The sequence below is a fragment of the Heterodontus francisci genome, chromosome 13, assembly GCF_036365525.1.
Source record: "Heterodontus francisci isolate sHetFra1 chromosome 13, sHetFra1.hap1, whole genome shotgun sequence".
Taxonomy (NCBI): Eukaryota; Metazoa; Chordata; class Chondrichthyes; order Heterodontiformes; family Heterodontidae; genus Heterodontus; species Heterodontus francisci.
In genome coordinates, this window is record NC_090383.1 from 83,598,632 (window position 1) to 83,886,989 (window position 288,358).

At 42.0% G+C, this 288,358-nt stretch overlaps 3 protein-coding genes across 5 annotated transcripts in view; 1 reads left to right on the plus strand and 2 right to left on the minus strand.

The window, feature by feature from the left end:
* Positions 1-13,999, minus strand: part of bpnt1 (bisphosphate nucleotidase 1) — a 23,667-nt gene extending 9,668 nt beyond the window's left edge. Inside the window, exons 1-5 of one of the 2 annotated variants that reach the window (XM_068045069.1) lie at positions 13,781-13,999; positions 3,716-3,820; positions 2,615-2,722; positions 1,048-1,096; positions 181-272 (exon numbers count right to left, since the gene is read on the minus strand). In XM_068045069.1, the coding sequence (XP_067901170.1) occupies positions 181-272; positions 1,048-1,096; positions 2,615-2,722; positions 3,716-3,820; positions 13,781-13,900 (474 nt within the window). In that variant the 5' untranslated portion in view covers positions 13,901-13,999. The remainder of the gene's footprint in view (positions 1-180; positions 273-1,047; positions 1,097-2,614; positions 2,723-3,715; positions 3,821-13,780) is intronic. The other variant, XM_068045070.1, reaches the window with a different exon arrangement.
* Positions 14,000-19,944: 5,945 nt separating this feature from the next.
* iars2 (isoleucyl-tRNA synthetase 2, mitochondrial) lies at positions 19,945-123,099 on the plus strand. The gene is made up of 23 exons (XM_068045073.1): positions 19,945-20,186; positions 21,964-22,083; positions 22,294-22,453; positions 23,762-23,910; positions 23,987-24,036; positions 24,125-24,234; positions 25,279-25,369; positions 30,540-30,655; positions 31,167-31,336; positions 32,936-33,026; positions 37,271-37,422; positions 43,499-43,659; positions 56,501-56,603; positions 68,699-68,792; positions 94,562-94,664; positions 99,432-99,534; positions 109,187-109,312; positions 111,389-111,520; positions 116,939-117,045; positions 118,147-118,292; positions 118,415-118,605; positions 119,973-120,117; positions 122,286-123,099. Exons 1-23 carry the CDS (start codon positions 19,989-19,991, stop codon positions 122,435-122,437), a joined length of 2,970 nt encoding a protein of 989 aa, XP_067901174.1. The 5' UTR covers positions 19,945-19,988; the 3' UTR covers positions 122,438-123,099.
* Positions 123,100-124,492: 1,393 nt separating this feature from the next.
* On the minus strand, positions 124,493-241,982 carry rab3gap2 (RAB3 GTPase activating protein subunit 2 (non-catalytic)). Of its 2 annotated transcripts, none has more exons than XM_068045072.1 (35): positions 241,795-241,982; positions 231,829-231,893; positions 226,129-226,252; positions 225,078-225,159; positions 213,454-213,501; positions 210,503-210,578; positions 203,787-203,888; positions 201,756-201,855; positions 198,808-198,906; positions 196,553-196,701; positions 196,222-196,301; positions 195,095-195,184; positions 185,635-185,774; positions 184,072-184,288; positions 181,101-181,244; positions 177,447-177,529; positions 176,558-176,622; positions 176,386-176,476; positions 172,561-172,688; positions 172,053-172,266; positions 162,580-162,677; positions 161,167-161,272; positions 155,386-155,546; positions 154,575-154,776; positions 146,419-146,592; positions 141,779-141,885; positions 139,921-139,987; positions 136,586-136,656; positions 134,875-134,910; positions 133,298-133,372; positions 131,612-131,830; positions 131,129-131,218; positions 129,857-130,072; positions 127,335-127,493; positions 124,493-125,365 (listed from the first exon to the last, which is right to left on the minus strand). In XM_068045072.1, exons 1-35 carry the CDS (start codon positions 241,889-241,891, stop codon positions 125,216-125,218), a joined length of 4,125 nt encoding a protein of 1,374 aa, XP_067901173.1. In that variant the 5' UTR covers positions 241,892-241,982; the 3' UTR covers positions 124,493-125,215. The 2 variants fall into 2 exon arrangements, with proteins under 2 accessions (XP_067901173.1, XP_067901172.1); XM_068045071.1 differs by having other exon boundaries at positions 154,575-154,779.
* Between the last annotated feature and the right edge of the window lie 46,376 nt (positions 241,983-288,358).

Below are 288,358 nucleotides of genomic sequence, written 5' to 3' on the forward strand. Positions count from 1 at the left end.
GTGGACATATTAATGGATGTTGGTGCCAAAAAGTCACTAGTTGTAGTAGGGAAGGAAAGAGTACTAATTGCATTCGATAGAATACAATCACATTACTCAATTATTGAGATTAGCAGTTTACCAGACAAGAGCTTGAATGGTTGGATTTAAAAAGTTGGTTAACTTTTTTAAAAATCATACCTGATAGTTGTAATATGGCTGATTGATTACACCAGCTATTGCTTTGCCTTCATAAGCAATTCCAATCAGCACAGTCACATGATCCAAGAGACCTGTAGATCAAAATATCAGAATTAACCTAAGCATAAAAATCACAGCCTAACCCAGCTACCTGATAGAAGGTAGAAAAACCTGGTCATGTTAGCCAAGAGGTCAAAGTCACCTTCATCATGACATAAAATATCATTGGGTTGTTTCTTTTAAAATATAAAAAGTCTTCACTTCAGTAATACCTAGAAAAAAAATTAAATCCCCAAAAGTAGTTTAGCAAATCTTAATTCCAATGAAAAACATAAAAGAACTATTTTGTTAGATGCAAAGAAGTGAAATGTCCTGGTGGAGAACATTTCCAACCTCTTCCACCCTCCCTAACACACAACATTTAGTATTTGTATTCAACACTATACGAGAGGTACAAGCAACATTATGGCCTTTTATAGCATCCAATGTCAAGTTTCCTTCAGGTAAACTGCAGCTTGGACAAAACACCCAAGCATTAATTAACTTAGTTCCATCCACTTCTACAGTAGATTAAAGACTGAACTTCCGCAAGTGCTACATTTCTCTATTCGGTAATGTCTTCATGCAAAAAATAAAAAAAATGAATCCTGCCGCCTGAGAGTATAATGGAGGCAGGTTCAATTGAGGCTTTCAAAAGGGAAGTAGACTGTTATCCTAAAAGGAAGAATATTTAGGGTTATGGGGAGAAGGCGGCGGAATGGCATTAAGTGAACTACTCATACGGTGAGCTGGTGCAGACACGATGAGCCAAATGGCCTCCTTCTGCACTGGAACGATTCAGTGACACTCAAATAAAAACAAGCTTACCTTCTGTGTATTCCTTCGTCCCATCAAGAGGATCAACCCAAACGACTATCTGAGAAAATGTATTAGATTATATAATGATTCTTCTGGATACAACATAATACAACCTAAAAACTTTCGCTACCATTTCCAGTTTTTCCCCCCCCAGTACCTTATACATAAATAAACCCAATTTTTACTCCGAGGTAGGACTGAAGCATGCTCAATTCGTAAGGTCACCATTTACTGCCAACGCATGACATCCCACCTCCCATCACATCTGCCTTTCACCTTATGCACAACATGCAGAAGAAGCACATATCCTCACTAGCCACTCACAACACTATCTCAATCCTTTTGCAGTAGGGAGCGTAGAATTCTAGGAAGGTGCCCAGGACTGGTGGATGACCCCCAGACTTTGTGGGTGTGACCCTGGCAGAGGACACAGCCCTTGAAATTATCGGGATCAGAAACACGGTCAGTGATGGCGAGGTTGGTGAATCAGCAGAGCAGGGTGACTGATGTCAACTTATACCCACTTATCTCCCACAACCAACTGTGACTTCAGCCTACTTCAACATATCAACCAGTACGGTTAAGTGTTTCATATGCACATTTACATGTTCGAACCAACATTAGTAAACGTGCATATTTCTTCCTCCGTGCAATTCACATGGAGAACACAAGCCCTGCCCACAGAGGAAGACAACTCCTTGGGAGAAACTTATACACCAAGGTTAGACCATCACACGATACATGCATTGCAGGCACATCGAATACGCATGTTAGTAAACTAGGTGGACTGGCAGTGGGTGGGTATCACAGCAAAAGTGAGCAGAGTAGCATGGTAGGAACAGAAAAGGAGAATAAGTCCTGGCGGGCACCATCCTCTTGAAGCTCTGCTCAGTGGGACAGAGATGTACAAATTCAGGGTCCATCCACAAAAAGTGGGATACTTGAGCACAGGAACAAATGTGTGAGGAAGTTCTGCCACATATTCTGTCCACAATGGCAGGGAGGATAGAGGAATCCATTTCCACTGTCTGTGGGGTTCTCAACTCTGAAATCTACCCTGAAGCATGTGGCTACCTCCAGGGACATTGCATCAGGGCCCTCACAGCAACAGCAACTGAAACTAGATCACATCATTGGTCCATGCAGATTAAACAAGTGAAAGAATCAGAGCTACTTCTTCCAAAGCCAAGTATTAAACGAATGTCATATTTAAGACATGCAAGTTCACACTTTTCCCTTCCTTTGAAGTTACTTGCCTTGGATCTTCAATTAGAATGCCATATAGATCTGAGGCGAAGTGCCAATATTACTCCTCGGTCACCTGACACACCAACATTTCAAGCTGGACAGAAGAATGCCAGTTTCTGCAAATCCTTAACCCCTCTATCTCTTTTTTAAAAGAAGGTCTGCCTATCATAACCGGGAATTAAAACAAAACTTTAAACCGAGGCAAGAAACTAAGCAGCAATGAGCTGAAGTAAAACTCAACCTACCGACCTGCCGCCAGACCCTCTCATTAAAAAGTATTTTTCTGCATATGTAGCATTCAAGCATTCTTAAACTAGTCACATTTCACCTCATCTTCCTTGATGTGGCTGTACTGAGTTGGACAGGTGTACTTCAATACTTCATCAGATTGACCACTTTCAATTAAATCTTCATCTACTTCTTGGGATGGCAAATCCTAAAAATAAAATGCTAGAATTATGCAAAAACACTTCTACAAAGACCTTGCATCATCATATACTTGCTGGGGCATGATAGTGCAGTTGTTATCTTACTTGACCAGGTATCCCACGGCCTGAGATGTTGGTGAAACCACACGTAGAGTACTGCTTACAGTTTTAGTCTCCTTATTTACAGAGGGATATACTTGCATTGGAGGCAGTTCAGAGAAGGTTCACTAGGTTGATTCTTGCGATCAAGGGGATGTCTTGAGGAGGAAAGCTTGAGCAGGGTGGGCTTATATTCATTGGAGTTTAGAAGAATGAGAGGTGATCTTATTGAAACATAAAAGATTCTGAGGGAGCTTGGCAGGAGAGATGCCGAAAGAATGCTTCCTCTCGTGGAGGAATCCAGAACTAGGAAGCACAGTTTCAGAATAAGGGGTGGCCCATTTAAGATGGAAATGAAGAGGAATTTCTCCACTCAGAGGGTAGTGAATCTTTGGAATTCTCTACCTCGGAGAGGTGTGGAGGCTGAGTCATTGAATATATTCAAGGCTGAGATAGACCGACTTTTGAACCATAGGGGAGTCGAGGGTTGTGGGCAACAGGCAGGAAAGTAGAGTTGAGGCCAAGATTATTGACTGGTGAGAAGGCTCGAGGTGCCAAATGGCCTACTCTTGCTCCTATTTCTTATGTCCTTATGACTAGTAATTGGAACATGCTACTACTACTTACAATAATTACATATGTTTTTCCCATTGGTCTTGTATGAATATAGCTTTCACGCAAAAGATGTGCAAGAGTATTGTAATGAATTAGACATGTTTGCAAAAATTAACAGATTAAGGGTATTAACATAAGCTCTCCGTTAGGAAATGTTATTCAATTGAACGACAATTAATATGCCAGCAGCTCTCTGGAAAACTAAAAGGGACAAGAAGCTGTACATTAAAAATATCTATGGAACAGATAAATTGAATCAAACATTTAACAATGTGGTAATGCCCTACCTCCTCCCCAATTATCGTTAGTTTGGGGAATTTACATGTCAGTGATGAACAGATGCTTAGCTGCACTAATCGATCTGCTTTTGTTTGTAGATCATTGGCTCCGGTCTATGTTGGAAATATGAAAAAGGTAAAACAGACAAATGTCTGCCTTATGTTCAGCATAAAAGGTCATATAATATACAGAATACTATAAACAATTTATAGTATATATAATAATCTGCACGGACAGAGTTAAATGACCCAATTCTAGGGGCTCTCTGTACTAGGTTATTTTAATAATTAGTATGGCAAGAACACTGACGGAATTGCTGTAGGTATCCAACAGATTCAACAATTTTAAATTGTACATAGCCACATAAATGAAACAGCAATCATATTTGTGGTACACATTTCACAAACAATCTTGGATTAGGTGGTCATCTACTGTAGTGTTTAACCACCCATCCAAAATTTAAAAAGTATACTTACTTGCAATATGCTCCATGACAGAGCAGAAAGCTTTTTTTTAAAAATTCATTCATGGGGATGTGGGCGTCGCTGGCCAGGCAGCATTTATTGCCCATCCCTAATTGCCCTGGAGAAGGTAGTGGTGAGCTGCCTTCTTGAACCGCTGCAGTCCATGTGGGGTAGGTACACCCACAGTGCTGTTAGGAAGGGAGTTCCAGGATTTTGATCCAGCGACAGTGAAGGAATGGTGATATAGTTCCAAGTCAGGATGGTGTGTGACTTGGAGGGGAACTTGCAGGTGGTGGTGTTCCCATGCATTTGCTGCCCTTGTCCTTCTAGTTGGTAGAGGTCGCGGGTTTGGAAGGTGCTGTCTAAGCAGCCTTAGTGCGTTGCTGCAGTGCATCTTGTAGATGGTACACACTGCTGCCAATGTGCGTTGGTGGTGGAGGGAGTGAATGTTTGTAGACGGGGTGGCAATCAAGCAAGCTGCTTTGTCCTGGATGGTGCCGAGCTTCTTGAGTGTTGTTGGAGCTGCACCCATCCAGGCAAGTGCAGAGTATTCCATCACACTCCTGACTTGTGCCTTGTAGATGGTGGACAGTCTTTGGGGAGTCAGGAGGGGAGTTACTCGCTGCAGGATTCCTAGCCTCTGACCTGCTGTTGTAGCCACAGTATTTATATGGCTACTCCAGTTCAGTTTCTGGTCAATGGTAGCCCCTAGGATGTTGACAGTGGGGGATTCAGTGATGGTAATGCCATTGAATGTCAAGGGGAGATGGTTAGATACTCTCTTGTTGGAGATGGTCATTGCCTGGCACTTGTGTGGCGTGAATGTTATTTGCCACTTATCAGCCCAAGCCTGGATATTGTCCAGGTCTTGCTGCAGTTCTCTACACAAGTCCATAATTTAAGCAATGTTACTGGGAAGGTGTAGTGCGTGTTAATAAGGATAATTAATTTGGATGAGGAAACTAAATTGAACGGGTCATGTTCACATACATGCCAGTAAGCAGATATAGAGCAGCAAAGAAGCACGAAAGCAAAGGAGGTTGGCTGGGCAAGATGTATTTCACCATCCAAGATAATCTGATATTCCAGAAAATTCTACGTTATGCAGCATGAACCTATCCAATAATAAGCTGTCAGGTGCAATGATTATTATTTTTCTAAGTCCAGTATAATTGGTATTAAGAATTGTCAAATGACCACAGGGTTCAAATAACAAATGAAAAATTCAACATCGCCTGAGCCCCTTTATTGTTTTATGATCCACTGTCAGTTACCCATTGCATCATACAGCACAGTAGGCTGTTCAGCCCATTATGCCTGTGCCAGCATTTTGAAAGAGCTATCCAATTAGTCCTGCTCCTGTGTTCTTTCCCTGCATTTGTTTTGTTTTTCAAGCAAAAATCCAATTCTGCTTTGAAAGAAACTATTGGATCTGCTTCCACCACCATTTCAGGTCGTGCATTCCAGATCACAACAACTCATTCTGTAAAAAAAAATTCCCTTCATTTCCCTTCTGGTTCTTTTGCCAATTATCTTAGATCTGTGATCTGGTTACCTGCCAGTGGACATAGTTTCTCCTTATTTACTCTATCAAAAGCTTTATATATCAGTGGTGAGTGAGGCCTCAGCTGGAGCAGTGTGTCCACTGCTAGGCAACACACTTAAGGAAAGATGTCAAGACCTTGGAGAGGGTGCAAAGGAGATTTACCAGAATTCTCCCAGAGCTGAGGAGCTTTAATATGTGGAGACAATAGAGATGTTTGGAGCAGAAAAGGTTAAGGGAAGATTTTATAATAAAGCAGTTCAAAACTACAATGGGCTTTGATAGTGGGTGTATACTTTCTGTGCAACCAGAGGAAATCAACTAATATATTAAAATATCTGGGACCTACTTTGATATGTTTTTTCTCCTGTCTGTATTTACTGATTTAAATTGCTGTCAACATTTCCTGTTCAGTTTTATTCGGTGAACTATTATGATGTAGTTGCAACCTCTGGCCACTATGTGGCTTTGTAAGCAAGTATTTGAAGAGTGTCTCCATCTGGTGAACCAACGTAACATTCATTAAATGACTGCTGGCAATCTTCTCGTGTGCATATTGTTACAGCCACGTAGTGAGGGGGTTTGGCTGGTTTCCACTGTTCAACTCCCACTTGACTTTAGCATTTGCTTTGTTATTAGGGTTTAACCCTTTTGGACTTTATTTGAGAAATAGACAGTGACAGCTTTTCTTATAGGTTTAAAACTGGAAATCAATTATTTATTGATGAATATGCCGTAATCTGAAATTGTCGCAACTGCATCCACTCACACATTCGCGCATTCACAAAAACACACACAAAAAGAAACAGATAGAGAGAAAAAGGGGTAAGCGGTTCTAAGTGTGGATAAGTTTCAGGGGTCAACAGTAAACCTGCAGAATTCTCTCGGAAGTCAAATTCTTGATTGTTGCAAGCCTGAGGTGTTTGTAGGTTTCTCTCTTGGTTGAAAGTTCAGTTGACGACAGTGGATCATTTCTAATTCGCTACTGTATAAGTATAAATGTAGAATTTACAGCAAGGCTTGCTGGCTTGCCAGATTCTTCCCAGCCCCCTTAACTGGAAAAGCTGTTTGGTGATGCTTCTTTCTGGTGGCGGTCTCTCTCTCGTGCTGCCTTTAAGGTAAAAGTTTGTTGCCTCTCGTCTCTGCTGGGAGAGATGAATTTTCTTCCCTATGGTGACCGACAATGGCTCAGGATGTGGCTACTTCACACATCCCTTGTTTCAGAAGAACACATTCAATTCAGGAATGTTTCAGGATGGGTTTAGGAAGGGTGCAATTGACACCTCTTAGATTTGAAGGTATTCTTTTGTCCCTGTCAGTCAATTTGAATAAACAAAGACCAGGTCTTGTACTTTCAGCAGCAATTTTTAACAGCATTGTTTACTTTTTAAAAGAAAGGTCCATTTTTGAAAAAAGACAAGTCGGTGGCATACCCACTTCTGCCTGGCCTGGGGATCCAACCCATATTTTGCGGTTTCCTGGTCTTTAACTGTTTGGAGGCAGGAATTGCATCCGCTTGAGGTATGAAGTCTTGTCTAATGGAGCTGCCGGCCAATCAGTGGACCGGCAGCGGAACTGGGAGCGGTGGTCACTGCTGGGACTGCAGCCCAGCTTGAAGATGGGAGCCCTGGAACCAAGGTAAGGTTCTGGGGCCTCGCCGGGGGTGATTGATCAGGCCCAGGCGAAGCAAGGGTGGTCGACTGGGGGGGGGGGGGGGGAAACGGGGTGGGAGGGGGGGGTAGTGTTGGGGGTAGCTGGGGCAGTGGGGATGGCCCTCTGTTGGGCACAGGGTGCCCAATCATGAGGGCACCCCCCCCCCCACCCCACCAGGCCATCAAGAGAGCCACCTGCTCGTCAGACAGCTTTTCTCGGGCCTGGGCTGGCTGCCCGCTTCCCAAGGGTAAAATCCCCATGGCGGACGGAGGCCCTTAAGTGGCCGCTTAAGGGCTTTGATTGGCCTGGGATGGGCAGGCTGTTTTTTACTACCACCGCCCTGCATAAAGTGGAGGAGGAGGCGAGAACAGGTGTGGAAAGGACCCCCCCCCCCCCTCCTCTGAGCCTCACACTCCATTTTACGCACCTCCCCGCACCACCTCTCCCCCCCCCCCCCCCCCCCCACCCCTGCAAATGTCCTGCTCTTCGGGGAGGCATAAAAGTCCAGCCAGTCAATTTTTACAGTAGTTTTCCATCATTGCACTTCTTGTACATATGACAGCTTTCCCAAAAGGGAAAAGACTGAAATGCCTCTTTTTTAAATATAGTTTAGTTTTGAAGGAAGAACGGACGGAAGGACGAGGGATAGAAAGAAAGAAAGGAAGGAAGGGAAGAGAAAAAGTAATAAGGTTTAGGGGTAGCACCATTGCACACATGGCATCCAAACTGCTACAGCTGGCATTGTCTAACAGCCATTTCTGTTCAAGTTTAAGTTTTTTCATCATCCTTCATCTAAATGAGGTACCATTAAAATTGCATTTCATTTGGTTACATGTTGTCAAATGTAATTTTTCTCACATCAGTTTCTATGCAGTACTTTGGGAAAGTTAATCTCAATAAGCATGTAGTTGCTGGTGAAGCTTGTAGAATGTAAATTTCCATTACACATTGTTCTGGGGTGTTTGCAACTTTCCCTGTCTGTAAAAGCTTCAACCCCTTAACTGTTGTTTCCACAATACATGGCTTTAACAATTCAAGTTCTGGCGCATTGATAATTCTTATCTCGAGGGTGATAGTGGGTGATAAATTGTTTTTAAGCCCATGAGGTGTCTGCAATTTCCTCCTGCCCCTTGTTGTTGATTAGCTCTGAATCTAAATTGTTGGGTTTGATTAGCTTTGGATTTGGAAAATGATCGTTTGATTCTTCAGTGAGTAGATCCACAATGATCTCACTTTTAGTTTTCTTGTGATTTGCACAAGTGTTGTTTACTTTTGGGTATTTTACCTTCCCTTTTCTGTTTGGTTCCAGGATAAGTTTTTCCTAATCTGTCCCATGTCCTATGGGACACTACTGCTCACAGGTGGTTGTCCAGCTTCCACTGTGGCACTTCAACTAGGTGAGGCATCTCCCTCACTCTCAGCTTGCTCGTTTGGGAACTTTCCTTACCTTTTTAAAAAAGATTTAAATAGAATTTCAGTTAACCATATCTCTGATGCTTTTGCTGCTTTTATCATAGCTCCTTTAAAATGTTCCTGCCTCCATCTTGGCCTTTTTAAATTCTTCGGGCTGTGTCTTGGCCTTTTTAAAGTCCACTGGCTCTATCGCCCCCTGTGGGACTCTTGGGATTTTCTCAGCCCTCTGCAGCTGCACAGAGTTTTTGTTCTTCTCAGTTTCTCCAGTCTCCGCGGACTGTCCTGGACCCTCTGGGTACAATACTGTGCTTCCTGCCAAACCATTGCCCAACAATAGGTCCACCCTCTAAATGGGTAAGCTTGGAATGATCCCAACTGTCACTACTCCCATGACCAACTTACTCTGTAGGTAAACATAAATTAAGGGAACCTTCAAGCATTTGCCAGTAAGCCCTTTTATCAATACTGTGGTTTTTGTTCTGCTTTTGGGTGGTAGGGTTTGAAAACAAGCAGTAACCAAGGATGATTATCTCCTTGCCTGGTGCCTGGGATACAAAAGGAATCATTTTTTCCATTTTGTAAAATGTTCTGATATGTGTTCTGCTCTTCAGTGATGCTAGAACACATCCCACTTTCAAAGCTATGGACACGGGCTTGACTGCAGCGCCTCCTATTGGTTTTTTGGAATACCAACAGTTTGCTTGGACGTGACCAGATTTGCCACACTGGAAACACATCGGGAGGACCCCTACTCATTTATCTCCTGGGATCCTTTAAAAGTTAGAGGCTGATCTCGTTTTCCTTCCCTGCTCTCCTTTTCTCTTGAGCCCATTTCTGCTTCCTCTGTATCCCTGCTATTTCTCCCTGGCTTGTAAGAGTTACTGGACCCAAATTTATTGAGTCAGGGATTTGTGAATTAACTCAATCATCAGCCATTTTTGCTGCTTCTCTTACTCTTGTAACTCTTACTTGGTCCTTATACTAATTGGGATGCTATTTTTAAATTCTTCCAGCAACATCACTTCTCTCAAATTTTCATGAGCGTTCTAGCTTGAGAGATCGCATCTCAAAAGTCTGTGTGGGCCTTTTCCGGGTTTGTCTGAATTTCTGTCTATATGCTTCAGGTACTAGCTCACATGCATTTGCAAATTTAATTTGGTCATAGTCAGAGGAACTTTCTTCTGATAACAGGGAAAAAGCTTCACGAGCCCTAACCACAAACTCACCTTGTAAGAGCAGAGTCCAAAATCCTTTCAGCCATTTTAGCCTGGTAGCTATTTTCTCAAAATGAGAAAAAATATGTCTTCACCTCCTCCTCATTAAATTTTGGCACTAGTCTTGAGTGTCTCAGTACATCAAAGTTTTGCTCTGAATTGGGGATAAGCTTTGAGTGGCCGATAGCAGCATGCTCATCTTGTGTGTGTAGCCTTTCAAGCTCAAATTTTCTGGCTGCTTCATCTCTTTCCTTCTGCAATTGAATCTCCTCTCTTCTCAACTGCAACTCCTACCTTTCCTTCTGAATTCTAGCTAGAGCTATCCTTTCAGTTTCAGATTCCATGCTTTCTTCTTCTGGTTCAGGGGTAAGTTTAAAATGGTTAACTAGACTTTCACCAGTTCAGGTTTCTTTCTTTTTGCTTGAAAGTGATTCCCAACACTGTAGCTAAGCTTTTTAAATCTTCAATACTTAATTTGTTTAACTTACCATGGGATATCTCTCCCTGCTCTACAAACTCCTTAGCATTAGATGTGGCCATCTCTCCTGTTTCTAGCGCTGTAAAGAAAAAACACAGGAAAACCTGTGTTTGTTTTTCCACAATTTTAGATGTTGATTTTTCTCCGGTTTTCCAAATCTCTCGGTCAGGTGGTTCATATCCTGGCTTCGAGCCCCAAATGTGTTATGGCCACATGGTGAGGGGTTTGGGTGGTTACCACTGTTCAACTCCCACCTGACCGCTACAAGTGCGTTTTGTTTTTACAGTTTAACCCCTCTGTGTTTTATTTGTCAAACAGACAGTAACAGGTTTTCTTATAGTTTAAAAGAGGAAATGAATTAATTATTGATCAATATGCCTCATTCTGAAATTGTCACACTTCCCTTTCTCGACTTCTCTATCTCCATCTCTGGGGATAGGCTGTCCACTATTATTCATTATAAGCCCACTGACTCCCACAGCGACTTCAACTACACTGTCCCACACCCTGCTTCCTGTAAAGGCTCCATTCTCCCAGTTTCTCCGTCTCCGATGCATCTCTTCTAATGACGCGACCTTTCACAACAGCGCTTCCGATATGTCTTTTTTCCTCAACCGAGGATTCCCCCCCCACTGCGGTTGACAGGGCCCTGTATGACCCATTTCCCGCACTTCTGCCTGACCCCTTCCGCTCCCTTCAGAGGAACGACAGGGTTCCCCTTGTTCTCACTTTCCACACCACCAGCCTCCACCAGTTCTGCCCCAGCAAACACATCTTCCCCTCCCTTCAGCATTCCGAAGGGATCATTCCCTCCACAACACTCTGGTCCACTCCATCAGCCCAACACCTTGTCCTCTTCCCATGGCACCTTTCCATACAATTGCAGGAGGTGTAACACCTGCCCATTTGCCTCCTCTTTCCTCACCATCCAAGGCCCCAAGACTCCTTCCAGGTGAAGCAGCGCTTTACTTATGCTTCTTTCAATTTAGTATACTGTATTCACTGCTCACAATGGGGTCACCTCTACACTGGCAAGGCCAAATGCAGATTGAGTGACCGCTTTGCAGAACACCTCTGCTCAGTTTTCAAGCATGACCCCAAGCTTCCACTTGTTTGCCATTTTAATTCACTACCCTGCTCTCACGCCCACATTTCTGTCCTTGGCCTACTAGTGTTCCAGTGAAGCTCAACGTAAGCTTGAGGAACAGAACCTCATCTTCCAATTCAACATTCTATAGCCTTCTAGACTCCACATTGAGTTCAACAATTACAGAGCATGATTACCATTTTTTATTTTTATTTTTAATATATTTTATAACTAGGTGCTTCTCAAACTTGTTTTTCATGTTTTTTCTTTCAGGCAGAGCTGTTCATTATTCTGCCACTAACACTCACTCTCTGGACTAATGCTTTGTCTTTTACTACAACTATTGACACTCCCTTTGCCTTTTATTCCGTGACATCTTTGTCATTTAATCTCTGCTGTCATCCGCTGTATCACTGACCTTCCCTTTTGCCCTTCTCCCCGCCCCCCGCCCCCCACCCCATCCTCCCTTTCACTTGCTCAAAGCCCATTACATTTTAACCTTTTCCAGTTGTGATGAAATGTCACAGAACTGAAATGTTTCTCTCTCCACAGATGCTGCCAGACCTGCTGAGTATTGATAGCACTTTGTGATTACAGTTGTATACACTTACAGTATTGCTCTCCAGAAGGCATGCAACCCTTGCCACTTAATAAAGTTACTACTGCAATCCACCAGGAATTGCAAAAGATGTAGAATAAAACACACCAGATGTCAGTATAATATTCAATTTGATAAAAAGGACACGTGACTTTTAGATCATATAAATTTACTTTTTATAAACAAGATGCATCAAATCAAGATGAATCAGTAAATTAGCCAATAATTAGTCATAGCTGCTTCAATTATTGTTTTGCCATTCACCGATCAAGAGATTGAATGTTTATACAAATAACAGTCAGGGGGAAAGCCTTAGATTATAGGACGATATAGATGGGCTGGTAAGATGGGCGGAGCAGTGGCAAATGGAATTTAATCCTGAGAAGTATAAGGTGATGCATTTTGGGAGGACTAACAAAGCAAGGGAATACACAATGGATGGTAGGACCCTAGGAAGTACAGAAGGTCAGATGGGCCTTGACATACTTGTCCATAGATCACTGAAGGCAGCAGCACAGGTAGATAAGGTGGTTAGGAAGGCATATGGGATACTTGCCTTTATTAGCCGAGGCATAGAAAATAAGAGCAGGGAAGTGATGATGGAGCTGCATAAAATGCTAGTTTGGCCACAGCTGGAATACTGTGTACAGTTCTGGGCTTCACACTATAGGAAGGATGTGACTGCACTGGAGAGGGTGCAGAGGAGATTCACCAGGATGTTGCCTGGGCTGGAGCATTTCAGCTATGAAGAGAGACTGAAAAGGCTAGGGTTGTTTTCCTTAGAACAGAGAGAGAGAGAGAGAAAGGGAGGGGGGGGGGGGGGGGACATATTGAGGTATACAAAATTAGGAGGGGCATTGATACGTTAGATAGGAAGAGACTTTTTCCCTTAGCAGAGTGGTCAATAACCAGGGGACATAGATTTAAGGTAAGGGGCAGGAAGTTTAGAGGGGATTTGAAGAAAAAAAATTTCACCCAGAGGGTGGTTGGAATCTGGAACACACTGCCTGAAGTGTTGGTAGAGGCAGGAACCCTCACCACATTTAAGAAGGATTTAGATGAGCACTTGAAACACCATAGCATACAAGGCTACGGGCCAAGTACTGGAAAATGGGACTAGAATAGTTAGGTGCTTGATGAACGGCACAGACACGATGGGCCGAAGGGCCTGTTTCTGTGCTGTATAACTCTATGACTCTTAACAGTGAAAAATACGCACCTGAAAGGCTGCACATTGAATACTTTTACCCTATTTAAATGAATAAATAAATGTGTGGAGTGAAAATCAGGCATCAAGAACTTAACGACACTTCGGATTTCAGCTGCAGACACACTTTTAACAGCAGTTCGAATCAACAATAAGCTAGTGTGAATACAACACAGAACTTAAGGAACTGAATATACAGAATACTACATAAAAAATGAAAACGCAACAGATCCATTACTGATAGCTCGTGATATAAAAATACAACTCAAATTCTGACAATGTTAAATGAAAGTTGCTACTGAAATCGGTATTGCATCAAACAACAGCTGCTGATAATCTTCTCCCTCCACAGCAGCTTTAAGCAAAGATATTGCTGGTTTGCTCCACCCACAGCTCAGGCCTATCCGGGATCTCACCTTCTCCACGACGCCCAGGTCCCCTCCACTCATCACCTGGTGGATTATAGTTTGCGCCTTCTCGGCAATGGAGAAGGTCGAGGCCATAAGCCGCATCAGAAAATTCGGGCTCCCAGACATGAGCAAAAACGAGGAGAAACACCAACCAACAGAGCTGCCGTCAAGTCACCTCTCACCCGCACCAAGGCCGATAGAAGGTGCACGCATGCGTACACCTGAAGAAGCATTTTGACTGACAGCTCAACTACTGCACGCGACGGACTCACTGCAAAGCTGTTCGACAAGCGGCCAATGCAGCAACTTCCTGGCTTCATCCAGCTCGGCTATTCACAATTTGAAAAATGCAGCCGAGGTGATCCAAACACGAGAATTTGTTTTGTCTGAGGACCGGCCCCACCACAACTACGTGATGCTCTTGTCGATAATAAGACGCAGGATATTCGTGCATACCTGCATTATCCTGAGACAACATTCTACATTCACAAATTACATGGTGATTTGTTGCAATACGAAACCTTTCTTCAGAAATAGCCCCAGAGGTAATGACAAAACCGAAAACGTGTAGCTGTGTACCATTAAAAAAAATTAACATATGCCTTGCCCTGTCAATAATCAGTAACTTGATTTTGATATTTTGGCACAATAAGTCAAGGCTGAAATTGTTCCTTTTGTCAGTTGTGATTGAGTTGGTCTAAAACAGTGGATGTAGAAAAAAAATCACATGGCATCATTTCAAAGAAGAGCAGGGGAGTTATCCCTGATTTAAAAACAAGAAATGCTGGAATCACTCAGCAGGTCTGGCAGCATCTGTGGAAAGAGAAGCAGAGTTAACGTTTCGGGTCAGTGACCCTTCTTCGGAACTGACAAATATTAGAAAAGTCACAGATTATAAGCAAGTGAGGTGGGGGTGGGGCAAGAGATAACAAAGGAGGTGTAGATTGGACCAGGCCACATAGCTGACCAAAAGGTCACGGAGCAAAGGCAAACAATATGTTAATGGTGTGTTGAAAGACAAAGCATTAGTACAGATTAGGTGTAAATACACTGAATATTGAACAGCAGCAAGTGTTATCCCTGGACTGCTGGCCAATATTCATCCCTTAATCAAATCATAAAAACAGATAATCTGGTCATTATCCCAGTGCTGACTCTTCAAAACTACTTTATTGACTGTAAAGCACTTTGGGATATCATGAAGGGTGCTATATAAATGCAAGTATTTTGTTTTCATATAATTATAGAATATTACAGCACAGGAGGAAGCCATTCTGCCTATCATGTCCACACAGGCTCCTGAAAAATCTGTTTTACTTAGTCCAGTAATGCCAATCCCATTGGCTCATAAATCAAGAAACAAACTCTTAAAAATTAAGAGATTTGATATAAAAATCATGAGTTGCTGTTTTTTCCAAACATAAACCAATATAGATTGACAGTTGGTTTATAAAATGAATTAGTGGCTTTTCTCTCAAACGGATCAGAGCTCTTTCCAAAAACTATGGGCTGAATTTTATTTGGCCCTTGGAGATGGTAATGGAGTCAGGGTGGAGGTTGGGGGGCATTTAATCAGGACTGGAGATGTCATACAGGAAGTCAGAAGTTGATAGTCCCATCCCGATTTTGTCGGTGGTGGCAAAAAGTGAACTGGCAAATCAAGTTAAGGGATAGGTCAATAGAGATGCAGTGGCAGACATTTAAGGAGATATTTCAGAATACACAGAATAGATACATTTCAACAAGAAAGAAAAATTCCAAGGGTGGGACCCGCCATCTGTGATTAACTAAACCAGTTAAAGATAGTATCAAACTTAAAGAAAAAGCATATAATTGCACAAAGATGGGAGACAGGTCAGAAGATTGGACAGAATATTAAAAAAAACAAAGAATGACTAACAGATTGATAAGGAAGGTAAAGTTAGAGTGCGAGGGAAAGCTAGCTAGAAATATAAAGACGGATAGTAAGAGTTTCTATAGATATTTAAAAAAGAAAAGAGTTAACAAAGTGAGCGTTGGTCCTATAAAAAATGAGTCTGGGGAATTAATAATGGATAATAAGGAGATGGCAGATGAATTGAACAGATATCTTGCATCGATCTTCACTATTGAGGATACAAGTAATATCCCAATATTAGCTGTAAGTCAGAAAATGGAAGGGAGGGAGGAACTCAAGAAAATTACAATCACCAGGTAAGTGGTGCTGAGCAAATTGTTGGAACTGTGTGCTGACAAGTCCCCGGGTCCTGATGGACTTCATCCTAGGGTGTTGAAAGAAGTGGCGAGTGAGATAGTTGATGCGTTAGTTTTAATTTTCCAAAATTCCCTAGATTCGGGGAACGTTCCGTTAGATTGGAAAATAGTGAATGTAACTCCTTTATTCAAAAAGGGAGGGAGACAGAAAGCAGGAAACTACATGCCAGTTAGCTTAACATCTGTCTTAGGGAAAATGTTAGAAGCTATTATCGAAGAATGTTATAGCAGGGCATTTAGAAAAATTCAAGGTAATCAGGCAGAATCAGCACAGTTTTGTGAAAGGGAAATCATGCTTAACCAATTTATTGGAGTTCTTTGAGGGAGTTACATGCGCTGTGGATAAAGGGGAACTGGTGGATGTATTGTAGTTAGATTTCCAAAAGGCATTTCATAAGGTGCCACATCAAAGGTTATTGAAGAAAATAAAAGTTCATGGTGTAGGGGGTAACATATTGGCATGGATAGAAGATTGGTCAGCTAACAGGAAACAGAGAGTAGGCATAAATGGGTCCCTTTCTGGTTGGCAAGATGTAACGAGTGGTGTGCCACAGGGATCTGTGCTGGGGCCTCAACTTTTTACAATTGATATAAATGACTTAGATGAAGAGACGAAGGTATGGTTGCTAAATTTGCTGATGACACAAAGACAGGTAGGGAAGTAAGTTGTGAAGAGGACATAAGGAGGCTACAAAGGGATATAGATAGGTTAAGTGAGTGGGCAAAGACCTGGCAAATGAAGTATAGTGTGGGAAAGTGGGAAATTGTTCACTTTGGCAGGAAGAATAAAAAAGAAGCATATTATCTAAACGGTGAGAGATTGCAGAGCTCTGAGATGCAGAAGGATCTGGGTGTCCTAGTGCATGAATCGCAAAAGGTTAGTGTGCAGGTACAGCATATAATTAGGAAAGCTAATAGAATGTTACTGTTTATCACGAGGGGAATTGATTACAAAAGTAGGGACGTTATGCTTCAGGTATACAGGGCATTGGTGAGACCACACCTGGAGTACTGTGCATAGTACTGGTCACCTTCTTTAAGGAAGGATGTAAATGCGTTGGAAGCAGTACAGAGAAGGTTTACCAGACTAATACCTGAAATGGATAGGCTGTCCTATGAGGAAAAATTGGACAGGCTAGGCTTGTATCCACTGGAATTTAGAAGAGTAAGAGGTGACTTGGTTGAAACATGTAAGATTCTGAGGGGTCTTCACAGGGTGGATGTGGAAAGGATGTTTCCCCTTGTGGGAGAATCTCGAACCAGGGGTCACTGTTTAAAAATAAGGGGTCACCCATATAAGACAGAGATGAGGAGAAATTTTTTCTCTCAGAGGATTGTGAGTCTTTGGAATTCTGTTCCTCAAAAGACGGTGGAAGCAGAGCCTTTGAATATTTTTAAGGCAGAGGTAGATAGATTCTTCATAAGCAAGGGTGTGTAAGGTTATCGGGGGTAGATGGAAATATGGAGTAATCAGTTCAGCCATAAACTTATTGAATGGCAGAGCAGGCTCGAAAGGCCAAGTGGCCTACTCCTGCTCCTAATTCGTATGTTCGTATGAAGGGTGAAAATCTGACATCGACATGGCAGGCAGGCAATTAAGGTAGTTAAGAGGCCTATTGACAGCGACTCTATTCACAGTTCTCGGCGCTCAGGAATCACGAGGCTTCAGAGCCTCGACTGGTAGAGGGAGGCAACATGGAGGTGGGAATGCATTGCTAGCTGCAAAGGGAGGCCATCAAGAGAGACAGCATCAATTGCAAGGCAGCGTGGAAAATGGAGGTAATCCGGAATAGTCTGAGGGGGTGGTAGCAAAGATCCCAGATATGCACGAATATCCTGCAGACACTGAGTGCTCTACTAGATATGGATCTCCAGGACAGCCGCCAATCTCTCAATAGAGGATGCCACCTCGTGCACCAGTCAGAGACAGTGCAGCACTCAAGACCTGGACAGACTCCTCCATTGTCAGATTTTGGGAACGTATAGCCTCGAGCATTTCTGTCAGATGTTGCCTGACCTCTCGCTGCAGCTGCAGCATTTCCCATGATGTTGATGACAACAGAGGCAAGTTATGAGTCTGGGCTCAGCATGAGCCTGGCCTTCCACAGCACTCCGACTGACAGAGACCTAGGCTGCCACATCCTCCGTCACCTGCTCAGTTGTATCGTACTGTGCCCACTAGGTTGTGTGCCCGAATCTAACCATGAACACATACCCACCGATGTAAGAATATCTGTGCTGGTGGAGGGTACGGGTCTCTGAGGTGATGGTGGACCCTCTGAGACTCAGTCCTCTCCCTCAAAGGCAGCAGGGTCTCCCACAGTCCCTGCAGCCCTTTGTTGATGTTATACATGACCTGCATGAGAGAACAGAGACACTGAAGAGTCTAGAGCCTCCCCTCCCACCATAGCAAACACACCAATGGTGGAGATCCCTGTAAACACCAGATGTCTCATGAGCAGCATCATTCCAAATGCATCCTAGTGCCTCATGGCAACCTTACTTATTGTCTTGGGAAGGTACCCTTGTCTCTCCATCGCAACGTACCGTCCATTCTGCAGCCATGCTAGCTCCATGGTCTCCTGCTCTATTGAGCTCAGTAGATGGAGATATGGCAGTCCATTGTCAGTCTTGGCCCGCTCTCTGCAATTGTGTGCTATCTTCTCCCAGAGACTCAAAGGTGAGTGTTGTTGGCCTTCCAGTGGGGACAAGCCCAAGACATGTGATGGTGGTAGTCCAGCGGTTACTGATGGGAGCACACAGATGCCTCCTGCCTGCAGCCCCTTGCCAAGGGCTTTGTGGGAGTTTTCAGTAAGAAATGATATCCTTTTACTCCATTTAGCCATGCCTCAGGCAGCCTGTCTTCACTCTTTGACCTTTTGCTCACAACTGGGTGGGCACTTCCTCTCCACCCAACACACCCACCTAATCTTGTAGTATAAGGATCTGATAGAGTTAATGTTTGGGACAGTGTAAGGAATACCTCCCACCATAATGATGTAAGCGATCACATGTGAAAGAGACTGGAGGGAGATGCAGTGTGGCTTCAGAGGAGACACAAAGACTGTGCAAAGCTTGACATAGTTAGAATTGTCATGAAAATGTGCTATGCCAAATGATGATTTTTAATTCATTGGTTGGAAATCTAAATTAAACTCTTAAAAAGGAAAGCTGGAATCTGAAATTCAACTTTTAAAAAGACAGCAGCCAAGATGGCCACTGCTATTTGCATTGAACCACCTCACATTCCGAAGTGTCAAGGTGGAGTTGCATATCTGACTAGCCCTATCCAGAACAATGGCTTGAGTGGTTTGAATTGCTTTCATTAGAAAGGTTCGAACCCTGTCTGCGGGCTGCAAAACATCCAAGTCTATCATTGATGCAAACAGAAACTCCAGGGGGAAAACCATCGACATCACTGTCTCCAAGAAAGCACTGAATCACATGGCCACCTCAACCAACAAGGAACTTCAGGACCACAAATTCAGCTGGAAGATAATTGAATTACCAGACTCCACAGACTGTATATTATTTTATTTGTTCTGGACTGTAATCCAACCAATCTATTCTTCATCATGCTGAAACCTAGTTGTGTGTGTGTGCCTTTAATGAACCTGAAAGGTATAATAAAGCTGATTTTTAAAATCGCTGCACAAATTGATATAATGTAGAAAGTTTATGACCGTCTGACTCTTTGTGCGACATTTTTGATTAAAACGTCATCTGTTTAGAGACATAGTCAAAAATAAACACAGTTCCAGCTGTTTCCATTGGTTTGCAAGTCAAGTTTTTTATGTGAACGGAATTGACCCTCTTGACATGAGTAGAGTGGCGGTAAGGAGAGGAGCGGCCGCTGGCCACAGGGACTAACAGCAGCTGTGATTTTGAAACGCGAGCTTTGAGCCTAGGCGGCCGCTGCCGTTACCCAGGTTTCCTGGCGTTCAGGCAGTCCCGGGCAACCATGATGTTGGCGCTGAGAGGCCGCTCGCTGGTTGGAAAGCTGCGTGCAGCTGGCGGGCGGCACCGGTTATCGGTTGCCAGCGGCAGCTCCAGCCACGGGAAGAACAAGTTTCGGGAGACAGTGTTGTTACCCCGCACTGACTTCCCCATGAGACCGAGCGGCAAGGAGCTGCTGGAGAAGGAGCTGCAGATCCAGAGGGTATGGCCACACGGGCGGAGGGGGACAGCAAACCGGCTGATCCTGCGAGTTAGAAAGGGATTCATGGTGCAAACCAGTGATAGCCCCACTCTTCCTGGCCGAACTCACCGCCGCTCCTCCCCGAGGCCATATTCACTGGCCTTCCCCCTCCCCTCCCCTCCCCTCCCCCAGGCCATATTCACTGACCTCTCCCCTCCCCCCCCCCCTCCCCCAGGCCATATTCACTGACCTCCCCCTCCCCTCCCCCCTCCCCCCACCCCTTCCCCTCCCCGAGGCCATACTCTGACCCCCTCCTCCCTCCCAACCTGAGGCCATACTCACTGACCCTCCTCCGGGCCATACTCACTGACCCCCCCCCCCCCTTTCCAGGCAATTCTCACTGATCCAACCCCTCCCCCAGGCCATACTCACTGACCCCCCCCCCCCCCCCCCCAGGCCATACTCATACCCTTTCTCCTCCCCCCCCCTGCCCCCCATTCTAGGCCATACTCACTGAACCTGCTCCCCGCAGTCATACTCACTTAAACCCCACTCGCACTCCCCTCCTCCAGGCCATACTCAGAACCCCCCCCACCACGTTCCAGGCTATTATCACTGACCCAACCCCCCCCCCCCCCCCCCCCCCAGGCCATTGTCGCTGACCCGACCCCCCCCCCCTTCCTCCAGGCCATACTCAGACCCTTTCTCCACCCCCTTCCAGGCCATACTCACTGACCACCCCCCCCCACCCACCCAATCCTGCATCCACACCTTCACACCAACAGGTATGGCAGGTTGTCATCAGGTATGCACTGTGTAAGCTGATTCCATGCTTGTGGGTGGTGTTGCCAAGGGGATGGGATCTCAATAATGATCAAAGGAGGACAAGAATGGATGTGTATCACTTGATGTGACTAAACTCGAGGAGATACTGAGAAAATGTTGGAGACCTTATTGCTGGAGGCAGGTTTGAAACCTGATTGGAGGGAATTTAAAGTGAATGGTGAATAAGGTTTGTGTGTTGGACTTGGCATTGATGCGTTTAATTTGAGAGGAAAGGCATTTTGAGAGCTTTGCAGTTTGAAAAGCACGGCTTTTCAAGAATGCATCTGAACAGCATTTTTGAAGGTGGTGGAGATGATACCAGAGGATAGAGAGGTGCTAAAAAGGGAATTTAAATTTCCTTTGAATGCTATCAGTTATTGTATTATTAAATAATGAAAATGCTCTGATTATGCTTCCAGACATACAAGAACATTTGTGGGAGCAAAAAGCTAAACTTTTTCAAAATATTTATTATATATAACTATGTCTGAGCATATATTGCCTTTCAGGGTTTACTGTTATATTCCTGTGTTTACATTTATAAGAAACTGCCTCTGTTAATATATGCTGTATTTATCAATGGAGATACTGCAATGCCACTGCTGTCAGAAGGGTGTAATAACAAGTTTGCATATTAAATTTTTAAGTATTTATAAGGATCTAGGAGTTGTAATGGAAATATAAAAAAAGACTGAATGATGTCTCTGTCATAAGTCAATCAGCCCATGCCCTCTAACCTACTTCACGTGAAGAAAACATTTGATCTTTACTTCTGTGTGCCATACCATAAAGAATTGACTACTGGTGCGGTAACTAAGCGGAATGATGAACCAGTGCAGAATTCCTTTTCTCATGTTTAGCCACTCTGTTGAAAAATTTCTCAGTGGTCTCCTTTATTTTGAGTTTAAATGTATCGTAAATTGACAAGATATTGTAAGCTGTTAACACCTTGATGTATTCCTTGTTTTTGAAGGAATGTGGTTTTTCAGAGCTATATTCCTGGCAAAGAAATAGGAAAGGAAAGGAATTTTGTGTTCATGATGGTCCTCCTTATGCTAATGGTGACCCTCATGTTGGCCATGCCTTAAATAAAGTAAGTTCATATTTTCTTAAGTGCTTTCTAAATGCATACATCTATTTTGATGATTTCCCTACTGCGGTCAGTTTTACAGATTATGATTTGATAATATATTGTGCCTGATAGTGTAATTTAAAAAAAGTAATATGTATGCATGTAAATGAAATAAACTTGACTTGTTATATTCTATGGATTTTCATTACGTTCTGATTTCCCTAACTGCAGATACTAAAGGATATCACAAATAGGTTTCAGATGATGAGAGGTTCCAGAGTCCACTTTGTACCAGGCTGGGATTGTCATGGGTTGCCTATTGAACTAAGAGCATTAGCAGAATGTGGTGAAGAAGCCAAAACACTTTCTCCTGTGGAGATCAGACAAAAAGGTAATTTTCTCGATGGCATCAATTAATTCTATTACCTGAATGCTGTATTGCCTTAGAGTCATAGGTCTCGTTATTTACCAGTGTTGTAAGCCATTCGAACTGCAACTTCTTGAAACAAATTCAAGACACTAACCTTTAAAAATAACTTAATTGTGATCAGCTTGAGCAATAGTATGTGTGAATTTTGTCTTCATCACACATACTGTGTTTGGAGGGTTTTTTGAGTTTTACTTTTATAAATTTCTAATGCGTTGACTTTCACTCTTTTGACTCAGATTTGGTAAATGGAAAAACCATTGCTCTTTCTTACTTACTCACTCACTAGTAGGGGAGTGAAAGAACTGATGTGAAGAAGTGCAAAAATTCCAATTCACCCATAGATTATTTTTAATTTTCTAATCAGTTTTCTTCCTTCTCAAGGCATTGACTCCTTCCGTGATATAGTTCAACAGGTATGACAGGTATTTTGTCCATGTGTGAAACTTGACTGTTGGTGTTGGCTGGCTGTTCCATTTGTGGCATCAGAGCCAAACCTAAAGTTTTCCTCGTGATGTGCACACGTGTTTCCAGCAGGATTCTTTGGATGATGATGAGAAGCATGAACTCAGCTTTTCATCAGCCCTGAATCCAATTGTGACCTCAACTCTCCATCTGAGATTAGAGAATAACCAAGATCAGTGATGATCCTTTTTTGGCAATCTGTGGTTTAACTCTTTTTATTCTGACCCATTAGGGAAGTCCCAATGCAGAAATGTTTGATCGATGATATGTGTACATTGTCAGTTGAGTGTGAAGCCTGTAATTTAATTGAGAAGTTTCTTTGTCAGTTCCGAAAACCTAAATTATACCGTTCTTGAGAAGGTTGGTTTCTATTCTGACAATTTGAATATGACATCAGTTATTGTGATGATGCAAATAAGAAAATTGAGAGGGGGATGCATAGAATTGGCCCTGTGGCAAAGTGAAAGCTAGACTGAATGAAGGCAGTAACACTGACTATTGCATCCTTCCATTTTTATCCTTAAGCAACAAAAATTCTGACTTAACTTAATATGAATACAAGTGTTTGGAGGGATCTTGGTTAGAACAATAGCATATGGAAACCTCATGGCAGCTGAAAAGCTTTTGCAGCAATGGTAAAGTTAGAGTTTGAATGCATCCTTACTTTCAGTTTTTCTTCGAGAGGGATCCAGCTCCCTGCCCTACCATGTGACGTTTGAAATTAGCCCTGAGGAGAATTGCCGGAGGGTTAAGTTACACACAAATATACATTGTTCAAAAATATTTCATACTGTTTTTGTCTTCTAGCCAGAGAATTTGCAGAAAGAACAATTGAACGCCAACGAGCAGCATTCATTCGATGGGGTGTGATGGCAGATTGGAATAACTGTTATTACACTATTGACAAACAATATGAAGCCAAACAATTACAAGTTTTCCACAAAATGTTTGACAAGGTATCTTACTGTTCTTGATTGTTAAATATTGCCAAATGCTTGATAAGATTCTAATTTTCCTTCTCTTTGCCTTAAGGGTTATATTTATCAAGATTACAAACCTGTATTTTGGTCTCCTTCCACAAGGTTTGTAATTTATTTCATTGCAAGTCCCTTTGAACTTTAAGTTATTTTTCATTTGATGAAATGACAAAGTTGTCATTTATCTATGCAGGACAGCCCTGGCTGAAGCTGAACTTGAGTACAATGAACAGCATATTAGTCGATCAGTATATGTCAAGTTTCCTCTGATAAAGACCCCCTCTGGATTGACTTCAGCATCAGGTAGACTGCTGGTTACAAATTTATAATTGTTGAGTTTAAAGTTTTGATTCAGGTGCAGCTTATTGACGTATCAGTGTATTAACTCTGAATGGAAAAAATGTAGGTAGAAGGGAGAATTGTTTTTGGGTAACTGCTTTTGTGGCCTTCTGTATAAAGGAGTATTTATAGATAGACTAAATGTTTATCAATACTAAGTCACAGATGAATGGCCTGACAACACTCCAGTTGTCTAAACTCTCACTTGAACATCAATTTGATAAAAGTATTGGAGGGCTGAAAGTACCTGTCAAATATTTCCTTAAAAACTGCACCTCGCACTTGTTATTTTAAGATCAATCTTAATGGAACTAAACAGCTAGTTTTTCGTGGTTTGGTAGCTGGAGGGGTGCTGAAATTGTGCTTTGTGTCCCTTGGCTTGGAGGGAAATAGTAGCCAGGATCCCCTCTTGATCATTATCTGTTGAGCCCTGCTGAAAAGTGTAGATGTTATGGATATTGGATGTGGTCAAAATCTGACTTGGCTGCTATGGACTTTCACAGCTGAACAGAATACTGATCTTCTCCCTTTGGACTCATACTTGATGAATGACCAGTTGAATGGGGTGCATAATGACTGTCAGCACTTAAGATACACTTTCCTCTTTTCCCTAACCACACTGCTGAATTTGAGTCACTACGTTTGAGGAGAGGAAAAATTGGGAGGGGATAGGTATCTTGTGATACTGTGTTTACAAAATGTGTTATTTAATTAATGTGATTTTAAAGTTATATTCTGAACAGAGCATGAAAGGTATGGAGTCATCTGTTAATGTCTCGAGTTGTCGTCAATTTTCTCAAGACAAGATGGTTAGCAAAATACATTATTTTTGTCCATAGCTTTGAAGAATAATGCAAAGCATTTGATAAGTTAACAGTTATCAGAAAATACTTCTCAGTGGGAAAAGTAAAATTTAACTTGCCTATATGAGAGATCTGTTCTAATATCAGGTGAGGATAAATGTTTGCCTTTTTTATTTTGTCATAAAAGAATTATTTTATCTTGCAGACAATGTATCCTCTGTTCATGCATTGATCTGGACAACCCAGCCTTGGACGATTCCAGCAAACCAGGCAGTTTGTTACATGCCAAATACCCAGTAAGTTCTTATATTTAAAAATTGCCATATTAAAACAGTGCTGTATCTCCTTGAATAGACACAGCTGTATCTTGTGACAAAAGTAAATAATCAAGGTGTCACAGAATCACAATCATTATAGTGCAGAAGGAGGCTATTCAGCCCATCGTGTCTGCACTGGCTCTCCGAAAGAGCAATTCCCTCACTTCCATTCCTTAGCCTTCTTCCCAAAACCCCGCACACTCTTCCTTTTCATATAAATGTCGAAGTTCCTTTTGAATGCTTCAATTGGACCTGCCTCCACCATGTTCTCAGGCAGTGCATTCCAGATTTTAACCACTCGCTGCGTGAAAAAGTTTTTCCTTATGTCACTTTTGCTTCGCTTATCAAATAATTAAATCTGTGCTCTCGTTCTCTATCCTTTCACGGGTGGGAACAGTTTCTCTCTATCTACTCTGTTCAGACCCTTCATGATTTTGAATACCTCTATCAAATCACCTCTCAGCCTTTTCTTCTCCAAGGACAAGGAAAACAGTCCTAACTTCTCCAATCTATCTTCATAACTGAAACTCCTTATCCCTGGAACCATTCTCTGGAATCTCTCCTGTACTCTTTCCAATGTCGTCACATCTTGCCTAAAGTGCAGCGTCCAGAACTAGACGTAGTACTGCAGCTGAGGCCGAACTAGTGTCTTATACAAGTTCAACATAACTTATTTTTTAAAATTTATTTAGAGATACAGCACTGAAACAGGCCCTTCGGCCCACCAAGTCTGTGCCGACCAACAACCACCCATTTATACTAATCCTACATTAATCCCATATTCCCTACCAGGATCCCCATCATTCTCCAACACCTACCTGTACTAGGGGCAATTTACAATGGCCAATTTACCTATCAACCTGCAAGTCTTTGGCTGTGGGAGGAAACCGGAGCACCTGGCGGAAACCCACTCGGTCACAGGGAGAACTTGCAAACTCCACACAGGCAGTACCCAGAACTGAACCCGGGTCGCTGGAGCTGTGAGGCTGCAGTGCTAACCACTGCACCGCAACTTCATTGCTCTTGTACTCTATGCCTCTATTAATAAAGCCCAGGACACTATATGCTTTATTAGCCCTCTCTCAACCTGTCTTGCCACCTTCAATGACTTATGCACATATACACCTAGGTCCCTCTGCTCCTGCACCCCTTTAGAATTGTACCCTTTATTCTATATTGTCTGTCCATGTTCTTCCTACCAAAATGAATCACTTCATATTTCTCTGCATTGGACTTCATCTGCCACCTGTTTGCCCATTCCACCAACTTGTTTATGTCCTTTTGAAGTTCTACACTATCCTCCTCACAGTTTGCAATGTTTCCAAGTTTTGTATCATCTGCAAACTTTGAAATTGTGCCATGTACACCAAGGTCTAGGTCATTAATATATATCCGGAAAAGCAAGGGTCTCAACACTGATCCCTGGGGAACTCCACTACAGACCTTCCTCCAGCCCGAAAAACATCCATTAACCACTACTCTTTGTTTCCTGTCACTCAGCCAATTTTGTATCCATGTTGCTCCTGTCCCTTTTATTCCATGAGCTGCAACGTTGCTCACATGTCTGTTGTGTGGCACTGTATCAAACGCCTTTTGAAAGTCCATGTCCACCACATCAACAGCATTGTCCTCATCAACCCTCTTTGTTACTGCCTCAAAAACTCCAAGTTATTTAAACATGATTTTCCCTTAAGAAATCCATGCTAGCTTTCCTTAATTAACTCGCATTTGTCCATGTGACTATTGATTTTGTCCGGAATTATTTTTCCGACAAGTTTTCCCACCACCAAAGTTAAACTGACTGGCCTGTGGTTGCTGGGCTTATCCTAACACCCTTTTTTGAACAAGGGTATAACGTTTGCAATTCTCCTGTCCTCTGGCACCACCCTTGAGTCTAAGGAAGACTGAAAAACTATGGCCAGTGCCTCTGTGATTTCCACCCTCACTTCCCTCAGTATCGTTTGATGCATCTCATCTGGTCCTGGTGTTTTATCCACTTTAAGTGCGGACAGCCTATCTAGTACTTCCTCTTTATCAATTTTAAACCGCTCTAGTGTCTGACGTACCTCCTCTTTCAACATTACCTGGGTTGCTGCATCTTTCTTGGTAAAGATAGATGCAAAGTATTCATTTAGTACCTCAGCTATGCCCTCTGCCTCCATGTGTAAATCTCCCTTCTGGTCCATAATTAGCCCCACTCCTCCTATTACCACCATTTTATTATTTGTATGCCTGTAGAAAACTTTGGGATTTCCTTTTAATGCTAGCTGCCAGTCTCTTTTCATGCTCTCTCTTTGCTTCTCTTATTTGCTTTTTCACTTCCCCTCTGGACCTTCTATATTCAGCCTGGTTCTCAATAGTATTTTCTATCTGGCATCTATCATATGCACACTTTTTCTTCTTTATCTTAATCTCTACCTCTTTTGTCATCCAGGGAGCTCTGGATTTGCTTGTACTACTTTTTCCCCCTTGAGGGAACTTACTTTGACTGTGCTCAAAGTATCTCTTCTTTGAAGGTAGCCAGGTTTTCCTGCCAACATTTGACTCCAATTTATTTGCCCTAGCTCCATTCTTACCCCATTGAAGTTGGCCTTCCCCCAGTTCATTATTCATACCCTGGATTGCTCTTTGTCCTTTTCCATAGTCAGCCGAAACCTTATGATACAATGATCACTATTCCCTAAATGCTCTCCGACTGATATTTGATCCACTTGGTCCACCTCATTCCCAAGAACCAGTTCTAGCCTGCTTTCTTGTTGGACTAGCAATATGCTGTCGTAGAAGGTTTTCCTGAACAGACTCTCGGAACTCTTGCCCCTCATGGCCCTTTACACTATTATCCCAGTCTATGCTTTGATAATTAAAGTCCCCCATTATAACTACCCTATAATTTTTGCACCTCTCTGTTATTTCCTTGCAAATTTGTTCCTCCACGTCCTTTCCACTAGCTGGTGGCCTATAAACAACATCGAGCAATCTAACAGCACCTTTTTTGTTCCTTAGCTCTAGCCAAATCGATTCTGTTCTCGACTCTTCTGGGACATCCTTTTTCTCCAGCACTGCAATACTGTCCTTAATATGGCTACCCATCCCCCTTTTTTCCCTTTCCTATCTTTCCTGAACACCATGTATCCAGGAATATTTAACATCCAGTCTTGTCCTTCTTTGAGCCAGGTCTCTGTTACTGCCGCAACATCACATTTCCACATGGCAATCTGCACCTGTACCTCACCAGTCTTATTAACCACACTCCGTGCATTCACATACATGCACATTAACCCTGATTCAGACTTTATTACTTTCTCCCTTACTCTGAACCTACCTAATAACTTACTATTCTCTACTCTCATGCTGTCTTTCTCCCCCAGTATTCTGTGCTCCTTGGTATTCCTCTCTGATACTTGCTCCTGGTTCCCACACCACTGACAAGTTACCAGATTTGCTTCCTTCCAATCTGAGCTCCCTCTCAGGTTCCCATCCCCCTGATGGGAAAGGTGTTGTTTACTTCTAGCTTGGAACTATCCACAATCTAATCCAAGTTCCCTGATCTAACAACATTTAAATTCTGAACGACCTGAGCCTCTGATACAGAGCAACACTTTGACTTTTGTCATGCAGGCCCCCACCTGCCAACAATGAGGCACATTAATTTCGCCACATGAACATTTATTTTTAAACTGTTAATGGAGTAAAGGAAGAATTTCCTTTACAAAAAAACAGATGCTTGACTGGAAAGACATTTGCATATTTACAGACAATGCTTAAAAGGGACATAAGACCATGCCCTGACGCATTCAATCCACAATGGACTTTTGATCACCAGACATTGAGGGTGGAGGAGCTCGCATTCCAGTTTGACTGCTAAGATGGCTGAATACTCAAACAGATGTGGTCAGACCAGTTTAGTGATATGACTAACTGGCTGTTAGAGGTTTTTTTTGAACTTACTACAGAGAATTTGAACTCAGAAAGCTGTTTCCTCCTGGACTGAAAAGACCTCTTGTGGCTGGCTCACCACTGCCTCTCCTGTCTGCTTCCATCTCTTTCTCACGGAACTCCAAGACCCATTGAAGACACATGAACTCTGAGAGAGAAAAGTCTCCTACAGTGAACAAGGTTCAAGAATAATATTGGGCCCTGAGAAGCAAGATCCATCTACAAACAAGGACTCGACAGTGAGTTCAAAGCACAATAAAAAAACTCCCTTCAGAGGTTTCCTCAAACTACTCCACTTTATTTTTTTCTTCTCTTTTCTGTCTCTATTTGCACATGTGTATTGCATATGCATGGTAGCGTGGAGCGCGGCGTGTATCCGTAGGTGTCAACCAAATTAGAGTTTAAGTTTTAATAAATTGTGCTTTTCTTTAAACCTAAGAAAGCATGTTTGTGCTCATTTCTTTCCCTTATAATTGGAAAGTGGTGAACAAGAATTCACCAAGGGGGAGTTCAAAACATGGTGTGTTTAAAATTAAACCCTGTTCCAGTAAGACCAGGTGAAGGCTGAAAGGGACCTGCAGACACCTCACCTGGTCGTAACACTTTTATGCCCTTTGTGGACACAGCTCCTCTTCAGCCAAAAAAGTGTGTTCTATGGTGTAACACTAATTTAAATCAGAAACTTGTTAGAAAGTTCAACCAAGGTGCTACTATGTGCCACGACAAATTGAACATTTGAATAAGGTGCAATTACAAACCCAGAAATGATTGCCACCGAGTAATTAATTTTGCAGGGGAAAATTTAACGTCCTAAAATCTTCGTGAAGTACGTGAAATGAACCAGTTGCTTCAGGTATATTGAAATTAGACTGTATGAACATCCAATACTGTCATTAGTTCTGATGATGTTTGATTGCTGTGTTGAAAGAATAGCTTTTCCTGCAACTTGAACATACAAATTTTCACTATTTTGCTGTTTTCTTCTATAAACCTGAAAAGCATTTAACTGATTTTTAGTTCACCACAGTTAAATGTAGTGCAAATGTGAGGTTTTATTATAATCACACAGTGCAGGTTATATTGCTAGTTACCAAGTTATTTTAAGAGAAATTCAAGAATGCTCAAATTATTTTATCTTAGTGAGATTTGCTAAAATTGGTCTTCTAAAGTTGAGTAAATTCCTAATACATTGCTGTGTTGTATCTGAGTGCAGATATTCTGTAGTGAAGTGCTTAAACACAGAGGAGCTCTACCTTCTAGGTACAGAATGTGTAGATTCTACAGCAGCAATTCTGGGCAAGCAATTTGAAATTCTTCAGACAGTCACAGGTAAAAGGATTTAAGGTACATTTATTCTGAGTTTCTTTTTTCTTCATTTAAAGATTATTGCCCTTTTATAATGCACTGTTGTAAATATTATTCCACCTCCCAGTTTTTTTCTCTTGTATCTCTGTCCTGGAAGTTGGAATTTTTATAGGGCCATACTTCTAAATGCAGGAACATTCCTCGAGGACTTTGCCCAAATGATAATTTTACAGTGAGCCTTGGCAGTGAGTGTGTTGGTAGACTGTTTGTTTGAGAAGTGTTCTAGTCAAACTCTGAATTCTGCACAAGGCTACTTTGAGCAGAGCTTGTTGCATAATCATAAGAATAGAGAATGTGGCTGGATTTTTTTCCCTTCCTCCTTATTCTTGGGATGCTGAAGCTAATTGTGCCTATATTGTAACACTAGCTGTTACTCAGTAACTTAGAATGGCTTTTGTTTTAGGGATTTTTGGTACAAAATTTTTCGTATCTTCATAACCCTTGGTGCATTTACACTATACTTCTTCTAATGTAGGTTCAGATTTAGAAGGTGGAGTCTGTAGTCATCCCACAATTCCTGGAAGAGAATCCCAGCTTTTGCCTGCTAACCATGTGACAATGGTTAAAGGGACAGGATTGGTCCATACAGCCCCAGCTCATGGAATGGAAGATTATGGTGTTGCTTCACACCATAAACTCTCTGTTGTAAGTTACCAATCTAATATGTACACACACAATTCAAATATCTAATAATGCCATCACAGATACGATGGGCCAAATGACCTTTTTTAATTTGTTCTTGGGATGTGAGCATCGCTGGCAAGGTCAGCATTTATTGCCCATCCCTATTTGGGGTAGGTGTGCCCACTGTGCTGTTAGGGAGGCATTTCCAGGATTTTGACACATCAACGGCGAAGGATTATACTTCCAAGTCAAGACAGTGCATGTCTTGGAGGGGAACTTGCAGGTGGTGGTGTTCCCATGTGTCTGCTGCCTCTGTCCTTTGTGTGGCACAAATGTTGTTTGCCACTTATTAGCCCAAGCCTGAATGTTGTCCAGGTCTTCCTGCATGCCTTTTTCTGTGCTCTGATTTTTTTTTTCTTTTTAGAGATACAGCACTGAAACAGGCCCTTCGGCCCACCAAGTCTGTGCCGACCATCAACTACCCATTTATATTAATCCCATATTCCCTACCATATCCCTACCATTCTCCTACCACCTACCTACACTAGGGGCAATTTACAATGGCCAATTTACCTATCAACCTGCAAGTATTTGGCTATGGGAGGAAACTGGAGTACCCGGCGGAAACCCATTCGGTCACAGGGAGAACTTGAAAACTCCACACAGGCAGTACCCAGAATTGAACCCGGGTCGCTGGAGCTGTGAGGCTGCGGTGCTAGTCACTGTGCCGCCCTGATCCTAAGAAAAGACAAGTTGGGAGAAATGTATATACTACAACAACTCGTATTTATGTAGAATCAGTGTAGGTCAGCGAGTGCAGTGGTCAATGGTGAATGGGTCTTGACGTGAATTAGAATACAGGCATAGGAACAGGAGTAGGCCGTTTAGTCCCTTGAGTCTGTTCTGCAATTCAATGAGATCTTCGTTGATCTGCAACCTAACTTTTATATCCCCGCCTTTGTCCATATCCCTTGATAGCTTTGGTTAATAATCTATCAATCTCTGCTTTATAATTTACAATTGATCTTGCATCAGTTGCCATTTGTGGAAAAGTGTTCCAAACTTCTGCCACCCTTTGTGTGTATTAGTGTTTTCTAATTTCACTTGTGAAAGGTCTGGCTCCAATTTTTAGACTATGCCCCCTAGTCCTAGACGCCCTAATCAGCAGAAATAGTTTCTCAGCAATGTTTTGGATAAGCTTAAGTTCACGAAGAGTGGAAGATGGGAGGCTGGCCAGGAGAGCATTGGAGTAGTCAGGTCTGGAGGTAACACAAGCACAAATGAGGATTTCAGCAACAGATGAGCTGATGCAGGGGTGTAGACTGACGATACAATGAATGTGGAATTAGGCAATCTTTGTGATTGGAAAAAAAATGGTCTAAGCAGCTCAGTTCATGTTCAAAGAGGACGCTGCAATAGTGAAGAATCTGGATCCGCCTCACACAGTGACCAGGGAGGAGCTTGGAGCTGGTGGCTAGGGAACAGAGTTTGTGACAGGTACCAAAGATAATGGCTTCAGTCCTCCAAGAATTTAATTGGAGGAAATTTTGGTTCATCTAGTACTGGTTGATATGCTATATTTGCAACTAGTTTTAACTATTTTGATCTTGACTGTTTTAGGACTGTTTAGTGGATGAAGATGGCCTTTTCACTGAATCAGCTGGATTTGAGCTACAAAATAAGTATGTTCTTAATGAGGGCAATGAAACAGGTTGGTATTACTTCTGTGTTGCAGAATGTTTGGGAAATGTTTTGTCTATTCTATCGTTGGCTTACTAGGTTTGGGGATGAGAAACTGAGCTATAGACACAAGGAAGGTTGTAAGTTTGATCCTTGCTTTGTGCTGGTCTAACTGAACTCACCTAGAGTGGTGGAGAGCTGATAATGTGGCTTTAGTATCTTTCGTTTAGGGAAAAATCAGCTAGGGTTCTTGCTTCTGATAGCTATGCAGGGACTTCTGTTAAAGAAAGAACGTTCGTTTATACAGTGCCTTTCACAACCTCAGGATGTCCAAAATGTGCATTATAGTCAATGATGTACTTTTGAAGTGTAGTCAGGTGGATATTAGGTGAGGAAAATGTAGTATAATGCCTCCAACCTCTCCCCACCCCTTTCCCACCCCCTCAAAATGAAATAGCCTGCTGGAGCTTGTTATCAAGGCTTGCCACATGAATAAAAGCCATGTGGGTGAGGTGCTGGAGAATACCTAGCAAGAAAAACCTGCAAGAATAGAAAGGGGAAAATTAGTGAAGAAAACAAAAAAACCTCAAAATTCTGTTGGTTATATTGTTCTGTCAAACATCTTTCTCTTAACATTTTCTTTTAGTTTTATTTTCTCACATCGCTTTGCCTTCTTCAACAATCCACTGTTTCTAGATTGAGCAAGCAAATCGCCCACAGGCCTCTACCAGTGATATATAGCTGATAGGTGTGCAAGTTTTATCCAGAATGATTGGTATCTAAGTTTTCTTCTCCCTGTAAAGAGATCCCCAGCTTCTGCTTAGATCCCTTTGTAAGGAGGTACCCAGCCTATACTTGGCTTCCCCTGTAAAGAGGTACCCAGCCTGTGCTTCGTTCTCCCTGTAAAGAGATCCCTAGGCTGTACCTTGCTCCTTCTTTGGCATGACTGAGCTTGTAAATTACTATGTAAGGAATTGTACATGTGTAAGCTAGTGCTGTAAAGCACATTGGAACATAAACTAGCATATATTATGTACTTCAGGTATTGATAATTTGTGAAATCCTGTTTGTTATAATTTTAGGAGCCAGCTGAGTGTTACTGACTCTCCACTTGATGCAATAGCAAAAACAGCAGACAAATGTTGTAAACAGTTCAATTCTTGATAACAATTGAAGGCCTTCAATCAAAAGAATGTGCTTAGTTTCAAACAACTGATTGTATACTGTGTTCTGAGCTTGATTCTAGCAACTGAGCTGAAATGTACAATGCAGTTAAGAGGTTGAATTAGTCCGTGGTTGCTTCTTAGCTGCTATATAATTGCAGATACTGGTTTTCAGTGAGATGTACTCCTGTCTTTTATGATTGAAATTGCAGTTAAAGCGTGCTCTCTGTGTTGCTTTGAATTGGTAATAATTTCACGTCAGGAAGAGTATCATTGCAGCCATTATTATTAACAGGAGTTCCTAAATTTAAACTTGCACAGAATCATAGAAGGTTTACGGCACCGAAAGAGGCCACTTGGCCCATCGTGTCTGCATCGGCCGGAAAATGAGCCACCCAGCCAAATCCCAACTTCCAGCATTTGATCTGTAGCCCTGCAAGTTACGGCACTTGAGGTGCATATCCAGACACTTTTTAAATGAGTTGAGGGTCTCTGCCTCTGCTTCTTTCAGGCAGTGAGTTTCAGACCCCCATCAACCTCTGGGTGAAAAAACTTTTCCTCATCTTCCTTCTAATCTTTCTACCAATTGCTTTAAATCTATGCTCCCTAGTTGCTGACCTCTCTGTTAAGGTAAATAGACACTTCACATTCACTCTATCCAGGCCCCTCACAATTTTGTACATTTCCAAGAACAACCCCAGCCTATCCAATTTTTCCTCATAGCTGCATTTTGCCAGTCCTGGCAACGTTCTCGTAAATGTCCTCGACCTTCTCTAATGCAATTACATCTTTTCTGTAATGAGGTGACCAGAAATGCACACAGTACTCAAGTTGTGGCCCAACTAATGATTTATACAGTTCCAGCATAACCTCCCTGCTCTTGTATTCTATACCTCAGCTAATAAAGGAAAGCATTCCACATGCCTTCTTAACCATCTTATCGACCTGTCCTACTACCTTCAGGGATCTGTGGGCATTCACTCCAAGGTCCCTCACTTCCTCTACACCTCTCTGTATTCTCCCACTGTGTATTCCTTTGCATTGTCTGACCTCCCCAAATACATCACCTCACACTTCTCTGGGTTGAATTCCATTTGCCACTTTTCTGCCCATCTGACCAGATCATCAATATCTTCCTGCAGCCCACAGCTGTCCTCCTCGCGATCAACCATGCGGTCAATTTTTGTGTCATCTGCAAACTTCTTGATCATGCCCCCTACAATTACGTCTGAATCGTTTATATATACCACAAAAAGCAGGGGACCTAGTACTGAGGCCTGCGGGAACGCCACTGGAAACAACCTTCCAGCCGCTCAATCACCCGTCAAGAATCTTTGTTTCCTGCCACTGAGCCAATTTTGTATCCAACTTGCTACATTTCCCTGGATCCCATGGGCTTTTTTTTAACCATTCTGCCATGTGGGACCTTGTCAAAAACCTTGCTAAAATCCATGTTGACCACATCAACTTCACTACCCTCATTAATCCTCCTTGTTACTTATTCAAAAAATTCAATCATGTTAGACAGACAAGATCTTCCCTTAACAAATCGATACTGACTATCCTTGATTAATCTGTGCCCTTCTAAGTGACAGTTTAACGTGTCTCTCAGAATAGATTCCAATAATTTGCCTACTACTGAGATTAGACTGACAGGCCTGTAATTATTTGGTCTATCCCTCGCTCTCTTTTTAAACAAAGGTACAAAGTTAGCAGTCCTCCAATCCTCCAGCACTACACCTGTATCCAGTGAGGCCTGGAAAACGATGGACAGATCCTCTGCTATTTTCTTCTTGGCTTCTTTTAACAGCCTTGGGTACATTTCATCCAGCTCTATTGATTTGTCCACTTGTTCAAGGATGCTAATTCCACTAATACTTCCTCTCTCCCTATGTTTATCACATCCAATACTTCACACCTCTCTTCCTTAAATACAATATCTGCATCATCCCCCTATTTTGTGAAGACAGACGCAAAGTATTCATTAAGAACCATACCAACATCTTCCGCCCCTACACATAGGTTACTTTTTTGGTCTTTTATGGGCCCTGCTCTTTCCTTAGTTATCCTCTTACTCGTAATGTATTGATGAACCATCTTTGGGTTCACCTTGATTTTGCTTGCCAATATTCTTTCATACCCACTCTTTGCTTTCCTAATTTCCTTTTTGATTTCACCCATCCACTTTCTATACTCCTCATGGCTTTCTGTAGTATTGAGTTCTCAATGTCGGACATAAGCTTTCCTTTTCTGCCTTAACTTGATATCTGTGGGCTCTAGATTTGGCTGTCCCACCGTTTTTCTTTGTGGGAACATGGTTATTCTGGACCCTTTGAATCTACACTTCGAAAGCCTCCCAATGCTCTGACACTGATTTACCTTCAAGTAGCTGTTTTTAGTCCACTTTTGCTAAATCACTGCTCAGTTTAGTAAAATTGGCCTTGCCCCAATTGTGAACTCTAACTCCTGTTCTATTGTCCTTTTCCATCATTATGTTAAAACTGACTGAATTATGATCGCTACCACCAAAATACTCTCCCACTGCCACTCCTTTCAGCTGCTCAGCTTCAAACTGCGCCCTCTCTTGTTGAACTTGCTGCATACTGGCCAAAAAAGTTCACCTAAATGCACCTCAAGAATTCTGCTCCCACAATTCCTTTCACACTAAAACTATCCCAGTTAATATTGGGGTAGTTAAAATCCCCTATTATTACTGCCCTATTGTTTTTGCACTTCTCACAGATTTGCCTGTATATCTGCTCTTCTATCTCCCTCTGTTTGGGGGTCTATAGTACACTCCCAGCAGTGTGATTGCCCCTTTTTTGTTCCTTAGCTCAATCCGTATGGCCTCATTTGATGAACCTTCTAACACTTCATCCCTCCTCACAGCTGTAATTGTTTCTTCGACCAAAGTTGCCAACTCCCTCCCCCTTTTTTTTAAATCTCCCTCTCTATCACATAGCCAGGAGCTGCCCTTATTGTCCCTCCTTAAGCCATGTTTCTGTAATAGCTATGATGAAACAATACCACTTTTGATTAATGGGTTAAAACGTGTATACATTGTTTTATTATCGATTATGTTATTGATTATAATAACTTCTGAATTTTTTAGTCATCCAAATGTTGCATGCGGCAAACATGTTATTGAAAGAGGTGGAAGTAAGTCACCGTTATCCATATGACTGGAGGACAAAGAAACCAGTAATTATACGATCTAGCAAACAGTGGTTCATAGATACTGCAAGTATCAAGGACAGAGCCCAGGTATATTCCTTATTTTATGAGTAAGTTACTGAAATAGAAACGTTAAATTACCAGTATTTGTAATGTTGCTTGGCATATTGTTGATATGTAAAGTAGTGTCCCATTTATCCTCCCCAAGCATTCTCTGCATCTTACTAGATGTGTTTTTTTTTACACAATAACAGCAATTATCACTTTTTCTGTTGTAAGTTTGCACAATCTTCCTTTCAGCATGGTTCAGAAATTACTGAGACTGCAATTGGACTTTTTTCCTTACAAATTCTCCCCCCTCCCTTCTTGAAGATAAAGTAAAACAAAGACCAGAATAGTACATTGAAAAAAAAGGGCTTGATTTTAAGGGGATGAAAATGGAACAAGGGGGAAAATAAACTGGAAATACTTAATGGCAATAAAATAGAACGACAGTGGGAAACATTTAAAACTGTGATCAATAGAGTCCAGCAGACACACATTCCACTACAGTGCAAGAACAAACTAGCCAGTAACGACACACTGTGGATGAATAAGGAAATAAGGGTTAAAATTGAAACTAAAGAAAAAGGCATACACTAAGTACAAAGAGGATGGTGGCTAAAGGGAATCTGAAAAGGTTAGGAAAGAAACTCAAAGAAAAACTTCAAAATTATCAAGCAATACAAAAAGAAATTTTGTGTTCTCCAATGGCATTCCACAGGGCTCAGTGTTGGGTCCCTTGCTGTTTGTGGTATATATTAATGATTTGGACTTAAATGTGGGAGGCATGATTGGGAAATTTGCAGATGACACAAAAATTGGCTGTGTAGTTGATAGTGAAAAGGATAGCTGTAGACTCCAGAAGTATATCAATGGTTTGGTTGAGTGGGTGGCAAATGGAATTCAATCCGAGAAGTGTGAGGTAATGCATTTGTGGAGGGAAAACAAAGCAAGGGAATACACAATCAACTGAGGATATTGAGAGGGGTAGAAGAAGTGAGAGACCTTGGAGTGCAAGTCCACAGGTCCCTGAAGGTGGCAGGACAGGTAGATAAAGTGGTGAAGAAGGCATATGGAATGCTTTCCTGTATTGGCCGAGGTATAAAGTATTGTGTGCATTTCTGGTCACCACATTACGGGAAGGACATAATTGCTCTGAAGAGAGTATAGAGGAGATTTACAAGAATGTTGCCAGTGCTTGAAAGTTGCAACTATGAGGAAAGATTGGATATGCTAGGATTGTTTTCCTTAGAACAGAGGAGGCTGAGGGGTGACTTAATTGAAGTGTACAAAATTCTGAGAATCCTAGATAGAGTAGACAGGAAGGACCTGTTTCCTCTACCAAGGGTCACAGATTTAAGGTGATAAGTAGAAGGATTAGAGGTGACATGAGGAAAAACCTTTTCACCCAGAGGGTGGTGGGTGTCTGGAATTCACTCCCCGGATCGGTGGTGGAGGCAGAAACCCTCAACTCATTTAAAAGGTACCTGGACATGCACCTGAAGTGCTGTAACCTGCAAGGCTACAGACCAGGTGCTGGAAATTGGGACTAGATTAGGCAGCTAGTTTTTTCAGCCAGCGCAGACATGATGGGCTGAATCCTTCTGTGCCGTAACTTTTTTATGGTTCTAACACAAGAAAAATAGGGGCCACGAAGAGATACACAGGATAAACTCTCAGTACTTAGTGAAGTGACAGACGTACTAAATACTCTAGATCACGGTGTATAAGTTGACCTTTGTAGCCTTTAAATATAGTTCCAAAAACAAAGGTCGATTTAATTTATGAAATGTGATCCACCGGTGTGGGTGATTGCCATTTTGAAATGGGGGCAAAAGAAGTAAAATCGGTAAATCATATTAAATCAATGTGGCACTGTGTATTGAATAAACTAATTCTACAAAGAATACCTTTAACCACAAAATGTTTTAAAAGCTGTCAAATTCATTGTCTTCGGCATCCGCGCAAAAGAGTTCATCGAATTCTTTGAGTCACTTTGGCTATGACATCATCGTAAAGATCTCATTCTGGATCAGATGTGGCGCTTTCAGTTTCACAATTATCCCTCCACAACAAATCATCTTCCCTTCCATCCATTGAATTGGATATTCCACATTTTTTGTATCATCTGATAACAGTTTGTGCACTAATAGCATCTCACGATTTAACAATGAAACCGCACAAAATATCAAGTGCAGCAGCGTGCATATTTCCATGCTTTGTGAAGGTTTTTCCCCATCAACCATCCACCTATACCATTCAGTGCGAACATAATCCTTGAATGGTTTGTCGAGGCACCCGTCCAAAGGTTGAACAACGGACATTAGATCCCCGGTATTACTGCAATATGAGTGTTAGTTCTTAGCAGGCACCTTTTGATCTCATCGGTTAAACGGGAGCTGAACATGTCCCATACTAATGAGCTGCATTCTTTATGTAGGCCTCCGGGATGCCTATCCAACACATCGATCCATAACTTCACTCCATCCTCATCCATCCAACTCTCGGCATGGTTTTACTCTTGAAAATTGCCAAAGGCTTTAATTTCATTCCGTCAGCCATGCAGACTAGTACCACTGTGAGTCTTGTCTTCTCATGTCCTATGTAACTGTTTTTGAACCTTTCCACTCTATAGTTCGGTTACTGGGCATACTGAAATTCATGAGCGTTTCATCCATGTTGCCAGTGTGGCATAATGGGTACTCATATTTTTGTCGCTGTCTGATGAATCGCTGGAAGCTGGTAATTTTGGCATTGAGGTCTTTTGGTCGTCTTTGAGCAGTCTTGGTCTTCTGCCGCAATACTAGCCATTTTCGTTCCATAAAGCAGTTACATCAACTCGCTGTTGCTTTGAAATCTTTGCTGAAGTCGGTTTGATTTGGCCCTCTTAAGTGCGTTGCATTTCTGGTGACGATGTAACAATTCTGACGATTTTTTGAGGACCCATTCTGATACATGCTCCTCAAGATCAGGCCAGTGACTGGTCCCTATTCTCATGGCGCATTTGGTCTTGGGCATCTTCAGAGCGGAGTATTCCTTCCATTCTCGCACCAGTCTTTCACTAACACCGAATTCTCTTGCTGCAGCACAGTTATTTGACGAGTTAGCTAATGCTACAACTTTTAGCTTGAAACCGGCTTCATAGTTAATTCGTTTTGCTGGAGGACCCATTTCCCTTCATCCACTATGCAGGGTCTGCTCTGTGTGAGCATGTCTTAAACTCCCATGCATCTTTGCAACACAGCCTGTATCACCTGCTTGATCCCTTGTGCCCAGTTATAAGGTAAGTAAAAAATGCATTTGTGAGGCGAAAAATTGAGGCTGACTACTAGTGCAAGTATAGCGTGTTGTGGCTGGAAAGTGGGAGGGATGTTGACATATGCCGAATATATGCAAAAACATAATTTTTGGGGCTGGAAAAATGGTGTCGTATTATACACCGGGTCAACTTATAAGCTACGATCTACGGTAATTTCACTTCTGTATTTACAGGGAGACTCATGGTGAATATGACATTAGGAGAAGAAATCAAAAAAGATATAAAGACATTTAAGATTGAAAAGAGTGAGATAAATGATGAACTCCTCAAACTTAGAGACAATAGTTCCTGGTCTAGATGGGTTGCATCTGCGCATATTAAAATAAGTTAGGGAAGAACTAACAAGGGCACCACTACATATGTATATTAAATCAGTAGAAAAGGGAATAGTGCCAGAGGACCGGTGGATAGTGAACAGCATAGATGCATTCAAGGGGAAACTAGATAAACAGAGGAGGGAGAAAGAAATATAAGGATATGTTGATAGGTTTAGATGAAAGAGGGTGGGAGAAGGCTTGTGTGCAGCATGTACATCATTGTGGACCTGTTGGGCCATATGGCCTGTTTCTCTGCTGTAAATACTTTTAACACTTTGTAATATTTTGAAGATGGTGACATGTGTTGGTGAATTATTGGACAGGCATCAGCTGCTTATCTGACTGCCTGTCCTCCAGCTAAGACTAAGTAGTGAGATGGGCTGAATGATCTCCTGTGTTGTATGATTCTATGATCTACAAGGGAGCCTTTAAACGTAGATCCTATGGAGGTCTAAACTTGTTAGGCATTTGCATTTTGAGATTTGTGATAGCTCTATTATTATATTAGAATTAACTCAAGGTATTTTTGTTGATATTGTGAGAATCTACTGTAACACAGCACATAATTGTTTAGCTCAGGCTTTGACTTATCCTGATGTGTGCAATGTTTCCACAATTATAAATTTTTATCAAATTTGAAATATGCATATTTAGTTGATGGAAGCAACTAAGTGGGGAAACAAGTACCAGGCTCAAACGTTCGATCACTGCAGTAGCCGCATTGTGCCACAGAAGTGTGCTGTTGTCTACTTTAAATATATTCTATTAAAACCTTATTTTTAAAGTCTAATGTTGTATGGTGTACCAAATGTGTCAAGCCTGTTTATGTGCACACACATCTTCTGTTAAAGATTTTTTTTACACGGAACAATAGAAAATGCCAATAATAACAAAAAATGCTGGAAGTACTCAGCAGGTCAGCCAGCATCTGTGGAGGGAGAAACAGTTAATGTTTCAAGTCAATGACCTTTCATCAGAATATAGAAAATACAATATTAATGCAGGAGTCAAAGTTTCTGTATCCTGTGATTGCTTTTAGCAATTGCACTTCAAGACTACAAGTCACTTAGTGCCAAGTACTGCATGCCAGCAAATCTTTCCATTATGTGAAATTCCTTCAGCAAACAACAATCAAACACTACAACTACGAAGCTGGATACACAATTGGGTCAGTCATCATCAATGGAGAGAACACGACAGTTCATAACTTTGAGATGTGTTTCGAAGAAGGGCACAAATCCATTATGTTGATCCCACCACAGAGATTGAATGATGTGATGTATTTTTCCTGCTTTTTATTTTTGTTTCAACAGTCAAATTCTGGTTATCCTGAGGCTGTGTCTACTTAACAATTATACTTTGTACTCTTATAGAGAGAGTGCTGTTTTGGGATTTGGTATAATGCTGCTGTCCTTGGAAAACAGCATATTGCCCTGTTAGCCTTGAGCAACTCTATGGGAGAGTCAATTTTTTTATCCTGTGCAGGCAGAGCATTTAAATGAATCAGGAAAAAAAATGAATGTTGGAAGGCAAATTGGAACAGATAACTGAATTTCTTCTCATTTTTAAAGCGCCTTATCAACATGTGTAGGCAATTAAGGTTAAATCTGCCTCAACAAGTGGGAACAATTTCCTATTTAAGGGGAAAAAGATTGTGCAATGTAGTGATCTGAATTTTGCAGTCAGTGGTGGAGTAAAGGCCCTCACTGTTAACCTTGCTGACAACTGCTTGCAAAGTATTCACTAGCTTTTGAATGGACAGTTGCTCTAATTCAGCGCCTGATCTAGTGTAGCACCTTCTACAGGGCATCTGTGAAAAATCCAAGAAACAGCAAGGCTGTTCAACCAATCAGGTTGAAGAATCCTCACTGAGAAATTTAGAGTCTAAACCAGGATGTATAAATAAATTAGATTTAAATCATGTACAGAAAACAAAATAAAAATTGGGAAAGATTGATTGGATTCAGAAAGATAAGAGATAAAGTAAATAAAAAAAATCCACTTATTGACTTTTGAACAAAGTCAACTCCATATTTGTAAAATTAAATTTTCAGGGCCCGAGAGGTTGTTGGCATTAATTATCACTCACCATGCCATTAAAAATTCACTTAGTCCTGAATGCACCAACCCTGACTTTTTCTGCAATCTTTGGTGGGGAGCTAGTGAACAGGTCCCCCAAATTCATGCCATTGCATTGATTTCAGTGCCAAGACCATCAGCGAGGATGCAACAGTGTCCCTGTGAAGGAGCGCTGTTTGTTTCACCTTTTATTCCTATCGCAAAATCCGCACCAATATCTTTCTAGAGTTAAAGGGAATGGAGAGTACTTGACAGCTGGAATGTGTAAAAATAAAAATGTATTGTTTGAATTGAAGACAGTGCTCGACTTTTCCTTGGCTTTATTTGCATTCTTCAGTTATTTGAGCCATTAGCAGTTTTATCAATTGTGCTTGGCCCTAAAATAAAACATTTTGCTCTTTTGCCTTAGGAGTTGCTGCAGAAGGTACAAACGATTCCACAGTCAGCAATGAACAGTATGCTTGCCATGCTGGACAGACGGACATACTGGTGCATTTCAAGGCAGAGGTGTTGGGGGGTACCCATTCCAGTTTTCTACCACAAAGAAACTGCAGAACCACTCATTAACAAGTAAGATGCCTCTGTTTCCTTTTTCTTCAAAGCGCCAACATTTTTAGATATTAAAACTAGTTAGGAAATGGTAGCTGAAGTTATATTAGTTCATGGCTCCCCTTTTTGAGGTTGTGTAAAGTTGCACCTTGCCAAAGGCATAATGAATTTAACAATAAGCCTGTTGCTGAATCTGTGAGGTTCATATCTGGTTTGTGATATTGACTGTACTTCTAAAGTATTTCTTTGGCTGCGAAATGCTTTGGGATGTCCTGAGATTGTGAAAGGTGCTATATAAATGCAAGTTCTTCTGTATATGGTTAATCATGATTATTCCAAGCTCATGACAATTTAAATACTATTTTCAGCTCCCAATCAATGTTGTGCTTCTTTGGAATCTGTTGAACTATACCAGTTCATCTCCATCATTTCTTACTCTTTCTCCTCACTCTTCACTGTTTCTCTCTGTCCCTCATGTGGTATCTACTACATTTTTCTCTCTTTCCCATGCCCTTGGTGCTCTATTTCTGTTGCTTACTCTCAAACTCAATTCCCTAGCCACTGACTCCATCCCTCTCCCTGGCAACTGTCTGAGGCAACAAGACTGTTTATGATCTTGGTGTTGTATTTGATACAGAGATCAGCTTCCAGCCACATATCCGTGCCATCCCTAAGATTGCCTACTTCCACCACCTGACTCTGCCCCTGCCTCAGCTCATCTGCTGCTGAAACCTTCATTCATGTCTAGATTTGACTATTTCAACAAAAACCTGGTCGGACTTGGTTCTTCCTCTCTCCATAAACTTAAGCTCATCCAGTTTTCTAACTTGCGAAAATTCCTGTTCACCCATCACCCCTGTGCTTGTTGACCTATATTGGATTCCACTTGAGCAACATCTTGATATTAGAATTCTCCTCTTTGTTTTCAAATCCCTCCATGACCTCTCCCCTTCCTTGCTCTGTAAGCTCCTCCAGCCATACCACTTTCTGAGATAGCTGTGCTGCTTCAATTCTGGTCTCTTTCACATTCCTGATTTTAGTCACTGCCCCATTGGTGGACATGCCTTCATCTGGGGAGGACCTAAGCTCTGGAATTTTCTCCCTAAACTTCTCCCTTTCTCTACACCGCTTTTGTCCTTTAAGACGTTCCTTAAAACATCCCTCTTTGACCAAGCTTTTTGTCATCTGCCCTAATATCTCCTTATGTGGTCAGTGTCAAACTTTGTTTGGTAACACTGTTGTGAAGCACCTTAGGGACATTTTACGATGTTAAAGGTGCTATACAAAGACAAGCTGTTGTATTTCTTTTTTTCACATGCTCACCATAGTGAAGATTAATCACAATTTAAGGTAATCACCAGAAAAAAATTTCTGTTCTTCAGTCAGTGTTCATAAAATCTTTGAAAAGGAAACAAAATACCTGCTTGAACAAAAGGAATGTTAAATACTGTGGAGAATGAGCAGGAGAGTGGGATTTAACTGGAGAGAAACAAAAGCTGTTTCTATGCTTCAGTATTCTATGATTTGAAGATATCCCTATTGAGAAGCGATAAATTATGGGAATAAAAAGTCAAGGCCAAGATTTTATGCAGGATGTGCACTTCAGCTCAACAATTGGATCACTGTAGCTGTCCCTCAAGATGTAATGCAAGGTTGTCCGCTGTTATCATATTCAATGTCATTGAGTGTTAGAATATCTGTTCCAGCCTTCCATTTCACCGACCAATATTGTATTATTGGCAGTCTTACCTGGGGGCCAAGTGCCAACTTCAGTTCAGACTCAATCCTTTGGGATCATGCTGAAGGGTGAAAAACACTGTCAAAAACCATAATGCAAAGTAAGTTTGTGCCATACAAAATGAGTTCAAACTATTCTTCCTTGTAGTTCAGAATGTCTTGGCACGCAATGGAACATCTTCCTCTAGCCCATGATTAGGATCAAGCCATGAAATGATTTGTGATAAAAAGAAACAGAAGCTGAAGGGAAATTATGCGAAAACATACCCAAGGGCTGCACTGCAAATTAAGGCAGAGTATTCAGCTTGATGCATGTCTTTGTAATTCCTGGCAAAGATGAACTTTTTTGGGGAGAGAAAGAAAGGTCAATTGCCAGCCATATACATGCAGGTTTAACAGAATATATTGCAGATCAATTGTTTCTCAGTGTTTTTTTCCCCTGCAGTTGAGCTGTTGAAACCGTGAAATGTATTGTATTGGGAACACTGGGCAGGGATTGGACATCCCTGACCCAGCTATCTTGATGTTCAGATTAAAAATTTCAGTAAACTACTGATTTGAAAATAGTATCAAAATAGAATCCTCTGATTAAAATCAATGTAATCATTCAGTTTTTCAGTGTAAAATACAGCAGAAGCTCCATTAAAAATTATCTTTTTTTAGATACAGTTTAATGAGTGTAGACACCGAACAAATGTGTGTGATGTTCTAACTTTATGTAATTACTTAAAGAACAATACATAGGAGTAAACAAATCTCTACACACCATGGGTAAACCAAAATGATCAGACCCGTAATCTCAAATATTTCACAGGAATGAAATTGTTTTTGATGAGATTTGGTATCCACGAAAGTTTGTATTTGCAACGTGCATTTACATACATCAAAAGCATGTATTAGATTTTATTGGACTTCAACGTTTAACCGGACTGCCAACACATAATGCAAAAGTACACGGCTGCGTTTGCTGACAACCCAACCACTAGCACATGTGCAAATGCAACCTCATGCACTGAAACGCCATTCTCTGCGACGTTTTTGGCAGCTGCCAGTGGCAAAGATGGCGCTGCTCAATTTATCACAAAAACAAATGAAACCCAAATGGCCACAGTGGCTATGATCGCCGCCTGCATCCCTCCTGCCATTGCGCTTGTCTTTGCTGTTGCCTCCCTCTCCCGTCTGCTTGCCGCTTGCTCCTCGCCTCAGCTGCTCGTGCCCCGCGTTATGCCCCATCCCCCCCACCCCAGCATCTGTGGGCCCTCACGCGCGACCTCGCTGCTTCTCCTCTGCTCTGCCTCTCCTCCCCGCTCCCAAAAATGGGCTGTTTAATGAATTTTATTGACTATTATTTCTGGACACAACCTGAATTTTAAACCAGTAAGCATTTTAAAAAGAGCTTTCTAACATTTTGGAAGTTGGAACAGATAAATCCTGGGAGTCTGTGAAACACACTGGGACCTCTCCAATCTCCTGCCAGACCAAGAGAACAGCTCTGGGGTAGCTGCATGTGCAGGATTGTGTGTGCAATTCATCAGAATCCATAACCTTGCCACTTCTTGCCCCTCGGCCGCTTGCTCCCCACTCTCTCCCGCTTGCAGTCACCCTCCCATCCCCTCCCTATCTTGTCAGTCTCTCTCTCCCCCGCTTCCCTGTGTGGGGAAGAAAGGCAGTGATCGCGGGAGGAAGCAGAGGGGAGGAATCGGCGAGTCCGCAAGTGAATGGTCCAAAGGTAGGGTGGGGCGGTGAAGCACAGAGCGAATGGCCGAGGGAGAAGTGGCGAGGCTGAGAGTGAGTGGCCAACAGGTGTTTGGGGGGGTGGGTGCGAGCGGCTGAGTGGGGAGAAGTGACGAGGCAGAGAGCAAGCTGCTAGCAGACTTTGCAGTACACTAATGACATTTTTGCCCGCATGCATGAATTAGTCCTGGCAAGCCGGCTGCTGACGTAGGCTGCGCAGGCGCAGCACCATATTGACGGCAAGAGTCTATTTTGCGCATGTGCAAAGCTGGGAGCGCTCTGATGATGTTGGTGCCGGGCTTTTGTCAGGCACGCTTTGAAAGTATACAGATCTTGCTCTCGATGACTTCCCAAAACTTAACATGTTTTAGACATGGCAAACCTGTCCATTTAATGACAATTTTTTTTATATAGATACTTCATTAGTCCTAATCGGACGCTTCTTGACTTTTTAAATTTTCTCATTCATTCATTCAATTTTCATGTTGAAATTGGAACTTTTTTCCCATCGCAGAAAATAACCTCAGGGTGTTGCCCCTTTAAAATCTTTCTGACTTGAATTGTTCAGATAACATTTTCCACTCTACAGTCTTGTTCTGCTTTTTCTCCTTGTGTATGTATATCTCTTTCACTCGTCCTGCCATTTCTTTCTTTCTCTCCCCCTCCCCCCCCCCCCCTCCCTTCTCTCTCTCTCTCTGCCATTCTGTCAGGCTCTGTCACGTGCATAAATTCACTCTCTGGGGGAAAAGAAATCAATTTGGTTATGTGCTGCAGGTGACTTGTGTGAGATTATTTGTACCTGAGCCAGATCCGAGTACACCCTGATCCATAGTACAATACTGATCTGGCTATAATTTAACGTTGATTCAACAAGGCTATAAGAGCAGATGGTATGAAATATAGAAAAGTATACAATGAAAAAGTAGATGGATGTTCTTTTGAGATTAATGCATTGCTTTCTGGTAGAGTAGAGCCAATTTTACTCTGCATGTGGACTGTGTAATATTTGATCTGCAATTAGTTGCGAGTGGGACAATGTTGCATTCCACGACCAACAGTCTACCAAACCAGTGTTTGTGCCTACATGACACTCATTGCGGTTCAGAAGTAATTCATTATTTGAAGTACCATGGGGCATTCTGGCATGATAAGGCAACTCATAAGTGCCAGTATTATTTCTAGATGATCTATGTTTTAAATTACAAATGGACTAGTAATCTCGCACCCTCCCCTAGATTAATGTGGGGAACTGGTTGGAACTGCAGCTGTGTGTTCTGCCTATGCAGGACTTTGAACGGTGACCCGTGCAATCAGCTCTTTGTCATGATTTAACATTCTGCGTGGCTTTGGGAAAGGGTGGAGACTGATGGGTGTGGCTAATTGAGGAATACATACGCTAATCCTTTAGGAAGCATGAAAAATGCTTTGAAATTTTTAAAAAGAACTTTCTAAATTTATTTACCTCCTTGTATTAAGTTAGCCTTTTTAAAAAATGACCATGTTGTCAGATGATTGTTACATGATTATATGTGCAACTACCATTAATGCTAGTTAGTTTTCAGTGTGGTGGCAGGTTCTAGCTTTGTCACTATGTAGAAATATCTCAAAAGTTACAGCACAGAAACAAGCCATTTGGTGCAATCACTCCATTTTGCCATTTACTTCCTTGGAAGCAAATATTTCGGATCAAATTTATATACCCTTTTATTATTGAACGGGTGAAACCAGAACTGAACCATGTGGAACAGCGTAACCCACTTCCATCCATTGGTCAGGCAGCATCTGTGGATAGGGAAACAATTACATTTTCAGGTCGATGACCTTTCAGCAATCTGACGAAAGATTATCAACCTGAAACATTAACTGTTTTTCTCTCCACAGATGCCTGAACTGTTGAGTATTTCTAATATTTTCTGTTTTTATTTCAGATTTCTAGCATCTGCAGAATTTTGCTTTTGCTTTAACTCCTACTCTCTTTTTCCATCGAACCAATGTTGAACCTAGTTTTCAATCCTCTTAATTTTCTCTAGTAATATCCACGTGATGTCTTGTTGAAGCTTTCCTAAAGTTCCTGCACATTATATCTACTGCAAATCCTCCATCTACTATGTTTGTTACCTTCTCAAAGTATTGAGGTTTTTCTGGTATGACTGTCCCATTTGAAATGTGTGCTAGCTACTTCAAAATATTTTCGCAATCTAGAAAATTGGCAATTTCATCCTTACTTAAAGGCTCTTTAAGTTTTTTTCCCCTCCCACCAATGCTAAGGCAATTGACCTGTAACTACTTGGATTAGCTGTCTTCCTTTTGAAAAATCAGTACTCTATTGGCCACTCTTCAGCTCTCTGACATACATCCACATTTAACAGATCCTTGAAATAGAATAAACTGCGTATTGATTTGGAAATTTTATGAGCAGCACGTTAAAACATTTGCCTTTATAACCATTATGCACACCGTTATTAACTTGAGTTATTCTTTAGTGTTCCCCTTGCTACTGCCCCCACCTGTACCTTCCACAAACTGTAATTAAGCCAAAATATTGTGGCCCAAACTCTGACCCACACTAACCGCCCCACCCCCCCTCCCCAATTTTGGTCCCCTGTCCTCAGCAAGCTCCACGAGTTCCCTGTGTGAAAGAGAACTAACTTTAAAATCCTCAGCCTCACCTTCAGATCTCGCTGTTGCCTTACCCATCCGTCAGAAGTTATTTTTCTTCACCTTTACTGCCGCTGCACGCACCATCCTCTAATCCAACACAGGTCTTCTCTTTTATTTGCTCCACTTTTAGTGGCTGCTTCTCCAACATCTGTGTCCTATGCCCATTGGAACTACTTCTCCCACCTTGTTGCCTCCCTCCATAACTTTCCAAGTCCATGCCTTCACTCACTTTGAGTGTCGTCGTCTTATAAATTACACACTAGCCATCTCTCGGCCTGAGAGAGATTCAGGAATGCATGTTGAGAGGTTACAATAAGGATTTTAATCTTACTACATTGTATTCTACCTTATGCTCTTTCCTGTCCATGCACTTAGTGTATGCTTTTCTTACCCTCCTTTTTTCCTTTGTCTTTATTCATCCATGGTGTCTCATTTGTTTTTCAGCAGAGTGTAGTTTTTTTTTTCTGGACACTGTTTTACTTGTTTCCCGTTGCTGTTCTACATCATTGTTTGCCATTATTGTTATGTTTTTTTTATTTTTCCGAAGTTCTATTTTCAGCCCCTCAAAATTATTTTTTTTTATCTATTCCCCTGGTTTTTGTCATGCTTATATCATAGTCATAATGGCACAGAATGCAGCCATTCGGCCATATATTATGGTCGCTGTTGGCTAGATCCTCATGGATTTGCTGCAGTTTTAAAATGACCCTCCTGTAGCACCATTTGGAATAGAATCTAGATTTGATGTTCATAACATTGAGAGATTCATCAAATTTAACTCTTGTCATACACTACTTATCAAACTGGATGGATTTCTACTGGCCAAAGTTTCCAGTATAAATGTGGCAAGTAAATTTGAGCTAATGTAATTTTTTACACAGTCTTTCTAAATGTTATGTTTGTTTTCCTATCCTACACTGCAGAATTCTTGGCAAGTATCCTCAATAAAGGTGTAAAAATTGAATATTTGTCAATATATTGTAAGGACATCAACAGATGAGATTGGTAGTCATTTGGATTATTTAACCAGTACACTTTGTCTCTTCCAAACGTTCAATTTGGACAGAGTCATACCTTAAAAATCCAGTTTAAAAAAAAAAGGCAGTAATTTTCAATGTACAGTGCTATTATTCCACTCATGTCTGCAACATCCCTTTTTTGTCTTCATTTCATCTTACCGCTAAAGTGCCTCAATTGTTGCTTTAAAGCTACCAGAGCCCAATAACATATATAAGGTGGTGAAGCTTCCTTCAGAGGCATAGAACCACATCTCATTGTAATTTTTGTCTCTTACTTTTGGAAACAAGGTAGCACTCGTGGCAAACTTCAATGTCAGGTCGCATCAGCCGCAGAGGCCATCCTTTGAATGTGGATTATCTCCTCAAATTCATAAACATTTGTGGCCTGATTCATAAATTCTCAAGCGTAATTTTAGAGCTATTGCAGATATGCAGTTGTTCAGAGGCTTCCACAAGACAAACCATCACTTGTATTTGAAAGGAAACAAATATCGAACCTACATAGAAGCAAATCATTTCTGCAAGTGTAACAATGATATATTAGCCTTGTGATGTCAGTAAATTTTGAATTTTGTTATCTATAGTTACTACTTTTAAAAAAAAAACTTTTGGCACATTTTCAAACATTTGTGTCTCAGAGATCGCTATTGCTGGATTAGCGAATAGTAGCCTGTGGAACATGTATTCTGTGTATTCACTGTGTATTCAAACCCTTTTTAAGAAAAATCTTGATTTGCAACTTTGGAAGTTAAGCCCAATGGCAAGTATACTTCTGTCTATTTTGAGAATTAGTCTGAAAGTGAAATTGTGTTTTTTACATTGTTTTATTGCTATCAAGTACATATTTGTAATAACAAGTTGAGGTTACTAAAAGGTTTTATTTTCGAACATGCAAAAGAATATTAGTTCATTTGAATTATTACAGTGGAATAAATTCAGATCTCCATTGTATACTTTTTAGAAAATACAGATATCACAAATGTAGTCTAAAGTGGATTGAACTTTTGCATCATTGTGGTGAACAAAATAGTGGCCTATAGAACTGACAGGCAAATCTGTAATTGCACTGGCTGTCAATTCATAGGTCATAGTCCTGTACACCTTCACCTGATTAAAATAAACATTATTCTGTTGGTTTCTTTTGTAGAATCAATGTTCCTTCAATAGGGAAGGGATCCTTGATATGAAAGTGTCCATCGAAAGTAACAGCAGCTCCACTGGAAGCCAGTGTCATCCAAATGGAGTTGCTGTTACACCTGATGCACACTGTTGTTCTCTTGTCTTTCTAATGGCTTTTTCATGGTGCATTTAATCTTCCGCAATCATGACAATGTAATTGTCCCTTTCATTGTTGAAGTAATCTGCAGTAGAAACATAGTGTTATCAATAGTTTAAAATAGATTAGCAACATTATCATATGTACTTCTTGTAGAGAATGGTGATTTGTAACAAACCAGTGGCGATAATAACAGGAATACTATTTTACGAAAGTTAGCTTTTTCCGTTTGATCACCAAACATGCATCAGATTTTGAAGTGTTTGGAGGACTTCCAGAATGATTCAGATCATTAGGGGAATCACAGTTGAGTAAGGATCTCAATTTGGAGCGGAGAGAAAAGACTGTACAGGCAAGTCGTTGTTAGAGAAGGTAAATCCAATAAATTACTTTAATATAAGGTTGGATAATTAGACTAAAGTTCAAAAGTAGAAACTACTAAGCAAAATGGAACACACGCCAGAAGGAACTTCACATAAAGGGTGATAAATGTTCCCAATAGTCTGGATGCAGTGATAAATACTTAAGGGACATTCAGAACAGAAATGGGTACGAGGCTGAGAAAATTGGAATACTGGAGGAACAAGCCTTGTTGGGCTGATTGCCATTCTTTGGCCTCCTTGTCTTGAGAGACAATGGGGAAGCGCCTGGAGGTGGTCAGTGGTTTGTGAAGCAGCACCGAGAGTGGCTATAAAGGCCAATTCTAGAGTGACAGACTCTTCCACAGGTGCTGCAGATAAAATTGGTTGTCGGGGCTGTTACACAGTTGGCTCTCTCCTTGCGCTTCTGTCTTTTTACCTGCCAACTGCTAAGTCTCTTCGACCCGCTGAGAAAATTGGAATACTGGAGGAACAAGCCTTGTTGGGCTGATTGCCATTGCTGCATCAAATAAATAAAAGGCCAATCTTGAGGCATAATAAGAGTTTTGAAACTTTGTCAAAAGTAAATTGAGATGTGTTTTTCAAATAGTAACTGCAGAGCATCAAATGTAAACTTGAATATACTATTGTAAATTTCCAAAGATGCCTATTTTACTTCTGTAATGGTATTGTTTATCACCCTTACAATTTGTGTTAAGTGCAGGCATTTTGTGTTCTGAGGCAAAAAATATAGATTCTTACATTTACTTAAGCAGACTGAGGACTAATTAATATGTGCTTAGCTAAATATAAATTCTTATTTTAAAAAAACATGAAATTATGCACTTTGATATTTTATGGAAGCTGAACACGTTCTTCTGAAATTATTTTAGGGAAGACATCAACTAGCCTCTTTAGAATAAGGCATTACATGTTCATATGTTACTATCCCTTTCTGGAATTTTGGGCCCTTGGTGATCAAAAGCATAATTTTTCAAGTGAAATGATTCTTTTGCTATATTTTCAGTTTGGTGCTCAGCGGAATGTGTACCATAAAATATATAATCTATTGTTTAGAAAAGTATATAGATGGGACAAGTAAAATACAATAAATCTGACTGGAACAAATCAACACCCCTTTCACTTTTCTTATTGCTGTTCAATGGTTTAAAATGCTAATTTAAATTATGAACTAATAATAGAAGCATTAGTGCACTTTTATAAGTCTTTCTGTATTTCTACAAAGTACCTGCATTAACATAGCTAGTTAAAGAACAGAATCCTTACAATCAAGGAAATCTTGAAAAAATATTTCGTGTTCTGCAGTTAGTAATAGTATACTGAAAGTAACATAGATAATCTTAACACAGATTACACTGCGATCTTCACACATCTCTCATTTAGAATTACACATTTACTATTAAAATCCTTGGTTGTCATTCACATTTAATATATACAAGTAAAATTTCATCTGTCATACGCAATAAGATTTTGTTACCTTTTTTTGGAACTTACTGGTTGTTTCAAAAGAATGGATTTGCTTAGTTACCATGTATACACTCCAACAGGTAAGGAAAGAGCAGAATGTCGTTGTTGAAAGTTATCTTGTCTGTCTGGTTCTACTCTCTGTCTGGTTCTGCTCTCTGTCTTGAAAGACATTCGTGAGGAAGGCCATAAATAGTTCACTTCCATCTGCAAGTAATCAGTCTATTGCTGCTATGTTTCTGATAACCCAAGTAGATAAGCATTCTGCACAATCAATATCAATCTGTAAACCTATTGGCTAGTGTCATGGTCGTTGCATTACCTCATTCCCTTTGCTGTTGAAACCAAGTGAAAGTCACATAATGCCAAAACTACTCCTAGATATGGCCTGTAAGCTCTGGGCAGATTTTTACAATCAGCTAATCACTTACATCAGAAACATTTAATTTGTTGGCGACAGGCTACCTGGACCTGGTATTCGCTGAAATTTGAGCTTTATGATTCCCAAGGCATTGGTATGGTTGACCTCTTTCAATTATGCAGCCCTGGCATTGAATACTTGTTCCAAAAATCAATAACCCAACTCTGCTTTAACTTTGAGTTTTATAGCTCAGTAATATTGTGGTTATAACTGTTTGAGGGGTTGGGGTATAAACTCCTTAACTTTAAAGAGATAGGCTGCATGTGTCCTACAAGCAGATTTTGTCAACATATTAACAATATCTATTGAATTGAACTATCATATATAACAATGCATCTTACATAAAAAGAATATTTATTTATAAATTAGAAATTCAGAGAGCATGAGTTCAATTCTCACCATTGCAATTAGAGAATTTGAACCCAGTTTAAAAATACATCTGGAAATAGAATAAAGTGGTGTCAGTAAAAGTGACCATGAAGCTGTTAGCTGTCATAAAAGCCCAGCTGGTTCTCTAATGTCCTTTAGGAAATGAAACTTGCTGTCCTTACCTGGTCTGGCCTACATTTGATTGCAGTCCCCCACCAGTGTGGTTGACTCATAGCTGCCGTCTGAAGTGTTTTTGCAAATTGCACCAAATCACTCAGCTCTGCTAGGGATGGACGACAAATGCCAGTGACACCCACATCCAGAGAATGAATAAAAGAAAACTCTAAGCTATATTTCTTCTTTAACTGCAGGCATTGTTCAGGGGTTTTTTTTTCATCAAATGGGAAGCAACAAAAAAGAAATTTCCCTTTTAGTTTTTCTGAAAAAAAAATATCACTATGGACCTTTGACTGGTGTGGAAGTTAATAAATGTGGGTTAATGATTATCCATGCTACAAATATTTAATAACTTTACTTTGTGCTACCAGTGTAACTAGCACGAATTGCATGAATACATGTTATGTATTTTCATTTCAGTAATTTAGTTTATTGCTTAGAAAAACTGGGAAAAAAAATGACTTTTACCATGTGAAAGGGGCTGGTCTCTTTTAATTTAGTAAATTTGATAAATGAGGATGCAGAAAAACAAAACAATTTTGGCTAGTTAGACAGTTGTTCAGGGAGGGAAAAGGAGCGAAACCAAATGAGAAATTGAGCAGCCATTAGTGGAGAACCTCTAGAAGAGTCTCATGATGGTTGTCAGTGAGTCAATTAAAGGAAGCTGTTCCAAAAAATATATATAGGGCCATGTCTGAAGTTGTCATTAATGTGTGCTTACAGAGTGATTTATTTTCTCATTGATAAAGTGACTTGCTATATTGACATGGAGGTCCTGATGCTATTAAAAACTATTCATTTGGAATGATTGACTTTTAGTTCTGATGGAAACTATCAATCAAGTTTTGTGTGGGGCTTGAGGTGTGGGAGGTTATGCCACTTTGTGTGCAATTGGATGGCCCTAAAATTGGGCATGGAAAGGAATTTTATGCAAAGGACTACTGAAGGAGAGGGAAAATTCTTTGCAATCAGCTGAGCAATAGTCTTTTCCTTTTGGCTATTGTCTTGTGTTACTACTTTTTAGTGTGTTATTACCTTGAAGTTCATATTAATACTGAATATATCCTATCAATTAAAAGAGACATTAGATTTTCTCTCATTCTATTACTTCTGTTGATGTATTAAAAACTGATGAAATTGAACAATTGATTGCTGAATTGATTGAAATATAGGGCCCAATTTTAACTCTGAATAGTTTTTGTGTGAGTTAAAATCTCGCCCATGGTGTTGATTTAAGGAGTTGCAGCTTGCCTTTTGTAAATACGTTTACTTATTTATCAGGAAATGACTCAGCTCGCTGTTTGTCTTTTTTCATCCTTGTACTGAAAATTAGTGACTTTAATCTCCAGAGTTTAAGCACACATTGATTAATGTACAGAATATGGGAAAATTTATTATATGTGTAGTAGCGTTGTATTGTGGTCATTTGTCGTAATTTGCTTATGTTACATCCTGTTCAGTCACCTCCCCACTCCTCTCTGGTCTGAAAAAAGGGGGGACAGTGGCACTTTGAAAATCGAATAAATACTTCTTTTAAGAATTGAATTTGTGCACCTTCTAATATTAAAGTAAATCTATGGTTGCAGATTGACTAAACAAATCAGATGTAACTCTTCCCACATAGATACACAAGGGCGCACCTTATCAAACTGGTGGAAGAACATGGTAGTGACTGTTGGTGGACTCTACCTTTGGACCAACTCCTGACTAAGGAAGTTTTAAAAAAGGTTAGTACTCTTTGAAGGGGGTCATAGTTTCATAAATATTACAAGAACGGTAAAACTTCAAACTATGATACAGACTATTGAATGGAAACCCCATGCATCTTGCAGACATGAAAATTACTTACCAAGAAACTTGTTTGATTATAAAAGAAAAGAGGATAAGTCATGATACACTTTGTCATCTAAAAATGCACAAATTAAAACTATACTCAGTTTGTCCAATATATTATTAAAATTGCCCAACAGAAAATATTAGGTACAGTTTAAAAACTATCTAAATTCCAGAAAAAGACTTCTGTGACCAAAAAAAAATTGGAAAGTATCACCTTTTTTTGACCCTTTTGCTTTATGTTAAATATAAAAATGATTTCATGTTGTAAGCTGTAGTAAGTATAGTTCATACTAAATATTGAGTTTGACCCAATAGTATTTTTTGGCTGGAGGCAGAGTTGAATTTTTGTCTCTTCTCTCTTCACATTTCCAGCCCCAGTTGTATTTCATAGCTGTACATTTTCTTTACAGCATTACATTTTAAACTGATATGTCTACTAGCTTATTTGAACCCTAAGGCATTGAGCACTTCTAAGCTAAATCATCTGATTTACTGAAGGTATACATTTTTGTTTTTTCCTGTCGCTCTATAAGTGGTACAAATTGACTTAAAGTAGACGTACTGTAATTTGCATGATACAGTATGTAGTTTTAAAAAAAACCACATTTATCCTTTTTGCTTATTTACTCAGCCTTCATTTTCAAATGATTTTCTCTTGTAATCAGTTCATTTCTTTCATTGTCTACTTTGATCAGTGTTGTACCCACTTTTAAGCTGTGTACATTCTGCTTTAGATCCCATCAGGGAATAGGTACTCAAACTCCAAATCATCTAGTAGGGCTCAAAGTAAGTATCTGGTATTCTGGAACATGACCTTGGAAAAGAACAGAGCATGTGTCAGTGTTGTGATGTATTCACATCAGTGTATCTTTGGAGCTTTAACGAGATCTTATGGCTCAGTTAAAGTAGAAATATTAGAATCCAGATTTCAGTTGAGTCAGCATGGAAGAGGAGTCTTGCAGGAGGCTGAGAGGCTGCTCCTTAACTGCTTTTGCTGTCCTACCCAATACTGGTGCCGCTGTTGATCTGTTCGACTGCTCCCTATGTTCTGCCTTTATGTCATCACCAAGTTAATTTTCATTTCCCATCCCCATCAGTATCCTTGATGGTTCCCATCTCTACAACTTAAAATCTGAGAGCTGTGAAATAGAGTATACTACTTATCCTCCACTATAAATTCAGACTTGACCAAGTTGAGCATTATTGCATTTCCCTCTCCAGGGCCAAATCCTTTCCCAGGATAAGAATATTGCAAATTGCAACAAACTGCTCCCTCTTCCTCACCTGTAGCACCAAGTACAAGGAGGTCAGTGACCTTTGTCCAAAGCTTCAGGCCATCTGCACTGCTACCCCTCCTCACGTAAGATCAAATGAAATAGGAGCAAGAGTCGGCCATTTGGCTCCTTGAGCCTGCTCCACCATTCGCTTGGATCATGGTTAAAAAATAATGGTAGGATTAGGCAGACAACATGGATTTATGAAAGGGAAATCATGTTTGACAAACTTGAGTTTTTTAAGGATGTGACAAGCAGAATAGATAAAGGGGAACCAGTGGATGTGATGTATTTGGATTTTCAGAAGGCTTTCAATAAGGAAGTTAGTAAGCAAAATCAGAGCTCATGGTATTGGAGGTGGGGGGGGATAATATACTGGCATGGACTGAGAATTGGTTAACGGGCAGAAAACAGTGAGTACGAATAAACAGGTCATTCTCAGGTTGGCAGGCTGTGACTAGTTGGGTACTGCAAGGATCAGTGCTTGGGCCCCAGTTATTCACAATCTATATCAATGATTTGGATGTGTGGACCAAATGTAATATTTCCAAGTTTGTTGATGACACAAAACTAGGTGGGAATGAAAGTTGTGAGGAGGATGCAAAAAGGCTTCAAGGGAATTTAGACAGGCTAAGTGAAGGGTCAAGAACATTGCAGACGGGATATAATGTGGAAAAATGTGAAGTTATCCACTTTGGTAGGAAAACCAGAAATACCGAGTGTTTCTTAAATGGAGAGAGATTGGGAAGTGTTGGCCAAAGGGTGTCCTTGTTCATAGGTCACTGAAAGCTAACATGCAGGTGCAGCAAGCAATTAGGAGGGCAAATGGTATGTTGGCCTTTATTGCAATGAGGATTTGAGCACAGGAGTAAAGAAGTCTTGCTGCAATTGTATGGAACCTTGGTGAGACTGCACCTGGAGTATTGTGTACAGTTTTGGTCTCCTTACCTAAAGAAGGATATGCTTGTCATAAAGAGAGTGCAACAAAGGTTCAGCAGACTGATTCCTGAGATGGCGGGATTGTCCTATAAGGAGAGATTGAGGAGACTGGGCCTGTACTCTCTAAAGTTCAGAAGAATAAGAGGTGATCTCATTGAAACATAGAAAATTCTTACAGGGCTCGACAGGGTTGATGTAGGAAGGATGTTTCTGCTGGATGGGGTGGGCGGGGTGTCTAGAACCAGAGGATACAGTCTCAGAATAAGAAGTAGGCCATTTAGGACTGAGATGGGGAGGAATTTCTTAACTGAGAGGTTGGTGAATCTTTGGAATTCTCTACCCCAGAGGGCTGTGGAGGCTCATTCATTGAGTATGTTCAAGATAGAGATTAATAGATTTATAAATATTAAAGATGTCAAGGGATATGGGGATTATGCGGGAAAATAGCATTGAGGTAGATCATCAGCCATGATCTGGTTGAATGGTGGAGCAGGCTCAAGGGGAGGGATGGCTTACTGTTGCTCTGATTTCCTATGTTCCTGTGGCTGAGCTGATTGTGACCTTATTTCCATTTTCCTGGCTGCCCCCCATAACCCTTGGCTCCCTTATCGATCAAAAATCTGTCCAACTCAGCCTTGAGTATATTCATTGACCCAGCTTCCACTGCTGTCTGGGGAAGAAAATTCCAAAGAATACTGACTTTCAGAGAAGAAATTCCTCCTCATGTCTGTCTTCAAAGGGAGATCCCTTATTTTGAAACTGCCCCCTAGTTCTAGATTCTCTCATGAGGGGAAACATCCTCTCAGCATCTACCCTATCAAGCCCCCTCAGTATCTTATATGTTTCAATAAGATCACCCCTCATTCTTCTTAACTCCAATGAGTCCAGCCTGCTCAACCTTTCCTCCATAAGACAACTCCTTCATCCCAGGAATCAGCCTAGTGAGCCTTCTTTGAACAGCTTCCAATGCAAGTATATCCCTCCTTAAATAAGGAGACCAAAACTGTGTGCAGTACTCTAAGGGTGGTCTCACCAATGCCCTGTACAGCCACCCCCACCAACCCCTCAGTCGACTGCCTGTCACTCTTCGATTTTTACCATTGTGCCATCTCCAAGTTCATCTTTTCCTTGAGATCTACATGTTGGCCATGCAATTACTTTTTCTAATCTGAACGCCCACTGACATAGTTAATGACTCACTTTGCTTAAGCACTGTGCCTCAACCTACCCCCTCTTCCCTCCCGCACATCCACTGTTGACCTGTCTATACTCTGCAAGTATCATCTGTAACCTCCCTTTCCGCTCAGGTCTTTGAATATATTGTCACCTCCCAACTCTTCCACAACTTCCAGTTCAAATCACTTCATTCCCATTCCCTGCTTAAGACATTGAGATGCCCTGCTTAAGACCACCACTAACATCCTTTGCGATAGTTTTATTCCTCCTTCACCTTTCTGTGATTTCTGATGGGGCTCACTACATGTTCGTCCAGCACCCCTCATTGTAATCCAGCTCATTGGGACTACCCTTGTCTGGTTGAACTCTTAACTATCCCAGTCTAGCTTGTGCATCTTTAGCAATAGCTTCTCCTGTTTTTGCAGGATCACCTTCAGAGGCCCTGAAGAATATAACCTTAACCCATTCCATTTCTTACCTATATGTTCTTCAATTACATCATCTTGGGGTAAGGGGTAAGACTCCTTTATAATCCTGTCGATACTCAGCCTTACCTCTCCGCTACTTCCATTAACCCCACCATTGTCCTGTTGGACTGCCTGTCTGTCATTAAGTTGTGGATGAGCCATTGTTTGCAAACTCCATTAAAACCATTGCAACCTCATCACAGGCTCCATTTCCCCATACTAGCTGCTTATTGGCTTAATGTAATCTCGGCAGTCTATCTGACCCACAGCTGAACTTCATATCCATGAGCCCTCTGTTACCAAGACTGCTTACCATCTTTCCAGCATTGCTTGCTTCCACAGGTATCTTGCCCCTTCATTCCACTGAGATGCTGATACTCTTGTTTATTGCTTTTACCCTGTCCGAGACGTAATTTTGTAAATGCGGTCCTTGCTAGATTTTGGTGCTCTGACTGTGGCCTCGTTTTATATGCCCCTCCCCCATTACTGGTGATGGAGCCTTCGGCCATTTTAGCCTTCCTGTATTGAATTTCGTCCCTAAACCTTTCCACCTCTTACTTGGCTACAAGCATTTTAAAGCTTTCTCAAGCCCATTTTTCCAACTGACTTTTTGCACATCTTTTCTTCTGTAAAGGGTCTTGGGTTGTTTTTTCTATGCTAAAGGAGTAATACATGGTGTACCATGCATACATGATTCCATGCTGAAACTTGTGGCACATCATTAAGGGTAGTTAGGATGTTATTGAGAAGGCCATCTCTGACGACTTCCTTGTATCCCTAATCACCTACATCTGCTTAGACCTGTACACTCCACTTCCTTTTGTATTTACCTCTTTTTTTAAAAAAAAACTCTTCCCTCAACTCAAGTATAGCTGCACTTTCAAAACACCCAACTGCCTAGCCTTCAGACTATCGCGTATTATAAGAAATCTACAGCTGTTGATTTTTTCTCAGTTATTCCTTCAGGTTTATTTTTGATGCTTTTGACCCCATCAAAATCTTTTCTATTTGCTATCTTAGCCATTCCCCTGATACAGTCCCATCTTTACTCCCTGAAGTCCAAGGGGTGCAAACTTGTACATATCTAGCCCTCAACTGGCTTGGCCACCATGCCAGATCTAGCTGGGCCACATGAAGCATGACTGGGCTTCACTTGCCTCTGCCAAAACCACCTATGACACCTGGATTATCTTGGTGAGTAAAGATACCCCCAGCTTATTTTCTCCACTGGCAGCTGTTTCCTTAAGCTTCCCTCCCTGCACCAACTTTCCTCACCTCTAGCAAAAATGCAAGAAGTACATGGATTTATTTGTCACCTAGATAGAGTTGATATATTCTACTCCCTCTGCTGCTTCCCTTTGCCGACCAAGCAAAGCTCTGCTCTGCGCACCCCCACTACACCCTCAGAATCCCAGTTTTCTAGATTTTCACATCTCCCCCATGCTCTGTCCAAATGTATCCATTAGACCCACAGCCTGGTCCTTCAACCTGACTCCGTTGACCCTTTATCCTATCTCAAGTGCCCATCACCACAGTCCTCCTTGGTCTGCATCATCTCCCAGTTCCCTAATATCTCAAATTTGAATTTCTCACCCCGGTGTTTGAAATCTTTAATGGCCTTACTTCTCTCTATCTCTGTAACCCCTCCCACCCTCTTTCCCCCCCCCCCCCCCCCCCCCGCTCCAGTGTTATAGTACACATTCCCTCTAACTGCATGTTCCTCCGACCCTGGCTTCTTGTTCATTATTCTCCAACTGCTCAGGCTCCATGCTTTGGAAGTCCCTCCCTCGGCTCCTCTGCCTCCCTCTCCTCCTTTAAGACCCTGCTCTAAATTCATCTGTTTTGCCAAGTTTTTAGTCCAATCATCTAGTAGCTTTTTTTTGCTTGATATCCATGCATTTACACTTTTGTGAAGTTCCTTGGCACAATTTTTTTTTAACATTAAAAGTGATATATAAATAAAAGTTGTCATTTTTGTTGCAGTTGGGTAGTACTGAGTCATTTTTCTTTTCTGGAAATTTTAACTTTGTTGAAGAGAGGTCTTGGCTTGTGTACTGACCTTGGTTGATGACCGAATGAGTAGTGCATCACCAACAAGGATTCTCCTTTCCAAAGCTGTGGGCCTGTAAAACCTCATGCGTATAATGATGACATGCAACCTTAGAGGCACAGAACACAGATTACCAAGTGATTTCTTGCATTCACCCTATCTATGCCAATTAATTTGTTCACAATGGGAACTCCATTTTAATTTTGAGAAACAAAGAAATCAGCCTTTCCACAGACCCAGAATCATTTGTTGCATCCGCATTGTTGCTTCCTCTAACTTTTGCCCATATTAGATCTTACAGAACTTGTAAAGGTTAATAGAAGATTCAAAATCTTATTCGACGGTTGTATGAAAAGTTGCTGGGATGATGGTGTTTGAAATCAGCTGGTAGGATGGACAGGAATGCAAACTTGGGAAAGGAAATTGACCGATGGGTGTTATGTGACAAGTGAAAAATATGGTAATTGATAAATGCTATTTTGTACAAAATGGAGGTTTTATTTTATTCATATGAAATTCTTATTTTGTCCGAATAACCCTATGATTAAATGTTAGATAAAATCAATATCCAATTGTTGTACAAGTCTACAGATTCTCCTACTTACAAAGTTATAGAAATAAATAATGTTCCTTATGATTTTATCCAACTTTACTGTCCTTTTCTAAAGTGCATATTTTTCTTTCCCTCCTCCTAAACTGATTTCTTACCTCCACCTTTGTTGTACACATAAAGTGGTTTCAGCAAATAGTTTTGTGTCTGTTTTTTGTACAGGTGATCCTGCAGGCTGTTTAAGTCTGAAAATTATCTTGTTTTTGAAACAGTTTTTTATTGGGTTATATTTAAGTGGGAACTGTACTGTTTATCCTACTCCTTAGGGCAGCACTTGCTTGATTTTCAATAGGGCTGTAGATAGGTCTTTAAACTAAATAGTGACAGGGAGGGTTCAGTTGCATGGAAAATTAGGAAGTCAACGCTAAAGGAGAAAGTAGGAGTGCAGATTAGTGATGAGGCTGATTGTTACCAGAATATAAACAGTAGGGACAGAACCTGTGAACGTCATATTGCACCAAGAGTAGGGAAATTTTATAATAGAACAAACTTAAAGGTTTTGTATCTGAATGCACGAAGCATTCGGAATACAATTAATGAGTTAACTGCACAAATAGAGACGAATGGGTATGATTTAGTGGTGATTACTGAGACGTGATTGCAGGGAAACCAGGTTTGGGAATTGAATATCCAAGGGTACTCAGTATTTCGGAAGGATAGGCAGGAAGGAAAAGGAGGTGCTGTAGCTTTGTTAGATCAGTGCTGTAGTGAGAAATGATATAGGCACTGGGGATCAAGATGTAGAATCAGTCTGGGTAGAAATAACAAATAGCAAGGGAAAGAAGACCCTGGTGGGAGTAATCTATAGGTCCCCAAACAGTGGTTCCGCAATGGGGCACAGTATAAACCAGGAAATACTGGGGGCTTGTAAGAAAGGTACGGCAATAATCATGGGTGATTTTAATATGCATATAGATTGGATTAATCATATTGGCAAGGGGAGCCTCGAGGGAGAGTTCATTGAATGTATTAGAGACTGTTTTTTGGAGCAATATGTTGTGGAACCAACCAGGGAGCAGGCTATTCTAGATTAGGTATTGTGTAATGAGGTGGGATTAATTAATCTCATAGTTAAGGATCCTCTAGGAAAGAGTGATCATAGCATGCTGGAATTTCAAATTCAATTTGAGTGTGAGAAACTGGAGTCCCACACTAGTGTTCTGGAGTTAAACAAAGGTCATTACATCAGCATGAGGACCGATTTGGCCCTAATGGACTGGGCAGGAAGACTGAAAGGTAGGACGGTTGATGAGCAGTGGCCGATGTTTAAGAAGATACTCAAATCCTCCCAACTAAAATATATTCGAGGGGAAGAAAGATTGTAAGAGGGGGAGAAAACATCCATGGCTAAGCAAGGAAGTTAAGGGTAATAGAAAGACAAAAACTAAGGCATACCATATGGCAAAGGCCAGTGGCAGGCTGGAAGATTGGGAAACTTTTAAAGATCAACAAAGAGTTACAAAAAAAGTAATAAAAAGAGCAAAGCTAAATTATGAAAGAAAAGTAGCACAAAATATACAGAGGACACCAGTACCATCCCAATAGTAACAAGTAATGCAGAGGTTATAGGAAGGGAGGAACTTAGAACAATCATCATCACTAGGTAAAAAGTACTGAGCAAAGTATTGGGATTGAAGGCAAACAAGTCCCCAGGGCCTGATGGCCTACATCCTAGGGTCATGAAGGAAGTGGCAGTGGAGATAGTGGATCCATTGGCTATAATATTCCAAAATTCCTTGGATGTGGGAAAGGTTCCAGTGGATTGTTAAAAAGCTAATATAACACCCTTATTCAAAAAAGGAGCGAGGCAGAAAGTAGGAAACTCTTGACCAGTTAGTTTAACATCTGTCGTTGGGAAATTGTTAGAATCCATTATTAAGAAAGTAATAACAGGACATTTAGAAAATCAAAACGCAATCCATCAGTCAGCATGGTTTTATGAAGGGTAAATCGTGTTTGACTAATTTGCTAGGGTTCTTCGAAGATGTAACAAGTAAAGTGGATAATGGGGATCCTGTAGATGTAGTATATCTAGACTTCCAGAAGTCATTTGATAAGGTGCCACACAAAAGGTTAATACACAAGGTAAGATCACATGGAGGTCGGGGCAATTTATTAGCTTGCATAGAGGATTGGTTAGCCAACAGAAAACAGAGAGTCGGGATAAATGGGTCTTTTTCTGGTTAGCAAGATGTAACTAGTGTGGTGCCACAGGGTTGGGTCCTCGGGGCCCCAACTATTTACCATCTATATTAATGACTTGGATGCAGGGATAGAGGTACTCTTGCCAAATTTGTAGATGACATTAAAATAGATGGGAAAGTAATTTGCAATAAAGAAATAAGAAATTTACAACTAGATACGGATAGGTTAGGTGAATGGGCCAAAATTTGGCAGATGGAGTTTAATGTGGATAATTGTGAGGTTATCCATTTTGGTTGGAAGAATAGAAAGGCGAATTATTATCTAAATGGAGAAACTTCAGAGTGCTTCAGTGCAGAGGGGTCTGGGTGTCTTCGTGCATGAATCGCAGAAAACTAGTATGCAGGTGCAGCAGGTAATAAGGAAGGCAAATGAAATTTTGACATTTATTGCTAAAGGAATAGAGTATAAAAGTAGGGAAGTGTTGCTGCAACTGTACAAGGCATTAGTGAGACTGCACCTGGAGTATTGTGTACAGTTTTGGTCCCCTTACTTGAGGGATGTAGTTGCATTGGAGGCAGTTCAGAGGAGGTTCACTAGATTGATTCCAGAGATGAGGAGTTTGTCTTATGAAGAGAGATTGAGCAGTTTAGGCCTTTCTTCTCGAGGTCTAATTGAGGTATATAAGATGATTAAGGGGATTGACAAAGTAGACGTAGAGAGGATGCTTCCTCTGGTGGGGTAATCTAGAACAAGTAGTCATAGTTTTGGGATAAGTGGTAGCAGATTTAAATCAGAAATGAGGAGAAATTACTTCTCTCAAAGGGTCGTGCGTCTGTGGAATTCACTACCCCAGAGTGTGGTGGATGCCGGGACATTGAGTAAATTTCAGGAGGAGATAGACAGATTTTTAATTAGTAATGCGTTGAAGGGTTATGGAGAACGGGCAGGAAAGTGGAATTGAGGCAGAGATGAGATCAGCCTGACCGTATTGAATGGCGGAGCAGGCTCGAGGGGCTGAATTGCCTACTCCTGCTCCTAGTTCTTATAGTGGTAGGATTTAATGCAAATATAAGTTATCATTCTCAGATAACCAAGGAAGAATTATTTGATTCCAAAAACAAGTTATGGGTAATGAGAAATAGAAAGTAAAATGCTTTTGAATCAGCGTTCGTGATTACTAAAATGCTTAATTTGCTCTTTGTACTGTACCTTTGTACTGGGAGCGCCACACTGAAGCTGTAAAACAGCCTGGACTAATTTAAACCTGTATGGACTTGAATGACACAGTTGCTCGGGACTATATTTTTCTTTAGGGGTGGGAGCAGTTAAACATAATTTATTATCTTATCAAAATGATGCACATAAATTTTCTATGGTTAATTTTGTGTAATCTGCTTTTGGTTAGGAGGAATGCCAATACTTGGGACTGTATCTATGTTAGTGGAATGCAAGTTGGGCAGTCCATGCATACGAAGTGTCCCCAATTTCCCAGTGTGCATCAGTATTATTCAGTTAGCTGAACTGCTGCAAAATATTTCTTTAGCTTCTCGCAATTTTTGTTGAGTTTTTCAGAATTATTGGAAGAAAAGCTAGAAACTAAATTTCATTTTTTTATACTGTGTTTTAATTTATACTTGGCTATCTCCTGTAGTATTGCACATGGAGATTCAAGATGAAGTGTAATCTTTAGTTGAAGAAGGGACAAAGCAGGGTTTAAGTTGGACTAGGGCACTTGAATGTAATTTGGTCCCCATTTTAAAGTCATATATTCTGAGATTTTTATCTAATTTGATTTGACATTTATAGTTAAATAACATTTGTGACAATTTGAAAGTAGAGAACTGCAGTAGTTTGGAGAATGGAAGTTTCTCTAGAACAGGCCGACGAACTGATGCAGACAAAATTTAAGTGCTACAGTACCACCATTGATGGGAGGGTATCCTTAAAGAGCATGAAGTTTACAGTTTCCATTTTAAGTGTGAACTTCAGAATTTATAATAAAATTTGACACATAACAAATGATAATACAAATGACTCCATTCAGTTCTGGTCACCATATTACCGGAAGGTTGTGATTGCACTTGAGGGAGGGTACTGAGAAAATTCGAGGATGTTGTTAGGAATAAAGAATTTTAGCTATGAGGAAAGATTGGATGGTCGAGGGATGTTTTCTTTGGAACAGAGGAGGTTGAGGGGAGATTTAATTGAGGTTTATAAGCTTAAGAGGGGTCCTACACAGATAGGAAGCACCTATTTCCATTAGCAGAGAGCTAGAAGGATTAGAGGGGAATTGAGTATTTCTTTTCCACTCGGAAGGTGGTGGAGGTCTAGAAATCACTGCCTAAAAGGATGGTGGAGGCAGAAAAACATACAGTTTAAGAAAACTCTTGGATATGCAGTTGGGGTACGGTAACCTACAGGGCACCGACCAAGAACTAGCAGGTGGAAGTCGGCTGCATAGCTTTTTGTTTTCGGCTGGCACGGACGTGATGGGACTGCTGATGCTTAAATCTTGCTATATTTCTAAATATAGTAACAGGAACTAAGGTTTTGCAGGCGGGTAGTGAACAGGTGTGAGATTTTTCAATAGTTTTTTAAAAACATGCCAAATCTTAATATGTGTATGGCTCAATTTTCTTTTGGATCACTCTGTCCTCTGGAACCTCTGCACTAATTCCTAAGGATAGACTTCAGTCCTAAACCAAATTTTTTTTCTACCTCTTGCATTCATCAATGTTATTTTTGCTGGTTTCTGCTGCTCTTGACCCGTTTAGGCAGATCTTTATTTTGTTAAAGTTACCAATAAGGGAAATTTCCCCTCAAATAAGCTAATCAGTTCCATAATTTTTAATCTATTTTCCGGCATGGATTTTTGCAAAACTCTCTGGCTGTTTAAGTATTTTTCATTAAATACAGCTGCAGCATTATAATTAAAGTATGGTACACTATGACTCTCTGCCACTTGTGGTATTCAATGCTTTGTTGTTGTAGTGTAACACTAGATTAAAACTAAAGCTCAGGTAGTTCTTATCTATTATTGGCACCACTGAAATGGTAGGTCCTGGTTGAGGCGAAAGATAATTTTTTTAAATGAGTAAACTATATATAATTTTTTCCACATCAACACTGTGGGACTAATTCAGACAGAAAGTAGCCCCCAAGTTACTTCCCCATTAATACTAAACAAATTCAAAATGGCAGTTGTATTTACAGTTGCGAGACAGATTGGTGAAGTCAGCTGTACTTAAACTGTAGAGTGTGTAAATACTTAACCTCTCTCTTTATAGGAAAAGCGTAATTGCAGCTATGTTTTCTGTTTCTGCAGAGTGGAGCTTCTGATGTGTCTAATTTTGTCAAGGGAGAGGATATCTTGGATATTTGGTTTGACAGTGGCATCTCATGGGCATATGTGTTGGAAGGTGAGAAGTTAAATATTTGTAAGGAATAGTTTATTGCTATGCATAAGATTATTGACCAGCTAACATTGGTTGCACACTAAGCTAAAAATGCAAGAAAGACGTTATAAACTGAACGTTAGTGACCAAGTCAGATGGAGTTTTTTATGCATTCAGTTGTCTTTATTGTCTTCCCCAACAATGAGTGCCCAAGAACTTACAAAAATGTGTTTTGTTATTGTGTAGTTGCCTCAATACTACTTTTATCAAAAAAGCCAGAGGATTAGATGTGCTGATAGTTGAAACAGTTTCATAATTTTTGAACTGAGCCATAAATTAGCTCAAAATGCATAATTAATATTAATGAAAAACTTGCAAAAGTACAAAAACGTGAATTCAAAGCAACCTGTTTTTGTGAGTTTAATCAGAAAATTCTGAGAAAAAGTGCTTTGATCAGAGTCTATTTATGCTTATATATGCATTTAGTTTCTTCATCCTATAAAATGGAGTAGCCTGGGACCATGATCTTGGAACATTCTTCCCTTACACTTAGCTAAACCTAGCTTATCACTGGAATGAATTGTGAAAGTAATTGGAGTCAATGACTTGAAGACCTAAGCCTCAGCTTTGAAACTGATCCTTGCCCAATGTGTGAAAGGTGTGGCTCACCGAGCTGTTAGTTGCTTTTCAGACAAAGTAAAAACACCCAACTGCAACAAAATATCTTGCCTGCTATAAATATGGAGTTTGTAGTCTGCATCATGATCGTTGAACCCCTGGTCCATTTCCTTCTGTGTTGCTTTCTGTTTGTATCCTTTTTTAAATTGGTGATTTTCTGCATGTTATTCACCAATCTTATTCAACAAAACTTTCTGTTTCAGTTTTTGCCAGTCACATTTTACTAAAGATAAATTACACCCAACCATATTCCAACAAAAGATATTCTGAGGAACAGCTGCTAAGTTATTTCCTCACCCACTTCCACCATTTTCGCTCTTAAATAAAGAAAAAGTTGTAATCATATAGCACATTCACGATAACACCTCCTAAATTGAGTTCCAATAACTTGTTCCCTTCCTCACTGCCCCTCTCCTTTTAGCCCCATTCTTCCACAAACAGGCCACTGCAACCTCTGAACCTTATGGACTCTTAAGTACACTCTCCCTCCCGTACTCCATCCAGCCAGCTGATTCCTGATGTTCAGTGGCTCAATGTAAGGGCTATGCTATTAACGGTAGTAATAAGTAGTAGTGTGTCTCTGTAAAGACTACAGTTTTACGAGGCACAAAGTAGCAAACACTCTTGTCCATTGGAAGATTTGTTCAATGGTCGATTCATAGGAATGGGTGCTGGGTGGTGGTGGCAAGGGTTTAAATCCACAGGGCTTCCCTAAACTGATTATTCTTGTTGCCGTTGTGATGCCTTAATTCCTGCCATCTGATAGCTAACCATATGATGAAAATGTTGATCTTCAGAGTATTTTCAGTATTGCCATCAGCCTTATTTTTCTCTGGCTGGGCACTGTCCAGATTTTTGTTGCGTATTGCGAGGTTGCGCATGGATCCTCCCTATTGATCGCTTTTCACAAGTGGAATAATGTGTTGTAATAGAGCAAGAGATTTTCTGACGCATTCTTAAGGACTTGCAAGTTTCTAGTAACATATGGATATAGCTCCACTTCCAATTCTGGTTCATAAATGCAGAGTTATAAGCATTAGTATAATACAGTTTGCATCATTCAGGATGTAAATGCGTTGGGAGCAGTTCGGAGAAGGTTTACTGGACTAATACCTGGAATGGGTGGGTTGTCTTATGAGGAAAGGTGGAACAGGCTAGGCTTGTATCCACTGGAGTTTAGAAGAATAAGAGGTGGCTTGATTGAAACATATAAGATCCTGAGGGGTCTTGGCAGGTTGAATGTGGAAAGGATGTTTCCTCTTGTGGGAGCATCTAGCACTAGTGGTCACTATTTAAAAATACAGGGTGACTCTTGACAACGCAGAGCATGTGCAGAGCGATCGTGGATGTCATCAGTGTGTACGAACATTTGCCAGCTTGCCAGTATGAATATGCGTGCTGACGTCATCACGCAATGACATCCTCACCCCTCAATAGCTGCGATTGCTGGCTCCATACCCCTTAACAGTACCCAACTCCTTCCCGCCTTGCCCGCTTCAAACGGCGCTTTCAATTTGCTGCTCCCGAGTACTCGCGCTCTATCCCACCTTGCTACGCCGCCCCCACCCCCCCCCCCAAACCCGGCTGCTCACACCCCGCCTCGCCACTGCCTTGCCTTGGCCACTTCTTCAGGCCTCGCCGCCCAAAGATGCGGTGGGGGATGGGGCGGAGAATGAACGGCCAAAGCAGCATGGCGGGAAGTGGAGAAGGGGGAAGCGGCAAGGCCTGGAGCGAGGGACTGAGGGAAGGCAGTGGGGAACGAGCAGCAAGCAGACGGACGCGGGAGGGAGCGGCGAAGAGAAGCACTATGGCAAGAGGGAGCGGGGTACTGTTGGGGATGTGATGTAGGTGGCAATCACAGCTATTGAGGCATGTGGGTTTAATTTGTTTTTTCTAACAAATTGAGCAGTGCCATCTTTATTACTAGCAGCAGCCTGAGATGTCTCAGACACTGATATTTCAGTGGATGAGGCTGCATTTGTGCATGTGCCAGTACTGCACCACCTAGTGGTTGTGTTGTCAGTAAACGCAGCCTTAAAAATATGGGGTCGCCCCTTTAAGACCCAAATGAAAGATTTTTTCTTGGAGGGTCATGAGTCTTTGGAACTCTCTTCCTCAAAAGGCAGTGGAAGCAGAGCCTTTGTATATTTTTAAGGCAGAGGTAGATAGATTCTTGATGAGCAAGGAGGTGAAAGGTTATTGGGGCTAGATAGGAATGTGAAGTCGAGGTTACAATCAGATGAGCCATGATCTTGTTGAATGGTAGAGCAGGCTCAAGGGGCTGAGTGGCCTGCTCCTATTTTGTACGTTCGTTTTTCATTTTGGTTGGCTATCACTAGCCCAGTAGTACCAGTGTACTTAACAGAAACTATTGGGCTTTATCTGGCATTGTTTTTTTTTGAATTATTCGTTCATGGGATGTGGGTATCGCTGGCTAGGCCAGCATTTATTGCCCATCCCTAATTTCCCCTGAGAAAGTAGTGTGAGTTGCCTTGTTGAACTATTGCAGTCCTTGTAGAACTATCCTATCTTCACAAAGGAGGAGTATGCATGGTAGGAATATGAACAAGAAGTAAAAACAGTTTCCAAGTGTGACTTCTTTAATGCTGAAATTAGGGACATTTTTTCAAAGCTTTTCGTCTTGCACTCATCAGGGCAATTTGCAAGAATACCAATGTAAGGGAAAGCAACAAATTTATACTGTATGAGAAGAGAGTGCTGAATTGGTTGGCAAGTGGACTCTGGTAGAGGCGTTGCCATGGCGAATGCACCGGTTTATGGTGACTGACAGTTAATTGCCAAGCTTTGTTTGAAATTTAATCCAGGCAGCTTGATTCTGATTGGACAAGGCATTGCCCTGAGTAATGAACCAGCGAACGGCTGTCAGTTATTTTGTTTAGCTGAAGCAGGCGCTATGTGTTTACATGTTCTCTCTGGCTGCAGAGAGCAGAGCCCTGTGTATTAATTTACGTAGCTTCCAGTACACGCAAACGCACCACACTGTGAGCCGGACTGTCTATCTTAAATTGCTTGTCAGCATAATTCTTAGCACGGAGGATTATTTAGCAAATGTTGTCCAGTCGCGGAATCATATCTAATGTTGGACACTGTGTTTTGAGATTTGCAGGTACAACCTGTACCTTGTCCATTGTGAACAGCGGAAGGGGACATGTTCGATATGATCCACCAGTCTTTGGGATGTATGGCCTATATACCTAGCAACACACTGGCCTTGAAATTCATATATTGCATTACTCATTTGTGTGATAGGCAGAATGGCTTTTTGGCTTGACGGCAGAATCCTTTAGTGGCAAACACCACACGTGTTGCTACTGCATGGCAGGAGCGTGAAACAGCTAGCTTCACCTGTTGCTGAATTTTTTGGGGGTACATTACCCTTCCAGGGTAATTTGAGGTAGACTGAGCACTTTTCAGGGCCGAAAATGACAGCCTTTGGCCCGTGCATAAGTATGCGCGATATACAGTGAGAAATGATCTAATCAGGGTCGCCATTGTCACGCAGGATGCCTTTTATCCACCCTATTTCAGCATCTAGCTTGCATGGTGAGCAAATGGCTCGAGCCCTATTTACGAGGTTGCCGATAAGGTCAATCTTCTAGCGCGTGGAACTGTAAGAATCCCAACCCGTGTATTGACTAGTGAAGGTACACTTGTGGTAGGCCGTGGTAGATTTCTCAACTTCTTTGGCCTCCTTGTCTCGGGAGACAATGGGTAAGCGCCTGGAGGTGGTCAGTGGTTTGTGGAGCAGCGCCTGGAGTGGCTATAAAGGACAATTCTAGAGTGACCTCTTCCACAGGTGCTGCAGAAAAATGTGTTTGTCGGGGCTGTTACACAGTTGGCTCTCCCCTTGCGCTTTGGTCTTTTTTCCTGCCAACTGCTAATTCTCTTCGACTCGCCACACTTTAGCACCGCCTTAATGACTGCCCGCCAGCTCTGGCGAACGCTGGCAACTGACTCCCACGACTTGTGATCAATCTCACAGGACTTCATGTCGCGTTTGCAGACGTCTTTGAAGCGGAGACATGGACGGCCGGTGGGTCTGATACCGGTGGCGAGCTCGCTGTACAATGTATCTTTGGGGATCCTGCCATCTTCCATGCGGCTCACATGGCCAAGCCATCTCAAGCGCCGCTGACTCAGTAGTGTGTATAAGCTGGGGATGTTGGCCGCCTCGAGAACTTCTGTGTTGGAGATACGGTCCTGCCACCTGATGCCAAGTATTCACCGGAGGCAGCGAAGATGGAATGAATTGAGACGTCGCTCTTGGCTGACATACGTTGTCCAGGCCTCGCTGCCATAGAGCAAGGTACTGAGGACACAGGCTTGATACACTCGGACCTTTCTGTTCCGTGTCAGTGCGCCATTTTCCCACACACTCTTGGCCAGTCTGGACATAGCAGTGGAAGCCTTTCCCATGCGCTTGTTGATTTCTGTATCTAGAGACAGGTTACTGGTGATAGCTGAGCCTAGGTAGGTGAACTCTTGAACCACTTCCAGAGCGTGGTCTCAACTACTATGCCAAGTAAAGGGAGCTCATTTGACTGCTGCATTTCAAAGGCGAATTTGTAAGAGGTAGGCGGTTAGGTGTCATTCCCTTGAAGACATGTTTTTCATGGAACCCAACAAAGATAATTTGCGAGAGCTGAGCCTAGAGGGGATCCCATGGCAACACCATCTATTTGGGCATATGTGGTAAAAACTGAACTCAGTTGCACGAGGTGTCGAGTTCATAAGTTCAGTGAATACTGATTCACACAATGGCAGTAGGTCTGGATCGCCATGATATAGTGCTGCAGTGCAAATATCTATGGCTTCCTTCAGTGGTACATTGGTGAATAGGCTAGCAATGTCAGATGAGCACATGGACACAGCATTGCTATCAATATGCAAGTCCTTTATGGTCTTTGCAAATGTGAAGGAATCCTTCACTGTGTATGTGGTGAACTTGCTCAAAACTGGTTGTAACAATTTGCCCAACCATTTGGCCAATTCATGTTGTGCAGAACCTGTCATAGATAAGGCGTAGAGGGACGTCACTTCTCTGTGTTCTGGCCAGCCCATACATATGTGGATGCTCCGAGCTGTGAGGACGAACCCGGTCATATATACCACCTGGCAGCTCATTGCTCTTACACAAGTCCAGCAAGCGTTTTATTTTAGCTTACTTTCAAGCAAGGCTGTTCAGTCATGTTGAACGGCAGGTCCAATGGATATGAATTTGGACCCGTCAGTAAGAATGGCGTGCATTTTGTTGATATAGTCATGCTTGTTAAGGATGACTATTCCTGTCCCTTTGTCAGGTTTACTGATGTGTATGTCCAGGTTGGTCATAAGGCCTTGCAACGCTGTCAGATATTCACGTTGCATGTGGAAATCAAACACGTCGTCGGACACCAGTCACCATAAACTGGTGCATTCTCCATGGCAACACCTCTACCAGTCAGAGTCCACTTGTCAACCAATCGGCACTCTCTTCTCATACAGTATAAATTGTTGCTTCCCTTGCATTGGTATTCTGATGAGTGCAAGACGAAAAGCTTCAACAAAATCTCTCTATTTTCAGCAATACTCAAGTTCTATTGTACCAAATGACTATTACTTCATTCTTGATCCATTATGACACCTAACAAACTCCAAAATGTGACACTATATCTTAGAGAAATTCTGAAAGTAGCAGGAATCCTACTTTGAACCTAGTGGAGTGATCAAAAGTGCTGTCTGTCTATGTTGTCTAACCAAGGGGGTGCAGGCGCGTAGGGACCTGGGTGTTTATGTGCATAAATCATTGGTGGCAGATCAGGTTGAGAGTACAGTTAATAAAATGTACAGCATCCTAGGCTTTATTAATAGGGTCATAAGAGTACAAAAACAAGGAAGTTATGTTAAACTTGTATAAAACACTCGTTCGGCCTCAGCTGGAGTATTGCTTCCAGTTCTGGGCGTCACATTTTAGGAAAGATGTGAAGGCATTAGAGAGAGTGCACAAAAGATTCATGAGAATGATTCTATGGATGCGGAACTTCAGTTATGTACATAGATTGGAGAAGTTGGGACTGTTTTCCTTGGAGAAGAGAAGGTTGAGAGGAGATTTGATAGACGTATTCAAAATCATGAGGGGCTTTTTTTTTTATTTGTTCGGGGGATGTGGGCGTTGCTGGCTAGGCCAGCATTTACTGTCCATCCCTAACTGTCCATCCCTAACTGTTCTTGAAAGGTGGTGGTGAGCTGCCTTCTTGAACTGCTGCAGTCCTTGGGGTGTAGGTACACCCACAGTGCTGATAGGAAGGGAGTTTCAGGATTTTGATCCAGTGACAGCGAAGCAACGGCGATATAGTTCTAAGTCAGGATAGTGTGTGGCTTGGAGGGGAACTTGAAGTTGGTGGCGTTCCCATGCATCTGCTGCCCTTGTCCTTCTAGGTGGTAGAGGTTGTGGGTTTGGAAGGAGCCTTGGTGAGTTGCTGCAGTGCATCTTGTAGATGGTACACACTGCTGCCACTGTGCATTGTTGGAGGAGGGAGTGAATGTTGAAGGTGGTGGATGGGGTGCCAGTCAAGCTTTGTCCTGGATGGTATTGAGTGTCTTGAGTGTTGTTGGAGCTGCACCCAGCCAGGCAAGTGGAGAGTATTCCATCACACTCCTGACTTGTGCCTTGTAGATGGTGGACAGGCTTTGGGGAGTCAGGAGGTGAGTTATTCACCACAGAATTTCCAGCCTTTGACCTGCTCTTGTTGCAGGTCAGTGTTTATATGGCTGGTCCAGTTCAGTTTCTGGTCAATGCTGACCCCCCAGGGTGTTGGTAGTGGGGGATTCAGCGATGGAAATGCCATTGAACATCAAAGGGAGATGGTTAGATTCTCTCTTGTTGGAGATGGTCACTGCTTGGCACTTGCCTGGTATGGAGGGCGCTAGCTATGAAGAGAGGTTGAGTAGATTAGGATTATTTTCATTAGAAAGACGGAGGTTGAGGGGGGACCTGATTGAGGTGTACAAAATCATGAGAGGTATAGACAGGGTGGATAGCAAGAGGCCTTTTCCCAGAGTGGGGGTTTCAATTACTAGAGGACACGAGTTAAAAGTGAAAGGGGAAAAGTTTAGGGGGGATATGCGTGGAAAGTTCTTTACGCAGAGGGTGGTGGGCACCTGGAACGCATTGCCAGCGGAGGTGGTAGATGCGGGCACGATGGAGTCTTTTAAGATGTATCTAGACAGATACATGAATGGGCAGGAAGAAAAGAGATACAGAACCTTAGAAAATAGGCGACATGTTTAGAGAGAGGATCTGGATCGGCGCAGGCTTGGAGGGCCGAAGGGCCTGTTCCTGTGCTGTATTTATCTTTGTTCTTTGTTCTTTGTGTGATGTGAATGTTACTTGCCACTTACCAGCCCAAGCCTGGATGTTGTCCAGGTCTTGCTGCATATGGACATGGGCTGCTTCAGTATCTGAGTCGTCATGAATGGTGCTAAACTTTGTTTAATCATCAGCGAACATCCCCACTACTGACCTTATGATGAAGGGAAGGTCATTGATGAGGCAGCTGAAGATAGTTGGGCTAAGGCCATTACCTTGACGATCTCCTGCAGTGATGTCCGAGGACTGAGATGATTCCCCTCCAACAACCACACCCATCTTCCTTTGTGCTGGGTATAAACTACAACCAGCGGAGAGTTTTCCTCCTGATTCTCGTTGACTCTAGTTTTGTAAAGCCTCCTTGATGTCATACTCTGTCAAATGCTGCCTTGATGTCAAGGGCAGTCACTCTCGCCTCACCTCTGGACTTCAGCTCTCTCGTCCATGTATGGACCTGGGCTGTAATGAGATCAGGAGCTGAGTGGCTCTGGCGGAACCAAAACTGAGCGTCAGTGAGCAGGTTATTTCTGAGCAAGTGCCACTTGATCGCACTGTCAACGGTCCCTTTCATCACTTGGCTGATGATTGAGAGTAGACTGATGGGGCGGTAATTGGCCGGGTTGGATTTGTCCTGTTTTTTGTGTACAGGACATGCCTGGACAATTTTCCACATTGCTGGGTAGTTTCCAGTGTTGCAGCTGTACTGGAACAGCTTGGCTAGGGGCGCAGCTAGTTTTGGAGTGTAAGTCTTCAGTATTATAGCCGCTGGAATATGGTCACGGCCCATAGCCTTTGCAGTATATAGTGCCTTCAGCCATTTCTTGATTTCAAATGGTGTGATGAATCGGATTGTCTGAACACTGGCATCTGTGATGCTGGGAACCTCGGGAAGAGGCCGAGATGGATCATCCACTCAACACTTCTGGCCGAAGATGGATGCAAATGCTTCAGCCTTGTTTTTTTCACTGATGTGCTGCGTTCCCCCATGGTTGAGGATGGGGATGTTTGTGGAGCCGCCGCCTCCTGTCAGCTGTATAATTGTCCACCACCATTCACGACTAGATGTGGCAGGACTGCAGAGTTTAGATCTGATCCGTTGGTTGTAGCTTAGCCCTGTCTATTGCATGCTGCTTCTGCTGTTTGGCATGCTAGTAGTCCTTTGTTGTAGCTTCACCAGGCTGACACCTCATTTTTGGGTATGCCTGGTGCTGCGCTTGGCATACCCTGCTGCAGACTTCATTGAGCCAAGGTTGGTTCCTCAGTTTGATGATAATGGTAGAGTGGGGGATATGCCCTGCCATGGGGTTACAGATTGTGGTTGAATACCGTTCTGCTGATGGCCTACAGCCCCTCATGGATGCCCAGTTTTGAGTTGCTAGATCAGCTCGAAATCTATCCCATTTAGCATGGTGGTAGTGCCACACCACTCGGTGGGTATCCTCAGTGTGAAGATGGGACGTCGTCTCCACAAGGACTGTGCGGTGATCACTCCTACCAATACTGTCATGTACAGATGCATCTACAACAGGTATATTGGTGAGGACAAGGTCAAGTAAGTTTTTCCTTCTTGGTTCCATCACCACCTGCCACAGACCCAGTCTAGCAGCTATGTCCTTTAGGGCTTGGTCAGTAATGGTGCAACCGAGCCACTCTTGGTGATGGACATTGAAGTCCCCCACTCAGAGTACATTTTGTGCCCTTGCCATCCTCAGTGCTTCCTCCAAGTGCTGTTCAACATGGAGAGGCACCAGCCAAGGGAGTGAGGGGCGGTCGTGGTGATAGGTGGTAATCAGGAGGTTTCCTTGCCTATTTTTGACCTGATGCCATGAGATTTCATGGGGTCCGGAGTCAACGTTGAGGACTCCCCGGGCCATTTGCTCCTTACTGTATACCACTGTGCCGCCACCGTTTTTTTATTAGTTCAAGGGATGTGGGTGTCACTTGCAGGCCAGCATTTATTGCCCATCCCTTGAGAAACTGACTGGCTTGCTAAAGGGACATGAGTGAAAGAGATGGATTTTTTTTGACAGCAATTGACAATGGTTTCAAGGCCACCATTAGACTAGCTTTTTAATTCAAATTTCACCATCTGCCCTGGTGGGATTTGAAGCCATGGCCCCAAGGCTTTAGCCTCAACCTCTGGATTACTGGTCCAGTGACATTACCACTTAACTGCCTCCCTGTGGTGGGACAGGACATACCTAGGAATGGTGATGGTGCTGACTGGGACATTGTCTGCAAGGTATGATTCCATGAGTTATGTCAGGCTGTTCCTTGACTAGTCTGTGGGACAGCTCTCCCAATTTTGACACAAGCCCCCGAATGTTAGTCAGGAGGACTTTGCAGGGTTGTTTCTGGTGCCTAGGTTGATGCCAGTGGTCCGTCCACTTTCATAGGGAAAAACTGTTTCCGTTGGTGGAAAGATCGAGAGCAAGTCGGCACAGATTTAAGGTAATTGGCAAAAGAAGGGATGGCGACATGAAAAACCTTTTAATGCAGTAAGTGGTTAGGATCGGGAATGCACTGCCTGAGTGTGTGGTGGAGGCAGGTTCAAACGAGGCATTCAAGAGGGGATTGGATTGTGATCTGAAAAGGAAGAATGTGTAGGGCTCTGGGGACAAGGTGGGGGAGTGGCACTAGGTAAATTGCTCCTTCGGAGAGCCAGCGCAGACATGACGGGCCAAATGGTCTCCTCCTTCTGTGTTGTAACAATTCTGAGATTCTGTGATAACCTAAAGTTGAAGGACCAGGGGCAGTTTTCAATTATAATCGATTGGACAGGGTGAATAGTTTCCTTGCTCACTGGGTCTTTATTCACAATGCATATAAAATGCTAATTTTCCACTCAGACTAATTACGTAAAATGAGCAACACAAAGAATTCAGAGAAGGCTAAACAGGTGAGACATCTGGATTGTATTCTCAAATTGCTTTGTAAATTAAAATAGCATCATTCCAAGATTCCGAGACAAGTTTATATGTCAGCAAGCGACCCAGGTTATTAGTGACTACTATACGTAGTTCTATTCCGTCACAGACACCTATTAGCTAGGTAAATAAAGATGAGGGTAGTAGGGAGGATATTACTTAAATAATCTACTTATGTGTCCTCAATGCGAAACCTAAGGCTGTCTTCTCTGTAGACGAGGATGCTGAGGATTTCCTTGATTTGCCATGGTGATCCGAATCACGATGCTTGAATACTGTTTCCCAGCAAGCAGATCTTGGGTGATAAAGTTAATTTTACTTTGAGAGACTTTATAAAGCATCAGCAAGGTCTGAAAGTTGTTCTGGGGATCACATTCTTAGGCAATGGAATGCAGCGCAAAACAATTCCTTTGGAGTCTGGGTAGATTTTATCCTGGACGCAGGAGGAATCAAAGAAAAAGAAATCGCCTGCAGTCTTTGTATTTCCCACACTCCTTGGGCTATTCTCCTCAGGTTTGGTGGATGGATACTCCTCTATGTGACAGCAGCTGAGATACTCCAAGTGAGTGTGGTGCCACCTTATGTGATCTATCTGCCCCTTCCACTTCAAGATCTTCCCCAAAATTCAAAAAAGAAATAATTTTTTTCCACAGGTCTGTTTGAGTGCCTGCAAATCCACAGAATTTGTCCATGTTGTACAGACACTTTCACTGACCATAGAGGGACTATCCGCAGACCAGGATAAGGAGTTTTATTCCTGCTGCTTTGTAGTTCGCCCTCAACTTTTGAGGCTTATTCAAGTGAAGCATCTGATAGGCTGGCTGCACAGTAGAACTCGAACACGTATTTATTGTTTTGGGATTTGGGAGTCTTGCAGAAAATAATCAAGCCTCCATGTGGAAGAAATCCAGTACCAATGCAAAATTGCTCTTGCATCAGCATTCAAAGTGTTCATTCAGGGACTCTAATTGTAGTCTCCTATCCACTGGTATGTTTTAAAGGTAAACCAGCATGCAGTTCTTGAAAATGTGCAAGCCGTATTTCTTGGAAATCTAATCTGACTTGGACAAGTGTCCTTTCTGTTTAAACTGCAGTGAGGCTGTAGTGGTACAAATATCCTGGACTTTCACTTGAGTCTGCAGTGAACTCAATATTGGGAGTACTTTCCCTGCACTTGTAATCAGAGTAACTTTGTGTTCTGTATCTACGAGAAACTTACACCCCTTGCACCAATATCAAAACAAATTAACAGCACATTGCTGCTGCATGGAGGGTATATGGATTAAGATCATTAATGCACTCCTGTATGTCCCAAGCTTTCCAAAATCCCAGGCCACATTCTTTTTCTCAGGTACATAACTATTCTGCCTGTCTCAAAAAAAACACCACCAGGTGCCAAATTCTGTTGTTCATATATACATCCTGACGTAGAGTAACTATAATTAGGGTAGCATTGTAATGGATATAATTACACAGTCTTGTACCACCACAAGAAGACTTTCATTACATTGAGAAAGTCAACACCCATTCCAGAATATATTTGTCACAAAAGCAAAATTCTGCGGAGGCTAGAAATCTGAAATAAAAACAAAATGCTTGAAATACTCAGTTGGTCAGGCAGCATGTGTGGAGAGAGAAAGAGAGTTAATGTTTCAGGTCGATGACCTATCATCAAGACTCAGAACTTCTGATGAAAGGTTGTCCATCTGAAATATTAACTCTGTTTTTCTCTTCACACGTGCTGTCTGACCTGCTGAGTATTTCCAGAATGTGTTTGAACTTGATTCTCTGAAGATGAAGGACGTTTCAACGTCCATATAATAACATAAGTGTGTAAAAATTGTGAACTTTAATCTTATCGTATGATATAAATCTATAAATACTGCATATGTAAATCATTTATTGCTGGACAGATTTTATATTGACAATCACTTAGCAACTAAGTACTGATATGTTAAGTGTTATCTCATCTTTGGTTTATGCATAGTGTCAACATGTTAAAATTTCAAAGGTGAACTTTCTTGCCGTTTGGTGCAGAGTTGATGCCATTTTGCAAGCTTTATTACTGACTTAACCAGATTCTACAGAAAAAAAAATATTGAACATGTTTCACAGTTTGGTTCCTTGGAATTCAGTATTGTAGATTTTAGCTTGCTGTTTGGGAGTACAAGCGGGAGTGTGGTTTAGGAGGGGGAGAACAGACAAATACTTAAATGCAAGTGAAAAATAATAATCTTAAAGCAAATCTAAGGCAATCTTTTATTCTTGGTTGTAAAAATATTTCGACTAGTTCCTTATTCCAGTGGATTATTACATTTTTCACAGTTAATAACCAGCTAGAAAGCAAGACCTTGCATTTATATAACATCTGAAAATGCTTTGTGTACAATTAATTACACACCAACTGTATTTTCAAAGTAACAAACAGCAGCAGTTTTGCATACAGCAAGGTCCTACAAACAGTGTTGATATGATTGACCAGATTATCTGTTTTTGGTGATGGTGGTTGAGGAAGGAATATTTTCCATGATATCAGGAGAACTCCTTGCTCTTTCTCAATAGTGTTATGCGATCATCAATATTCACCTAATCTACCAGAACAGGCAGACACAGCCTCAGTTGAACATCACACCTGAAGGATGGCATCTCATTACTGCATTGAGGTGTCAACTGAGATTATTTGCCCAAGTTTTGAACCCACAACTTTCTCACTGGGAGGCTATAATGGTATCAACTGAACTGCTGTGTTCTCCTGTGATTCCTCATAGTTCATAGCTTTTCTTTGTTGCTACATCTGCTGTTTTATGGCACTTGCTCTATGATTGCAGGTTTCTCCTGTACCTTTTAAGTTAATTCTGCACGTTAAAGGAAAAGCTTTTGGCAAGTGATCTATTTGTTCATTGTATTCAAATATTTTTAAAGAAGGTGGTAACACCTGTTCTTGTAACTATATTTCCTGCAAGCAGTAATTCTTTTTAGAGATGAAATTACTCTGATTCTGGAAGCTTTAATAGAGAATTTTTTCAATGCATTTTTTCTAATTTAGGATCCACAAACTATGATTTCTGCTGGAGAAGAACAGTGTCCATTGACAAAAGTCTTTACTTTCTGTAAATGCTGCTCTGTAACCACGAAATATAAGGCTGTAGTGTGTGACCTGGTCAAATGTTTGCAAATTCCACAACCCCCCAACTCATTTTTGGAATTGGGGGCACTCTGGGGGAGAATTTCTACAGAGTTCTCCCAATCTCCCGCTGTAACTTCGGCAGAACTTCTAGCGAAGCGGCACCAACAGTTGTTTTTTTTTAGCTCTTTACTCTGTTTATCCATGTGTTTTGGCAAAGTTATCCTGAGTAAATTACATACATTTATCTTCATTTGGTGCTATCTCTAACTTGTTGGAGAGCAGACTACCATCTTAGAAAATCCTGGAGGTCAATAGCAGCTGAAGCTACAACAGGAACATGGGTCTCCTAATCCCTGGTGTAAAATGCTAATGCATGGATTTGTATCTTAACCATAAATAGTCATTGTGTGTCAAACTTTATTCACATGAGCTGTTGAAAACTTGGAGCTTATTCCCAGGTTAAGAATCACAGAACAAAGAAAATTACAGCACAGGAACAGGCCCTTCAAGCCTGCGCCGATCCAGATCCTCTATCTAAACCTGTCGCCTATTTTCTAAGGGTCTGTATCTCTTTGCTTCCTGCCCATTTATGTATCTGTCTAGGTACATCTTAAAAGACGCTATCGTGCCCGCGTCTACCACCTCCGCTGGCAACGCATTCCAGGCACCCACCACCCTCTGCGTAAAGAACTTTCCACGCATATCCCCCCTAAACTTTTCCCCTCTCACTTTGAACTCGTGACCCCTATTAATTGAATCCCCCACTCTGGGGGAAAATGCTTCTTGCTATCCACCCTGTCTATACCTCTCATGATTTTGTAAAGCTCAATCAGGTCCCCCCTCAACCTCCGTCTTTCTAATGAAAATAATCCTAATCTACTCAACCTCTCTTCATAGCTAGCGCCCTCCATACCAGGCAACATCCTGGTGAACCTCCTCTGCACCCTCTCCAAAGCATCTACATCCTTTTGGTAATGTGGCGACCAGAACTGCACGCAGTATTCCAAATGTGGCCAAACCAAAGTCTTATACAACTGTAACATGACCTGCCAACTCTTGTACTCAATACCCCGTCCGATGAAGGAAAGCATACCGTATGCCTTTTTGACCACTCTATTGACCTGCGTTGCCACCTTCAGGGAACAATGGACCTGAACACCCAAATCTCTCTGTATATCAATTTTCCCCAGGACTTTTTTAGTTCACTCTTGAATTGGATCTTCCAAAATGCATCACCTCGCATTTGCCCGGATTGAACTCCATCTGCCATTTCTCTGCCCAAATCTCCAATCTATCTATATTCTGCTGTATTCTCTGACAGTCCCCTTCACTATCTGCTACTCCACCAATCTTCGTGTTGTCTGCAAAATAATAATGCTACTCAGTCAAGGTCAAAAGTGTTTTCACAAACCTGTGCAGGCAGTTTAGATTGGGAAAGGTACATGTTGGCTTAAATGTGGCAGTAAATGTCTTAATGCAGTTTTCAGCCTATTACTACCCTATTTATGCTATCCAGAGGCACTTGTAATTAGCCCGTGTTTTAAATGACTCCAAATATATCTGCTGAATAGATACCTTTGAAGAGTTCTACCTAATAATTGAAACTTTCAAGGCAGTCTAACCTAGTAACTGTTAAATGCGTTTAACCATCATTGCTGGAAGGGATACCTGGTCATTTCACAAGATGAAAGAAGCACTCGATAAATGGGGACTTACGCCTGTCCTCCAGATTTTGGACTGTATCACAACTTTCATTCGTCCCTATTCATCTGATGAAATAGGTCAAAAAGTGGATGGATTATTGTGAGTGGCGTAATATAATTGACGACAGCTATTTTGCTGTACAAAATAATTACCTGGATTTTTATAAATTCTCCCTAAATTAGCACATTGTCTTTCTAAACTCCTCTTCCATGCTACATTCCTTCTTCAAAAGTTTTCCTCAAAATCTTCCTGTTCTGGCACCTGGTTGGTGTCCTGTCCCTTTTCTGAAGTACCTTGGGATATTTTGTCATGCAAAGTGCAAGTTTAAAAAAAACTCGACAAAACCAATTTTTGTGCATGCGGTAAACAAACATAGAAATGCAGATGATATGTTTAATATTCCAATAAAATATTTTTAGCAAAATGCTGAATGCTAGGTTAGAAAGTCTTTTAATACAAAAACATTAAATGAATGTGCCTTGTACTTTGTTCTTTCCATTATAGTACTGATGGAGGTATTCTTCTCTGGATGAGATATTAAATCATAGGCCTATCAGCCTGCTAAGGTGGAGGTAGAAAATCCCATGATATTATTTGAAAAGCAGAGATTTCTCCCAGTGTTCTGGTCAAGATTTCTCATCCAACACCACCAAGACCAATTATTCGGTCATTCAGCCAATTGTGGAAACTTGTCTGTGCGGTTTGGCTCCCTTGTTTCCTTAAAAACACCACTGACTGCACTTGAAAAGAAATCCACTGGTTATAAAGTGCTTTGGGAAATTCTGAGAATATAAGATGCTTTGTATTTAACAAAAATCAATCTTCAAACACAACTTGATTTAGCATGTGTCTTTTTACACATGATTTAGAGCAAATAGGCTTTGTAGCTATTTGAGACAGGCCACATTAGACATGGATCCACTGAAGCAAATTATATAAGATTCCTGTTGTTACAAAATATTGGATTATCCAACTTACCAGGGCTGCAAGACATCTGCTTGTATTAGGAAATGTAATTTGAAAGAAAAATGGGACCTGGCTTTTTGGAATTTTTTTTTGATTTTTGATGTGGACTTTAGCATAAGTGGATTAATAACTTGAACATAAATGGATTAATGTATGTTCGTAGAAAATAAGACTTGGTGGTTGAGCATGAAACTACAATAACCTGTTTCAACACCATCATATTTGATAATATTTAACAGATCAGGTCAGCTTATTTTTTATGTGAGCATATCTTTCCGTTTTTATTTGCCAGTCAAAGGGTAAACATAAAGCAAAGGTTGAATTTATTACTCTACATCTTGCAGTAAATTATGTATTGTACAATTCTCAATAGAACAATTTTTTTTAAAATTCACATTAAGGTTTATCTTTTTCAACAGTTTTTGACCCTCACTTAAATAGATTTGTACAATTTTTTGATATCTCTGTTTTGCTGTGGTACAACATATTTTAGGAACTTAGGAATAGGAGTAGGGCAGTTAGCCCCTCGAGCCTGTTCTGCCATTCAATAGCTGATCTGTGACCAAACTCCATTGCCGGATATCCTTTAATACCTTTAGTTAACAAACACCTACCAATCTCCGATGTAAAATTAACAATTGATCTAACAGCAACTGCTGTTTGCAGAAGAGAGTTCTGCAATCCTTTGCTTGAAAGAGTGTTCCCTAACTAACGCCTGAAAGATCTGGACTCCCAAATGGGGGAGTAATTTCTCTCTCTTTAGTCTATCAGTTCCATTTGATATTTTGTAAACTTCAATCTAATCATCACTTTATCATCTGAATTCTAGGGAATTGTTTGTGTAATGTTGTCTGATGATTTAATCTTTGAAGTCCAGGTGTCATTCTGGTAACTCTACACTGTGCTCCCTCCAGGCCAATATCTCGTTCCAAAGGTTTGGTGCCCAGAACTGAACATAGTACTTCAGATGTACTCAACCCAGAGCATTTTGAGAACTATAAGAAAATAATATATGCAACAGAATTGTTCCAGTATTTAGATTTCTTGATTAAACAAATTAAAATTTTGCAGAATTGCTTTCTAAGTCATTTTAGTTTAAAAGCTGACTGACTTTGGGGGGAGCAAACTAATTACTGATATAATTCTAAAGGTTAGAGCTATAATATTTTATTAGTTTTTCTTTTATAGTTTGATTACTCACTAAAGTAAATATATCTTTATCTTTCATATTGCCATTTTCAGGAAGGTGGAATATATCTTGGTTATATGGCCTCCTAAACTTCTGGGACTTTGGGAGAGATTATTGTTATCTCTTGCTGTTTGTAGTGTACATTAATGATTTGGGCGTGAATATAGGAGGTATGATCAGTAAGTTCACAGATGACACGAAAGTGGTGTCGTAAATAGGAGGAAAGCCTTAGAATACAGGACGATATAGATGAGCTGGTAAGGTGGGCAGAGCAGTGGCAAATGGAATTTAATCCTGAGAAGTGTAAAGTGATGCATTTTGGGAGGACTGACCAGGCAAGAGAATATTACAATGGATGGTAGGACCCGAGGAAGTTCAGAGGGGCCTTGGTGTACTTGTCCATAGATCACTAAAGGCAGTAGCACAGGTAGATAAGGTGGTTAGGAAGGCATATGGGACACTTGCTCCCTGTGTGGATGAGGGAAAGGGCTGCGGGGAGGATGAGCCAACTGACCATGGCACCATGGTGCAGAAGGCCATTCAAGAGGGGGGAGCAAAAAGACAAGTGGTAGTTATAGGGGATTCTATAATTAGGGGGATAGATAGTATCCTTTGCAAGCCGGATCGGGAGTCCCGCATGGTGTGTTGCCTGCCCGGTGCCAGGGTGCAGGACATCTCTGACCGGCTTGAAAGGATATTGGAGTGGGAGGGGGAGGATCCAGTTGTTGTGGTGCACGTTGGGACTAACAACATAGGCAAGGCTAGGATGGAGGACCTGTTTGGGGATTATAAAGCACTAGGAACGAAATTAAGGAACAGGTCCTCGAGGGTCATAATCTCCGGATTACTGCCTGAGCCACGTGCAAATTGGCTTAGGGATAAGAATATTAGGGAAGTAAACACGTGGCTAAGGGAGTGGTGTGGGAAAGAGGGGTTCCATTTCATGGGGCATTGGCATCAGTTTTGGAACCGGGGGGATCTGTACCGATGGGATGGTCTCCACCTGAACCGATCTGGAACCAGTGTTCTAGCGAAACAGATAAATAGGGTGGTCTCTAGGACTTTAAACTAGTGACTCGGAGGGAAGGGAAAGGGAAAACGACAGGGAGTATGATGGTAAATAAAAAGGTAAGCAGCAGGTTAACGTGTGCAGGAGGGTTTAAGTTCAAGGCAGACTATGAAAGAAGCAGAAAGGAAGGATAACTCAGGAGTTATTATTAGAGATGTTGGAAATCATGAGAGTAAGAAAGCTAGCATAAAGGCACTTTACCTGAATGCTCGTAGCATTCGTAACAAGGTTGATGAGTTAACGGCACAAATCACCGCGAATAAATATGATTTGGTAGCCATTACGGAGACATGGTTACAGGTTGGTCACGACTGGGAGTTAAATGTACAGGGGTACCAGACTATTCGGAAGGACAGACAGGAAGGTAAGGGAAGTGGTGTAGCTCTGATACTCAAGGACGACATCAGGGCAGTGCTGAGAGATGATACAGGTTCTATGGAGAATGAGGTTGAATCCATTTGGGTGGAAATTAGAAACTCTAAGAAGAAAAAGTCATTGATAGGCATAGTCTATAGGCCACCAAATAATAACATCACATTGGGGCGGGCAATAAACAAAGAAATAACTAATGCCTGTAAAAACGGTACAATAATTATCATGGGGGATTTTAATCTACATGTAGATTGGTCGAACCAGCTCAGTCAGGGTAGCCTTGAGGAGGAGCTCGTTGAGTGTATCCGTGATAGTTTTCTTGAACAGTATGTAATGGAACCGACGAGGGAGCAAGCTATCCTAGACCTAGTCCTGTGTAATGAGACAGGAATAATTAATGACCTCATAGTTAGGAACCCTCTTGGAAGGAGTGATTACAGTATGGTTGAATTTAGAATACAGATGGAGAGTGTGAAGATAAAATCCAATACCAGGGTCCTGCGCTTGAACAAGGGGGACTACAATAGAATGAGGGAGGACTTGGCTAAAGTAGACTGGAAACAAAGATTTTATGGTGGGACAGTTGACGAGCAGTGGAGGACTTTCAAAGCAATTTTTGAAAGTGCTCAGCAAAAGTATATTCCAGTGAGAAGGAAGGACTGGAAGAAAAGGGGTAATCTGCCATGGGTGTCTAAGGAAGTAAGGGAGGCTATCAAATTGAAAGAGAAGGCATACAAAGTGGCCAAAAGCAGCATGGAACTAGAAGATTGGGAAAACTTTAAAGGTCAACAGAAAGCCACAAAAAGAGCTATAAAGAAAAGTAAGATAGAACATGAGAAAAAACTAGCACAGAATATAAAGACAGATAGCAAAAGTTTCTATAAATATATAAAACGAAAAAGAGTGGCTAAAGTAAACGTTGGTCCTTTAGAGGATGAGAAGGGGAATTTAGTTATGGGATATGATGAAATGGCCGAGGCATTGAACAGGTATTTTGTATCGGTCTTCACAGTGGAGGACATTAATAACATGCCAGTAATTGACAAAGCGACGAACGTAGGTGAGGACCTGGAAACAATCATTATTACGGAAGAGGTAGTGTTGGGCAAGCTAAAGGAGCTAAGGATTGATAAGTCTCCTGGCCCTGATGGAATGCATCCTAGGGTACTAAAAGAGATGGCGGGGGAAATAGCAGGTGCACTGGCGGTAATTTTCCAAAATTCGCTGGACTCTGGGGTAGTCCCAGCTGATTGGAAAACAGCAGATGTGACGCCACTGTTTAAAAAGGGAGGTAGACAAAATATGGGGAATTATAGACCGGTTAGCTTAACCTCTGTAGTGGGGAAGATGCTTGAGTCTATTATCAAGGAAGAAATAGCAGGGCATCGCGATAGAAATTGTCCCGTTGGGCAGACGCAGCATGGGTTCATGAAGGGCAGGTCATGCTTGACAAATCTTTTGGAATTCTATGATGACATTACGAGCAAGGTGGACAATGGGGACCCAGTGGATGTGGTGTACCTAGATTTCCAAAAGGCCTTCGACAAGGTGCCGCACAAGAGGCTGCTGCATAAGATAAGGATGCATGGCATTAGGGGTAAAGTATTAGCATGGATAGGGGATTGGTTGACTAACAGGAAGCAGAGAGTGGGGATAAATGAGTGCTATTCTGGTTGGCAATCAGTCACTAGTGGTGTGCCTCAGGGATCGGTGTTGGGACCGCAATTATTTACAATTTATATAGATGATTTGGAATTGGGGACCACGTGTAGGGTGTCAAAGTTTGCAGATGACACTAAGATGAGTGGCAGAGCAAAGTGTGCAGATGACTGTGAAACTTTGCAGAGGAACATAGATACATTGAGTGAGTGGGCAAAGGTCTGGCAGATGGAATACAATGTTAATAAATGTGAAGTCATTCATTTCGGTAGGAGTAACAGTAAAAAGGATTATTTCTTGAATGGTAAAAAGTTGCAGCATGCTGCTATGCAGAGGGACCTGGGTGTCCTTGTGCATGAATCGCAGAAGGTTGGTCTGCAGGTACAGCAAGTAATTAGGAAGGCAAATGGAATTTTGTCCTTCATTGCTAAAGGGATTGAGTTTAAAAGCAGAGAGGTTATGTTGCAGCTGTATAAGGTACTGGTGAGGCTGCACCTGAAGTACTGTGTGCAGTTTTGGTCTCCTTACTTGAGAAAGGATGTACTGGCACTGGAGAGGGTGCAGAGGAGGTTCACTAGGTTGATTCCGGAGTTGAGGGGGTTGGCTTATGAGGAGAGACTGAGTAGTTTGGGATTATATTCATTGGAGTTCAGAAGAATGAGGGGGTTTCTTATAGAAACATATAAAATTATGAAGGGAATAGATAAGATACAAGTAGAGAGGATGTTTCCACTGGCAGGTGAAGCTAGGACAAGAGGGCAGAGCCTCAAGATTAGAGGGAGCAGATTTAGGACTGAATTAAGAAGGAACTTCTTCACCCAGAGGGTTGTTAATCTATGGAATTCCTTTCCCAGTGAAGTAGTTGACGCTTCTTTAGTAAACGTTTTTAACGCTAAGGTAGATATCTTTTTGAACAATAAAGGAATTAAGGGATACGGTGAGAGCGCGGGTAAGTGGATCTGAGTCCACAAAAAGATCAGCCATGATCTTATTGAATGGCGGAGCAGGCTCGAGAGGCCGGACGGCCTACTCCTGCTCCTAGTTCTTATGATTAGCCGAGGCATAGAATATAAGAGCAGGGAGGTTATGATGGAGCTGTATAAAACACTAGTTAGGAACAGCTGGAGTACTGTGTACAGTTCTGGTCGCCACACTGTAGGAAGGATATGATTGCACTGGAGCGGGTGCAGAGGAGATTCACCAGAATGTTGCCTGGGCTGGAGCATTTCAGCTATGAAGAGAGACTGGATAGGCTAGGGTTGTTTTCCTTAGAGTAGAGAAGGCTGAGGGGGACCTGATTGAGGTTTACAAAATTGAGGGGCATAGATAGGATAGATAAGAAAAACTTTTTCCTTTTGCAGAAGTGACATTAACTAGGGGGCATAGATTTAAGGTAAGGGGCAGGAGGTTTAGAGGGGATTTGAGGAAAAGAATTTTCACCCAGAGGGTGGTTGGAATCTGGAACACACTGTCTGAAGGGGTGATAGAGGCAGGAACCCTCACAACATTTAAGTATTTAGATGAGCACTTGAAATGCCAGAGCATACAAGATTATGTATGGAAAATGGGATTAGAATAGATAGGTGCTTGATGGCTGGCACGGACACGATGGGCTGAAGGGCCTGTTTCATTGCTGTATAACTCTAGGACTTTGTGACTATCTCACAGTAGGAAAGCACTGTTTCATCAGATCACTTTTTTTTAATCCCCTTCTCCAACACCCTCTAATCATTGCAGTACCATGCCTAAACAGAAACTTACTCAGAAGTATTTTGTTCGGGGTCAATGTCTATAAACTAAAAAGTGATCGGACATTTTGAGATATCACACAAATACAGCTTAAAATTATTTTTTTCAGATCACTGATCACTGTGTTCAGTTCAGGACATGAAAAGTCTTGTTTGTGAAGAAAACTGCTGGTACAATCTCAAAAAGTATTGATCCAGAATGTAATCACAATCATAAGAACAGCACTGATTTTTGGGATTTACCTTTTACAGGTTTTTATTTCTTCTGTTAAGGTATATTTGTTTAATCTTGACTAGACCACAAATCTTGAACTCAAATGGCAGATCCTCATATCTTGTGGGCATCTTTACTCATGAAATGCTGAAATATCTCTTAACAATATGACCCAGCTTCTTGCCCAAAAATTTATGGAGTTGTGACCTCCAGCCTCCTTATTGATCTTGTATCCTTCTTAAACATCACTATCTCGGCCACATGCATTCTATCCTGATCAAGCCCCATTCCGCAATTCCCCCACTCCTGTCCTTGCTGACCTACACTAGCTCTCTGTCCCCCAGTACATTAAATTAAAAATCCTCATCTGCACGTCATAGCCCCAGGACCCTTTTTCTGCAATTTCCTTCATACTCTATCCCTTCTCGAACACTCCATTTCTTTCTCTCTGATTTACTATGCATCTTTCACTCTCTTTGCCCAAACATTAGCGATGGAGGTTTAAACTGCCTTGATCCTATTCTTTGGAACAACCTTATAAACATGTCTGCCTCTCCATCTCGCTCTTCTTTATAAAACTTGTGAAAGCCCAGCAGTCGACCAAACATTCAATCACCTCTCCATCTCTGGTTTCATTATGTCTTTTTGTGCCATTTCTTGCCATGTTTCTGTGCATTAAAGGTATTTATAAATGCAAGTTGTTGTTGAACTTCAACACTAATTTTGTCTACAGTATTGGTATATTTTTCCTAGTGGTCCCCCTCCACGTACCCTCATTGTGTTAAGACCGTATACAGAGTCCATCACTACTAATTATTCACTAGTGATTTGGCTGATAACTTCTGTTTTAATGTGTGCTTAGAAATACTTTAGTATTCGAAATCCTACAGTAACTGTAATAAATATCAATGCATGTAGTTTATCTGGTATAAAACATCGTCAAAACTCAGTTTAACTGTTTGTGCATTGCTGACTATTTGTGCATTACTGAATGATGTATGTAAAGGAGAGGGTGAAACATTATTTTCATTTGTATTTAATTTTTTGAGCTCTTCACTATCAGTGTCACTGCCATATGTCCTACACTAGTGGCAGTCACTGGCTTCTTGGTGGATCATGACCCATCCCAGTGTTTACCAGTTGAGGTCCAACATGATTGCCTGATGAATCATTGAGAAATTTTCTACTTGCTGTATAATATAGCACCTTTGTCATGTGGAATTAGTGTTTCCTACAAAGACAGATTGGATATTCATTCTGGGGCATGGACTAGTCAAAACAAGATCATGTACTCCCTTAAGCTTATTGAGACATTCTCAGACAGGATCCCCCTTTGTGCAGTCTTGCCAGAAAACCCCTAGAGGTTTTATCTGAACAATGGGAGCACATCACTTCAGGCATTTAAAACAAAAAACATTCATGCCCCTCCGTAACACCATCACCAGTTGATAAATCATCTTCACCAAACCCAGTGATCGACAGCCGGGCCCCCCCCCCCCCACAACCCATCTGTGTACTTTCTGCACGCTCTGATTTTTTAAAAAGCCGCCTTTGTTACTTCATTGTCCAATATGGAATCATGGCAGTATTGTGCCTGTTTAGCAGTGATACTGTGTATACTTTAAATGACAATTCAAAATGTTGGAAATTAAAAATTTTCAGGCACTATTTTACTGGGATGGAATGAATAGTTGGAGAGAGAATCAATGCCAGGCAGCTCTTGCACGCCGCCTAGCAGCCAAATAGAGTGCTGGTGATTGAGGCCTGGGAACAGATGACTTGCCCTTTATCTTGGTCAATATTGTCATAAAGCAAAAGTAGACCTCTGAAGGAAAGGGATAGAATTTACACTTTGAAGACTAAACTCAGTTGGTAGGGGGTAAAACTTTCCCCCCTCAGGTAGTGTTCAGCCTGCTCTGTTTTCTACATATTAACAATCCTGTTCTATTTGCTGAGCTTCAGACCCCCTATCCTTTGCATCAAAAAGACTGAAGACTTTTACCTCCAGTGGCATTATCCACCACCACCCCAAGCTCAACCAATCTAATGAAACCCTTATTTATGCCTTTGTTCTTTGCAGACGTGATTATTGAAATGCTCTCCTGCTCGCCTCCCACCCTCCATCCTCCATAAACTTCAGCTCATCCAAACATTGATGCCTGTATCCTATCCCATGCCATGTTCCAGTCCCCAAATGCTTCAAATTTAAAATTTTCATTCTTGTGTTTAAATTACTTGATGACTTTGCCCCTCACTATCTCTATAACCTTCTCCAACACAGCAATCCTCTAAGAAGTCAGCATTTATCCAACTATGGCATCTTGTGCATCTCCTGCTTCCTTCACTTCATCATTGGCTGCTATGCCTTCAGCCATCTAGGTCCTATATTCTCAAATTCACTCCACCTCTTCATCTCCTTTTCTTTTTATAAAACCCTTCTTAAAACTCACCAAGCACTAGTCACCGCTCGTAATAGCTACTCCTTCAGCTTGGGTTTTTTTTTGTTTGATTACACATCTGTGAAGTGTCTTGGGATGTTTCTGTATGCTATATAAATGCAAGTTCGCATTGGGGGAGGTAGGCAAGAAACTGAGAAATAAATCCTGAAAAAGTAATGATGTGATTACATGTGAGGAAAAAAAAACCTGACCATTTTGAGTTTGTATAATCACACAATAAAATTTCTGAATTAGGTGAATTTTTCAGAAATATAAATAAAAAGGTTTATGTGAATCTTTTGCTTAACTAATTCTCTTTCTTTCTTGATGTAGGTAACGTTGCAGATGTGTACCTGGAGGGAAAGGATCAGTTGGGTGGTTGGTTTCAATCCTCTCTGCTCACCAGTGTAGCAGTTGAGAAACAGATTCCTTATAGGTCAGTATTTATTAACCTATTTATTAAATTAGGTTAATAATTTTAAACATTATTAAATGTACAACTTGAAATGACCTTTCCTTCTCAGAACATTGCATGGTTGACAGAGGACACATTAAATTTTCAAATCCTTTTGGTAAATTTGATTCTGCTATGCCAAACCTATGTAAGTGCTCACCTTGAGTTATAGAAATAAGACACTCTGCTTCCCTTTGTACTGGTCTATATACATCCAAATCATTCAGCTTGGGATATAATAATTGCTGTTCAAGCTGCTGTCTATTGGTCAACTGGAGGCGTTTGAATAGATTAGATATGTGTACTTATTTTGAAAATGGTTTTCCTTAACCCAACTGCAGTGGTGTTTACCACTGCTTAATGCTTCATCTCTGTGCTACTTTCCATGCAGGGAATTATCCCAAAGTGGATAGTTAAGTTTGAGAAGTTGAGGCTGAAATTCAAAATGGCATCACCAGCATTGTTGCCAGAGATAACAAACTGCAATCCCCCCAGTTTTTCTTTCCGTCTCGTGCACCCTCCCCTTCCATTGTCATTTGTCTTTCCTGTTGTCCTCTCCACTTTCAGGCTATCTATCTGCTGCAGTTGCAAAAGCAAGATGGGCAGCCTGCTCGTGACAACTCTTATTATTCCTAGCTGGCTAAATAGAGGTTTATAACAAGTTTAGTGGAGGCTGCCCACCTGTGTGCCCATCTTTTTTGTTTTCGGTCCTCCTGAGTCACATTTATAGCCTCCCTGTGTGTGATTGTTTCATATTTGGCTAAACTCTGGGTACTTTTGTGCAGGGCATGTGTATCCACATGGAGCTAGATTGGGAGCATCCAGATTTGTCTCACATGGGACATTTACAGCTTGACTAGCTTCAAATCCAAGTTCAAGAGATGCTGAAATTCACTGTGGAGCCCAGTGCCCATCCCTTACCTACAGCTTGATTAAATATTGCTCTGTTTTGTATATGCCAAGTGAATTGCAATGGTCTTTCCATACTGTACAGGAAATAGATAAAGGAATAGTTTGAATTATAGAATGGTTACAGCACAGAAGGAGGCCTTTTCGGCCTGTCCTGTCTGTACCGGTTCTTTGCAAGAGCAGTTCAGCTAGTCCCCCTCCCCTAACTTTTCCCTGTAGCCCTGAAAATGTTTCCTCTTCAGGTATTTCTCCAATTTCCTTTTGAAAGCCATGATTGAAACTGCTTCCACCACCCTCTCAGGCAGTGCATTCCAGATCCTAACCACTCGTGTAAAAAAAAAAAAAATTTCCTCAAGTTGCTTCTGGTTCTTTTGCCAACCATCTTAAATCTGTGTCCTCTGGTTATCAACCTTTCCACCAATGAGAAGTTTTTCCCTGTCTACTCTGTCCAGACCCCTCATAATGTTGAACACATCAATCAAATCTGCTCCCAACCTTCTCTTGAAGGAGAACAGCCGCAGCTTCTCCAATCTAACCACGTAACTGAAGTCTTTCATCCCTGGAACCATTCCTGTAAATCGTTTCTGCACCTTCTCTAATGCCTTCACATCCTTCCAAATGTGTGGTGCTCAGAATTGGACACAGTACTCCAGTTGAGGCTGAACCAGTGTTTTATAAAAGTTCACTGTAACCTTGTATTCTATGCCTCCATTTATAAAACTCACGATCCCATATGCCTTATTAACCACTTCCTCAACCTGCCCTGCCACTGTCAGTGTTCTTGTGCGCATATATCCCCAGGTCCCTCTGCTCCCACACCCCTTTTAGAACTGTATTCTTTAGTTTATATTGCCTATCCTCATTCTTCCTCCCACTTCACACTTCTCTGCATTAAATTTCATGTGCCATGTGTCTGCCCGTTCCACCAGCCTGTCTATGTCCTCTTGAAGTCGATTGTTATCCTCTTCACCGGTCACAATACTTCCAATTTTTGTGTCATCTGCAAATTTTGAAATTGCCATGACCAAGTCTAGGTCATTAATATAGATCAAGAAAAGCAGGGGTCCTAATACTGATTCGTGGGGAACCCCACTATATTCCTTCCTCCAATCTGAAAAACAACCATTCACTGCTCTATTTCTTGTCACTTGGCCAATGTTGTATCTATGCAGACACTGTCCCTTTTATTCCATGGGCTTTAACTTTGCTGACAAGACTGTTATGTGGCACTTTATCCAAGTGCCTTTTTGAAGTCTGTGTATACCACATCAACCACATTACCCTCATTAACTCTTGCTGATACCTCATCAAAAAACTCAATCAAGTTAAATGCACTTTGCCCAGAACAATCCATGATGGCTTTCCTTAATTAATCCACATTTATCCAAATGACTGCTAATTTTGTCCCCGATTTATTGTTTCTAAAAGCTTCCCCACAGCTGAGGTTAAATTAACTGGCTGTAGTTGCTGAGCTTATCCTTATGCCCTTTCTTGAGCAAGGGTGTAACATTTGTAAATCTCCAGTCCTCTGGCTTCACTCCTTCCCTCAGTATCCTCAGATACATCTGATCTGGTCCTGGTGACTTAACAACTTTTAAGCACCACCAGCCTTTCTAATACCTCCTCTTGATCAATTTTTAGCCCATCCAGGGTCTCATCTACCTCCACTTTCAGCATGACTTCATCTTTCTTGCTAAAGACAGATGCAAAGTACTTATTGAGTACCTCAGCCATGCTCTCTGCCTCCATGTGTAAATCTCCTTTTTCGTCTCCAATTGGCCCCACTCCTCCTCTTATCACCTGTTTACTACATATATAGAACCATAGAAAGATTACAGCACAGAAGGAGGCCATTCAGCCCGTTGTGTCCATGCCAGCTTATATATGCCTACAGAAAACTTGTGTATTCCCTTTGTTAGCTGCTAGTCTCTTCTCATACTCTCTGTTTGCTTCTCTCATTTCTCTTTTTGCTTCCTTTCTGAACTTTTTATATTCAGCCTGGTTGTCACTTGTATTATTAACTTGACATCTGTCATATACACCCTTTTACTGCTTCATTTTACCTCTTTCTCTTTTGTTATCCAGGGAGCTCTGGCTTTACCTGTCCTACCTTTTCCCCCTCGTGGGAATGCACCTTAGCTGTATCCGAACCATCTCCTCTTTAAAAGCAACCAATTGCTCCATTACAGTTTTGTCTGCCAATCTTTGATTACAGTTCACTTAGGCCAGATCCGTTCTCACCCTATTGAAATTGGCCCTCGTCTAACTAATTATTTTTACTCTGGATTGCTCCTTGTCCTTTTCCATGGCTAGCCTAAACCTTATGGTACTGTGATCGTTGTCTCCTAAATGTTCCCTATTGACACGTCACCACTTGACTCACCTCACTCCCTAGAACCAGATTTAGCAATGCCTCCTTCCTCATTGGATATTGATGGTAAAGGTTGTCTTGCAGACACTTCAGAAACTCTTCTCCCTTTCTGCCCTTCATGCTATTACTATTCTAGTCTAAAGTAGGATAATTAAAGTCCCTAATTATCACTACTGTGTACATATTTTGCATCTCAGTAATTTCCTTGAAAATTTGTTCTTCTATCCCATTCCCCTACCACCGCTGTGCTTGCTGACCTACATTTATCCTGGTCAAGCAACACCTTGATTTTAAAATCCTCACCCTTGTTTTCAGAACCCTCTATGGCCTCACTCCTCCCCATCTCTGTAATCTCCACCAGCCCCACAACCCTGCGAGATATCTGTGCTTCCCTAATTCTGGCCTCTTGTGCATCTCTGATTTTAATTGTTCCACCATTGATGGTCACACCTTCAGTTGCCTGGGCCCCAAGCTCTGGAATACCCTCATATACCTGTTCATCTTGCTTTCCCCTCTTAAGATGCTCCTTAAAAGCTACCTTTATGACTAAGTTTTTGGTCATCTGACCTAATATCTCCTTTTGCGGCTCAGTGTCACACTTTGTTTTATAATGCTCCTGTAAAATGCCTTTGGACGTTTTATTATGTTAAAGGCATTATATAAATACAAGTTTTTGTTTTATCTTCCCCTAGTTGGCAGCCTATAGAATACACCTAGTAGTGTAATGATACCTCGATGGTTTCTTAGCTCTAACCAAATAGATTCAGTCCTTGACCTTGTTAGGACATCCTCTCTCTCCAGCACTATTAAATATTCTCCTTAATCAGTGCCGCCAGTCCTTCTTTCTTTCTTTCCCTATCTTTCCTGAAAAGCTTGTATTCCAGAAATATTTAGTACCCAGTCCTATCCTTTTTTGAGCCAGGCCTGTCTTACCACCACATCATCATATTCCTAATTGGCTATCTGCAGCTGCAGCTCACCAACCTTATTTACCACACTCCGTGCGTTCACATACATAAGCAGTAAACATAATTTAGACCTTATTGCATTCCATCTTACTCTGACCCCATTTAATGCTTTACTATTTCTTACTCTAGTGCTGTCTTTCTCTCCCAATTCTTTGTGCACCTTGTTTTTCCTCTCTAATACCTCCTGGCTCCCAATCCCCTGCCAAGTTAGTTTAAACCCTCCCCAACAGCAGTAGCAAAGCATTGAGAAGTGAAATGAAAATTATTTTGTGATTTAACAAAAAACTGTTTAAATTATTTCTTTTAATGGTATTTCTGAGAGTTTAAATGTCCATGGTTAAGTAGTTTTGAAGATAACAGTTTCATAATGTAAATTTTCAGTTTGGATTATCTGCATAGGAAATACTGTCTTTACACCATATAAGATTATACAGGACTGAAAAACCTACATTGGTGGAAGACATATTTTTGTTTAGTAAATTTGAAATATTTTATTGACAGAAAATTGGTAGTCCATGGATTTACTCTCAATGAAACTGGCGAGAAAATGTCCAAATCTGTGGGAAATGTGGTGGATCCGGATGTTGTTATTAATGGAGGGCTGGTAAGTCATTATTTTGTTTCCCCTCCCATTTCCAAAAAAGTACTATTTTAAGGTCTCTTTCAGAAGATAAATAGCAAGGGAAAGAGGTCACTGGTGGGAGCAGTTTATAGACCCCCTAACAATAGCTACAATGTAGGACAGAGTATAAATCAACAAGAAATGGGGGCTTGCAATAATCGTGGACGATTTTAATCTTCATATAGATTGGACAAATAAAACTGGCAAAGATAGCTTGGAGGATAAGTTCATGGAGTAGTGTATTCAGGACAGTTTCTTAGAACAATACATTTTGGAACCAACCAGGGAGCATGCTATTTTGGACCTGGTAATATGTAATGAGACAGGATTAATTAATGACCTCATCGTAAAGGATCCTCTCGGCAAGAATGATCATAACATGGTAGAATTTCATATTCAGTTTTGAGGGTGAGAAATTTGGACAATTACGAGAGTATGAAGACAGAGTTGGCTAAAGTGGTTTGGGAAAATAAGTTAAAAGGTAAGATGATAGAGAAGTAGTGGCAGACATTTAAGGAGATAGTTCATAATTCTCAACAAAGATATATTCCATTAAGAAAGAAATACTCCATGAGAAGGATCCACCATCTGTGGCTAACTAAGGAAGTTAAGAATGGTATCAAATCGAAAGAAAAGGTGTGCAATGCGGTGCAGATAGTGGAGGCCAGAGGATTGGGAACATTTTGGAAACCAGCAAAGGATGGCTAAGAAAACAATAAAGAGGGATAAATTAGAGTAGGAGTGTAAACTAGCAAGAAATATAAAAACAGTCAAAGTTTCTACAAATATATAAAAGGGAAAAGAGTAGCTAAAGTAAATGTTGGTCCCTTAGACTGGGGAATTAATCATGGGAAACAAGGAAATGGCAGAGACTTTGAACGAGTATTTTGTATGTCTTCACAGTAGGATACACAAAAAGCATCCCAAGAATAGCAAAGTCATGAGGCAAAAGGGATGGAGGAACTTAAAACAATCACTATTAGAGAAAAAGTACTCTGAAAACTAAGGGGACTTAAGGCTGGCAAGTCCCATGGACCTGATGGTCTGCATCCTAAGGTCTTAAAAGAAGAGGCTGCAGAGATAGTGGATGCATTTGTTGTAATCTTCCAAAATTCCCTAGATTCTGGAAAGGTCCCAGCAGATTAGAAAACTACAAATGTAACACCTCTCCAAGAAAGGAGGCGGACAGAAAGTAGGAAACTGTAGGCCAGTTAACATCTGTCATTGGGAAACTGTTAGAATCCATTATGAAGGAAGTAGTGGCAGGACAATTGGAAAATCATAATGCAATAAGATAGTGTCAACATGGTTTTATGAAAGGGAAATCGTGTTTGACACAAATTTATTGAAGTTCTTTTAGGATGTAACATGTAGGGTGGATGTAGGGGAACTGGTAGATGTAGTGTTTTTGGATAAGGTGCCACATAAAAGGTTACTATAGACGGTGAGAATTCATGGTGTTGGTGGTAATATACTTGCATGGAGAGGATTGACTAACAGGAAACGGTGTCGGGATAGATGGGGCATTTTCAGGTTGCAAACTGTAACTAGTGGAATGCCACAGGGATCAGTGCTAGAGCCTCATCTATTCACAATCTATATTATTGACTTGGATGAAGGGACCAAGTGTATTATAGCTAAATTTGCGGACGATACAAAGGTAGAAAAGCAAGTTGTGAGGAGCACACAGTGTCTCCAAAGAGTTATAGATAGGTTAAGTGAATGGACAAAAATTTGGCAGTTGGAGTATAAAGGAGGGAAAATGTGAGGTTGTCCACTTTGGTGGGAAGAATAGAAAAGCAAATTATTCAAATGGAGATTGCAGAATGCTGCGGTACGGAGGGATCTGGGTGACCTTGTAGATGAATCACAAAAGGTTAGCATGCAAGTTACAGCAAGTAATTAGGAAGGCAAGTGGAATGTTGGCGTTTATTGTAAGGTGGGTGGAGTATAAAAGTAGGGGAGTTTTGCTACAGCTGTACAGGGTATTCATGAGACTGTACCTAGGGTACTATGGTCTCCTTACTTAAGGAGCGATATACTTACATTGGAAGCAGTTCAGAGAAGGTTCACCAGGCTGATTCCTGGGATGAAGGGGTTGTCTTATGAGGAAAGGTTGAGCAGGTTGGGCCTATATTCATTGGAGTTTAGAAGAATGAGAGGTGATCGTATTGAAACATCGAAGATTCTGAGGGGGCTTGACAGGGTAGATGCTGACGGGATGTTTCCCCTTGTGGAGAAATCTAGAACTAGGGAGCACAGTTTCAAAAGAAGGGGTCTCCCATTTAAGACAGATGAGAAATTTCTTCTCTGAGGGTTGTTAATCTTTGGAATTCTTTTCCCAGAGGCTGTGTCATTTAATATATTCAAGGCTGAGTTAGACAGATTTTTATCTATATGGGAGTCCAGGGTTATGGGGGGCCGACAGGAAAGTGGAGTTAAGGCCACAATCAGATCAGCCGTAACCTTATTGAATGGGGAGCAGGCTCGAGGGGCTGAATGGCCTACTCCTGCTCCTATTTCATACCAATTGCATATGCTATAAGATTGTTAGTAAAGGTGGATATAGGGTGTCGTCATCTAAATGTATGAAAGTGGGCTCAGTATAACAAGAGCAGGAGTAGGCCTTTGAGCCTGTTCTGCCATTCATTGAGATCATGACTGATCTGCGACGTAACTCCATATATATGCCCTATATCCCTTAATACCTTGGGTTAACACAAATCGATCAATCTCATTTAAAATTAACAATTGATCTAGCACCAATTCCTGTTTGGGGAAGAGAGTTGCAAACTTGTACCACCCTTTGTGTGTAGAGTGTTTCCTCATTTCACTCCTGAAAGGACTGGCTCTAATTTTTAGACTATGCCCCTTAGTCCTAGGCTGCCCAACTAGCAGAAGTGGTTTCCCTATCTACCCTATCTGTTCCCCTTTAATATCTTGAAAACATTGATCAAATCATCCTTCAAACTTCTAAATTTCAGTGAATACAACTCTAGTTTTGTGTAATGTTGTTTGTAATTTAACCCTTCAAGTCCAGTTATCATTCTGGTAAATCTACGCGTAACTCTCTCCAAAGCCCAAAACTGCCCCCATGTGTGGTCTAACCAAGGTTAGTTGTAACATGATTTCTGCCCCCTTGTATTTCAGTCCTCTAAATATAAAAGCCAGTATTCCATTAATCTTTTTGATTATTTTCTGTATCTGTTCATGACATTTTCATGATCTGTGTACATGGGACCCCTAGTCTCTTTGGACCCTCACTGCTTCAAGGTTTATCCAAAGTGCATGGCCTCACATCCTGCCCATTCACTTCATCTGTTAATATTCCTTTGTAATTCTATACTGTTTACAGTGCTGCCTCTCTTTGTGTCATCAGCAAATTTGTTTATGTGGCTTTCTGCCTCATCATTTAAGTCACTAATAAGTAAGATCTTCTTTGGCCTCCTTATCTCGAGAGACAATGGATAAGCGCCTGGAGGTGGTCAGTGGTTTGTGAAGCAGCGCCTGGAGTTGCTATAAAGGCCAATTCTAGAGTGACAGGCTCTTCCACAGGTGCTGCAGAGAAATTTGTTTCTCGGGGCTGTTACACAGTTGGCTCTCCCCTTGCGCCTCTGTCTTTTTTCCTGCCAACTACTAAGTCTCTTCGACTCGCCACACTTTAGCCCCATCTTTATGGCTGCCCGCCAGCTCTGGCGAACGCTGGCAACTGACTCTTTCATGTCGCGTTTGCAGACGTCTTTAAAGCGGAGACATGGACGGCCGGTGGGTCTGATACCAGTGGTGAGCTCGCTGGTAAGGTAAGTCACTAATAAGATGGTAAGATGGCTCCTGGGCTGTAAGCTCCCTAGGAAGCTCCCTTGCTGTTCAACTCTATCCATGGCCATCTGCTCCCATTCTTAGTGTTTTCTCCCCCAATCTACCCTCTTAATCTGTTTAAACTCCCCTGGCTCTTTAATCAGTTCATTTTAGCCCTAACTACAAGCTAACAGCTAGTTTGTGTTACCTGGGCCCACTGCCCTCCCCCAGCCATACCTGCTGTTTGTTTTCTCAATGAAATTGAACGAAATCCAGACGAAATTGCAAAGTACAGCTGGTGATACTTTGATCTCCGATCCTGCTGTCTACACCGTCCAGAGTGTCCGCGGCCACGTCGTGCGGTAAGTCCATTGAAGAGAAGAAGGAGCAGCGGGACCCTAGGGAAATAACTTTACCACAGAGGAGAAGCCTTGCGTAAAGGTGCCCCGAGCACGCAAAAAGCCACGAACGGCTCCTCGGCCGCAACTTCAAAGCGCCTGCGGGAGATGGCTCTGAGAGCATCTGCAGCGCAATGTCGGCAATACTGGTACCAGCGCCCGAGGATGTCGCTCACCTCCCGAAGGACGCGGATGAGCTTTCCAGGCGTCGATGGTGGGAACTGAGGAAATGGCTTATTACCTGCACCCACTTTTCCCCCCCCCCCTTCCCCTTCCCTCCCTCCCCCCCCCCCCCCCTTCCATCCCCCCTTCCCCGCTCCACTCCCTCAGCTCACCGCCCCCCCGCACCCTCCTCCCCCCTCGCAACCCCTTCCCAGCCCCACCCCCTCGCACCATCTTCCCCTGCAACCCCCCCTACCCCCTTACAGCCCCCTTCCCAGCTCCCCCTCGCACCCCCTTCCCTCCACCCCTCTCCCTTGCACCCCCTCCTCCCACCGGCATCCTCCTGCACCTGTGTAGGGGCCCTAACAACCCCACTGCCTTGTGGGCGTCTCGGGAGAGACTAAGGCGAAGGGAGTAAACCCTAACAGAAAATCCGGAGCAGAACCCCGTAGGCGGTCATATGTCACCCTTGGCAAGTTTCCGGCAGTTCCTGCAGCCATACCGGTGCCAAACGTCGTGCTCTGCACTCCTTTGGACCCCACCAGAAAGGCCGAAAGGGATGTTTTGACGCTTGGGCAACTCTCAACCTCCATCCATTCGCCCAGGCATGCGCCATGGAGAGGTCATTCCATAGTCGCCTCACAGCGACTGAACCAGAAGGCAGCAGTTATGGGTTATAAGTCCAGCTCAATTGGCGTAGAGACTGGGTGCCACGGGTTGCCTTTGTCGGTGGGAGAGGTCATCGCACCTCACTGGACAGCTACCGCCCGCCTCAAACCGGGCAGCCCCCGGTCAATAAGGTTCTGTCCCGCCACAGTCCACCTGCTTCAATGGGTGCTTGGAGCTCAGGGTCATTGCCCGAAAAGTGGACTGCAACACCGCACCAAACAACATGAAAAAAGGAAAGAAGGTACCAGCTCTTCGCTTTGCAAGCTGGAACATCAAAACTATGTGTCCCGGCCTGTCGGAAGACCTTACACAAATCAACGATTCTCGGAAGACCGCCATCATTAACAACGAGCTCAGTAGACTCAATGTAGACATTGCAGCACTTCAGGGGACATGCCTCCCCGCGTGTGGATCTCTAGCAGAGCCAGACTACACCACCTTCTGGCAGGGTAGGGATCCTGAAGAACCAAGACAGCATGGAGTGGGCTTCGCCATCAGAAACTCCTTGCTCAGCATGATAGAGCCTCCCTCAAATGGCTCGGAACGCATACTGTCCATCCGACTGCTCACCACCTCTGGTCCAGTACACCTACTCAGCATCTATGCTCCAACATTCTGCTCCCCACCTGAAGCTAAAGACCAGTTCTACGAGGAACTACATAATATCATTAGTAGCATCCCCAACACCGAACACCTGTTCCTGCTGGGGGACTTGAATGCCAGAGTTGGGGCCGACCATGACTCATGGCCCTCCTGCCTTGGGCGCTATGGCGTTGGAAGGATGAATGAGAATGGAGAGAGGCTGCTTGAGTTGTGTACCTATCATAACCTCTGCATCACCAACTCGTTCTTTCACACTAAACCCTGTCACCAGGTTTCATGGAGGCACCCAAGATCGCGTCGTTGGCACCAGCTAGACCTCATCGTCACAAGGCGAGCCGCCTTAAACAGTGTTCAAATCACACGCAGCTTCCACAGTGCGGACTGCGACACCGACCACTCCCTGGTGTGCAGCAAGGTTAGACTCAGACCAAAGAAGTTGCATCATTCCAAGCAGAAGGGCCACCCGCGCATCAACACGAGCAGAATTTCTCGTCCACAGCTGTTACAAAAATTTCTAAATTCACTTGCAACAGCCCTTCAAAACACTCCCACAGGGGATGCTGAGACCAAGTGGGCCCACATCAGAGATGCCATCTATGAGTCAGCTTTGACCACCTACGGCAAACGTGCGAAGAGGAATGCAGACTGGTATCAATGTCATATTGAAGAGCTGGAACCTGTCATAGCCGCTAAGCGCATTGGACTGTTGGAACCACAAGAAAGCCCCCAGCGAGTTAACATCCGTAGCACTTAAAGCAGCCAGAAGCACTGCACAAAGAACAGCCAGGCCCTGCGCAAATGACTACTGGCAACACCTATGCAGTCAAATTCAGCTGGCCTCCGACACCGGAAACATCAGAGGAATGTATGATGGCATTAAGAGAGCTTTTGGGCCATCCATCAAGAAGATCGCCCCCCTCAAATCTAAATTAGGGGACAAAATCACTGACCGACGCAAGCAAATGGACCGCTGGGTTGAGCACTACCTAGAACTGTACTCCAGGGAGAATGTTGTCACTGAGACTGCCCTCAATGCAGCCCAGCCTCTACCAGTCATGGATGAGCTGGACATACAGCCAACAAAATCGAAACTCAGTGATGCCATTGATTCTCTAGTCAGCGGAAAAGCCCCTGGGAAGGACAGCATTACCCCTGAAATAAGAGTGCCAAGCCTGCTATACTCTCAGCACTACAGGAACTGCTTTGCCTGTGCTGGGACGAGGGAGCAGTACTTCAGGACATACGTGATGCCAATATCATCACCCTCTATAAAAACAAAGGTGACCGCGGTGACTGCAACAACTACCGTGGAATCTCCCTGCTCAGCATAGTGGAAAAGTCTTTGCTCGAGTCGCTTTAAACAGGCTCCAGAAGCTGGCCAAGCGCGTCTACCCTGAGGCACAGTGTGACTTTCGTGCAGAGAGATCGACCATTGACATGCTGTTCTCCCTTCGTCAGATACAGGAGAAATGCCACGAACAACAGATGCCCCTCTACATTGCTTTCATTGATCTCACCAAAGCCTTTGACCTCGTCAGCAGATGTCTCTTCAGACTACTAGATAAGATTGGATGCCCACCAAAGCTACTAAGTATCATCACCTCATTCCGTGACAATATGAAAGGCACAATTGAACATAGCGGCACCTCATCAGAGCCCTTTCCTATCCTGAGTGGCGTGAAACAGGGCTGTGTTCTCGCACCCACACTTTTTGGGATTTTCTTCTCTCTGCTGCTCTCACATGCGTTCAAGTCCTCAGAAGAAGGAATTTTCCTCCACACAAGATCAGGGGGCAGGTTGTTCAACCTTGCCCGTCTAAGAGCGAAGTCCAAAGTACGGAAAGTCCTCATCAGAGAACTCCTCTTTGCTGACGATGCTGCTTTAACATCTCACACTGAAGAGTGCCTGCAGAGTCTCATCGACGGTTTGCGGCTGCCTGCAACGAATTTGGCCTAACCATCAGCCTCAAGAAAACGAACATCATGGGACAGGACGTCAGAAATGCTCCATCCATCAATATTGGCGACCACGCTCTGGAAGTGGTTCAAGAGTTCACCTACCTAGGCTCAACTATCACCAGTAACCTGTCTCTAGATGCAGAAATCAACAAGCGCATGGGAAGGGCTTCCACTGCTATGTCCAGACTGGCCAAGAGAGTGTGGGAAAATGGCGCACTGACACCGAACACAAAAGTCCGAGTGTATCAAGCCTGTGTCCTCAGTACCTTGCTCTATGGCAGCGAGGCCTGGACAACGTATGTCAGCCAAGAGCGACATCTCAATTCATTCCATCTTCACTGCCTCCGGAGAATATATGACATCAGGTGGCAGGACCGTATCTCCAACACAGAAGTCCTCGAGGTGGCCAACATCCCCAGCTTATACACACTACTGAATCAGCGGCGCTTGAGATGGCTTGGCCGTGTGAGCCGCATGGAAGATGGCAGGATCCCCAAAGATACATTGTACAGCGAGCTCGCCACTGGTATCAGACCCACCGGTCGTCCATGTCTCCGCTTTAAAGATGTCTGAAAACGCGACATGAAGTCCTGTGACATTGATCACAAGTTGTGGGAGTCAGTTGCCAGCGTTCGCCAGAGCTGGCGGACAGCGATGAAGGCGGGGCTAAAGTGTGGCGAGTCGAAGAGACTTAGCAGTTGGCAGGAAAAAAGACAGAAGCGCAAGGGGAGAGCCAACTGTGTAACAGCCCCGACAAACAAATTTTTATAGCCACTCCAGGCACTGCTCCACACACCACTGACCACCTCCAGGCGCTTACCCATTGTCTCTCGAGATAAGGAGGCCAAAGAAGAAGTAAGGCAAGTAATTAAGGCCCCAACACGGATCCTTGCAGGATACCATTAGTCACATCTCGTCCATTAGAGTACCAGCCCATTATCCTTACTGCCACTCATAGTTTCCTAACCAGGTTAATAATTTGTCTTCAATTCCATGAGCTTCAACTTTAGCTAACACTATCTTATGAGAGACTTTATGAAATGCCTCTCAAAGTCCATGTAAATAATATCCATAGACCATTCTCCTGTACAGTACTATAGTCACTTCAAAAATTCCAATCAGATTCGTCAGGCATGACTTGCCCTTTACCCGTGCCATTTTATTTTTGGGTTTTGCATTATTTCACATCATCTGATGGCTGGTGCTGAGTTCATATTCTGCCAGATCCACTCAGTTCCAGCTGCCTTCACATCCTTGTACAAAAGAGCTGAACGCCGAGGAGAGGTTGAAAGTATCTTTCCTCGACATCAAGGCAGTGACTGAGTATGACACCAAAGGGTTCCAGTGTAATGGAGGTCGGTGAAAGTCACTGGATTAAACCCTCCAGGAATATGGTAAATTGTCAAAGTTCAGTCATGAATGTTATGCTATATTACGTGACTTGACAAATATTAGGATTAATTGTTAAGTGAGGAAGGACAATAACTACTGTATATGTTAAACTTCTTAGGGAAAAGCTGAAATATTGATCAGTCTTTGTATAGACATCTTGAATGCATGCACCACAGAAAATAATAGCAATTTTTTCTCTTGATACAGAGAGGCTGAGATAAAACTGCATTTTCCAAAGTTATTCTGCATATTTTATAGTAATTCTTTAAATATGGATGCTTATTCAAAAGGAATTTGTGTTGCATTGCCCTCTCCCATTTTGGATAATGTTAACAAGTATTCACTCGAATGCTGAAAATGATTTTTCTTGTAGTATTTTGTCTTATAACGTCAAGTAAAGAAGGTTCTTAATCCTTTGACCTCCCTGATAAGTGAATGCAAATTATGAGTTAATGAATGTGCATTTGTCCTCCGTTATATTGTTTGCTTTGTGTGCTACATTACAACAGCCAAAAAATTTATTTTCATGCAACAATAGAATTCATACAAATTGTGTATTGAATATTAGAGATGATCAAATAATTTAAAAATTGCATATATTCTTAATGTTCTAAAATGTCAACTGTATTGAGTGAAATTGCTTATGCTGTATAGGATCCAAACCAAGATCCACCCTATGGAGCAGATGTTCTTCGCTGGTGGGTGGCAGAGTCCAATGTTTTCACAGAGGTGTTAATTGGACAAAATGTACTGCATGCTGCAAGAGATGATGTCTTTAAGGTGAGAACTGAGAAAAATGAACTCAGCTTTATTGTGTTAACACTAAGATTTTTTCCCTGTGAATAGCAAGATGTGCACAACTCCTTGATGACCACAGGTCTGTTCTATTACTAAAAATGTTGTCACTTGAATTTATATAGAAGCCTTTTTATTTAGTTGAAGCACCATGTGGCAGTTTCAACTCGGGCTGAGTGACAGGCCATGTTAACTGGTATTGCACTAGAAGTCTGATGGATTTGCATAGTGGTACTGCATATTGCAGCACTATTGGTAGTGCCATGGAGCATTAGGGTGCAGGTTCAATCTTCATTATGCATAGTTTTCAATCTGGGCTGCATTGTGTGGGTAGACGATGGGCAGGAGGCCAATATACATCCTGCAGGTGGCAGTAAAAATTGGATTAGTGCATTGTCGCCAGGTTGCTGTTGCACATTTCCTAGCAGCCAGAGGTCTGAAAGCTGGCAGCCCATCTATCTTATTGGCCGCAGAGGAACCTGAAAACACCAGAGTGAAACTTGAGGGTGGCATACCTTTCATTAGAGGGTAAATACTAAATATGGTGGCTGGTGGAAGGAGCAAATGTTTAAGGTGGTTGAGGATGGGGTGCCAATCAGTTTGTGAACGCAATATTACTTAACAGACCTCTGCAGGCTAGGAAGAAAGTTGCTTTGTTAAGAAAATGGCATTTATTACATTTTCAAAAGACATGCAAAAACAGGCACATGAAAAGGATTTGGAAAGTAGATTTTCATTTCCACTGGTTAATAAATTAGTAGCAGAAGAGTATAAATGCAGGATTAAAATGATAAGCATCACGTGTTTTTTGAAAAAATTACACAGGATTATTAGATTATGGAATCCTTCACACAAGTGTCTAATAAAGCTGTGTCAATAACAACATTATAGCAAGCAAAAGTGTAGGGTAGTGGGATTAGGTAACTCGGAGAACGATCACCTGTCACAGGCACGGTGGCCCAAAATGGCTTGCTGTCCCTAAATGTCAGTGATTATATAATTTGCTATGAATCAGTAAACCTACCTAATGGTTAAAAGGAGAGAAGAGAGAAAGTAAGTTTCTTGGTGAATTTTAAAAAAACAGATCCATCTTTTTCAAATTGAACTTTATTCCAAACAAGTAGAAATTTACATGTTTCCATCAAATTCATACAAATTATTTCTAAATTTAGATTTGTGGCTGAGGAGGTTAAAAGCGTTATTGCAGAACTTAAAGCAAAAGATTTTTTAAAAACTCTGCATGTTGAAAATTTGAAATAAAAACAGAAAATATTAAGCTGCACCCAAAATGCTAACTTGTCTGTTCTATTAACAGTTCACATACCTACACTGTAGGCTGTATGGGAGTATAGTATTCTCTTGCAGTGCCAAAGAGAGGCACTTCTTGCTATTCCAGTGTAACACAGCGAGATTACTGAACTGCCTCACAATAAAGAGGTATTTGAACAGTGGGACAGTTGTATTATCCATAAGGAACTGGGGTTAACAGTGTGCCAGGGAAGACAGCTCATCTGGATCTGATGTAAAAGTACACTATTCTAACTCACTGTACCAGCTAGTCCCTAGCATTTATATAGCCCCTTTCACATCTTCAGGACATCCCAAAGAACTTCACAGCCATGAATTAGCTTTGAGGTGCAATTACTGTTATGCTTGGCATTGTTTTTGAAAATATAGTTTTGGTTTTAATACAAATGCATTGCAAGTAAAGGCTGATGGAGCATGAAATTGGGTTGATTGAAAAATTTTGAGGAGGAAAATATCTGGCAATTGGATAAATCAGATCTTAGATGTTCCATTTGACCTGTCTTTATAATATTAAAATGGTGCATTAAGCAGAAATTGTTTGAACAGTAAAAAGTTTCATTTATTATGTAAACCAGGAAAATTTTATTATTGCTGGTCATCATTTTAAAGTTTGCAGTGACTTCTTCAGACATACCTTCATTTAGAATAGCCAGAAACCTGCCACTCCTGGATTGCACTGGTGCCCTTAAAGTTTGTTGCCTGGTGACGAGGCCGCTAATTTATATAATTAATTTATCTGTTCTGTTTCTTCAGTTACGGAATACGTTCCGCTTTATGTTGGGGAACCTTTGTAATTTTGACCCTGAAACTGATGCAGTTCCAAGTGAACAAATGCTAATAGTGGATCAGTATATGCTTCATCTCCTTCAAGATTATAGTACCAAGGTAACAACACCAGAAATATCATTCTTACAGCACTAGTTTAAAACGTTGAGTTCCTAAAGCATAACAATATCTACTATGGAATGTTTTAAATAATTTCCCTGTTGCTGTCAGAAAAAAAATGAATATATTAATCTTTTTAAAAGAACAATTATTACACTTAGAATTGTAATTTCATGGTAATGACACCTGAATGAAACCAGTCTGTGGAACATCATGTGTGTGAGAAGAGGTTAAAGCTATTGGTGACATTTTTTTTTATTCATTCATGTGATGTGGGCATCACTGGCAAGGCCAGCATTTATTGCACATTCTTAATTGAGAAGGTGGTGGTGTGCTGCTGCTTTGAACCACTGCAGTCCATGTGGTGAAGAATCTCCTACATTTCTGTTATGGAGGGCGTTTCAGGATTTTGACTCTGCAATGATGAAGAAACTGCAATATGTTTCCAGTCACAGTGGCGAGTGACATGGAGGGGAATTTGAAGGTGGTCATGTTCCCATGTGCCTGCAGCCCTTGTCCTTCTAGGTGGTCAAGATTACGGGTTTGGTAGGTGCTGGCGAAGAATCCAGTCGCAGTGCATCTTGTACATAGTACACAACTGTAGTCACAGTGGCTGGTGGAAGGCGTAAATATTTAAGGTGGTTGAGGATGGGGTGCCGATCAAGGGGATTGCTTTGACCTTGGATGGTATGAGCTTTTTGAATGTTGTTGGAGTTGCACTCACCCAGGTAAGGGAGAGTATTCCATCACACTCCTGACTTGTGCCCTGTTGCAGGTGTAAAGGCTTTGGGGAATCAGGAGGTGAGTCAGTCACCACAGAATACCCAACCTCTGACCTCCTCTTGCAGTCACAGAATTTATGTGGCTGATTCAGCTAAATTTCTGGTCAGTGGTGACCCCCAGGATGTTAATGATGGGGAATTCAACAATAGTAATGCCAGTGAGTGTCAAGCGGAGGTGGTTGGACATAGTCACTGCCCAGCACTTGTGTGGCATTAATGTTACTTGCAGCTTGTCAGCTTCAGCCTGAATGTTGTCAAGGTCTTGCTGTATGTGGCCATGGATTGCTTCGTTATCTGAGAAGTTGCAAATGGAACTGAACATTGTGCAATTATCATTGAATATCGCACTTCTGACCTAATGAAGGGAAGTTCATGGATGAAGCAGCTCAAGTTGGTTGGGCCTGGGGCACTGTCCTGAGGAACTCTTGCAGTGATGTCCTGGGGCTCAGATGATTGGCCTCCAACAATCACAACCATTTCCTTTGTGCTAAGTATGACTCAAGCCAGTAGAGAGTTTTCCCCTGATTCCCATTGACTTCAATTTTACCCGGGGGCTCTTGATGCCACACTCGGTCAAATGTTGTTTTGATGTCCAGGGCAGTCACTCTTACCTCACTTCTGGAATTCAGCTCTTTTGTTAATGTTGGGACCATGGTTGAAATGAGGTTTGGAGCCAAGTAATTCTGGTGGAATCCAAACTAAACATCAATGAGCAGGTTATTGGTGCTTGATAGGACTGTCACTCCATTAATTTTCTGCTGATTGAGAGTAGGCTGATGGAACAGTAATTGGCTGGATTGGATTTATTCTTTTTGTGTACAGGACAATTTTCCACTTTTTTGGGTAGATCCCAGTGTTTTGCTATACTGGAACAGCTTGTTTAGAGGCGTGGCCAGTTGTAGAGCACAACTCCTCAGCACTGCAACTGGGATTTTGTTGGGATTCATAGTCTTTGCTGTATCCGGTGTGTTCAGCTGTTTCTCGATATAGAACATAGAACAGTACAGCACAGTACAGGCCCTTCGGCCCACGATGTTGTGCCGAACCTTTAACCTACTCTAAGATCAAACTAACTACCTACCCTTCATTCTCCTATCATCCATGTACCTATCCAAGAGTCGCTTAAATGCCCCTAATCTATCTGCTTCTACTACCACCGCTGGCAGCGCATTCCACGCACCCACCATTCTCTGTGTAAAGAACCTACCTCTGACATCTCCCCGAAACCTTCCTCCAATCACCTTAAAATTATGCCCCCTGGTGATAGCCCTTTCCACCCTGGGAAAAAGTCTCTGACTATCCACTCGATCTATGCCTCTCATCATCTTGTACCCCTCTATCAAGTCACCTCTCATCCTTCTTTGCTCCAATGAGAAAAGCCCTAGCTCCTTCAATCTTTCTTCGTAGGACATGCCCTCCAGTCCAGGCAGCATCCTGGTAAATCTCCTCTGCACCCTCTCTAAAGCTTCCCCATCCTTCCTATAATGAGGCGACCAGAACTGAACACAATATTCCAAGAGTGGTCTAACCAGGGCTTTATAGAGCTGCAGCATAACCTCGCGGCTCTTAAACTCAATCCCCCTGTTAATGAAAGCCAACACACCATACGCCTTCTTAACAACCTTGTCAACTTGGGTGGCAACTTTGAGCGATCTATGGACATGGACCCCAAGATCCCTCTGTTCCTCCATGCTGCCAAGAATCCTGACTTTAAGCCTGTATTCCGCATTCAAATTTGACCTTCCAAAATGAATCACTTCACACTTTTCCAGGTTGAACTCCATCTGCCACTTCTCAGCCCAGCTCTGCATCCTGTCAATGTCCCGTTGCAACCTACAACAGCCTTCTACACTATCCACAACTCCAGCAACCTTTGTGTCATGTGGAATTAATCTAATTGGCTAAAAACTGGGTTCTATTATGGTGGGGATCTCAGGAAGAGGCTGAGATGGAGCATTCACTCACACTTCTGGCTGAAGATGATTGCAGACACTTCAGCTTTTCTTTTGCACGCATGATGGTAATGGTAGAGCGAGGGATATGCTGGAGCTGGAGGTCAGATTGTGGTGGAATACAGTTCTGCTGCTGCTGCTAATGGCCCACAGAGTTTCATGGATGCCCAGTTTTGAGCTGCTGATCTCTTCTGAATCTATCCTGTATAGCATGGTGGTTGTGCCACACATTATAGAGTGCGTCCTCAGTGTGAAGACAGGTGTTCGCCTCCATGAGGGCTGTGCAATGATCATTCCTCCCAATATTGTTGAAGACCGAAGTATTTGCGACAGGTAGGTTGTTGAATACGAGGTCAAGGTTTTTTCCCTTGTATTGACTTTCTCTCCATCTGCCACAAGCCCAGTCTGGCAGCTGTGTTCTTTAGGAAGGACTTGGCCAGCTCAGTCAGTTGTGGTGCTGCTGAGTCACTTTTGCTGATGTCTGCCACCCAAAGTACATCTGTGCCCAGGCTACCCTCAGTGCTTCTTCTAAGTGATGTTCAACATGGAGGAGTACTGATTCATCAGTTAAGAGAGGTTGGTAGGTTACTAATGTTTTGTGCTGCCAGGTCAGTAGTCCAGGTCTCTGGATTACTAGTCCAGTAACACAGCCACTATACTATTCCTGATTCACTGATAGATGAGAGTTGATGATTTAGTTGTAAATCTCTCTCTACTCAAGGACAGCCCAATGGAGGTGGGGGAATCTGGTAGCAAACGTACCCAGCTTTGATTCTGAAATACATAGCTCCCACAAATATGTGCTTTGAAATATATCAAGATTTGATAGTAGTCGGAGGACAGTGTATTAACTCACTGTCCCCCAACTTATTTCTCATTTTTATTTTGCATGAAAATTGCTGGCATGTGCCACAGAGAGAAAATAATTGGGTCAGATTCTGAATGATCATCATAGAATTGAACCATAGAATGGTTACAGCACTGAAACAGGCCATTCGGTCTATTGTGTCAGTGCCAGCTTTTTGAAAGAGCAACTCACTTACTCACTACTCCCTGGTCCTTTCCCCATAGTCCTGCAAATTTTTTTCTCTTCAGGTAATTATGAAAATCCATTTTGAAAGCCTTGATTGAACCTGCCTTCACCACACTCTCAGGCAGTGCATTCCAGATCCGAACCACTCACTGATTTAAAAGAAAGATTTTCCTTGTGTCATCATTGCTTGTTTTGACAATCACCTTAAATACGTGTCCTGTTTCACCAATGGGAACAGTTTCTCTCTATCTACTCTGTCCAGACCCCTCATGATTTTGAATACCTCGATCAAATCTCCTCTCAACCGTCTCTTCTCCAAGTAGAACAGCCCGAGCTTCTCCAATATATCCATGTAACTGAAGTCCCTCATCGCTGGAACCATTCTTATTAATCTTTTCTGCACTCTCTCTAATGCCTTCTCATCCTTCCTAAAGTGTGGTGCCCAGAACTGGACACAGTACTCCAGTTGAGGCCGAACTAGTGTTTTATACTGGTTTGTTGTAACTTCCTTGTTTTTATACTATGGCCTTATTTATAAAACCCAGGATCCGGTATGCTTTATTAACCACTCTGTTAACCTGCCCTACCACCTTCAATAATTTGTGCACATATACTGCCAGGTCCCTCTCCCTCTGTTCCTGCACCACTTTAGAATTATATCCTTTATAGAATAATTTATGAAACAGACAGTGGCCATTCAATCCATGCCGGCCCTATATGGAAATATGCAGTCAGTCCCACTCCCCCACTTGATCCCCATAAACCTGCAAGTTTATTACCTTCAAGTGGTCATCCAATTTTCTTTTGAAGTCATTGATCATCTCCGCTTCTACCACCCTTGTGGGCACCGAATTCCAGGTCATTACCGCCTGCTGCGTAAAAAAAATTTTTCCCTCGTATTCCCCCTGCATCTCTTGCCCAAAATCTTCAATCTGTGTCCCCTAGCCCTTGTACCATGAGTTAATGGGAACAGCTTTTCCTTGTCTAACCTATTTAAGCCTTCCATAATCTCGTACACTTTCATTAAATCTCCTTTGTTCTGAGGAGAACAAACCCAGCTTTTCCAACCTAACCTTGTAACTGAAATCCCTCATCTCTGAACCATTCTGGTAAATCTCCTCTGTACCTTCTCAAGGTCCCTCACATCTTTCCTGAGTGTGATGACCAGAACTGGACACAATACTCCAGTTGGGGATAACCAGAGCTTTATAAAGGTTCTGCATAACTTCTCTGCTTTTGTACTCAATGCCTCTATTTATGAAGCCCAAGATCCCATATGCTTTACTAACTACTCTCTCAATATGTCCCACCACCTTCAAAGATCTATGCACATGCACCCCCAGGTCCCTCTGTTCCTGCACACTCTTTAGAACTGTACCATTAAGTATATATTATCAAATCATAGTTTAAAATTTAAGGTTTTGAATTAAATGTGAGTACAAGGGATTGTGACTCTGGTCTACAAAGGTAGTTTAGCAAACTTACCCGAACAGAAAGGAACAACACAAACAGGCCAAAAATGTCACATTTGTCAATGACGGAAATTAATTTGTTATACTTTAGCTTTCTGTTTATATTATTTTTAGGTAGCTGAAATGTGTACATTTTGCAACAAACTTTTGTCTACAAGATTTGTTTTAATCCTTTTCAGATTACAGCAGCTTATAAAGAATATGATTTTGGAAAAGTTACTCGCCTTGTGTTGGCATTTATTAACAGAGAACTCTCTAACTTTTACTTCAGCATCGTCAAAGATCGGTTGGTATAATATTCTTAAACTGCAAAGCACTTGATTTGCAAACCAAAAAGCCACTGTTTAGTAAGTATTTTAAATGGTCTTCCAAACCAGGCCAACCAATTAAAAACAAAACACTTGAAGATAATATCAAGACCTGAACTCTGATGTATAATTTACATTTTTTTAAAATCTGTTTTTGGGTATGGGTAACACTACGAAATCTATAGGTACTGTCAATCTTCATTTACTTTGAGAAGGCAGTGGTGGGCCTCTTGGACTGTTACAGTCCTTGTGCAGTGGCACTCCCATAATAGTGTTAAGTAGGAAATTCCAGGACATTAATGCAGTGATGAGTGATGTATGTCCATGTCAGGGTTTGTGACTTGGAGGTGATGGTATTCCCACATTTTCCTTCGTCTTTTTGTGATGATGGAGGTTGGAGGTGAGGGTAGTGCTGTCACATTGCTGCAGTATGTCCTATAGATCACCAGTGGTGGAGCTGGTAGATATTCAGTCCAAGGTCGGGCACCAATCAAGAAAACTGCTCTGACCTGGAAGGTGTTGAGCTTCTTGATGCTGAGTATTCCATCATTCCTGACTTAAGCCTTGTAAATGGTGGAGAGCCAGGAGGTGAACCACTCATTGCAGAGTACCAACCTCTGACGTGCTCTTGAAAGTACTGATATGGCTGGCCTAGTTTAGTCTCTAGTCAGTGCTGATCTTCTCTTTGGCCTCCTTGTCTCGCGAGACAATGGATAAGCGCCTGGAGGTGGTCAGTGGTTTGTGAAGCAGCGCCTGGAGTGACTATAAAGGCCAATTGTAGAGTGACAGACTCTTCCACAGGTGCTGCAGTGCTGATCTTCAAGATGTTGATCATGGGGCAACTCCACGATAGTGGTTCTGTTGAAGGTTGGAAAAGATGGCTAGGCTTTCCCTTGTTCAATACCTGGTGTCTATGTGGCATGATTGTTACCTGTCATTTTTCCGGCCAAACTTGAATAAGGTCCTGCTGTAGGTTGGCATGGGCTGTATTATGAGTAGGTGGAGCTGGTTTGAATTTTTATAGTCTGCTGGAGATATTGGAGTGTGCCTGTTTAAACAATGTTTTATTAAAATTACAGATTGTATTGTGAAGATGAGAAACATCCCAAGCGTCGATCATGTCAGACAGTTTTAGATGAAGCATTAGATGTAATCACACGTTCTATAGCCCCAATCCTGCCTCATCTTGCGGAAGAGGTATTCCAGCATCAATCAAACAAAAAAGGTAGAATGCCTTCAATGCTGTTATTTGCATTTAGTAAGATAAAAGGAATTTTGTGATTCAAAGTATATCGAAATCAATAAATAGACAACAAATCTCTGTCATTAATTGGTTATCTCTTTCAGAGCCTCTGAGTGTGTTTCGCACTGGTTGGATAAAGGCCAGTTCTGTTTGGAAGAAGCCTGGCATAGTGGAGGCTATTGAGGGTGCTTGTGCAATGAGAGATAGCTTCTTGAGTTCTATACCTGGCAAAAACTCAACTGAGTATGATTTAACCATTATCATCGAACCTTGTCTGTTGTTTGAGTTGATGGAGGTAATTCCAGCCAACTTTGGAGGGAATCTTGTTATAATTTACATAAATTTAGTCTTTTCAGCCATTTTATTATTCTAAGAAAGATTGGACATTTAGGCGAAAAATGAGCATTAGCAGAGCTAATTTAGGATCAGGAACCCCACACCTGATTTCCTTTGAAAGTTCAGTTTGGTGATGTTTAGTCCACCTAGGTGGGCGCATGTACGAAATGCGGTCACTTTGGTCCATCCACCTTGTTCCACATAACTGATTCCTTGTGCATCACAATTATTAGACTCCGTACCCCACCCAAAATCCGATGAAGAAATGCCTGTCATGTAAAGTATTTGTATTGGTGTGCTATGCCTGTTTAATTGTGGGGCCGTAAGAGGTAGAGCAGCAGCAAGAAAAACAGTAGAGACATGGAACGAAAGCAAAAGATGGGGTGGCACAGGAGCCTTTAGATCACACAGGTCTTTCACAACAGATTGGTTATGACAGCCTGCAACAGGTGACAGTCAATTTGCAGTCCATAGCTGCACAATCCTCTTTGACAAATGAAACCCTTTTTTTTTAAACCTTTCCTATGGAGGCAGCCTAACAAGAAAAAGCTGTGTGTTGCCTGAATTGCTGGTTTCTGACAGGTCCTGGGAATTATTACCTGCACACAATGCCCTGTGGCAGTGAATCATGCGGGTCTGTGCCTGGTTTCCTGGCAGATTTCCTGATGCCTTTGTCCTACATGAGTCTTTGCTCCCCCCTCCACCCCCTTGCAGCCGTAAAATAAAAGAATTAAATCTTCATTAAAGTTGCCTTATCTCTCAGACAATGAGGCAATGGTTACCAGGCTGCAATTTAAAAGCCCAGAACAATGTCACTGGCGTAGCAGGACCAAATTTCTGTGACAGTCATGGATTTTGTTATGTCCCATCAACTAGCATGCAATGTTTCTAATCTGTTCAGTTCTACAACATATTTTGAGTGATCCACATGGATGTTTTGTTAAATAAAACTAAGATACTGTAGTTTTTTAAGCCAATCACAAGCATGCTGCAACGTGCTTATAGTCACTACCCTCTGACACTGCTGAATTCTAGCACTAGGACTGGAAATAAAAATAGGAGGAATTGCCACTGGACCGCTATTGTGCACCTCCCGGTTAATGGGGCCTATTCTTATTGACTGCAGCAAGTACCATGGGAACAAGGGCTTGTTTTATTTTTTAAATGTCTTCAAAGGTCCACTTTTATAAATATGTTGGTGTATATCCCATTCTTGTACATAAGGTGGACATGGGTTTTGGACCCAATTTAATGTACAAAATACTTCATCTCCTGTTTAAAAGTATGACACTCTGCTTTCTAAGTTTACCTGTTTCTTGTCTTAAGCACCTGCAGGATGAGCAAATATCCAGTTCTTCACAACTGAATGAGCTAATGATGGCATCACACACAACGTTACTTACTCGTGTTCCTCATGACCTGCCTATAGATACCGATTTTATTGAAGGAAAGTTTGTAATCAATTTAGAAGGTAAACTGGCTTTATACAGTCACTTTCCTGTAATGAACTGTCATTTTATAAATTTTAAATTTCCCTTCAAATTTGTATATACTTGAAGAAATTTCTTGTTAGAAGTATAAATTGGATGAAGAACTGAAACTGCTATTCACAGTAGAATAAATGTATTCTTTCAACTGGCAGATTGCTTTAAGGATCAATTTTGAAACCACTTAATCTGGAAATCTCGGCATGGAGTTGGTTCTACACTGAGGTTCATATTTCATCATTTGGTTTCGTTATCCTTCATTAATTACCTTGAGGTTAAGGAAATTGATAGCTGCAACTATAATACCAAGACTTCTATTTAAAGTTACAACACTAACTACAAAATCAAGCTTCAGTATTACGACTTGTCCTAAATACTTAACACCTATAATTTACAATTTTGCCTTATCGGCAACAGGGCCCAAGTCATTTGCTCACCATGCAAGCTTGATGCTGAAATAGGGCGAATCAAAGGCATCCTGTGAGACAACGGCTACCCTGATCAGATATAATTTCTCGCTGTATATTGTGCAAACTAATGAATCGGCTTAAGGCTGTCATTTTTGGCCTTGAAAAGTGCCCAATCTACTTCAAATTACTCTGGAAGGGTATTGTATCCCAAAAATTTGAGCAACTGGTAAAGATTGCTGTTTCACACTGCTGCTGTGCAGTAGCAACATGTGTGGTGTTCGCCACTAACAGGATGCTGCCGTCAAGCCAAAAAGACGTCCTGCCTATCACACAAATGTGATATATGAATTTTAATGCCATTGTGATGCAAGGCATATAGGCTGTACGTTCCAAAGACTGGCAGATAGTATCAAACAACATGCCCCTTCCTCTGTTCGCAATGAGCAAGGTACAGGCTATACCCAACCAGCCCATGCTTGCAAAACTCAAAACAGTGCCCAACATTAGATGTGATTCCGCGATTAGACAACATTTGCCAAATAATCCTCAGTGTGCTAAGAAATCCGCTGACAACCAATTTAAGATTGTCAGTCAGGCTCACAATGTAGTGCATTTTCGCGTACTGGAAGCTACATATTAATACGCAGGGCCCTGTTTTTTGCAGACAGAAAGAACACATTGCGCTTGTTTTAGCTAAACAAAATAAGTGACAGCCATTCGCTGGTTCATTCCTCAGGGCAATGCCTTGACCAGTCAAACTGCCTGGTTTCAATTTCAAATGAAGCTTGGTGGTTAACTGTCATTCACCATGGCAATGCCTCTACCAATCAGCACTCTTAGACAGTATAAAGTTGTTACCTTCCCGCTTGTCCTGATGAGTGTAAGACGAAAAGCTTCAACAAAATGTCTCTATTTTCAGCAATACTCAAGTTCTCTACTACCAAAAGACTAATTATTTTGTTTCGTTATGGCAGAAATTGTGAATTCTTTTAAGAGTATACTACTGATTATAGCACTCAATGAATTATGCAATTAAGCAAATAAAAATGGGAATTTGGTATTAAGAAAATTGTATATCAGCTCATTTGAATTAAAACTAATTTGATTGAGTAGACTGTAGCATCAGTGGAGCCATCAACTTGAAAGGGTTACTCAGCCTGACAAAATCAAGAAGCTGCTGAAAGAATTAAAATTGAAATGATGCTGATTTTGCCAGTAATGCTTTTCTGCTAATTATGGTTAGGATCATAAACTCCTTAAAGTAAATTGCTTTAAAGATATAATGAGCATTCATTCAAAAAAGGCTAAAGGGGAGAAAAAACCTGGACTGAACAAAAGGATGCTAAACTATTTGATTTCAGAACTAATTTCACAACTAAAATACCGGTGTATAATTGTGGTTGTGAATGCTTGCATGTAACTTGCAAATCTCCTATTGGTCTGACTTTTTAGTTAAAAGCTAAAGTTTGTATTAGTTTCAAAACCATATTATACTCCCCCATTGCCTAAAGCAGTAATAGGGAGGACACACAATTGTTATAATAACAAAGAAATAAATGGGAATGGCAGGAAAGCAACTGAAGATAGAGAGCAGGAAGATTATGATGGCTCAGTCTTGGATGATACTAAAGTGATTTTTCCCTATAGGAGGAATGTTCTGCAAGGATTAAAAGATTGAATGTTTCTGTGCAAAAATATTTTATATGTACATAGAAAAATAATTATTCCTAATTTTTTGGCAGGTGGCGATATTATTGAGGAATCATCATATAAAGTAATTGTTCAATCAGCTACCAAAGAAAGATGTCCTCGCTGTAAGAAATACACATCAGAGTCAGCACAAACACCCTGCCCTCGTTGCTTGGAAGCCATTGCTGAAAAGTGGAACACTTAATTTATGTCGATAACAATTCATAAGCACTGAAGGGAACAGGGACACATGGACTAATATGCAATATGAAACTAGCTTTCATCTTCACATCCCCATCTGAGTGGTTTTGGGTCTTGTGTTTTCTTCATTGAATAGTTATGAATGCACAGGGTTTTAATATAGCTGAATATTGAAAATTATGCAGCTGGATCAAAAGTAAGATTTATCAGTGGCTGTAATATGTAGTTCCACCTGAAGCAAACATTTGTTTGGTCAGAAATGCAGTGGGGGATGGAAATAGATCCCGCCTATTTCCCAGTTGAGGGGGGTCTGGATATGATGTGTCTTTTGTTTTTGTAATAGCTGCCTTATAATTTTGAATTAAATTGTGATTGTACCTTTACAGCTGCTAGTTGCTGTTGTACAGGGGGAAGAATATTCCATTAAGTAATTGTTAGACCAACCATTACGTTGATTTCCATTTTTCTCTGACTCTAGTATTAGAGGTGGTGAACATTTCTACATTTTCTTTTTTGAATAGCACATTCCCGACTTGTATATGTTATGATACAATCATGTCAAAAGCCCAAATTAATTAGAAAACAATGTACAAGTTACCATCTGCTGAAACTTAATGGGGTTCAATGAATAGCTGGATTGATGTAATAAAGAAACATTTTGTTTTTCTCACGGAGCTTTACTTTAAGTTAAGGGTTTAATTTAACAGCAATTGCAGACTAGGAAAATGTAACAATCAGTTTCTAGAAAGTTTGTTATTTTGGGTCAGTTATGGATTGGATTGACCCCAGCTATTAGATGTTTGTGGGTTCTGTATGCATGAAATGGTTCTTATACCCATTGTGTGTAGGTGGAAGGGTTGCATTCCAAGAATGCTTTCACAGATGTAGTAAGTCAGACAAAGAAAAATGCTGTGGATGCTGGAAATACTCAACTGGTCTGGCAGCTTCTGAGGTAGTTGCATGATGGAACAATAATGAAATTGTTGACAAATTATCTTTTGGAGTCTAGAACCAGGGGAATTCGGAATCTGTTTGACAAGGTGAAATTGCTGACCATGGCAATATCACTCAACCTACCCAATTTAGGAAATTGCTTGTCATAATGCAATCCCTTCACCCTCTCAATCTTTGCTTTGTGATGAAAGGAAATGTCGTCTATTAGCTCACAACTGCTTAATTTAATGGAAAGCTAAGTGGAATTTCAGATACCAGACCTCAAACAATTCCCCAGTTGTGATTTTCCAGCCATTAAAATGAACTGGCAGAGGGGATTGGGCTGAAGTGGAAAATTCTGGCCTAATCTTCAGAGGAGAATTAAGTTCCCATTAACAATTGCATTTCAAATTGGACTTTCTATTTGCCTGCCAACCCATCAAATAGTTTAGGTAACTTGTCCCCAAATAGCTATGCTTGACAGAGCTTGAGTTTTCATAAAACTTAAACATCTATTTAGTTTCTAATTTGCACTCTTTCTGTATTTTATCAGAGTAGCTTATATCATCTAGACTCTACAGCATCTAGTAAATGGCAATCTGTATTTTCTGTTTTGAAGGTTTGTGAATAAGTTAGCTGTTAAACTATGATCACTTTCAGGAGGTACAACATTTGCAGTTTGAGAGGAATTATTTCTAACTATTGCTAGAAATTAAGAGATCGTTCTCAGCCTCCTGGAAATATCATGAACATGGCTACCACTTCCCGCTACTGTGATAGTGTTGGTTACAGATTAGGCAAGGGCCACAGCTGGACTGTATTTTCCAGTCCTCCACATCCTCGCCTTCGAGTTTAACGAAAAAAAATGCTGGCAAAAGTAGTGTTTTTTACTACTCTCAGCCATTACAAAAATGTTTCTAGTAGATAACCCTAACTTATTTTTTATAGACACTGTTCGTTACATTTCTGTGCTGCAGTTTTTTTGCTCTATTTTATGGACTCTTATATTTCTCTTCAGTTGAACCTCAACCAAAAACAGTTTCACAGCATTGTTTAGTGTTTGTTTTATAAAAACAAGCTCACAGCAAGTATTTCACTTCAATTATTTGTACAAAAAGCAACTCAGCATGGGTTCAAGTGTTTTATTTGGTTAATGAGCAATAATTTACAATCTTACACAGTTGGTTTATGCCCACTGATTAATGTGGAAATTTATCTGATCACTGTTACTTATACAAATGCAAAAAAATTGAGGGAATAAAAACTTTTGTCTTTACATTAACAAAATAAACTCAACTTCCTTTTGTTTTAGTGTGAAGTAAGGCTTCATTTAAATAGTCATCACTGTTCCTGGTAGGTGGTTTCTGCTAGAGAAAAATATATTGCAAAGTTCCTCTATCTTTATCCTTTTTCAGCTCCAACAGTGGGATTAGAAATCATAAGTGTATGGCTCATTATAAATGTCCAGAAAGAAAGCTCCCATACTATGCAACTCATTCACTACATAATACCTTGAGATACAGACTTGCTTCAGCTGACATCTAATCTGCATAGCTACAGCAACACAATATGGTTTCTTCTGCAACTGATGCCATCTTTTAGCAGTAAAATGACATGGCTGAAGCAAAGCTCACATATGTAAACATGCAAACTGTATTTGGGCATTAGAATATCCAACATAATAGAACAGAAATGAAAAGAGTCTGACAGAACTCTGTATCCATCTATAATAATCATTCAAGAACATGATTATTTGCAACAGAAAATGGCTCATTTACATAAATGATCCAAGCTCTTCACAGCTGGTCAAATCTAGAGACCTATTTAAATAAAAATTGGCCAACGCTGGTCACAAAGAGGATATGGCTTCAACTGCTTCTAACAGATGCAGCACCAGACTGTACTGCCCATGGTTTTCAGGTAAGAGTTCTATCAATTTGCTCACCAGTCTAGCTGTTGCTACAATTGGCACATCTGTGTTCTGAAGATCCTGAGGATTCTGGAAATAGTACAAAACATGATTAATAGAAGGCAAGGAGTGTGATGACCAACTTCAAAACTATTACTATTAATCTTCCTGGGCTTCTATGGTCACTTACACCATGGATGGCAGACAGTGGTCCCCTGTACTTTTGGAAATGCAGCAGGGAGGAATGATGCAGAGATAACAGCTGAGAGTACTTTAACCTGGTAACCACTGGTAGTGCCATCTTGGCTACCTGGGTTAGCTTTGCTGTATGCAGTCGTGACTAATGCTTGCTCATCCCTCGTCTAATTTTTTCAAATGAAAACAGAAACATGATACATAAGAGCTGCTTACTTAGAGTTGCTTCATGGACTGAGCTTTTCTTGCTCATATGGGCACACGGAATTGAGGGAAGGATTTTATTTAAATATTTTGGCATTAAGCTTGAGGTCATAATGAGACTGGCCCATTTCTGAGTGTTAAAATGCTGTTGTATATTAAAGGAAGAGTGTACAGGACCTACTCCAATTTTGTAATTCTCCTTTGCTTATGTACTAACTGTAGAACTATCTTAAAATGTTAATATTGCTCTATAATAAGAGTTGTCCCTTTAATATAAAAATGCACTGGACGATTAAGATTGAAAATATTCAGATGTGCTCAAGATGGTTTTAAGAAAAACTTGTATTTTAATATTAAACCTTCAATTATTTTCCTTAAGTATTAAAGTATCTGTTTGCAATAATGGTAGTACAATGAATTAGTAAATTAATTTTAGGAAATAACCACATAGCACTTCAGTTTAATGGACTGCAGCTAACTTTCTGAATTTAAAGGTGGCATCTATTGTTGGGAATTTAAATATTAAACTTGGAAAAATTATACAGTACTTCACCCCCACCCTGCAATTTTCCCTGTCCTCTTAAAGTGAAAATTTACATCTGAATACAGGGTCTGTTGCAGACTTAATCAGATACCTGAGCCAGACAGTTCTGCAGTACATCAGGACACTGTTAATGACTTAACAGACAATCTGAAGAGGTAGTATACCTGTCAATCGTGGCTAAATTCTTTCCAGTCGGCTTTAAATATCCTACCCAATGGATAGATTAGACTTTGTTGATAAGCAGTCGCAAATTTACCAGTATGCTTTGGACTTGTAAGCCACTGTTAGCTGGCTGATTTCTGGTGTACCCATGCACACACTTGGCAGGGGGAGTGGGTCCGTAAATCTTGGCTCTGGTAATCTCCAACTAAGCTGTGTGCATCCCACATTGAGCAAACAAAAATTCTACATGTAAATTGCTTAGGAGCTTAATTCAGAGACTAAAGCATGATGAATTTCCACATATCTGCTGTTGTGCTGACTTTATGAAAGTAGCAAAGAATGTCAATCCTTAAACCTTTCTTTTCATCAACTTCTGCACAGCTCAAATTCTTTAAATTTAATCTGATATGGTTGATTCACACCAGCAATTGCTTATGAGAATTAAGGCAGTGATTCATTTACATGCTTCATTGTTGAAAAGTCCCAAATCCACATTCAATTCTTACAAGTGACCTGCGGATGACAATTAGCATAACTCACTCAACAAACTTTCCTTGATATATTTGAATGAAGTGAAATGCTCAAAGCTCCTAAATTATTGTATTACAGATCAGCCCAATTGTTTTCCATGAGATTTTATTAAAGCACATGTGACACTTTATGCTTGTTACTTTGCCTCAAGTTATCTAATGCTTTAAAATATTACATATAATTGCAAGTGTTTTAAAAACATTCAGGAACTTAGAAAGATATATTGGAGATTGTCCCCTATAATTCCATAGTGAAAGTTATATTTAGTAAACAGTCAATACTTTAAATGTCACCTTGTATAAGGGACAAGAATAGCCTGGTTCTGATGAAAAGTTTATGACTTCGAAGTATTTATTTTTCTTGCACAATTTGTATTCGTTCTTTTAGCAAGGTTTTGTTGATAGAAAATATATTAACACTCACCATGGCCTTAAGCCACGTGCACAACATTGGAGGGAGTCTGGCCAGCAGCTCCATGCCTTCCTTAGTTTGAGTATGAAGTAAAGCAAATGCAAGTCTCTGCCCTGTCAACACAAGCAACTGGGACGCCAGGACCTCTTGATCATGCACCTGGAGAAGGGCCTGAACAGATGACACATGAAAATCAGGTTATTATTATTATTAGAGATACCGCACTGAAACAGGCCCTTCGGTCCACTGAGTCTGTGCTGACCAACAGCCACCCATTTATACTAACCCTACAGTAATCCCATATTCCCTACCTACACTAGGGGCAATTTACAATGGCCAATTTACCTATCTCCTGCAAGTCTTTTGGCGGTGGGAGGAAACCGGAGCACCCGGCGAAAACCCACGCAGACACAGGGAGAACTTGTTATACAGACAGTTACTAAAATCCTGTTACTTTTGTTATGAGAGTGCTTCTATTTTTTGTAAAATTTGTTTTTAAAGGCTTATAGTTGAATTATGGACATTGATTCATCCGGAAGCTTGAAAAGGTGCTGGAACTCTTTTTTAAAAGGTCACCAGAATGTTTGAACTCAGTCCAAAAACCAACAATTACTGGAAGGCACCTGTCTGCAGATAGTTACTTTTTGACTTGGGGAGATGTTTACTAAGAAGTGACAGGCCAAGACTTATAGAGGTCAGGAGGCTTGACTTCTGGAATGTTTTTGGTTTCTCTGAATCGTTACAAAAAACAGTTGGTTTTTGCCTACCAAAGAAACCCAACTCAACTTTTTTTCTCCCTTTGAAAGAAACCCTGCGTATTCAGTGCGCCAGTCTCCTCTTTCCTTGTATTTGAAGAAACCTTGCGTATCGAATGTGTGGGAACTGAAACTCCTTGTTGCTGCATTTCTTGCAACGCCTACCCAAACTGATCTTCAACATTACCTGGAAAGAACTGTTCTAGGAAGATCCCAGTGACAGCCATCTATACGCATTTGGGACGCCAAACCAAAACAAAGGACATCTTTCCATATCTTCGTTCTTCAAGAATGAGTAAGTATTCAGTTTCAGTATTTTTTTGGTAACAGCTCTAAAGCAAAATTCTCCTTCATTTTTCTGGTGAACCAACGTATGTGTGTTTGTGAGGGGCTAAGGTAAAAAAGGAGCTTTTACATTTCAAACTGTGTTTATGCTTTACTTCATTACTGGTTGAGATTTGTTTCATAAAGAAACCTGATTGTTGTGTTTTATTCTGGGTAAAATAAGAGTATATGATTGACCGTATCGGTGAGAAATTGAAATATATGCTGTGACCTGTGGAGAAGTGGGACGAGAATGAACAGTGCACTCCTCCCGCCTCGGTTGTAAAACTTTATTCGTCAAAAATAAGATTTTTTTGTTTGACTCTATTATCTAATTAGAGTTGCCCCAAATTATTCTGGCATAACATGGGCAGCATTTGTTACAAAGGTAACTGATACAACCTGGGATAAAACTCTACACTTCGTTCAAGTTTATATTCTTCACTATACCTGTCTTTATTGAAAGTAACTTTTAAATATTCCAAACTTAATTACATGTTTTCTGTCTTAAAAGAGGCTAATTTATAAAAGTACTGCATATATTCATGTATAAGGCAACAAGCCATCCACTGTCCAGTCCCAAAATAATCTATGAACCATATGATGAACTATTAAGCATGCACTCAACCCACTGCTCAAAGCAAAGGGTGTAGGAGAACCCACACAATGTACTGTCTCCGATATATAAGAATTAGCTTTGCTTATTGGTAGCACTCTTGTCTCCGAGTCAGAAGCCTGCAGGTTCAAGCCCCACTCCAGGACTAGAACAAATAATCTAGGCTGACACTTCAGTGCAAGGGAATTCTGGTGTACATAGTCAACACTTATCCCTCAATCAACACCACTCATCATTTGTTTGTGGAACCTTGCTTATGTATAAATGGTCTGCCACCTTTGCCTACATAATGGTGATACACTTCAAATTAATTCATTGGTCATGAAATGTTTTGTGATGTTTTGAGGAGTTGAAAGGCAATATATAAATACAAGTTCTTTTTCTGGTCTTTGCTGGCTCCCTGTAGGCACCATCAGCAAGTAATTAAGGAGCTGCAACTTAAATTATCTCCATAAATAGTCTGAAAGGATTCCATTCTCAATATCACAGAGACAACTCTAATTTCAGCTATATCGTGACTTGTGTATAAATCTTTACCACAGTATTTACCATTAGTTTGGCTGCTGTATAAAAATTGGCTGCCACATTTGCCTAAGCAACAATAGTGACTACATTTCAAAAATAGTTCACTGCTGCAAAGTGCTTTGGAATGTCCTTAGGATGTGAAAGGCACTATATAAAACAATTTTTCTTAACTATTGGCTGCAGTAAACTATGCAGCCTGATCCATCCCATCTTCTTGGCTATTGAGGAAATACAACCGAGAAAACATCTCGGGTACTCTATTACTTTAATGACACATTTTAAACAAATGACTAAAATATGGATCTATAAGTTACCTCTTCACCAATGTGGTCAATTCCGTGACTGTACAGTTCACATACATAATGTCGCCGGATAACATCCTCATTCACTTGAAGGTTCTGAGACAGCTCCACTGCCACTGATGGCCAGTCTACATTTTGTTCTCGATGAGGCTGCTGTTCAGAAGCACACTCCATCTTTGGAGGTGTTATTAGTTCCTGCACTGCAGCACTGACTAATTTCATTAGGAACTGGAAGAAAATACACATAATTCACTGCACTACAAGGTAATTAATAACATCCGGGAAACACGATAAAGTGATATACAAATGTAGGTCCTTTGTTTTTTCATACATGGTATAAAGAAAATGCTGCATTTTGTGTACTCGCGAGTAAAGGTCTGCTACCCGACCTGAACCCGACAGCTGTCTGGTTTGGGTCGGACACACACAGTACTACCTTTTCATCTGCTGGGAGGAAAAGGGAAGTTGAGTAAGTAAGAGTCAAAATTTGAAAAGCCTACCTGAGCTGGGAGTCCGGGACGTCAAGGAGGGAATCGTGCATCTGGACTCCACAGACTGAGTCTGCGCAGTGAGCATTTCATGTCATGCTGCAGCTTCCTTCCATTCCATCCATCCAAAAGCATTAAGTACAGTGAGTGCACTATGGCCGGGTTGGGCGCGGGAAAAAAATGGAAGGACTTGGGCCATGTCGGGCTCGGGTCGGATGTAGTTCTGTTGGGTTCGGGTCGGGTTTTTTTTCCAGACCCGAGCAGGCCTTTACTCGAGAGAGGCACCTGTTCTGGGAATACCTTACATTTTCACGCACCTGGTGTCAGGATCAGGTACTACTAAATCAGCTGTAGAATGAAACCCTATGTCTTTAAGCACTACTGAGGCCTGTCTGCATAATCCTAACAAATTAGTACCATATAAGTGATAGTTTTGGTGCTGTGGATCAAGGCAGCTCAGACCATCTTCATCTAATATGGGCTGAATTTGAACTCAGATCCCAGAAAGGAATCAGTTCCTAAGCAATTTCAAATTGAAATTTTAACTTAAAAAAACTGATGTAAATTTACCATGACATAAAGCTTAAAAGTGATGATATTGTAATACTTGCTTGAACCTAGCAACTAAAATATCTCAATAGAATTATATACCAATATGATTGAGAATGGGGAAAACTTTCAGTCATTTATAATTTCCAAATACAAAAGGTTTATTTTCTCAACTTCATTGACAGGGCAAATAACAATTCCAAATGATTGTCTTAACGAGCAACAATCCACTCAATGATTTTATTACCTGCTGTCTGAGGGAGACTATATTAAGATCCATATCTCCACTTGGAAGCAACTGAATTGATGTCAGCTCTTTGAAAAATGCGTTTTTGCCCTAAAGATAAAGACGCAACACAATGAGACTGCTTTTTTGTTCTGAACAATAGAATAGAATTTCCAGCTTCCAGTTATGAATAGCACACATTGCACAAGAATTAAATCATAAAATTATCCTTCAAAGCAACGCTACTTTATTCACATATTTCAAAATGGTGCTGAGCATTGCCTGAACATGAAAGACGTATTTAAAGTCTGTGTGCTACATGGATGACTTGTAATATAGGTTTTTAAATTTAACATTTTAAGTAGCAGAGAAGGTACTAAATGATAGTTAAACAAGTTTATAATATCAGACTTAGAATCTTTAATGCTAATAAAGACACTATTGTCTTTCAGCATAGAGCATCTTAGACAATAAATAAGATCATATAAGTTTAAGTAACCATACCTTACTGTCAAATAGACTAAATATTTTGACAGATTTCAACCCAAACAGCATTATTCCATGCATAATGACAGACAGAATATAGTGGTGCTGAACCAATGGGTAATGGACATGTCTTTGTTCTAGAGCCAGATCCACTATTGAAGTCGGACCTTCTACGGATGACCAGGTGTCCTCTATGTCTAGAAATGGTTCCTTCATCTCATCACTGCTAACTTCAGCCTAATATATGTATGATTTTAAAAAGGGCAACATTAGGACATGCTTAATTTTGTAGCAACCATATAAAAAGTTTACGTACATATATAGCACAGAAACCGGCCATTCGGCCCAACAAGTCCATACTGGTGTTTATGCTGTGCATGAGCTTCCTCCCACTCCTCTTCATCAAACTCTGTCAACATAACCTTCTGTTACTTTCTCCCTCAACTATTTACCTTGTTTCCCCTCAAGCCAGCTATGCTTTTGCTTCAACTACTCCGGTTAGTGAACATGCATATAAAAATTGAAACAAAATTCAAAAATCTTTTGATATTTTTCTTATGTTTCCTTCTACTCAGTAAGTTTCATTTATATTAAAGATAGCTCCAATTTTTAAAAAAATTATTCAACACAAAAGTGTATTGGCATGGTGAAAAATATAGTTCCCAAGGCATTACATTTTCTTCTTTCTCGTGAATGCAGTCATTTTATTTTTGTCATTACTTTTATAACAATGATCATAAAACAGGCAGTCTTACTTTCACACATATATTCTTTGTAATTTTGTTACATAAAGCATTATAAATGTTTCAGTAATGTTTAACACAAGATGGTATCAGAACACCAATATAAATTCAAAGCTACACTTTTTTTCAGCCAACCTTGCTCATGAAAATTTCTCTGCAGCACATGGGTAGTTGCTGTATACCCCAAACAAAATACTCTTGCCCCTCTCTCACAACATTAAAAACTGTACACTTTGTGTAAAGAATATAATAGATATTCAGGACTAATTTCAAGGCTATAGTCTATCACAGTTCATTGCTCAGGTTGGCAAAGCGAATCTTCAGTGTGAATATGAACATTCTGACAAAACTTACTGGAATATTTAATATTTCAAATGCTAAAGCCAATATTTATGTTTTTAACATTTGTTGAGGCAACTGGATGTCCGTGCTTGGGAACTTTTCCTTTCCTCTTGCATTCAGTTTTAGCATTAAACACTCCTAAGTGGGGTTTGGCTACAGCTAGCAGTAGGTTTAAACACCCCTCTCTGCACTTCCTTATTTCCAATAGCAGACTATTGAGGTTCAGGATATTCAATGTTGTTCTGATATCTGGGCTCAAACTCATTAATAAATTGGGCAAGTCTGCTCAAGCCCAAATACCAAGAACCCCCAAAGCTGCTAGATTAAAGGAATTTTCATCCCATAGTCTATACTGGACTTAAACACAGGTCCCAAAAGGTGAAAGGAATGTTATATTCTTACATAAAAATTACTATTCCAAACATGATCACTCTGTTTCTCTCCTGACAATGTTAACGTTTCGGGTCACTGACCCAAAACGTTAACTCTGCTTCTCTCTCCACAGATGCTGCCAGACCTGCTGAGTATTTCCAGCATTTCTTGTTTTTATTTCAGATTTCCAGCATCCGCAGTATTGTGCTTTTATGATAACATTGTTTACGTGCAATGTGTTTTTTACCTCCATTAAAGTTTGAAGGAGCAGCGAGCAAGAGCCAAGGAAAGATGTCATAGCAGTGTCACTCATACCTACATCCTGTCCAGGAAAAAAAAAATCCAACTTTATAATGAAATACTTAAAATCATCAGTCAGCACTTCCATTTGTTTTAAGAATGGTTTTGTTCCACATTTTTCTTTTGAAGGTCTCAACGCACCCCCAATAGTCCCTTCATCTGGTAGGTGATCTGCTTCCAAGTTTCTAATAATGGCTTTAGAAAGAATATAAACAGCTACACAAAGCTGTCGCTCAATTTCTCCCTCTCTGGGAGGAAAACACATCCATTCTGTCACCACCTTCCCTACTACACAGTTGAGATTGGTAACTTACCATGTAAAGAATTGAGGAGAAAACTGAAAATCACATTTCACAGGACTAGCACACTAGAGGAGTGATATTCTGCACCACAGGACTGCCTAATGCTACCTCTGTCCTAAGCATAACATACCCATAACATATTTGAGAAACAGAATAGGCAAGTGATGATAGATTTAAATGCATGTCATAGCAGCGCTCCCGAGAAAGATCTCGACTTACAGGATTAGTGGGTTTGATACTCTAAACTGGATGACAGGAATACAGAATTAGAAAATACCAGTCAACACAGAGTTGGGGTGGAACTTCTCCACAAAAAGAATACAACTCAGTGTTCTTTGGTTCATGAAAACTCAAGCTAGATTTAGAAGGAAGCTTGGACATTGTTCAAGATTGACACTGGCCATGGTTTCCTTTCAGAAAGCAGAGGAAGAGGGTTGGGTTTGAGAGATACTGGAAGTGGCACAGCTAGAATATTTCCAAATAGACAAGATGAACCTTGCATGCTGAATGGCTCTTTCTTTACGCACACTGACAGAACAGGGGAAATTCTATCTTCATTATATACAGCATTTTACAGTTAAAAATAAAGCTGTCTTCCCTTACTAAATTTCAAAATGGGAGACCTGGAAATGAATTGTCTACAAGACCAGTCAGGATACAGGGGATTTATTCCAAGTGTTAATTAAGTTGTACACAGCCAAAGCAACTCTGAACTGCCATTGTAGGCAAAAAGTTCATCCTTCACAGGAAACTGGCAGTTTTATTCAACTCCACATCGGAGTTCAATATTAATAATTGCAGAAGTCCACTGGATTAAATTACATAACTACTTATGCAATGTACTGCAACCCATGCATATTTGATACAATGTGGTAGTTTATTTTTTAAGCTAAATCAACGAAAAGCATAAAAATTAAATTGAAGGCATTTACCCATTTTAAAAAATATGCTTACTATATACTAAAGTTGCATTGTGCTGAACAGCAAAATAGATTGAAACAGTACAGGTTCATTTCACTTTGAACCCTTTTCAGGTAAGAGAGAATCATCTCCATCTCTCTGGGCTGGGTTCCAGTTCAAGTCCCAAAGTTCTCTCTATCCTCGCATTCTGCATTTCTTATAGCTTCAATTCAAAATGAAGATAAAGCGATGCAAAGGTTTCTGGCTCCAGTGAAGATTCACCTGTGCCAATGTACTCCCCCAATATTTTCAAAATACTCACTCTTCTGCACAGTCTGTCTTTTGGTGCCTTGCCAACCTATTAAAAAACAATATTGATCAGTTTTAATACTCTCATCAATAACAGTTGAGCGACTAGAATATCTTATCTTGCAAGTAATCATATAAGCTATGCTTTGTCAGTACAGTGAAATTATTGGGATCTCCTTATAAATTTGGAAATAAAGGCCAACATGCCATTTGCATTCTTAATTGCTTGCTGTACCTGTATGTTAGCTTTCAGTGACTCAGACAAGGACACCCAAGTCCCTTTGAAGTTCAACACTTCCCAGTCTCTCACCACTTAAGAAATACTCTGTATTTCTGTTTTCCTACCAAGGTGGATAACCTCATATTACTTTACATTGTATTCCATCACCAAATTTTTGCCCACTCGCTTAGCCTCTCCAAATCCCCTTGAAGCATCTTTGCATACTCCTCATAACAACTCACTTCCACCCAGTTTTATCTCATCTGCAAACTTTCTGAAAATCTAAATATACCATATCCACTGGTTCCCCCTCATCTATTCTGCTAGTTACATCCTCAAAAAGCTCCAACAGGTTTGTTAAATATGGTTTCCCTTTCATAAATCCATGTTGACTCTGCCCAATCCTACCATTACTTTCTAAGTGTCCTGTTATCACATCCTTCATTATATATTCTGTTCAACTGATGTTAGACTAACAGGTCTGTAGTTGCCCATTTTCTCTCTCCCTCCTTTCTTAAATAGTGGGGTTACAATTGCCACTTTCCAATCTGCAGGAATAATTCCAGTCTTTGAAAGATGACCACCAATTCATCTACTATCTCTACAGCCACTTCTTTCAACACTCTGGGATGTAGATGATCAGGTCCAGGGGATTTATCTACTTTTAGTCCTATTAATTTCTCTAGTACTTTTTTACTGTTAATATCTTGCAGTTCTTCATTTACACTCGTCCCTTGATTCACCATTATTTCTGGGAAGATTTTTGTATTTTCCTCCATGAAGACAGACACACAATATTTTAGTTTATCTGCCATTTTCTTATTCCTCATTATAAATTCTCCTGACTCTGCTTGTAATGGACCAACATCTGTTTTTGCTATTTTTTTCCTTTTTACAAACCTGTGGAAGCTTTTGCCGTCTGTTTTTGCATTTCTTGCTAGTTTACTCTCATGATCTATTTTCCCGTTCTTAATCTTTTTCTTGGTCCTCCTTTGCAGAATTTTAAAATGCTCTTAATCCTCAGGCTTATCTTTTTTAGGCAACTTGATACGTCTCTTCCTTTGCTCTAATAAAATCCTTGATTTCATTCGTTAGCCACAGTTGGAACACTTTCCCTGCTCGGTTTTTGTGCATTAAAGGAATGTATTTTTGTTGTAAACTATGTATTAGCTCTTTAAATGTTAGCCATTGCCTGTCTACCATCATATCTTCTAATGTAGTTTCCCAATCCACCATAGCCAATTTGCCCCTCATACCTTCAGTTTCCTTTGCTTAGATTTGAGACACTAGTTTCTGATTGAATTTAATGTAAAATTCTATTATCATCATTCTTTCCTACAGGCTCCTTTACAAGAAGATTATTAATTAGCCCTTTTTCATTGCACAATACTAGGTCTCTTTCCTATTTTTCTTTATAATTTTTATTGTTGTAATTTATGTAGTTAAACAGTAACATTAACACTAGAAGGGAAATTATTCCCCAAGTTAAATGCTTAGCTTTTACCTTATCCATTAGGTAAGCAGCTGACGACAGTCTCTTTACAATAAAAGTGTTCCACATCATTACAGCAATACCTGCAAAGAGAGGAATGTATTAAGCTACACGACAAAAAATTCTACGACTCAGTCCAATTTTTCACCAACTATAGAACATGAAAATTAAGAATGTAATTATTGTAATAGAAACATTCAATTTTACATAATAAGCTTGGATTTAATATTTAATATTGCCTATGTAGCCATTTACAATTCAAATCATTTGTAAACCCCTTCCTTCCTAGGTGCTTACTGCTCTTTAAATATCCCTATGCAACAGTCATTGACTAGTTTTTACTAAATATGCTGTCTGGTTAAAAGAATTAGTTATGCTGGCTCACATTCTGAGGCCATAAAAGGCTGACTATTTGAATCTTGTGGGAGGGATGAGGAACAAGTTAAAAGGATGTCTAGAAAGTGCCAGTGCAATTGTTTTTGTCTTTATAATGCTACAAAACCTCCTTTCCAACAGGAAATGATCAGTTTAGGGCGGGGAGGAGGGGAGGGAGAAGGGGGGACGGAATGGGGAGACGCACAGGGGACGGCAGGGGAAGACACATGGTGGGGGGGGGGGGGGGGGGGTGGAAGACAGAGTAAAAATTTATTATGTTTCAATGACCAATGAAACAGGTCATTTACTTTTTTTGCTGTGTATTGGATTAAAAGACAAGTTGTACAAGTATGGCAAAGATGAGTAACTGCAATGTGCATCATTTACTATCCAGTTGCAGGGCAGATAACTTGAGTTGCCAAAGGCATCTGAAAGTTGTCAGTATCATATAATTCCATTATGTTAAAAGTAAACCTTTGCTAAGAGGTAAGAGATTTGGCTGGGACATAAATTGGTTAGTCCGGAGTACAACCTTACAGATAGTGACTGTACAGATTGTAACTGAATAATACATGCAGTAATAATTGCTCAATTTTTTGCAGAAAAGCTTTATGTTCATAATTATCTTATCAGAACTGAATCAGAATCGAAGGAGATAGACATGTGAATTTAAGAGAATCACTTTAATGGAGAAACTGAAGGGTGCTCTTTATTTGTAATTGTGCTAATTTAATTTTTTCTGTATTTTAGAATCTAGGACCTCGTATAACAACCTGTCAAGATGAATAAACTAGTCTTGGTTACCTACCATTCATTTCTCTGTCCCAACCTGTCTCCATGCTTTTTTGTTTTATCTGACTCTTCTGAAGTAATATTTGCTCCATTCTATAAAATTCTCCTGATTTGGAGATCACTGCCCTTTTGTTGGCTGTCCTGTCTTCAGACACATATACAAGCAGGTGGGGAAGTTGCACAAACATTGACCATCATGAGTTAAATTATCTTGTGACAACAGCAGTGCGAGAAATGTTTCTACCTGAACTCAATAACCGCAATAACAATCCTCTTCTTGAATTTGATGGTTTATTGGATGAATCTGCACTCTTGACACAGCCTGAATCCAAGCCAGGAAGGGAAAAGTAGTAAGATGACCAAAAGCTATCAAATAGTTCGATCTTGGGGTTTTTTAAGAAGGTTGGAAGGAGTAGTAAAGAGGTAGAGAGGCTTAGTGAGAAAGTGATGGGGCAAAAGGAGAGAGCTGCACAGAAGGCCAGTCAGAGGAAGTGAATGCTTAGGAAGAGATATAGGACTGGAGGATAATGCAGAGAGAAAAGATGAGTCAAGCTATGGGAGGAAGTTATGGCAAGAACAAGGATTTTGAGTCGAATGCTCTAGGGCAACATGGGCAGTCTGTGTAATTCAGCAAGAACAGGGCTCATGGACAAGTGCAATTGATTGTGGGACAGTATAAGTGCAGCAGTATTATGGAGGATGAGAGCCATTCAAGTAGCTGCCTGGAAATAATGAAAGCAAATCTAAGGGTTTCAGCAGCTGAGGGGCTGAAGTAGAGATGGAGGTTCACAACGTTGTGAGGGTAGAGGAGTCTTGCATAGGAACTTAAAACAGTCAAACAGGATGTCAAGATTACAAACAGCTTCACGTTAAAAAAGATTAGCAAGGGAGCAGGGACTGTAGCAGGGTTAGATGGTTTCAGTCTGCCCTCATGTTGTGCTGAAGGAAGTTACTGTTCATTGATGATGGACAAGCAGTTTGATAGCACGGATTCAAGAGAAGTGGTAGAGAGATTGAGTTAGCACAAGTGTACATATGAAATTGACCCCATCGAAAAGGATCAGTGATGAAAGTGTGAAATCTGACCCGATCTTTGTGACTGCTAGAACGCTGCATAAAGGATGGAGTTGAAGATCAGGATGAGGAGAGATAATTCACCACAGTAAGACTCACATTCATCACATTGACTGGAACTGTTTCTGATGCTGTGAGAAGGACAGAAGCTATATTCAACCAAGGAGTTCCAAGAAAAATGCAAGGCAACACAATTGAGGTGAGAAAGGGATATTGGTGACAGGATAAGAAATTCCTGAACACAAAGGTCATGTTTTAGTTCACAGGGAACAAGGACTTGCCTATGAAATTTGGTCCCTCTACAAAAGGCAAGCATCAGGAGGATGTCTGAATCACAACAGACTTAACGAATTGATTTCACAACTGGTTTAGCCATTCATCACCAGATCTGGTTGGACCACATGAAATCCTATCGCACCTCATTTTCCTCTGTGAAAACCACTTATTAGTCCTTGGTCATTTTCATCAGCAACAATAACCCCTGACTTCTTTTCTCCAATAGCAACTATCTTCTTAAACCTGTCTCTTCTTCCCTGTTCCACCCTCACCTCCAATAAGTGTGAGGAGTTCCCTCTGTTTTGACACTGAAATTAAGATCATCTGGTCATTCAAACAAGGAGCAAGAGTAGGCTATCTGGCCCCACGAGCCTGCTCCGCCATTCTATAAGATCATGGCTGATCTGTCTGTGAACTCAACTGCACATTCCTGCCTACCCGATACCTTTTGATTCACTTGTTTGTCAAGAATCTGTCTACCTCTGCCTTAATAACATTCAATGACCCTGCCTCCAACCCTCGACAGCGAATAAAATTCCACAGACTTATGACCCTCTGAGAAAAATGTTCTCCTCATCTCTGTCTTAAATGAGAGACCCTCTGTTTTTAAACTGTGCTCCCTAGTTTTATTCTCTGCACTGGACTTTGTAGAACTGGCTTTGAGCTTCTGGAGTTAAGGAGAACTGAGGATCTCTAGGAATGGTCTAAAATGTGAATTTCGGATCGGGGCTTGGCTGCCAGACACACACTAATATTTACTACATTTATGTACTTAAAACAGTATTTGTAGAATTCTGTCTGGTACCATGCCAGTCATAACAAGTACTAACCACGCTGAACATGAGCATTGCCAATGCATTTCAGATGGTCCACAGATATGCTCAAAAAACGGCCTTCCTAGAAGTCAAAAGACAAAGCATGTACTGAGAAATCACAATGATTAATTAACTTTAAAACCAGAAAAGCCCATGTGAAAAAAAGTCATACATAAAAAAAAGTTAGATATCAAAAAGACTATTTACACAGAATGATTAAGTATTAAAAACCTTTAAATGACATTAAAAATAACTACATTCATTACCATACATCATCTAAAGTCCAAACAGCAATACAAAAGTTTTAACTGAAAACTCTGGGTGCAAGCAACAATCTTCATTTAGAGAGCAGCTTTAAAACAGAAAAATGTCACAAGACGCTTCACAGACATGTAATCAGATAAAAATTAAAACTGAATCAAAAGGAGGAAATGGAAGGAGTTGTGACTAAAAGCTTAGTCAGGGAGGGCCTTGATATAGGAGTAGTTTGTAGAGGGAATTCCAAAGTTTAGGTCCTAGACAGCCAAAGGCATGACCACCAATGATGGTTTAAAGAGAGTGAGGGACACAGAGGAGGTTAGAATTGGAGGAATGAAGAGTTCTGAGAGTTGTAGGGCTTGAGAAGGTTATCGAGATTGGTAGGGGCAAGACCATGGAAGTGATTTGACCACATAGATGGTATTTTAAATTTGAGGTGTTGGTGGACTGGAAGCCAAAGTAGGTCAGCGAGCACAGGGGTGATTAGTGGGCAGGGCTTGCTGTAAGGTAAGATAGAGGTACTAGAGTTTTGGATGAGTCGAAGCTGATGGAGAGTGTCAACTCTAGAGGTAACAAAGAGTTTCAGCAGATGTGCTGAAGTGAGGGCAGAAAAAGGCAATGTTCCAAAGGTGGAAGTAGGCAGTCTTGGTGATGAATAGGATATGGGTTTGAAAGTTCTGCTCAGGGTCAAATTGGATACCAAGATTTCAAACAGCCTCGTTAAACCCGAGACAGCAGCCAGGGAGGGGAATTGGACTTGAGGTTACGAAGCTTGTGGAGGGGGATGAAGACAAAGGCTTCAGTCTTCCCAATATTTAACTGAAACAAAAATGACAATTTGCAAGAATGAAACTCAAACATGATTTGATTATAAAGTGGAGGGGCTGGACTATCAGCTCTACAAGATTACAGCAGAAGGAGGACCATAAAGAATTCCAACACCTCAGCCAAGTCTTCATGTTTATGACTAGAACAAAGGTGCTGCTTGAGCTGTGCCTCAAGGTTCTATGTCTATCCAAAATTAGCATAGAATATTAACAGAAAAGCTCAACATTGCACTCCCAGCCTGCAGAATTCTCTCACAAAATATTATTGGCTAGAACTCAGGCTCCATATAATGAAATCCAAACACTGAATTAATCATTTGCTGTTGGAGCACTCACTAACCTAACAGGAATTCTGTGAGTTGTCTGTGAATGTATTTTCCAAGACACATGCTCCCAGCAACTACCAGTCAATTTCATAAGACATCTATGCTTGTTCATGTACTTAAAGGCACCAGTATTTTGAAATATCTTTTTTGAAATACAATTATTCATCTGGTACTAAAAACAAATACAATACACACAATAATGCAGGCATGTTCTTGAAAATAATCTTTGCAACTTGCCATAACAATGATTATCCCAGTTAAATAAAATTATTCAGTTAATAGTCCTTTTATAACAAAAATACAAACTAGGCTGAGAATTTGAGAATATTGAATTTAGCTGCTCGTGGAGTACTGGACTAGCTTTCACGCAATTATTTTAGTGCAACATAAAGAACCACTTGGTTAATTTAATAATGTACAATATGTCAAAATCAAATCTGAAGAGTTGTGTATTGTCTTTACCTCTGGATCTTTGTTCCATTGCACTACATACTCCCAACAACAATGAGCATGAAGAACATCCAATTCAAGACTACAGGGGAATCGCTCATATGCCAACTGGAGCAACTCTGTAACAATAAAAACCTTTTAAAACAAGAGTGGACTAGTCTTCTGAGGATGGAAGTTCCCCATTAAAGCACATAGCATCTATTACATAAAATCATAAATATTCTAATATCCAATACTGTAACTTAGAAATAATGTAACATTCAGAAACAGCATTTGTGCATTCATCATCTCCTTCAGGGAAGAAAATCTGCCATCCTTACCCAGTCTGGCCTCTATGTGACTCCAGACCCACAACAATGTGGTTCATTCTTAACTGAGCTCTGAGATGGTCTAGCAAGCCACTCAGTCATATCAAACCACTACAAAATGTCAACATTTGCTGACGACACCAAACTTGGAGGTGCAGCCAACAGTGAGGATGATATGAGCCGCCTGCAATAGGACATAGAAAGGTGGCAGATGGAATTTAATACAAACAAGTGTGAGGTGATTCATTTTGGCAGAAGGTATAGGGAGAGGCAATATACTTAATGGCACAGTTCTAAAGAGTGTGCAGGAACAGAGGGACCTGGGGGTGTACGTGCATAGATCTTTGAAGGTGGCAGGACATACTGAGAGAGTGATTAGTAAAGCAAATGGGATCTTGGGCTTCATAAATAGAAGCATAGAGTACAAAAGCAGGGAAGTTATGCTGAACCTTTATAAAACTCTGGTTAGCCCCCAACTGGAGTACTGAGTCCAGTTCTGGTCACCATACTTCAGGAAGGATGTGAGGGTCCTTCAGAGGGTGCAGAGGAGATTTACCAGAATGGTTCCAGGGATTGAGAATTTTAGGTACAAGGTTAGGTTGGAAAAGCTGAGTTTGTTCTCCCTAAAACAAAGGAGATTGCGGGGAAATTTCATAGAAGTGTACAAGATGATCAATGACTTCAAGAGGAAGTTGGATGGCCACCTGAGAGAAATCGACTTGCAGGGCTATGGGGATCGAACTGGGAAGTGGGCCTGTGTAGCATCATGGAGATCCAGCATGGACTCGATGGGCCAAACAGCCTCCTTCTGTACAGTGAATGACTCTATGACTTTATAACACTCAGGCACTGGATACGACAAACGCACATTCAGCCCAAAGTCCTCTTGAATCAAATTTTGGGACTTGTGTCAAAATTGGGACAGCTGTCCCTCAGATTAATCAAGCAACAGCCTGACCCAGTCATGGGATAGATTTAGTACAGATCTAGTAGCTCAAATCTGGCATCCACGTGGTGCTGTGAACCAACAACAGCAGAATTGGATTCCACCACAATCTGTAACTTCATGATCTGGCATATCCCTCACTCTATGATTACCATTAAGCCAGGGGACCAACTCTGGTGCAATGACAAGTAGGGGAGATGGTGGCATAGTGGTAGTGTCATTGGTCTAGCAATCCAGAGGCCCAGGCTAATCTCCTCGGGATAGGTTCAAATCCCACAACGGCAGCTGGTGGAATTTAAATTCAATTAATAATAAAAATCTGGAATTGAACGCTGGTATCAGTAAAGGTGCATGAAACTATCATTGATTGTCGTAAATACCTATCTAGCTCGCTAATGTCCTTTAGGAAAGGAAATCTGCCACCCTTACGTAGTCTGGCCTACTTGTGACTCCAGACCCACAGCAATGTGGTTGACTCTTAACTGGCCTCTAAAATGGCTTAGCAAGCCACTCAGTTAAAGGGCCCACATCCCATAAAATATATATATATATTTTTTTTAAAGTGCAGGAGACCATGTCAGGAGCAGCAGCAGATGTACCTAAAAATGAGGTGCCATGGTGAAGCTGCAACACAGGACAATGTGCATGCTAAAAAGCAGAAGCAGCATACTACAGACAGAGCTAAGCAATCACACAACCAACAGATCAAAACGAAGCTCTACAGTCCTCCCACAACCAGTTGCGTACAGTGGTAGACAAAACTACAAACAGGAACAGAAGGTTGTTCCATGAACATCCCCATTCACTATGATGGTGAAGTCCAGTATATGAGTGCAAAAGGCAAGGCTGAAGCGTTTGCAACCATCTTCAGCCAGAAGTGCTGAGTGCATGATCTATCTTGGCCTCCTCCTCAGGTCTCGACAATCACAGAAACCAGACTTCGACCAATCAGATTCACTCCACACGATATCAAGAAATGGCTGATCACACTGGATACAGGAAAGGTTATGGGCCCTGACACCATCCCACCTGTAGTGCTGAAGACTTGTTGTACTCCAGAACTAGCCATCACCTCTAATCAAGCTGTTCCAGTACAGCTACAACACTGACATCCACTCTACAAAGTGGAAAAATGCCCAGCTATGTCCTGTACAAAAAGCAGGACAAATCCAATCTGGCCAAATACCATTTCCTCAGTCTACTCTCAATCAGTAGGTGTCATTGACAGTGCTATCAAGTGGCAATGACTCATCAATAACACGCCCACCGAAGCTCAGTTCGGATTCCACCCATTCGGATCTAGACCTCGTTACAGCCTTGGTCCAAACATAGACAGAAGAGCTGAATTCCAGAGGTGAGGTGATAGTGACTGCCCTTGACATCAAGGCAGTATCTGACCCAGTGTGGCATCGAGGAGCCTTAATAAAATTGAAGTCAATGGGAAATGGGGGACACCTCCACTGGTTGGAGTCATACGTAGCACAAAGGATGATGGTTGAGATTGTTGAAGGCCAATAATCTCAGACCCAGAACATCATTGTGGGAGTTCCTCAGGGCAGTGTCCTAGGGCCAATCATCTTCAGCTGCTTCATCAAAAACCTCCTCCCCATCATAAGGTCAGAAGTGGGGATGCTCACGGATGATTTCACAGTGTTCAGTTCCATTCGCGACTTCTCAGATAATGAAGCAGTCCATGCTCACATGCAGCAAGAACTGGACATCATTCAAGCTTGGGCTGATAAGTGGCATGTAACATTCTCACCACACAAGTGCCAGGTAATGATCACTTCTCCTTGATATTCAATGGGTTTATTATCGCTGTATCCCCACCATCAACATCCTGGAGGTCACCATTGACTAGAAACTTAACTGGACCAGCCACATAAATACTGTGGCTACAAAAGCAGGTCAGAGGCTAGGTATTGTAAGGCGAGTAATTCACCTTCTGACTCCCCAAAGCCTTTCCATCATCTACTAGACACAAGTGTGATGGAATACCCCCGTTTGCCTGGGTGCGTACAGCTCCAAACACTCAAGAAGGTTGATACCATCCAGGACAAAGCAGCTCGCTTGAATAACATCCCATCCACCACTGATGCATTGTGGCTGCAATGTATACCATCCACAAGATGCACTGAAGCAACTCATCAAGGATTCTTCAATAGCACCTAGAAGGACGAAGGCAGCAGGGACATGGGGAAATCACCATCTGCAGGTTACCCTCCAAGTCACGTACCATCCTGACTTGGAAATATAGTTGTTCCTTCAATACCGCTGGGTCAAACTCCTGGAACCCCCTCCCTAACAGCACTGTGGGTATACCAAAACCACAATGATTGAAGAGGCTCAAAGCGGCAGCTCTTCATCACCTTCTCAAGGGCAATTAGGGTTGACAATAAATACTTGCCTTGCCAATGGCCATGTCCCATGAATGAATGAATAAAAAAAAATTATAACGCTACAAAAATCATTAAAGAATGTTATACTTTTACAAGTATAGTGAGTTAAGCAACAGTTTCACAAGATATCTGTGGTACCCGCATATTAATTTGCTCCTGTGTTTCTCACATGATTAATTCCAATTGCATCAATATTATCAGGGGAAATAATCAATTAGAGGTTAGACATGCCTTTAAAGTAATGAGCAAAATAAAGTTCACCGTAAGGCTTCTATACCCTCCTAAAGGTTAGCTACCGTGCATCCATAAGGACCTGGTAGAAGGCTGTCCACTCACACACCGTTGGAGAATTGCAGAGAAAGCCAAGTATTGGTGGATAACTAACTAGATACTGTAGGATGAATGCTCACCACTAATACACCACAAAAATATAATTGTATTCTATTATTTGTTTGCATTAAATAAAAAAGCACACTGAATTCAAAATATAACAGGGTCTCTTAATTTCGAGAATCTATATGCCCAAAGATACCTATGTTTTTCCCTGTGAATTAGTAAAGTCCCATCAACTTGAACTTGTTCAAAGCATTTTTCGCATTAAACTGATTTGTAAATTACAACAAAATGTGACCTACAACCTACAGAGCTAACCAATTTAATATACTGACAGATGACTACTATGCAATTGTACTTATTAAGTTAAAAAAATCATTAGATACAAACATTTTGGAACTCAGTAATAAGATACTGGCTAAGGAGCTACATCTAGGATTATTAATTGTATTTTAATATGAGCGCAGTGCAATAACCACAAGTTATGATCCGTCTCACAAGCCAGATTAAAAATCAAATTTCACTGTCCTCCATTGCCTATTTGATTTAGAACACTTGAATAGTCTTCTAATGTATTATACATATTCTTTTTAGTATCTTTATCAAGAAATATAATTATACAGTGTTGAATGGAAATTAAAAACATTTACTTTAGGCTGTTCTTACCTAGTATCCTTTCCAAGCCAAGTTCTTTGTATTTCTCACTGATAAGAATGTTGTTCTCCCCTTCCATTAGTTCTTCTGTACTTTCTGATCTCCTGGATTGATATGCCTGTTTCAGAATGCTTGGAACAAGATCCAGTTTGAAAATCCATTTTGCCACACCATCAGCAACAACTCCTGGGAAAGATAAATGGATACAGATTGTTAATGACAATATCTCACAAAACAATAAATGCAAGTTTATGAAATTTAAAACCTTTTGGAAATAAATTGTACTTATTTTAACACTGGCTCAAGATGTTATTGTTCCAATTTTCTCTGGGTGCTAGATTACCTCACAGAAGAGTTCACAATCAGTAATCAAGTCAGAATTTTTAGTTAACCATGAATTAATTATGAATATTGCAAATTGAGGGAACATGAAGCAAGGAGTTAAATTTATCTTCAGGAATTCAAGTACTGTGTTTCAGAAAAGCATACAAAAGGAGTGAATACTTATTTTTAAGTAGTAAGATTTATTGTATCATAAAGGATTAAATTACTACAGCACATAGTGGTAGTGAGAAGCATTAATTAAAAAAAAAACAAGAAAATAATTAATTAGTTAATTAAAACACAGTAAGGATGGCAGGGCAGGTGATGTGTTACAGCTGCAGTATGTGGGAGCACCAGGACACCAGCATGATCCACGGCAACCACGTCTGCAGTAAGCGTCTACGGCTCGAGGAGCTTCGGCAGAGTCAATGATCTAGAGGCCGAGCTATAGACACTGCGATGCATCAGGGAGGGTGAAAGCTACCTGGACACTGTTTCAGAAGGCAGTCACACCATTTAGGATAGGGTCTTCTGATTTGGTCAGGGACAGGGGGGTCGACTGTGAGTTAGGTAGGTATGGGGATCGAGAAGGCAGAAGTGGAGGAACCTCAGCCCTTGCAATTGTCCAACAGTTTTGAGGTTATTTCAGCTTGTATGGATGAGAGTGAGGGCTGCAGGGTGGATGAGAAAACTGACCATGGCACCATGATACTGGAAGCCATTCAACAAGGGGGAATAAATAGGAATGTAGCGGTAATAGGAAACAGTATAGTCAGGGGGATAGACACTGTTCTCTGTAGCCAAAAGTGAGAGTCTAGAAGGCTGTGTTGCCTGCCTGGTGCCAGGGTTAGGGTCATCTGCTCAGGGCTGGGAAGTAAGTAGCAGTGGGAAGGGAAGAATCCAGTTGTCGTGGTCTACGTAGGTAACAATCACATAGAAAGGACTACGAAGGGAGTATGAGCAGTTCGGGGCTAAATTAAAAAGCAGAACCACAAAGGTAATTATCTCTGGATTATTGGCGTAGGGTAAGTAAGATTAATGAGTTGAATGCATGGCTCAAAGATTGGTGTGGGCAGAATGGATTTTGATTCATGGAGCACTGGCAGCAGTACTGGGGGGTGGGTGGGAGCTGCACTGTAGGGACGGTCTTCATCTGAACCGTGCTGGGACCAAGTGTTCTGGCAAGTTGTATAACTAGGACAGTAGAGAGGGCTTTAAACTAACTAGTGGGGAAGACTGGGGGATCACGTGAGAAAAGATTAGGTAAATTAAAGGGAAAGGACAAGGCAATAGAGCAAGGTAGCAATGAGGGTAACAATACGAGCGTGACAGGAAGGGACAGAACATACAAACTTATGAGCCAGCAGACAAGGCCAGCATTTGCAAAAATGGTAAAAAGACAGAACTAAACGCTCTGTGTCTGAATGCACACAGCATTAGTAACAAAACAGATAAATTGTAAGCACAAATAGAAATAAATAAGTATGACCTGATAGCCATTATAGAGTCATGGCTGCTCTAAGGCTGGGATCTGAATATTCAAGGGTATTTGACATTTCAGAAGGACAGGAAGCTAGGAAAAGGTGGTGGGATAGCTCGGTTAGTTAAGAATAACATTAGTACAATAGTGAGAGATGACCTTAGTTCTAAAGATCAAGATTTAGAATCAGTTTGGGTAGAGATAAAAAATAGTAAAGCAAAATGGGAGTAGTTTATAGGCCTCCTAACAGTAGCTACACCGTACGGCAGAGTATACAGGAAGAAATAATGGGAGCTTGTAAGAAAGGTACAGCAATAATCATGGGTGATTTTAATCTACATATAGATTGGACAAATCAGATTGGCAAAGGTAGCCTGGAAGATTAGTTTGTAGACTGCATTCAAGAACAATTTCTTAGAGCAGCACATCCTACAGCCAACCAGCACGCTGGCTAATCTAGACCTGGTAATGTGTAATGAGACAGGATTAATTAATGACCTCATAGTAAAGGAGCCTCTAGGTAGCAGTGATCATAACATGACTGAATTTTGCTTTCAGTTTGAGGGTGTGAAATGTGGGTCCAAGACTAGTGTTGGAAACTTAAATAAAGGCAATTACAAGGATTTGAAGGCAGAGCTAGCTAAAGTGAACTGGGAAAATAGGTTAAAGGATAGGACAGTAGAGATTGTTACGAACAGGCAGTTAAATTTTTTCCCTCTGATCAAATTTCCTTGTTTTTTCAACCACCTGTCCATAACTAGATTAGTGATTGAATTTCTTTCCCTCCCTTAAACCCCAATAATAAATGACCACTTCAAAAACACCGTTTTTAAAATTAAAACAAAGATGTAGGTTTTGTTAGCACACTCAAAACTCGAGAAGGGGTTTAACTTCGCTATGCACGCTTACAAACATTCAGGGAAAGGTTAAAGCATAAAAAAAAGGCAAGGACATTTAAGGACATTTATTAAATAGAAACTTATCTTAACTACTAGCTAATATGGATTTCAGTTAAAACTAGGGTCCATGAATATCAAAAAAGGTGTCCAAAAGTTGGAGATCACCAATTAGAAATGCCGAATAGAGGAGGAGCTGTTGGAGATATCTCTTCTCTTGCAAATTTCTTTTTCTTTGCACTCTCAAAGGTAATAATGGAGACCGCTAAATTGCTGAAGTCACCTTATTTTAGACGGAGAGGAAACTGGCAGAAATCAAATCTTTTCTACAGTTACTGCAGCTCATCTTCAGGTTGATTTGGTTCTTGCTGGGTTTTCCAAAGTGTGGCTTCTCTTTAATTTTTCTTGTTGAAAAGGCCTTAGAGAGAAAAGTCAATGCAGCTTGAAAACAGGCTGTGGCTTCTTGCAGGGAGGCATGTCTGTAGCACACGGCAGCTATGTAATCGAAGACAGGCTGTCCTCACAAATGGTTACAGTTTCGAGTCCACACAGGTCGGATAGGGATCTCCTGGGTCCTAAAGCTAGACGCTTTTCAAATGGCTGCCCCACCTGACCCCCTCCGCCATTTTGACGATCAGAACACAGAAGTACAAACTTAAAACATGCTGTATAAAATGGTGGTTGACATTAATACTCAAATGTACAACATAATTTACAAGGGGATTCGCATCAATTTGTGACAAGATGCAGTGGCTGACATTTAAGGAGATATTTCATAACACTTAGCAAAGATACATTGCAGTGAGGAAGAAAGACTCTATGAGAAGGATGCACCATCTGTGGCTAACTAAGGAAGTCAAGGATAGTATCAAATTGAAAGAAAAAGCATACAATTCTGCAGAGATTAATGGTAGATCAGAAGTTTGGACAGAATTCAAAAACCAGCAAAGATTAATGAAAAAAATGAGGGACAGATTGGAGTATGAGAAAAAGATAGCCACAAATATAAAAATGGATGGTAAGAGTTTCTACAAGTATTTAAAAAGGAAAAGAGTAACTAAAGTGAGTGTTGGTCCTCTAGAGAGAGAGCATCTGGGGAGTTAATAATGGAAAATAAGGAAATGGCAGAGGAATTGAATAGATTTTTTGCATCTGTCTTCACTGTAGAGGATACAAATAACATCCCAGAAATAACTGTGAATCAAGACTTGAAAGGGAGGGAGGAACTTAAAACAATTACCATCACCAGGGAAAGGGTACTGAGAAAATTATTAGAGCTAAATGCTGACAAGTGCCCAGGTCATGATGGACTTCATCCTAGGGTCTTAAAAGAAGTGGCTGCTGAGATATTGATTTTAATTTTCCAAAATTCCCTAGATTATGGAAAAATCCCATCAGATTGGAAAATAGTGACTGTAACTCTGCTATTCATGAAAGGAGGAAGACAGAAAGCAGGAAACTACAGGTCAGTTAGCTTAACATCTGCTGAATTCTCTCAGAAGTCAAGTTCTCGTTGGCTGTAGACCCAAGGCGTTTGTAGGTTTCTCTTTTGGTTGAAGTTCAGTTTGAAGACAGAGGATCACTTCTAATTCACTGCTACGTAAGTTGCAGATGTAGAATTTACAGCAGGGTGCCTCCCTTCTGGCTTGCTGGATTTTCTCCCAGCTCTTAGCTGGATGAGCTTTTAAGGTCAAAATGGTCTTACATCTTGTCTCTGTTGGGAGATGTAGACCTCCCTCCCTGTGAAGACCCACAATGGCCCAGGATGGGGCTATTTCACACCTTCTTTGTTTCAGAAAAAAACATTCAATTTGGGAATGTTTCAGGATGGGTGTAATTGACATCTCTCAACCTAGTTAGGCATCCTTTGTTCTCAACAGTGTGGCAATGTTCGTATACACATGCAGCCATCTTTTTAAAAAATGGGCAATGCTGCAAAAAAAAGTAGTCAATTTGTATGACTTCAGTTTGAGTCTGTATTTTTTCATCATTGCACTTCTTGTAAGCATAACAAAGACAAATGGAATGTTGTCATTTATTGCAAGAGGAATGGAACATAAAAGTAGGGAAGTTTTGCTACAGTTGTACAGGGCGTCGGTGAGGCCACATCTGGATTACTGCGTACAATTTTGGTCTCCTTAATTAAGAAAGGATGTAATTGCATTAGCAGTTTAGAGAAGGTTCACTCGACTGATAACCCCTTCATCCCAGGAATCTTATGAGAAAAGGTTGGACCTGTATCCATTGGAGTTTAGAAGAATGAGAGGCGATATTATTGAAACATATAAGATCCTGAGGGGACTTGACAGGGTGGATGCTGAGAGAATGTTTCTCCTTATGAGACAGACTGGAACTACAGGGCATAGTTTAAAAATTAGGGGTCTCCCATTTAAGACGGCGATGAGGTGAAATTATTTCTATGTGGGTCATTAGTCTATGGAATTCTCTTCCCCAGAAAGCAATGGAGGCAGGGTCATTGAAAATTTTCAAGGTCGAGTTAGATAGATTCTTGATTGACAAGGGAATCAAATGTTATAGCTGGTAGACAGGAAAGTAGAGTTGAGGCCGCAATCAGATTCGCCATGATCTTATTGAATGTCGGAGCAGGCTGTAAGGGCCGAATGGCCTATACCTGCTCCTAATTGATATGTATGTATGAAAAGGGTTTAATAATTGGCCAAATATTAATAAGAAAATTAAATGCAATGAAATTCTATGGATAGAAGCAAATAAAACTGAACACATCATACGCATGTTTAGTTGAGTAATATAGCAACTCAGCCAGCATACCAAATGAATTCGCGAAAGGGGATGGATGACATAGCACCTGGTTATTTCTCCATCTAAATTTTGTTTGTTTTTACATTAATATCTACCCTGTGAACTTCTACTTTTAAAACACACTACAGAAAAATACATTTGTATACTCTTGCCTATAACATAAATTAATAACCCTCAGAATTAAATCTGCGAGAGTTTGATAAAATAATTTTTCTCCATTGGTAGAATCTAGAATAGTTTATGGTTAAAGGCACTATCGGATTTTCATTAAAATGTTTTCAAACCCCTAAATCAAGATTCAAAAACTTCAATAACTATCTCATCTCTATATAAATTCAGAAGGTTCTGGATTGAGTAAATACTACACAGGATAGCTGTGACAGCAACAGCAAAGTCTTTTTTTAAGCTGTGTTTGGACTGATAAGGCAATAAAAGACTCACAGGGCCAGTAAAGGCAAGGCAAACTAGTCAACTCTGAGAATATGATAGAGATTTTAAATTGCTACTTGGCATCAGTCTTCCCTTCAGTAGATAATGCTCAGTTTCCATAATCGGATAATATTAAAATGGAGAATGTCAAAACAAATGCACAAACAATATATCCAAAAAAGAATAAGGGGTCTTGAATCTGATGGGTCTGACTCATTCATTCCAGAATGCTCAAAGAAATGAAAAATGTGTAAATTGAACCTCTGGCTTATACACTTAATAGCTCACTACAGGCAGGAATTATTCGCAACGGACTGGAGGGAGGTTAATGTAGTACCAATATTTAAGGTAAGACAGAACTGTTCGTTTAATCAGCTGTTGGAAAGTTATTAGACACACCCCAATTGGCCACCAGGACACAGTAGGCATTGTTAGAGACTCCCAACTTGGCTTCTGGAGACAATTAGATTCTGCCATTCAGGGGAGGAAGAAACTTATGCTTTTTTTCCCCTGAACCCATAAGCAAGCAATTAAATGGCCTTCCTTATCTATATTTATCTTGTCACCTAATAAATGTTTAGTTCAGAAATACAGTATCAAACCACACCATTCATGTATAACTTTCAAACCAAAATACCATTTTCAATACAATTTCATGTAGCCAAACATTAACACTTAACCGTTTTTGTCAAGAACAGCTATTGACAACATGGGCTGAATTTTACCAACCCCTCGATGCTGTGGGTCATGGCGGGTAAGGCCCATAGAATGCTAGCAGAAGCGGCCCGCCACAACCCACAACACCAAGGCAGCCCTGCCGGATATTAGCAGCGATGGCAAGGCCTCGGTGCGGCCCCACCGCCGCCTGGTGGCAGGGCCTTCATTAAAATTAGGATAATTAAAATGCAGATGAACTTACCTGCCAACGGCAGTTGTCCCACACTGATTTTATGGCCAACCAGCCACAACTTGAGCGCTTTCGGAACTTTGTTGGGAGTTCTGAGACAGAACACTGGTGGTGGGGGGAATAAAATGATCAGGGTGGGGGGGGGGGGTGGGGGAGAAGCGGCAAGACAATTTCTATTGGGTGTAGGAATGGTGGGAAGAGGTTGAGAGTCAAAGATCTTGAAGTTCGGTTGCGGTGAAAGTTTATAATTTTACGAATTGTTTCTTCTGAGAGATGGGTTATTTTATTAATTAATAACTCAGTTGGGGGGAGGTGGATGAAAAGTTTTTGTGACATTTTCTCTATAATTTCTGGCAACCAGCGCCTTTAAAAATTTGATAGTATCTGAAGGGCTTAAAGCCCTTTAAAAATGGCAGTGGCGCCAGACACCATTGCCGGGGACGCAGTGGTCAACCCCTCTATGTCATCGGGGGCGGCCGTTCCGCCCCCTCCATTTAAATGAGGCCTTGCGCATAATATCGCGGGGGCTCTGCAGTGGCACTTCAGTGTTTGAAGGCCGCAGACTTCACAGCATGCCGCCGCAGAGCGCTGATAAAATTCAGCCCTATATCCAAGGCATACCAATGGCATCTGTTCAAACAGCAGCAGAGATTATCTCTTTTCAGTGAAACGCTACTCGATCTGAAATGGTTCATTTAATTTTCTAATTATTTCACAGCAACATACTAAAAGACTATAATTTTATACTCCCTCGTTAAAACACTGTACAAAATGTCATTCACTCAATGAAGTATGCATCTCTTTGCAACTGAAATAGTCCTCAAAGTAGTCTGGTAACTTTTATTTTTTTTAAATGGGCAATAAGTGTTAATTCTGATTCTCGTTTGGAAATGGCAACTTTAATATTTGAACAGCTTATCATAGTCAATTTTTCAATAATTTTTAAAACATGAGCCATACACCAGACACATAAATATACAGTGGTGTTTTCGTAAAGTGGTTTAGATGGTGCACCAACACAAAAGTCCAATATAACTCAAACACACTAAAATCAAAAAATGTGAGACTCTTCCAGTATCCCATTTCCTGGAAGGAATCTCACACAGCTTGCCTCTGATTGAATTTCAATTCGGCATTTAGAGTACAACTGCAGCCCATGACTGTACCATCCATCAACAACGTCCATTAATTTTGGTGTTCTTTGTTGCTTAAGACTCCAGGAACCACTCGCGGGAGCATTGTTAGTGCCCACAAGCTTGGGATGAGGACTTTGGGAAACATCAGAAACCATTCTCTAGGCCTCAGCAAAGCTTTAAGCTTTATGAACACATGCAATGAAAATAATTCCTACCTCGACCACCTTCCAAAAGTTTTTTTACAGAAATGCTAGCAAGTGGCTCAGAATGATGGCAGGTTGTGCTGGGTGGTTTATTCCCTTTGCTGTGCAGAAGCGTTTGTAGTATAAGGCAATCCTCAAGCTGTCTCAGCAATAGATTCCAGTGTTCCATGTCAAGAGACAATGCTTCCCAAGAATCAGTCATTGCATCTGAAGCCTGCTGTTGGGGAAAAAAGTCATCAGATGTAAGGTAGCACAGGAGTAGGAAGAACTGGATACAAGTCCAACTATCTTCAAGAAAGGTAATGGGGCGAAAATAAAATCACTGCATCCCATTAAATTCAAATCCCAGCACCAGAAATTACTTCAGATTGCCCTTCTCTCCAATCCAGTATTCAAACAATAATTTCTTCAATTTAACTGTCCAAGTCCTGCCAAGTTTTCTTCAGTCTCAGCTGTTGTCTCACTTATGCATATTTTTATATTGTTTCATTCCCTCCATAAAGCTCTGCCAATTTAGATTCTAGACTGAAATTGAACTATTGCAGCTCTCCCACGGACCAGGGATATAAAGAAGCATTTTTTTTCCCATTTTACTTCTACCTGACAGTAAGCCAATTTTCACACAGAAGTGAACAACATTCCCCACAGGATTTCAAAAACATCAACAGTAATTATCGAAGATATAGAAATGACACACAGGAGCTCTGCAAAACAACTATCTTCCACCAGATCATGTGCTAAATATTGCCGCAACCAATTTTATAGAATGAATGGTTTACTGCTTTGTTTGAACAAGTGTAACAATTGACAACAATTCACTCACATTTTTGTCAGCCAAACTGTTTGTTGCACTGATGGCTACACTCCTTCCAACAAGTGCAGCTAACAATGCAGCTCCAATATTCTCTGCCTGTGCACATGCAGTTCGCATTTGCTGCCACCATGGAGACACTGACTGAAGGTCCCATGAAATATCTATGGCACCTGCAGGGAAACACAAATTTCAAATTAGAGATGGATTAAACACTTTAGGTTTTGCGGTTACTAATGCAACTACCTAAGATGGACCAGTATTAATAGGTAAATACATACTACCATCACCGCTGCAGTTATGCATGTATGCCAGTGGTACCTGTACCTGAAAATGAAATCCCTTAGTTACACAGCTACACATGCTTAACTTCTTAAACTTGCAGTGCTAACTATGATGCAAAGTAAATGCTAATTATTTACACAAAATATATATGGGGAAGGGTCCAGGATTAACAAATTAAAAATTGTAAAGTGCACGGCGATCCATAATTTTTTTTTTAGAGGTGGATTGCGAGGCTCGTCTGTGCCCCAGTCTCAAGAGGTAGCTTATTATAATGCTTATATCGGGATCCCACAGTGAAGTTGGGAGCCTGATTTAAGTTTAACGCTGGCTGGATGAATTTCCCAGGGCTAAAGAGACCCGGCAACTAGATGGAGGCAGGAGCAGCAGGATCAAGCAGACTATGGTTCTTTATAGCACAGCTTGTTATTCAGGCGGAGCAGGTGTGCTCCCCTCAGCCCCTCAAGCAAATTTTCTGCCACAATTGGTCGATCTGTCCCATCCAAGCTCACCACCTTCACCGACACCATCCCCACCTTTCCCACAATTTTGCTGCCTGTCCGATACCCTTGATCTTTGCTGACGCCCTGCAATCTCTGCAGACTCCCCCCTCGACGCCCTGCAATCTCTGCAGACTCCCCCCTCGACGCCCTGCAATCTCTGCAGACTCCCCCCTCGACGCCCTGCAATCTCTGCAGACTCCCCCCTCGACGCCCTGCAATCTCTGCAGACTCCCCCCTCGACGCCCTGCAATCTCTGCAGACTCCCCCCTCGACGCCCTGCAATCTCTGCAGACTCCCCCCTCGACGCCCTGCAATCTCTGCAGACTCCCCCCTCGACGCCCTGCAATCTCTGCAGACTCCCCCCTCGACGCCCTGCAATCTCTGCAGACTCCCCCCTCGACGCCCTGCAATCTCTGCAGACTCCCCCCTCGACGCCCTGCAATCTCTGCAGACTCCCCCCTCGACGCCCTGCAATCTCTGCAGACTCCCCCCTCGACGCCCTGCAATCTCTGCAGACTCCCCCCTCGACGCCCTGCAATCTCTGCAGACTCCCCCCTCGACGCCCTGCAATCTCTGCAGACTCCCCCCTCGACGCCCTGCAATCTCTGCAGACTCCCCCCTCGACGCCCTGCAATCTCTGCAGACTCCCCCCTCGACGCCCTGCAATCTCTGCAGACTCCCCCCTCGACGCCCTGCAATCTCTGCAGACTCCCCCCTCGACGCCCTGCAATCTCTGCAGACTCCCCCCTCGACGCCCTGCAATCTCTGCAGACTCCCCCCTCGACGCCCTGCAATCTCTGCAGACTCCCCCCTCGACGCCCTGCAATCTCTGCAGACTCCCCCCTCGACGCCCTGCAATCTCTGCAGACTCCCCCCTCGACGCCCTGCAATCTCTGCAGACCCCCCTCGACGCCCTGCAATCTCTGCAGACTCCCCCCTCGACGCCCTGCAATCTCTGCGGACTCCCCCCTCGACGCCCTGCAATCTCTGCGGACTCCCCCCTCGACGCCCTGCAATCTTTGCAGACTCCCCCCTCGACGCTCTGCAATCTTTGCAGACTCCCTCCGATGCCCTGCAATCTTTGTAGACTCCCCCTTTATGCCCTGCAATCTTTGCAGACTCCTCCCTTTGTGCCCTGCAATCTTTGCTGACCCTCCCCACTGCCCCGCAATCTTTGCCGACTCCCCATTATGCCAGCATTCTCCACACCACCACCCCCCCAGTAGCCCTCCCACCCTCCCATGCTACGATCTTTGTTGATGGTCAGGGACGGTCCTCAACGGTCAGCCTGTTAATCTGATTGGTTGCCAGGAGGAAAACAGAATTTAATAAAAAGATGAGGTACTGTCATTAAATCTGGGAGAACATCTACATCCCTGGGATTTTCAGGTTCTTCCCTCACTCCAACCAAAAACAGCTCCCTCCTCAATTACCATGGCAATAATTTCCCTGAAAGTGTTAGTATAATTTTAGATCTTATTAATAAGAGTATAGAGCACACAGTAAAGTACTGGAATCATAGAATGACACAGCACAGAAAGTGGTCATTTGGCCCATTCTGCTTGTGCCGGCTCTTTGAGAGAGCAGGGAGTGGGATAAATTGGATAGCTCTTTCTCCATAGCCCAGGAAATACTCCCCAATTATTCATCCAATTTTCTTTTGATAGTTAGTATTGAATCAGCTTTCACCACCCTTTCAGGCAGTGCACTCCAGATCAGAACAACTCACTGTATAATTTTTTTCCTCATGTTGCCTCTGTTTTTTTTGATAATTACTTTAAATCTGTATTCTCTGGTCCTATCTCTGGAAGCAGTTTCCCCTTATTTAATCTATCAAAACACTGGATGATTTTGAACACCTCTATCAAATCTCCTTTCTCTGCTCCAAGGTGAACCTTCAATAAATTTATTGAAAGCAATAGGGAGTGCAAGTTTGGGTGAGTAGAAAGGACATTTAAGCCACAGAGAGCATTCGAAATAAATTCACTGGGATGACGCCAGAAGTAATTATGGTTAGGAGAAGAAAATGGAGCAGAAAATGTTAAAATGAGATTCAACCTGGGGGCACATATTCACAAATTTTTGAAGGTGACAGGACAGGTTAACAGTTAATAAAGCATGTGGGATTCTGAGTTTTATAAACAGAGGTGTCGAGTTCAAAAGCCAGGAAGTTATGCTAAATCTATATAGAACACTAGTTCAGTCCCATTATTGTGTCCAATTCTGGGCACTACCCTTTAGGAAGGTTGTGAAGACTTTGGAGAGGGTACAGAAAAGATTTACTCAAATGGTTCCAGGGATGAGGAACTACAGTTTATGTGGACAGACTGGAGAAGCTGAAGTTCTTCTCTTTAGAGCAGAGAAGGTTAAGGGAGATTTAATAGCAGTGTTTAAAATCAAGAAGGGCTTCGAGAGAGTAACTAAAGGGTAACTGCTTTCAATGGCAGAAAAGACAATAACCCAAGGGTACAGATTTACAGTAATTGGCAGGAGAACCAGAGGCGACATGAGGAGAAACATTATTTTATGCAATGAGTGCTAAGGATTTGGAATGCACTACCTGATTGAATCTGTTTCCATCATCCTCTCAGCCTTCAAAAGTGAATTGGATCAGTACTTGAAGGAGAAAAACAATGCAGGGACATAGGGAAAGAGCAGGGGAGTAGGACTAACTGGACTGCTCTTTGAAAGAGCTGGTGCAGACTCGACAGATCGAATGGACTCCTTCTGTGCCATACTATTCTAGGATTCTATAAGGCTTTATAAATAAAAGGCAGTGAGTACAACAGCAAGGAATTCATGTTAAATCTTTGCCAATTTAAGGTGATTGGCAAAAGAACCAACGGTGATAGGTGGAAAAACTTTTTTTTTTAAAAAACGCACATTCTGGAATGCACTGCCCTGGTATGGTGAAGGCAGATTCAACTGTGGCTTTCAAAAGGGAATTGGATAAGCACCTGAAGTTAGAAAATTTGTAGGGCTACAGTGAAAGGGCAGGGAGTAGGACTAGCTATGTTGATCTTGCAGAGAGCTGACATGGACACGATGGGCCGAATGGCCTCCTTTTGAGCAGTAATCATTCTATTGCAAATACCTAGTTGAACTGAGGATTCCCCCTTCTCCTTGAACCACTGCAGCCCATGTGGTGATGGGGCTCGCAAATTGATAGTAATGAACAAACATTCATATATATCCAAATCAGGATGGTGTGGAACTTAGAAGTTCCAAATATAAGGATGAATGAAAGATTTAACAAATTTAAATTTAAACTATGCATTGACTATGCATTAAAATAAAAGCAAAATACTGCAGATACTGGAAATCTGAATTGAAAAAAAAAGTGCTGGAAATACTCAGCAGGCCTGTCAGCATGTATGGAGAGAGAAACAGAGTTAATGGGCTGAATTCTATGAGCCCACCACCAATCTCAGCGGCGAGCTCAAATAATGGTGGCCAGCCACCAAAACTCATTTAAATAGTCGGGGCGGGGCGGCCACCCCCCACCCACCAACCAAATCACGTGGAAGGGACAGGCTGTCCGCCTCCGGTAATAGCGTCAGCTGCCTATGCGCAGGTGCTGGCACCATTTTTAAAGGACAGGCAGTCCTACTGGCTTATTTAAATATTTGATGAAATAAGCACAAAAATTAAATAAGTACTTTTATTTTGCCCCTTTTCCACCCCCAACAGGAATTACGATAACTATTTGCCCTTCCCCCCCACAAAACACTGATCTTTTACATGTGACCGCCACCCCCCTAAACTGCATAAAGTTTAAGGTTCAACCCTTCCCACCATCCCCTACACCCATTATGTGTATTTGTCCCCATCCCCACTGCACTGATAAACTGACTTCCTCCCCCCTCCACACCAGCGTCACCTCTTTTTTCCCCAGATGGGGAATCTGAAGGGGCGGGAATGCTGGCCTCCACGCCAAAGATCGCGGTGGGCCCTGAAGATCTACAGTAAGTATATGTAAATACATTAATTTTATTGATTAGAATATGTAAATTGCGGTTCCGTCGCCTAGCGGTGGGGGCGCCGCTGCCACCGGGAGAATCGGGCTGGACCCTGCTGGCATCGAGGTCTGTGGCGGGCTTCATCTGGAGCCATCTTCAGGCCCCCGCACCCCGACACTGAACCTGACGTCAGAGGCTTCTTAAAATTCAGCCCAATGTTTCACATCTTGGATCGGCCAAAGTCAACATGGATTAACGAAAGGGAAATCATGCCTGACAAATCTACTGGAATTTTTTGATTCCAGTAGGCAAATACATGGCAGATGCAATATAATGTGGATAAATGTGAGGTTACCCACTTTGGTGGCAAAAACAGAAATGCAGATTATCTGAACAGCGATAGATTGGGAAAGGGGGAGGTGCAGCGAGACCTGGGTGTCCTTGTGCACCAGTCTCTGAAAGTAAGCATGCAGGTGCAGCAGGCAGTTAAGAAGGCAAATGGTATGTTGGCCTTCAAAGCGAGAGGATTAAAGTATCTCCTCCTTAAATTAAATTAAATTTAAAGGGAGCTTAGAAATACACCCACAACATTCCTTTTCATTGACAAGAGATTGCAGGGGAGGCAAGTGCTTTTGAATTAAGCTTGGTGAGTTGCTGCAGTATATCCTATAGACTGTATACACTGCAGCCACAGGTGGAGAGGTGGATACTAAGTGCAGTAGCAGGGATGTTAATCAAGTGAACTGCTCTTCCTAGAAAGTGGGAGCTAAGTGTTGCAATTGCATTTAACCAGGCAAGTGTGAATATTCCATCACAATGATGAACTTTGTAGATGATTCAAAGGCTTTGATACGTCAGGAGGTGAGCCACTCTGCCCTGCTCTTGCAGCCAAGGTGTTGATATGACTGGCCAAGTTAAGGTTCCAGTGAATAGTGACCCCAAAAATGTTTCAAACAAATAGTTCCAATAACTGTGGCAAAGTAAACTATGGTATGGCTTATGGATAACGAATATGATAACAGCCTACTTCTGAACACCAGGCACTTCACCTTTCATCTTGTTTAAGAGAGACAGTGTAATATGGAGGTAGCTAATTGATTCCTGGTTCTTGAGAATTTCTTTTTCCCTGAAGAGCCACATACTGAGTAGTAGAGACTGGAGAAAGAAAAGAGAGACAAAAGAAGCTATTAAAAACTGCTGTATCACTTGCCGTTGAGTTATCTCCGATAAATAGATTTAACTTCTTTTTGATTCATGTAAGAAATCTTCAAATTCTATCATGTTCCCATGTTAGCAATAAAGAATAACACTTAACCCAGTTAAATAGTTAGTGAGGGGAATATTCATCATTTCAATACGACTAAAAATTAAAATTTATAGGAGAAAAAAAGGCTATTAAAAGAAGATACTAAAATAGAGTCAAGAAATGCACATCCCAGTTCAACCAAAATGATCAAGACTTTTAGTGGCTTAAGCAACACTAGGTTTTTTGTACAAAGGCAAATACTTTACTGAGAGGCTTCCCATCAGAAAAGTCATAGGGAATGAACTGCTACTGATTTCTTGATAAATCATCGAAAGGTAATGCAACTCTAAAGGCAAGTTTAATTATCTTCATTTACAGTGTTCAACAAATAATTGTTCATTTCCAACAATAGTCTGAACAATATTAGAGCTAGATATGGGTGCTCAGTACAGGTACAGATCTTTAAGCACAATATTTCATTACTTAACATTTGTAAATGCAGTAAAATGCAGTTATTTCCCCAGTCATACCTACTAGCAGTTTTTGTTGTGGGCTGAGTTTCTTCACAGACAATTCATCATGGCTGGAATTTTAACTTCAAGAGTGAAGTTCCAATGCTGGGACCAAAAGCAGGTCCCAAGCCTGTGCAGGCAGACAGCGGGATCCCAGGAAGATTTTACTTGTGGCAGACGATTAAGAGGTCACAGCTGGGACCGCCATCCAATTAAGGACGGCGACCTGCCCTCAGAACTGTCGGCTCAATCAGAGGCTGGCAGCTCAGCATTGCCACCGATAGAGGTGGCCACTGCTGAAGCTGCAGGGAGAAGGAGAGGGTGCCTCTATGTTGGGGCATCCTCTAAGGGCAGTTAAGGATTTTTAAAAAAATGTGCTGGGGCCAGACAGGGCCACACCAGCGATCAGAAGAGTGAACCTCCAGCAGCGTCATCAGAGTTGCAGGGCCAGCCATTGCCACAGGGCGGGGGATCCAGAAAGGAAGGAAAAAGGCTGGTAAAATTCAATCCCGTGTTTTACATACGAGTAATTTCATATCACATTAACCGAAAAAAATTGGGGGGTGGCGGTGGGGGGTAGTTAAAACGAACTATATAATCTGCAACAAACCTGCGTTTCTTCTACAAATCCAATTTTCTTGTGATTTCCATGTAGTCAAGTCAGATTTATTTACATAGTGCACCTATGCGTACAAGAAACTTACCAAAAACTGTTGAGGCCTAGCTCCAGCTGACTCCAGCAAACGGCACATTTCCTCTGCAGAGCTTTCCCCACATAGACATTTCCAGAAAAAAAAATTGCCTGCAACAGAAGAGAAAAATGCAGAAGAACACTTAAATCTCATTTCACTTGGACTGTTGAGCTTTGTTTTACTATATCAATTATTCACTCAAAGTCAAGCAGTGTATGTCAACTGTAATGAAGAAATGTCATTAAGTGTACTAAATGAAAGGGCATGCAAGAACCAATTTAGGAGATATACCTTAGAGACTTGAAGGAAAAAAATGTGCATGCAAATAAATCTTGTACAATACATGTTTGAGAATTTTCTGGTAATTGAATTTTATGGGCAACTCCATCATCTACTGTGAAAGATAACTTCAAAGATCGCAAGCAAGCAATGCATCGTCAAAATAAAAACAAACGGCTGGAAATACTCAGCAGATGTGGTAGCATCTGTGGAGAGAGAAACAGAGTTAACGTTTCACGTCTGTGACCTTTCATCAGAACTGGCAAAAGTTAGAAATGTAATAGGCTTTGAGCAAGTGAAAGCATAGAAACATAGAAAAATAGGAGCAGGAGTAGGCCATTTGGCCCTTCGAGCCTGCACCGCCATTCAATACGATCATGGCTGATCATCCAAACTCAGTACCCTGTTCCTGCTTTCTCCCCGTATCCCTTGGTCTCTTTAGCCCCAAGAACTATATCTAACTCTTTCTTGAATATATTTAATGATTTGGTCTCAACTGCTTTCTGTGGTAGAGAATTCCACAGGTTCACCACTCTCTGGGTGACGAAATCCCTCCTCATCTCAGTCCTAAATGGCTTACCCCTTATCCTTAAGACTGTGACCCCTGGTCCTGGACTCCCCCACCATCGGGAATATCCTTCCTTCATCTAGTCTGTCCAGTCCTGTTAGAATTTTGTATGTTTCTATGAGATCCCCTCTCATTCTTCTAAACACCAGCAAATACAACCCAATCGCCCCAATCTCTCTTCATACGCCAGTCCTGCCATCCCAGGAATCAGTCTGATGAACCTTCGCTGCACTCCCTCCATAGCAATTACATCCTTCCTCCGATAAGGAGACCAAAACTGCACACAATACTCCAGATGTGGTCTCACCAAGACCTCGTATAATTGCAGCAAGACATCCTTGCCCCTTACTCGAATCCTCTTGCTATCAAGGTCAACATACCATTTGCCTTCTTAACTGCCTGCTGCATCTGCATGCTTACTTTCAGAGACTGGTGCAAAAGGACACCCAGGTCTCGCTGCACCTCCCCCTTTCCCAATCTATTGCCGTTCAGATAATAATCTGCGTTTCTGTTTTTGCCACCAAAGTGGATAACCTCACGTTTATCCACATTGTACTGCACCTGCCTACTGGAATCAAAAAATTCCAGTAGATCTGTCAGGCATGATTTCCCTTTTGTAAATCCATGTTGACTTTGTCCGATCCTGTAATTGTTTTCCAAGATGTGAAACACTGGGCTGGATTTTAAGAAGCCCCTGACGTCAGGTTCAGTGTCGGGGTGCGGGGGCCTGAAGATGGCTCCAGATGAAGCCTGCCACAGGCCTCGATGCCAGCAGGGTCCAGCTCGATTCTCCCGGTGGCAGCAAGACTCTGTGGCGGCGCCCCCACCACTAGGCGACGGAACTGCAATTTACATATTCTAAATCAATAAAACTAATGTATTTACATATACTTACTGTAGATCTTCAGTGCCCACCGCGACCTTCGGCGTGGAGGCCAGCACTCCCGCCCCTTCAGATTCCCCATCTGGGGAAAAAAAGAGGCGACACTGGTGTGGAGGGGGGAGGAGGTCTGTTTATCAGTGCAGTGGGAGACGGGGACAAATACACATAATGGGTGTAGGGGATGGTGGGAAGGGTTGAACCTTAAACTTTATGCAGTTTGGGGAGGGGGGGGGGGTGTGGGGAGGTCACATGTAAAAGATCAGTGTTTTGGGGGGGGGGGGGGAAAGGGCAAATAGTTATCATAATTCCTGTTGGGGGGTGGAAAAGGGGCAAAATAAAAGTACTTATTTAATTTTTGTGCTTATTTCTTCAAATATTTAAATAAACCAGTAGGACTGCCTGTCCTTTAAAAATGGTGCCAGCACCTGCGCATAGGCAGCTGACGCTATTGCCGGGGGCGGACAGACCGCCCCTTCCATGTGATTTTGGGGGTGGGGGGGGGGGGGGGGCCGCCCTGACTATTTAAATGAGTTTTGGTGTCTGGCCACCATTTTATGAGCTCGCCGCCGCGATTGGTGGCAGGTTCATAGAATCCAGCCCATTTACTCTGTTTCTCTCTCCATACATGCTGACAGGCCTGCTGAGTATTTCCAGCACTGTTTTTTTTTCAGAATTCCTGTTTCCGCAGTATCTTGCTTTTATTTTAATGCGTAGTTTAAATTTGTTAAATATTTCATTCATCCTTATATTTGGCAACACAACAAAATGGGCTGGATTTTATTCTGGCAACGGGGATCCCGGCAATGGGCTGGAAAACGGAGGGGAGGGGGTCAGGCAGGGGGGGACCGTGCCTCAGCCATTTGTCGGACCTCTGGCCACATTCAACTGTGGGTAGGAAAATAACTGCCCATTGTCAGGGCTGCCGTCCCCTTTAAGGACGGTCACTCGCCTCCAAGAGCTGCTGCCAATCAGAAGGCTGGCAAGCTCCTCAGCCTCAGTAATGCCACTAGGAGTGGTGGTGAGGGCATGTGTTGGGGGATTGTGTTGCAGAGGGTGGCCACTGATGGCAGCCCCCCACCACCCACACCTGTCTGTTAGGAGGCCACCAGGTTTCACTTGGCGGTGTCTCCACACGGCCGTGGGCCCCTCTGACATTGGCTAAATGCCAGCAGAGGCAATAGACAGCCTTTAATAGGTCTCCCAGCGGACTTCCCATCCGCCACTGTGCCTACCAGACAAAATGACACGGGGGCAGGACAACGTTGAACACTCTGCCCGACGCCTCCCCACGCCATTTTGTCTTCAACACCCCTCCCCCACCATTATCACAGGCTCCTTAAAATTCCACCCAATGTTCCAGTAAATACATCTATTAAGTTTCACTTTTTTTTTTAAATCCAAGAATTTTGCAGCACTTTGTACTATGATAACATTATGGCCTTTTTCCTTTCACGAAGGCTAACCAAATCACAACTGGAGACATAGTTTCTATTTCAGACTATATTTAAACATTTTTTCACTCCACTTTGGTCTCCCATCAGTGTTGTATTCTCTATTAGATGGCAAAGGGAACAAAGGTTTGTGGTATTGTGTCATGACATGTGACAAAACTAATTTGAGTATACAAATATTTGTTTTGGTGTACAGAACTTGAGAATTGCTGAAAATAGAGACATGTTGTTGAAGCTTTTTGTCTTGCACTCATCAATGTAAGGGAAAACAACAACTTATACTGCACGAGAAGAGCGTGCTGATTGGTTGGCAAGTGAACTCTGATTGATAAAGGCGTTGCCATGGAGAATGCACCCTTTGACAACATGTCTCTATTTTCAGCAATTCTTAATTTGAGTATTATAGCTGCTGTGTTATTGGCTCTTAACACAAACATACCAAACACTATAACAATAATTGATAAACTAAACAAAGGGTTGAAGGGTTCTTTATTCTAGGAGAGCTCTTCAATACACATGCTACCTGCTGACTAACACTGCTCCAACAACAGTATCACGTTAGGAACGCAGGAGTAGGCCATTCAATACGATCATGGCTAATCACCCACTTGAATGTCTTTTTCCCACATTTGTGGGGCGGCACAGTGGTTAGCACCGCAGCCTCACAGCTCCAGCGACCCGGGTTCAATTCTGGGTACTGCCTGTGTGGAGTTTGCAAGTTCTCCCTGTGTCTGCGTGGGTTTTCTCCGGGTACTCCAGTTTCCTCCCACAAGCCAAAAGACTTGCAGGTTGGTAGGTAAATTGGCCATTATAAATTGCCCCTAGTATAGGTAGGTGGTAGGGAAATATAGGGACAGGTGGGGATGTGGTAGGAATATGGGATTAGTGTAGGATTAGTATAAATGGGTGGTTGATGGTTGGCACAGACTCGGTGGGCCGAAGGGCCTGTTTCAGTGCTGTATCTCTAAATCTAAACTAAACATTATCCTCATATCCTCTCATGTCATTTGTATTTAGAAATCTGTCAATCTCTGCTTTAAACATACTCAATGACTGAGCTGCCACAGCCCTCTGAGTACAGAATTCCAAAGATTCACAACCCTCTGAGTAAAGAAATTTCTCCTTATCTCTGTCTTAAGTGGCTTCCCCCTTATTTTGAAATTGTGTTCCCTGGTTTGAGACTCCCTAACCAGGGAAAACATCTTACCTGCATCTACCCTGTCTATCCTTTTAAGTATTTTGTAGGTTTCAATGAGATCAGCTCTCATTCTTCAAAACTCTAGAGAACGCAGGCCCAGTTTCCCCAATCTCTCTTCATAGGACAGTCCTGCCATCCAGGGAACAGGTCTGGTGAACCTTTGTTACACTCCCTCTATGGCAATAATATCCTTCCTAACGTAAGGGGACCAAAACTGCACACAGTACTCCAGGTCTAACTAAGGTTCTATACAATTGAAGTAAGACTTCACTACTCCTGTATTCAAATCCTCTTGTGATAAAAGCTAACATACCATTAGCCTTCCTAATTGCTTGCTCCACCTCTATGTTAGCTTTCAATAACTTATTGACAAGGACACCCAGGTCCCTTTGTACATCTACACTTCGTAATCTCTTACCATTTAAGAAATACTCTGCACATCTATTTCTCCTACCAAAGTGGATAACCTCACATTTTTCCATATTATATTTCATCTGCCACGTTCTTGACCACTCACTAAGTCTGTCCAAATCCCCTTGAAGCCGCTTTGCATCTTTCTCACAACACACATTCCCACCCAGTTTTGTGTCATCTGTGAACTTGGAAATACATTTGGTCCACACATTCAAATCATTAACATATATAATGAACAGCTGGGGCCCAAGCACTGATCCCTGCAGTACCCCACTAGTCACAGCATGTCAACGCGAGAATGAGCCATTTATTCCTACTCTCTGCTTTCTGCCTGTTAACCAATCCTTAATCCATGCCAGTATATTACCTCCTATCCCATGCACTTTAATTTTGCTAACCAACCTCCTGTGGGGGACTTTATAAAAGGCCTTTTGAAAATCCAAGTACACCATGTCCACAGACTCCCCTTGATCAATGCTGTGAGTAGCATCCTCAAAAAAAAACTCCAACAGGTGTCCATTTTTCACATTCTTTAGAATAGATCTTAGAATTTGCCCAACAACTGATGTAAGGCCAACAAGTCTGTAGTTCCCTGTTTTCTCTCTCCCTCCCTCCTTAAATAATGGGGTGACATTTGCGACCTTCCAATCTGCATGAACCGCTCCACTACCTCTATAGCTCCCTCTTTCAGTACTCTGGGATGTAGAATATCAGGTCCTGGAGACTTATCAACCTTCAGCCCCATTCATTTCTCCAATACAACCTTCTTACTAATACTAATTTCCTTTACAAGAAGAACATAAGGACTAGGAGCAGGAGTAGGCAATTCAGCCCCTCGAGCCTGCTCCGCCATTCAATACGATCATGGCTGATCTCATCTCAGCCTTTCTCCATAAACCTTCAACCCTTTACTAATTAAAAATCTGTATCTCCTCAAATTTACTCAATGTCCTGGCATCCAATGCACTCTGGGGTAGTGAATTCCACAGACTCACGACCCTTTGAGATAAGTAATTTCTGCTCATCTGTTTTTAATCTGCTACCCCTTATCCTAAAACTATGACCACTTGATCTAGATTGCCCCACCAAAGGAAACATCCTCTCTACATCTACTTTGTCAATGCCCTTAATCATCTTATATACCTCAATTAGATCTCCTCTCATTCTTCTAAACTCTAGAGAAGAAAGGCCTAAACTGCTCAATCTCTCTTCATAGGACAAACTCCTCATCTCTGGAATCAATCTAGTGAACCTCCTCTGAACTGCCTCCAACGCAACTACATCCCTCCTCAAGTAAGGGGACCAAAACTGTATGCAATACTCCAGGTGCGGTCTCATTAATGCCTTGTACAGTTGCAGCAACACTTCCCTACTTTTATACTCTATTCCTTTAGCAATAAATGCCAAAATTCCATTTGCCTTCCTTATTACCTGCTGCACCTGCCTACTAGCTTACTGCGATTCATGCACGAGGACACCCAGATCCCTCTGCACCGAAGCACTCTGAAGTTTCTCCCTATTTAGATAATAATTTACCTTTCTATTCTTCCAACCAAAATGGATAACCTCACTTATCCAAGTTAAACTCCATCTGCCAAATTTTGGCCCATTTATCTAATCTATCCATATCCATTTGTAGATTTCTTATTTCTTTACTGCAACTTACTATCCCACCTATTTTAGTGTCATCTGCAAATTTGGCTATTGTACCTTCCATCTTTGCATCCAAGTTATTAATATAGATTGTAAATAGTTGGGGCCAGAGGACCAAACCCTGTGGAACCCCACTAGTTTCTTTTGGGCCTCCTTATCTCGAGAGACAATGGATACGCGCCTGGAGGTGGTCAGTGGTTTGTGAAGCAGCGCCTGGAGTTGCTATAAAGGCCAATTCTGGAGTAACAGGCTCTTCCACAGGTGCTGCAGAGAAATTTGTTTGTTGGGGCTGTTGCACAGTTGGCTCTCCCCTTGCGCCTCTGTCTTTTTTCCTGCCAACTACTAAGTCTCTTCGACTCGCCACAATTTAGCCCTGTCTTTATGGCTGCCCGCCAGCTCTGGCGAATGCTGGCAACTGACTCCCACGACTTGTGATCAATGTCACACGATTTCATGTCGCGTTTGCAGACGTCTTTATAACGGAGACATGGACGGCCGGTGGGTCTGATACCAGTGGCGAGCTCGCTGTACAATGTGTCTTTGGGGATCCTGCCATCTTCCATGCGGCTCACATGGCCAAGCCATCTCAAGCGCCGCTGACTCAGTAGTGTGTATAAGCTGGGGATGTTGGCCGCTTCAAGGACTTCTGTGTTGGAGAACCCCACTAGTGCCAACCAGAAAAGGACCCATTTATCCCGACTCTCTGTCCTCTGTTGGTTAGCCAATCCTCTATCCAATCTAATAAATTGCCCCTAACCCCATGTGATCTTACCTTGTGTATTAACCTTTGGTGAGGCACCTTATCAAATGCCTTCTGGAAGTCCAGATATACTACATCTACAGGATCCCCATTATCCACTTTACTTGTTACATCTTTGAAGAACTCTCACAAATTAGTCAAACAGATTTACCCTTCATAAAAGCATGCTGCCCAACGACAGATGTTAAACTAACTGGTCTATAGTTTCCTACTTTCTGCCTCCCTCCTTTTATGAATTAGGCCATTATATTAACATTGTTCCAATCCACTGGAATCTTTCCCGCATCCAGGGAATTTTGGAGTATTATAACCAATGGGTCCACTATCTCCGCTGCCACTTCCTTTAAGACCCTAGGATGTAGGCCAACAGGCCCTGGGGACTTGTCTGCCTTCAATCTCAATAGAGTCATAGAGAGATACAGCACCGAAACAGGTCCTTCGGCCCACCGAGTCTGCGCCAGCCATCAACCACCCATTCATACTAATCCTATATTAATCCTATTTTTCCTTCTCACATCCCCACCTTCCCTCAATTCTCCTACCACCTACCTACACTCGGGGCAATTTTTACAATGGCCAATTTACCTATCAACCCGCAAGTCTTTGGCATGTGGGAGGAAACCGGAGCACCCAGAGGAAACCCACGCGGTCACGGGGAGAACTTGCAAACTCCGCACAGGCAGTACCCAGAACCGAACTGGGGTTGTTGGAGCTGTGAGGCTGCGGTGCTTTAGTTTGCTCCGTACTTTTTCCCTAGTGATGATGATTGTTCTAAGTTCCTCCCTTCCTATAACCTCTGCATTACTTGTTACTATTGGGATGGTACTAGCGTCCTCATTCCTCCTAATCCCTTGGATCTCTAATTCTGAAAGATTTCTTGCATCTTCCTCAGTGAAGACAAATACAAAGTAATCATTTAGCTTCTCTGCCATTTCTCTATTCCCCATTATAAATTCTCCTGACTCTGCCTGTAATGGACCCACATTTATCTTAGCCAAACGTTTCCTTTTTACATACCTATGGAAGCTTTTACAGTCCGTTTTTATATTTTTTCCTAGCTTACATTCATATTCTATTCTCCCTTTCTTTGTCCTCCTTCGCTGTATTCTAAAATCCTCCCAATCCTCAGGTTTACTACTATTTCTGGCAACTTTATAGGCCTTTTCTTTTAATCTTACACAATTCTTAACTTGCTTTGTTATACACGGTTGACTGCCTTTACTTTGTGTTTTTGTGTCTTGAAGGAATGTATAGTTGCTGTAAACTATGTAATATTTCTTTGAAGACTATCCATTGCCGATGTACTGCCATACCTTTTAATGTATTTACCCAATCCACCTCAGTCAATTTGCCCCTCATACCTTCATAGTTTCCTTTGTTCAAATTTAACACCCTGGCTTCAGACTTTCAAACATAATGTAAAATTCTTTCATATTATGGTCACTCGTCCCTAAAGGTTCTTTTACAACAAGATTATTAGTCCTGTCTCATTGCATAAAACCAGATCTAAAATAGCCTCTTCTCTAGTCAGTTCCTCAATATACTGCTCTAGAAAACAATCCCCAACACACTCCAGAAACTCGGCCTCCACAGCATTAGTGCTCACTAGGTTTACCCAGTCTATAAGCAGATTGAAGTCACCCATGCCACATGCTTCTCTAATCTCCTAATTAATGTCATGCCCCACACTACCATTACTGTTTGGTGGCCTATAAACAACTCCTAACAATGTTTGCTGCCCCTTGCTGTTTCTTAGCTCAACCCAAAAAGATTCCACATTTTATTCTTCCAATCTGAGATCCTCCCTTACTAATGTATTGATCCCATCCCTCATCAGCACAACACCACCTCCTTTTCCTTTTTGCTTGTCCTTCCTGATATGTTAACTTGCATCACTTTCTGTGGTGATGTATACTAAACTATTTACATATTCAGTAGTATGTTAACTAGTATTAAAGCAATAAAAGCAATATCACAACAATAGCTTCTACTTATGTTGCTGGTAAATATGGGTGCACTATCTAGTTTTTCATAATCATATGTTAGATGCAGCAAGATTATTATGTTAACATTGCAGTCTAGAAAATAAATTCTGAATGCTGCAGACAATATTCATGATGATTAATAATGTGCTATGGTAAACAGATCAGAAACATTTTGTTTAAGTAAAAATTACCAAGTGGGTGTATTTTTTTTTAAAGAATAATTTTGTTAAGCATTCCTGTGCAATCAAAAAGGCATTCTATGTACACAGGCCACTAGAATTTATGAAAACTTACCCAAAGCCACACATTTATCTTCATCCAGTTTCTTGACATTAACTACTTCTTTTTCATATTCGAGATAGTCCAGGTACGTTTGGATTGGTAACTTGTAGTTTTTGTCCTCCTCGAACTGAACTGTATTTCTGGTGTTTCCTTGTCTATAATTATCCAGCAGTGTTTGAATTTTTGCAGCTTCCTGTTCCTCTAGTCTTAACAAAGTAGCCAACTCCTGCACAACAAGTAACAAAAAAATTGGAAGGAGGAAACAGGATGTTAATGTTGACAGTCGTCTGTAAAAGTTTGATTTTTTCCAAGTATTCTGATAGTGAAATTCCTCTTTATGGGACAGAATATACATATGAGAAAACACTCACTGAGGAGACATGCTAGAATTGAGTTTAAACCAAATTCTAGCTTCAATCTGTTTTTTAGAAACTTCACAAAAAACAGAATGAGAAACAAAACTACTTAAATCATTATTCTCATTCAATCACACTGAATGCACCATCATACAACTACTCACATTACTAGTTTTGGCTTCACCCTGCTCAAGGTCTTCAGAGTTGAGTTTGCTTACACATGTATAAAGATGAAGTAGTTTCAGCTGGCTGAGACAAAATTGCAGCAATCCTTCATCCACACTTTCAGGATCTAATAACACATTGGAGGAAAAAAAAATTACATTCAATATACAATCAGTAACAACCCATGATAAAGGCTCTGCTGGTCACTGTTGCTTCAAAAAATACAAAGTGTTGAGTGGCTTGCATGAGAAAAGTAATACGTAGCTAAGCCCATGTTTGATTCTTGGTCTGTGCTGAATTAGCAGATCTCAACTGGGTTTTAGTACAAGAACTACAGTGCCAATGTTGGGATTGAACTAATTGGCTGGGTTTTAGTCCCTTATTACAATCCAGTAAACTTTGCTGCAAGTGCAAACCTGTCACCTCATGTTCTGCTGCGATGTTTCCCAGAATCAAATAACCTGCTAATGTTCAACTGCCTTGACCAGAGCCAGGGACCATCATTTAAGTTCATGTTTCCATGTGTTATTGAAGGACTACTGCATTGTCAGAGCTACCATCCTTCAGATGAGATGTCAAATCCACGTTCAATTTGCCTATGTGGCTCAATTTGTTTGCACCAAAAGCCACAACTTTCATTTATAGAATGCATTTAACTATTAAAAAAATAAAGTGCTTCACGTACCAAAGTGCTGTCAGAAAGTAGGAGAGTTTGCAGAGGTGACAAACAAACACAGATGAACAAAAATGTTAGGTTTTGAGGAGGCTTTTATAGCAGGGGGGAGAGGTGGTAAAGCAAAAAAGGCTCAAGGACAAATTTCTAAGGAATAGGACTGAGTTGGCTTAAGGGTCCGTCATTGAATGAGAAGTGATTGGCCTCCAGTGCATTTTCCCCTCCAAAGTTGCAGGCATAAAACGGAAATAGATTGCTGAGATAGGGTGCAATGAGGCCTAAAAGCACATGTAAAGGAAGATTTTGAATTCAGCACACTGAAGGATAGAAAGCCAGTTTGAGGAGGGGAGCAGTGACTTTAAGCTGATGGCAGAGTAGAGCCTAGTGTTGCACAAGATGCAGACAGTGGAGTTTTAGGCAGGTTAAGAGTTTTATGTAGGGCACAGCTCAGGAAGTGATCAGGAAAGCTTTGAAGAAGACAAGGTTTGAGGAAACAAGCATAAATGAAGATTTCAATAGAAGTGAGTGTGAAAGAGATCAAACTGAAATGTAATCATCTTAGAAGTCAGTGAACTTGAAGATCAGTTCAAGGTCAACACCAAGGGTGTGTACTGTCTGATTCAGCCTTTGCAAGAAGCTGGAAGAGGAGATGGAGTCTAAAGACAAAAGGTAGAGAGATTATTTTGGCAGGAGCTGGGGATGATGACTTCAGTTTTGAAACTGGAGAATGTTCTGGCTCATCCATAGTTTGATGTTAGATGAGCAGTAAGAAAACACATAGGTGATCACGGAATCAAGCATCACGGCATTGTTTCAGGAAAATTCCCTTGAAGCAAAGGGTGAAGTAACCGTTCTAGAACAGTTTTTAAAAAATGAAATTTCTGTTAATATTCTCTGCTCTAACGGAAAAAAATCAGTTTCTTTAGTCTCTCCATGCAACTCAAGTACCTAAAGTGTGATGCGCAAATTGGCCACAATATGCCCGCTGTGGACTAACCAGTGCTTTATAAAAGTCTAGCATAACTTCATTGCTTTTGTATTCTTTGCCTCTATTTATATACCCAAGGATTCCCTTTGCTTTTTAACAGCCTTATTAACTTGGCCTGCCACCTTCAAAGATTCGTGTACAAACACCTTCTATTCCTGCAGCCCCTTTAAAATTGTACCATTTAGTTTATATTGCCTATTTCCTAATCTACCAAAATGTATCAATTCACACTTATTTGCATTTATTTCAGCTGCCATGCATCTGCCCATTTCACCAGCCAATGTCCTCCTCAAGTCTGCTACTATCCTTCTCACTACTTACCACTTTTGAGTTGTGTTATCTCCAAACTTTGAAATTACATCCAGTATACCCAAGTACTGGTCACAAATATATAGCAAAAATAGCAGTGGCCCTAAAACCAATCTCTGGGAGGCACCATTGTATGCTTACGTCCAGTCTGAACTGTTCACCACTACTCTCTGCTTTCTCTCCCTCAACTAATTTTGCATCCAGGCTGTCACTGTCCTATTATAACCACCGACTTGTGAGCAGAATTGAAGTCCATTATGTGGTACTTTACCCAACGCCATATACAAAGACAGACTCGCATTTATATGACACTTTTCACGACCACTGGATGTCTCAAAGCACTTTACAGTCAATGAAGTACTTTTGAAGTGTAGTCGCCGTTCTAGTGTAGGAAACATTGCAGCTAATTCATGCACAGCAAGCTCCCATAAAAAAAGATATACTGACCAAATAATCTGTTTTTGTGATACTGATTGAGGGATAAATATTGGCCAGGACACTAGGGATAACTCTCCACAGCTCTTCTTTGAAATAGTGCCATGGGATCTTTTACGTCCACCTGAGAGGCAGATGGGTCTTGGTTTAACATCTCATCCAAAGGATGGCACCTCTGACAGTGCAGCACTGGTGCATCAGCCTTGATTTTTGTGCTCAAGTCCTGGAGTGGGACTTTAAGCTGGAACCTCGTGACTCTGAGGGGAGTGCACTACCAACTGAGCCACAGCTGACACTTGCAATATTAACCATATTAAACTCATCAACCCTCTCTGTTACTTCAAAGAACTCAATCAAATTAATGGCATGATTTGCTTTTAATAAATTCGAGCTGGCTGTTATTGATAAACCCAGATGTTTCTAGATAGCAATTCATTTTGTCCCAGATTATTGTCTCTAAAAGTTTCCTCACCACTGTCATTGGCTGACTGGCCTACAGTTACCTAGTTTATCCCTCTCCCCCTTTTGGATCCGCTGTGTAACATTTGTAACCCTCCAGTACTTTGGCACCTCTTTCTTTGACTGTCCTCTTACTACTTATACATTTGTAAAAGATTTTAGGGTTCCCTTTTATGTTACCTGCTAATCAATTCTCATATGCTATCTTTGCCCCTCTAATTTTCTTTTTCAGTTATCCACTGCACTTTCTGTATTCCGTTTGTTTTGCTCGTACAATTGTTTTTGACACTAACACGAGTAAAACTTTACAATTAGTGTAAATGTTTTGTTTATACGGAATACTGTTCTCTTACTTTTATGTTCAATACATTTGTCTTTGTATAGCATGCACCAGTCTTATAGAGTGTTATTCTTTGATCTATTAAAGTCAAAAAGATCATGTGGAAGCATGTGGTATATCCACTAAACCAGTGATGATATTCTTTACTTAAGCCTTGGGTCTTACTACAGTCCCCTAGATATTAGGCATGTATGGACACATTCTGGCTTGTAGATGACTTGATGTCCACTTACAGAAGTGGCCAGTGATACTCAAGGAAAAATCTAGTATAAAAACCCCATAACAGTCGATTAAACTCATCCAACAGCTCTGAAATTCCAATTTACAATTCACTGACTGGGAGTAAACTACTAAACCATATGAATTACCTATGAGGCTGAAAAGTGGAGAGGGAATAGGCAAAATAAGCAGCTAATTGATTGAATCTATCAGTGCTTGTGGCATGGTACAAAGGAAATCAAAAAGTTGAGTTAGAAATGCAACCAATGTTTATAAACATCTTATTGCAAAACTTGTTTAATAATCAGGTAAATCTCAAAAAGATACATTGAAATGCATAACATTATCTCCCAATACTACTTTGAGACATCACACATTTACTTCGTTGATTTTACACCTACCCTGATTCATTAAGTTGTCCAACAATGACTGGATTAGATTTGTTAAGCAGGATAATGGGATATTTTTACTCGCCAGCATTTTTTCTAAAGCCTGTATTTGTAAGAAAAAAATGTTGAAATTACAAAAGAGTAAAGAGATAAAGTAATTACTTTTATAAAATGGTTTAATTACCTGTTTTTTCATAGCAGGATATTTAATATCAAGAAGATGTGTCTTTATTTCAGTTTCTAAATTTTCTGAAAATAGAGAGACACAGAGTAACAGGTTATAAAATGAGTGAAATGAAAGATTCAAGTATTCACAGCGACGTGCAGCTGTTGACTTGAACATTATGGGGTAGGAATTCGTACGGGCGGTGGCACAAAACAGGCAGTATTGGATCAACCACCCGTTATACGCAGTGCCTGATTTTCAGTTCCATTGCAATCAATGGAATTAAGTATCAGGCGCTGCATATAGCAGATGGTCGATCCGATACTGTCTGTTTTATGCCACTGCCCGAGACGGATCTCTACCCCTGCTTTACCCAACGTTCTTCTACATATGTAAAAAATATTGAGAATTAACATTCTAAAAAACATTCTACATCAAGACTAAATATGTTGTGAATAGTAACACCAATATGTTTTGAGTTTTGCCCTGTCCAACTCCTCAATGCTGTGAATCCAGCAAGTTGTTCTGTACAGTGTTGATTTGAAGCAACAGTATCTAAATTTTCAGTTTTCATGAAATTTATGGACACAGGCCAAGTGACCTCTTTCTCTGCCGTAAACATTCTATGATTCTACAAAGTTTAAAATCTATGCTCCTGCCAATTTACATATATAAAGTTGTTAGCATGAACACATTTTGATAATTATGTCCGTGTCCTCACATTTAATTTTATTCTGATTAAGCTTGATTACTTTCACATCCTTGGAGCAAAAGTTCCCAATTTTGTACTGAACATGATGTCAATATTATTTTCATTTACATGGTACTAAAATCAAACCCTAATGCTAATATTAAAAAGTCCAATTAGTGATACAAGTTATGCCTTACAAATGAATATAATACCAACCAGGATTAGCGACTTTGGCCTTCAACAAAGCAGTTAGTCGCTTCAGTAGATGCGAATCCTTTGCTCTTTCACTCTTCTTATCACTGAGAAGCAGTACAATGCATCAATAGCACTTGAAAAAAAAACTCAGTACAAGGATTTCTCAATGCATTAATGTCAAGCACCAGAATATTACAAATATTTACCTTTATAGAATTCACATTTTAAGCATGCAATGGATATAAATTTTAAAGTATTAAATACAAAACTGTACTTGAATAACTCCAAACAGGGACTTTAACTTTCCAAATATTGACTGGAAATACTATAGTTCGAGTACTTTAGATGGGTCAGTTTTTGTCCAGTGTGTTTTCTGACACAGTATGTAGACAGGCCAACCAGGGGCGATGCCACATTGGATTTGGTACTGGGTAATGAACCCGGACAGGTGTTAGATTTAGAAGTTGGTGAGCACTTTGGTGATAGTGATCACAATTCGGTTAGGTTTACCTTAACGATGGGCAGGGACAGGCATATACAGCAGGGCAAGAATTATAGCTGGGGGAAAGGAAATTATGATGCGATTAGGCAAGATTTAGGATGCGTAGGATGGGGAAGGAAACTGCAGGGGATGGGCACAATCGAAATGTGGAGCTTATTCAATGAGCAGCTACTGCGTGTCCTTGATAAGTATGTACCTGTCAGGCAGGGAGGAAGTTGTCGAGCGAGGGAGCCATGGTTTACTAAAGAAGTTGAAGAGCTTGTCAAGAGGAAGAAGAAGGCTTATGTTAGGATGAGACGTGAAGGCTCAGTTAGGGCGCCTGAGAGTTACAAGCTAGCCAGGAAGGATCTAAAGGGAGAGATAAGAAGAGCAAGGAGAGGACACGAGAAGTCATTGGCGGATAGGATCAAAGAAAACCCTAAGGCTTTCTATAGGTATCTCAGGAATAAAAGAATGACTAGAGATAGATTAGGGCCAATCAAGGATAGTAGTGGGAAGCTGTGTGTGGAATCAGAGGAGATAGGGGAAGTGTTAAATGAATATTTTTCGTCAGTATTTACAGTGGAGAAAGAAAATGTTGTCGAGGAGAATACTGAGATACAGACTACTCGGCTAGATGGGATTGAGGTTCACAAGGAGGAGGTGTTAGCAATTTTGGAAAGTGTGAAAATAGATAAGTCCCCTGGGCCAGATGGGATTTATCCTAGGATTCTCTGGGAAGCCAGGGAGGAGATTGCAGAGCCTTTGTCCTTGATTTTTATGTCGTCATTGTCGACAGGAATAGTGCCGGAAGACTGGAGGATAGCAAATGTTGTCCCCTTGTTCAAGAAGGGGAGTAGAGACAGCCCTGGTAATTATAGACCTGTGAGCCTTACTTCGGTTGTGGGTAAAATGTTGGAAAAGGTTATAAGAGATAGGATTTATAATCATCTTGAAAAGAATAAGTTCATTTGCGACAGTCAGCACGGTTTTGTGAAAGGTAGGTCGTGCCTCACAAACCTTATTGAGTTTTTCAAGAAGGTGACCAAACAGGTGGATGAGGGTAAAGCCGTGGATGTGGTCTATATGGATTTCAGTAAGGCGTTTGATAAAGTTCCCCACGGTAGGCTATTGCAGAAAATACAGAAGTATGGGATTGAAGGTGAATTAGTGCTTTGGATCAGAAATTGGCTAGCTGAAAGAAGACAGAGGGTGGTGGTTGATGGTAAATGTTCATCCTGGAGTATAGTTTCTAGTGGTGTACCGCAAGGATCTGTTTTGGGGCCACTGCTGTTTGTCATTTTTATAAATGACCTGGATGAGGGCGTAGAAGGGTGGGTTAGTAAATTTGCGGATGACACGAAGGTCGGTGGAGTTGTGGATAGTGCCGAAGGATGTTGTAGGTTACAGAGGGACATAGATAGGCTGCAAAGCTGGGCTGAGAGATGGCAAATGGAGTTTAATGCGGAAAAGTGTGAGGTGATTCACCTCGGAAGGAGTAACAGGATTGCAGAATACTGGGCTAATGGGAAGATTCTTGGTAGTGTAGATGAGCAGAGAGATCTTGGTGTCCAGGTACATAAATCCCTGAAAGTTGCCACCCAGGTTAATAGAGCTGTTAAGAAGGCATATGGTGTGTTAGCTTTTATTAGTAGGGGGATCGAGTTTAGGAGCCACGAGGTCATGCTGCAGCTGTACAGAACTCTGGTGCGGCCGCACCTAGAGTATTGCGTGCAGTTCTGGTCACCGCATTATAGAAAGGATGTGGAAGCTTTGGAAAAGGTGCAGAGGAGATTTACTAGGATGTTGCCTGGTATGGAGGGAAGGTCTTACGAGGAAAGGCTGAGGGACTTGAGGTTGTTTTCGTTAGAGAGGAGGAGAAGAGGTGACTTAATAGAGACATATAAGATAATCAGAGGGTTGGACAGGGTGGATAGTGAGAGCCTTTTTCCTCGGATGGTGATGGCAAACACGAGGGGACATAGCTTTAAGTTGAGGGGTGATAGATATAGGACAGATGTCAGAGGTAGTTTCTTTACACAGAGAGTAGTAGGGGCGTGGAACGCACTGCCTGCAACAGTAGTAGACTTGCCAACTTTAAGGGCATTTAAGTGGTCATTGGATAGACATATGGATGAAAATGGAATAGTGTAGGTCAGATGGTTTCACAGGTCGGCGCAACATCGAGGGCTGAAGGGCCTGTACTGCGCTGTAATGTTCTATGTTCTATGTTCTAACATGTGAAAATATTCCTTCCATGTGTCAATAACTTGGACTAATTAACCCCTTCAAGACTGAAGTGACATTTTAGCTCAAAGTTGAACCTCTTTTGCATTTTTAAGACATAAATAGTAGTTTAAACACGAAGGGTACAACTTTGATCAGCAGACTGTCATGTCCTACCAAAGATAAGATTTTAATTACTAAGAAATGGTAATAAGATGGTAAAAGCAGCTTCCAGATGGCCTTGGCTCTACAAATGTGAGCAATGACCTAACTGTTGAGAGGAGGAACTCTTGTTTAAAAAAAGATTTTAAATTGGTTGTCAAATGGTACCAAACCAGCCAACCTGATAACCCAACCAGCAGCACATCCCGCATATCAACCATGACTCAATCAACACTGGTTAATGGTTGAGTAGCCGTTAGGAGGAAAACGGGTAAAAGAGTTGCAAGAATTGAGAGAATACAACTAACAGGCTGGGGCTCTTTTCTCTAGAAAGACTAAGAGGTGACCTGATAGAGGTCTTTCAAATTATGAAGGGGTTCAATACAGTAGGCATAGAGATATTTTCACTCGTGGGTGCAGTTCAAAACCAGGAGCCATAAATATAAGATAGCCACTAATAAAAGCAATAAGGAATTCAGGAGAAACTTTTTTTTAAAAACAGAATATAAAATTCACTCAATGAAGTGGATTAGGTAAATAACATGGATGTATTTAAGGTGAAGTTAGATAAGTACATGAGGAAGAAAGGAACAGAAGTATATATTGATAGAGTGAGATGAAGTATGGTGGAAGGAGGCTCTTGTGGAACATAAACACCAACATTGACCTATTGGGGTGAATAGCTATTCCTGTGTTGTAAGATACTATGTAATTCTATGATGGTATTAGGCCAGGTAATGCACCTAAAAGTGATAGTGGAATGCTTAGTCCTTATATTTGCTGGGAAAAAAATTAAAATAAAGTACCTAAGAGCAAGATGGAAAGGAACATTGATGGTTTTCACGTTACGATCTACTGGATCAATTAGACAAATCTGATAGGTTTGTGGTTGCCAACCCTGGCTGGTTACATTGTTCAATCCCATTATCTTGTATCCAGGACACAGTAACCTAAGAAAAGCACATTTGAAGAGTTATAAAATATCCAGAATACTATCAGGTTTCACAATATATCGAAACAAAATTAGCCAAAATATTTAGATATGAATATATTTCTCATACTGCAAACGTGATGATATCATGACATTTCACTCGGTGAATGATGATGTTTAATCTTCAATTTGAGGGCAAGATACATGATCTATTCCCAATTCCATGCTCTCTCCAGGTCAGAAATTAACTCTAGCTGAGAAGCTGACAGGCTACTTCAAAGTATCTCCATTGCTGCACTGAACAGGCCACTGTCATGCTCACGCAAGGATCAGTGAAAGACTATAAAGTGACCTGGAGCAATTATGAAATATAAAAATGAACTGGTGAATTAAATTCCAAAAAACTGACATTTTTCTGCAGACGAGATGAAGTAAGAGGTCAGGTGACTCCTCCATACTGCAAATATCCATGATCGTTGGGAGACTAAAACCCATCATCACGTCTGGACTAGTTCTGGGGAAGGCACATTAAAATGCTAAACAGGCCATTCAATGCTAAATGGCTCCTATCTTCAGGAATTTGATTGACAAAGACCTTCACAGACAGGATGACTCCAGATGCAAAGCCAAGATAATAGGTGGGAAATAACACCACTTTATCAAGCTAAGCCACATTCAAACCCCCATTGTGTAACAACGGCTACATGTTCAAAGACAGTGTGTGAACACACCAGGAGAGACCACCCATGGTCACCTGACCGAAACCAAACCTGATGAGGTTTTTTTTCCTTAAAAAGAGATTTCTCTGAAAGACAGAGAGAGAAGAGAGTGAGCGAGCCAGTATTTCAGCAAAGAAGAGGACCCTGTCTATAACATCTTTAACCCACCGAGGCAGAGACTGCAAAGGCGACCTTGAGAACTCCCCGAGAAATTTTAACAAATCCATCGACTTCGACTGAGTCTTAAACAAAAGAATCTGCAGTACTTCAATGAACCAAGAAAAGGAACATCAGACCTGCAACACTGTTAAAAAATTCCTCCCGTAAAACCAAGGAGGTTTCAAAGTGAACTTTTTTGTTTATAACAATAGAACTTAAATGCATGCTATCCTCTATCTTTTCTTGTGTGTGTGCATGTGCGAGCTGGTGAGAATCATAGAATCATAGTCGTACAGCATAGAAACAGGCCCTTTGGCCCACCGCGTCCATGCCAACCATAATGCCTATCTATACTAATCCCACCTGCCTGCATTAATTCCATATCCCTCTATGCCTTGCTCATTCAAGTACCTGTCCAGAGAACTGCACACAATACTCCAAATGCGGCCCAACCAAATTTATGTACAACTGTAACAAGACATCCCAACTCTTGTACTCAATGCCTCGGCCGATGAAGGCAAGCATGCCATACGCATTCTTCACCACCCTGTCTACCTGTGTTGCCACTTTCAGGGAACTATGTACTTGCACCCCAAGGTCTCGCTGCTCAACAATACTCCCCAGGTTGCGAACATTTTTAGGTATTGTTTAATTAATAATTATCTTTCTTTTTAAACCTATGAGGAAACCTGTTGTTTGCCTGTTTATTTGACTCTTAAACACGCAGCGACTAATACTCTATTTTTACAAAAACACTATCTGCGGTCAGTTGAGTGGTGAAAAGTGGAAGTCATCCACACCCTCTCACCGCTGTCTGTAACACCACTGACATCAGGCTGGTACAAACGGTTTTTCCATCTCTCCCTCTTTGTGCAGAAGTGCCTGGCTTTCACTTGCTACCTCCCTTCATCAGCAATAATGAGGTCAGTAATTCCCCCAATCCACCAATAGGATTTGTTGCGGAGTAGCCTAAAAAAACATTTAGGGTTGAAGACCAGTGGTCTATCTAATCTGCTCAATTAGCCATTTGTATCCCCTAAGAAGTATTTTTAGATTATTTATGAAATTTAATAACTATGAATCCCTTCAAATTGCAGGAACCTTTATGTTTAGTTGCCTATTCAAACCACCAACATGGCACTGCATTGTTCCGTATGCTGATCTGCCCTTTGCTAAACCAAACTTGGGATGTCCTTTTGCTTATATCTATGCACCCTGGCTCTGGAATTCTACACACAGTAGAAAAGCCTGTGTTTCTGAACCCTTTCATCACTTTTAACATTTTATCAATATTTTCATTCCTGAAATCTTAAAGTGCGCACATTGAAGAAACTCTTGCAATAAAACATCTATCTCTACTTACTCCTTACAGAATTTAAGTGTCAACAGTACTGACTGACACCAAATATATTAAGAGTGTACATCCTCAAAATACAACAAACCATGTGTCAGATAAAACATATGCCATCCAAGAAAACAAAAATAATATTTAATTGGATGGGAAGAAATCCACGAAGGAACATGCTGCATTAATCGGTCATAACTTCAGAAGATGTATCTTTGGCAACAGAGACTTCTTAACTGAATAAAGTGTAAACCTATTAAGGGATACAACAGTATATTTTCTTTTTAAAATTTTGCAAGGGTGCCCTTTAGTTTGTTCCCATTGTGTTCAAAAATTTTATTGGATAACATAAAATGTACCACATGAACGTGTACACAATTCTGTAGTGGAAAACGAGCTTGTTAGAATCTTGAGAATAAGCCTGCTACTCACACAAAAAGGTAAAAAATTCTCTCCCTCTTAAAAAAGCACGATGTTCTTTCAAGTATGACTGAAATATTAAGCTGCAAACAAGTCTAAAATGGCAATCCTCTTCCATTCCCCCACCCATCCCCCATGTACAGAAAAGCACTTATAAGACTTGTACAAAAATATGATTTCAGATAATGTTCCACTATACAGACCTGCAATGTTTTCCTACATTAAATGCTCCAACCCTTGGACCTTGCTGGGTGCTCCACACTTCCAGGATTCCTCTCCTTGGAGCATAGATAACCAGGAATTGAGCCACTCGTCTTAGACCTGTGGGACTGCTGAAAGGAGAGAAAGTGCTCTTCTCTGCTTCTCTTTCATGCAGATCTTCTACCACCTGGATCCAGCCTACCTGTGCATCCCGGTACCCTAGCAAACAAAACAGAATTTTAAAAAAATTAAACCAGAGCAGCCAGCACAAGCATCCATCCCTGTAGCAAACTGAAGTGGACTGTCATTTTGTTTAAACCTTTGACTACATTCTCATTTCCTGCCTAGTACCAAGGCTGGCTTTCAACTACACTTTAGTGCCAGGGGTGCAATACTGAGGCCAGTCAGAACATCTCTCGCTCTCTCTTTCATAATAATCCAATTTATCCCACATGACCATTACTTGCGGCACTGTTGAGCAGAATTTTAATTTCTTCCCTGAGTCGAGTTAAGGCAGGAAGGGCATTTAATTGGGGAAATGGTGGCAGGTGGGGACCCCGCCACCTTCCTGTCTGCACCCTGATTAAGTCCATACTGGGAAGGCCCCGGACGGACTTCCTGCCATGCCTACAACTGAGGCCCTTAGGGGCAATTACTGCCCAATTAAAGGCCTCTTCCCGTTGCTGCGGGTATTAACGCAGTGGCCTGTTGCCATGTGGGGAGTACAACACACAAACCCATGCGGGGTTGCTTGTGATCTCCTAGAGGGGAAGCCTCGTTCAAAGGCACAATGCCTCATCAAGGGACCTGGCATTGGGAAGTGGGGGGATGGGGCGGCGCTGAAAGCCACCCCCCTGACCATGCCGCCGACACCCCTACACTCCACTCCCCACATTCGCCACCCGCCATCACTCACCTCTGGCCTGACTCGCTCCATGATCCCGGCCCTCCGGTATCGCTCCGGCAGTAGCCACCCCCTCCCTGGTGGCACTGCTGAACAAAAGAACTGCTGGCCTCGGATTGGCTGGCAGCTCAGTAGGCGGGACTTCCCATCCCTGGGGTCCTGATCCTGGGGAAGGCCCACCGGTGGCCTATTAATTGTCTTATTGGCTCGTAATACAGAAGGCCTTCCCAGGAAGAGGCAACGCAGGTTGTGCGCAAGCTCTCCAGCTGGCGGTCGAGATCCCCGTTGCCACCATATCCACATCCCTCATGTGGGATCGAGTCTACATTCAGCTGTTTACTGTTGGGTGTTTTCTATTCTACCATATTTATAAACTTATCAAAACTTATATTAGAAAACAAAATTACTGTACTGATGATAATTCTGCTGTGTATCTCTATAAAGAATCCAAAATATCTAGTAGGACTATTGCTCCCCATCAGTTACACAAACTTTTCCATTTGTACTGAATGAGTATTAAAAAATAATTGTTTGCAGTGAAGAGGACAATTATAAACCCATTAAATAACAAATAAAAAACTGAAGTAGAAAATTGAAAATTACATGAGAATTTCATACTTCAGTTACAGTTAAATTGATTTTAGACAAATGCTCCACTCACCTTTCCACATGCGTATCGCTACACCTCTTGCTACATCTAATAAAGTGACACGGCCAAAATCATCTGTTACAGCTGCCAGGGTACTACAAGGTGATAGGCAAATATTTTCTCCACGCCGACGAGAATCTGGAATACCAAACCTGCAAAATAATAAGCACAATTAAACATAGCATGGCTTACTAGAAGTTGCAATATTAACACAACAATCATTGTTACTGTGTAAAAGTGGTGCAGAAATACTCAAACACAAGTCAATGGAAGAGCTGACCAAACACAACAGCATTCTGGTCAGGCAGAAGCTGGAGTACTGTATCCAGTTCTGATGGCAACACACATTAAAAAGCTGCAGGCAGTGTACAAGAACCAGAAGACTAATGGTCTGAGTTACAAGGAAAGAGAGAAACCTCTGATTTTCAGCCTGAAATGGAGGTGCCCAAGAAGTGATCTTATAGAGGTATATAAAAAAGACAGCTGATGGAAAGGAAAAGATAAACTCAGATAGAAGGTCAATGTACTTTTGGGTTTATGAACTAAAGTAAAACATTGGTTAGATCACAAAGTACTGTGTGCAGTTCTGGTCGCCACACTATAGAAATGCCATTAAAAGCATACAATATTTTCTTTCCAATTCATTCACAGGATGTGGCCATCATTGGCAAGGCCAGCATTTATTGCCCATGTCTAACTGCCCTCAAGAAGGTGCGTAGAGACATTTTCCTGAGTTGCTGCAGTCTGCATACAGGTACTCCTACAGTGCTATTAGGTAGGGAATTCCAGGATTTTAACAGAGCAACAATGAAGGAACAGTAAATATATTTTCAAGTCAGCACTGTATGCAACTTGAGGTGTAGTGTACTGTTGCACATGCTGCTCTTGCCGTTCTAGGTGATAGATGACATGGGCTTGGGAGGTGTTGTAAAAGCCCTGGTGAGTTGTGCAGTGCATCTTGTAGATGGTACACACTGCAGCCATGTTGCATCAATGGTCGAGGGAGTGAATGCTGAAGGTGGTGAATGCAGTGCCAGTCAAGGGGACTGCTTTGTCTTGGATAGCATCAAGCTTCTTGAGTGATGTTTGAGCTACAGTCATCCAGGCAAGTGGAGAGTACTCCATCACACTCCTGACTTTTCCCTTGCAGATGGTGGAAAGGCTTTGGACAGTCAACTGATGAGTTACTTGCCACAGAAGTCCCAGGCTCTTTTAGCCACAGCATTTATGTGCCTGGTCCAGTTAAGTTTGGTTAGTTAATGGTGACCAGTGGAATGTTGAATGTGATGGATTCAATAATGGCAATTCCACTGAATTGAGGTGGTTTGACTCTCTCACCTGGTTACTGGCTTGCACTTAAGTGGCAAGTAACATTTATCTTATGACAGAGTAAAGGTCACTGATGAAGCTGCTGACTAAAGAACTCCTGCAGTGACGTCCAGTGGCTGATGATTGCCCTCCAACAACCACAAACTTGGTGCTAGGTGTGACTCCAACCAGTGAAGGGTTTTCCCCTTGATTCACAGTGACTTCAATTTTACTAGGGCTTCTTGGTGCCATACTCAAATGTTGCCTTGATATCAAGAGCAGTCAGTCCTTTTCATCTCACCTCTGGAATTCAGTTCTTTTATCCACGAGTGGCCCTAGCGAAACCCAAACTGGCATCAGTGAGCAAGTGCTGCTTTATAGCACTGTTGATGACACTTGAGCTAGGCTGATGGGGCGGTAATTGCTGGGATAGGCTGACTGTCCAGATTGGATGATAATGAAGGAGTCTGGGACATTGGCTAAAATGTAGGATTCTATGAGTATGACTATATGTCAGACTGTTGTTTTGACTAGTCTGTGGAACAGCTCTCCCAAATTTGGCACAAGTCCCCATATGTTGGTCAAGAGAACTTTGCAGGTAAACCCGACAGGTTGTATCTTTGTCAGATCCAAATGGATACCTCAGTTGAAGCTGAGTGTTCTGTCCGGTATTATTTTTAAATTCTACTTCTTGGTAGCAGGTTGATACAACTGAGTAGCTCGTGAGGCCATTTCAAAGTCAAACACATTGCTGTGATTCTGGAGTCACATTTGGCCAGACTAGGTAAAGACGGCAGGTTTCTTTCCCTAAAGGACATTAGGAAACCAGTCGAGTTTTTATGACAATCAGCTTTATGGTTACCATTACTGATACTAGTTTTTATTCCAGCATTATTTTATTAACTGAATTCAATTTCATAAATGCCATGGTTGGATCTGAACCCCCATCTCCAGATTATTAGTCCAGGCCTCTGGATTACTAGTCCAATAACATAATCACTGCACTACCATATCCGCAATTACTGGAATATGCCAAGAGATGTGAAAGCATAGCAATGATAAGAGATTTGAAAAAGTGTAACTATTTCCAGTGGAGCAAAGAGGAGATTTCATGGAAATTTTAAAAAAAGATGAACAGTTTGGGTAAACTGGCTAGGGAGAAGAGGGGATCAATTTCAAATTATCACAGAGAGAGAGAAAGAGATTAGGAGAAATTTCTTTACACAGATGTTTGTTGGTGCATGCACTTTTTTTGTCATGCAGATGGTTGAGGCAGTCCATTGCATCTTGTAAGGAAAAACTGAATTAATATTTGAAACAGAGAAACATACAAGGCTATGAGGAATGAGCAATGCAGCATGATTCATACTGGAGAGCTCCAAAGATGGGCCAAATGAAGTCTTCATATGCTGTAAACTTCTATGGTTCTATAGAAATTAAGAACTTGCATTTATATAGTGGTGAGAATGTTGAGTTTGCTACCACATGAAGTACTTGAGGCAAATAGCATAGATGCATTTAAGGGGAAGCTAGAGAAGCAGGAATAGATGGACATGATAACATGGTGAGATGAAGAGAGAGAGGAGGCTCATATGGAGCATGAACAATGGCATGGCTTTTATCTGTGCTGTAAATAAAAAGGACTTGCATTTATATAGCACATTTCACAACCGCTGGATGTCTCAAAGTGCTTTACAGCCAATGAAGTACTTGTTGAAGTATAGCCACTGTTGTAATGTAGGAAAAATGTAGGAATGTAGAAATAATATGTAATTCTATATAACATGGTGCCTTTCACATCTCAAAACACTTCACAGCCAATTAAGTATTTCTGAAGTGTAGTCACTAATACGAGGGAAAAGCCTCAGCCTCACCAATCTGTCACAGATGCATGTACCCATAACAGCATTGGTAGAAGCGACCACTGCACAGTCCTTGCGGAGACCAAGTCCGATCTTCACACTGAGGACACCCTCCGTCTTGCTGTGTGACACTAACACCATCTTAAATGGGGTAGACTGTTAAAAGGAGAAGCAGCATGCTGGTGAAGTTACAACACAGAATTACATGCATGCTAAATAGCAGAAGCAGCATGCTACAGACAGCTAAGCAATCCCACAACCAACAGATCAGATCGAAGCTCTGCAGTCCTGCCACACTCAGTTGTGAATGGTGGTGGACAATTAAACAACTCGTGGGAAGAAGTAGTGGCTCCATGAACATTCCCATCCTCAATGATAGCAGAGCCTGGCCCAAATGCAAAAGACAAGGCTGAAGCGTTTGCAACCATCTTCAGCCAGAAGTGCCAGGTGGAAGATCCATTTTGACCTCCTCTTGAGGTCCCCACCATCACAGATGCCAAGCTTCAGCCAATTCAATTCACTCAACGTGACAGAAAAAAGGCTGAGTGCACGGGATACAGCAAAGGCTCTGGGTCCCAACAACATACTGGCTGTAATGCTGAAGACTTGTGCTTCAGAACTGGTTGCACCTTTAGCCAAGCTGTTCTAGTACAGCTACAACACTGGCATCTACCCAACAAAGTGGAAAATTGCTTAGCTATGTCCTGTCCACAAAAAAAACAGGATAAATGTAATCCAGCCAACTACTGCCTCATCGGTTTACGCTCAATCATCAGCAAAGTGATGGAAGGTGGCATTGACAGTGCTGTCAAGATGCAATTACTCAGCAGTAACCTGCTCAGTGATGCCCAGGTGAGTTCCGCCAGGAGTAGGCGGTGGCGTAGTGGTATTATCACTGGACTAATAACCCAGAGACCCAGGGTATTTCTCTGGGGACATGGGTTCAAATCCCACCACAGCAGAAGGTGGAATTTGAATTTAATGAATAAATCTGGAATTAAAAAGCCAGTCTAATGATGGCCATGAAACTATTGTCAATTGTTGTAAAAACCCATCTAGTTTACTAATGTCCTTGAGGGAAGGAAATCTGCTGTCCTTATCTGGTCTGGCCTACATGTGACTCCAGACCCACAGCAATGTGGTTAACTCTTACATGCCCTCTGAAATGGCCTCGCAAGCCACTCAGTTGTATCGAACTGCTACAAATGTCTATTAAAAGGAATGAAACCGGAATGGACCACCCGGCATCGACCAAGGTACCAGAAATGACAACGGCAAACCCAGCCCTGTCGACCCTTCAAAGTCCTCCTTACTAACATCTGGGGGCTTGTGCCAAAGTTGGGAGAGCTGTCCCACAGACTAGTCAAGCAACAGCCTGACATAGTCATACTCACGGAATCATACCTTGCAGACAATGTCCCAGACACTGCCATCACCATCCCCGGGTATGTCCTGTCCCACCGGCAGGACAGACTCACCAGAGGTGGTGGCACAGTGGTATACAGTAGGGATGGAGTTGCCCTGGGAGTCCTCAACATCGACTCCGGACCCCATGAAGTCTCATGGCATCAGGTCAAACATGGGCAAGGTAACCTCCTACTGATTACCACCTACCGCCCTCCTTCAGCTGATGAGTCAGTACTCCTCCATGTTGAACAGCACTTGGAGGAAGCACTGAGGGTGGCAAGGGCACAGAATATACTCTGGGTGGGGGGCTTCAATGTCCATCACCAAGAGTGGCTCGGTAGCACCACTACTGACCGAGCTGGCAGAGTCCTAAAGGACATAGCTGCTAGACTGGGTCTGCGGCAGGTGGTGGGGGAACCAACACGAGGGAAAAACATACTTGACCTTGTCCTCACCAATCTGCCTGCTGCAGATGCTTCTGTCCATGACAGTATTGGTAGGAGTGACCACCGCACAGTCCTTGTGGAGACCAAGTCCCGCCTTCACATTGAGGATATCGTCCATCGTGTTGTGTGGCACTATCACCGTGCTAAATGGGATAGATTTTGAACAGATCTATGAATGCAAAACTGGGCATCCATGAGGCGCTGTGGGCCATCAGCAGCAGCAGCAGAATTGTACTCATCCACAATCTGTAACCTCATGGCCCGGCATATCCCCCACTCTACCATTGCCATCAAGCCAGGAGACCAACCCTGGTTCAATGAAGAGTGCAGGAGGGCAGGCCAGGAGCAGCACCAGGCATACCTCAAAATGAGGTGGCAACCTGGTGAAGCTACAACCCAGGACTACTTGCATGCCAAACTGCGTAAGCAGCATGCGATAGACAGAGCTAAGCGATCCCATAACCAACGGATCAGATCTAAGCTCTGCAGTCCTGCCACATCTAGCCGTGAATGGTGGTGGACAATCAAACAACTAACTGGAAGAGGTGGCTCCACAAATATCCCCATCCTCAATGACTGGGCAGCCCAGCACATCAGTGCGAAAGATAAGGCTGAAGCATTTGCAACAATCTTCAGCCAGAAGTGCCGAGTTGATGATCCATCTGGCCTCCTCCTGAAGTCCCCAGCATCACAGATGCCAGACTTCAGCCAATTCGATTCACTCCACGTGATATCAAGAAACGACTGAAGGCACTGGATACTGCAAAAGCTATGGGCCCTGACAATATTCCGGCAATAGTACTGAAGACCTGTGCTCCAGAACTTGCCGCGCCCCTAGCCAAGCTGTTCCAGTACAACTACAACACTGGCATCTAGCCTGCAATGTGGAAAATTGCCCAGGTATGTCCTGTACACAAAAAGCAGGACAAGTCCAACCCGGCCAATTACCGCCCCATCAGCCTACTCCGAGTAATATTCAAAGAATATGTGGGCTTTTATTATAACCTAACTGGAGCATATATATACACAGCTTCTACACAGACCTTAGCATTGGGAGCAGTACAGAATTCAGCAAAGGAGGACCAAGGGATTGATTAAGAAGGGGAAAATAGAGTATGAGAGCAAGTTTGCGGGGAACATAAAAACTGACTGTAAAGGTTTCTATAGGTATGTGAAGAGAAAAAGATTGGTGAAGACAAATGTAGGTCCATTACAGTCAGAAACAGGGGAATTTTTTTATGGGGAATAAAGAAATGGCTGACCAACTAAATGCATGCTTTGGTTCTGTCTTCACAAAGGAGGACACAAATATCATACCAGAAATGTTGGGGAACACAGGGCTTAGTGAGAGAGAGGAACTGAAAGAAATCAGTATTAGTAGAGAAATGGTGTTGGGGAAATTGATGGGATTGAAGGTCGATAAATCCCCAGGGCCTGATGGTATGCATCCCAGAGTACTTAAGGAAGTGGCCCTAGAAATAGTGGATGCATTGGTGGTCATCTTCCAAGATTCTATCGACTCTGGAACAGTTCCTACAGATTGGAAGGTAGCTAATGTAACCCCACTATTTAAAAAGGGAGGTGGAAAGAAAGCAGGGAATTAAAGACCAATCAGCCTGACATCAGTAGTGGGAAAAATTCTCGAGTCCATTATCAAAGATTTAATAGCAGAGCACTTAAAGAACAGTGGTAGAATCGGGCAGAGTCAGCATGGATTTACGTAAGGGAAATCATGCTCGACAAATCTACTAGAATTCTTCGAGAATGTAACTAGTAGAGTTGATGAGGGGGAGCCAGTGGATGTGGTTTATTTGGACTTTCAGAAGGCTTTCGACAAAGTCCCACATAAGAGGTTAGCTTGTAAAATTAAAGCACATGGGATCGGGGTAGTTTATTGCGATGGATAGAAAATTGGTTGGCAGACAGGAAACAAAGAGTAGGGATAAATAGGTCTTTTTCCGAATGGCAGGCAGTGACTAGTGGGGTACCGCAGGGATCGGTGCTAGGAACCCAGCTATTCATAATATACATTAACGATTTAGATGAGGGAACTAAATGTAATATCTCCAAATTTGCAGATGACACAAAACTGGGTGGGAGGGTGAATTGTGAGGAGGATGCAGAGAGGCTTCAGGGTGATTTGGACCAGTTGAGTGAGTGGGCTAATGCATGGCAGATGCAGTATAATGTGAACAAATGTGAGGTTATCCACTTTGGTAGCAAAGACAGGAAGGCAGATTATTGTCTGAACGGCTATAAACTGAGAGAGGGGAATATGCAGTGAGACCTGGGTGTTTTCGTACACCAGGTGCTGAAGGTAAGCGTGCTGGTGCAAAAGACAGTAAAAAAGGCAAATGGTATGTTGGCCTGCATAGCGAGAGGATTCGAGTACAGCAGCAAGGATGTCTTGCTGCAATTATCCAGGGCCTTGGTGAGGCCACACCTGAAATATTGTGTGCAGTTTTGGTCTCCTTATCTGAGGAAGGATGTTCTTGCTATCGAGGGAATGCAGCGAAGGTTTACCAGACTGATTCCTGGGATGGTGGGTCTGACGTATGAGGAGAGATTGAGTCGGTAAGGATTGTATTCGCTGGAGTTCAGAAGAGTGAGGCGGGATCTCATAGAAACCTATAAAATTCTAACAAGACTTGACATGATAGATGCAGGAAGGATGCTCCCGATGGTAGGGGAGTCCAGAACCAGGGGTCATAGTCTAAGGATACGGGGTAAACCTTTCAGGATTAAGATGAGGAGAAATTTCTTCACCCAGAGAGTGGTGAGCCTGTGGAATTCACTACCACAGAAAGCAGTGGAGGCCAAAACCTTGTATGCTTTCAAGAAGGAGTTAGATATAGCTCTTGGGTCTAAAGGGATCAAAGGGTATGGGGCGAAAGCGGGAACAGGCTACTGAGTTGGATGATCAGCCATGATCATAATGAATGGCGGAGCTGGCTCGAAGGACCGAATGGCCTACTTCTGCTCCTATTTTCTATGTTTCTATTAGCCACGATCTTATTGAGTGGTAGAGCAGGCTTAAGGGGCTGAATGGCCTACTCCTGCCCCTATTTCTTATGATCTTATGAATTGGATAAATACTTGAAGCAAAGAAAATGCAGAGATATGGGGAAAGGGCAGGGAAGTAGGATTAATTGGATTGCTCTTCTAAAGAGCCAATGCAAACTTGAGCAACTGAATGGTGTCCTTCTGTGCTATACTATTCCACAATTATAAGATTTCGCAGGATTCTTGTGCAACCTTTAACAAAATGCCTCATGCTGCAAAAGCACCGACTTCAGAAGGCTAATGCTGACAGCTGAGAAATCCTTGACAGGTGACGTGTATGGGATCTTAAATGTTCCTCCTTCAATTTTTTTTGTTGCTCATGTTATGACGGCTTCTATATTTTTTGTTACTTTTTTTTTGAAGACTCATGTAGGTTGGAATTATGGGCATTGTTTTATTTGGGAAAACTGAAAAGGACTCCATGGATTTTTTTCACTGGGGTGATTGAAAGGACACAGAAAGGTCTTGTTTGAAAACATATTTTACTGGATGTCACCTGTCTTCAGGTAAATACCCAGCAGGGGCTTTTTGACTTGTGGGGAGTGGTGGGGGGGGGGGGGGGAAAAAGAGAGAAATGTTTACAAAGAAGTGACAGGTCAAAATTTATAAGGGTCAGGAGGCTTGACTCGAGATATTTTTTGTTTCGCTTTGGACAGCGTGTTGAGCTGTGAACTGTTTTGCAGGCAATTGGAGAAAGCCAGCCAAGAGAACAGTCACCATCAACACCCTTTTCCATCTTTGAAAAGCCTGCCAGTTTTTCCATCTCTTTGTGAATCAAGTGTAAGAAATAGAGAAACTGATGCTGCATTTCTCCTGGAAAGCCTGCCAGAAACCCCTGTTGTCGCATTTCTCCCAGAAAGCCTGCCAAACTGATCTTCAACAACACCTGAAAAGAACTGTTCTAGAAAGATCCCAGTGACAGCCGTCGACGCGTATTTGGGACTCCAAACCAAAAAGGGACAATTGACATCTTTCTGTATCTTCTCTTTTTCCTTCAAGAATTAGCAAGTATTTGGCCAAAGTATTCTTTTTTGTCTTTATTTTGTAACAGAGCCCTAAAGAGAAAATCTCTAATTTTCCGTTAATGTGTGTGTGTGTGTGTGTGTGCGTGCGAGAGAGAGAGAAAGAGATTTCATATTTTAATCTGTGTTAATGCTTTGCTTCGTTATTGGTTAAGTCGTTTTATAATAAATTGATAATTTTGTTTTTTATTAAAGAAATGTGGTTGGTGTATATCATTCTGGGATAAAGAATAGAGTATATAATTGTACCAGTAACTGAGTAAACATTTTAAAATATATGTTGTGACCTGTGGAGAAGTAGGAATAGAAAAGACAATGCACTCCTCCCATCTCAGTCATAATATTAAATACATATTTTACCCACCTTACAGCAAGAGGGGTTGCAGGTTCAACTTTTGGTTTATGTTTCTGCACCGGCTCTTCGTCATGCTTGCTTTTCCAACCAAGCCATCCACTGGAAAATGCACCAAGAAACTTTCATAACTGTCAGTCTGGTAAGCTTTCGGCAGGATGTAAATCTGCCAACCAAGTACTTAATTCCTTTAAAATATCACCTCTACACAATTAACAGAACCAAATACTTTGCATCCCTGATCAGCCAAGGAAAGACACTAGCATTCAACAAAACTCATTAAAGTTTTATCATGATGCAATGTCAACGATAAATTTTTCATGAACATAATTCTATTTAAAGCCTTTCCAATACATTTTAAATTTCTATTCAAACTACAAAATTCCATCATTAAATGTATTTTTAACTTTGTGTAAATTACCATTTAAAAAAAGCATTTTTTCTCCTAACATAAGACCTGGCAAAGGACAACGGCATTACAGACATCGAGATAATTCAACATTTATTCAAGTCAATATCCAGGAGAACTGACGTAAGTTTACGGTAGGCGCATGAGCAGCCACTCAGCGCAAGCCAAAGTGGCCCCAGTGCAGTAGTTAATGTCACAAATTGCTCATGAGGACTCAAAACACAACAACCTCGAAAGCTTGTATTCACTAACTGGAGGGGCAGATCTTACGACATACATAGTCATATCTTCTCTCGATCATGATAAAACCATGAATTACACCCTAATAATTCATCTTGCAATATGCAAACCAAAATAGAGGGCAATTCAAAGACAAAGATAATTTAAATCTGAAGGAGGTGAGAAAATGTGCCTGCTTGTGTGCACGCATGAGGTGATATCCAAGAGGCCACTCAATGCATGATACGCAAAAATCTCCATAAACTTGACATCCCAACCCCCAACAACTTTCTTACACGCATATCCGAGGGAATTGTCTTATGGCCATCTATGGCACATAGCTGGGCTACAGCATTCCACATGGAGCGCTCCAAAAACAGAGCACAATTAAAGCAAAAAGGAGCATATTTGAAACAATTTGGCATGTAATTTCAAAAATGAAATAAAATAATCAAGCAGCAGTTATAGCAAAATTCAATAAAAATCAAAAAAAGAAAAACTGCTTTCTTACCTAGCTGCATTAAATAAAGCTGATGTGAGCTTGCTGGCAACTGCTAAAGCAACATGTGATAGCAATGGCTGGGTGCTACCCTGTAAATAGACAAACAAATAGATAATGTTTCATCAAAATGGTGGCTAAGTCCTTACATTTAATATTGCTTTTTGTACGTTACCATCAAAACATTTATTTCAGTTGTAAGTCATTTAATTCTGAATTATGAAAATGAATTACATGATACACATTCAAATAATGCATCATTTTCTATTTACAGTAACTTATTTAGATGCATGGATGTTCTAAAATCAAAATCTTGAATTGCGAGAAAGTCATATAAACACACCTCCAAAGCATAAAAGAAACCAGCGAATGGACCAGAACCAACCGTTACATATTCTGACATGGCTGGTGGGCTGCTTTTTACAGTAGCATTAAAGCCACCTAAAACAGAGGCAGTCTTCAACTGATCAAATGGACAAAGTGTCATGATACCTGACATAAAAGAGAAAGAAAAGTTGTGACACAAATATGTGAAAGCATGCTCCGTTCTGCAAAAAAACCCATAAAAAGGGCATAATTACTCCAAGCAGATTTGCTTCTCAGTTATGTTCACTTCTCCTCAAATAATTGAGTGAAGAATTCAAAAAATATGAGCATGTCAGGCACACTGTAAATAGATCTAGCGATATTATCTATAAATTGATTTTCACATGATTCTCAAGTAAAGCTGTTTTCAGCATTGTAAAAACACAAAGAATAGTGATCTATATGGTACCTTTAGCATCATCAGGACATTCCAAAGTTCTTCAATCAGTTAATTACTTTTAAAGTCTGTTCACTTTTATGGATGTGAATGTGGCAGCCAATTGGCACACAGCAAGATCCCATTAACAGGGAAAATAAATGACCAGAACACATAAATGACGTTCAGATGGTCAAAACCTCTAAATTCAAAGCAATCAAGATGAAATTACATCTCTGAATAATGGAATGTAAATCCTGAAGAAAATGTTAAAATTACATGCAACATAGACCTCTAAATTGGAAATAGTGAAAATACGTGGCTGTAGCTAGGGATCCATGATTCACTTCTTAAAACTACAGTGACCCAAACAAAACATTCATCCAAAAGTTAAGGAAACCAAATCATGGTACACTACTACCAATAATGAACAAGAAAAATATTTCTGATGAATGTGTTTACAGAAAGCAACTGTTGACATCAGATTCAATATTGGATCGCCAGGTGTGGAGCAGGTATTTTCTAAGAAGTGAACCTAATCAACAGTGTGGGTAGCAAAAAGGTGCAGAACGTAATGACAATTTTCTTTCTCCTAAAGCAGCCAATACCTGACAGCACATTTACAGTTTTCTTTTTTAGCAGGAGATGGAAGCAACATAAATGTAACCCAGAAATACAAACAATAAATAATACTGAAGGATGGTTTCTCACTAACTTCAGGAATTCACATATGACTCAAACTGTTCGCAGTTTCCAGGTTCTCTACAATTCAGAACTTCCTTTTCTATCAAGTTTTATTTTGGGCCTTCTGTACTTAAGTAAGCTTTACCAATCAAATGAATTAGCTTCATAGATGCTGTCAGTGCAACTACACTTAGAGCCATTAGGTTGAGCCACCAACAACATACATTTCTCTCAGACTCATTTACTTGCTAGGCTGGCTGCAGACATCTTTCGCATCATTTGTGATTATTTTCCCTCACTTTGGGCCAGCACCTCCTCTGCACCTGATAGACATTAGACTGGATTTTGTACAGGAAGTGGGGCTCCTGGCACAAGGTCAAAAAGGCAGGGTTCTGCATTTTTTCAGTCTCCCCAGAGCGATCCTCTGATCTTTTTTGCTGTCAAAGTTTGAGACGGGATCCCCGTCCCTTCAAAAGACCCAATAGGGAAAGGGATCCCACCCTCAAGAGCTGCTGGGTAATCACAGAGCCAGCAGCTCTGCGGTATTGGCAGCGCTACCTGGAGCAGTGGCCACTGCCAGTACTGCAGAGGCCTTGGACCCAGGCCCAAGGCCGAACGCTGGAACCCCGAAGTGTTAGGAGAGGCTGGGTCGCGGGGTCAGTCCAGAAGGCCCTGCCGAGGGGCAGTAGTGGGGTGGGCATTCGGTCTAGGCAGAAGGGGTGTCCCGGGGGTACAGTTGTTCCCGGTGGAGGTCCTCTGTGGGCCATGAATTGCCCACGAAGGGACCCCCACCCCAAGCCCACAGGGAGGGCTCCTCATTTTCCAAGGCATCCTTCCCGCATGGTAGAGGCCCCCTCCCCACCAACTGTTGATCCCAGTGGCGGCAGGAAGAGGCCCTTATCCGGCCTTTGGGCGGGAAGGTGGTCATTGGTCTATCACGGCCCCAGGAGAACCAGAACCAGGAGTCCCGGCATCGGGTTCCATGGCGGGCAATTCTGCCTTGATTCTTTGTCCCCCCGCTCCACCCATCGCCACGAAACCTGCCGTGATGATGAAAACAAAACCCAGCCCATTATCTCCGTCATGAGTAAACCAAGCTGTTAATGTCTGTTATTCCATCAAAATCCTCATGAAATGCTGCTACCTTTTCTACGCATGGATTCTTTTATTACCTATGCTTGCATGGTCCACTATCGTATCAACATCCTGCAGGCCCCATTTCTTGTAGGTTAGCGGTGGAGGTTGTATGTTGTCAGCACCTGAAGCTGCAGCTGTTAAGAAAATGTAACATAGCAAGAATGCTAGTAAAATATGTTGCTTTATGAGGAATCTAAAGTTATTTGTTTAGTGCAATAAAATATGTTACACAGAATTCACTTGTTAGAAGGAAGATTGCTATACAATACAAAAACAAATCCAGCTGGAGATAGCCGAATTTTCAGTATTGTGTTAATCCCAAATTGTTGAATGCAATGATACAAGGCAGCCCCAAAATAGCAAATCTCTATAGTGGTGTGTGACGAGAGATACTCCAGAGAGAGAGTGTCTTGGGAGAACAGGTTGAGAGCTTGACTTCTAGTTGCAGTGGAAGGAGGACTGCATGATAGAAGTCTTCCTTTTGAAAAAAAAATCATTCTTGGGACATGTGCATTGCTAGCAAGACCAGAATTTATCCCCCACTCTAGTTGCCCTCGAGGTGGTGCTGGCGAGCCTTCTTCTTGAACCGCTGCAAGTCCGCATGGTGATGGTACTCTCACAATGCTGTTTGGCAACCAATTTCAGGACTTTGACCCAGCAACAATGAAATAATTTTCCTTAGCATTGACTGCAGAGTATTTATTTTTTAAACAATTTCTCTGGTTAATGAAGTAGCCCAAGCTAGGGCTCCCGGGATCTGGCAGCACCTGGAGTGGGGTCCCAGGATGTGGTAGTCGAATCGCAGTCACTTTCCCTGATCTTGTGAAAGCACACACAACCTGTCACTGCCAGACCCTCTTCTCTCATCGTCCTACCACTTCTATCATTCAGTTGACAATACTGCTGACAAGTGCTAGTCGGTCTGGAATCTAACAGTATTTTAAGAGGACAGTGTAGCAGCGAGCTACAAGGGTAGACAGTGTAGAACCTACAGAGTAGTGGCATGTTACACAACAATTTCCAAACAAACTTCAGAAGTAAAAATCAGTAACAAAACTGAAAAAAAGATTTTCCACCTAGACAAAGTAAATGGATTGTAACGATTTTAAGACGAGTCATGCCCCTCGGAGTAACTGCATTGTTGCATCATGTCACGCAATGTTATTTTTTTTCTGCACAATGTTACAAAAAATATTTGTATAATTCATGCATATAGCATTTCTATTTCTAGAAGTTACACATATTCCAGTACATAAAACATATTTTACACCAGATGATTTTCCAAATTCAAGGCTCATCATAAATGAGCTCTACAAATACTAGAATTCTATTGTCGTATTAATGAAACTTACAAATGAAGTGTTTGGGAAAGTAATATTGCTGAGGCAAAAATAACGGACTTCCTCCCTTATAAATCCAAAGATCTTCACTTCTGTGTATAACAGCTCGAACATGGCATTGTGACACTAAGATTGATGTGTGCAAACTGTCTCTCAGCAGCACAACATTTCTTATTTATGTTATGGCCTACATTAGAAAAGGTAGCACCAATCTGGGTGTGGGGGGCATAAGGTAAATAAACAAGGAGAAAGGAGCTCAGAAATTTACCAAGTCAGAAAATACTTTGATTTTTTTCTTTAAAATCGGTCAGCTGCTTCTTAGGTCAGATTTAAATGGAGAAATTTTGGATTTATTATTTCTGGGTATGTTACATTATTTATGTAATTAATAAAAATATGAATACAGATCTGAATGCAGATTTCTCCACAGAACACTGTGAGCAAAATAGTTTTTAAATTATGCATATTTTAGAAGTGAAACATCTTAAAAGGGACATAGAACATAATTTCAGTTGGTTTACCTTATCTGGAAACTGGACAATGACAAATTATACATTTTCTGCCATTCAAAATAAAACTTATACTTGGTTCCAGAATTACTAATACAAAATATCCAGTTACAAGGCATGGATGCTAATGCAACAGAGGCTTTCAAACTCAAATTCCTGGACTGCAGGACAAGAATCAAGCCTGAGCCCTGAATACAAGAAGTTGTGAGCACAAAGGGCAGAATTTTACACCTCCCCCAAACAGCAGGATGGTAGCGAGGGGGGTGAAGTAAAATGGAGCGAGAGGCCACTTTATGCAGGGCTGTGGCGGCACAAAACCGCCCGCTCACCCCAGGCCAATCAATGCCTTTAAGTGGCCACTTCAGGGCCTTTGTCCACCTCCACGGGGATTTTACCCATGGCTGGTCAGGTGGCCAGGCCCGAGAAAAGCCGCCTGTTAAAAGCAGGCAGCTCTCAGACGTCCTGGGGGGACCCTCATGATCAGGCACCCTGTGCCGAATGGAGGGCTCCCCCCGATGCCCCAACCACTCCCAACACCCTGCACATCCCCGTCCCCCCCAATCAACCAGCCTTGTGTCGCTGGGCCCTCCCGATCATCCCCGGCCAGGCAACCAAAACGTACCTGCGTTCTGGGGTCCCCGACATCTTTTTGAAGCCATGGCCACCACTCCCGATGGTGCTGCTGGGACAGTTAGCTACAGGTCCGCTGATTGACAAGCAGCTCTATTAGGTGGGACTTCCTACCTCAAGCGGGTGCAAGTCCCGTCTCACACTAATTAAAGCCTGGCGACCCGCAAAATATGGGTCGGATCCCCAGGCGAAGCGGAAGCAGGTTCGCCACAGACTTTTTAGTCGGTGGCCGGCTCCTGTCCTCCCAGGGTTAAATCCCGACCAAAGTCTCAGGAAGTGTTCTCTGGAGTATTTCTAATAAATAACATTTTCTGCTATGGTGTTCAGCAGCTGACAATTGATTTCAAGAGTTTGGATTGGGGCTACCCGAGAGTGCCAGGTTAGCAGAGAACCCCACACTGCAGGGTTTGAAAGCTGCTGGAATACAGAAACCCAGATTTAATTTAAAAATCTTACCGGTAGTACAATTTATGCACCAGGCATAATAATTTTTCAAAAAATTACCTCTTGCTACCTGGTTTCGGCAGGCACGAAGAGACTGAAACAGGCTGAATCCATCTATTGTTACAAGGGCAGCTGGATAGAGGATACTCAATTCTTCGTGCTTAGAAAACAAAAATCAGAATTTTCGTGAGTATTACAGCAAGAAATCATTAAAGTAACTTGATAAATTATGTCAAAGACACTTAGATCGTAAAAAAAAACATAGCCTTTCCTCAACACGTTGGAGCAAAGAATTCTACAGATTGTCAGTCATTGGGGTGGTGAAACAAAGCTGGTCAGGTTTATTCCAGTTATTTCTGGACACAAAGCAGATAGACTGCTTGTTACGACCAGGTGAGAAAGAGGTCTAGGGTTCCCTCTCAACCTTTACCAGGCCTTACTATAACAGGGTTTTACTTTAAACACACCGTGTTTTTAGCTCCCCCTTGGTGAATCCTTGTTCACCGCTTTCCAATAAGGCAAAGAAACCAGCACAAACAGGCTTTCTTAGGTTTAAAGAAGAAAAGTGAAATTTATTAAACTTAAACTCTAATTCGGTTAATGCCTACAGATACAGACCATGCTCCACACTAGCATGCATATGTGATACACACATGCAAATAGAGACTGAAAAGAGAAGAAAAATAAAGTGGAAAGGTTTGAGGCAATATCTGAAGAGTTGTTGTTAAGGTTCTTCGAGCTCACTGTAGAGTCCTTGATTGCTTTTCATTGGGGCCCAGTATTCTTCTTAAACCTTGTTCGCTGTAGGAGACTTTTCTCTCTTGGGGTTCATGTGTCTTCAGTGTATTCAGAAGCTGGTGAGAAAGAGATGGGAGCAGGCAGACAGCCAGGTGAAGCTGTGGCGAGCCAGCCAGGAGACTTCTTCTCAGTCCAGGAACATTCCGCTTTCTGCCTAAACTGTTTGTACTAATTCAACAAACTCAGGTTGCCCAGCAGGTTAGTCATGTGACTAGCTGGTATGACCATGTCCGTTTGTGTATTCAGCCATCTTAGCAGTCAAACGCGAATGTGAGCTCCCCCACCTTCCAAGTCTGGCAATCAAAAGTCTATTGTGGGTTGAATGTCAGGGAATGGCTGCTTTGTCCTTTCCAAGTACTGTCTGTTAATATGCAAATGTCCTTTTTTCCAGTCAAGGTCTGGCAGTACTTGTAACAGGCCAGCAAAAATTTGAAATTTAATGTCCATGCGGCGAAATTGATGTGCCTCATTCTTGGTAAGTGGGGGCCTGGATGACATTCCTTCAGTCATTATGCATTTTTACAAATCAGGCACTAAAATCTTTTCTCACTTTCCCAGTAGCAAATGCAAAGCAGCTGTCCTCTCTCATCCAATGAAACCCTGTCTGTTTTGTTTTATTATTGATTAACTTGCCTTTAGAACCTTCCTACAGCAGGCAGACAACACAAGAGGAGGTCATTCCTCTCTCTCCTCCCCGCTTAACTCAAGTAGGTGAATATGGCCATAGAACGGCAGGTCGAAACTGCAATTGTACAACAATAAGGTCTTAAACAACTCTCTGAGTTGTGGTGCACAAATCGCTTCCATGCAATGCAACGTTACCTTCACAACAATTAACATGTTAGGGAATTGCTTGAAATTATTTTATTCCCCGTTTCATCAAGATTAGCCCATTTCACTGAAGTGAGTTGTGTGTCTTATCCACTACGGATAAATTATTCACTGCATTGTTTTGCACCAAGGACTGCATTATAAGATAACATCTACCAAATATAACATTTTATTAGATTTAACTTAAAAGTAAATACAACCCTAAAAATCAAATTAGGTTGAACTACATCACATCTGTGTGATCTATTCATACGTTCAAATATTTCACAGGGTAAATGCAAACTAAGTAATTTGGTCACTTTTCCAGCAGTTAATAGATATCTTTACTAATTATCATGGCATAAGTACAATACCAGAAATCTAAACTACTTACCTAACAAGCAAATCAGATACTATTAGCCATGTATGAGTGTCGTATATGCATTATCCAGCCAGTTTCTAAAATGCTTTACATGTGCTCACCTGCTCTGTCACACCAGGATGTCTGGGAATCTCATAAGTCCGACACTTCAACTGCAAGACTGGGTCTTCATTTAAAAGTTGTGCTAAAAGTAGAACTCCATTCTGCAAAACAAAAGGAAAAAATTCTTCCAACATGGAAAGTAACAATAGTTGCCACTGTCCACTTTTTTGTGCCGACAACCAGCTTTACGGCACCACTAACTTTACTCACTTCTGGTACATGCTCGGTGGGACTGTGGGTTGCATGAGTTCCATTGTTCTCCATTTTTAAATTATATATCTTTGAAACAAATCCTATGAGACGTGGTAGTTGTTTTCTCCAGCTCATAGACCAATAAACAGTGAGTGAGGTGGAGGAGAGTGGACCAGGTGTGAGTCAATGCAAAATGAATGAGAAAAGCATCCAAGAAGAACTGAGGTGAATAGGTCCTTGGATACAAAAGAAACTGGACAGGACAATGAGAGAACCACACCATGAGACACAGAAACAGCGGTAGGACAGCACTTCACATTATCCTCGTTCCAATCCACTGGCACTTCACCAGTGTCTGGTAATTCCCTCACAACGATGGTCAATGTCGTGCAAATCACCCTTACATCCACTCTCAGCAGTTTGGGATAATTACCTGCTACCCCTGGGGACTTACTTTGATCTCTTTAGCCAGTGTAGGATGGTCAGCTTATTTATACAAAGCCATTTACTTTGCTTCAATTATCCCAGTTTGTGAAGAGCATATTGCTCTTGCCTTGTGATTACTTCTTCCAAATAGTAAATCATAATATTTACTATTCTGTGTTCATTCATAGTTTTAATGCTTGTTTGCATTTTTCAATATTTTCACATTTTGTCCAAATGTCTTCTTACTGCCACCAAACAAAAAGAACTTTAGACTTTTATCTTCTACGGGCTATACATTTTCCGATGGTCAACTTTGATCCTCTCATCTTTTTAGCATATTCTGTAATTTGTTACATTCATCCCAGTGAATTCCTCTCTGTTTCTCCACTACAGAATCTGTAAAGATTGCCTTTTCTCATAATTTATTCTCTCAAATACCAGTCTCCCTTTCCTATAACTCCCTGTTTGAATCTACCCAATGAGGTTTCTGCCCTCAGCATCAGAACAGTCTTAACAAAGGTCACATATCGCATAATCTATGACTGTGACCAATTATCTCAAAGAATGAGACATACATAAAGGGCACAAGGGAAAGGGAAAAAAGATGGAGATATAGGATGGGCTGAAGAGAGAAGGGGCAGCAAAGGGAGGGGCGGTAAGAAATGGGTGGTTGCCCTTGATTACCTGCAGTCTTTTAAAGGCTGCACCGGGTGTATTTCCCTCCCTCCCAACAGTAATAAACCTCAAACGCACCGTGCACAGCAAATACAGGAGGAAGTTGGAGGTTAGCAGTACATACACATTAGTGGGTGGTATTCCTGCTCTTTTGCATGTCCTAATGATGTGAAAAGTGCGTTATAAATGCGTCTTTATTTTCTTTCTTTCTCTGCTGCTAGCCCAATGGGAGGAAAATCCAGACTTAAACATCAGTTCAATCACACAAGATTTGATTATTAATGGTCCCAAATAATATTTGAGAAGGAGGATGTTGTCATCAGCAAGAAAACAGAGCTTGTTGCAAGGAATGATGATAATGATTTTGGTCTTCCTGATTCTTGGTTGGATAAAGGTGTGACTCATTCAGGACCTGATAGCAGAAAAACAATCCAACAACAGAGGCAGTCGAGGGGTCAAGAGAAATGGAGAGGTAGAAGTGAGCAACCATACTGAATGCTACATAAAATTAAGTGGGAAGAGGATGGATAGTGTCACAGGCCCAGAGAATGCCATAGATAAATTTGGCTGTCTTTGTTCTCATGCTGCGAGCAGGGTGAAAGCTAATCTGGAGGGATTCAGAAGACTTTCAGAAGAGATGGACACTACAGCTGGGAAGTGACAAGTTTAAGGCCCTTTGAGAGCAAGAAAAGTTGGATATGGGGCAGTAGTTGGAGATGATGGGTGGATTAAGCATACATTTTATGAAATGGGGGAGGTTAATGAAGACAGTTTAAAAAACAAAAGCTTTCATTGGCTAAAATAACTAGAATGGGAGAAGTAAGAAATGATGAACCATCAGAATGAGTGGTGCAAGGATTAAATGAGCAAGAAATGGGTCTCATGAACCAGAGGGAAGGGTGGGATTGGTGAAAAAATGGCCTAAAAACAAGACATGAGTTCTGGCCGAGAGTGGTGGGATGGCTGGTCAGAAGTTAAAGGATGGGAGAAGGAAGGAAGAGAAAGAAGTTGTATAGAATGTCTCGAACGGAGAGAGAAAGAAATCAGTATTTCATGCTTGAAGCAAGAGTGTGGTGGGGGGCAAAGAATACTGGTTCCTCCTATGCAGTATGTAATATAGCAACTGATTTGTCATGCCCTTCACTCTTCTGGGTCTACAAACAAGGTATAGAAGCAGGACAAAACCACTACTCAAGAGGACATATCCAAAAGAAAGCACTCTGCTTCTTCAAATAGATTTTCAAAACCAAATTTCTACTTCTCCTTTTGAACAGGTCAGTTTTGTAAATTTCAATTCCAGTAATCTAATTTCCAAAATGTAAAAGGAAGCCTTTTGGACTGAACTATTAAGAGGGAAACTTGGTTAAGTTTTATTCATGGCAGAAAATTTGCTGAAGTCTGAGTATTCCCAAAGAAGTTTACATTTGCCCAAAACTATTCAAAAAACACTTCAAATTGCAAATGTTAACATGTACTCTTCTACCTGTTTCCAAATGCAAATGAGTGAGATTTCTAGCTCACAGGCCCATCATTTTTGACACATGACTACAATTTGTCCTGCTCTGACTAAATCACTTGGTGATCTCTTCAACTTTAGTCAACGCTCTGCCATGGCAAGTATAACACTCAATACCCAGAGATATTATAATCTTAGCATTTGACCATCAGCTACCAAAAAAGTAATTGATAATCTCTTGCTGAAACTGTAAATACTGACTGAACATGAATAGTAGGAGTAGCTTATTTCCGCCTGCAGAATTTGTACAGGTCATTTTTCCTCTTTATTTCACTTCTAATTTGTTGGTTAACTCCTTCAGATCCATAGTTGCTTAGTCTAAGCTCACAGGTTTTGAAAACATGTTTTACATTAGGCAGCTTTTGGTGACAATGCAACCACTAGGTGGCGCAGTACTGGCATATGCACAAATGCAGCCTCATTGACTTAAACGTCACTGTCTGACATCTCAGACTGCTGCCAGTAATAAAGATGGTGCTGCTCCATTTGTCACAAAAAAACTAATTAAACCCAAACCGCCTCAATGGCTGCAATTGCTGCCTCCATCTCACCAACAGTATCCTGCTCCCTCCTGCCATTACACTTCTCTTCGCCACTTGCATCTGCTCGCCGCCGCCTTCCCTCAGCCATTTGCTCCACACCCCGGCCGCTCGCTCCCTGGATCACCCCAGGGCTGCTCGTTCCCAGCCACTGCTCCAGGCCGTGCGGCAGGGAGCGATCGGCCAAGGGCGGGTGAGCACAACGCTGGGAGGGAGGGAGCGGGCGGCTGGGATGGGAAAACGCGAGGCGAGGAGTGACTGGCCAAGGGGAGGAAGCAGCAAGGCAGGGCACGAATGGCCTTGGCGGGGAAGCAGCGAGGCTGGGAGAGTGTGGCCTGGGGTGGGTGGGGGGGCGAGCAGCGAGGCCGGGAGCAAGGCGTCGAAGTGGGGTACTGTTGGGGGAGGATCGGAGGCAGTGACTGCATCTTTTGAGGGGTGGGGCAACACTCCAACGTCATTACCACTGGTGTCGCGTGGCAAGATCAGTGCGCACATGCGCAGATTCATACTGGCAAGCTGGCAAATGGTCGGACGCACTGATGACATCGCAACCGCTCTGCACATGCTCTATGTTGTCAGGAGACACTCTGTTTACATTATATTTTTTAAAAAGGTGCTTTAGTAGTCTTTTACTGAATTGTTGCTGGACAACCTACCCCATTTTATTTACTGCACTTGTTTCTGATCTCATTGCAATAACTTCTTCTAAAGTTATATACCTGGCGCTTGAGCTTAGCCTTTTCTGACTCCGAGATCATGATAAGCTTCAACATTCTGCAGTCACCATCCCGAGGGGTATCGAGACTTGAATTTCTTGTACTTTTTCCAGATCATTAATGAATATCAGATCAAGGTAAGCACTGTCTTTTGTGGCTTCCTTGATGCACAGGGTCAAAAACAAACAGTCACAGAATACACCTACCAACTCTGACTAACACCTCAGTTTCCTTGAATCATAGCATAGAATGGTCACACCACAGAAGGAGGGCATTCAGCCTGTCAAGTCCATGCCGGCTCTCTGTAAGAACTGTTAGCCCCATTCCTCCACCCTTTTGCTATAGCCCTGCAAGTTTTTTCTCTTCAGGTGTTTATCCAATTCCTTTCTGAAAGCCATGACTGAAATAACCTCCACCACCCTCTCAGGCAATACATTCCAGAGTCTAACCACTTGCTGCATAAAAAAAGCTTTTCCTCATGTCACCTTTGGTTCTTTTCCAATCACCATAAATCTATGTCCACGAGTTCTCGACGCTTTCGCCAATGAGAACAATTTCTCTCGATTTGCTCTGTCTAGATCCCTCATGATTTTGAACACCTCGATCAAATCTCCCCTCAACCTTCCCTTCTCTAATAGAACGACCCCAACTTCTCCAATCTATCCATGTAACTGAAGTCCCCCATTCCTGGAGCCATTCTTGTAAATCTTTTTTACACCCTCTCTAAAGCCTTCACATCCTTCCAAAAGCACAGTGTCCAGAATTGGACACATTACTCCAGTTGAGGCCAAACCAGTATTTTACAAAAGGTTCATACATCACTTCCTTGCTTTTGTACTCTACGCCTCTATTTAGAAAACCCAGAATCCCATATGTCCTTTTAACTCCTTTCTTAGCCTGCAAAGGAACCAAAGGCGACATGAGGAGAAACTTTTTTGTTAGGATCTGGAATGCATTGCATAAGAGGGTGGGGAGGCAAATTCAATCATGGCTTTCAGAAGGGAATTAAATAAACACCTGAAGAGGAAACATTTGCAGGGCTACAGGGAAAAGGTGGAGGAGTGGGACTAGCTAAACTGCTCTTGCAGAGAGCTGGCACCGAATGGCCTCCTTTTATGCTGTAACCATTCTACAATTCTATTCTATGGTTCTGTTTCCCAGTTTATGCAGCATAAATGCCAGATTAGACTGGTGGGCAGAATGGCCTGTTTTCATGGCTGTACAGTCCATGTATGTAGGTTGACTAAAGTTATCCTTGAAACTAATTTTCTTATTTTCATCTACCCTTGTCTCTTCAGTGCAAACTGACTTCCTCCTTATGATGACCAGAGTGTCAATGTGGAGTTTTATTAGCATTAGATATGCTTAACCAGAGTAGTTCACTTTGGAATAAAAGGAGGAAATACTGGCAACAGTCAACAGTTAAGGAGCACCTGCGGTGAGGAAACAGAGTTAACATTTCAGGTTGATGCCTTTTCGTCAAAACTGGAAGTTAAGAGGTGCAACAGGTTTTAAGCAAGTCCAGAGGCAAGGAAAGGGGCAAGGTCTGTTATAGGTTGAAGGCAGGAGAGATTAAATGGCAAAAGGATGGAGCGAGCCAAAAGGAAATGATAATGGGACAAGCAAAGAAACAAAAAAGACGGGTCTAAAGGGGATGGAAATGGGAAAAGACAAATCACTGTAAGAAATGTTGATTGTCATTTTTCTGGCCTTTTTGCATCCTTTATATAATGAGTTTTATGTATCTATTTCATATAACTGTTTTGTATAAGCTTTTGGTAAATTAAGCATTAATTTTAGATATGTGCCTTACTTAAAAATACTGCCTATATAGTTTGAGTCAACCAGAATTATACTGCAATGCAGACTAATAAAAAACAGATAATGGAAAAGAAAAGATATTTTAAAAAATGTAACAAGTTGTGATCAAAATGTAACAGAAAAGCAGAATAAGTCTTGCTGGAAATGTATGACTTCATGGATTTCAAGGTTAACATGACTGTTTGTACACTATTTTGCATGTGATCATGATAACGTACAAAGGGAAGTACTGACAAACGAACAAGCAAGACCAACCGAAACAGTGACATACATGAACCAACCAATCAGTGCACAGGAGGAGCCACTGACTATGAAAAATAAAGCAACAGACCTGGAGAGGTTTGGCACACAGATTTTAAGATGACAAAGGGAAAGACAAGAAGAGTCATGAGCCGTCCGGGCCACTAAAGCCGGTGGAGTAAAGGCCATCTGGACTAGGATATCGACCACCTTGGATTGATTAAGTATTGCTTTTACTGTTAATAAATCATCTGGATATCACTACATCACGTGTTGCCTTGTCCAAATTCTTATTGTCTGGTCCAAGAACAAATTATAAGTAAGGTTCTCAATCTTACATCACCACCAGCTACCATCCGTAAAAATGGGGGCAGACATTATAAAACCCTCCACCCCTTTCCCTGCATTTGTACTTGCTCAAAACATGTTACATCTCTAACTTATTCCAGTTCTACCTGCTGAGTATTTCAAACATTTTCTGTTTTCATGTCAGACTTCCAGCATCTGCAGTATTTTGCTTTTGTATTATTTCACCTTGAAGTTCTTATTTGGATTCCCCAGTCAGCAAAATAAAAATATGAATTAATTACCTCGGTGTAAAATCGTACATATCCAGAGGTAAACCCAACAATTATACACGTCCAGTCTGGTCGTCCTGTGGAGCTTCTGTCAATCATTAAAAAAAGTTATTTAGTTCAGCATTTTTACAGTTAAAGTATAAACTGCTCTGCAACAAATGTTTCAAAATCATGAATACAAAATTCTAGGGTGCATTCGCAATACAGCTACAACTTTGGCGATTTTCCTTCTTCAATGGTGCTATAATTATCATTTAAATGCAGCCTAAACCCAAAGTCCAGGAACAACTGCACATTTTTTCTAGAAATCTGTGAGAAAAGAATAAACTTGCAAACATCCTCATGTGTAGAAGCTGTGTCACAGGATTTCAGAGTTGCTAGTGTAATAGCTTACCTCAGTTCAAGGAGGGTAAAAAGGGGTAAACTAGGTAACTGTCGATTCGTCAGTTTATGTCATGGATAAATGTTGAGAAGCCATAGTACAGGATAAGGTTAATACTCCCTTAAAAAGCATGCATTAATTAAGGATATCCAACACAATTTTGTAAAAAGTATGTTGTGTCTGACAAATTTGAGCAATCAACAGGATATTTTCATAACAGAAATAGTGAATGCTAAATAATTGAATTTTCAAAAGGAGTTTAATGAGGTATCACAGGGCAGCTTGATAAATTAAGGCATATGGTATTAAAGGAATGTGACAATATTGATAGAAAGTTAGCTGAATTACTGAAAAGAAATAGTAGCTATTAGATTTTTTTTTTTAAGGCTTATGCAATGTAGCCTGTGATTCAAAGGTTCAGTGTTAGGGCTATCTGCGCTTGAGTTCAAGATGCATAGAAGCAAAATATCAAAATTTGAAAATTTCACAAAAATCATTTGTGGTTAACTGAAGATCACTATAACTTCAACAGCACAGACAGGCTACTAGACAGGGCAGGGAAACTAAGAAATGGGAAGTGGTATATCTGAGTGGAGAGGAATGAAAAGGAATGCATGTACAAACATGTAATGCAAGTACGGGTTAATGTTTATCTCAAACAAGAGGCAGCCATGCCATCGGCCCGCTACCAATCGCCCCCACCCCCAAACCTTCAACAGTAGCACCATCACCAAGCCCCCTACTATTAACATATTTGGGTCGTCACTATTGATCACAGGCTTGATTGGAACAGCTGTATCACAATATGTAGCTGTATGTAGCTATATGCCGCTACAACATTAAGGCAGAAATGAGGTACTCTGTGACGAACGGCTCAACTCGCAACCCTCAAAGTCTGTGCCATCTGCAATGCACAGTAGGAATGTGACTGAATACTCACCACTCACCTGTATGGGTACAGCCGCAATAACTTTCATGGAGCTCAACACCATCCAAAACATGTGACTGACACACCTGTCACTGGACTCAGTATCCAACCCTCCATCAATAGTGCACTGTGGCTGTGGTATGTGCTGTCTAAACAATGCACTTCAGTATCTCAGTAATGTTTCTTCAACAGGCTTTCCTCCCCTGTTGCCTACCACGTAGGACAACAGCAACACCTCCCAAGTTCCACATCATCCTTTCATTATTGTCATTCCATCAAGGTTGCTGGGTTAATACCTTGGAATTTCCGACTAAACACCACTGTGGAGCCACCATCATTACAAGAACTGTTACAGTTCAAGAAGTCCCACCATCACTTTCTCAGGGCAACTAGGGATGGTCAATAAAAGAGGCCTTGCCATTAACAGCTAGATCAAGGCAAGACTTCTTAAAATAAAGCCAAAAGAACCTATATAGCCACTGAGCCATCAAGGTAGCCTGCAGTGGCATACTTAACCCCACACCCACACAATAGATAGTCCCATTTGTTGCATTACAGCAAGAGCCCAACGGCAAACCAATAAAAAAATTCAGTGATTGATACCAACCAAAAATATTACTGGATGCATAATGTAGATTATTATTGGAAAAAAGCACTAACAGACAAAAATCTGACAATCATAAAGGTTTCACGTGATGGCAAGTGTTGCTTACAAGAGTTAAATTGATAACAAGATCCTGGATGGAAAGGGGTTACATACGCTGTTACTTGGTTCAAATGGCATCTTATTAACAAATCTTGGAATACTGTAATGCTTCAGTTTATTCTTATTAATAACAGCATATTCTGCAAATTAATTACTTTAATTTGTTTTGTCATCGTTGCACATACTGGCCACACATTGCTTCAAGTCAATGTTACTAACGGGCAGGAAAAAAATCTGAGTAGGATAGGTTTTTCTGTTAAGTTCTAGGCTAGCGAATAAGCCAAAGATGAAATGACTGTATTATGTGTGTGTATGTATATATACATAGATTCTTCTGTGCTCATTATATAAGCAGTACTGTTGAAACTAGAGACGTGTTGTCGAAGCTTTTCGTCTTGCACTCATCAGGACAATCTGCAAGAATACCAATGTAAGGACAAACAACAACTTTATACTGTATGAGAAGAGAGTGCGATTGGTTGGCAAATGAACTCTGACCGGTAGAGGCATTGCCACGGAGAATGCACCAGTTTATGGTGACTGACAGTCAACTGCCAAGCTCGGCTTGAAATTTAAACCAGGCAGCTTGATTCTGATTAGTCAAGGCATTGCCCGGAGGAATGAACCAGCGAATAGCTGTCACTTATTTTGTTCACCTGAAACGGGCACAATGTGTGTACAAACACAATCTTGTGGATTGTCCTGATGAGCACAAGACTAAAAGCTTCAACATGTCTCTATTTTCAGCAATACTCAAGTTCTGTTCTACCAAACGACTATATACAAGCAGTTTTCTTCTGCCGAATTTCAGAAGAAATTAACATGGCTTATGTAGCAAAAAAAACCAAAAATCAACCACTGCAAAAGATTCATGCTATTTAGTGAATATTTCATATGTTTTGATCAAACTTACACAGCTATACAAGGATTCGAGTAAAAACACTTACCTTTTCTGGCTTGCTAGTGGAATACAAATAGCACTGCTGACGCATTCACTGTTGAAAAAGAACACAATAAGTAATCAAATTAGATGTCACGTGTCAAAGGCACATCACAGATTTCAAGTGGAGCAATAGCCACACCAAAGAGAAATCAAACAGCTAAACACATGCTTTAGTGAAATTATTCAACTAGGTACCAAGCAGTTAACTCAGGCAATTCGTCTCTAACACAAGCCATATAAGCTTTAAAATTTTTGTTTATATTAAAGATATGATTTTAGGATAGATAAAAAGACAGTGTCTGTGTGCAATTTTGCCTGACAACAAATCTCTGAATCATATAGCCCAATTTTAACTCACTCAAAACCCATTCACTTACACAGTTAAAATAGGGTCCATAAATGTCTAATGCTGGAAAGTGGCTCAAACAAGCCAAACGCAACTAAACCCAAAAGATCTATCAGCTCAGCCTTCAAAGTCCACTCAGGTTTATAACATTAGACATTACAATCACAGAAACTGTACGAGACAGGTTGCAGAACTATTGCAGTATACTTGTACGTTAGTATTTAGTTTATATATTACTATGCCTTGCGTATGGCACACACTTCCAATGCACATTAACCTTACTTCCTGTGTCATGTTTTTAAAATGTTAAAACCCCATGTTAATATATCCAAATGGGAGGACCTTATGGAACAATGTTATCACAGGAAAACCCCACATCAACATTTCCTAATCACACTGATGAATCAACGAAATCACTCAAAACGTTTGTCAAATTTTCACCCACCATTTTCTCAAATGATACAGTGCTTCTCTGTCAATAAAAATAACTGAGTTTTTTCTATTTCAACAAAGTCCATGCTGAATTTAAAAACTAAAGACAAAAGATGGCACAAACTGTACCACCTATCTATAACAGTTTTCTTAATGCGTGAATCACAGCGTAAACTCAACACTGATGTTTGATACAGCAAGCATAAGTCCACTCCAACAAACCCGTCATCCAATAAATCACTGGAAGTCCTCACTATTCTTTAAATTTGCATTTCTACCTTCCAGAAAACTATTTTTTGGGTAAAAGTCTGCAACAGTACTACTTTACAAACAGAAATCCATTTTAGACAAAACTTCTTCTCAGCATCCCCACGTTGTCAATTTTCCATAATTCAAACTATGACCTCTGAAGGAGCACCATTTGAACTGAAGCAAATACATTTGCTCTCAATGTTAGGGGTGAGGGGAGGGGGGAAAAAAGTGGGAAATTGCTCCTAAAATAGAACGAGGAGTAGAATTTTATCAGGCAGTTGCAGGTGGGATCGGTGTCAGGTGGGCTGGGAAAGACGTTGGGGCTGTGACCCGAAGTCTTTCCGCCTCCCTCCGTATTTCCCAGGATTGGGCAGACAGTGCGGTCGGAAATCCTCACGGATGAAATGTGCAGCCAATTATGTTAATTAAAAAGCCAATAAATTTTATGCGTGCAATGGCTCTTTCTCAACGGCGCACGGGTCACAGCAAGGTAAGGAAGGCAAGTGCACACTGGGACATCATTGAGAGCTCAACCCTCCAGCACTATAAAGGGGGAAAACAGGCAATAAATGGCCAGCCATAGTGTAAGGCTAGCACGGATGGAGTAACTCGTTAAAGCAAGTACTTTAGATAGTTTGCAGCAAAAGGGACATTGCGTCATAGCGCTGAGGTCAGTTAGAGAGATAATGGGCTGCACTGACCTTCAAAGCTGTGTTCTTACATGGGGACATGGGTTCCATGTAAAGGCCTGCTATCCGACCCGAACCCGATGGGACCCGACAATATGTGTCTGGTTCGGGTCGGGTCGTTCTTCCGGGTCGGACACACACAGTAAGTACTACATTTTGCTCTGCTGGGAAGTCGAGTTTAGTAAGTGTCAAAAGTTGAAAAGCCTACCTGAGCTGGGAGTCCGGGATGCCAAGGAGGGAAACTCTGAGTCTGCGCAGCGAGCGTCTCTATGACGTCATCGCGCTCATGCTGCAGCTTCCTGCAGATTCTGAATCGGAAGGTAGGTAAAGTGAACATTCCGGTGGTCGGGTCGGGAGCAGGAAAAAACGGAGGGACTCGGGCTGAGGTCCAATGTGGTTCTGTCGCTCACTGCACAGTCTCAGTTTTGTCCCCGGACTCCCAGCTCAGCTAAGCTTTTTTATTTTTACTACTTACCGGCAAAGCACTTACCCGACCCAAGCAGAACTCGGACTCGGCCCGACCCGAGCCCGAAAACCGGACCCAGAAGAGGGGCCCAACCCAACACATGTCGTGGGGTCCCGTCGGGTTCGGGTCAGGTAGCAGGCCTTTAAGCCCAAGCCGAGATATTGTCCAGGTCTTGCTGCATTTCTCTACGGACTGCTTCCGTATCGGAGTCGTCACGAATGGTGCTGAACATTGCACAGTGAACATCCCCACTTCTACCCTTATGAATGAAGGAAGGTCATTGATGGTTGGGCTTAGGACACTACCTTGAGGAATGCCTGCAGTGATGTCCTGGAGTTCAGATGATTGACCTCCAACAACCACAACCATCTTCCTTTATGCTATGTACGACTCCAACTAGCGGAGAATTTTCCCGATTCCCATTGGCTTCAGAGTTAGGGTTCCTTGATGCCATGCTTGGTCAAATCCTACCTTGATGTCAAGGCAGTCACTCTGACCTCACCTCGAGTTCAGCTCTTTTGTCCATGTTAGAATAAGGCCGTAATGAGGTCAGAGCTGTGTGGCCCTGGCGGAACCCAAATGAGCATCACTGAGCAGGTTATTATTAAGCAAGTGCCGCTTGATTGCGCTGTTGATAACAGCTTCCATCACTTTACTGATGATTGAGAGTAGACTGACGGGGCGGTAATTGGCCGGGTTGGACTTGTCCTGCATTTTGTGTACAGGACATACCTGGGCAATTTTCCACATTGCCGGGTAGATGCCAGTGTTGTAGCTGTACTGGAACAGCTTGGCTAGGGGTGCGGCAAGTTCTGCAGCACAGGTGTTGAGTACTATTGGTGGAATATTGTCAGGGCCCATAGCCTTTGCAGTATCCAGTGCCTTCAGTCGTTTCTTGATATCACGCGGAGCGAATCAAATTGGCTAAAGACTGGCATCTGTGATGCTGGGGACTTCAGGAGGAGGCCAAAATGGATCATTAACTCGCACTTCTGGCTGAAGATTTTTGCTTCAGTCTTATCTTTTGCACTGCTGTGCTGGGCTCCCCCATCATTGAGGATGGGGATATTTGTGGAGCCACCTCTTCCACTTAATTTTGTTTAATTGTCCACCACCATTCACTGCTGGATGTGGCAGGACTGCAGAGCTTAGATCTGATCCGTTTGTTATGGGATCGTCTAGCTCTGTCTATCACATGCTTCTTACGCAGTTTGGCACGCATGTAGTCCTGTGTTGTAGCTTCACCAGACTGACACCTCATTTTGAGGCGTGTCTGGTACTGCTCCTGGCAGGCCCTCCTGCACTTTCATTGAACCAGGGTTGGTCTCCTGGCTTGATGGTAATGGTAGAGTGGGGAATATGCCATGAGGTTACAGATTGTGATTGAGGAAAATTCTGCTGCCGCTGAATGCCTACAGCGCCTCATGGATGCCCAGTTTTGCACTGCTTGATCTGTTCGAAATCTATCCATTTAGCACAGTGGTAGTGCCACACAACAGAATGGAGGGTTCCCTCAATGTGAAGGCGGGACTTGGTCTCCACAAGAACTGTGCGGTGGTCACTCCTACCAATACTGTCATGCACAGATGCATCTGTGGCTGGCAGACTGGTGAGGACGAGGTCAAGTATGTTTTTCCCTCTTGTTGGTTCCCTCACCACCTGCCGCATACCCAGTCTAGCAGCTATGTCCTTTAGGGCTCGGCCAGCTCGTAATGTCCGATCAAGATACAGTAAAAGGTAATAGGTAAAACACTCACAGAAGTGTTAAGCACAACCACGGTTTTAAAAGGAATAAACCCTGTTGTGGTCAAATAAGAGGAAGGGCAAGAGGAGTGATTTTGACCCCCTCCTCACTTGGCCATAAAACTGTCGAAACTGCCTCTCCCTATACCCTTTGCCAAAATGTATCACCTCACAATTCTCTGTATTAAATTTCATCTGCCACTTATCTGCCCATTCTGCTAGCCTATCTAGGCCTTATTGCAGTCAATTGGTATCATCTTCACTGTCTGCCATACCTCCAATTTTAGTATCATCGGCAAATTTTGAAATTTTACTCAGTTTTCCAATATCCGTCATATATGTAAAAAAAAAATGGTCCTAGCATTGCACCTTCGGGAACACTACAGTCTACCATTCCGCAGTCTGAAAAACAACCATTTACCACTGTTTTCTGTCCTTCAGCCAATTTTTATCCAAGGTGACACTGACCCTCCTATTGTATAAGTTATCAGTTTTGTTAACCAGCCTTTTATGCGGTACTTTGTCAAATGCTTTCCAAAAATCCACATAGATAGCATTCATTGCTTTCCCTTCATCAACCTTCTCTGTTACTTCATCAGAAAATTCAATCATGTTAGTCAAGCACAATCTGACTTTTACAAATCCATGCTGGCTCTCCATAATTAAGTCAAACCTCTTAAGTGCTGGTTGATTTTTTTCCCGATTATTGTTTCTAAATCTTCACCCACCACTCATGTTAAAACTGACCGATCTGCAGTTAGTAAGACTATCCTTACACCCTTCCTTGAATTAAGGGGGTCATATTTGCCACTCTCCAATCTTCTGGCCCTTCCCCCATTTCTCAGGCAGATGGGAAGATGACAGCAAGCCCTTCCACTATCTCCTCTCCCAATTCCTTTAGCAACCTGGGATGCAAGCCATCCAGACCAGGCGACCTACCCACTCTACGCATACCCAGCCTTTCTAGTACATCTTGCCTGTCAATTTTCACCTCATCCATTAAATCTACCATATCCACTTCTACTAATATTTTATCAACATCCTCTTCCTTAGTAAGCACGGATACAAAGTACTCATTAAGTATTCAAGTTTTGCCCTGTGCCTCTCAGCATATTATCACCCTTTGTCCCCAATAGGCCCTCCCCCACCTCTTAATACCTGTTTACTATTGACATGCCATTAGAAGAGTTTTGGATTTCCTTTTAGGTTAACTGCCATTCTATTCTCATATTCTCTCCTTGCCAGTCTTATTTTTCTCTCCACTTCCCCCCTCAACTTATTGTGGTTGGCTTGGTTCTTGTTTGAACAATTCACCTCACATGCATCATACCCCCTCTTTTTTTGTTTCATCATATTCTCTATGTCACTCATCGTTCATTCTAGGAGGACTGAATTTGGTTCCTTTAACCTTTTGTTCTTGTTGTAATGTACCTAAACTGTACCTGAAACATCTCCTCCCTCCATTGCTCCATTACAGATTTTTCCATCAATTTTTGGTTCCATTTGACCCTGGCTAGATCCCCTCTCATCCCTTTGAAAGTAGCTCTCTTCCAATTTAGAAGTTCTACTTCAGATTGTTCCTTGCTCTTCTCCAATGCTAATCCAAACCTTATGACACAATGATCACTCTTACCCAAGTATTCCCCTACAGGAATACAAGGTCTACTAGGCCCACTTCATTCCCCCAGCACCAGATCCAGCAATTCCGCCTTCCTAGACGGACCGAGAACATGCTGGTCAAAGACGTTCTCCTAACACATTTCAGAAATTCCTCCCTTTCCATACCCTTCACTCTAACATTAATCACCCAAATATCATTAGGGATAAACTCTCCCATTATTACCACTCTATAATTCTTGCGCATCTCCGATTTCCCAGCAAATTTGCTCCTCTATTTGTGATGTCCTAGGGACTCGGGTGAGGTTTAGTTGAGTTTAGTAAAATATGTGAGGCAAAGACAGAGAGACAAAGACTCCAGCAGCTAAACACAAAGGCTTCTCTTTTATTCTGTCTTGGTTTCACTTTCTCTTCGCTAGCACCTATGTTCTACAGCAGCCTCCAGAGTACACAATGCAATTGCAAAACACGACAACCCTCCCCTTCTTAGTAAAATGAGGGGTATAGCATATTTCAATGGTTTGTTTCTAAAACTGTAAACAATAAACTCAAACATACGTTCATGTCGTAACATAGTCACTAAAGTACAGTGGGCATTTTCTCTCACGAGAAGGATATTGTGTCTTATCAGATGTAGCCTCATTTGACTCATTCTTCATCTGAAGTGTCGATGTCAGAATCAGATTCAATGCTTGCGAGTGCTGTTTTCGGTGCTTTGAAGAATGACACATTTCTTGTGAAGATTTATAAACCCTGCTGAACAGTGATTATTGATCCTTTTGTGTTGGTGACAACAAATGGTTGGATGTCATAAGCAGTGCTTTGCTTTCCAATGAGACCATCACATTTCACAAGAACTTTATCTTCTGGCTTTAGCGGCGTATCTCTAAGTTTCATGTTTTGCTCTGCATGTACATTCATTCAATCCTTCTGTTCTCAAGCACATTCGCCTACATGTTGATCATTCGATCTTTGCACATGGGATGTGCAAAGGTGAGTGTAGATGGAGGTTTTCCAGTAGTTGAATGACATGTCGCTCTGTAATTACAAAGAAAGTGATATCGCTCTTGCATCCATGACGTGTTCTCAGCTGGAGCGGCACGTATCACCTTTTTCAAGGTTCACATAAATCTCTCGACTTCATCCATTAGCACTTGACCACTGGGGTGCGAATTTCCCATGAGTGAACCCAAGGTAGTTTTTGAATTTACTGGCCTCATCGCTTTTGAATGGGGGCCCATTGGCACTTCTCACCGTTTGAGGGATTCAAAACAAGGCGACGATCCAGTCAAGCTTTGGGATGGCTGCTTTCATTGAATCTGACATAACTAATTCCATGATTGGGAATCTGCTGCAGTCGTCAGTGACAAGTGAGTGTTCACCTGTGGGCAAATCTGTGAAATCAATACTGACTTTAATCCATGGTCCTGGAGGTACTTTGGACATCTTGAGAGGATCATGAAGATTTGACATTGTGGTTGCTTGACATGGCAAACACTGATTGGTAGAGCACAAAATCATACAGTCAATTCCTGGGAACCATACCTTTTCCATAAGGAGTTGTTTGGTTTTGGACTGTTCCCTCATGTCCTTCACGTGCTACAGCTACAGCACATTCCTTCAATAAGTGTGGAAAGATAATACATTTGTTGCATAATGAGATCAGATGTGATTGTAACTGTTAGCTCATTATGAACATTATGAAGACCTTGTAATATGCGAGCGGTTTCGTTAGTAGACGCTTTCTCAATCACGTCTTTCCAATTTCATGATTCCATAGCCTCCATACGTAGCTGCAAAGCCTCGTCTTGTTTTGTTTCTGCTTTGATGTCGGCTAGTTTTAGCGACTTCGGCACCGCATTTAGGCTTACGTAGTTAAGATGTTGTTCACTCACGACTAATAGGACCGACTGTCAACAATGGACGTCACAAAGATTGCCTGCTGAGTTGAGCTTGCTTGGCTGATACTCAACTTGGAACTCATACTCTTGTAGTTTGAGGATCCAATGTTCTATTCGAGTGGGTGGCTTGTTATGTGGATTGTTGAACAAGCTCATTAGTGGTCTATGATAGGTTATTACTTGAAATTCGCTTCCATATAGGTAGAGATCAAAGTACAAGATACCCCATGTGATTGAGAGCGCTTCTCTCACTGTTTACGAATAACATTGTTCCACAGGCGTAAACGATTTGCTTGCCATCGCAACGATTGATGGGTTACCCATCTTGTCTTTCTGTACGAGAACTGCACCTAAGCCAACTGGGCTTGCATCCACAACTAGCTGGGTGGTATCCTCAGGATCGAAACAGGCATTTGTGCAACTTGCTGATGAACATAATTTGATCTAGTGTACTGCCTGTTTGTGTGAGATATAGTCCATTCCCACTTGGTAGTCTCTTTTGTCAGATTGCATAGAGGGGGCAGAGAGCGTGGCGAGGTCAGGAATGAAGCGACTGTAGTACATGACAAGTCCTAGCAGACTCCAGACTTCTTGCACGTTTGTAGGATCCGCAGCATTTGCTATGGCTTCAACTTGCCTTGGATCTGTTGATCCTCCTTCACCACTGAACACATGAACAAAGAATTCAATTCTGCTTTCATTGAACAAACTGCTGTCTTTGTTCAAAGTGAGGTTACATTCTCTGAGATGTTGTAGGCATGCATGTAGGTATGTCTCGAGTTCCTTTTCAGTGTGGCCATAGATGAGAATGTCATCACTGACGTGCAGCGTGCCTTGAAATGCACACTGAATCAAGTGCTGAAATACCTCAGCTGCTGAGCTGAATCCAAAGTTGAGCCTCTTGCATCAGAAAAATTCGACCTGAGTAGAGAATATGTTAAGATATCTTGATTCTTCTACAAGCTTTATTTGATGGTAGCCTGCATTGAGGTCAAGTTCAGCAAAGTGTTGAGCACCAGCCACTTTTTCTATGATGCCATCGACTGTCGGCATCAAGTGTCTTTCTCACTGTACATCTTGGTTTGGCGATCGCGCATCAACCCAGATTCTTAATCTACTTCTCGTTCTTGAGTTACTTGGCAACTTGTATGGGCGAGACCCAAGGGGTAGACTTATCCCCAACTTCCTCAATAATGGCAAGGTTAAGTAGACGTTGAAGTCCCTTCTCTGTCGGTTTCCTGACATTAAATGGTATTCGCCACCGTTGATGCACAACTGGGGGAACATTAGGATCTACATGCATCTTGTATGTAATACCTTTCAGCTTTCCATCATGTGCAGATCTGCTGCAGAAACTGATAAGCATGTCACATTCTCCAGATAGGACAGAGAATACAGCATTTGTTCCAGTATCTTTGAATGAGACTAGCGCTTCAAAAGGACTTTCAGTAGTTTGTCCCTGTTGCAACGGAAAATTTTTGTATCCCCTGGTTTGCCGAGAATATGGCAATCCTGAAGTTTGTTAAATGTTTTGTCTCCCATGACATCGACAGGCGCTCCTGTGTCTGAGAGCGCATCTACGTCCAAGCGGCAGATGGTCACTGTCACACGTCGCTGTTTGCTGTATTTGAGAGAGGACAAAAGTATATTCAGGGTGTCCACCTCTGTTAGCTATATTCTCTCGCCTTTTTGCTGTGGTACGCATGCGTGGCACACTTCTGTTGGTATTGGTCTTAGTAGTTAATTTTGCTGATGGGTGACAAACACGAGCAAAGTGGTTGGGTTCTCCACAAGCTTTACACTGTTTACCAGTAGCAGGACACACGGTCCGGTGTGGGTAAGCACCGCCACAGTGGAAACATTCTTTGGATAAGTCGCAGCTCTTTTTGTGAGGCGACTGTTTTAGCTTTCGAGGTGGTTTTCTGGCATGTGAGCGATGAATAGTGTTCAGAGGAGTTGGACTTGGAGTGTGGTTATTACCATTAGCCTCAACTTCAGTAGCTCTGAACTCAGAGCAATAGTGATCGTGTTGTTCTGATAACTTTGTTTTTCTTGAGCGCTTGTCATCGTAACTGACCGGAGAGACCGCCTTGGATTGCTTGTGTTTCGATATATTTAACATCGCCAAAGTCACATTTGGTTGCTAGTTGCCTCAAAAGCGTGCAATATTGGTAAATTGTCTCACTTGCTTCTTCCTTAGTGCATCGGAAGACAATGGTTTTGTAGATGGTGTTTCTCTTGGGCACGTGGAACGACCGACCGCTCAAGTCAAAGCCCCCAATCAAAATATACGATTCTGATTGTGGCAGGAGAAACACACCATTGATTCAGTCCATAGATTGCCTAACATATCATTTTAAACTTTCCAAATTAAAGAAAGACCCAGCCAAATTGTACCATCTATTAACCCCTGAATGAGGCTAACCAAACCAGATGTCTTTAGATCAACAAATTGTTTAATTAGAAAAACTAAATTTTTAAACACTATGAAGATATAAACAACATTTAAAATAGAAAAATTAGAGTCCTTGCATATTTACGCTCCTGCCGAAGTGAAATCTTCCCACGTGGAACAGTCCAAGGTTGCTTGAAGTCCTCGCAGCCGTCCAATGGGGGGGGGGGGGGGGGGGGAAATGGTTCTTCAACAGTAGAACAGTCCGTAGTCGAATTCAAAAGCTTAATTGATGCTCTTCTTTTCCAGTGATGAATTTCAACAATTACAGTTCAGTAGTTAAAGGAATTTGATTATTTTCTTTTAAGAAATTAATCTGGCTTGACATCAGAATTCTGAGTACAATAAAATAGGGTTTAAATAAACCGAGACAGAGCTCTCATTTCCTTCAGTATATGCTGGCTGACAGTCTGTCTGTTTCTGTTAACTGTGTCTCAAAAGCCAGTTTTTCAACTAGTTTCAAACGTCAATCGGCAACAACGTATCCTTGTGTCTTTGGTCCATAGGGGCTGTGTCCCGGGGCAACGAGAATGCATTCTTTGACTCAGTCTCTGGAGCTTGTTGCCTTAAAGCAGTACTGTCCTTTTCCAGTTTTAAAGGCACACCGCATTCTTCCCGGAAAAAAAAGCTACAAGATCATAACACAACACATGAAATAGGTCGCCAGTGCATTTTTTGCTGAGTCGTAGTCATTCTGCTCAGGATTACATGTCTCAAAGTTATTGCCTAATTCTTCACCTCCATAGTGTAGCAGTAAGGCCTTTTCCCCTGTGTCATCTGTGACTGCGAATCCTACCATCAAGCCTTTGAAACATCGCTGCCACTTATGTCAACGTGGGGATACGGATAATGGCTCTGCATGCATTTAAAGATGGTAGGTTAGGCAGAGACAACGCGATATTGATCAGCAATGCAGTGATAAAGGATCTGGGATCGCACTCCTTGCAGTGGAAACCTCTCTGCAGTGATCCAAGATTATAACTTTTTTTTGGATTATTTTGGAAAGATCAGTGTGCGAGTATACAATGTACTTGCTTCCTGTGTCTCACCAACAGTTTCCAAGTTCAAATGCTGTTTGTGAAAATAGACAAAAACCTTCCAAAATTTTCATACCTTGAAGCAACCTTCCCGTTTATTTTCATCCTTTGCTTTTTGCCTCATTGTCATTGTGATGTCCTCAGAACTTTAGCCGAGTTTAGTATAAGGCAGAGACAGAGAGAGACATAAAAACTGCAGCAGCTGAACACAAAGGCTTCTCATTTATTCTGTCTGTTTCACTTTCTCTTTGCTAGCATGTGTGTTCTACAGTAGCCGCGACAGTACATAGTGCAATTGCAATTTTAGAACACTACAACACTACACCATCTCTCCCTCCCTCACTATTTGCTGACCTTTCCAGTATCCCCAGTAGCATGATTATATCCTTTTTGCTTCTCAACTCTAACCAAATGGATTCTGACTTTGCCCTCTCGAGGACATCCTCCCTTTCCAACACTACAATGTCTTCCCTAATCAGTAACGCTACTCTACCTCCCTTTTTATACATAATATCCTATGAATCCCCATTTTCACATATGAACATTTTATTAGCAACTGAACAAGAAATCACACCCAGACTTGCACAGATTCACCTGTACACAGTTCTTCCTTTGAAGACGATCGTTCTTTTAAATGAATACTGTGATCAAAATACCATGATTAACTCCAGAACGCTATCAAAATATACTTACCCTTCTTCAACATTCAAAGTACCACTCCAGGTAACACAATACTGCATTTCATCTTGACCTTTTTCATTAGGTTTCCATTTTGCTAAAAATATTTAAAAAAAATAAAATTCATAAATTGGAAAGACAATATCTGTAAAATTATGACCTTAAACTATCTTAAATCAGAGCCCCATAACTCAAAAAAATTATAGCATCTTCAAACAGGTTATGTATTATATAATACATATGTCCTTGGAACCCCAAGGACACATTGCACAGCGAGCTCGTCACTGGTATCAGACCCACCGGTCGTCCATGTCTCCGCTTTAAAGACGTTTGCAAACGCGACATGAAGTCCTGTGACATTGATCACAAGTCGTGGGAGTCAGTTGCCAGCGATCGCCAGAGCTGGCGGGCAACCATAAAGGCGGGGCTAAAGCGTGGCGAGTCGAAGAGACTTAGCAGTTGGCAGGAAAAAAGACAGAAGCGCAAGGAGAGAGCCAACTGTGTAACAGCCCCGACAACCAATTTTATCTGCAGCACCTGTGGAAGAGTCTGTCACTCTAGAATTGGCCTTTATAGCCACTCCAGGCGCTGCTTCACAAACCACTGACCACCTCCAGGCACTTACCCATTGTCTCTCGAGACAAGGAGGCCAAAGAAAAAAAAAAACAAAGAATGCTGGAAACACACAGCAGGTCAGGCAGCATTTGTGGAGAAACAGTTAATGTTTCAGATCGATGACTTTTCATCAAAACTGAGAAGTTGCAGATGTAACAGATTTTCAGCAAGTCAGAGGCAGGGAAGGAAGGCGGTGGCTGGGGGTGGCTCGAGGACGAAAGAACAAAAGGGAAGGCCTGTGATACATTAACTCTGTTTCTCCTTCCATAGATGCTGCCTGACCTGTTGAGTATTTCCAGCATTTTCAGTTTTAATTTCCAGTATCTGCATTATTTTCCTTTTGAATTATAGTTTTGTATTCCAAGAAAAGTACATTTAAGCCTCAAAAAGGAAAGATTTTTTGAAACAAATCATACGCAAACACAAATGTTCACAAAGGACTAATACTTACGCACAAGAAAGACAGCTTTCTGATCCCTTGCTATCACCATTAGATCATTTGTTGGTGACAGTGAGATCACACAGTCCTGAAGCCATGACACTGTGGGTACCTTACTTGCGGAATTATCTTCCTTCTGTAAGAAATTTCAAACTGAAAGTAAATATGTTACTAGTACCCCAGTGGAAGATAAAACAAGTTTTGAACAGTTGCCCTTCATAGCCTCATTTTTTTTAAATTCATTCATGGGATGTGGGCATTGCTGGCTAGGCGAGCATTTATTGCCTACCCCTAATTGCCTTTGAGAAGGTGATGACAAGATGCCTTCTTGAACCATTGCAGTCTCTGGGGTGTAGGTAAAGCAACAGTGCTGTTAGGAAGGGAGTTCCAGGATTTGGACCCAGCAACAGTGGAACGGCGATATAGTTCCAAGTCAGGATGGTGTGTGGCTTGGAGGGGAACCTGCAGGTGGTGGTGTTCCTATGTATCTGCTGCCCTTGTCCTAAGTGGTAGAGGGCACGGGTTTGGAAGGTGCTGTCAAAGGAGCCTTGGTGAGTTGCTGCAGAGCATCTTGTAGATGGTACATACTGCTGCCACTGTGTGTCAGTGGTGAAGGGAGTGAATGTTGAAGGTGGTGGATGGGGTGCCAATCAAGCTGGCTGCTTTGCCCTGGATGGTGTTGAGCTTCTTGAGTGTTGTTGGAGCTGCACCCATCCAGGCAAGTAGAGAGTATTGCATCACACCCCTGACTTGTGCCTTGCAGATGGCGAACAGGCATTGGGGAGTCAGGAGGTGAGCTACTCGCCGCAGAATTCACAGCCTATGACTTACACTTACATGGCAACTGTTCGGCACAAATGTTACTTGCCATTTATCAGCCCAAGCCTGGATGTTGTCCAGGACTTGTTGCATCTGCACACAGGATGCTTCAGTATTTCAGGAGTCGCAAATGGTACTGAACTGTGTGCAATCATCAGCGAACATCCCCACTTCTGACCTTATAATGGAGGGAAGGTCATTGATGAAGCCGCTGAAGATGGTTGGGCCCAGGACACTACCCTGAGGAACTCCTGCAGTGATGTCCTGGGACTGAAATGATTCACCTCCAACAGTATGACTCCAACCAGCAGAGAGTTTTCTCCCTGATTTCCATTGACTCCAGTTTTGCTGGGGCTCCTTGATGCCATACTCAGTCAAATGCTGCCTTGATGTCAAGGGCAGTCACTTGCACCTTACCGCTGGATTTCAGCTCCTCTGTCCATGTTTGGACAAAGGCTGTAATGAGGTCAGGAGCCGAGTGGCCCTGGCAGAACCAAAACTGAGCATCAGTGAGCAGGTTATTGCTAAGCAAGTGCCGCTTGATAGCTGTCGACTACATCTTCCATCACTTTGCTGATGATTGAAATGATAGGGTGGTAACTGACCAGGTTGGGTTTGTCCTGCATTTTGTGTACAGGACATACTTGGACAATTTTCCACATTGCCGGGTAGATGCCAGTGTAGCTGTACTTGAACAGCTCATCTAGCGACGTGGCTAGTTCTGGAGCACAAGTCTTCAAGAATGTTGTTAGGGCCCATAGCCTTTGCAGTACCCTGTGCCTTCAGCCATTTCTTGATATCACATGGAGTGAATCGAATTGGCTGAAGATTGGCATCTATGATGCTAGGAAGCTTAGGAGGAGGCAAAGATGGGTTATCCACTCAGCACTTCTGGTTGAAGATGGATGCAAACACTTCAGCCTTGCCTTTTTCACTAATAGAGTCCTAGAGTTTTACAGCACAGAACCAGGCCCTTCGGCCCAATGCGCCTGCGCCAACCATCAATCACCCGTCCAAAACTAATCCCACTTCCCCGCAGTTGGCCCGTAGCCTTGTATGTTATGACGTTTCAAGTGCTCATCTAAATACTTCTTAAATGTTGTGAGTGTTCCTGCCTCTACCACCCCTTCAGGCAGCGTGCTCCTGATTCCAACCACCCTCCGGGTGAAAAAAAAAATTTCTTCAACTCCCCTCTAAACCTCCTGCCCCTTATCTTAAATCTATGCCCCCTAGTTACTGATCTCTCCGCTAAAGGAAAAAGTTTCTTCCTATCTATCCTATCAATGCCCCTCATAATTTTGTATACCTCAATCAGGTCCCCCCCTCAGCCTTCTCCGCTCCAGCCCAGGCAACATCCTGGTGAATCTCCTCTGCACCCTCTCCACTGCAATCACATCCTTCCTACAGTGTGGTGATCAGAACTGTAACACAGTGCTCCAGCTGTGGCCTAACCCGCGTTTTATACAGCTCCATCATAAACTCCCTGCTCTTATATTCTATGCCTCGGCTAATAAAGGCAAGGATTCCATATGCCTTCCTAACCATCTTATCTATCTGTGCTGCTGCCTTCAGTGATCTATGGACAAGCACCCCAAGGTCCTTCCCTAGGGTCCTACCATCCATTGTACATTCTCTTGCCTTGTTAGTCCTCCCAAAGTGCATTAGCTCACACTTCTCAGGATTAAATTCCATTTGCCACTGATCCGCCCATCTTACCAGCCCATCTATATCGTCCTGTAATCTAAGGCCTTCCTCCTCACTATTTACGACACCACCAATTTTTGTGTCATCTGCGAACTTACTGATCATATCTCCCATATTCACGTCTAAATCATCAATGTGCACTACAAACAGTAAGGGTCCCAGCACTGATCCCTACGGTACACCACCGGTCACAGGCCTCCATTCGCAAAAACAACCTTCTACCATCACCCTCTGCCTCCTTCCACTAAGCCAATTTTGAATCCAATTTGCCAAATTACCCTGGATCCCACGGGCTCTTACTTTCTTAACCAATCTCCCAACCTTATCAAAAGCCTTACTGAAGTACATGTAGACTACATCAACTGCTTTACCCTTATCTACACCTCTAGTCACCTCCTTGAAAAATTCAATCAAATTTGTTACACGATCTCCCCCTGACAAAGCCATGCTGACCATCCCTGATTAATCCCTGCCTCTCCAAGGGGCAATTAATCCTGTCTGTCAGATTTTTTTCTAATAATTTCCCTACCATTGACATTAGACTCACAGGTCTATAATTACCTGGTTTATCCCTGCTACCCTTCTTGGCACCACATTCACTGTCCTCCAGTCCTCTGGCACCTCTCCTGTGGCCAGAGAGGATCTGAAAATTTGTGTCAGAGCCCCCGCTATCTCCTTCCTTGCCTCACATAGCAGCCTGGGATACATCTCATCTGGGCCTAGGGATTTATCCAATGGGCTCCCCCATTGTTGAGGATGGGGATATTTGTGGGGCTGCCTCCTCCTTTTAGTTGCTTAATTGTCCACCACCATTCACGACTGGATGTGGCAGAATTGCAGAGCTTAGATCTGATCCATTGGTTGTGAGATCGCTTAGCCCTGTCTATCGCATGCTGCTTCCACTGTTTGACATGCAAGCAGTCCTAGGTTGTAGCTTCACAGGCTGACACCTCATTATTAGGTATGCCTGGTGCTGCTCCTGGAATGCCCTCCTGCACTCTTCATTGAACCTGGGTTGGTGCCCTGGCTTGATGGTAATGGTAGATTGAGGGATATGCTGAGCCATGAGGTTACAGAATGTGGTTGAGTACAATCCTGCTGCTGCTGATGGCCCACAGCGCCTCATGGATGCCTAGTTTTGAGTTGCTAGAACATAAACAAAAAGTGCTGGAAATACTCAGCAGGTCTGGCAGCATCTGTGGACAGAAAAGCAAAGTTAACGTTTCAAGTCTGTGACCTTTCATCAGAACTGGCAAAGGTTAGAAAAGAATTAGGTTTTAAGCAAGTGAAGGGGAGGTGTTTGATACGCAGGAGAGATTAAATAACAAAGCTGTCCTGGGACAAAGGTAAAGTGTGTGTTAATGTTTAAAAGACAAAGCATTAGTCCAGAGAGACTGTTAATAGCAGAATAATGAGCAGCTGACTACATGAAAAGGAGGCACATGTTTAAAAAATAAAATATGAAAAAGTGGCCAGTCATGCTCTGAAGTTATTGAACCTGAGAATTTCCAGCACTTTTTGTTTTTGTTTCAGATTTCCAGCATCTGCAATATTTTGCTTTTGTTTGTATTGCTAGATTTGTTCAAAATCTATCCCATTTAGTACGGTGGTAGTGCCACACAACACGATAAAGGGTATCCTCAATGCGAAGACAGGACTTCGTCTCCACAAGGACTGGGCAGTGGTCACTCCCTCCAATACTGTCTTGGACAGACACACCTGCGACAGGTAGATTGCAATTTAGTATGCTGCATTCACTGCTCACAATGTGGTCTCCTCTACTTCAGGGTAGCCAAATGCAGATTGAGTGACTGCTTTGCAAAACACTTCCATTCAGTCCACAAGGATGCTCCCGAGCTTCTGGTTGCTATCATTTTAACTCTTCGCCTCATTCTCACTGTGATGATCTCTGTCCTCGACTTCCTACACTGTTCCAGTGAAGCTCAAAGTAAGCTCAGGGAACAGCACCTCATCTTTCAATTTGGCAATTTACAGCCTTCAAAGCTCAGAGTTCAAAAATTTCAGATCATAACCTCCGCCCCCTTTTTTTGGGCCATAGCGGTTAGTGATGATTCTGTTACTCCGATTTACACCTCCTCAAACCCAGGTGTTTGTTTCTTCATTTGTCCCACCACCATTTCCTTTTGGTTTGCATCATCACTCCTGTCATCTTATCTCCCCACATTACTCTCTATCACAGATGTTCCCTTTTGTTCTTTCCCCCTTCCTCCTGTCTCGGTTCTTGGTCAAAATGTATTACATCTCTTAACTTTTTGGAGTGCTGACAAGAGGCCATCAACCTGAAACTTTAGCTCTGTTTCTCTCCTCACAGATGCTGCCGGGCCTTATGAGTATTTCCAGCATTTTCTGTTTTTATCTGTTTGATCATATTGTGTGAGGTACTGATAACAGGACCATTTGATCACATTGTTTGGGCTGTTTACCATTTAATCACAGATTAAGGGCTATTGATCAATGGAAAGAAGGGCAGATGGTGAGATTACAATCTTTACAAAATATTAATTAGATGGATTTTCCTGCGAAGTAAAGTGAACAATACAAGAAAGACGGGATAGTGGAGCTGGATCGCAGGATGATCAAACAACATGGCAGAAAGTGACAGGAAATATAAATGGGGAAAAATAGAGAACCATTGTAGAGAATTGAAGGAAGAGGCAGGTGTTGCACCTCACCCAGCGGAACGGGCGATACTGTTTAGCTTATTCTTCTGTACCATTATTAAAAGTGATTTTATTGATATGGAAGACGTAAAATAAGTAGTCATCACAAAATTAATATGGAGTTGCCTTCATATACTAAAAATGCTACATTTTTTCTGATTAAAATGCAGATTATTCATCCATCCCCAAATCATGGCAAACTGGCTGCAGTTCTTCATTTCATCTCTGGTCTAGCTATCTATACAGATATTCATAACATCCACAAATTATTGACAGATCCTCTGATGCCCTCATCCTCATTGATAAAGATGGTGAAGAGCAATAACTTTTAGACTGATTCCTGCAGGACTCCAGGAGTAATTGGTCCCCACTCAGGGCTATGACACTAAATAACTACCCTCTATCCACGAGAATACATCCAAACCAATATCTGCCAGCCAATCCCACAAGGCTCAACCAGATGAAAATTAACAAGTTAAAACAAAAAAAATTGATAATATGGTCTTACAGTTTCTTTCAATTCACCATCTTCCCATGCTCCCCAGTCTTCATCTTCCCAGCTGTGTTCTCTATCTATAAAAGGGAAAGAAAAATCAAAGCATAAATTACGGCCCAAACATCTGGAGCCATTTCAATAAGCAATGAGCAGGATTAATGTTGCACCTTTCACAAGCATGACCACGTTGCTCTGTAATGGTGAAGAGTTCGGGTGCATCATGTTATAACAGTAGCAACAGTAGGACAATGTGGTTTCATGTTGCACGGATGCTGCTCGTATAGTGTAAACGCAGCCTGGAACTGGAGTCAGTTAGAGCCTTCACACATGATTTACCCACCACAAGTTTTGTGTTGTTTAAAAGCCAAAAACACTTCACACAGACACTTGTAATGTGACTACACAATTAATTGGTTGAAATAGTCACTGAGGATGCTAGGGCCTAATTTTTTGGATCATAAGCCTGATAACAACCCAGTAAAATAAATGAGTCTTAGTTGGCATTACAATTAGAAAACCTAGGCCTGTAGGCATAACTTGAAAATCATGGAGTGTGGTTTGAAAGCACAACCTTCTGATTCAGAGACTAATTCGTTAGCACTAAATTAATTTAGTATTTATACCACAAATAAGCTATGAGACAGTGGCCTATTTTGAGCTCTTCTACACTCTATGCAGTGGTGGGATGAGCACAGCTCATGGTTCCCACCTGCCATCAACAAACACACTAAACAGAGTGCAAAAAAAGACAATGTACAAAAGCGAAAAATTATTTCCTCCAGGAATTGCTTTCCTGGTCTTTTACTAGATTAGCTACAAGTGTGAATTTATTCAGTTCTGCAATTCAAAAAAAAAATCTAGCAAGCAACACAGAATTAACGGCTAGCAGTTCAGACAATACCAGAGTGAAGTTGCTTATCATCTGAAAGTGTTGCTTATCATCTGAACCACAGGCATTTAAATTTATAGTCCTCCAGGGAAGCCAGACGTCACAGCATGTTGATCCACTGATGCGTTTTATTATGGTAGAGCACAGCATCCTGTCCAGTATTCCCAACGAAGTGCTTCTGGCTGCAACAGGGCATCTTGGAAAAAAAATCTTTGCCATATAATTGGAAAGCGATGAACAAAGATTTCCCATGGGGGAGCTAAAAACATGGTGCGTTTAAAATTAAACCCTATTAAAGTAAGACCAGGTGAAGGCTGAAAAGGAACCCGAGACCTCTTTCTCACCTGGTCCTAACAGTGGCTTCTCCCTTATTTTGAAATTGCGTCCCCTGGTTCTGGACTCCCCAACTCGGGGGAAACATCTTACCTGCATCTACCCTGTCTATCCCTTTAAGTATTTTGTAGGTTTCAATGAGGTCAACTCTTATTCTTCAAAACTCTAGAGAATACAGGCCCAGTTTCTCTCTTCATAGGACAGTCCTGCCATCCCAGGGACAAGTCTGGTGAACCTTGGTTGCACTCTCTCTATGGCAATAATATCCTTCCTAATATCCAGTAGTAAAAGATCTATGGAAATAACAGGCTGGTACCCATTCTGCAATTCATTTTTTTTTAAATTCACACATGGGATGTGAGCGTTGCTAGCAAGACCAGCATTATTTCCCATTCCCAATTGCTCTTGTAAAAGGTGTTGGTGAGCTGCCATCTTGAACCACTGCAGTGCATGTGGTGTGGGTATACCCACAATACTCTAAGAAAGGGAGTTCCAGGATTTTGGCCCAATGACAGTGAAGCAACAGCAATATAGTTCCAAGTCAGGGCAGTACGTGACTTGGAGAGAAATTTTCCGGTGGTGGCTTTCCCATGCGTCTGCTGCCCTTGTCCTTCTAGGTGGTAGAGGTCACAGGTTTGAAAGGTTCTCTCGAAGGAGCCTTGGGCAAGTTGTTACAGTGCATCTTCCACATGTTACACAGTGCAGCCACCAGGTGGCAATGGTGGAGGGAGTGAGTGAATTGCTTAAAGTGGTGTATGGGGTGCCGATGAAGTGGGCTGCTTTGTCCTGGATGGTGTCGCGCTTCTTGAATGTTGTTGGAGTTGTACCCATCTAGGCAGGCAGAGAGTATTCCATCGTGCTCCCGAGTTGTGTCTTGTAGGTGGTGGACAGGCTTTGGAAAAGTCAGGAGGTGAGTTACTCACTGCAGAATTCGCACCCTCTGACCTTATTTTGTAGCCACAGTATTTATATTGCTGGTCCAGTTAAGTTTCTGGTCATTGATAACACCCAATGATGAGGGATTCAGTGCTAGTAATGGAGTTGGTTAGATTCTCTCTTGTATTGTCTGACAATTGTGTGGCTCAAATGTTATTTGCCACTCATCAGCCCAAGACTGGATGTTGGCTAGGTTTGTAAAATGCAGGCACAGACTGCTTTCGTATCTGAGGAGAATGCAGTGTTCAGCACCAATCATCAGTGAACATCCCACTTCAGACCTTATGATGGAGGGAAGATCCTTGATGAAGCAGCTGAAGTTGGTTGGACTTAGGACACTACCCAAAGAGGCTACTGCAGCAGTGTTCTTGAGCTGAGATGGCTGGTCTCCAACAACTACAACCATCTTGCTTTGCAATAGGTATGATTCCAACCAGTGGATTTTTCTCCCCAATTACCAGTAATTTCAATTTTACTAGGCCTCTTGATGCCAAGGGCAGACACTCACCTCACCTTTAGAATTCAGCTCTTTTGTTCGCAAACGGACCAAGGCTATAATGAGGCCTGGAGCTGAGTGGCCCTGGCAGAACTACAGGACCCATAGCCTTTGCTGTATTCAGTGCCTTCAGCCATTGCTTGATAACATGGGGAATGAACAGAGTTTGCTGAAGACTGGCATCTGTCATGCTGGGTACCTCAGGAGGAGGCCAAGATGGACCAACCGCTCGGCACCTCTGGCTGAAGATGGTTGCAACTGCTTCAGCCTCGTCTTTTGCACTGACATGCTGGGGTCCCTCATCATGGAGAATAGAGATGTTTGTGGAGCCTCCTGCTCCGGTTAGCCACACAATTGGATGTGGCAGGACAGAGCTTCGACCTGATCCATCAGTTGTGGGATTAATTAGCTGTCTGTAGCATGCTGTTTCCGCTCTTTAGCATGCATGTACTTCTGTGTTACAGCTTCCCCAAGTTAGTACCTAATTTTCGGGTGCTCCTGGTGGTGTTGTTGGCATATTCCTCTGCGCTCCTTAGCCAGGGTTGTTAGAAATGGTAAAGTGAGGGATATGCCAGGCCAAGAGGTTAGAGATTGTGGTGAAATAGAACTCTGTTGCTACTGATGGCCCACAGAGCCTCATGGATGCCCAGTCTTGAGCTACGCGATCGGTTCTGAATCTACCCCATTGAGCATGGTGGCAATGCCACACGAGTGTCCTCATTGTGTAGACAGACTCCATTTCCACAAGATCTGAGTATTGGTCAGAGTGATCACCGCTGTCATGTAGTCCTGCAACAGGTAGATTGGTGAGTAGGAGGTCAAGTAGCTTTTTCCCTCATTCTGGTTCTCTGACCACCTGCCGCAAGCAATGTCTGGCAGTTATGTCCTTCAGGACTTGGCCAGCTTGACCAGTAGTGGTGCTACTGAGTCACTCTTGGTGATGGACATTGAAGTCCCCTACTCAGAATACATTCTGTCCCTTTGCTACCCTCAGTGCTTCTTCCAAGTGGTGTCCAACATGGAGGAGACTGATTCATCAGCTGAGAGAGGGCAGGTTTAAGGGCAATTTTTGGATTAATACCATGAGGCTTCATGGGGTCCAGCATTAATGCGGAGGAGTCCCAGAGCCAATCCCTCCTGACCATTTACCACTATTCTGCCTCTATTGGTGGGTCTGTTCTGTCAGTAGGACAAAACATATATTGAGGAATGGTGATGAAGTATTGTCAGATTTCGGTCGTAAGTAATGATTCTGATAGAACAATGCCAGGCTGTTGCTTGATGGGTCTGTTAATGAGGAGAATACTGCAGGGTCGACTGGACTGGGTGTCTTTATCATGTCCGAATGTAGCGGTAGTAGCTTGCTTAGCCATTGCAGAGGACAGTTAAGAATCGACCACATTGCTATGGGTCTGGAGTCACGCACAGCAAGCATGGTAGGCTTCCTTCCTCAAAGGACATGATTGAACCAGTTGGGCTTTTATGATAATCTGATAGCTTCATGGTCACCAGTACGAAAACTAGCTTTTCATCAGTCACTCTCATTTCTCTTCTGGAATTCAGCACGTCCATGTGTGGAAAAAGGCTGTGTTGAAGTCTGGAACCAAGTGGTCCTACAGGAATCCAAACTGAGTGTCAGTGAGTGATTTATTCGTGAGTAAGTGCCATTTGATAATGCAGTCGATGACTTCTTCCATCACTTCACTCGTGTTTGAGTGCAGGTTGATAGGGCACTAAGTGGCCAGATTGGAAATGCCCTTCTTTTGTGCAAATTAATACCAGTGAAGATGGAGATATTCATAAAGCCCCCACCTTCTGTTAGTTGCTTAATTATTTCATCCAGTCTTGAATTATCTAAATTATCACTGACTAGCTATAAATACTGTGGCTACAAGAGCAGGTCAAAGGCTGGGAATTCTGTGGCGAGTGACTCACCTCCTGACTCCCCAAAGCTTTCCCACCACCTACAAGGCACAAGTTAGGAATGTGATGGAATACTCTCCACTTGTCTGGATGACTGCAGCTCCAACAAGAAGCTCAACACCATCCAGGACAAAGCAGCCCACTTGACTGATACCTCATTCACCACCTTAAACATTTACTCCTTCCGTCACTGAAGCAATGAGGCATCGCTGCATACCATCTACAAGATGCACTGCACAAATTCAGCAAGGTTTCTTCAACAGCACCTCCCAAAGCCACAACCTCTACCACCTGGAAAGGCAAGAACATTAGGGACATGGGAAAACCACCACCTGCAAGTTCCCCTCCACATCACACACCATCCTGCCTTGGGACATATATTGCCATTCCTTCATGGTCGCTGGGTCAAAATCCTGGGACTCCAAACCTAACACACAGACTGCAGCGGTTTAAGGTGGTGGCTCATTACCATCTTCTCAAGAGCAATTAGGGATAGGAAATAAATGCTGGTTTTGCCAGCAACGCCCATATTCTGTGAATGAATAAAAAAGAAAAAGCTGGGGGAAGAAATTTATTAAAAGAGCAAAAAGGGAAAAAAGGGTGGTTAGGAAATGAAATACCCTCATCAGGAAGAGTAGCTGAATCCAAAATAACTTTGACAAGGAAATTGTATAGATACTTGAAAACAAAAGATATGAGGCAAAGAGACTGAATAGCTCTCCCAGAGAACCAGCATAGGCAATGGTGGTTTCCTCCGCATTTGCATGATTTAAAAAATTATGGTCCTTAGCTAATTTGACATGAGTGAGAAAGGAATAGAGGGATATGTGGATAGCCTGCAATGAAGTAAATAGGAGGCTGTTTTATGTGGAGCATAAACACCAGCAGAATTACCTGGTTCTCTGCTGTAAATTCTTGGTAATTTTATGTTAAAAAAAAAAAATCAAAAAATGCATAAACACAGATTGATCACTTTAGACTGCACTTTTAAAAAAAATCAAAGCTCATTATCAAATTAAATTATCAAATTTCATAATGACATCTTTCAAATATTAATTTATGCCAAAATACCCAAGGGGCTAGCAGCGGCTTTAACTCTCTTCATTGGCCCAATCTGGTCTTTATGCTCCAGCAGGCACTGAATTAAACCGTCTTTGAAAGGGAATTTATGCTGCAGGACCAACAAGTCAGCTTTTGTCTATGCATTACTGTTGATCCCCCAAACTGCAAGTTATCTGCAGTCCTGAAGACATCAGAAGCTGATGTACCATCTTCCCCTTTGACATGAGACATTGTAATTGCCAACTGAAACTTGCAGTTACAAATTGGTGACATTAAGTTCAGAACCCAAGTTCTTGTAAACAATACAGCACAGTGGTTAGCACAGCAGGCTCACAGCTCCAGCAACCCGGGTTCAATTCTGGGTACTGCCTGTGCGGAGTTTGCAAGCTCTCCCTGTGACTGCGTGAATTTTCGCCGGGTGCTCCGGTTTCCTCCCACAGCCAAAGACTTGCAGGTTGATAGGTAAATTGGCCATTACAAATTGTCCCGAGTATAGGTAGGTGGTAGGGGAATTGTGGGGATGTGGTAGGAATATGGGATTAATGTAGGATTAGTATAAATGGATGGCTGATGGTCAGCACAGACTCAGTGGGCCGAAGGGCCTGTTTCAGTGCTGTATCTCTAAATAAATAAATAATAAATTGTATACATGGTGCAGAGTTGTGCATGTTGTACACAGCTGTATATTCTGGCAGAAACCCACAGCACAAGTAAAATTCAAACTCCTTTGAACTGATTACTGCATTCAGTAGCCTTATAACCATACAATAAACTTGAAAAATTAGAACAAATCCACCCTCGGTTTAAGGTCTGAAGTGCTTTGCACCAATAACATACAAGTTTATTGGATCTACTTATCTGATATAGAAGAATCTACATAAATCATCCAGCAACAAGTCAAACTTGAATAGGTTTGCAAATTTCCTAATTAGCAACATCACTTAATGTCTAATTTGTTTTTGCCAACATTTTGTAGCTTGCAATATCATCTTTACAATGGTAAATGTTGGTTAGCAGTCTTCCATCTACGAAAAATAAAGAAATCACTCGCCTGCGCTGAGTTCACACTGAAGTGACCTGGTCATCTCAGATTGACCACCTGAGAACATAATGGATGGAGGGTTCAGGGGATGGAGGTGGCATCCTAAAGGTGGGAAGCAGCAGCCTGTATCTGCTCCCTTTGCACACCTGGAGGACAAGATCACACATACTTTTGTGCCAATCTGGGCCCTACCAGGAGTGCTTCAACAGTAACAACATCAAGAGCTAATTGCTAAGTGAGTAAACCTGATAAAATCTGGAGTGGCGTCCCATTACGCGGTTGGTGTTTCCCTCAATGGTGAATGTAATTGCATTATTTTTGACAAATCCCAATCCAAAGAAAGTGTACATACGAATTAGGAGCAGCAGTAGGCCACTCAGCCCCTTAAACCTGCTCCGCCATCAATAAGGTCATGGCTGAACTGATTGTAACTCAACTCCAAATTCTCGCCTACCCCCGATAACCTTTCACCCCCTTGCTTATCAAGAATCCATCTACCTCTGCCTTAAAAATATTCAAAAACTCTGCTTCCACCACGTTTTGAGGAAGAGAGTTCCAAAGACTCATGACCCTCAGAGAAAAATTTCTCTTCATCGCTGTCTTAACTAGGTGACCCTTTTTTTTTTAAATCGGTGACCCCTAGTTCTAGATTCACCTACAAGAGGAAACATCCTTTCCGCATCCACCCTGTCAAGACCCCTCAGAATCTGATATGTTTCAATCAAGTCACCTCTTACTCTCCTAAACTCCAGCGGACACATGCCTAGCCTGCCCAACCTTTCCTCATAAGACAACCCACCCATTCCAGCTATTAGTCTACTAAACCTTCTCTAAACTGCTTTCAACACATTTACATCCTTCCCTAAATAAGGAGACCAACACTGTACACAGTATTCCAGATGTGCTCTCACCAATGACCAGTATAGCTGAAGTACAACCTCCCTAATTTCACATTTAATTCCCCTCACAATAAATGATAACATTCCATTATTAGCTTTCCTAATTACTTGTTGTACCTGCATACCAACCTTGTGATTCATGCACTAGGACACCCAGATCCCTCTACATCTCGGAGCTCTGCAATCTCTCACCAGTTAGATAATATGCTTCTTGTTTATTCTTCCTGCCAAAATGGACAATCTCACATTTTCCCACATTATACTCCATTTGCCAGATCTTTGCCCATTCACTTAACCTATCTATAACCCCTTGAAGCCTCCTTATCTCCTCTTCACAACTTACTTTCCTATCTATCTTTGTGTCATCAGCAAATTTAGCAACCATACCTTTGGTCCTATCATCCAAATCATTTATATAAATTGTAAAAAGTTAAGGCACTCCAATCATTACATCTCGCCAACCAGAAAATGATCCATTTATGTCTACTCTCTGTTTCCTGTTAGCTAGCCAATCTCCAATCCATGCCAAAATATTACCCCCTACACCATGAGCTTTTATTTCAACAATAACCTTTGATCGGACCTTATCAAATGCGTTCTGGAAATCTAAGTACAGTACATTCTCCAGATCTCCTTTATCCATAGCACATGTTACTTCTTCAAAGAACTCCAATAATTTGGTGAAACATTATTTCCTTTACAGAAAACCATGTTGATCCTGCCTGATTACCTTGAATTTTTCTCAGTGTCCTGTTATAATGTCTTTAATAATAGCTAAAATGTTCCCAATGACAGACGTTAAGCTAACGGGCCTGTTATTTCCTGCTTTCTGTCTCCCTCCCTTTTTGAATAAAGGAGTTACAAATGGAACCTTCCCCGAATCTAGGAAATTTTGGAAAATCAAAACCAACGCATAAACTATCTCAGTAGCCACTTCTTTTAAAACCCTGGGATGAAGTCCATCAGGACCTGGGGACTTGTCAGCCCACAGCTCCAACAATTTGCTCAGTACCACTTCCCTGGTGATTGTAATTTTCTTGAGTTCCTCCATCCCTTCCATTTCATAATTTACAGCTATTTCTGGCATGTTACTTGTAATCTCTATGGTGAAGACCGAGGCAAAATACCTATTCAATTCATCTGCCATCTCCTTATTTGCCATTATTAACTTCCCAGACTCACTTTCTATAGGACCAACGCTCACTCTGTTAACTTTTCTTTTTAAAATATCCACAGAAACTCTTACTATCTGTTTTTATATTTCAAGCCAGCTTCTTCTGGTCATGCTTTGTTGCTTTTTATATTCTGTCCAATCTTCTGACCTGCCACCCATCTTTGCACAATTATATCCTTTTTAAGTTTGATGCTATCTTCAACTTTTTTCGTTAACCACGGATGGTGGATGCTCCCCTTGGAATTTTTCTTTCAACTGTAATGTATCTATTCTGTGTGTTCTGAAACATCCCCTTAAACATCTGCCACTGCATCTCTATTGATCTATCCCTTAACCTACTTTGCCAGTTCACTTTTGTTAGCTCTGCTTTCATGTCCTCATAATTGCCCTTAAATTTAAAATACTAGTCTTAGACCCACCCTTCTCTCCCTCAAATGGAATGTAAAATTCAATCATATTATGATCACTGCTGCCGAGAGCTTCACTGTGAGGTCATTAATTAATCCTATCTTGTTGCACAACACCAGGTATTGTATAGCCTGCTCTCTGGTTGGCTCCAGAACGTGCTGTTCTAAGAAACTATCCCGAAAACATTCAATGAACTCTTCATCTAGGCTGCCTTTGTCCATTTGATTTTTCCAATCTATATGTAGATTAAAATCCCCCATGATTATCGCCGTACCTTTCTGACAAGCACCCATTATATTTAGTAGTACAGAATTTGAGTATTGCTGAAAATAGAGGCATGTTGTCGAAGCTTTTCGTCTTGCATTCATCAGGACAATCCACAAGAATCCCCAATGTAAAGGAAAACAATTTATACTCCCATATGGTCAGTGGGTTACCCAGCCCTTACAACGAAATATACCTCGTAACATTTCTATCTTGACAAATATTGCTCAAACAGTTGTGTTCAAGATAACTGGAGCAAACGTAATGTGTTCCCACTCCTCTAACTGGTGTCTGATTGCATCTTTCTCAACAGATTTCAATTTAATATAATGCTGCCTAACCAAAGTTTACAATCTTGGACTAAAACCCTGGTGACTGGGCCCAGTTACCGCGCTGCTGGCACGACTGACAGCCCCGTTTTCCCCTTCCAGACTCGAGTGATATTCACCGGGAACCTTTCCCACTGCCCGAATGAAGAGCCTCAGGCCAGCACCAGCTTCATCCCAGACAGGGTGAGGCCCTGTCCCTTCAAATACCCAGGGCTCCACCTACCGCCGCTCTTCGCTTCCTCCTTCACTTGAGCAAAGAGGAAATCGCGGACCAACCGGAGGTCCTGGAAGTCGCAGAAGTGCATCAAGCTGCAGGACATGACGGTGGCGCGGTCGAGTCTCCGCTGTCGTCGACAAGTTATCTCCTTCCCTCAGCTCCGTCTCCGGATTGTGGGGCAGCAACGATCACAGTCAACAGCGCGCATGCGCGCTCCCCGCGTCAGCCGATTATTCCCATCCGCGGGGGGTGGAGGCGGCTTAAAGGCACAGCGTCAGCCTCGACACACAGGGACTGGACTGTGCTTTAAAGGGACACTGCCACTTCAGAACGGTCAGTGTGTTTAACTGAGCTGCTTCATTTGTGGTGTCCTCCTTAGTATTTTGTCCTGGCGGCATTGAATTTCGACCAAATATCATTCAATAATTAAATTAGAAATGCCTGCGTCTTTTTTGCAATATTTACCATCCTCCAGTTCTCGGGCACAATTTTCCTTTCCACTGAATTTCCACTATTTCTTCATTCGCTTCCCTCAAGGATACTAAGGAGGACATCACAAATGAAGCAGCTCAGTTAAACACACTGACCGTTCTGAAAGCACATTCCCTGGGAATGTATACCTTCAGATCCCAGTGATTTATCCACCTCAACTTTAAATAATTTCCATATCAGCCTCGGTCCAATGAGGCTTATCCATGAATCAGAAGATTGTAAGTTCAAGCACTATTCTATAAAGTTCTGCACATCATTTATGCTAACTCTTCAGTGCCGTTTTGAAGAAGTACTGTACTGCCTGAGGTGCTGTCTTTCAAGATGATATGTCAAACTGGGGTCATGTTTTCCTTCTCAGGTAGATGCAATAGATCCAATGGCACTATTTAAAGAAGAGTGTGCCTGCTATGTTTGGCTGCATAACAACACTCAACTTTGAAATTTCAAACAAATCATGCATTTTCCAGACATTCTTAATGATCAACAAATTAATTCCTTCACGTGATAATTACACACTTGCAGCCGTTAGCAAAAAAACTGGTGCTGGAAGAAAAGACCCCTTTAAGCCCTTGAACAGCAGCCACCGGCAGGACTTTAATTTAAAATGGCATATTTTCAACAGGAACCTTGAAGCAACAGAAACATAATTTAGATTATTAAATTGCCTGCATATCAATGCCTAGCTTTGGTGACATTTGCATCTAGCAACAACAACAACTTGTATTTATATAGCACCTTTAACAAAGTAAAATGTTCTAAGGTGCTTTGCAGGAGTATTATCAGACACAATTTGATATTGAGCCACATAAGGAAATATTAGAGCAGATGATCTAAAGCTTGGTCAAAGAAATCCATTTTAAGGAGTGTATTAAAGGAGGAAAGAGCGGTAGAGAGGCAGAGAGCTTTTGCGGGGGCGGGGGGGAGCGGGGCCTTGGCAGCTGAACATATGGTCACCAATGATGGAGCGATTAAAATCAGGAATGCTCAAGAGGCCAGAATTAGAGGAGCACAGATATTAGAGGGTTGCAAGGCTGGAGGAGATTATAGAGATAGGGAAGGACAAGGCCATGAAGGGATTTGAACAAAGATGAGAATTTTAAAATTGAACTGTTGCTTAACCGGGAGCCAATGTAGATATCTAATATCTCATTCTCAGATATTTTGCCTGAACTCAGAATTCAATTACTTAGGTTTCTCATTCTTCAAATGTATTACATTTAAAGTCGAATTTCTGGCTATACTACATTTTGTATAGGTAGCTGTGATTCACACAACATCATCATGAATATGTTTGATCATTTTCCAGGAGTCTGTTGTGATGGACACATTCTGTCCCAGGCACTAGAAACTAACACCAGCTTGAGATACCAGCTGTTCATTGAAATGTCTGATTTTGTGTGGATTTACATGCGTGGACATACCAATTTACTCATAAAGTTATCTAATTCCCTACTGTACACAAATGTGTCTGGACTAAAACTGCACATTATGATTTCATTTACATATTGCTATAGATGAAAAGTATAATGCCATGTACCATATCATAAAGAGCACCATAACACACACTTATTAATTGGAAGGTATAATTCAATTGTTTTGACAAATCAAGTAGTTGTTTTGCAGTATAATATTTCATAAGTATGCAATTTTGTTTTTGTGGCATGGTGTGACCACCCAGGTTATGATACTTCAGGCCCCCACCTCCCCTGGCATAATGAGTTTGCTTGTTGAAAAGCTGAGCCTAATAGATCAAGGACATCCTAGGTTCAATGCCTGGAGTGAAGTTATCTGATCTCAACTGGGACAGAAATAGGGATATTACAATTGGCCTCAGCATTCTTAGGTTAAAGAGGGAAAATATGGTTAGAGTTCCCATTATTAATCAGGTGATTACTATCCAGCAATCCCTATTCGACATGTGTAAGTGTGGATATAAATCAGGAGAGGATAGGTTTGGGCTTGGCTGTGATGACCCCGGGATGAAATAGCCAGCCAACATGAGCTGTCATGGTTGATATACGGCATGGGCATGAAGTGCAACCTGAACTCCCAGAACTGTATTCCAACAAGGAGTCAACAATTTTTGAAGAGGAAGGGAAAGGAAAAATTTGGCAAGTGGAATTTGTGGAATTACAATTCTTTCAGGGTTTCAATGACTTGAAATACACAAATAGCAATCTATCAATTAAATTACAGCTGGTGCTAAGCATCATGTTTCTTAATATTTGCCATATTTTAAACATCTGATTTGTACTCTTTGGATATTTGTTAAATTTAAGGGTAAATTAAGGGTAAAAGTTATTTTTGATAATGTTTCTATTATTTAAAGCTGCACATCAGTAGTACATGCTTTTATTATTAACTATAAGTAGTCCCTGTAAAATCTTATTTATTATACTCCTAACAGTAATGTTAACATCCTTTGTTATCCCCACCGACATTTTTGTTGAACAGATGGTGCAGAATCCAGCATATGTCTCATTGTGTGCACTGATAGCAGCAAAATGCCTGAAATGTATTAATCCATTTGGCTATATTCTTAATTGAAACCACACATTTTTATAATGATTTTTAATTTTACTTTATTTTGAAAGTGAATTACATACATTTTCCAAATTACTTATTGGCCTGGAGTTTCCTGGAACTTTTTGGCATGGCTGACAGAAGAGCGACATTGTGCTTTTTTTAATGAGGAAAGTAACTGATTTACACCAAAACATTGACTTATGTGAATTTCCTGAATCGTTTGCACCAATTCTGAGATACAATTGTCAAAACCTTCTGCAATTCATTTCCATTGCCACGGCTTCTCCCTCTGCCAATAGGAAGGAACAGCTCGGGCGAGTATCCAGCATTTACACCTGTAATGTGCTGGCTTAGGTTTATACCCAGAACATTAGACGCAGCACGGTCCAAAGTCACCTAATGTCTATGTAACTGACGTTTCTGTGTTAGATAGTGATTTTCTTTGTAGGTTAATAAAATGTCTTTCTGAGACCTATGCTATACTTAAGCAAAATGCTGTCAATCTCAGTGTGCCCAAAATTTTTCTGCCCCCTAACATGTTCAGAAGGACGAAGCAGCTGAAATGGCGAATGGGCAAATCACTGTTCTGCATAATAATTGAAAGGAAGACGCAAAAGGCTCTGAGAGTAAGGCACCATGGCAGAAAACAGTAGCCTACTCACTATTGCCCCTATTGGTCAAGATGGATTTGTACTTTTTTGTGCTGATTTTTACATTCTGGTGTCGGCATTCTGGAGGAAATTTCAGCGTTCAGTTCGATTGGCAAAATTGGTGTAAAAACCAGGATCATTTCTGCATATGGGTGATGCAGGAAATTTTGACACATTACTTTTCTTCCTAGCTGATCCCTTTGAAATTCTGCATAGTTACTTTCTTTTAAAGTAAGTCTTTTCAATGACAGGCTTTGAAAACCTGATCTGGCACTGGCATGAATATTTATAAAGCTTTCTCATTTGAAATGTGGAAGAAACCAAAGCACAGATACTTCTGAGTATACGTGGAAAGTCTTCACAAAGCAGAATGCCTTGATCTGCTACTTTAAGCAATGTGTGACTTTTAGTCTCCCACAGCACCTGAACCAAGTTAATGAAACACAGTGAAAATCCACCTACGCAATCTCTTAATTATCCATGTCTGCCATATGAGTGCTGACAGTGTGATCATAAATTTTGACCACACAATGAATCAGAATTTGAAAATTGCTATGGGCACAAACAACATTCTCTTCAGTGACACTTAGGCTGCTTTGGGTCCGCCATCAGTCTTGATGTTTCTTTTAACTGATCCTACAGGAGGTAAGCTGCTCTGCTAATGTTAACAGAGATGCTACTGTTCAACTGCATATAATTACAATACATCGATATTAGGATCAAGGTAAGTATCACCATCTTCCTCTTCAGTTACCATCGCAAAAAAGTTTTCAGTCAAACCACTAATGGTTCTGGATGTTGGAAATTCATCAATTGGGAATTCCTTCTCATAATCCATAAAGTGCGAAGGAGCCAAATGATTTTTCATGAATCTTTAACATCACAACTATGGTGAACAAAATGTCAGACAGGTGACTTCCTCCATAGCATGTGCCAATACTGCTCTCTAATCAGCTACTTGGAGGTGCACAAAAAACACGGTAGTAGGACAAGAGAACACGGGTTCAAAGTAGTGAAGGAAATTTAGGATAACGGCAGTAAAATGTATTTTTACCAAGAAGAAAATCAACAGCTCCAAGGCAAAATGGTTGAGGCCAACACAACAAACTCATTTTTGAAACAGCTAATTGTTATTATGAGGATACATTAGAACTGGTATTCTGAAACAATGAGATCAAATGGACTGAAAGGTCTTCTTCAACTGAAAATGAACTGGTATTCTGACCCAGTGAGCTTATGATGTAATTCTCTCCACCACAAGCTTCTCTAGTCTCTCTGAAGTAACTGAAGTCCTGGTACCATTCTAGTAAGTCCCCTCTGCAACCTCCCTAAGGCTTCCTAAAGTGTGGTGCCCAGAATTGGATGTGATACTCCAGCTGGGACCTAACCAGTGTGATTTATAAAGGTTTTGCATAGCCTCCTTGCTTTCATACTCCATGCCTCTGTTTATGTAGCCAAGGATCCCATATGCATTTTTTAACAGCCATCTCAACTTATCCTGCTACCTTCATACATAGACCCCAAGGTCCCTCCATTCCTGCACCCCATTTAAAATTGTACCATTTAGTTTATATTGCCTCTCCTCATTCTACCTATCAAAATGCACCTCTTTACATTTCTCTGTGTTAAATTGTATCTGCCATGTGTCTACTCATTTCACTATTCTTCTTATGTCCTCTTGAAATCAGTTACTACGCTCCACACTGTTTTCGTCTCAACTGCAAACTTGGAAATTATGCTCTGTAAGCCGAAGTCCAGGTCATAGAATCATAGAAACATACAGTACAGAAGTAGGCCATTTGGCCCATCATGCCCATGCTGGCCCTTTGAAGGGTGATGTGCCAAGTTCCACATCCTTTGTTTTTTTATCTGTAACCCTGTAAGTTCCTCATACTCAAGTACCTGTCCAACTCCCTTTTAAAATTATTTATGGCATCAGCTTCCACCGCCTTCTCAAGTAGAGCATTTCAGATCTCGACAACTCTCTGAGTGAAAAGAATTCTCCTCGCCTTTCCTCCAAATCTTTTGTCAATGATTTTAAATCTATGATCTCTGGTTGATCCAATCACCAGAGGAAATAGTTTGTTTCTATCTACTCTATCAAAACCTCTCAGCATCTTGAAAACTTCTATTAGGTCACTTCTTAACCTTCTATGTTTCAAGGAAAACAGTCCTAACTTTTCCAACCTCTCGTCATAATTGAAGTCTCTTGTCCCTAGTAACATCCTGGTAAATCTCCTCTGTAACCTTTCTAAGGTCTTTACATCTTTCCTGAAGTATGGTGTCCAGAATTGTCCAGAATATTCCAACTGAGGCCTAATCAGTGAATTATAAAGTTCTGGCATAATCTCTTTGCTCTTATATTCTATACATCTATTTAAAAACCCAAGTAACCAATATGCTTCTTTAACCAGCTTATCAACTTGCCCTGCCACTTATAAGGATTTAAATATATGAAAACCAAGATCTCTCTCCTCATCTACACTTTTCAAAGTTGTGCCATTTACAGTGTACCATCTTTCCATATTAATCATCCCAAAGTTCATCACTTCACACTTCTCCACATTGAACTCCATTTGCCATGATTCTGCCGATTTAATCATCCTGTCTCAGTCATTATGAAGGCTGCAACTATCCTCATCATTTTGACTACGTCGTCAAGTTTGGTATCATCTGCAAATTTTATAATTCTGCTCTGTATACCCTAGGTCTTTTGTAAATTTAAAAAGAGAATGGATCTAAAACTGGCCCTTGAGGAAAATTGCTGTAAACCACCTCCCAGTCTGAAAATTGTCTATTCATCATCAATCTCTACTTCCTTTCACTGAACCAATTCCATATCCATACTGCCACTTTCCCCTTAAATTCATGGGCTTCCATCTTCTTAACTGGCCTCCTGTGTAGTAATTTGTCAAATGCCTTCTGAAAGTCCACATATGCAACATCTACTCCAATACCTTGATCAACCTTCTCTGTTACCTCATCAAAGAATTCAAACAAGTTAGTCAGACATGATTTGCCTTTAACAACTCCATGCTGGCTGTCATTTATTAATACATGTTTTTCCAAGTGATACATAATTTTCTAATATAAAAACAGAAAGTGCTGGACATACTCAGCAGGTCTGGCAGCATCTGTGGGGAGAGAAGCAGAGTTAACGTTTCAAGTCGGTGACCTTTCATCAGAACTCATAGTTTTTAATTTTCTAATGCCTTTTTAAAAAATCTATCCTTCATCCATTTTAATGTTTCTGCACTTGGGCTTCTATACCCATCTCTAAGCTTCCCATTTTATACTGCTTTACTCCACATTGTTTAGTAGTTTCTACTGTCCTGCCATATTAAATGGACTCAGAAACTAAAATAACTGAAATTTGTTTTAAACCAACTATACTTAATATACTCCCGTTTAGGCCAAAATCTTTCTTTCTCAATCTGCTGACCTCCTGAAACTTTGAATTCTTTGAAAAATATGACAAGCAACACATAATCTTGTACAGCTTACAGGAAATATATTTGTCACTCTATTTAATGTAATTAATTAGGGGTCCATCCATCCACTGTGTTCTGCCCTAGGGCAGGTCCTAACTTAAGTTTCATACAAGATTCTTGATCCATTTACCAGTGGAGAGCAGCTAAGGGGTACAAACTAAATTTACTCTGTCTTTTGCATGCTTGTTTTAAAAAGTCCCTTGCATTCAAGGTTTGTAAGTTTAAAAAATATTTTTAATAGTTTATTATTTTCTCACCTCTTTACTCCATGTCACACACTTACCGTGTCAAGAAGGCAGCAGGGTTCCAGGCCTTTGCCAAGGCCGTTTTATAAGCAACTGCTAGGAGGTGCACAAGTGCAGACGAGGATGACTTTTATTCAGTCATCTTTTCCTTCCTCTGCTCAGGATCTCCCATGAATAGCATAGTTGATTCCAGGAAATCGTCTGATTAGAATTCCAGATACTAAGCCATGGCTTGCCAGTTCTTCACACAGCTCAATGGAGCTCTAGCACTCTGAACCTGTTCTGTTACAATTTAAAAGATATGGATTTCTTGAGACACCTACACTTTAACCACCTTGATATCAACAAATCTAAGAGAAGTTGAGCTGCATATCCAAAACAGCAGAATACAAGTCAGACAAATTTAGTGCACTGGTCAGAACACACCTTGAGTACAGTGTCCACTTATGGTCACCAGGAAAAAAAAGAGACATTCAAGCACTGGAGGCAGTGCAAAAAAGAGCCATGAAGCTGCTTTGTAGTGTCAAGGTCTTGAGTCACGAGGAAAGACCTGTTAGTCTAACATCTGTTGTGGGGAATGTTGTGGTAAACCTTTAAGTATGTGTGGTTATGATCTATGTACACAACCAGATATGAAATGATGTAAGGTACTACATGATAGGTACACTGCAGTGCGTAATCAACCAAGTAAGATGTGTTATCAAGAGCTCTCCAAGATTGTACATGTGCTATTTAATCTTCATGAATAAAGAACCCACATTTGAGTTGACCAATCTCATTTGAGTTGTTATTGCGTTTGTGTTCAATAGTTAAAAAAGGAAACACAATATGGTGGTAGCTTGTGGTTTCTGAAGATTTTTGAGTTTTAAGCACACCATCTACAGCATTGTGGCAGCCAGTGCAATTTGAAGGCTCTGCATTCGTGTAGAGAGACCATCTGCAACAATTCTGCGACATCGGGACTTCGAATTCTTCATACTCAAATCGCAGGTCCACAGACTTATTGAACATCGACACATGCAGCAGCACAGCAGCGTGTTGATTTCTCACAGAACACTCAGAAATTGGAGAGCTTCCAGTTCATTCTGAAACTGCTGCAGTGATCTGTAAGTTCAACAGAGGCTGAATATTTAGCTCTGAGGGATGCAACACTAAGCAATACTCAAGTAGCAACTTTGAGTAAAGGAGCCAATGGATCGGTAGCAAAAGAGGGTGATCTGTCATTTTGGATAGTGCCAGGGAAGGTCGATCAAACAGGAGGCTCGGGAAGACTTAGAAAGGCTGGGAGAAGGCATTGCAGCCATTATTGTGTCTTTGGGCATAGTGGTGCGTTTGTGCCAAAACACTGCTTTGTGTGCAGGGCCTGAAAAAGCGCATGAAGAGGACAACAGCACCTCACACCTGGAGCAGTAAAAAAGCATAAGAACAGGGTGTGGCGACCCAGTGTACTGCAGGCAGTCAGATTTACAACATATTTAATCCTGAATATTGGAAAAACAGGAAAGTTTGTTCCTAATTCAGAAGACACAGAAGTCCTGGAAACATCGACATAATGTCTACCAAATTCCCACGTCTCCACTGAAAGGCAGCAGGCATTCTCTCTGAATTTAAGCTGTTCAAGCAGCACATAGAATGATGGTTTACTGATTTGGCAGTGTCAAAACCAGACGAGCAAGTTGTCAAGATAAAAATTGCAATATGTAATGAAGGGCTGCACAGATTAAATAGGTCTGGGTTATCAGAAGAGGAACAAAAGGATCCCAACAAGATATGGTCCATCTTAGAAGACCAACTGCAGGTCAAGCTCAACTTTTGTATTATCACCTGGAATTCATGTCGTTCAGACTACAGCCAAAGGAGTCTACAGATCACTTTGTTAGTCACTGTAGAGACAAGGACAGAGACTGTGATTTTTCTGATACAGAATTGGCTGAGAGAACCACTGAGTTGGTAAAAGCATCAGCACCTATTGAGGCTTTTCAAAAAGATCTTTTCGAAAAGCCAAAAGGGTACACTCTTGAAGCACTACTGAAGGATGGGCACAAATATGAGGCAATCCTCACAGGGCGGCAAACTCTACAAGCTTTGTGCACAGCTTCAACTATTGGCATGGTAGCTAGGTCAACCAAACCCAGCAAACCATGTAGAAGATGTGGTCTCCTGCACACACCTCGCAGTTGTCTCGCACATCACGACATGTACAAGGTGTGTGGCATTAAAGGGCACTGGAAGTGTCAGTGTAAAACACCCAACACAGCAGGGGCTTCCAAAGCGTGAGACAAATTCCAGATATGTGACAAGCAGATGCAGCACTCTGGCAGGGGCAAAGGACATGCCAAGCACCATGGGAAACACATCCATGAAGTGGCTCGCAGAACTGAAGAAATGGATGGTGACTATGACCAAGGTCCTACAGAGCGTAGTGAACAAGCATTTCATACCATCAACATCATGGAATGCGTGGATGCTATTGCACTGTCAGAAGCAACCATGAATATCATATGTCCTCAGAAAGTTGGAAAACACCCTTTATGGGAAAAGATTGACACCAGAGCAAGTGTCAATATCCTCCCTCTATGAATACTAAAGGATATGTACCCACAGAAGTGGAAGACAATTGCACAGCCAACAACTGCAAAACTCATGGCGTACAATGGATCAGCAATTCCGTGCAATGGATCCATAATATTGCAGTGCAGAGATGGGCAATCAAAATGGTCAGCCATGTTATTCTACATCGTTGACACCAAAGGTCCAGCAATTACAGGCCTACCAGTATGTAGAGACCTCACATTGGTTACAATCCATGAGATACCTGAAGGAAGAGGACAAACCTATAAATTCAGTCCTTGACCTTACATCGCAATACCCAGATCATTTTGACACAATAGGTAGTTTTAGAGGAGATGCAGTCCTACATTTGTGAGAAGACGCTGCTCCATCCATTGACCCGCCAGGTAAATGTAGTGTCCATATTAAGGACAAGCTCAAGTCGAGTTCGATAAGATGGAACAAGATGGGATTATTTGCAAAATTCAGGAACATATGGACCTGTGCAGCTCCATAACATGTGTTGTCAAAAAAGATTGATCAATCAGAGTATGCCTATACCCTAAACATCTGAAAAGAGCGTTAAAACGCTGTCCGCATAAAATTCCTCCAGCGAGTTTGCTAGGGCAGGATTTTTCTCAGATGCAAAGAATGACTATTGGCCAGTACACTTGGTGAAGAATTCAAAGCATTGACTACTTTTTGGACTTCGTTTGGGCGTTATAGCTTTCAACAATTACCTTTCAGTCTGTCTGTCAGCCAAGACCTCTTTCAAAAACATATGGACAGGATCACTTGTGAAGTACCCCGAGATGAATCTGTATAGCAGATGACAATGTTGTCGTCAGTAAAACAAAGAAGGAACACGATCACAGCCTACATCTATTGATGGAGGCAGCGCGTAGAGAGTGACTTGTCTTCAACAGTCGCAAATGTGAAGTCAACGTTCCACAAATCAATTTTTTGGCTCGATTTACTCAAGTAGTGGTATCCGTCCAGACCCAAGTAAATTGGACGATATTCATGTAATGCCAACTCCACAAGACAAGGAGGATCCCCGGTGTTTTTTGTTCCTCATATATTTCCAAATTCGCATAGAAAGCATCACCACTTCAGGAAAATAGTGCCTTTCCAATGCCATGACGACCACCAACATATGTTCAACAAGCTCAAGAATTTGCTATCCAAGGAAACGTCCTCGCTACAATTCGAGAGAAGAGACTTCCTTGGAAGTAGATGCTTCTCAAAAAGGGCCAGGAGCCTGTAAACTTCAAAAGGGAAAGCCAAAAGCATTTGCTTCCAAAAGCCTATCAGCAGCCCAATCAAACTACTCCAACATGGATTGAGAGATTTTAGCTCCTGTGTTTGGGATCATGTGATTCCATATCTACTTCTTTGGGAAGAAATTTGTGGTGGACACTGACCACAAACCACTCAAAATGATTTGGCAGAAACCGTTAACTAGCGCACCTTCTAGGTTAGAACGTCTTTTAGTTAAGTTACAAGGCTACGACTGCGACATATGCTATAAACCCAGCAATTTACTGGTTTCGTCAATTACCTTAAGCAGATTGCCCAACCCTATCAAAACCTCAGACGTTTCACTACCTGCAGGTCAATTTGAATGACGGCAACGTTGAAGATGTCCGACAGATAGACTTGATGAGTTTTGGACAGCACAAATGCCAGCAACTGCAAACAGAGACATCTAAGGGTCTGACTCTACAAGTGCTCTGGAAGACCATAATTAATGCATGGCCAGACTCACTTCAAGATGTTCAGGAAGTAGTGAGTAGTTTTAGGTGTGCCGGAATGAGCTCAGAATATCCCATGGTGTTATCTTCAAAGGAAAACAGGTTCTCATTCCTGAATCACTACGACCAGATATTTTGCAACAGTTACACCAAGCACACATGGACCATACTGGAAGGCTAGCATGGGAAACAGTAAGTTAGCCAGGGATTAGTGGCAATATGGAGGCAACTGTCAAGGAGTGCGAGGCATTTCAAGAACATATGCCCAACCAACACAAAGAACAGTTACTACCGCACGAAGTTCCTGCACACTCGTGGTCTAGGATTGTCACTGCTCTTTTTCATGTCCATGGTGATGATTTCCTAGTCATGACTGACTATTTTTCTAAATTTCCAGTCATAACATCAGTTACACAGTACGTCCAGCACAACTGTTGCACATAGGTCGAGTGCTATTTTTAGCTTGTTTGGAGCACCGTGGGAGATTGTTTCAGACAACGGACCTCAATATATGGACAAGCCATTCCAGAAACTATGTAAGAAATGGGGAGCAGATCACATTAGTTCATCACCACACTATCCTAGGTTGAACAGCTTGGCAGAGACCATGGTGCATATCGTTAAATTCTTAATCGTCATACGTTGGCAAACCAGGCAAGATTTGCGTGTGGCCATGTTACACCTCTAAGTGCAACTATTCCTTCCCCAGCTGAGCTAATGTTCGGTAGACAGGTGTGAACAACTCTACCGAGTCACCATCCCTCTACGCTTCCAGACATGCGGGATGGATTTCTCGAAAGATGGGAAAATGAAGAATGTGCATGATTGGCATGCAAGCAAAGAACTACCAAGTTTAACGGTTGGACAGAAGGTTTGAATTTTACATCCCACTGATGGAACATGGAATCCAGCCAAGGTAGCTAGAGTACGTCCTGAACCAAGATCTTACGAGGTACGCGAGAAATGGAATTAATGTCAAATCAGGGAATCTCCCAATGTTGAAATAGCAAGCAATTCTATTGCAAATAGAACAAGGTCAAAGACAAGATCTAAGCATAACCCTTCTACAGATAGATCATTGTGAGAATGATCAGTAACCTCAGTCTAGATTTACAGTGACCAGATCGGGGTGTATCAGCAAACCACTGTTATGCTTCATAGTCTCATAAGCTCACACCCTTGTAAATTTGTACTGGTTAAGAGTTTGATGTCTTGTAAATAGCTGGTAGTTTTTTATTCATACAGGATACTTTCAAGTTAGAAAAAAATGGGATGCTATGGTACACCTTGAAGTAGGTGTAGCTATGAACTATGTACATCGCCAAATAGGAAATGATGTAAGATACCACATGACAGGTAGTCTGCAGTATGTAATAATCCAAGTACGATGTGTTATCAAGAGTTCTCCAAGATTGTACATGTGTTACTTAATCTTCATGAATAAAGAACCCACATTTGAGTTTACCAATCCCATTTGAGTGGTTGTTGCATTTGTGCTCAGTAGTAAGAAAAGGAAACACAATAGGGAGGTTATTTGAATTTATAATTAAACACAGAGTGATGGAGCACTTAGAGAAATTTGAGCTGATCAGAAAGAGCCATTTAGAGAGGGTTTGTAAAAGGTTGGTCATGTCTAACAAACCTAATTGAAATTTTTGAGCAAGTAGCTAACGTAGTAGATTGGGGAATGTCTATGGATGTAGTATATATGGATATCCAGAAGGCATTTGATAAGGTTATACTTTATTTTTATTAATTCACAATATGTGGGCAACACTGGTAAGGCCAACATTTATTCTCTATCCCTAAATGCCCATGAGAAGGTGGTGGTGAACCACCTTCTTGAATTATGTGGTGAAGGTACACCCACAGTGGTGGTAAGGAGGGAATTCCAGGATTTTGACCCAGCCACAATGAAGGAATGGCAATATATTTCCAAGTCAAGATGGTGTGTGACTTGGAGAGGAACTTTGAGGTTGTGGTATTCCCATGTGCCTGCTGCCCTTGTCCTTCTGGGTGGTAGAACTTGCAGGTTTGGAAGACACTGTAAACTGCTCATGGTTCACAGCTCCCTGCACCCCCCACCCGCGCTCAGGTTTCCACACCCTCCGCTCATGGTTCGCCGACACCACGAATGGTCCGCCACTCCCTGCTCATTGTTCCTCGCTCACTGCCCTCGCTGCCCCGCCCCGCTCATGGTTGCCGCTCCCCACCCCCTGCTCATGATTCCCTGCTCCCCGCACATGGTTCGCCGTCCCCAGCTAATGGTCCGTTGCTCCCTGCTCATTGTTCGCCACTCCCCTTTCATGGTCCGCCGCTCCCCACCCCCGTGCATGGTCAGCCGCGCCCCGCTCATGGTCCGCTGCTCCCCGCTCATGGTCCACCGCTCTCTGCTGCCACTCATGGTATGCGCTCCCCGCTCATGATTCACCACTCACCACTCACGGTTTGCCGTGCCCCGCTCATGGTTGACCGTGCCCCATTCATGATTTGCCCTGCCCGTTCATGGTTCGCTGCTTCTCGCTCAAAATTCTCCCCACCACACTCATGGTTCACCGTGCCCCACTTATGATTCGCTGCACCCTGCTCATGGTTCACCACGCCCCACTCATTGATTGCTGTGCCCCACTCACGATTCGCTGCTCCCCCCTCATGGTTCATTGTGCCCCACTCATTGTTCGCCATGCCCCACGACCCGCTCATTTTCTCGCCACTCCCCACTCATGGTCCGCTGCTCCTCGTTCATGGTTTAGCGCTCCTCGCTCATGATTCACCGTGACCCATTCATTGTTTGCCGCGACCTGCTCATGTTTCGCCACGCCCGGCTCATTGTTCACCGCGCCTCACTCATGCTACGCCGTGCCTCGCTCATGATTCACTGCGCCCGAATCATTGCTCGCCGCGCCCCACTCATTGTTCGCTGCGCCCCACTCATAATTTGCCACACCCCGCTCATTGTTCACCGCACCCGGCTCATTGCTCACCGCGCCCCGCTCATGATTCACTGCACCCCGATCATGGTTTGCTGTGCCCCGCCCATTGTTCACTACGCCTCGCTTATGGTTCGCCACTTCCTGCTCATGGTTCACCACTCCCCACTCATATGAACATACGAACATACGAATTAGGAGCAGGAGTATGCCACTCGACACCTCGAGCCTGCTCCGCCATTCAATAAGTGAATGGCTGAACTGATTACTCCACATTTCCACCTACCCCCGATAACCTTCCATCCTCTTGCTTATCAAGAATCTATCTACCTCTACCTTAAAAATATTCAAAGATTTTGCTTCCACTGCCTTTTGAGGAAGGGAATTCCAAAATTTCTCCTCATCTCTGTCTTAAATGGGCTACCCCTTATTTTTAAACAGTGACCCCTAGTTCGAGATTCTCCCACAAGGGGAAACATCCTTTCCACATCCACCCTGTCAAGACCCCTCAGAATCTTTTATGTTTCAATCAGGTCGCCACTTACTCTTCTAAATTCCAGCGGATACATGCCTAGCCTGTCCAATTTTTCCTCATAAGACAGCCCATCCATTCCAGGTATTAGTCTAGTAAACCTTCTCTGTACTGCCTCCAACGCATTTACATTCTTCCTTAAAAAAGACCAGTACTGCAGATGTGGCCTCACCAATGCCCTGTATAGCTGAAGCATAACCTCCCTACTTTTGTATTCAATTCCCCTTGCAATAACAATAACATTCTATTAGCTTTCCGAATTACTTGCTGTACCTGCATACTAACCTTTTGCAATTCATGCACTAGGCCACACAGATCCCTCTGCATCCTCTCACCATTTACATAATATGCTTCTTTTTTATCAGAGTCATAGAGAGATACAGCACTGAAAGAGGCCCTTTGGTCCACCGAGTCTGTGCCAATCATCAACCACCCATTTATACTAATCCTATATTAATCACATATTCCCAACCACATCCCCACCTTCCCTCAATTCTCCTACCACCTACCTATACAAGGGGCAATTTACAATAGCCAATTTACCTATCAATCTGCAACTCTTTGGCTGTGGGAGGAAGCCAGAGCACCCGACGGAAACCCACATGGTCACAGAGAGAACTTGCAAACTCTGCACAGGCAGTACCCAGAACTGAACCCGGGTCACTGGAGCTGTGAGGGTGTAGTGCGAACCACTATGCCACTCATATTCTTCCTGCCAAAGTGGACAATTTCACACTTTCCCACATTATACCCCATTTGCCAGGTCTTTGCCCACTCACTTAACCTATCTATATCCCTTTGTAGCCTCCTTATGTCCTCTTCACAAGTTACTTTCCTACCTATCTTCGTGTCATCAGTAAATTTAGCAACCATACTTCGGTCCTTTCCTCTAAGGCAGTTATATAAATTGTAAAAATTGAGGCCCCAGCTCAGATCCCTGTGGCACACCACTCGCTACATCTTGCCAACCAGAAAATGACCCATTTATGCCTGCTCTCTGTTCCCTGTTAGCTAACCAATCTTCTATTCATGCCAATATGTCACCTGCTACACCACAAACTTTTATTTTCTGCAATAACCTCTGATGTAGCAACTTATCAAATGTCTTCTGTAAATCTAACTACAGTACATCCACCAGTTCTCCTTCATTCACAGCATATGAAACTCCCTCAAAGAACTCCAATAAATTGGTTAAACATGATTTCCCTTTCACAAAACCATGTTGACTCTGCCTAATTACCTTGAACTTTTCTAAGTGCCATGCTATAACGTCTTTAATAATAGAGTCATAGAGTTATACAGCACAGAAACAGGCCCTACGGCCCATCGTGTCTGTGCCGGCCATCAAGCACCTATCTATTCTAATCCCCTTTTGCAGCACTTGGCCTGTAGCCTTGTATGCTGTGGCATTTCAAGTGCTCATCTAAATACTTCTTAAATGTTGTGAGGGTACCTGCCTCTACCACCCCTTCAGGCAGTGTGTTCCTGATTCCAACCCCCCTCTGGGTGAAAGAACTTTTCCTCAAATCCCCTCTAAACCTCCTGCCCCTTATCTTAAATCTATGCCCCCTGGTTAGTGATCCCTCCGCTAAGGGAAAATGTTTCTTCCTATCTATCCTATCAATGCCCCTCATAATTTTGTATACCTCAATCAGGTCCCCCCTCAGCCTTCTTTGCTCTAAGGAAAACAACCCTAGCCTATCCAGTCTCTCTTCATAGCTGAAATGCTCCAGCCCAGGCAACATCCTGGTGAATCTCCTCTGCACCTCTCCAGCTTCTAACATTTTCCCTAAGACAGATGTTAAGCTAACTGGCCTGTAGTTTCCTGCTTTCTGTCTCCCTCCCTTTTTGAATAAAGGAGCTACATTTGCTATTTTCCAATCTAAAGGTACCTTCCCTGAATCTAGGGAATTTTGGAAAATTAAAACTAACACATCAACAATCTCACTTGCCACCTCTTTTAACAATGTCTTATTGGAGATGGTCATTGCCTGCAGGTACCTGACACTTAGCAGCTCAAACCTGAATATTATCCAGGTCTTGCTGCATGCGGGCATGGACTGCTCCATTATCTGAAGTCCATCAGGACTCGGGGATTTGTCAGCCCACAGCTGCAACAATTTGTTCAGCCTTGCTGATTGTAATTTTCCTGAGTTCCTCCCTCTCTTCCATTTCTGACTTATAGCTAATATGGGATGTTACTTGTATCCTCAATAGTGAAGACTGATGCAAATTATCTGTTCAATTCATCTGCCATCTCCTTATTATCCATTATTAATTCCCTAGACTCACTTTTTATAGGACTAATGCTCACTTTGTTAACTCTTTTCTTGTTAAAATATCTATAGAAACTCTTACTATCTTTCTTTATTTTTCTAGCTAGCATTCTCTCGTACTCTAATTTTACTTTCCTTATCAATCTTTTAGTCCTGCTTTGCTGTTTTTTATATTCTGTCCAATCTTCTGACCTGCCTCCCATCTTTGTGCAATTATAGGCTTTTTCTTTAAGTTTGATACTATCTTTAACTGTTTTAGTTAACCACGACTGACGGTTCATTGTTCATTGCTCCTTACTTCCATTCCCGCTCACTCCCTAAACTGTGCGAAAGCAGCAAGGGCTAAAGGTCCCAGCGGAGACATGTACAGGAGAGCCACAGGCAGCTCGCTGTCGATCACAGAGGACTAGCGGGCCAGATGGAAACTTTCAGCAGGCCAGATTCTGGCCTGCGGGCCATATGTTGGACAACTCTGTTATGGAAGGTACACAATGCAACCACAGTGCATGGTGGTGGTGGAGTGAATGCTGGTAGAGGATGGGTGCCAATCAAATAGACTGCTTTGCCTCGAACTGTGTCAAGCTTCTTGAGCATTGTTGGAGTGCAGGAAAGTGGAAAGTATTTTATCACACTTTTGGATTGGGCCTTGTAGGTAGTAGAAAGGCTTTGGGGAAATCAGGAAATCAGTTACTGTCCGGAGGATACCCAGCCTCTGACCTTCTTATGTTGATGGTCCCGTTAAGTTTCTGGTCAATGTCTTATTGGAGATGGTCATTGACTGCAGATACCTGCCACTTAGCAGCTCAAACCAGGTCTTGCTGCATGCGGGCATGGACTACTTCATTATCTGAAGAGTTGCGATTGAAATAGTGCAATCATCCTCACTTCCGAACTTATGATGGAGGGAAGGATGGAAGCAACTGAATATGGTTGGGCCTAGGAAACTGCCCTGAGGAACTCCTGCAGTGATGTCCTTGGGCTGAGATGATTGACTTCCAACAATCAGAACCACCTTCCTATGTGCTAGGTATGTGCTAGGTATGACTCTAGCCAGTGGAGAGTTTTTCCCTGATTCTCGTTGACTTTAATTTTGCTGGGGATCCTTGATGTCAAACTTGGTCAAATGTTGCCTTGATGTCAAGGGCAGACACTCTCACCTCACCTTTGGAATTCAGCTCTTTTGTTCATGCATGGACCAAGGTTTTAACAAGGTATGAAGCCAAGTGGCCCGGGCAGAACTCAAACTGAGCACAGGTGAGCAGGCTACTGGTGATTAATACAGCTTGATAGCACTGTCAACAACATCTTCCATCACTTTGCTGAAAATTAAGAGTAGGCTGATGGGGCGGTAATTGGCTGGATTAGATTTGACCTGCTTTTTGCAGACAGGACATCACTGGCAATTTTCCACATTGTCGGGTAGATGCCTATGCTGTGGCTGTACTGGAACAGCTTAGCTGGAGTCATGCTAGTTATGGAGCACCAGTTTTCAGCACTGCAGTCTAAATGTTGTTGTGGCCCATAGCCTTTGCTGTATCCAGTGTACGCAACAGTTTCTTGATATCTCATGGCGTGCTGAAGAGTGGCTTCTGTGATTGTTGGGACCTCAGGAGGAGGCTGAGATGGACCATCTACTTGGTGCTTCTGGCTGAAGATGGTTGCAAACATTTCAGCCTTGTCTTTTTGCACTGACATGCCGGGCTCCCTCATCATTGACAATAGGATGTTTGTGGAGCCCCCTCCTCTTCCCATTAGTTGTTTAATTGTCCATTGCCATTCTTGACTGGATGAAACAGGACTGCAGAGCTTTGATCCAATCTGTTGGTTTTGGGATCATTTAGCTCTGTCTATAATTTGCTGCTTCCACTGTTTAGCGTGCATATAATCCTGTGTGGTAGTTTCACCAGGCTGGCAGCTCATTTTCAGGTAGGACTGGTGCTGCTCATGGCATGTTCATCTACACTCCTCATTGAACCAGGGTTGGTTCCCTGGCTTTATATTAATGGTAGAGTGAGGGATATGATAGGGCATGATGCTACAGATTGTGGTGGAATACAATTCTGCTGCTGCTGCTGGCCCACAGTACCTTATAGATCACCAGTTTTGAACTGCTAGGTCTGTCCTGAACCTATCTCATTTAGCATGGTGGTAGTACCACACAATATGATGGAGGATGTCCTCAACATGAGGATGTGATTTTGTCTCCACAAGGACTGTGCATTGGTCATTCCTACTAATACTGCCATGGACAGATGCATCTGTGACAGGTAGATTGGTGAGGATGAGGTCAGGTAGGTTTTCCCCTCATGGTGGTTCTCTTCCCAAATGCTGCAAACCCAGTATGGCAGTTATGTTGTTTAGGACTTGGCCAGCAGTGGTGCTACTGAGCCACTCTTGGCAATGGACATTGAAATCCCCCACCCAGAGTACATTCTTTGCCCTTGCTACCCTCAGTGCTTCTTCCAAATGGTGTTCAACATGGAGAAGTACCAACTCATCAGTTGAGGGTGGGCGTTAGGTGGTAATCAGCAGGATTACTTTCCTTGCCTATGTTTGACCTCATGCCATGAGTTCAGAGTCAATGTCAAGGATTCCCGGAGCCACTCCCTCCTGACTGTATATCACTGTGCCGCCTCTTCTGGTGGGTCTATCCTCCCGGTGGGACAAGACAAACCCAGGGATGGAGGATTCTAAAATATTAGCTGAAAGGTATGATTCTGTGAGTATGACAATGTCCGGCTGTTGCTTATCTAGTCTGTGGACAGCTCTCCTAACTTTGGCACAAGATCCCAGGTGCTAGTGAGGAGGGCAGAGAGGGGTCGGCTGCGTTGGTGTGCCTTTTTTGTGTCCTGATTGAGTGCCTTGGTTGAAGATCGGTGGCCAGACTAGTTTTATTCTTATACTGTGTTGTAGCAGTTTGGTACGACTGTGTGCCTGGCTAGGCCATTTGAGAGATCAGTTAAGAGTCAACCAGATTTCTGTGGACTGAAATCACAATAGGCCCGACCAGATAATGACAGCAGATTTCCTTCCCTAAAGGTCATTAGTGAAACAGAGGCGGTTTTACAACAATCCGGGAGTTACTTGGTCCCCATTACTGATACGAGCATTTTATTCAAGATTTTTTTTTCATTATTTAATCAATTGAATTTAAATTCCCCAGCTGCCATGATGGGATTTGTACTCATAGTCCAGGCCTCTGGATTACTAGCCCAGCAACATAACCACTATGTTACCATACCCCAATTAATTGACCCTGATATCACAGACAGTTAGCTAAAATTAATGCTCATTGAACTGAAGGCATATTATTGACCTGTTTAGGAGATTGGTTAAGTGTTGGAAGAGAGTAGAGATAAGGAGTATGTACTCAAATGTACTCAAAAGAGGTGAATAGTTATGTTCCACAGGGATCTGTGTTGGTGCCTCAACTATTCACTATATTTATGAATTACTTAGATAACACAATAGAGAGCCAAGTTTGCCAATGACACAAAGATTGATGGCTTCGTAACTAATGCAGACGGGAGCGCAAAAGTGAGTGGACAAAACTGTGGCAGATGGAATTCATTGCAGATTAGTGTGAGGTCACCTATTTTGCTAGGAACAGAGGAGGTCCACAGAGGTTTAGGGGTCCATGTGCACAGATCACTAAAATGTAGCTATGTTCCCTCCAAGCTGCGCGATTGTGTGGCTGCATAGCAATCTGGAATGTACCACACGGGACAAACAGGCCGCAAACAAGAAGCGTTCCCTTCAAAATGAGAGCATGCGCAGCTGTATGACAAGCTTAAAGGGACTGTGCAGTGCAACGAACGGGCCACGCACAGCAAAGGGGAATTAGAGGGAATGCTGGTAGTCAGGGACAAAAAAAATCAAAAAGGTTAATGGAATATTAGGGTTTATAACTAGAGGGCTAGAGTATAAAGGAGAGGGAGTTTTGCCTTAGCTATACAAAGCCCTGTTTAGATAACATCGGGAGTACTGTCTACAGATCTGAGCATATATTGGCCTTGGAAGGAGTGCATTGCAGATTCATTAGTATGTTACCAGGCACTACCAGTTAGATTATACAGAGAGATTACTTAAACTAGGATCCCTGGAAATTTGGTTATGGGATGATTTGATTGAGGTTTTTGGGATTTTGAAAGGAATTTATAAGTTAGATAGAAAGCTTTTCTGCTGGTGGGGGAGTCTAGGACATGGGGACAAAATCTTAAAATCAGAGCCAGGCCATTCAGAAGAGAAGTTAGGGAACACTTCTTCATACAAAGGGTGGGGGAAGCGTGGAACCCTCTCCCAACAGTAGACACTAGTTCAATTAATAATGTTAAATCTGATATCGATAGAGTTTTGCTAGCCAAGGGTATAAAGGAACATGGAGACAAGTCTAGTGGATAAAGTTGGGATACAGATCAACCATGATCTCATTGAATAGCAGAAGCAACTTGAGTGGTTGAATGGCTACTCCTGTTCCTATGACTGTATATCCATGGGGTTTTCAGTCTGTAAAAGAGATACCTGGAAGGCGATCTTTTGAAGCATATAAGATACAAAAGTTATAGTTAAAGGTTAACCCAGAATACTACTTTAAATTAAGCATGTGGGAAACAGGCAGGAGGCCATAGGCTTAAAGAAGTAAAATGCAAGTTTAGGACTGATATTAGGATATTATCGGTCATGCACAGAGTGATCAACATGTGGAATGAACTTCTGGTAAAATGGTGTGGGAGAAAACCCTGAAGCATTTAATAAACAACTAAATGCAGCAATGTGGCAAGTGTAGGGTTGTTCTGGATGGATGAATTATGATGGGGCGGCCTTTCTCATCTGTAAATATCTTGTGAACAGCTGCTGAAAATGAATTTAATGCTAACTGCCCTGTAGGTGGCAGTGTATAACTGGTGCTAGAAAATGCGAAAACTTTATTTAGGTTTTTTTGTATCGTTTCCCACTTGTAACTATGTAACTAGAATTCCAGTTAGGGCCAGTGATCTGACTATTCAGATCCACACAGAAATCAGCATTTTCACTGCCTCTGGGAATATTCATGCAAGATTGCAATACTCAGACAGAAAATCACAGAATATGCGGTAATTGTAGGTATTTGTGGGACTTGTCATTGGATGTCATGGTGCCTGAGCTTTGGTGGCATGCTGAATGATTCATTTTTTTCTCAGTTAATTTTCTAGTATTATTTTTTATACATATAAGATCATTAATAATAACATCATTAATTTTGAATTTATGTGCAGTATCTTGGATCCTTTAGAATACATAAAGATCTATGGAGAAGTTAGAATTTAGACATTGTTAATAAAATTATTACATCTTCCAGAATCTGTTCATATGCTAACTGGGAATGTTAGAACATAGATGAGTGGAAAGGTCTGTGCCATAAGTTATTCATACTTAGTAATCTCTGTTATAGCTGCACATCCTGAAGAAGCTTTTGGTATTTTATGATTCAACTGGTAATTTTCGACCGAGCTCCAGCAAGCTGCTTGCCTGCTGTCAAGTTCAAATACTCTTCCCACTCACAAGATCCTTATGGGTGAGGAGGGCCATTGTTTTTTTCTGGAGAGGTGAATTACATACAGCCCTCTCCTCCCCATTGCACCGTCTCACTATTTAGCGAATGAATCCATGACTATCTGGTGGTCCATTCCATGTGTTGATTACTCTTGATGTGAAGAAGAATTTCCTAATTTCTTCCCTAAATTTGCCTTTTACTTCATTGCACCCATTTCCCCTTGTCCTATGGTCATAATTTAATTTTATATATTTCATTATTTTTCCATTCCTCTATTTTTAAAATTTGCTTTTGAATGTGGACAACACTGGCAAGATTGTTTTTATCGCCCTCCTCTAGTTGCTCTGATAAAGTGGTGGTGGGCCTTCTTCATGAACATCTGCCGTCCTTGTGGTCTTGGTGCTATCATTATGGCGTGCCTCAATAAGATCATTGCTCAGACACTTCATTTCCAGACTGAAAAGCCCACATTTCTCCATAACTCAGACTTTGTGGCTCTTCTCTGTTGAAAGCTTGATTGTCGCTTTATTTCTTGATGACTGAAACGGGACATAGTAGTTTTAAGGTGTGGGTTGGCCGAAGAACTTTACAATTTGATCAGAGCCTTCTTTGGCATATTCTACTATTTTGGTAGATAGTTCATCGTGCCATGAGCTTTGTTGATTACTTGCACTGCATTGGAAAAACAGGAACAGCAGTGTCCAATTTCTCCCAATAGTTTTGCACTGCGTTTGCCTTGGGATGCTCCCAATAACAATAAAAGTAGAAAATTCTGTCCTTCAGAATGTGCTTACATTGATCAAGAACCTAACTCACACTGAATGTTGTGCTGCTTTAGATTGCGAGAAGGATCATCTAAGGATCTGAAGGTTCAAGACAATGAATTCCGCAGAATTATTTTATTATAATCAGGATGTGAAAATAAATCCCTTTGAAGATGGATGCAGAGGGAAATTGCAACAAATCAACAGCCAAGATTGCTGCTGTTGTAACTGTGTTTTCCCAATAATTTATCTGGTTTCTTGGTGTCTTCCATCTGTTAACTCTACATCACTGTTCTTAACCTGACTCCTGGTTGAACTGTCAACAAAAACTTAATTAAATGTAAATCTAAAAATAATTTTGGACATGCATCTGCTGGCTCCCATGCTACCTAAAGTGACTAAATCAGAACTACAAGATCTGTTAAAACATTAGAGTAGTTTTTTGTCCAGGGTATCAGAAGGAGAACATTGGCACCAATTGTCTTTGCAGGTCCAATAAACCATTTAACCATTTGAAGACTTGCCAATAAAACACATTATTTTGTTCTAAAATATGAGATACTTGACTGATTCCTCAAGTCAACAATGTTGTTTAAAAATTCATTTACTTTTTCACACCTCATAAGCATTCCACATTCGTCTCTTCCTATATGCTGGCGGTATATAGGAACAGAGGACAGAGGGTATGTGTGTCAGAACAAAATTACAGTGGAGGATATTACAAACTGAACAGAATTGCTCTAGTAATTATGGTTGAAACACTTTGGGTAGGCAGAATGTTTGCTGTTTTTTGTTTGAATGGTAAAACAGTTGATTTGAACTATAATCTCACAAACACTGCTGAGCTGCCAAATCTCAAGTCATTAAACATTGTGTGGAAGCACCAAGCATATGTTGATGAGGAGCCAAATGCCAGTTTGAGGACAATGGCTTTGGCCCTCCCTATGTTCAGCTGGAGGAAATTATGGTTCATCCAGACTGGATGTCAGACAAACAGTCTGACATCATTCAGGCAAAGGATGATTTGAAAAGTTGGTGGAAAACTAAAGCTATATGTCATCAGTGTATATGTAGAAGCTGATCCCATTTCTGTGGATGGTTTTGCCAAGGAGCAGATGCCGATGAGGAAGGGATGTGACCAAGGATGGATCCTAGGTGGACCCTGAGGTGACAGTGTGGGGTTGGAAGAGAAGCTGGTAACACTAAGAACCAATCAAAATAAATATGATTTTCTATGAAGGATTGGACTTCATATCCAGAGAAAAAGTGAGGCAAACATGTATTTCGTCATCTGTTTCCTCATTGTTAAATTGATTCAGGTTCATATTGTCTGAAAGCCCGGTTTACTACACATTCCACCACTAAAATGATTACAACTAGCAACATATTTTGTAAGCATTTCAGAATGTTGGGGCTGAATTTTCTGAGCCCTCGAGGGACGGGCAGGATGATGCGGGAAGGGGTGGGGGCTCATAAAATTGCAAGGGAAGGTGGAGTGCCCGTTGCCTTCCCGATGCCACGAAATTTATTCCGGGGCAGTGAAGGTCGAGTACAGCCTTCCCAGCTAGAGGCTAATTGAGGCCCTTAAGTGGCTAATTAATGGCTTTTAAGGGCCTCTTCCCGCACCGCGGAGGACCCTCCGCCATGCACAGAGGCTGTCTAGTAAAACCAGGCAACCTTCTTGTGGGCTGTTGGGGGTGGGGTGCCCTCCTCTGTGGCCAATCTGTGGTCCACGGAGGGCCCCTGGCAAAAGCCGCTCCTGGGCCACCACCCAATGCCTTGCCCTCAGCAGTCCACAGCAACACCCCCCCACCCCACCACACTCACCGGGGTCTGCCTGACTGGTCCCAGCAAGCCCATCCCCACTTACCTGCAGTACAGGTCCCCATAGCTGTTCCTGGTCGAGTGACTGCTGCAGCACCAGGAGTGGCCACCGGTTCCAGTGCGCTGCTGGGACTGCTGAGCTGTCGGCCCTTTGATTGGCTAGCAGCCCTTGAAGGCGGGACCCTCATCTGTAAAGGGACAGGGCCCTGGTGCCAGGCAGTTAATTGCCCACGTGCCATGAAATGCAGCCAGGGGTCCCCCAAACGGCCAAGACGGGTTTTACCTTGCCTTTATGGCCTGGCATCAGGACTCCTGCTGAGTGTATTAAATCCAATTGTTTGCAACATGCTAAGAATTGTTAATTTGCTCACTGTTACAACTTAAATTTTCACCCGAAAGTTTTTACTCATGCACAATGCAGAAGTCATGCTCCTGACTTCCCAATGATGAGATACTTGATGCTATGTCCAAAGTATCTGGAATGCAGCATATCCTGGACAAACAATTAACTCTGTTCAGTTTGTAATTCCTAATTTCTCTGACATTGGCAGAAAAAAACATGCTGACAGAACATAGATTCAGGCTACGAGCCAATTTTAGTTTTTGTTAAAAAGGAAGAAATGACTCAGAAGTTAAATGAATCAATCAGCAAAATACAATAACAGAATATTTTTTGATTTCTCACCAGTATTTACAATTGTTCTAAAAGAACAGAAGCCCTAGACCCCTTGTCATTCTCTGCAGTAACTTGGGACATGTCCCTGTGATGAAAAGCTTTCACCAAAGAAAGACACTTCAAAGTATCCTATTACCTCCAGCATTTAAAGCAGTATAGTGAGAGGGGAACTGATGAACTTAGGATTCCACTTACTTTTCCCTTTCCTTTGATCCAGCCAGAGACAAAGGAGATAGACAGTTATCATTCACAATTAATCAAAGATGTTTCTGCAAAATCTTTCTTGCAATGATAGACCCATCACTTGAGTCAGGCCTCAAAGTACTCGGGCAGCTTCGTACAGACTCAAGGAATTCCTCCATCATCAGAACAAACCAGAACAGCAAGTCTGGTAAACAGTATCCTTGTTTAGACAGACATTACAATTAACAGTGCAAAGCTCTGGAACAATTGCACATAGAATAGACTTTGTAGAAGCTAATGACAGCCAAATGATCAATATTAAATATTTCTATCATTTGTGTGGATTTCTGTTTGCAGCCTTAGCATCTTATTCCAATCCCATATCAGAAAGACTAACATTTGCATAGTACCTTTTGTGACCAAAGAATATCACAAAGCACTTTATAGCCAATGAAGTACTTTTGAAGTGTAGGAAATGCGACTGCCAAATAACGCACAGCAAGCTCCCACAAGCAGCAACTTGATAATGACCAGGTAATCTGTTTTCATGATGTTGATTGAGGGATAACTATTGGTGAGGAGATAACTCCTGCTCTTCATCAAAACAGATCTTTTACATCCACCCTAGAAGGCCGCCAAGTCCGCCGTTTAACATCTCATCTAAAAGACAGCACCTCTGACTGTGTAGTACTTCCACAGTACTGCACTGGAGTGTCAGCCTAGATTATTGTGTTCAAGTCCTGGAGTAGGATTTGAACCCACAACCTCTTGTCACAGAAGCGAGAGTCCTACCAACTGGTCACAGCTGACACAAAATAACGTATTCTCTCCATCACAAAGACCATCTACTTCCACCTCTGTAATATTGTTCATGTCTATCATCTGGAGAGGTGTATCACTCTGGGATAATAGCTATGGGCGGCACAGTGGCGCAGTGGTTAGCACCGCAGCCTCACAGCTCCAGCGACCCGGGTTCAATTCTGGGTACTGCCTGTGTGGAGTTTGCAAGTTCTCCCTGTGTCTGCGTGGGTTTTCGCCGGGTCCTCCGGTTTCCTCCCACCACCAAAGACTTGCAGGTTGATAGGTAAATTGGCCATTATAAATTGCCCCTAGTATAGGTAGGTGGTAGGGGAATATCGGGACAGGTGGGGATGTGGTAGGAATATGGGATTAGTGTAGGATGAGTATAAATGGGTGGTTGATGGTCGGCACAGACTCGGTGGGCCGAAGGGCCTGTTTCAGTGCTGTATCTCTAAATAAATAAATAAAATAAAATGGTCTTAGATATGTTCAGAAGATCTGAAGGGAAGCCTGTTTTTTATTGCACAGATGTATTTACTGAATCAATTGTATGGGTTTCCTCCACAATTGGACAACTGAACTTGATGGAGCATTTCAGACTAAGAACAGCTATAGAAAATATTTTGAAGACTAAAAAAGAGGCAAATGCTGGGAATTTTAAAAGAGAACATGCTTGAAATATACCACAAGTTCATTAGCATCTGAAAAGAGAAAATAGACCCATTCTACATGTAATTGGAATTATTTACAGAAACAGCATTCCAGAACACTTCTGGTAAAGAAATCACATTTACTTTTGTCTGATTGCAGCACCACGTCTAACCTATTAAAACATTGTAATCCATTTTAATTATAGAGGACTGGTCTGGCATTAAAAGAAAAACAAAACAAATCACCACCAATTCTTACTAGACAATTGGAAAACTCCAGTTTTGTTCTCAACTGTCCAATGACAATTACCTACACTATCAAAATGGCTTGCTATGAGATTTCCTGTCAACTTTTTCCTATTTAATTCATATTCCCATATTTATAATGGAAACTGCCTATGTAAACTTGTCCCGCTATAACTATACCCTCCAACCAGTGATGGCACTTAGCACCTCAGTTTTGAATCTCACAGCCTATACTTTAGAGAAATTCCTTCAGTTCAACCGCTTTACTTCTCTGCTTCCTAAATTGTTGTTAAGTTTTTTCTTCAACTGTAAGTAATAGTAAATGTTCAAAGTATTGCATAACATCAAGGGCAGAAACTATTGTGGTATGACTGAGGCAGAACGAGTGCACTGTTTATTCTAGTTCTACTTCTCAACAGGTCACAACATAGATCTAAATTTCTTCCCACTTACTGATATGGTCAGTCATAGATCAAAGCAAAATACTGCAGATGCTGGAAATCTGAAATAAAAACAGAAAGTGCTGGAAATACACAGCAGGTCTGGCAGCATCTGTTGGAGAGCGAAGCAGAGTTAATGTTTCAGGTCTGTGACCTTTCATCAGAACTGGCAAAGGTTTGAAATGTAATAGGTTTTTAGCAAGTGAAGCGGAGGGTGGGGGGAAAGAGAAAAGGGAAGGTGTGTGATAGGGCAGAGGGCAAGAGTTTTAACTGACAATGAGGTTATAGGGCAAAGGCAAAGGGAGTGTACTCTCTCCACAGATGCTGCCAGACCTGCTGAGTATTTCCAGCACTTTCTGTTTTATTTTGGTCTATCATAGACTCTATTTTTATCCCAGAATAAACACACCAAAAAGGTTTCTTTAATAAACGACAAAATTATCAGTTTATTATAAAACAAGTCTTAACCCAGTAAGGAAACAAAGCACAAACACAAAATATAAAAGTTCCCTTTTTTACCTTAGCCACACACACACACACGCACATGCGCACACCCTGGTTCACCAGAAAAATAAAGGGATTTTTGTTTTAGAGCTCTATTACAAAAAAAAGACAATAAAAACGCTTGAGCTGAATACTTGATCATTCTTGAAGAAAAAAAAAGAGAAGATATGGAAAGATGCCCTTTGTTTTGGTATGGCATCTCAAATGTGTATAGATGGCTGTCACTGGGCTCTTTCTAGAACAGTTCTTTCCAGGCGACATTGAAGATCAGTTTGGGTAGGCTTCCAGGAAATGTAGCAACAGAGGTTTCAGACACAGGCCTTACAGGAGAAATGCAACAACAGTGTAGCCTGCTTCTTACAATTGCCTCTCAGCTTCTCAAGAAATGGAAAACTGGCAGGTTTTTTTCAAAGAGCTGGAACAGACTGAGTTGGGGTGGCTTGTTCTTCTTGGCACAGTGACTCTTTAACTGCTTTTCAAACCACTGTTCATCCCCAACTGCCTTTTGTAACAATTCAAAGTGAAACCAAACATTCCAGAAGTCAATCTTCCTGACCTCTATAAATCTTGACCTGTCACTTCTTTGTAAACACCTCCCCAAATCAAAAATAACCCCTGCTGGGTAATTATTTGAAGACAGGTGCCTTCCAGTAACTGCTTACAGTCCAGACCTCTCAGTGACACTAGTAAATAAAAATCATGGATTCCTTTTCAGTTTTAAAACACAAATTCTCAAAATTTAACAAAAGAGGAAGCACTCGTAACAATTGCCTTAAAATGGGGATTAAATTATGTCTGTATATCCTGATCCATTTTTCCTTCACCCTGTAAACCTGCTTTACCTTAAGCAGGTAGTAAAGGCAGAGTGGTTTTAATGGGAGAATTTAACTTCCATATAGATTGGGCCAAGCAGACAAGCTCATGTAAGAAAGGTAGCAAATTTCTTGAGTGTGTTCAGGATAGATTTTTGCAACAATATGTCCGAGAACTCCTAAGGGACAAGAGCTCTACTTGACAAAAAAACAGCCATGTACAGCTACAGAAGTAAAGAACAAAATGAAAGTAAAAGAAAAAGCATACAAGAATTTAAAAAATAGCAGAATGGATGAGATACAAAGAACAGAAAAGGTGGATAAAACAGATAGTACGAGCTACAAAAAGGGAGTATGAAAAGAAACTTGCAAGGAATATCAAAAACAACACTGTGGGCGGCACAGTGGCGCAGTGGTTAGCACCGCAGCCTCACAGCTCCAGCAACCCGGGTTCAATTCTGGGTACTGCCTGTGTGGAGTTTGCAAGTTCTCCCTGTGTCTGCGTGGGTTTTCTCCGGGTGCTCCGGTTTCCTCCCACACGCCAAAGACTTGCAGGTTGATAGGTAAATTGGCCATTATAAATTGCCCCTAGTATAGGTAGGTGGTAGGAAAATATAGGGATAGGTGGGGATGTGGTAGAAATATGGAATTAGTGTAGGATTAGTATAATTGGGTGGTTGATGGTCGGCACAGACTCGGTGGGCCGAAGGGCCTGTTTCAGTGCTGTATCTCTAACTAACTAACTAACACAAAAAACTTGTCGCATTATATTCGGGAAAGAGGGTGGTTAAGAGCAATGTAGGCCTCTTAAAAACTGACAAAGGCAATAGTATAAATGAAAATAAGGAAATGGCAGTCATGATAATTACTTTGCATCAATATTTACAGAAGAGGATAAGCATTCCAGACATCCCAAGGAAACTAATACTGAATCAGGGAGGGCAACTCAACAGAATTAATAGAAACAAATTAAGGGTGATGAAGAAAATAATGGCACTAAAGAGTGATGAATCCCCAGGATCAGAAGATTTTCATCCCAAGTTTTTAAAAGAATAAAGTGGGAACATTGCAGATGTCTTCACTATGATCTTCCAAAATTCTCTTGATTCAGAAACCATTCCTTTAGGTTAGAAAATTGCACATATCACTGCTTTTGAAAAAAATAAGAGCGAAATGAGAGGCTAACATCTGTTGTCAAAAATTACTAGAGCCCATAAGTAAGGGTGGATAATTATGAGGAAAGATGACACAAACTAGAATTGTATTTCCTTATTTAGAAGATTAAGGGTTGACTTGATTCGAGTTTTCAAGATATTATGGGAAACTAATGAGGTAGATAGAGAGAAACTATTTCCATTGGTTGGAAAATCCAGGACTAAAGGGCATAGTCTAAAAATTAGAGCCAGCCCTTTAAGATTGAGTTAGGAAACACTTCTACAGAAAGGATGGTTTGGATCTCTCTTCTAAAAATAAAATGAAATGCTTGATCAATTGTAAATTTTAAAATCTGCGATTGATAGATTTCTGTTAATCAAAGGTATTAAGGGATTATGGGGCAAATGTGGATATATAAGGTTAAGTCACAGATCAGCCACGATGTCATTGAATGGCAGAACAGGCTCGAGGGCTAAATGGCTTACTCCTATTCCTATGGGGGAAAATTTACGGAGGCAGTGGGGGTCTCGGCTGTCGGCTGGAGAGCCAGCGAGAGACCTGCGCTGCCTCCTCTGTGAAGGCTCGCTGGAATTACATGCCAATCAGGCTTTTGGGAGGTCACCGGTGGGCAAAACGAGATCAGGACCCTGGTTGGCGGAGGTGCCTCCCACTGAGAGATGCCGGACAACCAGAGGCTGGCAGCTCTTTTAATCAGCAGCACCCCCGGCAAAGTGGTGGCTACTCTGAGAAAAACGCCCAACCGAAGCCCAGGTTGGCACTGGATCCCGGACTTAAGTGAGTGATGGCGGGAGGGATTTCATGGGGTGGTGGTCTTGGGGAAGGGTGGTGTTAGGGGGTTGGCAGCAAGGGCAGTGGGGTGGCTCTCAGTGGGAAGCCTTTGCTCGATGCCAGGACCCTCAATCAGGCACCCTTTGAACAAGGGATCCTCCCCCAACCCCCCTGCCGGGAGCTGGCAAGTAACCCACACAGGTTTGCATGTCATGCTCCCTGCGTGTCAACAGGCCCACCCACTGTTGGGTTAAGACCAGTGGCGGCAGGAAAGGGCCCTTAATTGGGCATTACTTGCCCCTTCAGGGCCTCAATTGGCAGCAGGGCAGGACGGCTGTCCATGGGCCTTTCCCACCACGGACTTAATCGGGATAGAGGTAGGAAGGTGGCGGCATCCCCACCCTCCACCATCTTACTCTATTACACCAAACATGACCAAAAGACATACCATTCCTTCCAACTAACTCTAAGCAAGAACACAATAGATTCCCATGTGCTGTTACAAAAAAAACGAGTACTTTGGGTTAATGTCTCACATACTATTGGGTGCACAATGAAGAAACAGTTGCAGGATGAGAGAGACTTTGAAAGAAAAAGTTAATGGGCAACCTTATAAGAGATCAACTGGTCTTTTGAACATTATTTCTGTACTCCAGGGAAAATGTTGTCACTGTGACCGCCCTCAATGCAGCCCAGTCTCTGCCACTCATGGATGAGCTGGACGTACAGCCAACAAAATCAGAACTCAGTGATGCCATTGATTCTCTAGCCAGCGGAAAAGCCCCTGGAAAGGACGGCATTACCCCTGAAATCATCAAGAGTGCCAAGCCTGCTATACTTTCAGCACTGTACGAACTGCTTTGCCTGTACTGGGACGCGGGAGCAGTACCTCAGGACATGCGCGATGCCAATATCATCACCCTCTATAAGAACAAGGGTGACCGCGGTGATTGCAACAACTAAAGTGGAATCTCCCTGCTCAGCATAACGGAGAAAGTCTTCGCTTGAGTCGCTTTAAACAGGCTCCAGAAGCCGGCTGAGCGTGTCTACCCTGAGGCACAGTGTGGCTTTTGAGCAGAGAGATCCACCATTGACATGCTGTTCTCCCTTCGCCAGCTACAGGAGAAATGCCATGAACAACAGATGCCCCTCTACGTTGCTTTCATTGATCTCACCAAAGCCTTTGACCTCGTCAGCAGACATGGTCTCTTCAGACTACTAGAAAAGATCGGATGCCCACTACTAAATATCATCACCTCATTCCATGACAATATGAAAGGCACAATTCAGCATAGCAGCGCCTCATCAGACCCCTTTCCTTTCGTGAGTGGCGTGAAACAGGGCTGTGTTCTTGCACCCACACTGTTTGAGATCTTCTTCTCCCTGCTGCTCTCACATGCGTTCAAGTCTTCAGAAGAAGGAATTTTCCTCCACACAAGATCAGGTGGCAGGTTGTTCAACCTTGCCCGTCTAAGAGCGAAGACCAAAGTATGGAAAGTCCTCATCAGGGAACTCCTCTTTGCTAACGATGCTGCATTAACATCTCACACTGAAGAGTGTCTGCAGAGACTCATCGACAGGATTGCGGCTGCCTGCACCGAATTTGGCCTAACCATCAGCCTCAAGAAAACAAACATCATGGGACAGGACATCAGAAATTCCCCATTCATAAATATCGGCGACCACACTCTGGAAGTGGTTCAAGAGTTCACCTACCTAGGCTCAACTATCACCAGTAACCTGTCTCTCGATGCAGAATTCAACAAGCGCATGGGAAAGGCTTCCTCTGCTATGTCCAGACTGGCCAAGAGAGTGTGGGAAAATGGTGCACTGACACAGAACACAAAAGTCCAAGTGTATCAAGCTTGTGTCCTCAGTACCTTGCTCTATGGCAGCGAGGCCTGGACAACGTACGTCAGCCAAGAGCGACATCTCAATTCATTCCATCTTCGCTGCCTCCGGAGAATCCTTGGCATCGGGTGGCAGGACCATATCTCCAACACTGAAGTCCTCGAGGCGGCCAACATCCCCAGCATATACACCCTAGTAAGCCAGCGGCGCCTGATATGGCTTGGCCATGAGAGCCGCATGGAAGATGGCAGGATCCCCAAGGACACATTGTACAGCGAGCTCGTCACTGGTATCAGACCCACCGGCCATCCTTGTCTCCGCTTTAAAGACGTCTGCAAACGCGACATGTAGTCCTGTGACATTGATCACAAGTTGTGGGAGTCAGTTGCCAGTGATCGCCAGAGCAGGCGGGCAACCATAAAGCGGGGCTAAAGCATGGCGAATCGAAGAGACTTAGGAGTTGTCAGGAAAAAAGACAGAAGCGCAAGGAGAGAGCCAACTGTGTAACAGCCCCGACAACCAATTTTATCTGCAGCACCTATGGAAGAGTCTGTCACTCTAGAATTGGCCTTTGTAGCCACTCCAGGCGCTGCTTCACACACCACTGACCACCTCCAGGCGCTTACCCATTATCTCTCGAGGCAAGGAGACCAAAGAGATTAGGGCACAACTATTTTTCTATGACTACCTTGGCAGCACTTTAAACGTTTTTCTGCTTTGTCAATTCCTGATCTTGTTTCGTCTTATGTAAATTGGAAGTAATCTGGTGATTTCTCTTGCTTAGTGTGAGCTCCAAAAATATGATTTACAGTAACACAAATGCTGGGATCCTGAATTTGAAGAGAAAGTTCTTACAGACACTTACAGAAAGAATTTGGAAAGGTGTTGAAAGTGGCACAGCAGCCACAGACACCTTCTCAAGAATTATTGTTAAACTGAACTGCCACTTCAAGCAATCCATCTTTTCATCTAAAGATTATGGGCTGCATTTTATAAGCCCACCGCTGAAATCGGTGGCGGGTGAAAAAAATGGCGGCCTGCCCATGCAGATCGCAAGCCAAAGAACCATCGCGCTTGGAATCGGGGCGGCTCATTAAATAGCTGGGGAGGGCTGCACCCCCCACCCCCACTCTCCAATCACGTGGAGGGAGCGGGCTGTCCATCGCCAGCAATGGCGTCAGCTGCCTGTGCGCAGGGACTGACGTCATTTTTAAAGGGCTGTTAGCCCTACCAGCATATTTAAATATTTAATAAAATGACAATAAAATTAATTATTTGCCCTTCCCCTCCAAAACACTTTACCATCTGACCATTCCCCCCACTAAACTGCACAAACCTTAACCTACAACCCTTCTCACCATCCCCTACACTCGTGACGCTAATTGGACCCCATCCACCTCCCCCTCCCCCTCCCCCAATGCACTGAGAAACTTACCCTCTCCCTACCAGTGTTGTGCCTTATTTCCCCGGATGGGAATCCAAAGGTGCGGGAGTACCAGCCACTGGGCCGAGGATCACAGCGAACATCAGGTAGGTGGTGGCGTAGTGGTATTATCGATGGACTAGTAACCCAGAGACCCAGGGTATTTTTCTGGGACATGGGTTCGAATCCCACCACAGCAGAAGGTGGAATTTGAATTTAATTAATAAATCTGGAATTAAAAGCTAGTCTATGTGGGTTTCCTCCAGGTGCTCCGGTTTCCTCCCACATGCCAAAGACTTGCAGGTTGATCGGTAAATTGGCCATTATAAATTGCCCCTAGTATAGGTAGGTGGTAGGGAAATATAGGGACAGGTGGGGATGTGGTAGGAATATGGAATTAGTGTAGGATTAGTATAAATGGGTGGTTGATGGTCGGCACAGACTCGGTGGGCCGAAGGGCCTGTTTCAGTGCTGTATCTCGAAGCTAAACTAAAACTAAACTAAACTAATGATAGCCATGAAACCATTGTCGATTGTTGTAAAAACCCATCTGGTTCACTAATGTCCTTTAGGGAAGGAAATCTGCTGTCCTACCTGGTCTGGCCGACATGTGAGTCCAGACCCACAGCAATGTGGTTAACTCTTACATGCCCTCTGAAATGGCCTAGCAAGCCACTCAGTTGTACCTAACCGCTACAAAGTTAATAAAAAGGAATGAAACTGGACGGACCACCCGGCATCAACCTAGGCACCGGAAACGACAATGGCAAACCCAGTCCTGTCCACCCTGCAAAGTCCTCCTTACTAACATCTGGGGGTTTGTGCCAAAGTTGGGAGAGCTGTCCCACAGACTAGTCAAGCAACAGCCTGACATAGTCATACTCACAGAATCATACCTTACAGACAATGACCCAGACACTGCAATCGCTATCCATGGGTATGTCCTGTCCCACCGGCAGGACAGACCCAACAGAGGTGATGGCACAGTGGTATACAGTAGGGAGGGAGTTGCCCTGGGAGTCCTCAACATCGACTCCGGACCCCATGAAGTCTCATGGCATCAGGTCAAACATGGGCAAGGTAACCTCCTACTGATTACCACCTACCGCCCTCCCTAAGCTGATGACTCAGTACTCCACCATATTGAACACCACTTGGAGGAAGCACTGAGGGTGGCAAGGGCACAAAATGTACTCTGGGTGGGGGACTTCAATGTCCACCACCAAGAGTGGCTCGGTAGCACCACTACTGACCGAGCTGGCCGAGTCTTAAAGGACATAGCTGCTAGACTGGGTCTGCGGCAGGTGGTGGGGGAACCAACACGAGGGAAAACATACTTGACCTCGCCCTCACCAATCTGCCTGCTGCAGATGCTTCTGTCCATGAGTGTATTGGTAGGAGTGACCACTGCACAGTCCTTGTGGAGACCAAGTCCCACCTTCACATTGAGGATACCGTCCATCGTGTTGTGTGGCACTATCACCGTGCTAAATGGGATAGATTTCGAACAGATCTAGCAATGCAAAACTGGGCATCCATGAAGCGCTGTGGCCATCAGCAGCAGCAGAATTGTACTCAACCACAATCTGTAACCTCATGGCCCGGCATATCCCCCACTCTACCATTACCATCAAGCCAGGAAACCAACCCTGGTTCAATGAGGAGTGCAGGAGGGCATGCCAAGAGCAGCACCAGGCATACCTCAAAATGAGGTGTCAACCTGGTGAAGCTACAACACAGGACTATCTGCATGCCAAACTGCGTAAGCAGCATGCGATAGACAGGGCTAAGTGATCCCATAACCAACGGATCAGATCTAAGCTCTGCAGTCCTGCCACATCTAGCCGTGAATGGTGGTGGACAATTAAACAACTAACTGGAGGAGGTGGCTCCACAAATATCCCCATCCTCAATGATGGGGGAGCCCAGCACATCAGTGTGAAAGATAAGGCTGAAGCATTTGCAACAATCTTCAGCCAGAAGTGCCGAGTTGATGATTCATCTCGGCCTCCTCCTGAAGTCCCCAGCATCACAGATGCCAGACTTCAGCCAATTCGATTCACTCCACGTGATATCAAGAAACGACTGAAGGCACTGGATACTGCAAAAGCTATGGGCTCTCACACTATTCCAGAGATAGTATTGAAGACCTGTGCTCCAGAACATGCCGCGCCCCTAGCCAAGCTGTTCCAGTACAGCTACAACTCTGGCATCTACCCTGCAATGTGGAAAATTGCCCAGGTATGTCCTGTACACAAAAAGCAGGACAAGTCCAACCCGGCCAATTACCGCCCCATCAGCCTACTCTTGATCATCAGTAAAGTGATGGAAGGTGTCATCAACAGTGCCATCAAGCAGCACTTGCTTAGCAATAACCTGCTTAGTGACGCTCAGTTTGGGTTCCACCAGGGCCACTCAGCTCCTGACCTCATTAGAGCCTTGGTTCAAACATGGACAAAAGAGCTGAACTCAAGAGGTGAGGTGAGAGTGACTGCCCTTGACATCAAGGCAGCATTTGACCAAGTATGGCATCAAGGAGCCCTAGCAAAACTGAGGTCAATGGGAATCAGGGGGAAAACCCTCCGCTGGCTGGCGTCATACCTAGCGCAAAGGAAGATGGTTGTGGTTGTTGGAGGTCAATCATCTCAGCTCCAGGACATCACTGCAGGAGTTCCTCAGGGTAGTGTCCTAGGCCCAACCATCTTCAGCTGCTTCAATGACCTTCCTTCAATCATAAGGACAGAAGTGGGTATGTTCGCGGATGATTGCACAATGTTCAGCACCATTCGTGACTCCTCAGATACTGAAGCAGTCCGTGTAGAAATGCAGCAAGACCTGGACAATATCCAGGCTTGGGCTGATAAGTGGCAAGTAAAATTCGCACCACACAAGTGTCAGGCAATGACCATCTCCAACAAGAAAGAATCTAACCATCTCCCCTTGACATTCAGTGGCATTACCATCGCTGAATCCCCCACTATCAACATCCTCGGGGTTACCATTGAACAGAAACTGAACTGCAGTAGCCATATAAATACTAAAGCTACAAGAGCAGGTCAGAGGCTATGAATCCTGAATCGAGTAACTCACCTCCTGACTCCCCAAAGCCTGTCCACCATCTACAAGGCACAAGTCAGGAGTGTGATGGAATACCCTCCATTTGCCTGGATGGGTGCAGCTCCAAAAGACTCAAGAAGCTCGACACCATCCAGGACAAAGCAGCCCGCTTGATTGGCACCCCAACTATAAACATTCACTCCCTCCACCACCGACGCAGTGGCAGCAGTGTGTACCATCTACAAGATGCACTGCATCAATGCACCAAGGCTCCTTAGACAGCACCTTCCAAACCCGCGACCTCTACCAACTAGAAGGACAAGGGCAGCAAATACATGGGAACACCACCACCTGCAAGTTCCCCTCCAAGTCACACACCATCCTGACTTGGAACTATATCGCCATTCCTTCACTGTCGCTGGGTCAAAATCCTGGAACTCCCTTCCTAACAACACTGTGGGTCTACCTACCCCAAATGGACTGCAGTGGTTCAAGAAGGCAGCTCACCACCACCTTCTCAAGGGCAATTAGGGATGGGCAATAAATGCTGGCCTGGCCAGTGACACCTACATCCCACGAATGAATAAAAAAAAAAATCAGGAGGCAATGTAAATTTATTTAAATTAATTATTTAAATTGATGTAAATTTTCAAATTATGGTCCCATTGCCTAGAGGTGGGAAGGCCGCCATGGTGCCTCACCACCGTCAAGAGGATCGGGCTGGGCCCTGCCGACGTCGAGGTCCATGACAGGCCTCATCCAGGACCATCTTCAGGCCCCCCCTCTCCCGCCATGAATCCCAACATCGAGGGCTCCTTAAACTCCAGCCCTATATGCCTGAGATACTTCTAGTAAAGTGCTTCCTTTACTGGAATGGTTCTAGGGATTAAGGTTTACAAGGTTTATCAGAATGGTTCCAGGGATGAAGAGCTACAACTACATAGATAGACTGGAGAAGTTGGGGTTGTTCGTCTTAGAACAGAGAAGGCCAAGGGGAGATTTGATAGAGTTTAAAATTATTTAGGACTTCGATAGTGTAAATTTTAAAAAATGGTTTCCAATGGCTGAAGGGTTAATAACCAAAGGGCACAAATTTAAAGTGAGAGGCAAAAGGACCAGAGGTGGCATAAGGAATTTTTTTAATGCAAAAGTGGTTCAGAACTTGGGATGCACTGCCTGATAGGATGTGGACGGATTCAGTATTAGCTTAAATACATAAAGGAGAAAAAAATGCAGGGATGCGGGGGGCGGGGGAGGGGGAGCGGGGGAGAATGGGAAGTGGAACTAATTGGATTGTTTTTAGAAAGAGCAGGCACAGACTCAATGGGTCGAATGGCCTCTTTCTGTACTATATCATTCTATATACCTCTTTTTTTACCATTTATGACAGTATCACATTGGGCTAGTCTGTTGTTGACTTGTTGAAGGCAAGCTTCCCACATTGTGAACTCCTACCACTTTCATGCAAAAAATAGAAAAGGATTGCAATAACTATTGTTGTATTCAAATTACAGGAATAGGGAGCTATTGTAGGCCTGCACCAAAGTGGGTGGTGGGTGAGTGGCAGAAAATTAGCATGTCATGTGCAACTAATTTCAAAGACTTTTGGAGGAAATTGTAGAGTGTATAGGTATCGGAAATGTGGTGAATCATGTATGAATAGATTTTTAGAAGGTATCTTATAAGCTGCCACTTAAGAGAATTGTTACAACAATTAACATGCACTATATTAAAGGGAATGTAGCCCCATGGCTGGTGAATAGAAAGCAAATAGTAAAGATCAATAGGCATTATTGTTGAATTGTGAATAATGGTGTGCCTCTGGAATCTGTGCTAGAACCTCTTTTGTTTTACATTTATATAACTGATTTGAAGAAAGCTAATAAGGAATAATATTAGAGTTTGTTGACATTTCCAAATTAGGTGGGAAGGCAAACTGTGAGGGAAACATCATGAGATTATGAGGGCAGGTGAGTTGGTTGACAATGGACTTCAATTAAGAGAAATACAAAGGGGTATATTTTGGTGGAAAATGGTGAAAGCGAATGTACCCTTAATGGTAAGTCTCTAACAGAGCAGTGACACAGAAAGATCCAAAGATTCAGCTATATGGATATTCAAAGATAGAAAAGGCCATAATAAAAGCAAATAGGATCCCGCCTTTAATATAAAGTGGAATGTTGAACTTGTGCAAGACTCTGATAATATTATGATCAAAAGTTTCAAAAATTGTTTCTTTTGTACTGGTATGTTAAGGCTAATAGAGATTTATAGTTATAAAGTGTTTTGAGAAAGTAAACAACAAAAGTTTCCATTGGTTGACAGATTGGAAACATGGGAGCAAAGACTCTGCATTATCGAAAAGAAGGAAAGGGAGGTTAGAAAAAAATATCACAGAGTGTAATTGGAACATGGGATTTAGGCAGAGATTGTACCATCATTTACAAGGTAATTGGATAAGTATCTGACAAGGAAGAATAAAATAAGACAGTGGGAAAAGCCTGAGAAATGAGATTACTGGCTCCAGTTGAAGAGTGGCATAGACTTAATGGGTCAAGTGACCTCCTTTTGCATGGAAATTTCTGTGATTTTATTCAGGCATAAATTATTCTTCGACTTTTTTGGAACTATGCCTTAATGTGAAAGCTGTTTGGTTGAAATACTTCATCAAAGTATTCACAACAGAGAATATCTTAATAATGTCATAACAGCAAGGTGAGATCAGGATGCATTCTGTGAGTCCAAGATGAGGGAGAAGTTGCTGTGAATATTAGAGTATATATATGAATGCTCTAATTATACCAATATCACTTATTTTTACCCTCACAACATTGCTTGCATTCTTAAAGGGAAAAGGGAGGGGTTCTGGGATTACTGGAGGGAAAGCTCTGAAGGCATGAAGGGAGGTACTGTGTACCGTCCCTCCGTAAACAGTGTATGCTCTGCGTTTGTCTGTGAGTGTGAAGCAGCAATGGCACTCTAGTCACCCTGTGTGTGGGGAGGGTGCCAGAAAGGGTAGGAGCGTTAAGGTTACATGGACGGTGGGGGCAATTGATGCAGCAGGTAGGATCTTGATATGGTTATGATGTGCCACTCTGAGTGTTAGCCAAGATGGGCAATGCCATGCCACGCCACACAGTTGATCCATGAAAGCACCTGATGTACCCGTCAACACCAATCCCTGCCCTGTTAGGAACCTTCGAATAAATGAAGAATACAACTTTATTTATCACATGGAAATGGTAATGGCTCATCCTGGACTGTGTGATCCTCTGCTCCTGAGGATCCCTATGCACCGGAGGCAAAATAAACAGGCAGGTGCGGTCCACGTATAGGCTCCCAGTTGTGAGCAGTAGCCCCCAAGGAGAGCTCACCATTACGGTCGCCGTGCATCTACAGGCCCTACATGACATGCCATTGGATGTCAGAGCATCAGTTTCAGAGGCGATTGCACATGTAGAGAGGGTGGTGACACATTTCTGTGCCCTGCTCAAAGATGACCTGCAGCCCATGGGCTACGGTGGACATCCTATGCCTGCGGTCCTCATCGTGGCAGCGGTTCTTAAGCTTGATGCCTGTGCACATTTCAGGGGCCCACCAGAGACCTTTGTGGTGTCACACAGTCAGCGGTGCACCACTGCATCAGTGAGGTCACCGATGCCCTGCACCGGAGGGCCAGTGAGTATGTGCGCTTCAGGACGGACTCTCACAGCCAGGACGAGAGGGCCATCAGTTTCGGCATCATTACCAGAGAACCAGTGGTTTTTGGGTTCATTGACTGCACCCATGCAGCCATCAGGCCTCCTGCCAGGCTACCACCTGCAGACGTTACCATTAAAGGAATCCTCTCAATCTAGGTTTAGCTGGTATGTGATCACCAGAGATGCTTCATGCAGGTCTATGCCCGCTTCTCAGGCAGCTGCCATGACACCTGGTCCTTCCCCAGTCCCAGCTGCCACCTTTGTTCAGTGAACTGGCTCAGGTGGAGGGGTAGCTTCTTGGAGACAAGGGCTATCCCTTGCAGATATGACTCACGACATCAGTGAGAGACCCTACCACTGCTGCAGAGGAGAGATACAATGCTAGCCACTGAGCTACAAGAGACACCAATGAGCAGGCAACCGGCATGCTGAAAAAGCACTTCCAATGCCTGGAAGGGTGGTGCCCTGTACTACAGGCCAAAATGGCCAGCTCCTTTCGTTGCTGCTTGCTGTGCTCTGCACAACTATGCAACTAATAGGGGGCAGGCCTGGCATGATGAAAGACGTCAACAGGATTCCTTCACCGACTATGAGGACGCTGAGGACCTACAACAGGAAAAGCGGGTGAGAGGGCAAATGGCTCCCAGGCTGTGCATGCAGGGCTAGCAGTGAGCTAGGGATGTACAGCAGTGGATTACCTGGTGTGCAGCAGTCCACATCTGCAACACCTTTGCGTCCACCATTACTGGCAGCAGAATACTGAGCCATTGTCCATATTCCTGCATCTGTGGAGATAAACATGAGTGATACTGTCATGGTAATGATGTTATTCTATACATTGGCAGTTCTGAAAGGCCAATGATGTAATGGGAGGAGCCACGATCGGTACACACTGGCACACTTCATTCACAGTAAAAGCAACACACATGTTAATGAAGACGATTTTGTTTTTGGCCTTTCGACATTGTTGTGTCAGCCATGCCGACCCATTTATGTCACAATGCTTTTTGGAAATGCTTGCAGATACTCCTACGCGGTGCCAACTCTGCGCTAGCAGCCTGATTGTAGGAGGGCTGCCGATATTATGGCCCTTTGGCTGTGGATGACTTTGGCGGTCGTACCATGTGCGTCCAAGGCCTAGGGGGCCCAGCTGGCTGGGAGAGTTATCGTCCAACCCCTTCTGGCATTGGACTCTTTGACATCGGATGGCCCCACGGCTACTCACTTCCTCTGCCATCTCCAGCCAGGCTGCCTTGTTCAGGCGAGAGGGCCTCTCCTTACGATCGCTGGTGAAAAGGACCTCCTGCCTTGCCTGCGCAGCCTGGAGGAGAGTGAGCAGGGAGGCTTCGGTGACCTATGGGTCACCCTAGAACACCCCGCTGCCATCCTCGATGTTTGGTGTGGTCCTCAAAGGTGACTCCACCATGTAACTGCTCTAACTTCTGGCTGCAAGGTTTGTCTTGCACATGTTTGAAAACCAATGCAGGACTAGCGAGGAAATCTGTGCTGTTGTCCTGGATTTTCAACTATTACACATTGACACATGTTCACGAACACTTTGGTTCTGCAGCAGCTGATCATAGTTAGTGGTGTAATTTTTGTAGCTGGCAATGCAGTTAGAATATGACCATATTTACCTGTTTTTTAAAAAAAGATCGTTTAATCGCAGTTACCCATCTTTTCATGTAACAGTCAGCAGAGAAATGAGTACAGATTCCAAATGCATACGAGTCTGTGGCTTTTCACAGTCAGATGATTAGAAACCCAAAGTATGTAAATATTCTTCAATTATGGATTTATTTCTGTTGTGGATTTGCCTTTTATGGTACATTTAAGTCTCACGTCCTGGAATGTGCAAAATTAAGATTTTTCACCCAGGTGCGGCATGCCTACAAGAAGCAATGTAACACTTGAGTGGAAGAAGAGGATCACAACTACACAGGACACTGGGACACAGCAGGGTAAGTATGTGGCAGCAAAGCAGAAAGTGATGTGGAAACTCAACAGGTCAGGCAGTATCTGTGGAGAGAGAAGCAGAGTTAATTTTCAGGTCTGTGAACTTGGTCAAGTTAACTCTGCTTCTCTCTCTACAGATACTGCCTGACCTGCAGAGTTTCTCCAGCACTTTCTGCTTTGTTGTCAGTTTGACAGCAGCCCCAGTCTTCAATAGTGAGGTAAGTATTTCTTTGACAGCTGTCAGGAAGCAGGTGCTGGGGTGCTTTAAATAGAGCCCCAGCACATGCTGCACAGCTGTCAAATGGTTCCTCAATGCGCCGAATGTCCCGCCTCTCCCCACGTAATATGGGGGGGGGGTGGGTGGCTTGGCACAGTGATGCTAATGAGACCCCGCGCATAATATTGCAGGGGCTCTATGGTGGCTGCTGAATGCGGGCACCCCACCGAGTCCAAAGGGCGCACCGCAGGGTGGGCGCACGAAAAAAATTCAGTCCACTAGTCTGTCCAAATTCCCTTGAAGTTGCTTTGCATCTTCCTCACAACACACATTCCCACTTAGTTTTGAGTCATCCAGTAACTTGGAAATACTACATTTGGTCCCCACATCCAAATCATTGATATATATTGTGAACAGTTGGGGCCCAAGCACTGATCCCTATGGCACCCACTAGTGACAGCCTACCAACGCGAGAATGACCCGTTTATTCCTACTCTCTGTTTTCTGCCTGTTAACCAATCCTTAATCCATGCCAGTATATTACCTCCCATCCTATGTGCTTTAATTTTGCTATCCAACCTCCTGTGGGAGACTTTATCAAAAGCCTTCTGAAAATCCAAGTATACTACGTCCACTGACTCCCCTTTATCAATTCTGTTAGTAACATCCTCAAAAAACTCCAACAGGTTCATCAAACACGATTTCCCATTCATAAATCCATGTTGACTGGGCTCATCAGATCATTATTATCCAAGCGTCCATTTATCACATCCTTCAGAATACATTCTAGCTTTTTCCCAATGACTGATGTAAGGCTAACAGGTCTGTGATTCGCTGTTTTCTCTCTCCCTCCCTTCTTAAATAGTGGGGTGATATTTTTGACCTTCTAATCAGCAGGAACCACTCCAGAATCTATAGAATTTTGGAAGATGATCGCCAATGTATCCATTATCTCCATAGCTACCTCTTTCAACACTCTCAGATGTAGAATATCAGATCCTGGGACTTATCAACCTTCAGCCCCATTAATTTCTCCAATACAACCTTTTTACTAATACTAATTTTCTTCAATTCCTCATTCCTACTAATCCCTTGGATCTCTGATTTTGGGAGATTTCTTGTATCTTCCTCAGTGAAGACAGACACAAAGTAATCATTTAGCTTCTCTGCCATTTCTCTATTCCTCAATATAAATTCTCCTAAATTTCTTTGTCCTCCTTTGCTGTATTCTAAAATCCTTCCAATCCTCAGGTTTACTATTATTTCTGGCAACTTTATAATCTTATACAATCCTTAACTTCCTTTGTTGCCCACGGTTGACTATCTTTACCTTTAGGGTTTTTGTGCCTTGCAGGAATGTATAGTTGCTGTAAACTATGTAATATTTCTTTAAAGACTATCCATTGCCTATGTACTGTCATTCCTTTTAATGTATTTTCCCAATCCATGTCAGCCAATTTGCCTCTCCTACCTTCATAATTTCCTTTGTTCAAATTTAACATCCTGGCTTCAGATTGAACTACCTCACTTTCAAACATAATGTAAAATTCTATCATGTTATGGTCACTCATCCCTAAAGGTTCCTTTACAACAAGATTATTAACTAGCCCTTTCTCATTACATAATACTAGATCTAAAATAGCCTGTTCTCTAGCCGGTTCCTCAATATACTGCTTGAGAAAACCATCCCTAACACACCACAGAAACTCGTCCTCCACAGCATTAGTGCTCATTAGGTTTACCCAATCTATATGCAGATTGAAGTCAACCATGATTATTGTATTGCGCATGCTACATGCTTCTCTAATCTCCTGATTAATACCATGCCCCACAAAACTACTACTGTTTGGGGGCCTATAAACAACTCCTACCGATGTTTGCTTCCACTTGCTGTTTCTTAGCTCCACCCAAACAGATTCCACATTTTGTTTTTCCGATCTGAGATCCTCCCTTACTCATGTACTGATCTCATCCCTTATTATCAGTGCAACACCACTTCCTTTTCCTTTTTGCCTGTCCTTCCTAAATGTCAGATATCCTTGAATATTCAGTTCGCAGTCTTGGTCACCCTGTAGCCACGTTTCTGTTATGGCAATTAGATCATACCCATTTCCCTCTATTTGGGCCTTTAAATCATCTACCTTATTGCGAATGCTGTGTGCATTCAGGTAGAGTGCCCTTAAACTTGTCTTCTTGACATTCTTCATTCTAAGCCTAGTTGATGCTTGCTTTTGTTTCGCCTGCCTTCTAATGTCACTTGCTAATTTTCTACCTCCTGTTACCAGCTTCACTTCCTTCCAATTTGAGCTACCCCTCAGGTTCCCGTCACCCTGACAAGCTAGTTTAAACGCTCCCAAACAGCACTAGCAAATCTCCCTGCGAGGGTGTTAGTTCCAGTCCTGTTAAGGTGTAGCCTGTCCATCTTGTACAGGTTCCACCTGCCCCAGAAACAGTCCCAATGCCTCAGAAAATGGATGCCCTCCCTCCTAAACCTATTCTCCAGCCATGTGTTCAATCGATCAATCCTCCTATTCCTATGCTC

Bases quoted from the DNA above. Each gene is read 5' to 3' on its own strand.
- rab3gap2 (XM_068045071.1), bottom strand. From the start codon at position 241,891: ATGTCCTGCAGCTTGATGCACTTCTGCGACTTCCAGGACCTCCGGTTG. The intron at 136,657-139,920 runs GTTAGTACTTGT...CTCTCTTTGCAG, and splicing joins CAATGCTCATGTTCAGCGTG to GTATTGCTGTAATGATGTGG. The intron at 131,219-131,611 runs GTATGGTTACTT...CTTTATCTTTAG, and splicing joins TTAGTCTATTTGACAGTAAG to GGCAAAAACGCATTTTTCAA.
- iars2 (XM_068045073.1), top strand. From the start codon at position 19,989: ATGATGTTGGCGCTGAGAGGCCGCTCGCTGGTTGGAAAGCTGCGTGCA. The intron at 22,084-22,293 runs GTAAGTTCATAT...CCCTAACTGCAG, and splicing joins TTGGCCATGCCTTAAATAAA to ATACTAAAGGATATCACAAA. The intron at 30,656-31,166 runs GTAAAAGGATTT...CTTCTAATGTAG, and splicing joins AATTCTTCAGACAGTCACAG to GTTCAGATTTAGAAGGTGGA.